This window comes from Lissotriton vulgaris, chromosome 1_1, assembly GCF_964263255.1.
Source record: "Lissotriton vulgaris chromosome 1_1, aLisVul1.2, whole genome shotgun sequence".
NCBI classification, from domain to species: domain Eukaryota; kingdom Metazoa; phylum Chordata; class Amphibia; order Caudata; family Salamandridae; genus Lissotriton; species Lissotriton vulgaris.
Genome location: NC_141685.1, coordinates 1,764,916,976 through 1,765,205,333, shown reverse-complemented (window position 1 = coordinate 1,765,205,333; position 288,358 = coordinate 1,764,916,976). Strand labels below are relative to the sequence as shown.

The following is a 288,358-nucleotide window of genomic DNA, read 5'->3' as shown; positions in this document are numbered from 1 at the left end:
TTATTCCTCCACCAGTTCCTCAACCTGCACCCGCTCTTCCGCCTGTTCCTGCTCCTTTGCCTATTTCTATTCCTACTGCTCCTCCGCTTCCACATACTCCTGTTCCCGCTACTGCTCCTGTGTTGTTAACCCCTGTTGCTGCTAATGTCTCTACTCCTTCTCTTGTTAGTCCTGTGTCTTATTCTTCTCCCTCTACTCGTAATCGTAATTCTCCCCTTGCGACAAACTTCTTCCAGTCGCTCGGACCTGTTTTTGGGTCTGCTGGTTCTGATGGTCCTCAGAGACGTAGCCAGCTTCCTGGTAATAGAGAACGTGTTGCGCTATACAATATGGCGATGGGTTGGATGATAAACCCTGTTAGAAATCCACCTCGTGTTGTCCTCGAAACGTTTGATCAATTCAACATACCAACTCAGAGATATGTGTTTGATGAAATGTGCAAGTTTTTACATGATCAGATAGTGGTTAATGCGCCTGACGAGGTGCTGACCGCCCTGTCTGAACTTCGGCTCCAGTTCGCAACTGGACTGATAGTCGACACTAATGTTCGACGTGCTGTTGAGCACTTACTATCTCTTCGTCCCGCTCCTATTCCTCATGCATTGTTCGTTGAGGACATTGAAAAACAAACCGAGTCTGGCCAATATCCTATGCGTGAAGTTCCGCCAGTTTGGATACCAATTGATAATACTGGTGCCCAGCCAGTTCCGGCACATTTCCAGAGAGTGTGGATACACCTCCCATGGAAACGATCGGAAGTGCTTCAGGTGAAACAAACTTTGCCCGATCCTCGCAAAAATCCTGCTGGGTATTACAAGGAATTATCGCAGCTCGTAGACGCTACGATAATGAATCTTGCCGATATCGACATGTTGTTCGGTAATATCGTACCACAACCGGTATGGGCGAAGATTCGTCACCAAGATCACGCAAATGAATTAGGTGGTGATTGGAATGCCATTACAGCGGCAGACGCTGGACAAGTGGCTGCCACTAAACCCGATCAGTTGATTGCTGAACTTCCTCAGCGAATCATTACATTAATGAAAACGCTTATGCCAGCTATGAAGGTAAATTGGGATAAGTTGTCAGCCTGTAAGCAAAAGAAAGATGAGAGTGTCTCGGACTTCTTTACGAGGTTCGAGGAAGCATTCGTTGATCATAGTGGACAGGATATGGGTACTGAGGGTGGACAGAGGTTGTTTGTGGATAAGTTTGTGTCAAACTTATTGCCCGACTTGAGCCATAAATTAAGGAATTCTGAAAGTGCGTGGGCCGTTTCTACCTCAGCTCAGATATTGGCTACGGCACAATATTACGAAAATAGAGAAAAAGAGGAAAATGACCGTGCCGATAAAAAAACGAAAGAGCTAAAAACTAAAGTGTTGTTACAACAAGTATATCCGCCGCGTTCTAATCAGAATGCGCCTCAGCAGAATAGATCGCAGTCGCAATTGAATCGATCGCAGCCGCGTAATGATTCTTCTTTCCAAAGATCTTCATTAGGGTACAACCAATGTGCTTATTGTAGACAGGAGGGACACATTAAATTCAATTGTCCTGCTTTAAATGACCGTAGTGGTGGTAATTCGTCTAGAGGAGGCCGTGGTGGTGCACAGCACGCATCACGTGGTAGAGGTCGTGGTGCTCAGAATGATCGCTCTGACCATTCATCAAATTCTAATAACTGTTTCGATCAACGTGGATCATCGCAAGGACGATCTGCGCAGTACAATGTAGACGATTATTACGTCGATCAGGGAACTGACGATAGTAATTACTAGGACAGCCAAAGACAAGGAGAGGGAGTGGTATCAGTTCCGGTTGATCAGAGAGGGCCTTACGTCGCAGTTGCTACATCGGGCGTCGTTGAGCCTTTTCTGTTGGACACTGGTGCAGCGAAAAGTTCTATCATGCATTCGAAACTCCCTGGCGCACCTTTGTCTGGCTTAACAAATGTTTCCGTTGGATTCTCTGGCGCCCCCGTTAGCAATCCAGTTTCGCGCCCTTTGCCCCTTAAAATTGGGCCTCGTGAGCTCGAAGCCCCATTGATTTTGTCTACTGGTTGTGGCGAAAATCTTTTGGGTCTGGATTTGCTTAAACGCTTGTATGCAACTTTGTATTGTTCTCCTGCGGGTGTAAAGCTTACGTTAGGAGAGAGAGTAGTCTCTCCCATGTACTTGTCTCTCGATAAGCTTCCACCGGAATTGGATTCTCTTCCTGCGTCTTTGTGGGCGACGGGTCCAAATGATGTGGGCCTACTTGATATCTCCCCTTATGTTGTTCAGTTGAAATCTAATGTGCGCTTGCCACGTATTCCCCAATACCGTATCTCCCTTGATGGTGAACGAGCTTTGTTAACGATCATCGATGATTTGATCGAGAAAGATGTCATTGAAGAAACTCGGGGAAACGTGTGCAATAGTCCTGTACTGCCCATTCTTAAACGTACTGATCCTACCAAACCGCCTGTTTATCGTTTTGTTATCGATTTACGGGAGGTAAATAAAATTGTGGTTCCTCAATTCCCTGTTGTGCCTGACATCACGGCGCTACTGACTCTGATTCCAGCTACTGCTTCATGGTTTTCGGTGATTGATTTGAAAAATGCATTTTTCAGCATCCCGATTGCCGAAGAGAGTAGGGACCTTTTCGGTTTCTCTCTTGGTGGACGTAGCTTCCGGTTCAAACGCGCTCCTCAGGGCTACTGTGAAAGTCCATCGATTTACAGTCAAGCTTTGAAGGGTCAACTAGATGCGTTTAGGTTGCCGATTGGTGCGGCTTTAATCCAATACGTCGACGACTTATTGGTGGCTGCTGATACTCAGGACATCTGCAAAATTGCTACAGTGTCGTTGCTGCAACATCTCTGTGAGTTAAATCACAAGGTGTCACCTTCTAAACTCCAATATTGTTGTCAAGAAGTAACCTACCTAGGTCACTTATTGTCAAAGGAGGGAAGGAGATTGACCCCAGAGAGAATTGCAGCGATTGCACGCATGGCTGTGCCACAAACCCAAAGAGATGTGCGTGCCTTTTTAGGTATCACGTCGTACTGCAGGCAGTGGATTCCCAATTTTTCATTGCTAGCGAAACCATTGGTGGCTCTCACGTGCAAGGATGTTTCGACTCCTTTACCATGGACGGAAGAATGCCAGAAAAGTTTTTCTGAATTACGTGATTCATTGTGTTCGGCTCCTGTGTTAGGTACCCCTGATTACAGTAAACCGTTCACGTTATATGTTCACGAGAGGGAAGGTTGTGCTTTGAGTGTCTTAACGCAACCTTTTGGTGGTAAACAACGTCCATGTGCATATTTTTCCTCAACCTTAGACCCAGTAGCTAGAGCATTGCCGAGTTGTTTGAGAGCAACTGCGGCAGCTGCGGTCTCCATCCGACAATCAGCAGGATTGGTCATGGATAATATGCTTACGGTGATGGTTCCGCATGCAGTCGATACTCTTTTGAATCGTACGAAAACTCAGCACTTGACGAGTGCGAGGTTGTCTGGGTACGAATTGACGCTTTTGGCAAGCCACATTCAGATAAAACGTTGTAATGTCCTAAATCCGGCAACTTTGTTACCAGTTAGTGCAGAGTCAGATGAAGTAGCAGAACATGACTGTTACTTGCGGACAGAAGAGGAAACAAAAGGTCGTGTGGACCTTAAAAACACCCCATTGGAAGACCCGGATGGCACCCTGTATGTGGATGGGTCATGTTTTAAGTTGCCGAATGGTGATGTGACTACTGCTTATGCTGTGGTGACATTGAATACTGTTGTTGAGACTGCGAGATTGAATCAGAATTCTGCCCAAGCTGCAGAGCTGATTGCTCTCACTAGAGCATGTGTATTAGCAAAAGGTAAACGTGTGAATGTGTACACCGATAGTCAGTATGCTTTCGGTGTAGCGCATAGTTTTGGACGATTGTGGCGAGAGCGTGGTTTCTTGACGTCGCATGGCACGAAAATACAGCATGGCCAGCTTGTGAACGATCTTTTGGATGCATTGACTTTGCCTGCTCAAATTGCAATTATTAAGTGTAGTGCGCATCGTAAAGTGACGGATGATGTTGGTCGTGGTAATGCGTTTGCAGATGAGATTGCTAAGGAGACTGCTCGGAACCTTAGCACTCGAATGTATGTGACAAGTTCGGTTAGGTGGCCTACAGAATCAAGTATGTGTGAAAATACCATAGAGAGTGTGAAAGCTATTCAGAATGAGGCCACCGACACTGAAAAGATGAAGTGGAAAGAAAGTACGGGAAGGTTGGATGTGAATGGTTGCTGGATTGATTTGTCGGATCAGAAAAGATGGATGTTGCCTGATGCGTATGTACTGGCCGTTGTGCAAATGGCACATGGGTTAGCACATATTAGCGCGAAAGGTATTTGCAAGTTGCTGGCTGATGTGTGGAAGAATGATGGAATTACTAAGTGTGCTGAACGTTTGGTGAAGAATTGTATGGTGTGTATAATGTACAATCCTGGCAAAGGAACCCCAACTCCTCCTGGCAGTTTTGCTCCTCCTTCGTATCCCTTTGAGGTGATCCAATTGGACTTCGTCCATATGGAGCGATGCAATAACCTGAAATACGTTTTGGTTGTGGTTTGCGCATTCTCCCGATGGATTGAGGCCTATCCCCTCAAAGACAATACTGCTTTGTCTACTGCGAAAATCCTACTGAAGGAATACTTTCCTCGGTATGGAATGCCTAGAGTCGTGTGGTCAGATAACGGAAGTGAGTTTGTTGGAAGTGTGATGAAGAGTGTGTGTAAGGGCCTTGGAATCAATCAGAAATTCCATAGCGCCAATCATCCTCAGTCAGCTGGATTGGTTGAAGGGTACAATGGCACCCTTAAACTAAAATTAGCGAAGATTCAAGCTACGACTGGACTTTCGTGGCCTGATGCTTTGCCCCTAGCATTACTGTCAACTAGGGCGACTGTACACTCCCGAATAGGGCTTAGTCCCTATGAAATAGTGTTCGGCCGTCCCGCGAATGTGTGGGGGGTTCCTAGGCCAGGAATATTCTCTGATCTTGAGTTTCCGATGTTGATCGATTACTTACATGACTTGACTGCTAAACTGAGGTTAATTCATCAACAGGTTTACGACGCCTTGCCGACGCAGACGGAGGGTCCAGGCCACCAGCTCCAGCCCGGGAACTGGGTGGTTACTCGTAACTTCTCACGAAAAAACAATCTGGACCCCCGATTCACCGGACCTTACCAGGTGCTCCTGGCCACGAGGACTGCCGTTCGTCTTGAGGGGCGGAAAAATTGGGTACATGCTACCCATTGTAAGCGAGTCCCTATTCCTTTGCCGGCAGACCCGTGGATAAGGAAAGGCATCGCGTCAACAGAAACAGAAACATTGCCGGCGTTTGTACCTTTTAGCGACGCACAGCTTGTTGGAGAACCCTCAGCGCAGCAGAAAGCCACTGTTGAACATTTGTCAGCAAAAGACTCAAGACCAGATCAACGAACTGATCAGCAGGACGCTGTCTCTTCAACAGATCCTTTGTTCGACGAGCAGACACGTCCAGGGAAACATCGATATTCTTTGCGATCTCACACTAAGGACAAATAAAATTTGCTTGCTTTGCTGAGATTGATAATTGCAATATCCTCGTTTCCCATGATCAATTTTGAATATTCGTATCATTGAAAGTTTTTGTATATATATCAAGCTTCTTCCTTGTATCTTTTTTCTTCCACAGCTGAGAAATATTGTGCTAAATAAATACATATTGTGTATTGAGGGCCGTAGGGCCGCGCGCGTACTTCCTTCTGGACAGTAGGTCTTGACGCTAGGTTAAAGACCGTCGGTTCCTAGGAACTCCTGGGGATTGACTATTGCTGCACAGAACGAAGTGCGTCAAGAAACGTTGCGGACGGTCGTAGGGAAATGGCATTTTCAAAGCTGAATGATTTGGAAGGAGCTCAGGCGTATAGAGTCAAGCTGCAGAAACTTAGTCGTACGAAATGTTTTGTATCCCAATTGTTTGTTTTGTTTTTGACTGCTTCTGCATTTTTGGCGGGTGGGGTGTATTACACTATGTCTTACTTTTTCCTTGCTACTCCTACTCCTACTCCTTACCCTAACCTTACTTCTACTGCTTCTCCTCATTCCTTTCATATGTTACCAGAACACGAACAGGCTAGACGTGTAGAATTCCGCAATAATTCCTTTATCCAGCTCCTCCATCAGCATCAGTTAGTGGTTAACACTACTAATTGTTGGGTGTGTGGGTTGATGCCACATACTACGGGTAAGGGAATTCCATATCTGGTGTTACCGTATAGTTCCCAAGGGTCAGCTCGAGCATTCCAAGCAATGTTTCGAAGCGCACTGGGTTCCCACCCCACGCAAGAACAACGTTCCCCCAACTTTGGTCCTACCTCGTATCAGAGGCTGCTATCGATGGCTATAGAGGATATGGAAGATGAGATCCATGATCCTTTTCTTATCCCTAGAGAAGAGGTACAAGCCTATAGGGTCCTAAGTAGAGGGGAATATAGTATGTTCACTAATGAAAAGCAGCATAAAAGCTCGTCTCCAATATGGGTCGTACCCCACACTGGTAATCTTTGTCTTGTGGGTCGTGGCTCGCAAGCCTCACTTGGAGTAAGTGCTTGCACTGAAAGTTACGTTCTGCCAATGTCCCCGTCCCCTGTGTTTCTGGCTGCCAAGGGTACATACTTTATCTGTCATGATCGTGCATACACATGGTTGCCCGCAGACTTCATGGGCTCATGTTTCGTTGCAAATCTGTTGCCTCCGACGTTTACTGTAGATGCCGATTATCATAAGACTAGAGTTGTACGAGGCGTAATTAGCGAAGAGGATACTGCCGGTCAAGAGGCAGGAGACTTTTTCAAGGGTTTCCTCCCGTTTTGGGGACCTATGGTTAATAGTAGGAACCTGAGACATTTGACTCGAGTGGTAGAATCGACAGCTAATATTACTGCCAGTGCCCTTGGTAATATCACCACAGAACTTCAGGCGGAGAGACTTATGACATTACAAAACCGTATGGTTTTAGATGTTGTCCTAGCAGATCGCGGTGGGGTGTGTAAAGTGATCCATTCGAGCTGTTGCATTTTCATTCCAGATAATGCTCCTACTGTCTATCAAGCCATCTCGAAGTTGCATAAGATCTCCGAATCCATACACGTGGATGTAGGGGATTGGACGCTACTTGGTTGGTTTTGGGGCCTGATGTCGGCTTGGGGTTGGAAGATTCTGACGATCATCGGGGTTGTGGTAGTGTTCCTGTTCACGTGTTGCCTTTGTGTGCAGTGTGGTCCTGCCTTATGTGGCCTCTGTGCTACACCGTGTATGAGACAACCATCTGTTACCAAGGGGACTCGATCGGACAGAGCTATGCTACAACGACATCTTGATGGTCTGATGAATATCGAATATGATTCCGACTAGTGCTTGCCTACATGAGGGCAAAAGGAGCGTCTGAGGTTCCGTGACAATTGTAAGTGGTGTTTTCGACTCGCACGAATATGGGCGAGTCTAGTATCTATGAACCGCAAATGACGAGTTTAGTAAGTGTGCGCAGTTTCGCTGTGCTAACTTAAACCGTTCGTTTGTTACATGGGTTTTTCATCTGTACCCACGGGTTCCATCTTAGATACGGCATCCATTTTGTCTCTTGCCCTCAAGTAGCCAGCGAACGGACGCTGTTCGCTTCGCGACCCTGGGACTCCCAAGATATTTGCGGAAGACACATGTTCTTTGAAAGTGTCTTTATGACGAGGGGGTTGCTGCTGTAAGGCAGATGACGCCGCTCGAGGCTCATCTTGCCGCACGGACTTATTGTCTCAGCCGTGCATCTCATTAGGCACGTCCCTTTGATGCCTGTATCTCGTGCTTCTCGATACCTCCCCTTTTTTACACCCTTTCCGATCTCCCTACTGTCTCCGTCTTCCTCTGCACCTGTCTTCGTTCCTATTTCGATCTACTTTACTGCTGATTGGAATTTGCTAATGGTGGGAAGATGGGTTTTTACAGTTGGGAACCGCCAAATGTTTCCGCACTTATGTTCCGGACCTTGTGTGTTTCAAAGTGACTAAAGCGACCCCTCTGAGAGCGACTTGTGGGAACCAGGTTGTAAACTATTGTGTATCATGTTATCCTATGGGTAAAAACTGTATAAAAGGAGCGATCCACAAATACAATTGGAAGCAGTCTCCCCGAACTACACTCGATGTACTTCCTGTGACTTCTGTGTTCCCTGCAGTAAATAAACCTTGACTCTTTGACGCCGAAGGAAGTGTCCCGTGTCTCTGTGACTTGTACGCCGGAGCAGGTTACCCACGAAGGTTTCAGGTGTTGTGCCCTGGCACCGCTGGGTCCAAAAGAACCCAGTCCTTCAGGTCTCCGTGCTGTGTTTGGCTCGGAAGCCGGACTGTGAGGAGTCGAGGGATTTGTTGGTTTCGAGGAAGGCGGCGAGCTGGTTGTTGACAGCTTTCTCGATGACTTTGGCCGGGAATGGAAGGAGCGAGATGGGGCGGTAGTTTTTGAGTTCGGTGGGGTCCGCTGTGGGTTTTTTCAGGAGGGCGCTAAGTTCTGCGTGTTTCCAGCTTTCCGGGAAGGTGGCGGAGTTGAGGGAGCAGTTGATGACGTCTCGGTGGTGCGGTGCTATGATGGAGTCTGCTTTGTTGAAGATGTGGTGAGGGCAAGGGTCTGTGGGGGATCCTGAGTGGATGGAGTTCATCAGGCGGATGGTGTCCTCAGTGGAGATTGGGTTCCAGCTATTAAGGATGTTCACTGGGGGTGAGGGTCCTGCAGAAGGTTGGGTGGGTTGGTGTCCGGGTCGGTTGTCGAAGCTGTTGTGGATGTCTGCGATTTTGTTGTGGAAGAACGAAGCTAGGGAGTCGCAGAGGGCTTGAGGGGGGTGATGTCGTTGGAGTTGGCTGAGGGGTTGGTAAATTCTTTGACGATGTTGAATAATTCCTTGCTGTTGTGAGCGTTGTTATCTAGTCGGTCTTTGAATGCGGCTTTCTTGGCAGACCGGATTAGTTGGTGGTGTATGCGGGTGGCGTTTTTGAAGGCGTCCCTAGTGCTGGGGTTTGGGTCTTTTTTCCAGGCCTTCTCGAGGGTGCGACAAAGTTTCTTCGATTTCTTAAGATCATCGTTGAACCAGGAGGCGTTTTTGTTGCCTAGTTTGATTTGACGTTTTTTCAACGGTGCTAGGATGTTGGCGCTGTTGGATAGCCATTGGGTGAGGTTCGTGGCTGCTTGGTCGGGGTTTGAGGAGTGGGCAGGGGGGTTTTGAAGAAGCGATGAAGAGATCTGGTCGATGGTGATTTTGTTCCAGTTTCTTCGTAGAGTGGGTTGAGGAAGGTTGTGAGTTGTGGTCTTATTGTAGATAAAGTGTACGCAGCTGTGGTCCGTCCAGTGGAGAGCAGTGGTGTGACTGAAGGAGACATGTTTGCTGGAGGTGAAGATAGGGTCGAGTGTGTGACCTGCGATGTGGGTGGGCGTAGTGACAAGTTGTTTGAGTCCGAGGTTGGTGAGATTGTCCAGAAGGGAGGTGGCGTTGCTGTCGTTGCTCTTTTCCAGGTGAAAGTTGAGGTCTCCCAGTAGAATGTATTCCTCGGAGGGGAGGGCGTGTGGGGTGATAAAGTCAGTGATATCGTCGCAGAATTGTGCACGGGGTCCTGGTGGCCTGTAGAGGAGGGTGCCTCTGAGTGTGGTCTTGGGGTCGGTGTGTATCTGGAAGTGAAGGTGTTCGGCGTTGGCAAGGTTGACGTCAGAGCTGGTTGAGATGCGGATGGAGTTCTTATGGACGATAGCGATGCCTCCTCCTGTTTGGTCGGTGCGGTCCTTACGAATGATCTTGTATCCTTCCGGGATGGCAATGGTGATGTCTGGGGCTGATGAGGCGTTCATCCATGTTTCAGTTAGGAAGGCGATGTCGGGAGAAATGGTGTCTAGTTAGTTCCAGAGGTCGATGGCGTGTCTGTGGACTGAGCGGGTGTTGAGCAGGATGCATTTTAGGTGGGTGGAGTCGGATATCTGTTTTGTGTTCGTGGAAGAGGAGTTTTTCTTTGTGCCGTCGAACTTGCAGGAGTAGCATGTGAAGGGTCCATGGGTGTGTCCAGGAGCGGCTTGGGCGCAATTGGGGAGACAGCCGGGGTTAAGGGCTAGGAGGGAGGAGGCGTCGTATGTAATGCGGGGGGGATGGGTGGAGCAGGGACCAGGGGTTCTGGCGCTGGGCGCAGGCTTGGCGCGGACGGGCGTAGACGGGCTTACCTTTGGCGCACCTTCGGCGAGGCCGTAGCGCGTGGACGCTGCGCGTTGGTTCATCTGCTTTAAATGGAGAGTGAGGGGGCGGAGCGTGGGAGGGGTAGCTGGGAGGCGGTATCGGGGAGGGTAGGCGGGCCAGGGGAGTACACACCAATAGCAATGGGGGAATGGGAATGGAACGTGAAAAAGGGCAGAGACCACAGAAGTTCGAGGAATAGTAAACAAAGAGCGCTAATGCAACTAAAGCCAGCAATACTAGGCAGCATCTTCTATTCAGCTGATATTATTCGGAATTAAAGTGCAGAATCACACAGATGCGCAAATCAGAGGGCGAGACTCGGCGCTAGATATAGTTGAAAGCGCTAGCAATTCGAGGCTTAACAATACCACACTGCAGTTTCAATCAGCGCTGGAAGGAGGGTCACGCTCGGGATCTGAAAGCAGGAAGCGTGTAGGAGCGTCCGCAATGGACAGGGTCCAGACGGTCCAGTGTACCCTAGCAAGGGGATTACGTCTATCCCTCTGCTCTGAAGATCTTCAGAACGTTGCAGGATTAAATTTGCTACTAGCTTAGACTGGAACTTCACCCTAGTTATCATCCCTATCTCGGACTTTAATATTAATACCCTGTCTAAATCAGCAGATTGTATTAGTGTCAAATTAGCCGATTCTTGGAAGTATTTAAGTAAAAGAGATCTATTCAAAGTGCATTCAGCATCAAAAAGGGGGGAGAATTCTAACCACATGGTGTCAATGCTTTCCTCCTTAATTTCTTTTAACAGGATGCCTCGTGAGACTGCTCCCGCAAAGGATGTTGCTAAGGGATTGAGAATTGGAATTACATGTCCGGGGGGGTTGTGCTCCTGTCCCTGAGGTATCGAGCTAATAGTTCCAATTGTATCCCTATTAACATCAACTGGTTGGAAAAGGCTATTTGTGACAGTTGTTATAGGAAGGAAGGGAAAGGGAGTAACTGTTGAAGGTGCAGCCGAGGGCGGGGAAATGATATTTTCCATTATGTTCTTATTTTCAGAATTGTTTCTCATTTTCAACTGCCGCCTGGAGTGTTTGGCGTACCTCTTTGTTCGTAGAGGAATTAAGGTGTTTTCCAAAAAGGATTTTCCTCCGCCTATTTTTCTCTATCCGTCTTATTAATTTCCTCTTATTCCTCCCATTCTTTTTAGGTTTCTCTAGATTCCCTTTATTACTATTCTCCTCTAAAACAACTGCCTCCCTATCTCCCTCTCCTTGTTGCCTCTTAAAGATCGGAAAGAGATCATTCCCAGTTTTTGGGGGGACTCCCCCAAAAACTTTATTTCAGAATCAATATCTATTGAGCAGTTTAAGGTAGGAGTTGGATGAATAGAACTTGAGTTGGCTTCCTCTTTTACCATATTTGGGTCATCTTTGGCTATAGGAAACAGATCCTTTATTACTACCTCATCTCGTGCCGTAGGGGCCTGCTCCTTTAGGACTACGTCCTGGACAATGTCCTTCTCATATCGATTGCCCAACAAAACTTTCAGGATTTGGGTCACTGTATCTAATACACAATCGGAGCCCCCTACAAATGTTCCTAGTAATTGCAAAATAGACGACAATAGGTGTTCTAATGCGGAGAGAGAATCAGAAATAGCACTACAATTTCAACGGGGCAATCTTGACCGAAAACATTACAGAGAATAAACACAATACATTACACACACAAATAAAACGGTTGTCTAGGCACTGGTATCTGCTAGTGAGTCTTCGCAGTGAATCGTGTAGCCTTTGGTGGCCTGGTGGCTTTAATCCTATCAGTTGAACACTAGAAGAACATTTTGAGCCCTGTCCCACCTCTCATGTTGTTGTTGGTGCTAAAAAAGGGTTGTGACCCACTGCAGTATTGTGGCTGTCAGGTCAGAGTCTCATTGAAGACGTTTTTGTGATCTGTGCTGCTGCTCTGCTGGTTACTTGAAACAATGTCCACAGTAATTGGAAAATATTAACTTTTTTCTTGTAGGAGAATTGGAGGGCTGGATAGCAACATTTCCAAAAAATGTATCTGGTTCTGTCTGTTATAATGTATGACAACCTTCTGCTCACCGCCATGGTATTCTCTGAGCCCATGTTCCTCTTTCCACACTGCTGGTGTTTCAATTCTGTAGGTGGTGGCCAGCAGGACTTATTTTTGGAGGCTGAATAAGTCCGTTGATTAGTGGAAATTAAGCCTCTCCCTTCCAAGCAGCAATCAACAATTCAGTGCAGCATCACGACAGGCTTCTAGAGGCTGTGTGCGGGGTGCCTTTTCACTTTAAAAGGGATCAACCTCCTGCATAAATACCTGGCTTGCTGGCAGCAGAGGGTTCTCGAGCTATGATAGACGGCTTAGAGATGGCAGCATCTCGGGTTTCTGCCAGGGTGGTGTTCGGATGCTGGGCTACTTAGCTCGGAAGTTAGGGGAACAGGGGACTTTTGTGACTTTATTTAGCCCAACTGCTACGTGTCTCTTAGTATTTGATTCTGGGTGGCTGTTTTCACTCAAGCATGCATTTTAACAACATCTGATACAGGAGGTTGTTGAAACTGTATCACTACAGGCCCACTGCTATTAATTACCAATAGGCAGCTATTCTGGTCAGGGACTGCCCCCTGAGGTCCATCGTGTATTGCTTTTCAGTGTGTGTACGCTCCAGCACTACAGCATACTCTAACAGACTGTCATACTACCGCCTGCCTGCTGGAGTTGCAACATGCACAACCAGCCTAACAGAGTGACAGTGCGACTGCAGCTCTGGCCCCAGCAGGGGTCAGCGTGGCCATGATGACACCACTCACTGTTCTGTGCTGCCTTCGGGTGTGTTGCCCTCTCCAAGGCTACGCGTGCATGAATTTAACAATCAATGGCAAATCTAAGCGGGCGGACCATACTGAAAATGCAAATTAAACCTATTGGCTTTGCACCTGCTAACATGTTTAAGTTTTGCCCGCAAAGTGATGCACTGTGCTTACAAAATCTCTTGAATTTAAAACAAAATCTCAAAAGGGGCTTGAAGCTCAACCATTACTTACCATTTGCTGGCTCCCACTTCGCATTCCTTACAATTGGCTGGCTCTCATGTGGCTGCCACGTGGCTCTGGTTTCACTGGTCAGCACCTCCTCCTCGCCTCCGTCTCCTCCTAAGCCTGTCGTGGAGCCTGGCCCAAGTACTGCTTCCGGTGGACAGTGTCCTCTCACTGCAGGCTCCGGCAGTGGAGACACTCTTTATTTGCTTTTCGACATGCATTCTTTGAGTGCATGTCTCTGCAGTCTCTCTCGTTCAGCCCCGCAGATAATGCGGAGTATCTTAACTCGTAGACGTTCTACTGAAACCGAGCATACTTCATTGTTTATACTTTGGAGTACTGACCGCCATTACATTTAACATACATCTACAGTGATGAATGTCTGCTACTTATTGCAGGTGGAAACATCTGCAGCCAAATACAGATATCACCGCTCTTGTTTGGTGTAATACTCCAGACTGCGTTGTGCATTTCATCTCAAAAGTATGCTGTGACTGCCACCTTGTGGATCACTTGTAATTATAACACAATGGTTAAAAAACACTATGAACGACTTTTTGTGATTCACTTTAGGTAGTTGTATCGTAATGTAATTATATAGCGCGTATTACCCTTGATGAGGTGGAAGTGCTTTACATCAGAAGCACACTGCTCCAGGACCCAAGTTAGGTTGTCAATCAATTGGTTTCATTTAATTGCATACGTTTGTTACACCCATAGCAAAAAGATTAATAATAACAATAAATATGTCATTAAGATAATAAGAGGTTTCATGGTACTGAAGGCAGTCTCTGATTAAGTATGTGGACTTGATGTTTTAAAGCTACTAAAGAGAGGTAAAGCTACTGACTCTAAAATTACACTAAAATTATAAATTATGAAAATTGTCAGGACGGCGGGCTACCAAGGTTTTTAGAATTAACTCTTGGTTAAATGCAGTCAGCTCCAGCCCTTACTGTCACTGCTCGCTAAAAACCAGCAAAAAAACCTGGTAAATCTGCAGTTCAGAATGGGATCATCAGGATTTAGGCATACAATTATATTCTGTCTGCAGGTTCTTATCATTCTTGAGATTAATGCTGCTCTCAAAAGAGTTCTACTTATGTCCATTAAAATTGGGCAAATGCATACCAGAAGAAGTAGATCCTCTTTCAGTGACACACATAGACGTCATGCAGTGTCCTCTCTTGCTTGCCATGATGGCTGCTCCGCCACGGAGAGACAAATTCCGAGGCGGAGGATTGGAAATTTCCAATTGATGTGGGCTGTGTATGCTTGGCTGAGATGTAAGACGTATTTTAACTGCTTGTAGCCGTCGACCAGCATCTATGCATGGGATCTCTTTGTCAAGGCTAATTTAGCGTTGATCAGAGATTTTCTCTTGCATTTAAATCCCTTTTGAAGGTCTGGTATGGCAGTGACTGGTCTAATAAAATGTTCACTTGGAGTGCATCCAAGGAACTATCAAGAAAACACTTAAAGGATGACGTCGGCCGGGTTGGTTACCAAGGACCAAAGTACTTGGTTAAGTGAGTTGTCACAAGCAGACTGTAGTGGGCAGCAATGTAGGCACAGAGACGTGAAGGTTGGTCTAGATAGGTTTATAAGTCTCCAAAAAGGATTCAAGTTAAAACAGAATACGACCTCAGCCACAGCTGGAGTCCGGCTACCGCTCCCGGTCAGGATTCTCTCCCGGCGCTCACCTTGGAACCCTCGCAGTGGTGACATTCTAAATGATGTCACCACGGAGCGTTCCAAGGCGCGTTAGGGGACAGAGGGGTGGTGGCAAGTCAAGATGGAAGATACCACACATCCCCCCTTCCCTTACACAACAAAACTGCAATTGGTAAACAAGAACATAACAGAGCATATCCCGAATATTAGGTCACATATTGCTCCAGATGTCTGGGCGGTCTGACCACCCTTTGGCTAGTCCTGCCTGTAGGATGAGCTATTACAGAACGCTCCCTAGGGGAAAGTTCACCATGCACGAGGGGCTTCTCTACCCTCACTTTCCCCTTTACGGAGTCTTCCTTTGGATGGTGATACTTCACTACTCTTCCTAAGTTCCAAATTTTTCCCTCCTTGGTCTTCACAGCGTTCCTGAATAGTTTAACAATCTTTGTAGGTCTGCTGAACTCCGACCAACACGCCCTCCCTGTGGGTGCTCTGATTTTTATGTCATCTCCCACCCTGAACCCCGCATCAAAGGTGGAGTGCAATCTATCGAACCATTCCTTCCTTTCTAAAATGGCTTTGCCCTGTCTGTCGAGCGCTTTAGCCTCTCTAGAGGGATCAGTCCACCCTTTGTGCCAAACCATCCACCCAGGTGATAGTTTGGTGTTGGGTCTTCTTGCTCTGAGTAATTCAAAAGGGGTTGCTCCTGTCGTCTGGTGTGGGGTCAGACGGTAGGCTTCCAGACGTTTCGTGATTTATTCTTTCCAGTTCAGGCCATTGGTCTTGGCTAGTTGGATGCTGTCTTTCAGGGTCTTATTGAATCGTTCTACCATTCCGTTGGTTTCGGGGTGGTAAAGCGCACAGCGCTTGTGTACCACGCCATGACTCTCGAGGAAGACCTTCATCTCCCTTGAGCACAGTTGTACTCCATTGTCTGTCAGTAAACTGCTAGGTGATCCTTCCTTAAGGAATAGCTCCCGCAAGAACTCGACAACAGATTTAGTGGTGATTTCCGGTGCTATCTTCATCTCTGGCCACCTTGAGTACAGATCCACTAGGACTAGGATGTACGGTGTGCGTAGTTCTCCAGTCAGCAGGCCTATTATATCCAGTGCCACTTCGTCCCACGGTCCCGAGGGAGGTGGCCTGCAAACCATAGGTGGAGTGTGTTGCTTCAAAACTTTGTCGCTAACCGTGCAAGGGATGCAATCTCTCACTTTCCTTTCGATTTCATGGTCCATACACGGCCACCAGTAGTCCTCTCGCATTCTCTGTTTGGTCTTGGTGATGCCCAAATGTCCATCGTGGGCTAAATCCACCAATTGTTCTCTCACCGCTCTGGGCGGGATCAGCCTTGTTCCTCTGAACAGACATCCGTCAGCCTCAGACAGTTCTTCCCTGACCATCCAAAACAGGCATAGAGTTTCGTTTTGCTTGTCCTCGTGTCCCCACTTCTCTTTTACTCTTTCACATACTCTCATCAATAGGTCGTCTGCCTCCAAGGCCTCTTTCCACGATTCTTCACTTATGGCCCCTTGAGTGATCACACATACGTTCTCTGTTTGAAATTCTTCCTTGTCTTCACTATTCTTGTCTTCGGACTCATCTTCCGCTTTTTCTCCTACCAATCGCGAGAGGCAGTCTGCCACAAGATTCTTCGTTCCAGGTACATATTCAACACAGAATCTGTATTCCTGCAGACTTACCACCTATCGCCTGATCCTGCTCGATATCGCGTCAAGTCCCTTCTTGGTAAACACTTCAACTAGAGGCTTGTGATCTGTGCACAGGGTGAACAGGGTACCCCAGATTAAGTCTTTGAACTTGCTCATGGCCCAGTGTGCCGCCAACGCCTCTTTCTCGATAACTGAGTAGTTGGTCTCGGACTTCTGTAATGATCTCGATGTGAAGGCTATGGTCTTTTCTCCCTTCACCCCTTTTTGAGAAACGACAGCTCCTAGTCCTTTCAAACTCGCATTCGTGATTACCACGATCTTTCTGTTTGGAATGAACGCTTTCAGGCTGGGTGCCTCTGCCAGTGCTCTCTTTACCTCCTCAAACTCCTTCTGACACTCTTTATCCCAATCGAACACTACATCTTTCTTGAGCAGGCGTCGTTTAGAGACTGTTCTGCCTGCGAAGTTCCTTACGAACTTACTGTAGAATTCCAGCATACCCATGAACGACTTTATTTCCTCCTTGTTCTTCGGAGGCATCAAGTTTGTTATGGTGTTCTGCAGCTCGGATTTCGGGCGGATCCCATCTGGCGTCACTTTGTGCCCCAGAAAGTCTAGCTCCTTGCATCCAATCCTGCACTTTTCCTTTTTTACAGTGAGGCCTTGGTCCTTAAATCTTGCCAATACTTGCCTCAGCCTTCTGCCATGTTGTTCCTCATCTCTGCCAAACACGAGTACGTCGTCCTGGTAACATAGGACGCCGGGAATGCCTCTAAGTATGCTTCCCATGATTCTCTGGAACACCGCAGCTGCGGAGACCAGCCCAAAGGGAATTCTCTTGAATTTAAACGCACCCATAGGAGTTATGAATGAAGTAAGTTCTTGTGAGTCTTCGTGGAGCTTGATCTGGAAGTAGGCCGAGGTTAGATCTAGCGTTGAGAATATCCTTGCTCCTTCCAGCATACTCATCATTTGTGTGATGTTGAGCACGGGGAATTTGTCCACGACCACCTCCTTGTTCAAAGCCCTGAGGTCGATGCATAGGCGGACCGATCCATCCTTTTTCCTTGCTGCGACAATCGGCGCAAACCATTCTGTTGCTTCCACTGGCTCTATGACCCCCAGGTTGCACAGCTTCTTCAGTTCACCTCTGACTGCTTCTTGAATGGCTAATGGTAGGTTCCTCACCTTGGCTACCACCGATACAGCATTTTTCTTCAGTTTTATCTTGTGGGAGTAGTTCTTCAGGCACCCCTATTCATCGTTGAACACCTCCTTGAATTCCGTCTCGATGCTGTCCCTGGTTCCTTTCACTTCTTGTACCAATATTTGTGGGGTTTTGTTAGGGTCAAGGTATATGCCTAACTCCTTTTGTGCTTGCCACCCCAGGATGTTGTCTCCCCTGGAGGATGCGTACACCGTCGCCGCTGTGAGCTTATCTTTATACTCTATTGCGCCCCAGAAGTAGCCCTTCATGCTAATGGGTTGACCACTGTACCCCCCTGGTTTAACGTCCATTCTGCTCAACCTGATCTTACCCTTGGCCACCCTTTCAAACTCTTTGGCATTAATGATCGTGATTCTGGAGCATGAATCAAACATGGCCTCAATGCTGGTCCCCTCAATAGTAATGGTGTCTTTGGGACTGTTGACTTGACCACACTCAACTTGTAGAACGATTTCATCACACACTCTGTTCATGTTTTCTCTAGTCTGCTTCTTAAAGCCCTGACCACTCCTGCAATACTGTCTGAAATGGCCCTTCCTACCACACTTGTTACATGTGTACTTGAGCGTGGGGCAATCTTTGTCGTTCGCCATGTGATCTGGCTTGCCACACCTATAACAATTCCCTTTAAAAGACCACCCCACTTTGCCTTCCTTCTTCTCTTTGTGACCCAACTTCTGTCCTTTGATTTCCATTACTCTGTCCCCTTCTGTCACTACCTCACTCACCTTAACCTTCCCTTCGCTGTCTTTGCCCTCACTATCTTGCTTTATTTTACTCACACATTGCATCATGTGTTCTACCTGTTTGGAAACAATGAGTACTTCTCTTAGTGGAGGGTCGTCCTTTAGCCACAACTCCTCTCGTACCCGTTCTGTTCTGCACGCTAACACAAACTGGTCCCTGATTCTTTCTTCACTTGACCCTCCAAATTTGCATGTTGCAGCCAGTTTATGCAAATCAGACACAACATTCTTAATGGATTCCCCTTACTTATGTCCTCTCTTCCCAAAATGGTACCTTTCCATGATGGTGCTGGTCTTAGGGAGGTACTGTAGGTCCAGTTTTTTAATGCTTATCTCAAACTCATTCAGCCCTCTAGCCTCCTGTGCACCAAGCTCTGGGAGGTGCTCTAAGACTCCTTCCCCTTCTGCCCCCAAATAATATGCTAGCATGGCTACCTTCGTCTCCAAGCCCAGATTTGGCCCGCAAACAACAGCATAATTCATGAACATCTTTTTCCACTTCTTCCATTGTATTACAGGTTCCTCTGGATTCAGTAAAAACATTCTGCATGTTTCCCACTGAACTACCCAGGTGGGGCTTCTTTGTCTATTGCAGGATAGGGGTGCACTATACACAAACAGCAAATACCTTTTACTACATGAACAATCACATTCTTGAAATGAAAAAATTGCATTTGTATAGCGCATAACCGCCCTGGGGCCTTGCAGCGCTTGAAGATAAAATGGTTTTAGCGCAGGCTCGGGGCAGATCAGAGAGATTTAGCAAACAAATGCGTTTTTAGGGCCTTTCTGAACGAGAGGAGGTTGCTGTTACCCCGGATGGCAAAGGGGAGGGCATTCCAGAGTCTGGTCGCCGAATGAGAAAAAGAGCGGCCACCCCAACGGGCTTTGTTAATTTTAGAGGAGGTGGCCAGCTGCAGGGTACCAGACCGAAGGGGGCGTGTTGGCAGTGGCGGCTGGTGAGATTTGAAAGTGGTGGGGCGTAAAGGGTTGTCATGATTGATGTGTGGTGAGCGAGCTTAGTTGGCAAGCTCTCCTGTCATAAGGAGGTTCGGGGGTTCTCCCCCGAGAACATTTTGAAAAAAGAGTGGGCAAATGGAGCATTTTCAAGCAAATTTGAGAAAGCAAGAATGTTAATAAGGATGTTGTGAAAGTTTTGTTATGACAGCAATAAAGAATAAAGAGATTCCATATGATAATAACGTAGGTAGCTGCTCATTCAGAATATCCAAAGAATGACATTACTTTTCTCTAGGATATACCCTCAAATACATTTGGCATATACTACTTTATTTTTAATAAGCAACAGCCTGCATCAATGCTAGTCATTGCTTTCATATACTAAAGTGCGACATCACTCACCAGTCAATGTCCTTATGTGCACAGACACATTGCACCACTGTGGGCAACAGTCGCACTGGAATTAGGATCACAGGGGACGTCCTGTAGAGACACCACCGTAAACACAATCAATACACAGGCCACTGGGGTCTGCAACTGAAAGAACTGCTGTGGACACCACCAGCCCTGACATTACCTGGGAATTCCACACCACTCAAGGCCACACTGGGCACAAGTAGCACTTAGATCACTGGGTACAACCAGCCGCGGTCTGCTGATAACACCAGCCCTTGTACACAGTGGTCAACGTTAGAGCAGAGACCACCATCAGACACCCACCTATATAACAACTGTGCACAGCACTAGCTCTGACATAACCTGTGAATCCCCCAAATCACCACTATGGATACCACTGGCACAGATGTGGTCAGCTCTCAACAGCACTACGGTGATATTAATCACTAGACCCAAGAACACTGGTGATGGCTCTACCAAAATGATCGCACACCCTTCCAACCTCCCTCCTTGCCCTGGACCATCAGCTGCTGTGGATGTAGGGTCCAGTGCTCCATCGTCCAAATGTAGCTGTGGGGAATGGGGCAGTGTGGAAATGGTAGCCCTGCATCCCCCTAGCCACTTAATTAAGTGGTCTGCTTTACAGTAGAGTAGGTAGCATGTCACAAGTCACTCACTATGCAGGGAGCAGTCAAGCTGTGCACAGGGAAGCAGTACATGGATGGTGCAGTCTATAGTGGGGTGCCTCAGGGGAGGAAGGGGGCAGGCCAGGGGAAGAGTAGTGTGTAGTGGTGAAGTGTGTAGCACAGCAGCATGAAGTGGAACAGTGTGCAGCGAGATGCAGTAGGGTTGATGGAGAGTGCAGCAGAGCCGGTCACAATGAGCAAAAATACCTCTGAACTTTTCACGTCGTAATTAGGTGAACACTAAGTTTTATTACTTTTCGATCACTGCCGTGCCATTCCTTACCTTGCAGCCTGGCCTCAGATTCTTACTCCACTCCTCGGTCCACTTAGTGCCGCCCTCAAGTCAAAAGACAGCAACCCCTCGAGAAATGTGGGGTGCAAAACGCACAAGAAACCCTTTTTTACTGGTGTGCCTTCAGCTGTATCACAACGCATCTCCAGCACCGTTAAAATTTATGAGCGGGGGTTCGCTGCAAAAGAATGATAGGTCACCTCCAGACACCGCCACCTGTGACTCTGTCGCTACACTGCACACGCACAAAACCCGATCCAGAGCACGTGTGGAGAAATGCAAACAATGCCATCATCATCTACCAATCTATGCATTTCAGGGCTTTCACAATGAAAATAATGCATTTCTCTGTTAAATGTAAACAGACATCGAGCAGGTGGAAATAGTCAGAACTTTTGTCTACCTCACGTTTTACACCGATTACAATTAGAGCACTCAATGCACGTCATGGGTAATATTGGGTTAAATGAACACCATCGTTTTTGGCAAATAATCTGAATGTCAAGCATCACCACTGCCACGTTCTAACTGACCCGCTATCTCTCCCCCTCACTGCCCATCTGAAATTACGGGAAACTGTAATCATTTCACAATAGCCACCACGCACCACCAGTGTAACTTTCTGGCAGTTACACCCCGGGATCTGTTAAAGAACTTATGAAAACAAATGCGCCTCTCAGACATAAGGCTTAAAGTTGGTTTTTGTCACTCAGAATATGTGGCGACAAATAAAGCAATCATAGGTGGTCATAGAAACTGAAAAATGTACACAAGCATTCTTTAAACGCATATATATATGCAGAAGATGGACACCAGTTTTTCCGACTACAGTGTCATACCATGCTATTTTTCCCCCCATAAATGCACAAGCTAAATGAGCAATCGCGGCGGGCTTTACGGGCGGGTGGGGGTGGATGGGCAAATCACGGCGCAGAGGGGGGTTAGGGGGGAGGCGGGAGGGGTATAATGGAAAGAAAAATAATAAATGTAAAACTTACAGTCCCGAGACTCCCGCCGTCCTGGTTTTGAATTCCTCTGCAGTGCTGCTGTTCTCGTCATCAGGAAGGCTGCAGCCAGTAACGTCCCGACAGCGTAGAAATGGCCAATCCGTCCGACGACATGGCTGGATATAGCCATATGGTGATTGGCCCCCTCGGCTGAGCAATCAACACCCACGCGCGGCACCATCCTGCTGGAGCAGCCAATCCTGGCGCAGGGTTAACAGCAATACTGCGCCAGGATTGGCTAACGAGCAGGATACTATCTGCCCATTATGAGTCCGGGGCCCCGGGTCCCTGCCTGACAGTGCCTGTATCTCGAGTGCTGTAGAGGGGGGGGGAGGGAAGGTCTACCACTGTACGCATGCGCGGGCCAGGTGTAATTTTGACTACTCCTGGATTTCACATGCTCATTGCGCAGTCTACTAGTACTCCGGTATTCTGCTCTGCCTGTCACTCTCTGCACAGCCCCGCCCCCCACAGCCCACTTCCTTATACAATGTCCCGTGCCCGATTCTGTCATTCTTGTCCCGGGGCCGGTAGCGCCGCGCGCAGTGCGCTCAGAATCATTTTTAATCAGAAACTGTATTTGAATTTGAAAACCCTTTAAATGCATGTGTTGGCAGACAGTGCGGTCGTCCATGGCTAGTGGGGCAACGCCCCAACGCCCCCAATGGACGAACCGCCACTGCGTGTTGGAACATAAGGCATAACCAGCGGGTGCAGAATCGCTGGGCCTACACGGTGGAAGGATTTGTGCATAATGCACAGAGCTTTGAACTGCACTCTGGCAGCCATTGGGAGCCAATGAAGGTCCTTCAGGGCCTTCCTCGCCGACTGCCGACGGGACAGATTGAACAATAGGCGGGCCGCACTGTTTTGTGTGACCTGGAGCCTCTGAAGGACCGAAGCAGGTGCTCCCAGGTAGAGAGCGTTCCCGTAATCCAGGCGAGAGAGAATGAGGGCCTGGACCATGATCCTCCTCGCCTGGAAAGGGAGCAAAGGGAGCACCCGCCGGAGCATCCTCATTAGTCCGAAGCAAGTGGCAGCAGTCTTAGTAGCCTGGACAGAGAAATCAAGGGCAGTGTCAAGCCAGATCCCGAGGCTCTTTATCTGGGACTTGGGCGCAGGAGGAGCGCCAAGACATGGTGGCCAGACGGGTGCAAGAGCAGACGGGGAGGGATTTCCAAGGAGAATGATGTCTGTCTTCTCCCCGTTAAGCTTGAGACAGGAAGCTTGCATCCAACTGGCAACAGCCTCTAGACAGGGGCCTAAGGTGTTGGATGATCCATCTGCGTGGTCTAACGAGACCACCAGCTGCGTATCATCCGCGTAGGTGACTATACGCACACCAAAGGGATGGACTATCCTGTCCAGAGGTTCCATGTAGGCGTTAAAGAGGGTCGGGCTCAGGGAGGAGCCCTGAGGGACCCCACACCTGAGAGGATGTTTAGGAGAGACTGTCTCACCCTCAAAGACCCGGAAAAAGCGCTCACTCAAAAAGGAGGTGAGCCAGTCCAGAGCTGCGCCCGACACGCCCATGCCCGCCAGTCGGTATACTAGCGTGGCATGGTTCACCGTGTCGAACGCGGCACTAAGGTCTAACAGGATAATGGCCACCTTTCCTCCCCGATCCAAAGTCGTTCTTGCTTCCTCTGTGACCGCCAACATGGCAGTTTCTGTGCCATGTTGAGGGCGAAAACCTGTCTGGGAGGCACGCAACAGACAGTTGGACTCCAGATAGTCTGTTAAGATATTGTTGGTGTGTCTCTCCAGCAGTTTACTCAACCAGGGAAGCAACGAAATGGGGCGGTAGTTGGACAGGTTGTTCTGGTCCAGGGAGGGTTTCTTGAGAAGCGCCTTCACCATGGCACACTTCCAAGCGAGTGGGACCGACCTGGACACAATGGAGGTGTTTAAAGCTTCCAGGATCACAGGACGAATCACGTCCAGTGCCTTGACAAGGATCCGGGGGGGTGCCGGGTCATTGGGGGAGCCAGAAGAAACTTTGGAGATTAATCTATCCAGGCTGGCGGCATCAAGAAGCGGAATTGTGTCCAGTTTGCAGGGAACCGAGGAGTCAGCTGGCCTAGGAGGGACGGAGGGGGTATTGACTGTAGGATTACTAAAAGATGAATATATGGTCGAGATTTTCTTGGAAAAAAAAGCAGCTAGCTTTGACAAAAAATATGACGAAGGAAAAAAAACACTGTACTTTGGAGTCCACGGGGGGCACTGTTGCTCTAAAATCCCTCTATTGTCTAGCTCTCCACTCCTGTGTAAAGTTAAAATAAAGTTGGCAGTAAATGCACTAAATGGGGTGAGGAGAGCCTTTCTGGCTTCAAACAGGCACAGTGCGTGATATCACGACGTCCCCTCTCAGCACTTGACAACGGCCATCAGCCTTTCCAAAGGTGCATGCGGTGGAATGACTAAGTGACAGACTAGTGCGGTGAGCTTCTGCACAAACTTTGGCACTGAGGTCAATCTTCCTTTCGCTCCGACAGTTTCACCCGTGAAACAAATTCAGTCTCTTTTCTTTTGTGACCTCTGCCTCCCACGTCGCACTCCTGAGATGACCTCCGACGCTACATTCGCAATACCGCAGTGAGGCAGCACAACTTCCACGCTTTCCCTGCAGCACTCTTCTTCCGTCGCACTACGTGTCCGCTTGCTCTTCTTCACACCTATCCCCGGTGCCACACAACTTCCGTCAAAATTCACAACGCAAATCCCTTCCGTAAGAGAGAGGACAGTGACTGCAGTATTTCTCTCCGTTTCGCCGCACCCCCCCCCTCCCCCCCGCACGGTGGTCGCACAGTACTTCTTTGAAATTCACTCTAACAATTACATAAGCTGTGGGACGTCTACTCTGCAATTCGCTCGCACGCTGGTTCTGTGGCCAAGTTACTCACAGTCAGAGTTCTCACTTGTTCTTCAGACTGTCTGTCTTCCGTTAAGATAAGCAGTTTTCGCTCTCGACGTTTCTCTTTGCTTTCAACGCCAGGCTTTCGTGTTGAGGTCGTGTGTGCCTTATATCCCTGTCCTCGTCGTCAGTGTAGTGGACAGCAATGTAGGCACAGAGATGTGAAGGTTGGTCTAGATAGGTTTATTAGTCTCCAAACAGGATGCAAGTTAAAACAGAATACGACCTCAGCCACAGCTGGAGTCCGGCTACCGCTCCCGGTCAGGATTCTCTCCCGGCGCTCACCTTGCAACCCTCGCAGTGGTGACATTCTAAATGATGTCACCACGGAGCGCTCCAAGGCGCGTTAGGGGACAGAGGGGTGGTGGCAAGTCAAGATGGAAGATACCACACAGACCTCAGCCTATAACAGCACTTGATAAAAGCACTCTGGCTTGCAGTTGTTTGCGGTGTGAGATCAAATTCAGGACGAATCTGCCCCGGGGATGCGTACATCGGAATCCTAAAAACGCTCCTGTAAGACTTTGTGAGTAAGCCATCCAGAGAAGCCTGTTACTCCCATAGGTCACTGACAGAAAATATTTGGCCCCTATGACAGTTAGTTGTGGCAGAAAGTTGACCCACTTAAATGATGTGAAAGAGTGCAGAAAACTGCAATGAGCGTGCTTCCTGTTCTTACTTGTAACTGTCTTCAGGGTAGGAAGGTACCTTTTTTATCAATCAGGACTCCCTGGTATTTGTATGTGCCCACATTTTTCAAGGTAGCTTGTTGAGGAACCACGTTCCCTTCTTTGTGCATCTTGTGATGGTCATAACTTTCAACTTACTTCCTTTTATTTCCAAGTGTTTTTGCTGGCATAGTTGGATAGACTGTCTATCAATCGCCGAAGGGCGATCTTTGTGGAACTGCAGAGGAGAACATCATATGCATAAAGGAGATGGTTTAGGGTAAAGAAGCCCAACCGTGGGGAGTGGCTGTTGATCATAATAAATACCTTCATCAAGTCTGATAAAAGAAAATTAAAAAGAGCTGGCACCAGCACACACCCTTGCTTGAGGCCCTGGTTTGTTGGAACATTCCTAGATGTGTAGGTCCTATCCCCTATTTTAATTATGGTCCAGGTATTTGTATAGAGCTGTTGAATTCCTCTCAGCGGGGGTGTGGTATACCCCGTTTTGTAAGCGTTACCTACAATGAACCTCGTTCCACACGGTCAAAGGCAGATTTAAAATCGATGAAGCATAGATGAACTGATATTTGTTTTTCAATGTGTTTTTTATGGTGGAAGCTACAGTCAAGATGTTTGTTAGAGGGCTGGTACCCTTTAATAATCCTGTTTGATTAAGGGGTACAATGTTGTTTGTGGCTGACCAAGCAGTCAGGTCAGCCAACTGAGCTGTAGCTAAGTACTTGAATCATTATCCAAGAGAGCTATTAAGTGGTAGTTTTGTGGCTTGGATCTGTCACCACCTTTGAAGATCGGTTTTATTATTGATCCAAACTAGCCGTCCGGTATTGACCCTCTTACAAATGTATGGTTTAACAACTGGAAAAATTTACCCATCCAAAAAGGAGTATTTTCTTCAAATATTGTGGATGGGATTCCATTTGGGCTGGGAGTACCGTCCCGCCTTGCTTGTGAATTGATTTTCAGTAATTTTGGTTGCTGGAAAAGACTATAATTCTGACTAATATTCACTACCTGGGCACTCTTATTATCACTTTAGAACTCAGACCTGTGGCAACTACCGCCACGCAGCAGTGATGGGGGCATTTTGACTGCCCAGGGTCACTGTGAGTGCTGGTCCTGAGGAGAATTCTGTAGACAGGCTCGAGAACCATGTAGTCTCAGGCATATTGGAGTTGTTCAGCACATTAGATGGTCTTGTTAGGGAATTTACTGTATGACAAAAGTTTTTTGAGTTAAGTTGTTCACTGACATACAACAGCTTGGCCCAACATAAATATGACTGAGTTCCCCGGTCTTCCCATTGATGCTTCTTGAACAGATTTTTGGAGTTTCTCAGTTGATTAATGACGAGAGGGGACAATGGTGTTTTTCTCAGCATTCTGAAGGCTTGATAGAGCCTCTTTTTAGCCAAACAACAGGCCGGTGATATTACCCTCCAGTAGGAGGTAATATGTGAGGATATTACTGGTACAGACTTTGCCCTGTTGTGCGATCTGATCAGAGTGTTAAAGAATAATTCCCAGGATTGAGTTGAATTGTTGTGTATGAACTCATATTTCGCTATTATCTCTACAGCCATGGAAGCCGTTTTGGAAATTAAATTATCAATTCATTTCATTCTTTTAAAATATACTACATGTAGGTTGCGGAGATCTTTTTGGTTCATCCGGAGGTCTAGATAAGGCTAGGCTTTGTTCTATGACTTGGGGATAGTAGTCGCTGTCAATGGTATTTTCAATTCTGAATGAAGATATTAGGGAAAATAGATGTCATAGCACCAGCATGCAGTAAATGGTTGATTATGAGTAAGGCCTGAAAAACATAGGGTTCGGTAGCGTATCGCTGTTGGTCCTGCCATTCAACGCCCCCAGACCGGCACATCTGTGATCTTTTATTAGATATTCTCCCACTTTGTCTCTATGAGTGCCTATCCTTGTGGGCTTAATAGGAATTTCCCAGTGCAGATTTTGGGCTGATAAAAGGCCATCTTCCTAGAGTACTGTAGGAAATGCATGTTAAAATCACCAGTTAAAATAATTAACGGTGTCAGGGTACAATGTGTCAAATGTCGTACTAAGGTCACAATTTACAAGTAAGGTTCCTTTTCATCTCTATGTCTGAGTGAATATATACATTTATAATGAACAGAGAAGTGTTTCCATGAGCTTCCCACTTTTTTAGCCCCACGACTTTGATTCCATGATCAATTTCGGTTCGTACATCCACTTCAATTTGTAAAAATAGAATGATATATACTGCAAGTCCCCCTTTAGGTCTCCTGTACTTAGACTGCTTATGAGCTGGAATTATATAATGCATGTTTCCTATGACAGGTAGGTGGGGTCATTGCCCAAGTTTCCTGAAGGGCCACAATATTACAGTTCTTCCATTCCCGCAGAGGATGCTCTTCTCCTAGTTTCAATTTGACCCATGCAATATTCTATGAGCAGATTTTTAAAGTGCTAACATTCTTTTTGTCTACAGGATTTGGGAGTCTGATGCATACGGATACTAGGGTTAGTAGTTATGCGGCAAGTACTGGCGCCTCTAATTACAACGTCAATGGATTAAAGAACAAATATTCAACAGTGCTGCAGTTGAGAGGATAACCCAAAACCTCCAAATCGGACCACAGTCCTCAAAACAGTAATACAGATGACCTGTGCACACGTAATTCTGATTAACAGTGTTAATACTGTAAGTATTTCCAAAACAACACAATATATATGGTCCTGATGACGTTTTCTTTCCGTTTGATTTATTGGTTTTCCAGGTGCCCAGCCAACACATGTTTTGTCAGGAATGTGACCCACGACTTCTTCAGGGCTATTGGACAGATGTTAGAATGTCAAGATTCCTCTCCGCCAGTTGTACTTCCGTCCCGGCTGTATCATCAGAAATCACCAAATAAAGAGTAATGCACAGGAGTAACTGGTAAGTACCAATGTGGAGCACTAATGCTGCTCTCTGCCACGCGGTAAAAGAGTAGCTCCGTTGGCGGCGTGGTTCAAATTGTAATGCCGGCATTACAATTTATTTGGAGATTTCTGATGATACAGCCGGAACGGAAGTACAACCGGCGGAGAGGAATCTTGGCATTGTAACCATCTGTCCAATAGCCCTGAAGAAGTCGTGGGTCACATCCCTGACAAAACACGTGTTGGCTGGGCACCTGGAAAACCAATAAATCAAATGGAAAGAAAACGTCATCAGGATCATATATTATGTGATTGTGTTGTTTTGGAAATACTTGCAGTATTAACACTGTTAATCAGCATCACATGTGTACAGGTCATCTGTATTACTAGTCTGATGCATACGGCTGGAAAGTTTTGCAGGGCACATGCAAGCCAACTTAATCCTCCTCCGGGAGGTGGATCTGTGGCCTAGGTTCCTCGGGAAGCGAGGAAGTACAAGTGGAGTGATAACTATGTGTTGCAAGGTTTGTTGATTTGCTGAGTGCTCTTCTTAGGATTGAAAAAAGCTGGAATTGTGGTCTTTCTGGGGTACTTAGCGTATGATTTTTTAATGGAGAAGGGTAACATAGTTGGGTGTCTGTAGGGCGAGATGAAAATTCCTCATGCTTCAAAATTATGTTTTTCTTTTAGTAGAATTGAAGCAGAGGTTGGTGAAAGCCAATGCAATTGTGTTTCTCTTATCCAGTGACATAAATTCCACAGAGATAATGTCCTTGGTGGTTAAGGTAGCCAGAAAGGGTGCACACTGAATAGTTTTAGGATGTTCTCTCTATTTAAGATGTACTGCGGCCCTTTGGAGACATATTTGGGGTAGGAAACATTATTTTTGTTCTCCTGCATGGTCTGAGTAATTTCCTGTGGGCCTGCTTGTCTGTTGGATCTTGGAAGTCGAGCTATTTGTCCTACAGGCCAGGATAGAGGTGGTTTGCTGGGTGCAAGGGATAGAGATGCCTTCTGCTATCTTAAACTTTATCATAAGCTCTTCAACCTTTATAGGCAGTTGCATGACTGTTTGGCAGGAAGGCAATGGTAAAATAGTAGATATTTGTGCAGGATTCAGCGCAACCTGAAAGCATATTCTTGATTGGGATGAGAGCATAGCTCACTGCTTGCACAGTCACTGAGTGAGGACGGATGTTGCCCAGTTTGGTTATATTGTGATTTGCTCCATGGAAGTTGTGTCTGTGGCCCTGAGCTGATCAGCTGCGATGGGACTTCCAATCATACTGCCATTGGGGGTTCAATTACAAGTAGATCCTGCGTCTGAACAGCCATGTCTTTGATCCTTATTTGTTGATGGCTTCTCAAGCAATTTTCCAAAAATTGGATAGATGTCGCAGACGTTACCTCTGATTGAGGGGTTGTTTGCTCCTTTGTTTCTCCCTTTTCTTGACCTCTTTTTTTGTCTATTTATCTGTGGTGAGCCCAGCTGCAGTCTCCTCATCAAAAGAACAACGCCCTGTGCTGCTTCCTGTTGAATGTCTTCATTTACTGTTTTCACACTGGAAGAGGCTTGAATTATTCCTTTTGCAGATGTTGTCAGCTGTTGTGGATCAGTTGGGGATTGGGCTGTCATGATCAGGTTGGTCGGCTGCTTTTGCAACAGAGGCTTAGTGTTGTCCGATAGCGGACAAGCTGTTGTAGGCGATGCAGTGCTTTTGGTGTTGGGTGACCCTACAAGAATTCCCTTTTTTTGTGTATCTGGTCTTTTTTTCTTATTAATATCAATAGGGGTTGGTATTAAACAAGTTCTATATTATCTAGCAGCAATGACAATCAGTACATTTGTATTTGAGTCAGACCTCAGCTGAGATCAACAAATACAAAGATAAAATTGTTAATATTGAATTTAAAATGATTAGATGGTAAAACATTTGCTTTTAATACACATTATAAAATGGAGCAATAACAATATTGTATCGCCTACCTGTACAACATTTTGCTTTTAAAACACACTATAAAATGGAGCAGTAACAGTGTTCCATCGCCTACCCATACAACATTCTATAAAGATAATATAGAAACTTCTGATTATGGGTTTTAAATTTAGAACCGCTTCAGAAAACTTTTTAAAAACTTATACAGGTTATGGCATACAAATTCATTAACTGGAGAGTTACACAACATAAATAAATCTTTGGCCGAGAGTGCATTGTACTTTAACTGAATTGGAATTAAATAACGACGTTGTGTCGCTACTATACTCGCATTAGGAGTTTAGTAAAACATGAAGCAAATCTTGTCGGCCACCTTTGCATAACTCACATATGCCTCTGGGATTATTTGTACCTTCCCAGATAGCTAAGAATGCTGCTAAAGGGAGTATACCCAAATGTAAGAGCAGGACGATCGCATTAACCCATGCTCTAGTTGAAAACGTAAATAGGCAGCATAGGTTTTTAATTCTATGTTTTCTGCGAACACTTTATAATGCTTCAATTGAATGCAATGCTCTTTTATCCAATTCATAACTGATTCTAGGGGCCAAATCTTTTAAAAACAATATCAAGTGTGCTGGAGACCACTCCTGTAAAAGTGCGACAGTGCATTGAGAAACCTTGAAGGCTTTTTCCAAATTCCTATCAAAAGTATACCCAGACGCTTCCTCTCTAAAAGTTTATAGTTTTAACAGATGCCTTAAGGTGTCTGGCACTTCATGTAATAAGTTGTACGTCCATCTGATAATATTTGCAATTACTCTAGCAGAGATTCCTGTTACCGATAGCTCGAGACATAGTGCTTGGACTGGTGCAGAATGTGATACTCTTAACAATTTTTGGAGTATGGTTCCATCCTTTACTTTTATAGATTGCCATGTCTTAATTTGTGTGAATTCCATGGCATATGATAAAATCAGAGGGATTTTCATACCACAAACCTCCAGCGTTGGTGTAAAATGTCTATTTCCCGTAGAGAGATACAGTCTCTGTAAAGCCCCAACGTGGGATTCTGCCTTCCAACTTAAGTGTTGGAGGTAGGCTGTATCTTGTAAGTTAGAAGTAAAAATACGGCCCAGATAAACATACTCATTTACGGTCTCGATCTGTTCGCCTCCTAACAACCATGTATAAGGTACAGCCTTCCTTCTGCCACTGAAAGGGAGTGCTTTAGTTTTAGTAATGTTTGGCACCAGAACATTTTTGATTGCGTAATGATTTAATTCATTCAGTGTTCTTTGCAAGCCTATTGGGGTATGGTCAAGTAAAACAATATCGTCGGCATACATTAAACACAGTATGTCAATTTGTGCTAATTTAGGAGGGTCAATTTTAATTAGAGAAAGACACCTTGGTAAATTGTTACTATAGATGGAGAATAATAGGGGAGCTAATAAGCCTCCTGTTTCAGCCCGTTCCGCAAAGGGATAGGTTTGGTTAGACCTTTTTCTCCCCCCATTTAGACTCTGCACCATGTTGACGTGTGAAGGGAGATTATTATTGTTAAGAGCTCTTTAGGAATACCCATATTTGCCAATTTTCTCCATAGAGTCAGTCTATCTACACTATCGAAAGCAGTCGAAAAACCAATGAAAGCAATATGCCAGGCAGGTTGCCCAGTTGTCGATTATTGGGCTGAAAGAGCACTTGACAGGAGATATTGGATGTGTGCTTTGAGCTTGCGTGATTAGGTTGTTCAAGTCTACCTATTTTGTACTAGAAATATGCACCGCTAGGATGTTCACCAGGTTTAATTGAATGTCTAATTTATTTGACTGGTATTTCAGGGCATCTACTGAGGCTTGAATGGTGGTAAGAAGCATAGCCCAAATGTTTTTTGATTCATTGGCATGGATCATAGTCTGTTGTTAGGCTCTTGATTGGCTCCTTCTTCTTGCTGGAGCTGTGGCAATATCAGCGAGCTGGATGAAGAAGTTGCATTAAGGACTTTTGCTGTGATGAGAACAATTATGAGCCTAAGTGTAGCAGCAATGTAAGCCTAATCTTCGGGGTCCAACACAGCAGCAGTTAAATAATTTTTATGGTGGTTTGTGAATTTTAAGTCATTGGTCCTTACATATGCCCTGTGTTGATTCATTGGGAAGGCTGAGTAAGGCACTCCTAACTTATTTTGCAAGTTTAAGTCTATTCCTGGTATCGCTATAGTATCCAGGGCTGGGGCTACAGAACTGCCTCTGGAGTTGAATAGACTTGAGCAATGCATAATATTTTGCAACGGGAGCCCAGTTTAATATCACTGAAGGGGTGCTGCTCAAAATCCTTGGTGAGTGTATCAGTAGGCAAGTGATGTTAGGGGTTGCAAATATTTATGCTCCAGGTTGCATTCTGACATGTTATGCGGTTCCAAGAACGGTGGCATGCAGGTGCCATCAAAATTGTTTTGTTGAGGAGCTGTGTCTGCTGTTGGTTGCATAGACTTTTCAAGGAGTTCACAAATTGTGTCACTATTGCTTCGCTTTGGGACCTCATCAACTGCGAGTGGAATAATGGGTGCTAGTAGGCCAGGGACATCACTTGTGCCTGGAAAATATTACAATTGAGGGGTCCTTGAGAAAGGTGAATCTGTTTGGGTTATTTAGGAGCTCTGCGTTTTTGATGGACATCCGTGGTATCAGGAAGATCAGGGGACTGGGATGTTTTTGATTATAGATTACGGGTAAGAGGCTCTTACTGCGGCTGCTTCCTCTTTCTCTGAGCTCTACTCTGAGCAGCAGCTACCCTGGGTTTTCCCGACGTCCTTGTCTTTTGGAAAGTGATAAACTTGGTTGTGGAAAAGTCACTGCAGTTATTACCCCAAAGGTGTCGGAGTAGAAAATCATGCTTCCATGAGGTAAAAGCGAGGGGGCAGCAGTAATTATCCCTGCCTGATGTAGATGTCCTGGGGTGGAATGCTGAGCCACCAGCAGTGTTGCTAGCAGTATGTCATTTCTGAGGCAGCTGATTGGCAAAGAATGACCTACCTGGTAGCGAACGAATGGGGGAGAAGTTGGGCGAGATCACCCCTACGCAGTCTGCACTGACCACTGTGCTGGCAGCAAATGCGCCTTCCGGGACTCAACCCAACACTCTCTGAACTAATTCCAGGAAACTTGCCTAAGGAAACCACCCCAACAAGGTCTTGGCCCTGTCCACATAGATCAGCAGTTATGTTATGGGAGACATTTTTTTACCCCTGGTTAGACAAGCTTCCAGATGATCCAACTGCTGTCTGTCCCACAATGCCCCATCTCTGCCTTAATAGAAGGCTATAGGGCTGATGTCCTAGTAAGGCCAGGTATTGCAGGTAAAGTGGAACTGCAGGAGATACAAACGTGCAGATTATATGGGTTATGCAAGTAAAGTAGTAGGTCCATAAACAGAACAGGCTAGGTGGCACGTCAATCTTTTGCACTGTCCCATGTCGGGCTGCTGTCCAGTTCCAAGCTATTCTGGAAATCGGCATGCCTGGACCACGGCCCCCCCTTCCTCCTCAAATGAGTTCTGAAGAGCTCCAACACAATACTGGGTTGCTGCTGCTGTGTACGTAGCGTGAACCTTGTCATCTTTCTGCTTGCTCACTACTTATTGGAGGAATGTAAAGAGAGCTGAAGCAGTAAAAATTTGGAGAGACAAATAAGACAAAGGATCGAACAGAAAATATAACATTTTGTTGTGCTGAGCGGTTCAGCTTTGTTCATTTTTAGGTCGAGCCTAAGATAGCACATGGCATGTCTGCAAGACCTGTTGTATCCTATTCTCTGACTTGTAGCACACCCAGCAATTCTTTTTGGCTGTTGTAGTGTAGTTCCTAGTTTCCCACTAGGCCCTGCGCATTGGAATAACATAAACAGTAGTATCGACGTGGAACTGCGGATATTCCAAGCCTCCACTGACTATGTTAAACTTAATTGGGTTGTGTTACCAACTAGTTCAGAGGTCACTGGAAACTTTCTTCTCTGCATAGGAAGTGATCAGCTTCCTTGGCACAGACAAGAAGGGATTCAGCTTTCCAACAACCGTGCAACATGACAACTTTGCTCCTCAGATCAAGAGTCAATCTCTAGGGTCGTGTGAAACAATAGACATGTATTTCACTCAGTCAGTCTAGTGCAGTTTACTTTCACGAGATGTAGAGAATAGAGAGACGGGCGTTTGTCAATAAAGGGTTAACATTTATTGAACAGTCTTTCTTCTCGTACAAGAGAAATGTATTGCCACAATTGCAATAATTGTTATTATAAAAAGTACGTACAGTAAGATAAGTATTGCGAAATAGAACTGTAAAAGCATTGATATGGTTTCTTAGCCATACAATGGTTTAAAAGTAATAAAACATATATACAGTCATATATACATTAGGCTAACATACTCAACTGGTGCTTCTAACTAAGCCTATCCCAGTGTGCCTGACCTAAGCCTAACACGTGAAAGGGGAGTAAGTAAGTAGCTTTAAGTTAAGTTGGTTTTGCCAAGGTTTGTTTCAAGAATTCTCGTCTAAGGGTTTAGTCAACACCATACCTCTGAATAGAATGATGGAGGATTGGTATCTCCTTCAGGGGTCTCTCTCGATATCCCAGTCACCTGCGAGGGTAAACCGGAAACGCCGTGGCTGGATTTCTCTGCACGAGAAAGGCAGCGGGTCTCTTCAGCGCGTCGAGGAAGGAGGGGGGACAGCGTCCGCGGGCAGCTGGAATCTGCTGGATGTCTTCGCAGAGGGACTGCTGTTCAGCTCCTTAAGCGTACTGCACCATAGTTCGCGCTTTGGCGGCGATAATGGTATCAGCAGCTTCACCACCACAGGATAGCAGGCTGCAGCGACAGAGTGCTAGATTTACCAACACTGGGTCGTGCAGGCAGCTGGCTTCAGTAGCTCGTACAACAGACATTGCTTAAGGCAACGTTGGTAATATTTATACCTGACAGGTGCCGGGTTTGACGCAAGTTTGCTGGACATAAGACGTCAATTAAAGATGTCACTAGGAAGTGATAGTTATCAGTTGCTCATTAGAGTTCTATTACTAATCAAAACATAGCAAGCGGGGATTTCCAGGTTTGCTGAGTTTTTATCTTGTTGAAGAACTCGGAGTGTTATCTAGGAATATCAGATAGTGACTACTGCTCTGTCATTGCACTAATTGGTCGCAAAGGAAGTGGCAGAGGGAACTATGCTGGAATGTGGCTCTGTTCGTGTGAGGCCAGAGATGACTTTTCAGAAAATCGCACTTGAACGGTTATGCCAATATAGGGAATAAATGGACTTATAGCCGAATAGGGGCATAAGGTCACAGTATCGATCAGGAACCTAGATAAACACGCAACACCCACTCCACGGGTTAATGTCCATCAAAATTACTAAAACTAAAGCAATTAGATGCATGTGTAACATTGCCCACCCCAAAATACATAAATGCATTCGAAATAGGCGTACTTGTAATACATGAATTTAGGTACTGTACGTTTTTTAAAGCATAGTAATCATTCAAAAAATTATTGCATATGAAATCAATGAACGATTATGCAAAGGGAATTACACATGAAGTATCTCTGACAGAAGAAAGGCGAGATAAATCATCACATAAAAATGCATTGTAATAACATGTGTGCTAGAGGCTGGTGTAATGTTGTTATGTCTCTAGATGTGTTTAGAAATAGAAGTGTGAAGCTTCTGTTCTCTAAGAATAGTTTTTACGTTAAGCAAAGAATTATTCGTGCCAAAAAAGGTCAATATTAGAAAAAATTGTCCAATTCAAAGAAAATAGATTTCCAAAGCTCCTGGCAGTTTTTGTTGATCAAAACTGAAGGCCGAATTCAGAGTTCATGGGAACGCTGTGTGTCGGAAAGCTTCTCAAAAGTTATTGTTTCTGTACGGGTGAGAACATCGTATCAGACAGGCTCTCAAAGAATTGGTCTACAAATTCAGGTGATATTTCAACCAAATTAGATAGCGCTGTAACTTGGCAGGTGTGAGAATGATTGCTGTCATCGAAGGCAGGACCAGCAATGCTCACAGAACGTTGTACCTGGATGATGTTGCCTTTGTCACTCGCTCCACTGTTACCACTTGGCTGTAGCACAGGAGTCTCCACGAATGCCGTCATCAGGATTGGTAGCCGCTGGGGACAACACAATGCGTGAGCCGTTATTGGACTGAGCAAAGTATCGACGTCCATTGGTACTGCTGATGGAAGTGAAAGACAGATGTCCAACACGCATTCATAGCCGCAAAGCATACACCGTAGCACAGGTAAAATGCAATTTTGCCATATCGGTCTGAATGAAAGGAACCAGGTCATGTTTAGATCTCTCAGCCTGGCCAATCCAAGGACGTTAGTTATCCTGTCCCGGTAGCGCATTGCTAGGATTGTCTCTTCCATTCCCATGGGAGCTATGTCTGAGCCGAGGCTTGCCATAACGAAGCAGGATGGTCAAAAATAGAATCCCTGCGACGATTCCCAAAAATAATGGTATGCCGCCAAAAATGGAGTGCACAAAATTAGGAAAGATTCCCAAAATTGCCTGGAAGGGTGTTAGCAGTCCCGTAAAGACTGTCTTAAATATGCCTGGGATGCTTGTTGCACTAGACATGTTAAGGAGTTGGCTGAACATTTCTACGAAATGCACGGGGCAATTTGTTGATAAAAGGTCATGAATTTCAGTAGCTGTCCTTGCAACTAGAAGATCATACGTCTCCTTAGATGACGTTATAGGCACTGTTGTCTGTAAAAGTACAGATTTCATTTTGCTTAATGTATCAATTCGTATAGAATAGAGATTCAGACGAGGCCAGATGGGAGTCACTATGTCTGGAGGCCCACTCGGAAACAATGCTTGCATACAACATTTGACCATGGACGTTACTTCTATTAGATAACTTTTCCCTGGCGCGAGGCCACAACATCTGTGATCCGTTCTAAGAATGTAACTCCCGTTCAAAAGTTGCATAAAGAAGGGCTCTATCTGAGTTGCAGGTGTGACTAGCTGGTGGCATGAAAGGTTGTTTGAATTTCCATCACATGCTCCGTGTAAATTAATACCCTGACACAAAAGTATACCGCTTAGTGAATGTTTACAATTTTCACCACTAAGAAATACATTTTTGTCACTGTCACTATAGCAAGAATGAGTGTATGGTAATTTCCATTCGGATTTTACATATCCTTTACCCAATTGTTCATACTGGCCAGCAGGTATGTACTCAAGGCACTTTTTAAATCGGAAAGTTGTTATCGGAATTGTGATAATTCCGTGTATTATCCATTCAATGACAGGACTCTCTGACATTGTCAATGGTAATCTCTCGAGTTTTTCGATGCTCAGGATTGTATAGTCTGCTCCTTTCTGTGCCAAACTGATCTGTTTATCAGTAAGGTTAAAACTGGAAAATAATGACGTTGTGTTGATTAAACGCCAAGGCACATAGCCTGAACGAAGATTTTGCAGCGTCCAGCCTAATTCTATAATAGAGCGTAATTGAGACTGGCCATGTTGTAACATTAGCAAATCTCTGTCTATCACATCAAAGGCAGAGGATACAATATTGTCCAAAGAATATATTCTGGAAGACAGAGTCGTTAACCCATTGTCTACCACAGAAAGTGATTTCTCCAAATTAATACGATCAATTTCTCGTATTTTTTCAGCAGTTTCAATTTGCTTTACTTTCCAAGCCTCGTTGTAAGCAGCATAGATACTGGTCGCTATGAAACGCTTTTGACGCTGTTTGCGTGGTCCAAGAATGAAGTCGCACAAATCAGCACCATCTTTTAGTAAAGACAAGTGTTGCTTAATTTCAGCCAGTGTGGACGAGGTTAGCCACTCAAGGCAGAGTTTCCCTACACTGTATGTTGTTATAATCCCTGGATGTTGTCTCTGGGAGTATCTTGAGTCTAATCTGGTCATTTTTAACCCCTGTGTTTTATTCAGGAATCTATCTTGACAGCTATTTGTGTCTGTAGGCCAGATTAACCACTTTTTCCAATCAGGATGTGTTCTGTTGAAATGTAAAATTTGTGACACGTCTAACTCAATATCAGCTGTTGCATTTTCTGGTATTGGCTTCGGAATAGACAGTGTTTTAAGGTCTTTGATCTTAGCTAGGCCAAGACAAGATGTTTGGTGTATTGTGTCATTTAAAAATAACATTTGTTCTGGTATCATGCAGGTTCTAAATAGTGCTTCAATGCCTTGCACCTGCCAATCTTTTGTACCCCAAATTGTTTTCGTTTCAATATTATTTTTCCAATAATCAAAACCAAATGTCATCATTTTGTCATAAAATGCTTCTGAATATATCAATTTAGAATTTTTCAGCATTGTTTTCATTCCTGTTTTATCTAACAGTTTGTAATAAAACGTTTCTGCATCACTGGTGTTAAACCCTGAGAAGTATTTGAATTTCTCAAAAAATGCTTTAGAACTGCTTTTAGGTGGTGTAGAACAATGTTCCCATTGATTATACATAAAAACATTTCTAGGCTGTGCAGATTTATGCAAGTAATGATCCCCATAGTGGGTGTAACAGAATAACTGCTCATAACTAGATGAACCTTGTAAATAATCATGATCTGTGAATCTAGCTGACATTACTAAATCAGACATCATGTCATTAATACTGTTAAAGTCCCAATCATCAGAGAATGTACTTGGTGTCACAAAGTCACTTAAGGAAACCTTTAGTTGATGAGGATACTTCAGGATTTCGACCGGACCATATATCTCATAGTCTGTTTTCTCCCATACTACCCCACCAGGTATTGGAATTGCTGTGACATTTACTGTTGACAGTTCTCTTTTCTTCACGTGGGATGATCTGTGTGGTTTCAGGACTAGGTTGATGTTCTGACTTGCTGTGTCCATTCAATTGTAATAAACTTTCCTAAAATTAAAACAAAAATTAGGCATAGTAGGAGTATGAATACCCCTGAGATGATCCAATGCTCAATCAACGGTGAATCCAGATATAGTTCTTTGATTTGTTGAAGGAGTCCTGTTGTATTTTCTTTAGAATACTTTTTTGTTTCTGGCATCACTTCGGGGTCGTTTAAATCTTCAGAGAAGTTGTCGAAGTTGATGAAATAACCAGAGGCAGTTCTGTCAATTGATGGGATTATTCCTTCAATCTGTCTCTCGGTAGCACTTTCTGATGCCACATCATTGTAGACTGGTGTTGTTTCTTGACGAACTGTTTCAATCTGTGTTTCAAGAGGCACGAGTTCCATGGCATTATTGCATAGTCCTTCATTGTGCACTGCAGGCTGATCGAATGTGATGAGTCTTTCAGTTTGAACCTCTTGGATTGTTGCAAGTTTGGGTATTCTGTTGTTTCTTGGGAGTCCACTGGGCCTACTGTTGATTATAGGCCACATGCTTGTGGTTTTACCAGATCGATAGACACGACTCTGTTCTCCTTTTTACCAGCAAGGGGCGGTAGCACAACTGATCTTGTTCCGGTGACTGCCAAGACAGGTACTGCTTTTCTGTAAGAAGGCCCAAATTCCTTCTTAACCGCGATCTTTTCTCTGACTAGATCCCCAATCTTTGGAATCCAGACAGGCCTTGCTGGGGCTGTTGCGGGTGGTGCCTCGTCAGTGGTACTTGGCTGTTGCTTTAACTTTATGTTGCTTAATGATTTTCTTGTTTCATTCAGTTCCTGTAAAAAAGCCAAACGATCTTTTACATCAAAGTGCGTTGTTTCTTCTTGTACCACTGACATCTGACTATCGAGGTCCTGAACTCGCATTCTAATTCCGAACAATAGTTCGTATGGGCTGAAACCTTTTAGAGAATTTCTTGGCATGTTGTTAAGACTAGTCTGGACACTTATTAAATGTTTGACCCACCCAGCGCCTGAACCTAATACCTTCGCTGTTATAGATTGCTTTATGTCACGGTTTTTTCTTTCTACCACACTGTTCCCTTCCGGGGTATGACGGACAAGAATACCGCAACCCAATTCCCATGCTGGCCATGGCCTCCTTATAGGCTCGAAAGCTGAAAGCAGGACCCTGGTCAGAATGGAACGTGGTAATTGCGTATGTGCCGATATTGACTCGCAAATCTTTTATAACCGTTCTAGCGTCAGCCGAGCGCTGGAGGCCTCATTTTTTAAGTGCTTTTCGTCTTAACTGTTAATAGGACGCAGGATGGGGTGTAGGCAGCGTTACGCTCTTTCTGACTGGTAGCCGGTAGCAAGGTTCGCTACTGCGATCCCTATTACAGTTTTCACAGTTGTTTGCATATATTTGGTGTTCTACACTCATTCCCGGCCACCAGAATACTGATTGTAATTCTTTCAGTGATTCCTTGATCTCTCTGTGCCTAAGACCCAAACCCATGTGTGCGTCTGCTATTAAAAATATTCTCCTGTTCATGTTTGGAATTACTCTGTCCCCCACTCCAGGGATTCGAGCAAAAGGATTGGAGTTTGCATCTATTACGTATGCATAATTGAGTGGATAGTTTACGGGTAGTGCTGCACAGTCGCCTTTTACGGTCGTTTTTACTGCCAGCATGGTTTCCCCGTCTATGTATTTATCTGTACGCTTTTTTGTGGCTACGGAAGCCGGTTTAGTTGCTTCCGCTGTGGCTGCATTAGCCAATGAATTCCCTGCAAAGTGAACGCCATCACGTTGAAGACTCTGTGCGTGAATCACGTGAGTCTTTTGTAGTTCTTTAGATAAAAGAGCTACCTCGTTCCAGAGCAATTTATGCTTTATTGTGGCACCTGTGTCATCTTTGTAGTCGTTTTCGATCCAACTCTGCAGTTTATTGTTGTAAGAGTTGACGCAAAAATGAGAATCGCACACTATAAGTGTCGGGAATTCACGTTCTGCATTTTCGAGCGCCATCTTTAAAGATCTGATTTCAGTTCTTTGAACCGAACAGTTTCTTACAGATTCAGTTTTTGTTACTTTTGGTCTGAATTTACCGCACAGCCAACGACCTTTAATGATCGCACATGCTGCATCGTAGGATTTTCTCTCTACGTTGAAATGCTGTACAAAGCTATCTGTATAGATTATACAGGCGTACTGTGGGAGAGGCAGGATTTCGATTGGCAGAGGATATTCTTCTTCATATTCTAAATCATTCAGTTCTTCAAATTGCGGGGCGAAATAGTATTTCACGTCTTCCGCACCTAGAGAATCTATACACTGTATCCATTTCGGATCCAGTGACACTGTAGGCAAGTTTACTGGGCTGAATAGCGCCTCGAAGGCGGATTCCGCTGTAAGGATATTAATCCGTTTGCCGTGTGCTAGTTCTCTTTCATTTGCTAATGCGATTTGCACTGCTTTCACAGTTCTTTCTGTGTGACTGAATGTTTTTTCTGCTTGTGTGTACAAGTGAGATTTAATTGAAATAGGTACCTTTTCTCCCTCATTAGAGGTTAGGTACGTGAATCCGCATCTTCCTGGGATGACTCGGATTACAAGATCGATCGTGTTCTCACGTGTATCTAATTTTGTTTTTGCTAACATGTCTGTTTGCAGTGATCTCAAAATTTCTGTGTGTTTTTGAGTCCAATTGATTTGTTTGAAATCAGGTTTAATTAGTTCGTAGAGAGGTTTAACCCTCTCTGCGTAATTTATAATGTAAGTTCTTCCGAAATTCAGAAAACCTAGAATGGATTGTAAATTCTTCAGCGTTTTTGGAGCTTGGAGTACAGCGCACTTCTCTAAGAAGTTGTCCGCTAGGCTTTTCCCTTCACTTGATAATTCGTACCCTAAAAACAGTACTGTCAGATGGGCAATTCGAGACTTTTTAAAGTTGAATTTGTAACCCTCTGCTGCGAACCCAAGTATAATGGTGTTCACTCTTTTCAAGTGAGTATCCAAGTCGTCGTCTGTGAGATAAATATCATCTACGTAAGACAATGCTTCATCATCATAGATTTGTAGTAACTCTGTTACCCTAGCTGAGAATAGTCCTGGGCTGTTCTTGAACCCCTGTGGGAGTCGACAGAATTTTTCTGCGACCCAAATGCAGAGAAAGCGGTCAAATATCTGCTTTCTGGTGCAATGTTTTGACAAAAGAAACCATTAGAAATGTCTAATGTTGTTTTATATTTTTTCCTAACTATGTTATTCATTAGGGCTGCACTATGCGAGTTTTGTACTGCAAAAGTTTTGCAACATGTATTAAGATGTCTGTAGTCCAAAACTAGACGATATGAATTGTCTGGCTTGGAGACAGGAAACAAAGGATTGTTCATTTGAGAGGTGCATGTTTCAATCACCCCCTGGTACTCAAGTTGATCTAAGATCTCCCTGACTTGTTTTTTAGCTTCTTGCTTTATGGGATACTGCCGTTGGGCAGTTGGTTCACTTTTTAATTGGATTTTGTGAGGCGGTGAATCCTCATCCCATCCTACATGATTTTTATATAATGCAGGTGCCTGGGCTACTGCCCATTTCCTTGCATATGTATATTTTTTATGAATCGGAATGTAATTCTAGAAGGCAGGCATAATCACTTCTTCGCCACGAGGGCACTCCCTGACAAACTCTGGGGGCCAATCTTTTTCAGCTAACAGAATATCATAGCCTTTTGAGAGCTTATCCCAAAATAGACCCCTAATTTTCCTAGTCTTATCACCCTCCATACGCAATGTTATTTCGTATATTTTATGGGGCTCGCTAAGTCTGGCGTCGGCAGTTTCAACCTGAATGTATTCATTCGTGTCCACTGTCTCCAGATGACTCATCAAGATCTTGCGCGCTATACTGATTTCTGCTGCACTGTCCAACATTGTCAATGCCCACTCCCCATTTTTCAACTGTGTCCTCAGTATTCTCGGCATGGTTGATTACTCTAATACTGTCTACCTTCTTTTTCTGAAATTGAGATTTCTTATTTTGAGCAGGTTCCTTGTCTTTGGACTTGGTGTGCTCTCCTGGGTCTGACCGTCCTCTTCTTTCCGAATTCTATGGAAAAGATCGAGAGGGACGTGTATCAATACTTTGATATCTATCAGGTTTTTTCAGATTATCCCTATTTCTAAGGTTATATCTTTTCTCAGAGGGCTCCCTCTGGGGAGACTGGCGTTCTCGAGTCGGAGTTCTTTCCCTCCGTCGAGGAGACCTTCCTCTGGACTGGAAAACTTTTTCCTTGGGAGTGGATTGTTTATTTCCATCCCAGCTCTTTTTAGGAGTGTTTGAATTATTTTTAATAAATAATTTTTCAGGATTTTCGAGCAGTTGGGGCTTAACTGGTTTTCCACCCAAGCTGTCTCTACCTAATTCTTCATAGCATTTTTCTATGATTTTTGCAAGCTCAACAGGATCTTTTATATCTGTTTCCCTCAACTTCTGGCGGATCGCCACAGATGCTGCTTCTCCTCTAATGTTGGCTAATAATATAGCCATGACCTGCTTGAAGTCTTTCAGTAATTTCATACCTTGTTTTAAAGCGGGCTCTGGACCGAATTCATTTTGAATCTGTTTTAGCACTTCTGGTATTACCGCCATAGACGGAACACCGTGTGTTTTTGTGTAAATGGAAGCAAAGACTGTACCCCAAGTGTCGCAGTCCTCCACGTGTGGTGCGATTCCCATAGGAAGGCAGATGGTCAAGATTCTGTGTTTCTCAATAGGGGTAGTATCAGGAAATACTGCCTCTATTTGAGTGATTTTCTGGGCTAACCAGAAAGGAATTTGTTCCCGTTTTACGGGTGTTTTACCAAGACATGACTGTATGTTCTGTGGTGTAATTTTATTAGTGTTCCCCTGATCAGGGGTCAGCTGTGGTGTATTAACAGCTGGCTGGACTGTTGCAGTCCGCATTACATATTGGACTAATTGCCTATGTATTTTTATTAATGTGTTTAGCTGTACTAACAGCTCTTCTCTAGACATTTTTACAATGTCAGGATGTGGTGTGTAGCTGGCTAGAACCGGCCACGTGGCTCCTGGTCTACCTAGTGGACCGAGCCTGGTAATGTGATCATTGTGTTGTAGGGCGCCATTAAACCAGAGCAGGTGCTCTTGAAATTTAAGTGGAATTTCAATCTCCTCGAAAGGAGCGTACTCTTCCGGAGGTTTCTCTATTTTGTAATAGTGAAACTCTTTTGTTATAGTGTTTACCGCTGGAAAGTTTATCCATGAATAGAATACCTCTGTCTGCCGATACTCGTGAGCCTCTATCACGAAAATTACTGTACCACCTTGAGGTGTCAGTCCGTTTACTATAAGTTTTGAAGTTATAGATTTTCTTAACTGTGCCGGGATGATTATTGCATCCGGGTCTGTGTATTCGGGACCCTGCTGAGTCGCATCTGCTGCGGCCCCATTGGTTCCGTTATTTTCTGGCATTGTAAAAATGCAAGGTTTGCAGAGTAGGTCTCCAAGGAGACAAAGATTAGGTGCACAATATTTTGGAACACTGTATCCTTCAACGTTGAATAAACCAGAGCTTTACATAGGAATCTCTTCCTACTGAGTTCGGGCGGATTTTAACCTTTCACCCACTCCAGACGTCTATTGGAGTATTTACGGGAGAAAGGGGTGTGAAATATGCACGACTGAGTTACTCTAAAAGTCTTGCGTTAGTTTATCGCCTTACCAAACGTTGGGCGCCATGTAGTGTAGTTCCTAGTTTCCCACTAGGCCCTGCGCATTGGAATAACATAAACAGTAGTATCGACGTGGAACTGCGAATATTCCAGGCCTCCACTGACTATGTTAAACTTAATTGGGTTGTGTTACCAACTAGCTCAGAGGTCACTGGAAACTTTCTTCTCTGCATAGGAAGTGATCAGCTTCCTTGGCACAGACAAGAAGGGATTCAGCTTTCCAACAACCGTGCAACATGACAACTTTGCTCCTCAGATCAAGAGTCAATCTCTAGGGTCGTGTGAAACAATAGACATGTATTTCACTCAGTCAGTCTAGTGCAGTTTACTTTCACGAGATGTAGAGAATAGAGAGACGGGCGTTTGTCAATAAAGGGTTAACATTTATTGAACAGTCTTTCTTCTCGTACAAGAGAAATGTATTGCCACAATTGCAATAATTGTTATTATAAAAAGTACGTACAGTAAGATAAGTATTGCGAAATAGAACTGTAAAAGCATTGATATGGTTTCTTAGCCATACAATGGTTTAAAAGTAATAAAACATATATACAGTCATATATACATTAGGCTAACATACTCAACTGGTGCTTCTAACTAAGCCTACCCCAGTGTGCCTGACCTAAGCCTAACACGTGAAAGGGGAGTAAGTAAGTAGCTTTAAGTTAAGTTGGTTTTGCCAAGGTTTGTTTCAAGAATTCTTGTCTAAGGGTTTAGTCAACACCATACCTCTGAATAGAATGATGGAGGATTGGTATCTCCTTCAGGGGTCTCTCTCGATATCCCAGTCACCTGCGAGGGTAAACCGGAAACGCCGTGGCTGGATTTCTCTGCACGAGAAAGGCAGCAGGTCTCTTCAGCGCGTCGAGGAAGGAGGGGGGACAGCGTCCGCGGGCAGCTGGAATCTGCTGGATGTCTTCGCAGAGGGACGGCTGTTCAGCTCCTTAAGCGTACTGCACCATAGTTCGCGCTTTGGCGGCGATAATGGTATCAGCAGCTTCACCACCACAGGATAGCAGGCTGCAGCGACAGAGTGCTAGATTTACCAACACGGGGTCGTGCAGGCAGCTGGCTTCAGTAGCTCGTACAACAGACATTGCTTAAGGCAACGTTGGTAATATTTATACCTGACAGGTGCCGGGTTTGACGCAAGTTTGCTGGACATAAGACGTCAATTAAAGATGTCACTAGGAAGTGATAGTTATCAGTTGCTCATTAGAGTTCTATTACTAATCAAAACATAGCAAGCGGGGATTTCCAGGTTTGCTGAGTTTTTATCTTGTTGAAGAACTCGGAGTGTTATCTAGGAATATCAGATAGTGACTACTGCTCTGTCATTGCACTAATTGGTCGCAAAGGAAGTGGCAGAGGGAACTATGCTGGAATGTGGCTCTGTTCGTGTGAGGCCAGAGATGACTTTTCAGAAAATCGCACTTGAACGGTTATGCCAATATAGGGAATAAATGGACTTATAGCCGAATAGGGGCATACGGTCACAGTATCGATCAGGAACCTAGATAAACACGCAACAGTATGTGTCAATCAGAAATGCAGCTTTGTTATTGCTGCATTTCAGTAACAATCCCTCCTTTGTGTGCTTAGCTCTGCCTCTGGCAATTCAACTCGGAGAGCATTTTGTTTGGCCATCACACTGTATAGCGTGTGATGGTCCCTCCTCCCTCTTCAGAGCTTGTTTACTTCCTGTGTTTCCCTTGAACAGTGGGGCAGACTTCGCTTTATCTGGATTCATGGCAGCCGCACACTTCATATTTCAGCTGCGCGGGTGAGTCAGTGTTGTGTAAAGACAGTGAGCGGCCTGTCAGTCCCTGCAGCTTTTTATTTTTTTCTTCAGCATGGCAACTGCTTCACCGATGCCGTGCCCATTGTTGCTGTCATTCTTCTCCCCAATATTAATTCATATATTTATATTGAACAGGTGTGTCCCCACCCCTGTCCTGATGAAGACCCCACAGCAACGATAGCGATTCTACCTGCACAATAGAGGGTCGAAACGTCGACAACTACCCGTAGAACTCAACTCCACGCCCTAAACGCCTTCATTATTTGAAATCTGTGGAGTATGTTGTTATGTAGGAATAATACATTGAACCTTGTGGTCTAAATTCCTACACACACTGTGTAGTATGTACAAATGATGTATATTTACTGATTTAATTGTCACTATAAAATTTCCTCCTTTCCTCCACCACTTCCTCACAGGATCACTCCCTCCCTCCTCTTTCTACTATATTTGGGGCACTACGCAAACTGTTTTTACGTAATGAGATAATTCATATATTTGTTATAAATATTCACATTGTGATTAAAACAGTGTGGACAGATTTGCTTCTTGATTGATTTATTTTTACTGTTTTCCTTGTAAATTGATCCTTGAGTACTGGGACCCCTTCCTTTCATTACATTGTCATTCTTCTGTCTTCATGTTTCAGCCTTGCAGGTTAAGTCAGCGTTGCATACAGAAAGCGAGTGCCCTATCATGCCTCGCAGCTTTGCATTGAAACAAGCAACAATAAGGCTGACTACTCATGGTCCTATACCTTGCTGCTGGGTCTCTCCCTCCTGCCCATTCACATCAGTGAGCGTCATTCAAGTTGCATCCTACCCGTAAAAATCCTGCTACCGGTCAAGCTTTGGTCACTCTGATGTTTACTCGGAGCAATATATAAAAATAATATGTTGCTTCTTGTGGAAATATTTTGAAACAATTCTGCAATTGACATGCAAACTTCTCATGACTCCTTTGAAAGGTGGCCACTTTTTGATCAATGATCAGTGGCGGACAACAAGCAAGAAGAGTCAATTTTTAGGTTTCGCCTGGGGCACAGAGCTTTAGCTCCGACCCCAGAGAAATCTTATGTCTCTACAGTGTACTCTGAGTCCCGCCCTCTGTTCCATTGGCTAGCTCCATAAATGGAGGCTAGCCATTGGAACAGAGATCTGTCCGTCAAGGCCGGACCAGATTCGGGGGCGTTCCCGAGATTTTTTCCCTCTCCACCCACTTCTGTTCGTCATCACGGCGGTGGGTGGGTGTTATTTTTTTTTTCGAGTGGGCCTGTTTTGTTCCTTTTCAAAGTGTCTGTTGTTGGAGTTGGCTGCAAGATTCGAGTTCCCACGAGGCGATCAGGTAAGGAGCATTTTGTTTATAAATGTGCGTGCGCCGTGATCCCCCCCCCCTCCCGCTGTCCGTGAGCCGTTCCCGCCCGCCCCCCCCCTCGGTGTCCTGTGCCTGTTCCCGCCCCCCTCCCGCTGTCCGTGTCCGTTCCGCCCCCCTCCCCGTGTGCCCGTTCCCGCCCCCCCTCCCCTTTCACTCTCCGTTGCTTGTTTTAATGGCCACTGCAAGTTTCACGGCTCCGCATTAGCTTGTGATATGAAGCCACGAAAAAATGTCTGTTCATTAACTGAAGAAGAGAGAGCGGTGGCTCGAGACTCATTAACGGGCCCCGGCAGAGGAGCCGGCACCGATATGAGTGGAACTAGGCTGCCCTAATGACAGGATCGCCGGGTGCCCTTTGCGGAATGCAAGAGGGACGCGACGGAGAGGGAAATATTGTAAAGAAGTGCTTGAATTAACTGATATTGCCCTTCCCGGGAGAAACGAGGAGCGAGTCGCAGGGAAAAGCAAGGGAACTTGCAGAGGATCCCTGCGGTGTGAGGCGCTGCCGTGCTCTGCCAGGAGGAGAAGGAGGAGGAGGCTGTGGTGTTGGAGGCTGGGCGGCCCGACTCCCTGACGCCAGCCAGACCAGATCAATCCAGAGAGGAGGAGGGACTCGGAGCGCCTGCATGTGTGTGTGTGGGGAGGAGAGGGGAGCTAGCATTGGAGGAGCGGGCACCGGAGAGCGGTGGCTGGAGGGGGGTACGCCACACCGGGACACGCACGGTAAGCCCCCGCCTTTATTCACTCCTCGTACTGCTCATTATACACCCGTCCTGGCCCACACAATGGGGCACAAGACTTTTGGGAATGTCTTAGCCGGCATGATGGCGCCACTCAGGGGGAGAGTGAAGGACCGGCAAGGGGGTCCGTATGTCTCCCCATTCTCGAGTCTCTGCTTCCCCTCACCCCGGGGCTTGAGCCGGGGTGGGGTGTGCGGTGCTCCGGCGGCCTCGGCTCCTCTGCTGGAGCAAAGAAACAAACAAGGCACAAAGAAAGTTACAAGTTTTCACAGAGCTTCGCTATGGGCCCGGGGCATCGTGATAGCGATGGCCCCATCCCTCAAGTAGTTTTGTTTTCATTCTGCGGCTCTACCAGGTGATCAGCTCCCGTTCGCTGCGGTGCCTCAGTTTGTGTGAATTTTATCGCAGACGCTGCAGAGGTTTTACAGCAACAAAGAGTGGGCCATTGACTTAAGCGGAGCCAATCACTGTATGAAGCAGCCAAGAGGTGTAGTACTTCCCAACACTTTATGAGGCCTATTCGCTGTTTTCAGATATCTAACGTGCTTTAAGGACCAGCGCAGGCCTTAGTTTTGAAAGCAGTTACCATGCACGTTACTTGCAGTGAATATGCGTCCATGGAGGGAAGATAAAAGAACAAGGAAAGTGGCTAGGACAGCGTCTCTTTAAAGGTAGAGTTTTGTCTCTTTCTCCCATCGCTCCGCAACGAGATGGTTTAAAGCGCTATATGCTTGTTTCCCCTTGTGTGCAGCAGTTTTAGTGCTGGGCTGGATCCTGCGTGGAGGGAGGGAGCCGGGGAGCACGTTAGCAGCAGGAAGTGCCCTTCTTGGAGCATGCCTTTGAATGAATGGCAGTTGTTTCTTGCGTCCGCCAAGTTCTTTAAATTTGTATGACTGACCGTGGATCCGGTTTGTATCTAGGGGGTGCAGGAACCAGACCACATTTGTTTGACACATCTCAATCTATGCATTCAAAAAAGCGCATGGGTTTCCACTTGAACTGCCTTGAGCCAGTATCGTTTTTTTAATTAAGACGTTTAATGAACAGCAAAGCAAAAAGGGCTAATGCAATTGACTGATAATGAACATTGACACTACAAAAAAATGAGGCTGCAGTGCATCTGTCAGATCCCTTTAAAACCCAAAGCATCTCCTGCCCTCTCCCCTCCTTCCCACTGCGTCGGCAATAAAACGATAAACCGTATTGACACAAGGACGAGAGTATCGCTCTCGGTGTTATTGGAGGAAAGGGTGAAAGTGCCACCCGGCAGCCGTTGTGTTGACACCTACCGCTTTTTTTCTGTAGATATTTTTGTTTCCCCTTGCTGGTGGCGTGTGTTGGAGGAGGGTCTGCCCTGACAGCTCGCGTGGACCGCCGGTGCCTCGACAGGGCCCTGCGCGCATCCTTCTCGTTATCCCGCAGCCCCAAGAGGATCACTTCCAGGCGGGATTAGGTTACCCCGGAGGCAGGGATTTGCCCTTGTACTGCCTGTTGACCCCTCCAGTCCTCTGGTGTGTAATACTCGTTTTAGTAGACTTTCGCTCTTGCCTGGCATCATTAATCATTCTGCCTATTACATTTACATCGTTCTGTGCATTTAAGCTTCAGGGAGTCGGCTCCCCAAATCCAAAAAGTGGATGCTTTGGAGTTCCACTGACAGGGGCAGAAGATAACGTCCGGGTGCATTTCTGTAGCGTTTAAATTAAATAACCGGAACATAGCGCTTTTGCACGGTGACATTCTAGCACTGTATACTGCTTATACCTTCTGGAGTGATCCTTGTTTAAGGAGAAATCCTAGTCACTCCCTTAATTCCCCGTTTTCATTGGTGACAGATCCATCATACTGATTTGCTCCTAGTTGCTCATTTGGTCGTTCTTGGCTTTTTTACTCTTCCTCAGTGCCCTGTAATTAGTAGCATAAAAAAAGTGCTCCTATCTCTTTGTTTCACTTTCTCCCCTTTTAGACGTTTGATAATAGTTGACACCTGTCCCACATAATCTGTTATTGGCATGGCATTGCACCTCTTCTCACGATTTTCAAACCTCTTTGGATTTTCTTTGCTGGAAGTTGATTTTACGTATTTTTATGTAAAATAAAGATGCCTCCACTTCAGTGACTTGTAGGCAGGGAATTATGCAGCAGGGAGCACCAAATTACATATCAGGGTTGATTTAATTTATGCTGCAAGAAAAGGGAAGTTATAGGGCATAAATGCTAAAACTTACAAGAGCAGGCGGCACAGATAACTTATCAGCAGTAATAATAAAAACAGCTATTCCTTGGTGGAACAACTTGCTCCACCTGCTTTTTCAAACAAATTCTCCTGAAAAAAGCTTCCTAGATTGCTGGAAGGGGCAGTCCCTCGAGTCTGGGGTACACCTCCTCCACCTCTGGCCAAGTTCGAACCCCCGCCCCACGTACGCAGGTCTCCCTTCATTGTTTACCTCCTCTCTTTCATCACTTCTCCCTTACCCTCCCTCTATTTCATGCTAGAGGCTTCATGCGAGCCTCACCTGGTGAAACTCTGGTTCTGTGCCACCCCTGACCTCTGTGTGGGGCTTTTTGCGTGTATGTGGGGCTCTTTGCGTGTGTGTGTGTGGGGGGCTCTTGCGTGTGTGGGGGGCTCTTGCGTGTGTGTGTGGGGGGCTCTTGCGTGTGTGAGTGGGGGCTCTTGTGTGGTGTGTGTGGGAGGCTCTTGTGTGTGTGTGTGTGGAGCTCTTGTGTGGGTGTGTGTGTGCAAACGCAATACGTCTTGCATTTGCGACAGAGTAAGCTATTGGCATTGTAAATGACAATGCCATTTATTTATCTGTTTTCAAAACCAACACATAAATAAAAAGTTTGTCATTTACAATGCCAATAGCTCAAACTTTTCCGAAGGCGAAACCGTTGCATTGTAAATGCTTGTTTATGTTGGTAGCCCCGTCCGGATAACCAAGGTCGTTTAATTTCTTTCCATTCGTTGTTGCCAACACTAGATGGCTTGTCCCACCCACAATGATTTTTCTTTTGAAGGGATCTTCAGTTCACTAGTATGTCAATAATATTTGAACATCATGGTTAAAATGATTGCACTTTTCAGGTAGAAAAGGGCCAACCCCAATCCAGAGCAGAAATCAAGATCACTAAATCGGAAATCACAGGACATTCACTGATTGTCAGCGACTTTCGTTTTACAGAGCGTTACATGTAGTGCGGGTGTTAAAGCCTAGTGGTGAGCAACAGGTCGGGTGCAGAGCTGGTTCAGGCTGGTTCAGGTACTCGAACATTATTGACTGGCTTCATAGTTCAACCCTTGCTCTCGGATTTTAATTTTGTGCAGCTGTCGAGAGGTCTGTACTCAGTAGTTTACATCCCTCGTCCCCTGGGGTGCCCAGAAGCATGCACACTTGAAGGGAGGGGAAGATGTCTGATCCAATCGAGTTTGCAAAAGTAATGTGTCTTGTAAAAGCGGCATTTACATTGACAACTCTAAATGTGTGCTGTCCCTCCAACAGGACCTTTTTTAGGGGAGCACATATGCCATTGGTTCAATTGAATTCTGTATTGTGGGCAATATGAGCCTATGCTCCTTAATGCCCACTGGGCATTAAGGAACATAGGCTCATATTCAATGCTACCCTTTCAGGGCTATTGGTACCCTGCTGTGACCATCTGGAAAATTATGGATTAATTTCCCACCGGATTGTTGATGAGCTATTAGGGCGCCGGCACGGGGATTTGCAGTGTGCAGTAATCCACACAATGTTTTTTTACTTAAAAGGGCATCCCAGTAGGGCCTGTGCCCTCTGTAAACAACAGATGCTACCACTCTTGGTTTCAACCTACTGCCCACTCCTAGGGAATGCTAAACTTTTGAGGCACAATACTTTTTCGGAGGCTTATTGTAGATGGAAAATGTGCAAGCATTACAAATTAAGGAGTGGAGACTACTGCTCACTTATCCATGGTATACGTAATACCGTGGAAGCAGTGGGTAGGAAAATGTGCATAGATTTATATTAGTAACTGCAAACTTCATCATGCAGTGTGCTGTAGGCTAACACGTTGCTATTTATCTGTGGTTTCTTATATTGCTTCTTAACCCAGCGCACTGGGGCCACTTGACAGTTACTCACTTGGGAGTCTATGCAGGTGGGTGTGTGCTCTCCACCAAGGAGCGCCGCGGGGTAAGAGCTCTCCTCTGAGGCTCCCGGGTTAGGGACTACCAGATCGGTAGTTTTCCCTTATTCACTCCGCCATCTACCCCATCCTACGAACAATCCAACACCTTTATCACCAGACAGTGATAATATCATGTCTTACCTAGGGGAGACGATGCAACGCCTGAGCAGATTGACTACAGAGCTGCTCCTTCACCTGGTTCATGCCCTGCCGCCACGTGGGGAGAGGTGCTGGACTGGACCCAACGCTGAATGGTTGCCCAAACTGGAAACAGATGCTCAGGTCACTCTGGGCTCTCGGCGCTCAGGACTTCGGAGGAAACGCAGTGCTTGTGACCGGGCTCAGACAAAAACGGACACCGGGGATGGCTGAATAACAATGCCTGACCCCAAAATGGCTGTTGCGCGGTCAGCGGCCCACAGGTAACACTCCTGCCTCAAGAGTGAGTCTGGAAGGGAAATCTCCGCTCGCCAACGAAGTTAAGGTGCTGCATCGGGGGAATAGGACCTGCAATCAAGAGCAGGCGGACACGGAGATCGGGGACGGCTGAATAGCAATGAATGACCCCAAAATGGCTGACGCGCGGAGAGCAACCCACAATGAACTATCTCGAGGTTTGATTCCCGGGGAGCCAGGCACCCGCTTGCAGAGTTCAGAGAAAAGCCGCCCTCACATCGAGCTGGTAGCTGACCACGCCTCCCGCTCGCAGAGGCACTGACATAAACCCGGCTCTAACCCACCTGGCAGCCGCACTGCAGAGGAGTGGTGCCCTTCACCCTATTCTGGGATCGGTGGCCGAGAATCCCATCCCCTGCACTACTTTAGACTTACCGAGCACGCTGCGGCCGTTCTGCTTTAGGGGCTGACCGACTCCAAAATGGCGCTCGAGAGCTGCGGGATCGATGCAGCTACAGAGCGGGAAAGAGACTAACAACTGGAACACCTCAGCGGTCACGGGAAGGTAGGCTATTGTTGTCCATTGAACCAAAGGTTGCCGCTGGAGGGGCTCACACATTGACCAATATGGATGACCCAGATTTGCTCTCTGATTATAGGAGAATGACTCTAGAGGCGCCTCGCCTGCCCTGCTAATGGCTGTTACCTCTCCCACTGGCTGTTTTTCTCTCCATCATTCCCCCCCTCTGAAGACATGCGGACACTTGCCCTGTCCACCTGCCGCATTACTGCATAGATCAACCCCCTTGCCTGACCTCAAGATGGCTGCCTCAGTTGGTCACTCCACGATGCTTAACTACTCCTGACAATCGAACTGGTCATCAACCTGAACTTAATCACATCCCTCACAGGACATTGATCCTGCTCTCTCTCCAGGACATGTACTTTTTTAACTTTCCCTCGACCGTGGAGACCCTGCTATCTGACCGAGGCCCGGTGGAGCTACCTGTTAGCTGAAGAGGAGATGGGTTTTGGATTCCCCCATGGCCGTCACCTACCCAGCCGGACTTTGGCAGACTTTTCTTTGTCTCTCTGTCATATCCCCCTCCCTCCCATTCACCCTACCCCCTTCCCCCTCTATGCTCCTTTCTTCTCGTCTTCTATACCTTTCATGTTTTTCTGTTGAGACCTAGCTATCTGACCGATGCCCGGTGGAGCTACCTGATAGCTGAAGAGGAGATGGTCTGCGGACTCCCTCCCGGCTGTCACCTACCCAGCTGGACCTTGGGCAGACCTACCCTTTGTCTCTCCATCTTATCTATACCCTACCCCCTTTCCCTTCCTCACTACATTTTCCTTTTCTTCCATGCTCCATTTTTTTTTTTTTTTTTTTTACTGGTATCCTTGGTAACTTGTAACTGATGTATGTTTGCTAATATGTGGAACCTTATGTAAAGCGCTCTGATACCTTTGGGTCTAGCCAGCACAGGTCTGCCAGCGCTATATAAAACTTTTCTATCCGCTCTACTCTTCTCCACTTTCCTGCTACTGACCTTTGCCCTCACCTGTCCTGGCCCTTAGTCCCCACCCTATTTATCTGTGAATTTTCCCTCGTCAATTGAGATCTAGCTATTTTGTCTGATGCCCGATGGAGCTTCCTGGTTCAGCTATAGGGGAGACAGGCTGGGGATTCCCTCCTTGGACGTCACCCACCCAGTCGGTCTTCCGACAGACTTCCTTTCGTCTCTCCTGACGTCTCTTCCCGCATCCTCCCTCTATTTATGTCTCTCCTTCTCTCCTCTCTCAATGTATTGAGACTGAACTATTTTGTCTGATGCCCGATGGAGCTACCTGGTTTAGCTATAGGAGAGATGGGCCGTGGATTCCCTCCTTGGTCGTCACCTACCCAGTCGGTCTTTAGGCAGACTTCCTTTTGTCTCTCCTTGTTGTCTCTTCCCTTATCCTCCCTTTCTCACCTCTCCTAATTGTATTGCCTCTCCACTACTTTTCTCTCTCCTTTCTCTCCTCTCCTAATTGTATTGCCTATTTTTTTGATGTATTGTGTAATTGTTGATCTTTTTTCTGTTACATTGTTGATTCTCGTGAAAAGTGCTCTGATACCTTCGGGTCTAGCCAGCGCTATATAAAACTCTTTAAATAAATAAATAAATGAAATAAACATACATGCAGATATATGTACACAAGTGAAGGACATGCAGCATAGTTAGCAAACTGGAAGCCATCGCAGTGGCAAGTGCCAGCCTGTACTGCACACGCCTGGCTCTCGCATCCCGCACACTAGATTTAGATTTAGTTTATTGTACAGTTAATAAAAACTCACAATTTTAAAACGTACAAATATTTAAAAGAAGTCAATGGCTGGTTTGGCTGGTGCTTCGAGTGAACCCTCTGGCTGTTTTGTTTAGTCTGGTAGTCACTATGTTGAAAAATGTTGTTATTCTGCAGTTTAGCTGAGTTTCTTTAGGATTAAAACAGAGCATCACAGCTTGCCTGCAACTTGTTGTGCCCTTCTGGTTCCATAGGACCCGAAGCAGAGAACGCCTTATAGCCAAGAGGTTTGTGCAGATGCAGATGATATGTATGAGGTCCTCTTTACCATAAAGACAGAGTCGGCAGCGGTTTGCTGAGTTTTCCCTTTTCCATGGTGCCAGGTGGGGTGCTTTAGGTATGTTGCTGAGGCGCATGTTGAGAAACTTGTTTTTTGTTTTCTGTGTGAGGTCTGTTGTTAAGTACTCTTGTGGTTTTAGAGCACTGTAGCCTTTCAACCCTACCCATCCATGCAATCTCTTGGCTAGGGTGGCTTTGTCCTCAATGGATGAAACCATCTTGGTGAGTTTCGACACCACTTTTTTGAAGGTGCCAGTATCAGTTGATGACTCTCATATGTTTGTTAATCCTAAGGTCTCCAGAGATTCCATTAGGAAATTCCTTGCAGGTGAGTTGTCTCTGACGGACAGTTCAGTCCAGAGGTAGGCATTTAAGGATCCGTGGTCGGCGTCTCTGATTTTCCACCAACTTTTTATGTATGCGCCTCTTCTCTCCACCGTTTGTTTCTGCAATCCGAATTCAAGACGGGTTTGAGCGGGCGATGAGTAGGTGGGAAGATGGAATATTGCCCTGTATGCTCGACTGATGGTATTGTCTAACGTCGTTGCGTCTTTACCTCGCATGGATTCACTGCCGTAAGTGAGCATGGGCTGTAAGCGAGCTCTTATTACCTGTAGGAGAGGGCCCAGTGACCGGTCAGGGAGAGCTTTCTGCAAATGTTTTATCGATAGATGGAATGTCGTGCCCTTCCGACGGATGGCCTCTAGTCAGACCCTCCAGGAATTTGCGATTTCGCAGTTTGCCGTGAAATCGGCACTTTTGTAAAAGTGCCGTGATTTTTACAAAAGTGCCAGCGAAATCTGCACTTTTGTAAAAATGCCACGATTGTTTTTACAAAAGTGCCTGCAAAATCGGAAGGTGATGTGTGCCTGCCTGAGGTCAGACTTAGAACACCACCCCTATTATTGCAATGTATCCCCTCCTGTTATATTCTGTAGGAATTAATGGAAAAATCATAGAGAAGATGCATGGGATAAGAAAGATATCATTAATTTACAATGTTAGCTTGCCTAGTGATCTGAAATAAAAAGTTCAATAATGGTGTGAACAGCCTGGGGTAACCAGTGCTAGTGCTTCTGCCTCCTAGGATACACTTTAGTGACTGGGGTGTCCCTACTGCTGACTTCCTCACCTGGAAACACAAGACATGGAGTTACAGAAATGAGAACATTGTCGCTCATGTCAAGACCACTGGTGTCAATAAAAAGGATCAATGAACTTGGAAGATACAGAGGATCTCTCTTTCAAAATGTGACCCCCCCCCCCACCACTTTTATCTAGGAATAAGGTGGAGCCTCTCCAGGTACAGCAGGAAGACCTGATAGGATTTTAGTTTCACTGCCCTGTTCGCTAGAACCATAAGACTTAGTGAGATATTTCCCATGGGTCTAGAATCAGTGTGACTAGCTGCAGCCAGTGCAAAACTACCACGATGCCTACTGCGGAAAAAACCCTTGGTCTTTCTGGGCCTGGATAGTGGAAAACACAGGCATCCACAAGGACAGGGATGTTACAGTGAGTCCTTGAATAAATCTCTGCAAGTCCACGATCCCCCAGTCACCCAGATGTTTATGTGCCCCTCTCAAGAAGACTTCCATACAGGCTTCAGTAAGCTATGGAATGCTGTTTGCCCTTGTGGTCTCTCCTTTTGTGACGCCGGCCATTACACTCTATTCTTCCAGGGCAGGTTCCTGCCATTAGGACAAACTGCATTGAGTAGGTGGGCAGGTGCACAGTCTTAAGATGTCACGGTGAAGTACACTATCTGGCAGCATGAAAACAGTGTAACTTCTTGTGGAGTCTCTGGTGGGGCGGCAGTAACAAACAAAGCCTGAGCTTCCAGTTACAAGTAGAGTTATAACCAAGTTCATCCTCCTGTGCTTTACAGCTTTTTCCAGGCTTTCTAGAAGTCTGAGGAGTGGCTAGTAGCCAGTCTGGCCCTTTTTATTGCTAGGCCACACCCAACACAACACAAATTGTGGGGTGAAAGGAAGACCAGTGTGGGTACCATTACAGAGTTGCACTGGCTGACAAGGAAGCAGATGTATATTCTTCCATTCTCCAGCTCGCAAAAGTGTGGCCACGGTTAAGCAACATGTATGTTGGTACATTCAAAGAGAAGCCACTTACCTTGTTCTCCTTCAGTAGGACACCGTTCATGCTGTACATGGTCTGCAGTACTCATGGAACACACTGCATAGACATCAAGAAATGCAGCTTTGCATGAACTATATTAACTAAGCCAATGTACGGACCTGAAGTCCATCTACTTATCCCTAAGACTATCTTTGACCCACCCAGTACACATGCAGAACATCCATATATCACCCTCGTCAATCATTACTAATCACCATGTATTTAGTTATCAGTTGACACACATTACAACATACTCAATTATGTTGCATGGCACAACAAAGTGGCCATAAGGCACAGTGCAAACACTATGTAAAAGAAAAAAAAGTCAAACAGACTTATGCATTTCCCTGCTACACTCACCGGATGCATCTTATTTTGATTCCATGGTCCATCATTTGTTCTTTAATTGCACCCTTCTAAAATTGACTTTTAAGCAGTACACAGTCTTACTTTTATGTCTGAGTGGCTTCGGAGCCCTGCAGTGGCCAAGTTGCTGTATCTTACCCAGCTTTTGCAGCCATCTAACCATTGATTTAAGGCTGAGAATGAATGGTTATGAGTAAAATAAAGTGCCACAAAAATGCCGCTAAATTTCCATATTTGTGCCGCTAAATTTCCATATTTGAGCCGCTAAATTTGCTAATCCATGCCGCTATATCCTGGGGGGTCTGTCTAGTTGATGTTTGAAAGAGCCATTGCCATATATTATGACACCTAGGTATTTATAAGAGGCTACCTAGTCTAGCCTCTGTCTGTCCAGGAGCCATGCAAATTTCCGTTTTTTGTGGTAATTCATTGTCATGACTTTTGTTTTATTTAAATTGATTGTTAATGAGTTAGTTGTGGAAAATGCGTTAGTTTTGTCCACAAGATGTTGGAGGCCGATAGGGGACTGGCTGATGAGGACTAGGTCGTCTGCATAAAGGAGGTTTGAGAGCGTGATGTTGCCCAGCCGTGGTGCGTGAGATTTAGCTGTCTCCAGCTCGCCAGGGAGATCTACGAGGAAGAGATTAAACAACATAGGGGCTAGGACGCAGCCTTGTTTCAATCCTTTGCTGGTCCTGATTTGTCTTGAGAGGTGCGTGCTGGGTCCCAGTTTGATCCTGACCCAAGTGTTAGTGTATAGCATTACCAGCTACTGTAAAAGTGGGCCTGGAATTCCCCATCTATCCAGCTTCCACCAGAGTTTGTGCCGATCTACATGGTCAAATGTGGTGCTGTAGTCGATGAAGCACAAAAAAAAGAACTCTTGGTGGTTTTTGCTGCGTCTGACAAAAGGGTTAGCGCCATGATGTTTGTCGTGGTGCCCTGGCTGCTGCGGAATCCGGTTTGGGTTGCTGGGATGATGTTCTTTGCAGTTGCCCAAGATGTTAAGTCCTCCAGGATGAGGCCCGCATAATTCTTTGCCTCGGTATCGATTAGGGCTATGAGGCGATAGCTGCTTGAATCATTCCTGGTGCCCTTCTCATAGATCGGACTTATTATCGAGCCTCTCCGAGATGTTGGTGTTTTTGCTGATTCCATTATTTCGTGAAAAACTGGTGCCAAGATGTTACTCCAAAAGACAGCATCATGTTTGTATAATATCGGCGGGATCCCATTGGGGCCAGGGGCCCCATCGAGTTTGCCTTTTGAAAATTGTTTTCTAATCCTGTCTGCTGTTTCTAGGTGTGGATTTCCTTCTCCATTTACGGTTGGATCTGGAGTTGTTGGTAGATCTTCATCCGCAATTGGGATATAGAGCAGGGATGATTTCCTCATGTGGAGTTGGATCTCTTTGTTGATAAGTATGCCGGTCTTATCAAGGCTCTGGCGCGCGCCATCTAACCAGTCTCCCCCTCTAGACTTGTCCATTTCTGGATCAGCTATGTTGAAATGAGCTGATAAGTAGTTAGCCCAGTCGGATTCGGATATATTGGAGTTAATGCCTTTTTAACCTGGCTGTTGGAGGCTGTGGATAATTTTCCAAAAACTGGAGCTGTTCTTTTGCTTAGAGTTGTGAAGAATTTTTATCCAGAGGTCTTCATTCACTTGCCTTTTCCTTTCCCAGATCTTTTTTTTAGCAGTGCTTTAGGGATGTGGAGCTCCTTTTGAGTGTCCTCGCTTTTTGGTTCTATTCGAAGCTGCTTGAGAGTCTTTTTTTATTTCTCGTTTTATGTTTTTTGTCTCTACAGTTGTTACTTTTCCGTGTGTGAACCTTAAAATGCTCCCTTTTTGGATTTTTAGCTCTGTATCATATTTGGCTCCTAATTCCGTGGCAAAGTCTACCCAAGCATCTAGTGGATTTATGTTTGAGCTAGATGTCTGGTGTATGATTATTTTTGCACTGGTTGATAGTTCCTCAGACTCAGTAATCTTGAACCTTATTCGTCTGTAGTTGGCTGTGTGTTCTGTGCCGATGTATCTTCTTTCCATTGCTTCGTTCTTGCCAGACAGACCTAGATTAGCTTTGGGCACTGTCTCTTATCTTGAACGAATTGATTTTCTCGTACAGTGGAAGTGTCGCAAGCATGTAGTCAAGGATGTGAGGAAGTGCTTGAGGAAAAGTAGGTCGGTGCTGGTGGAGTATCCTCTGTGAATCGTCCATTGAGTATTCTCAGGTTTAGCTGCTCACGATCTTCCAGTAGGTGGGTTGAGCTATTTGTGTGTTTGTTAGGGGGGGGGGGGGGGGGGGGCGGTTGGCTTGGGATTTTCCAGCTGGTGTCCATTTCCTTTGTCATATCGTCAATTGGTTTGTCTCCAAAGAGGTGGAGGTTGAAGTCACCTGCCACAAGTATATTCTCCATATCCCCGTCCTCCATGAGCCTTATCAGTTCTTTGACGAGTTCCCTTGACCCCGATTGCCTGTGCTTCGGGTGTATATATATATGTTTATAATATATAGCTGTTGGGTGACCTGATTATTTACGATTGTAATTGATAGTGCTTGTATCGCATTCGGTGGGGTGATGCTTACTCTTATTGCTTCCGTTGTTCCAATAGTTGATATTGAGGCGAATGTCGCCAGGCCGCCTGAGCTCTGGCCATATTGAGAGCATCTGGTTGCCGGATGGGTTTGGGTTGTATAACCTTGTAGTGGTATGTCATTTGCTTCCCACATTTCCTGGAGAAGAATCAGGTAAAAAGATTTTAAATAGTTTAGTATTTCGGGGTCCTCCAGTTTATCTGAGAGTCCGTTAATGTTCCAGTTGCATATTTTGATTTTGAGGGGAGCGACGGAGTTGGAAGTTAAGGCTGATGCTCTTTGTTAGTTAGTATCACCTCCAGGTATGGTGTGTGTTATTATTATTCTGCGTGATGCTAGTTGGTGAGGGATTAGATTATGAGAGTGCGGTGAGTATTTATCCGGTCCTGGGGAGTAACTGCGTGCTCCTTTCAGTATTGATTTGGCCGTCTGGGGGCGTTCTTGTTTCCTTTCTTCAAGGAGCAGTGTAGGATAAGCGGGCCTTTTTTCTGCTTCGAGCTTCTGAGTGATTCCTCCATGATTGAGTTTGCTACATCGCTTGTTATCCATGTGGTCTTTGTTGTTTCGTTTCCATTTAGGTGAGGGGCTGGATGAAATTCAATTGTTAGCAAATCAGAGGTGTAATTTTTTTTAATTTGTCTATTGAGTTGATTAGCTTTAGTATGTTGCCCCTGTTTAGAGTGTCCACTCTTCCTCTAGATTTGAATTCGGGAATGAAGAAGATTGTGTCTGAGTCCATTTCCCCAGGGAGCTGTGTTTCCTGGTGTGTATGTTGCTCGATTTGGATGGCCCCATATGGCTGCTTAGTGTTGGATGTTGTGGGTACGCAGTTGGAGCTCACCCGCTGAGGTTGCTCCTTAGTCTGACCGCTATCTGCTTTGGTGATGCTTGGTTTCTGGGGGTTCCTCTTTGGTTCCCTGATTGTGGTCTCAGTGTTATCGCAGGTACATTTTTTGGGGAAATTGATTCTTGTAACCTCTGTTCTAGTTGGGTTAGGCTCCTCTTGGGACTTTTTTCCGACTTCCGGGGCTGATTGCGTTGTTGCTACTTGGCAATCGCGTTGACTTTTGTGTACCATTTCTGGTGGGTTACCGGGTGCTGGGTTGTTTGTTTGGCCGAGGGGCTTCTGCTCTGTATGTTTGCTGGTATTCACATTTGAGAGTGTCAGAGTTCCTGTTCCAGCTGCTATAGGCATCTTTACGTGTGATGAATTTTTAAGTTGAGATGAAAGATTTGTGTGCTCTGTGTGGTGCTTAATGGCTCCTGACGACTCCATGCCCCCCGGTATGGTTGGATGACAATTCTCTTCTGTGCAGTCCGCTTCTGCTAGCTTCCTGTTCCTGCCCTTTCTTTTTTGTTTGCGTCGGGCCAGTGCATTCGTTGGGCTCCCCAGTGGCTCAACTCATCCTCTTGTAAGGGTATTCTGGGGTGGCTCTTCTAATGGGGTTTTGGGGGTTGGTGGCTGGTGCCACTGCGCGATTGCTTTTTAGGGGTCGTTGACGTTTCCTGGTGCCCTTTTATTGGGGGGTGGACTGCCAGACCTGGCCCCTGTTGGCCCCTGTTGGGAGGAACTTTGTGGTGTTTGACTTTATGTCCTCCAAGAGGTTGCCCAGCATCATGGGTAATGATGATAGTTTATCGATGATTGGTGAACAGACACAGTTTGTTCTTTCAATTTGAGCTAGTTTAACTGACTCTTGTCCTCTTTTTATGAGGCCGTTAAGATCTGCGAGTTTTCTGTCTATCCCCCATGGTGGCCTCTGCTAGCTTTTGTAGGACAGTCAGTTGTAGGTCTAGTTTATCTGATTGGTACTGAAGTGCTGTTGATGACAGCTGGATTGTATTGAGTAAAGTTACCCAAAAGGTGTTGACAGGGTCTCTTGTCCCCTCTGTGGGCTGATGGAAGCTCTCTTCGCTAGTGCTGTTTGTAGATAGCTTGACATTGTATGCTGCCACTAGTTCGCTCCATTTTTGTGATGCCAAAAAGGTCATGTCCCTGTCTGAAGAGCATAAATCGTGCCTACCCCTACCTTAGACACTTTCAAACTTAAATGCGAGTTGGCATATTTTTGCCCAACACTGAAACTAAAAGCGTACTTCACAGGTACTGATCAAAGGACAGATGATGGAGACACAACCCTAAGGAGAAAATCTACATTCAATCCTCCCAACACTCTTGTACCTATAGAAATCCAAACCTTCGAACAGGCCATCATGAAAGGCATAGATGATATTAGTATTGAAAGGAATCAGACCTTTCAAAATCTAACAAAGAACGAATGAAAAGCTCTGGAAGAATTACGTGGAAATGAGAATATTGTCATCAAGCCCGCAGATTGGGGCGGTGGGATTGTGATTCTGGGAAAAGAAGGCAATCAACAACAATGCCTAGCCCTCCTTGCGGATGAGAAATTTTACAAAAGAATCACCTCAGATCCTACACCAAGACTACAGAACTCAATCGCGATGATGGTCTATGAGGCAGAAGTAAATGCATGGATATCAAAGAAAGAGGCAGATTACTTAATCACAAAAGAACCTAAGATACCTTTCTTTTACTCCTTACCCAAGACGCATAAAAACAGGTCCCCTCCACCGGGACACCCGATAGTATCGGGCATAGGCTCAATATTAGAGCCCCTATCACAGTTTGCAGACCAGTTCTTGAAACCTTTGGTGCAGAAAACACCAGCCTATTTGAAGGATACCCGAGATCTTCTCAACTAAGTGCTAGATATGCCTTTTGATCAGACAACGATGTTACTGGTAGGACTCGATGTAGAGTCATTATATACAAGCCTACCACAGAAAGAGACACTACAAATGCTTGAGGATACATTATTTATGGAAGAGTGGAACTACCAAACACCACGCCACTTTGTCCTAGAATGCTGCCGGCTGGCACTGACAGAGAATTATTTTGAATTTGATGGAAGCTTGTTTTTACAGAGCCATGGTACTTCTATGGGGAGTGCGTTTGCTCCTTCCGTAGCAGGCTTGTATGTCAGCAATTTCGAAACTGTCAATGTGTTTGTTGACATGAATCCCTTCCCTACCAGTATTGTATACTGGAAGCGCCACATAGATGATATCCTGATGATTTGGAAGAATGAGAAAGATCTGAATCTATTCATAGACTGGTTGAACACAAGAGACAAGTATTTAAAATTTACGTTTACATCAGATAACACCAGTTTAGATTCCTTAGATCTGACGATTTTTATTAAAGATGGACAGATCGAAACTAAAACCTTCACCAAACCAACAGCAAAGAACAGCTTGTTATCATATAAAAGCTTCCACCCGAAACCTTTGAGGGACAACCTGCCTTATAGTCAATTATTAAGACTGAAAAGAAACTGCAGCCAAGAGAATGACTATAGAAAACAAGCACAAGAGCTGAGCTTAAAACTTCAGAGCCGGGACTACAAACAGACCACTATCTCGAAATGCCGAAAGAGAGCAAAGAACCAACCAAGAACATGCCTACTTGAAACCACCATAAAGGAACCTGTTCGAGATTTGGTCACATGTGTTACAACTAACTGTCCGGCAACTTACACGGTACAGAAGCTAGTGAACAAGAATTGGCGGATATTGACATCTGGGAATCTAAAATGGCCTAAACCAAGGTTTGCTAACCGACGAACCCGAAACCTAAAAGACATACTTGTCCATACCCGTCCGAGAAAACAAATCACAAGCAGACACATAAGGAATACTGAGATGACTATCGTGACAGGACACCATCCCTGTGGAACATGTCTCGTTTGCAATTTAACAACCACCACTAAGACTTTACAACTGACAGAGACATTACTTTGGACTCAGAGGCAGCATACGAACTGCAACTCGACACATGTAATATATATGATTACATGTCCCTGTGGTAAGCAATACATAGGCATGACTTGCAGAAAGGTAAAGCTAAGAATTGGGGAACACAAAAGTAATATAAAGCTGAAGAAAAACAACAATAAACTTTGTACCCATTTTGTTGAAACTGGCCATAGAGCAGAGGATTTAAAATGGACAGTAATTGAAATGTTAAGAGACAAGACTGGAAACTTCTATATGAGAAGCAACAGAGATGGGTAAACAGACTTAAAACCCACCAGTGTGGACTTAATGACAATGTTCCATGGCATCATTTTGCGTAATTATCTCTGTACCGTTATGAATAACGATGCTTTGAAATGTAAGGGTCCAGACTCAGGACATTTGCTCTGATTCTGTAATATTATCACCATTTATTACACCAAATTGACATTAACTTTTCTGTACAAACAGCCAAGTACCTTCATAAGTAAATTCTGTAAATGCCATATCACGTGAACAAGATACACAATATCTATATCCTAAACTTGTCGGGATCACAATGAACGAATCAAGACACACTATACTCAGAGAAAACCACAGGACAAGTTGAGGACTACTGTCCTTAGTTTAAACTCATGACTCCTTTTTATGAATGACTACAGCACACAAGAGACAACAGAATATTGCTGGCATAATATATTGGAGTTTCTACAAACCCTGTTTTTAAATTCTAATAAAACAATTGTTCAATCATATTTTTTGAAATTACCGTTTACATCAGTCACAGCATCGTGCTAATGATATTTACAATTGAACATCCAAAATTCCGTAAGCGAAATACAAAGAACCCACTCCTAACAACAACGTTTGTCCGTCTTCTTTCGATTGCCAATCCCGACACAAAGCGCATTGACGCGAACTGAACTCCATTTGTCCTCTCTCTACTACCATGATCAAGTCACTAGAAAAGTATGACACTGATGGCGTGTCCGCGTCCGGGGGCAGAGCCAGCACCAGACGCGGAATTCGCCATTAATTGCGGGTGAGGAGAACAACGCCGAATGAACCCACATCACGCCAAAGGTTATTTAAACCAGAGCAACGGTAACGTTTTGTACCCCCTATTTTTGCAGCCTGGGACCACAATGTCCAATTCCCCCTGAGGACACAGAATATCCCTACTATTAAGGTAAAGATTTTATTAACAATTGTATGCTGAACACCAGTACAATCGTGGGTCCCAACAGTCTCACATCGACAGACCCAGTGTTTGTTAACTTTGTTTTTTAACTTTATCTTTGAGTATTGCAAATACCGTTACCATTAAAATATGAGACTGAGCACAGACCAATTACCATTGAGTTTGTGCTGTGTTTTCATGAACACCTGAAATATTGTGACCATCAGTGTAATATCTTCCAGCTTAAAAAACAAGAACAGAGTTCTCAATACGTGAATAGTTACCACCACCGTTCACTGTATTTTAGATTAATTTGCCCCACTTATTGCATCTAAAGATTCTCTACTGTGATTCGCCGATTAGTCCGACCATTATGCTAAAATTGTGAATAATAAGTTTTACGGACAAATTATGTCTGTGCAGTTAACTCATGAATAATTGACCATCAAATGATGCCAGTTTAGTAAATGCATACATGCAGAGGTACACCAAGAATATTAGATAAATTGTCGAATTTCTATTTCAGGTAAATTGAGCCTTGCTATAGAACAACTGTGGGTAAAATCACAACCCCTGATATACTACACAAAAGGAGTGAGTATAAATTTTAACTTGTTTGTCCTGACGAATGCTCCATAGACCCAGCTGGGCGACAAGGAGCAGAAAAATGTTGACTGTATGTTTAAAGTGATATACGAGGATCCAGTTGCTTGGTCCAAGAGTATACCCATTTGTATTTTTTAATAACAAACCACATCCATTTATAATTAAAGTAGATGCCAGGAATGTAGGTTTGTTTTTTAAGAATAACCTTCTTCCGTGGTGGTACCTACACATTTCTCTGGACACTGCTTCGCTACTCCAGAGGTTACCTCAGGCTTGAGTTTGGCATGTAGCACACTATATCACCCAATGATAAATGCCACAACGTCTATGTGGGGCGAAGAATAAATATAAACCGCACAGCACAATACATAACGTTTATGAGGGTTATCTAGAGAACCTTTTGTAACATAGTTACAAGTGTCCTAGTCCATTTTTGATAAACGAGCATAAATCCCCTTCTTCCAAGATTGGAGAAGAGTTTACGGGGTCAGATTTCGTTCCCTGTGTGGCGTGAGCCTCAGTTTCGCCTTGAGTTTTTACTTCTGCATTTAAGTAGGCGTTGTGTGCATGAGGCAATACTGTTTCTTGATTGTTTCTTACCTCTGCCACTGCCTGCTGGATGAATAAGGAGGGATGAGTTGGGGATGACTGTCAGCTTATTGTGTTGTTGCTGGGGTGCCCCGAGGACCCTTCCAGCTCTGAGGCGTGTTTACTCGATGTGTCCACCTTTAGCTGTGGGCTAATTAGGTCTATCTCCTCTGTGCCTCCCTCTGGTAATGGGGCTTGGCTGATGGCACCTTCTGATGGCATTGGCCTTCTAGCTTCTTGTGCCCGTTGATCGCCAGCCCCTGCTGAGCCTCTGGTGTGATCCGTATTCTCCCTTGGAGTTGGTGCCATGTGTATTTCTGCTGCTGTATAGCTTGTAATTTGGGGCAACGAGTTATTTGTGCCGGCAAGTTGCAGTGGGGATTGGAGGCCTGTGATAGAGTCATTTGAAGAGTAGATGACATTTCCTGGGTTTTTTAAAAAGGTGAATTTTGTGTAAATTTTCGGTTGGTAGCTATATTTTGGTTTCGTTGGCTGATTTGCTAAGTTAATTAATTTGTGGGTATTTTTTCTTTTATTGCTTCTAGGTTCTTCTGATGTTGGGGTTCGGCTGTGGTCTATGTCAGTTGGCAGACCTTCGTTTATGCAAATGTTGGTTCCATTGGGGTTACTTTCCGGCAGGAGGGTTTTACTGGTGGTTTTGCCGGTTTCCTTGGCGCTATTAGATGCTCGCTTGTTTTTTTCTGGTGACGCTGAGGTCGTGGTTGTGTTTTTTCTCTTTCATTTTGTCTGTTGTTTTGTTTGAGGTCTTCTTTCTCTTCCCGGCCTCATGGTGGTCCTGCTGAGTCCCTCTCAGTATGTGATATTCTTCGATCACCTAGCACCAGCTAGTAGGTGGTTGCTGGAAAAATGGTCGGGACTGGGTAGAGGCTTTTCTCAAGGGGCCCGCTCGTGAGTTGTTTTCTGGGAGCAGTCGTCTCCTTGCCCTCAGCTTCCTTTAGTCGTGGCTCTGCTCCCGCCACTCCGGGTTTCCCAAGGTCAAGGTGATGCTCACTCCTTTTAATTCTCCTCGCAACTTTGGAGGCTGGGGGGCAGGGGAGCGAAGCTGAAGCAGGAGCAGGAGCCAGCCAAGGGCAAGGCTGGGGGCTCTGCCGCTCTACCGCCGGCTTGCTCTGCGCCTCTACCCCATGTTGCTTCTCCTGGGGGGACTAAGGGTTCCGGGGGCTTCCTGAGGCCGGCTGTAACGGTGGGGGAGAGGGTAGGAGGGGAAGCGGTAGCAGGAGCGGGAGCGGGGTTGAGCCTCTGCTGCTCTACCGCTCGGTTGCCAGTTTGCTCCACCCCTCTGCCCTCTACCTCTCTGGTGGTTGCAAGCCAGGTGGAGCCGGATGCAGTGGAGCAGTGGGGGGAGGAGTTGGGTGTACCCACCCCGTATACCGCTTGTACCAAAACTTGCGGCTCGCGGCTCAGGCAGCCCTCTCACGCCCCCCCTCCCTCAACTCTCCCGCGGCACAGCTGGTCTCTCACGGCCTCCCGGGTCGCAGGTCGCAGCTCCACAGCTCCATCGCGGTCTCTCAGCCTTCCTGCTACCGCTTCACCGCCGCCGCCACAGCTGCTGAGCTCAGGGAGGGGGGGGCTGCAACCGGGCCGGAGCAGCGCCTGCCGCCTCCTCGCTTCGCCTCGGCTGACTGCTGAATGCAGGACACTGGATGCGGACGAAAACACGGACTGGACTTTCCTCCAGACAGGAAGAGTTGGATCATACAGTGTAAGCAAAGGTCTCAAAGGCCTGGCGCATTGCTGCTATCAATACTTTCTCTATACTTCAATTCTATCAAAGTGTAGCATTTATTTATTATACCCCTTCACAGGAAATCTGTGAATATATGTTATTTTTTTTCCGGCAGCATATCACTCTGGTTACTGTTTTGCTGCCTCTCATCCTCCTGTGCACTGGAAAACAGGAGTGAGGAAAGTATTTTGCGTTCTCTGCTGCCCTCTCGTGGCTACTGTCAATCTAACATTATGTACACATTTTAACGTTTAACTGCATCACGTCCCTGTGGCTTCTTTCACTCCCACTGTCATGTTCGTTTTCCTTCTTCCCTTCCCATCTCCCTTATCATATGTCATCGGTGCCTCTTCAAGCAAACGCCAAACTAAAACGCATGGGTAAAAGACATTGTCATTTACAATGCCAATAGCTCTAACTCTCACAAATGCAAGACTGATTGCATTGCAAATGCTTGTTTAAATGATGTTGTAGGGTAGCGATATGAGGTGGTCAATACTGTTCCTGTCGTAGCTACTTTTTTTTCTCTCTCCTCTATGACCCTGTGGTGTAGCGTTCTAGTCGTCGCACGTCACGTCACGACGTGGCGTGCTGGCGGCCATATTGTGGCTGCGCGCGCATCGCGCATCAGAGGCGCGAAAGCCGACAGAAACGACAGATCGGCTCGGCGCTCTCTAGGTAGGGAATAAAGTAAATAAAAGTAGTTTACACAGCAACCACGTGTGGAGCATTTATTGGGGTGACCCCCATACGTTACAATGGCGACGAGAGCGGGATCCTGAACCCCTGCAAACCAAAGGGAACCAAATCGGGAAAAAAAAACGAAAGTAACCGAGGGAAACACCTCCTACACCGGTAAAAGGAAGATTCCCAGCGGGAAGCAGGACGACAGTACCAGGCGGCCAAGGAGGGCTCAGAGCCAAGGAGAGGCCAACAAGCAACCACACGAGGTACCTACCCTAGAGAACGTGGCAGAGCCCAAAACCCCAGAGGGAAAGGACAAGTGTGCAAAAGGTGGAGTGAACAGACCCAACAGACGCAAAGCAAAGCGCGCCAGATCATATAGAGAACTGCGGAACGAGGAGAACCGCGCTGGCTACGTTAAGAAAGGACGAGGGGGCAGACACAGAAGGTTCCCAGGCACAGGGGGCAGACCCAGAAGGTCCCCAGTCACAAACTGAAAACCAAGAGCTAGACAACACACTGGGCAGCCCCAGAGGTCAAGGGAGCACAATACCCACGATCAAAAGCGAGAAGATGAGTGCGCAAGCGGGATACGGGATGGCGCCAGTGCAATTCCTGCCCAGACCCGGAGAACCACTGATGAAGTGGGAGGACTGGAGAGAGTACATTGACAATTTCATAGGGGTCCTAGAAGACGAAAATGAAGAGCAGTTCAACCCCAAGACGAAAAAAAGCATTCTGTTGCTCAACCTAGGGCCGGAAGGACTCAGAATTTACAAGAGCCTGGTGCCTAAACAAAGAGGAAGCACGGACGACGATGTGTATGCCCACGCCATTGATGACCTGAACGAACACTAGAGGCCGGCAGTCTGTGTATCGGTTGAGCGGTTCAATTTCCTGCAAAGGAAACAATGGCCAGGTGAAACAGTGGAGGAATACGTGGCGGCCCTGAAGAAACTAGCGTCCACATGCAAATATGACGCATGGGAAGAAGAATTCATCAAGGATCAGGTGGTAATGCACACCACGTGCACAGCGGTGCAGGACAAGCTGTGGGCCAGCGAGACACCACGCTGAAGGAAGTAATGGTGATAGTCAAGAGGGCAGAGTTGGCGCGCAGGTATGCGGAGGCGACAAAAAAGGAAATGGCGCCCAGCACCATGGTAAACAAAGTCCACGAAGAAGAGCCCCGCAGAGACAGCAAGTACAAGGGATCGTCGACGAATGGACCCTACAAATGGCAAGGCAACCCGGGCCCTCCAGGAAAACAGGCGGGGAGCAACAAGAAGTCATGCTACAGATGTGGGAGCTGGTCCCATGAGGCACATGACAGGAAATGCCCGGAGTTCCGCGCCAAATGTTTGTACTGTGGCATTGTGGGCCACTATGAGAAGGTATGCCGAAGGAAGGCTTCTAAAGGCATGGTAAAATACATCGGCCAAGAAAGCGAAGAACAGGACGAAGGCACGGAGGAGGACGTTGTCACGGTACTGTGCATTTATGATCAAGTGTTGAGCGTGGACAGCCAAGTGTTGAGTGTGGATGGTAGAAGAACGACGAAACCTGTGCTGGAAATGTCTATAGGGGGAGTGCTGATAAGCGTGGTGGCCGACACGGGCTCGCCCTACACCTTCGTCCAGAGAGCGGTGTGGGAGGAAAGCTTCGCACCACATGTAGGCCCAGAACTGGAGAAGCTGGATATCCGCCCAGTCACATACAACGGGGACCGCATTCCCATGGCAGGGTTCAGACCATTAAAATTTGAGTTTAGAGGCCGTTCCGCTGTCTGCAAGCTCTACATATCGGAGAGAGGACCCTCGGTCCTAGGATGGCTGGACCAAGGCGACCTAGGCATCAAGTTGGATCCTGGGGGAAAAGAACAAATACTACTCACCGAACTGGAAACCTGGCCAGATCTTGACAAATGGAAAAGTGAGTACCCCAAAGTATTCAGAGGCACAGTAGGAAAGATGGAAACATTCTCACACAAGATAATTCTGAAGGAGGATGCCGTACCAGTCGCCCACAAGGTGAGAAATGTACCTTTGGCAGTGAGAGAAGCAGTACAGGAGGAACTACAGGACTTAGAAAAGAAAGGGATCATCGAACCTATCACGAGCGCGGAATGGCTGGCGCCCTTGGTGGTAGTCATGAAACCAAGCGGGAAGGTCAGGTTGTGTGTCGACCTACGCGAATTGAACAAGAACATTGTGGTGGAGAAGTTCCCCTTGCCTAGAATCGAGGAAATGCTTGCCAGAACCAGGGGAATCAAGTGGTACTCCACTATAGACTTGACCTCAGCCTACCACCAGATTGCACTACACCCTGAGAGCCGCAAATTAACATCGTCCATCACCCCATTTGGGTGCTATCAGTTCCGCCGCATGCCGTTCGGGCTATCCTCGGCGGCTGCGGTGTTCCAGAAGCTGATGCACCAACTGTTTAAAGACACGGATGGCGTCCAATACTTTCAGGACGCCATCCTGGCAATGGGGCGAGACAAGCCAGCTCATGATGTGAAACTTAGCAGGGTGCTGAAGATCCTAGAGGGTAAGGGCCTCACAGCTGAATGGACCAAGTACAGGATAGGAATGGAGTCGGTGACCTACCTAGGACACGAAATAGGGGTACGAGGGGTGACCCCGAAAGCAGAGAATGTGAAGGCAATTTGTGAAGCACCTCCACCCACCAACAAAGAGGAAGTGAGATCATTTTTGGAAATGGCGGACTATTATAGCAAGTTTGTGCAGCACTTCGCCTCCAAGACACATCACATGAGGCAGCTGACGAGAGACAGTAATGAGTTCCGCTGGACGGAGGAAGAGCAAAGTGAATTTGATGTCATTAAGAAAGAGGTTCTGGGCCTTCGTTTCATAGATTCCGAAGGCTCTTGTATTAATTCATACAATACTAAACATTTCAACTTGTTTACATTGTTCACAAACGTCAGAGGTTTTCACCGACCTTAACAATTAAAATAGTTGATACAAACAACAATCTTGTAAATAATACTCAAAGCATACATAAATGATAACATTCAATACCAGTTTAGACAAGTGGATTACACTCAATTGTGGTAATAAAACAACTCAATATGGTACACCTGTACTTATTTCTCTGCAAATCATAATGTACCAAATGAATGAAACTGAACACAATGGGCCTTTCGGTTTTTTCAGTTCCCGAATTATTTTAAATTGCCCTATTTGTGATTGTGGATTTTTATTAATCCTGTAATCGCCAAGGTGTGGGCTACCTTGGACAGCCGAACAGCTGACGCGTTTCCAAACCCTTATTCAGTTACCAGGGTTCTTCCTCAGGGCTGAGCTGTGTACCTATGGTGTAAAAATTTAGGGAATGTTTAACTTCTCCTATTCTCTGAATTATTAAACTCATAGACATTTCTAGAAAAAGAAGGGGGCTTTACCTCATTCTTCAAAGCGTTCTTTTCCTGTCACTTTCTTACAAAGGGCATCTGTGTATCCTTCGATTTGGCCTAAGTAATGAATCAGAGGATGGCTTACTGATAACTTTCTCACCGCTTGTGTGAATTTTGTACTACACGATAAATGACATAAATCGATTTAGTTTTAAGGGGGTGCCAGCACTTACTTGACCAAGGATGGATGATTCTCTAAAGTTGCATTTGCATATGTAGTTCTTAAGGGTTCGCAAGTACTGGATGCTGTTAAGTATTAAAAAAACATTCAGTCAGAAAGCTCCGTATGGGTGCGTATTCGGTTTTGTTTCCCTGCAGCGTTAACACTTACTTAAAAACAGGAGAAATGTTTCCTGCACGTGCGGTGTTGCTTCGCTGGGTTTTCTTTGACTTTGCGGGGGGTCCCTGAAATATTAAATTATGTTGTTTATTGTATTTTCTCGGAGTTGTTCAGGCCAGAGTTTAAGGCTTTTGAAAACGTTTCTTACCTCCTTTTACTCTGAACTGGTTCGCATTAGCTTGCTCCGTGTCTCCGCATGACTGGCGTTTCAATTGCCGCGAGTCGACTGATAGTATTTAAACGGTCCCCCGGAACTGGTTTAAGCCTTATATATGCTGCTGTGCATAGTGGGACTTGTAGTCTCTGGTGACTTTCAAGTTTTTCGCCGATGTTAGCGACTGCAGTACGGAATATAGTTATATTATGGATAAATGCTGGCACTTATTTACGTGGTGGTGGGGGGGGGGCAGGGGGCTCAGTAGCTAGATCGTTGCAGTTCGGACATTTCATTCATCCCATCCATCATACAGTTAAATTTAAGAATTAAGTATGCCTCTTTCTTTATCAGCATGGCATCTACATTTCCTCCACGGGGGGGAATTTTTATTGCTGATAGAACAGTCCATTTAAAGTCTTTCTCCGTGTGTTTATGCTCTGTAAAATGTTCTACCATGGACGCAGTCAGCACCTTATGTCTGATTCTGGATCGGTGTTGCGCCACTCGCTGGTTTATTCGTTGAGTAGTTTTCCCAATATACAGTTTGGGACAAGGACAAATGATTGCATATATTACGTTGCTCGTTTTGCAGTTTGTGAATTCTTTGTGAAACCATTTCACTGAATTAAACTCAAACTCCTCCCCTTCTATTGTGTTGGCACAGGACACACAGGAGCCCATTTATGATGGCCTTTCACTGGTTGGAGCTTCCATAAAGTGCGTAAATCCGATTTGGCCTGGCTTACTCCCAAGTCTGCTCTCACTACGTATTGTGCTAGGCTTTTGTTTTTCTTTAGTGCGAACAGTGGTTTTTCCATTGGAACTTCTGAGTTGGAAATCAGGTGCCAATTTTTTAGGATGATTGTCTTCAATTTATTCGTGTATGGCCCGAATGTAGTTACACAGACTGGCCTCTCTATTAGCTTGGTCTCCTTTTTCTTAAGTAGTTCTTCTCGTGGAGTATGCCAGGTCCGTGTGATTGAGTGTTTTAACAATTTACAGGGGTACCCTCTCTTACTCAGTTGGTCACTTAATATTTGAGAATGTGCAGTAAAATCTTCTTTCCGGGAACAGTTTCTTCTTATTCTCAACATTTGGCCAAATGTTGAGAATAAGAAGAAACTGTTCCCGGAAATTGGCACCTGATTTCCAACTCAGAAGTTCCAATGGAAAAACCACTGTATCCGTGGGATGAGCTGTCAGTGGATACCCTGGACCCGATCCTGGAGTCCAAAAATACGTGTGCGTCCTCATGGATAGGTACTCGAAATGGCCAGAGTTGAAAGTTGATGAGGCGATGGACACCGAGACCATCATAAAATTCCTGTCTGACACCTTTGTGAGGGAAGGTATCCCAAAGTCCATCCTAAGCGACAATGGCCCCCAATTCAGATCAGAGAAATGGAACAACTTCATGCAGAGGAATGGTATTCAAGCCAAACACACGTCCATCTACCATCCTGCTGGAAATGGACTAGTAGAGCGATTTAACAGAGTGGTGATGGGATCGGTCCAGGCAGCTATCTCCAACAACAAAGACTGGGAAAGGGAGATATGGCATATGGTGTGGGCATACAGAATCACTCCCACATGGACAGGATATAGTCCCTTCCAGATTTTGAGGGGTCGCGAGCCATTCACTCGGGACAACCGAGTATGGAAGGAAAAAACCATAACGAGCGAGTGGTCCCCAGCAGTGGTGCGAGCCAACTTGGAAAAAGCACAAACCATTTACTCGAGACACTACAATAACCGAAAAAACGTGAAGGAGACAGATCTGCAAAAGGGTGAATGGGTGCGAGTAAAGTTGGCCATGCTACAACACTGCTAAGTGATGGAAACGTGTGGTCCCAGGATCGCATGGCAAGATGCAACAGAGTTCTAAGATGGGACCAAGGCGGAGCAGACCTAGAAGACATGGAGGAAAGAAACGTGGAGCAGGAACAAGCCGAGGAGGAACAGGACTGGAGAAGAGGGGAACAGCAGGAAGAGAGAACTGATGACAGCAGCCAGAGGGCTGAGAGGGAAGGAGACATGAGGAGACGAGACGAAAGCGCGGCTGTGCTAGGCAATGGAGGAGCGGACATAGAGACTCAGGAAAGGGAGACGCTGTCCACTCCGGTGAGACTGACCCGAAGAGGAAGAGGCTTGGTGATACCGGCGAGGTTCCGAGACTTTGACATGGATGGCGGACTGTGAGTTAACAGTTGCATTGTTTGGAAAAAGGGGAGATATGTGGTGTAGCGTTCTAGTCGTCGCACGTCACGTCACGATGTGACGTGCTGGCGGCCATATTGTGGCTGCGCGCGCAGCGCGCATTAGAGGCGCGAAAGCCGACAGAAACGGCGCTCTCTAGGTAGGGAATAAAGTAAATAAAAGTAGTTTACACAGCAACCACGTGTGGAGCATTTATTGGGGTGACCCCCATACGTTGCAGACCCATGTTGCAAAGCAGCCTGAACTGCTGTGCAATATCTTTAAAATATATATTTTGACAACACCAAAAGAATTTGCGTAGGCGCAACCTTTTGGCTTTACCTATACCTATTTTATTCTCCAATACCGCTCGCTGTCTTACTGCATCACCACAAGAGGGTGTGAGATTGCAAACAAAATGAAAGCAGGCTAGAGACCAATTTTATGTAGCAAATCAGGGTAACTTTGTTTTACTCACTGACTCGCACTGAAGAGGGCAATTTTAGGCGAATTACATTTTCAACTTTAACAATCGTGAGTCTCCTGTCTTAATCAGGTGTGTTGGCATGTACACACAAAAGGGCTTCCTCGCATTGGGAGGGGGGTCATATAACAAGGATAATTTCATTTTGACAAGGATTCCGAAAATACTTGCACTCATCTGCCACAATCACAGTAGCAGAGGGAGTAAAAATGTCTAGCAATAGAGCACCCAACGTAATGGAAGGAACGCAGCTTCTATTTATATTCTGTGAATGTCTTGGAGGGTGTGTAGAAATGGGCGCATACTCATTCGCCTTTTCACTAGGGTATGCACGCGGTATGCAGTGCCTTCGTAAGGCCACAATGCTATTTGGGGTAAGCATACAGGTAGTTGTTACCTTGCCATGAAGACACAGCTCTACAGACATGCCAACCCTCTCGATTCAGGCGTGAGACTACCGATTTGAAGGCTAGTCTCCCGCCTCCCGATTCGTACAAGCAAAAACCCGATTCGTCTGGGGTTTCAGGTGACAGGGCTTGGTATTGTGTAAAGTGCTAATTCTTCCAACAAAGAGTGGCGAGGCAGGGGCTCTCGAAGGGGTGAAAAACAAGCATTGGAAATGCAATAGGTCTCGCATTAGAAAAGTTGGAGTTATTGGTCTTGTAAATGACATATTTTATTTATTTGTTGGTTTTTAAAATTGCTAAATTGATGGCTTTGTCATTTACAATGCCAATAGTTATAACTTTTGCGAATGTGACACCTATAGCATTTGGAATGCAATATGTTTTGTATTTACGTGACTTAGATGGCAGCTCTGGTCGTTAGGCCACATCTCTAGAGAGCAGGAGAGTGCAGCAGGGGAGAGAAGCACAGCAATGCAATAGGTCTTGCATTAGGAAAGTTTGAGCTATTGGTATTGTAAAGGACACATTTTTTATTTATGTGCTTGTTTTGAAAATAGCGAATTAATAGCTTTGTTATTTACAATGCCAATAGTTTTATCTTTCGCAAATGTGACACCTATTGTAACACAATATGTGTTGTGAGGGTGAGTGAGGGTGAGGGTGAGGGGTTGATGGTGAGGGGTTGAGCGTGAGTGAGGGTGAGGGGTTGAGGGTGAGTGAGGGTGAGGGGTTGAGGGTGAGTGAGGGTGAGGGGTTGAGGGTGAGTGAGGGTGAGGGTGAGGGGTTGAGGGGGAGGGGTCGAGGGTGAGGGGTTGAGGGTGAGTGAGGGTGAGGGGTTGAGGGTGAGTGAGGGTGAGGGGTTGAGGGTGAGTGAGGGTGAGGGGTTGAGGGTGAGTGAGGGTGAGGGGTTGAGGGTGAGTGAGAGTGAGGGTGAGTGAGGGGTTGAGGGGTTGAGGGTGAGTGAGGGTGAGGGGTTGAGGGTGAGTGAGGGTGAGGAGTTGAGGGTGAGTGAGGGTGAGGGTGAGGGTGAGGGTGAGTGGTTGAGGGTGAGTGAGGGTGAGTGAGGGTGAGGGTGAGTGAGGGTGAGGGAGGGTGAGGGTGAGGGAGGGTGAGGGGTTGAGGGTGAGTGAGGGTGAGTGAGGGTGAGGGAGAGTGAGGGTGAGTGAGGGTGAGGGGTTGAGGGTGAGTGAGGGTGAGTGAGGGTGAGGGTGAGGGGTTGAGGGTGAGTGAGGGTGAGTGAGGGTGAGGGGTTGAGGGTGAGTGAGGGTGAGGGGTTGAGGGTGAGTGAGGGTGAGGGTGAGTGAGGGTGAGGGGGTGAGGGGTTGAGGGTGAGTGAGGGCGAGAAGACAGGGGAGAGAAGCACAGCAATGCAATAGGTCTTGCATTAGGAAAGTTTGAGCTATTGGTATTGTAAAGGACACATTTTTTATTTATGTGCTTGTTTTGAAAATAGCGAATTAATAGCTTTGTTATTTACAATGCCAATAGTTTTATCTTTCGCAAATGTGACACCTATTGTAACACAATATGTGTTGTGAGGGTGAGTGAGGGTGAGGGTGAGGGGTTGATGGTGAGGGGTTGAGCGTGAGTGAGGGTGAGGGGTTGAGGGTGAGTGAGGGTGAGGGGTTGAGGGTGAGTGAGGGTGAGGGTAACACAATATGTGTTGTGAGGGTGAGTGAGGGTGAGGGTGAGGGGTTGATGGTGAGGGGTTGAGCGTGAGTGAGGGTGAGGGGTTGAGGGTGAGTGAGGGTGAGGGGTTGAGGGTGAGTGAGGGTGAGGGGTTGAGGGTGAGTGAGGGTGAGTGAGGGTGAGGGTGAGGGGTTGAGGGGGAGGGGTCGAGGGTGAGGGGTTGAGGGTGAGTGAGGGTGAGGGGTTGAGGGTGAGTGAGGGTGAGGGGTTGAGGGTGAGGGTGAGGGGTTGAGGGTGAGTGAGAGTGAGGGTGAGTGAGGGGTTGAGGGTGAGGGGTTGAGGGTGAGTGAGGGTGAGGGGTTGAGGGTGAGTGAGGGTGAGGAGTTGAGGGTGAGTGAGGGTGAGGGTGAGGGTGAGTGGTTGAGGGTGAGTGAGGGTGAGTGAGGGTGAGGGTGAGTGAGGGTGAGGGAGGGTGAGGGTGAGGGAGGGTGAGGGGTTGAGGGTGAGTGAGGGTGAGTGAGGGTGAGGGAGAGTGAGGGTGAGTGAGGGTGAGGGGTTGAGGGTGAGTGAGGGTGAGTGAGGGTGAGGGTGAGGGGTTGAGGGTGAGTGAGGGTGAGTGAGGGTGAGGGGTTGAGGGTGAGTGAGGGTGAGGGGTTGAGGGTGAGTGAGGGTGAGGGTGAGTGAGGGTGAGGGGGTGAGGGGTTGAGGGTGAGTGAGGGCGAGAAGACAGGGGAGAGAAGCACAGCAAGGCAATAGGTCTTGCATTAGGAAAGTTTGAGCTATTGGTATTGTAAAGGACACATTTTTTATTTATGTGCTTGTTTTGAAAATAGCGAATTAATAGCTTTGTTATTTACAATGCCAATAGTTTTATCTTTCGCAAATGTGACACCTATTGTAACACAATATGTGTTGTGAGGGTGAGTGAGGGTGAGGGTGAGGGGTTGATGGTGAGGGGTTGAGCGTGAGTGAGGGTGAGGGGTTGAGGGTGAGTGAGGGTGAGGGGTTGAGGGTGAGTGAGGGTGAGGGGTTGAGGGTGAGTGAGGGTGAGTGAGGGTGAGGGTGAGGGGTTGAGGGGGAGGGGTCGAGGGTGAGGGGTTGAGGGTGAGTGAGGGTGAGGGGTTGAGGGTGAGTGAGGGTGAGGGGTTGAGGGTGAGTGAGGGTGAGGGGTTGAGGGTGAGTGAGGGTGAGGGGTTGAGGGTGAGTGAGGGTGAGGGGTTGAGGGTGAGTGAGAGTGAGGGTGAGTGAGGGGTTGAGGGTGAGGGGTTGAGGGTGAGTGAGGGTGAGGGGTTGAGGGTGAGTGAGGGTGAGGAGTTGAGGGTGAGTGAGGGTGAGGGTGAGGGTGAGTGGTTGAGGGTGAGTGAGGGTGAGTGAGGGTGAGGGTGAGTGAGGGTGAGGGCGAGTGAGGGCGAGTGAGGGCGAGTGAGGGTGAGTGAGGGCGAGTGAGGGCGAGTGAGGGCGAGTGAGAGTGAGGGTGAGTGAGGGTGAGGGTGAGTGAGGGTGAGGGGTTGAGGGTGAGTGAGGGTGAGGGTGAGTGAGGGTGAGGGGTTGAGGGTGAGTGAGGGTGAGTGAGGGTGAGGGGTTGAGGGTGAGTGAGAGTGAGGGTGAGTGAGGGGTTGAGGGTGAGGGGTTGAGGGTGAGGGTGAGTGAGGGTGAGGGGTTGAGGGTGAGTGAGGGTGAGGGGTTGAGGGTGAGTGAGGGTGAAGGTGAGTGAGGGTGAGGGGGTGAGGGTGAGTGAGGGTGAGGGGTTGAGGGTGAGTGAGGGTGAGGGGTTGAGGGTGAGTGAGGATGAGTGAGAGTGAGGGTGAGTGAGGGGTTGAGGGTGAGGGGTTGAGGGTGAGTGAGGGTGAGGGTGAGGGGTTGAGAGTGAGTGAGGGTGAGGGGTTGAGGGTGAGTGAGGGTGAGGGTGAGTGAGGGTGAGGGTGAGTGAGGGTGAGGGGTTGAGGGTGGGTGAGGGTGAGTGAGGGTGAGGGTGAGTGAGGGTGAGTGAGGGTGAGGGGTTGAGGATGAGTGAGGGTGAGGGTGAGTGAGGGTGAGGGGTTGAGGGTGAGTGAGGGTGAGGGGTTGAGGGTGAGTGAGGGTGAGGGGTTGAGGGTGAGTGAGGGTGAGGGGTTGAGGGTGAGTGAGGGTGAGGGTGAGTGAGGGTGAGTGAGGGTGAGGGTGAGGGGTTGAGGGTGAGTGAGAGTGAGGGTGAGTGAGGGGTTGAGGGTGAGGGGTTGAGGGTGAGTGAGGGTGAGGGTGAGGGGTTGAGGGTGAGTGAATTTGTGTTGCACAGTGACATGCACAAATTAAAACCGAAGTCAGCTGGAGTTTCTTTAATAAATCAAGGATGACTACAATAAACCAGAATTAACAAAAGCAACAGATCTGCCTTTTGTAAAGAGGCTGCATGGAAATACCTTCACTTATGCACACAAAGAGGCCGACATGCGCAAAGTCAACCCACATACAGGTGTCCATGCACACAGACAACACAAGGGGCGCACACACCTGCATAAATGCCATGTGGCCCCTCGTTATGTGACATCTTCAGTCAGTCCTTATTTCTTGGACGACCGCATTACTTGTGCTGTGATTTAAAAAATTGTACTTGTGAACTTAAAGCAAAAACCTTAAAAGAAAGAAGGCACCTTGTATGGTATAAATACAAGTGGTAGAAGGCATCACAGATGATACAAACTACTTCGGAGCGGAGACATGAGGAACTGCCCACATGACCGGGAGGAAATGGAGCAAAAACAAACGGCTTATCTATCGAAAAACAGTTCGTGTTTTCTACTTTGCAATCCCCATGCAGTAAATAGAAGTCGTTCCATCTTTGAAACTGCAGTAAATTGCCGAAATGCGACAGCTTAGATTGATAACACCAATTGCAATACAAAAAATTGTACTTGTGAACTTAAAGCAAAAACCTTAAAAGAAAGAAGGCACCTTGTATGGTATAAATACAAGTGGTAGAAGGCATCACAGATGATACAAACTACTTCGGAGCGGAGACACGAGGAACTGCCCACATGACCGGGAGGAAATGGAGCAAAAACAAACGGCTTATCTAGCGAAAAACAGTTCGTGTTTTCTACTTTGCAATCCCCATGCAGTAAATAGAAGTCGTTCCATCTTTGAAACTGCAGTAAATTGCCGAAATGCGACAGCTTAGATTGATAACACCAATTGCAATACACATGTCTTTATAGTTAAATAAAAAAAGCAGAGCCCTACCAAGAAAACATTTAACTATAGTAAAAGACAAGACGGAGGGAAGAGAGAGAAGGGGAGGGGGAGGAGAAATGCGACACGGCGGGCAGGGGAGGGGGCAGAGCGGGGAGAGGGAACAGACGGAGGGAAGGCAGATAAGGGGAGGGGGGAGGAGAAATGCGACATGGCGGGCAGGGGAGGGGCAGAGCGGGGGCCTGGAGTGCGGCTGAGGGAACTGATGTGCACGCGCTTTTAAGCTCATGCGCATTGAGCTTAAAAGTCACGGGCACTGCAAGGAATCGCCACGATTCCTTGCAAGTTGGATAAAGAGTGGATAAGCCCCCATAGTCTCGCTTGCTCGATGCGCATGCGCATCGACAGGCGAGACCGAACAAACAAAGCGTCATTAACTTGGGAATCATCTTTCAAAAACCTGCGAAGTACTGGGGGGGGGGAGCTGTTTCAGCCCGGGCTGCTACAGGGGGATGGGGGGTGCATGCACTACCAACAATCTGCCAGGCCAGTCCCCAACACTTGCATCACCCTCTCTGCCTGCCATTATGCTCCATGCTTCCGAAAGGCAAGAAAAAAACGTGTATTTATGTTTCAAATGTCCGATTCTGCAGCAGCCACTTCCAAAGCCCATACATGCCAGTAACCCGATTCAAAGCCCCATTCTCCCGATTCATTTTTTTAAATCTCCCACTTTGCTCTCCTGAAATCTTGGCATGTATGGCTCTATCCAACAGTTGTTGCGCATTTGTTTATTTTCTTTGTTATCAGGGTGGTTTGTTGCTGGGTTTAACAATTTTCCACATACACGCACCCATGGCTTTCGTAAACATGCATTGCCAAGACCAAGAAGTCTGCTTTAGAACTGAAAAGGCAGGTCCTTCCTGGTGGTTTTGCCAATGCTTGTTTGAATTGTGTATAAACGCACCTGCCAAGTTGGGAATTAAAAGATGGCATAAACGTTGCCTTCGGATCCCCGGTAAATGTAAAAGCCCTTAGTCGTGAAAGCTAGGAAATGCTATTTTCTGACATTGTGCTGTAGCCTCCATATTTACGTTTTAGAAAACAGCTTAGTTTCCCCAACATCGGCTTAGTTAGCCAGCTGGTGCATAAATATAGTGTTGATCCTAAAATAACCCACACAAAAAATGATCGCAATTTCGAAATGAGGTTGATTGGGAAGACTCGAAGTCTCGTCCCCACTTTTGAGGACGCCATCTTAGAAAGTCTATATTGGTATCTGCCTAATTGTGCTTCCCTGCAACCCACAAAGCAACCGCTTTTCAAGGCACATTTGTTTATTATTACTTTTTTATAAAACCAAAGTGACGTGAAACTTTTTAGGCATTATGTTGCATTTATCTTCAAGGAAGGTGTGAGCGATAATTTTAGAAATAATAAATTCACATTTCTAAGTCTCGAATTTTTTTTCATTCTTGGGATGTTATAAACAAAGTAAAAGGAAAGCCCTAGGTATTTGCAGTGTTCCCTCCCGAATGGAAGCGCTTTGAAAAAGTCCAGCTGTAAATTGGCCTCTAATAAAACGTCCAAGAACACAGAAGACAGACTACACCACGCTGTTGCTGTCATTGGGCTGACGTCCATCGTTTGGTAAACTAAAACTCAAATATCAAAGGATTAACTGATTAACCTGAATGGTTTTGTTTAACATGCACGGTGTACAGCGAGCATTTTTTCAACTTGTTTTAAGTATATCAATTCACATTTAATTTTGGAAACCGCACATATATCTACTGTTAAGGGGATTATTCAGAAAAATAACATTTCAACGACGGCCTTTGGATTTACCTGTATAGATAAGACGCACATTAACAACGTTCCACGTCATACTCTCGTGACATGATGGCCGTTCGGTAATACACCGGAAGAACGGAGTACTCAACGGAAAGCATAACAGTCCCTTTTCCATTTCATGAGTAAACAGTGCGATCTAAGATGGCCGTGAGTGTGACGTCAGGTGACGTCAAACATTTGGCACGTCCCTTTTCCATTTCCATGAACTCCCGCCTGGTGTACTTGCACTCGGTGGGGCCGAGGTGCGCGCGCTAATCGCTTCCATCCTCGTGTTCGTTCCCGTGTTTCAATGTAACTTCAGTCTGTTGCGTAGGTCCAATAGCTGCTGCACTCATGTGGCTGTTCAGGACAATGGGGGCTCGTGCGCTGCCCAGAACTGGTTTCAGCGTTGTACTGCGCGTAGCTTGAGCCCGAGCGTGTTCTCCGAGGCATGCGAGGTTGAGCCAGAAGCGTGAAAGTCAACAACTTTTAGCAGAGAAAAAGTTTAGAAAAACAGCAGGTGAGATGTTTTAACTGTTCCACGAGGCGTGTCCTACCAACAGTAAACGTACAATGGTTTAAGTTCGAGTGGGGTTGATGGCTAATGTTTCATATGGTCTCCGGTGTTTGTGCGGTGAGTTTCTATACCGGGCAGGGGCCCGAATGTATGTGCATGAAAATGAAGTGTGTGGTGGAGTGTTGTTCATGCCAAAGCAGATGTTCGTGCTACTATAAGAAAACTATCTTGTGCGCAGCAAACAGCTGGAGCATTGAACTCACAGGAAGGAGATGCTGTTGTGTTGCTCCCGAGCTTACTTCTACAATAGCATCGTAGGTAAGGTTCTTTCGAGGAAGGGTTGTTGTGCTCTTGGCCGTAATGTGAATGTACTAGTTTCCCGCTTTTGTGTTTTTTGAGGATGGCTGTATTCCTAATTGAGTTGTAACCCTGGAGCTGAGCAGGGGGCACAGGGCTGTGCCCAGTTACAGTGGATATAACATACTTTGCGATGGCCTTGTGCATTGTATTAGGTGGGAACATGTCTAACTGCGAATGATCGTGTTGTATAGGGAAGCAAGAAAATGACTATTGACAGTGGTACTCGTGCTTGATGCTGGCGCTGGGGATCCGCACTGTGCATCTAGCTGACAGTTACCGTTCAAGCTATATATTATTTATTTTATGTAGGGTAAAAAGTGAATAAAATTCAAACTTTTGTACAATTCTACATACGTTTCAATAAGTGTTAAAATAACTACAATCATGCAAGTAACTTTTCTTAATTGTCTGTAACATACGCTACGAAAGGCGCTAGTCGCCAGCATCGAAGGTAAAACAGTTTTTTTTTTAAATAGTAACATGGGTACTTTCCTCCCATTTTAAATATCCTGATTATTTTGGGCATACGGTGCGTTAATCCATATAGTTTGCGCACTTGCAGCTCTAAGAACTATTTTTCTGTATAGTTACGCAGGCGATTGCTGCTATCCGCTCCAAAACTATTTCTGAACAAAAAGTCAGTTTATTATTAGTTCCTTTATCAAGGAATGCAAGCGCTTCTGAAAACTGACCCTGTCCTAAAAACTGCGTGTGGTGCTGTGTGCTCAACTAACTTTTTTTTATCCAGTTATTTTTTTAAGTAATTGTGCTGCATGATGTAACCGAGAAAGCCATAGCTTGTCTTTGCTCCTCGAGGTTCACGCGTGCAAGTTAACGTTTATCCTCCACTAAGTAAAAAAAGTCGAACATTTCTTGGTAAAATCCGCTATTTGTTCTGCACACACCTTTGATGTTGGCTTGTGTAGACGTTCTGTTATTGTTGGAATGAATTCGTTTTTTTGAAGTGTCATTCCATGATAGTTTGGTTGTCTTTACAAATTGGTTACAGGAAATGCTTCGAGGCGCCACTACATTTTAATGGGAGGTTTGTGTCCTTAAATCTTAGTCCTGTGTTTCTCGTTTGACGTGCAGGTTATGAGATACTTTGGTTGCGCAGCTCAGTGCTTACGTCTCTGCCTCGCTTCGTTAACCTGCAGAATGGAAACGTATCAAATTGTGAGCCAGGCGGTGGCAGTTCATTAGAGGTCACTCCAAGTTACATTTAGGAGAAAAGCCGTCGAAAGTGAGTCACAATAAATAATTTGAAAGCTAATTACATGTGCACATCGAACATTTTGTATTGCTCGAGTGGCAACTGCTTTGTTCTCTTACCCCCACGTTCAACATAACTTACGATACTGTACATGAAATATAACCGATTGCTGCGTTGAGGAACAGTAACATGCGCATCTGCAGTGATTGCGCGGTCTCGGGGATTCCAATATTATTGAGAGATTATTTCACGCCACGTCTCTTGTGGTTTTGTTCCAGTAAATGCAGATCCACAGCTTTACCATTTGTTTCGATTATGTAATAATTTCCGCGAATACGTTCATCTTGTTTGATGTATAAAAGGCGGGAGTGAAAGGTTCCATTACATGGACGAGTTCACGATGGTGCCGAGAGGGTGTAAACACGCGTGATACCCCTTTTGTGTGTGTATTTTCTTCACTTTTGTGTGAAATTGTTGTTCCACCTGAAAGAGACTTATGTTTGTTACGTGGCTGTAACTCCATAGATTCTTAGTAATTACGTGAGTTGTCTTTCCTTGGTAATGTGCATTGCTATAAATGTCTTGTCAATTGATGCGGAAAGAATGGCCTTTTCTAAGTATCCCTGTTCAGATCAAAGCATTTCCAAATTCTAAAATATATTACCAGCATCTGGATTAGTTTAGCCAGGATTTCCTCTAGAAGTATCGTATTGTCATGGCACTGCAATGTTGGGAAAACATCACTGTGGGTATGTCGTTGCAAATTCTAGCGCTGTCCGTCCAAGGCTGTTTTATTTTCCCGTTTAAGGGGGCAACATCATATTTCCCAGAACCTTGCATCCCTGTAGATGTTTTCAGGACACTGAAATATACATTACATCGTTAAGGCATTATATTTCTTGGTTTTAGTTAAACATGTCTGCAAGTTGTAATACTTTGCTAAGCTATACCCTGTCAACAATATGAACTTATTTTGATTTTTACTTGCTACAAGTTGATTTCAGTCTGTGAATGGGTACTTTTTCGGGCAATCCATCAAATATATACGTCTTTCTGCGAACTTCCCCAGAATGACCCTCTTCAGTTTCTTGACTATGCCTACATTTAGCAGGCTTTTAATTTGTCTGTATACGGGTGATTTTGTATCGTTTCATGCGATTGGTTTGGTCGTTCCACATGGATTTCTGTTTGGCAGATCAGAGAACCGAAAGTCTTTAATATATTGACTTGCCCAGGTTCACAGAATGTGGTGCGGTAGAGACGCTGCAATCGGAATACAGGCCTCCTGGATCTACCTTCGTCACGATAGCCCCTAGACATAGATTCTTCAAATGTATGCTACACCGAGGGTTATACATTTCAAATATTACATGTTTAACCATGATTAAAAAAGGTAAACCTTAATTTATTTTATGTCCTGCTGTAACAACAACATGCTAATGGGACCTGTTATTTTAAGATCGTGCGGTGTTATATTTCGTTAACTTTCATGGACATGGCTCTTTCACTTTCTTAACTAGGGTTTGCGTGTGATTGTTCAAATAAGTGGTGCCTCTGGGTTGAAGCAAATTGGTGGCTCTGTGTTTTGATAAATGTTCTCTTGCGTTTAATTCGTTGATTTCTCGGATGTGTTGGGGCAAACATGTTGTAGTGACATTTCAACAATTGAATCAAATTAGCTTCACTTGGTGATATTTTAATTTGCTGTAATTTCTTATTAACAATTGCAGGAGCAAAGCATTTTCCTTAGGAACCGGACACAGGCACTATTGATTGCAGGGGTTGACAAATACCCGGACTGCTTCCACATTATGCCTTTCTTGGGTCAACTTGTGCTCTCACCTTCCATGTTCATTTAATCTCTGCTGTCTTAAACACACTTTTTTTTCTGCCCTCTCTCCCTTTTCTGCCAGTCTCTATCTTGCTCTGGGTTACAGGCTAAGTATGAAAAATAAAATAGGTCCCTGTCTCAAAGTGAGTAACCCTCACCTAGCACACGTAATCACTGGCACAAATTAAGCACTGTTTTTTTTTTTCTCCAAATACTAGTGTTCCTGGTGACTTTTTATAATGGAGCCCGAATAGCTTTAATTCACCGCTGTACTTAATGTAACATGACTATATTGACTGCACTTGTTCAGTTTACTTGTAATTTGTCTTATTCACATAGCATTTGCTTGCCCCCCTGCCATTGTTGCTACTCTGGTTGTATTTTTTTACTCATGCCATTCGGGCGTTAGGAAATAATGGATCCAGTCGGTAATGGGGTTTGCCTATGCCCGTTCTGGAGCAGATTTAGGAAAAAATGACCATGTCAATTTGTTTGCACATTTCTTTGTTTACAAACGAGATTTGCTGCCAATGATGGCCTCTAACTGGCACTGCAGCCACTGGTCGCTTTCTTTGGTTGACCCTCCTTTCATCTTAGGATATCCGGCAAGTCCATGTTACTCTGTGTGTGTGTGTGTGTGTTCCCGTGTGTGTACGTGTGTGTGTGTGTATAGATCTCTTATGTAGATGTTTATAGTGACCAGGATTTGCAACCGCATCACCCATGAGATGCCTTAAAGGACCCTTTCATGTTAATTAATATATCTTTTTTTACATCCAACTTCTAATTGTGGTTCTAGTTAACACTGCTAATGTGATAGTTTTGTATGCACCGTAATACGGTCAATGACTAATTGCAGTTAGCATTTGATGTGAAAGTGTAACAAACCAAACTTGGAGGTAGTACACAGGGAACAAATCAAGGTAGTTCAACTAAAACGTTATCCTTTTAATTGCATCACTGTTTTATAGTCTGTTTGTGTTTTGTGATCTGGGTTGACAGCACAGGTGTCACCAGAGAATTATGCAAGTATCACTAGAGGTGCTTTAGCTCTTCCCACGTGCGGGAGACAGGAGTGCATGTTTTGATTTGGCAGAAATAGTGTGCTTCCATAAAATAGAGCTTGCTCCCCAGCACCTGTGATCATTTTGTTTATCCAGCTGCCTGAGCTTGAATTTAGAGGGACACACGTATGACATTGTAAAGCTTTTGAAGTGTCTAAGAAAACTAGATAATGGTTTTATTTGGCAGCAACACATGAGAAGAGGGCAGTTATTAACTTAGATGGATATTTTGGTCTAGCTAGTCAGTATAACCGTCACCAAGATTATTATTATTCATTTCTTTCCATCCACACAAATGCATATCTATTTCCATGCATCCTACTTGTACATTACCATACAACATTCTTTTAAAGCCAGACCTATCACCATTGCCAGTGCTTGTTTGCAGTTGTTCTAAAGCATACGTTTATCACTGAGCTAACATTTTATTTATTGAAAGTTTATAATCTGCTCTCTGTAGTGAGTGAACAATAGTTTCTCAATATAAAAAAAATCGGACTTTAGTGTGTAATCCAGCTAAAAACAGAAATGTGCACATAAAGGACCTCTTATTGAGTCTGCCTATCCTCCAACCGTATGAAGAAAGGCAACATTGGTTTGCTACCATCTTTAAACAAGCATTTACAATGCAACGGTCTCTAACTTTGCAAAAGTCAGAACTATTGGCATTGTAAATTGCAACATTTTTGTTTGTGTTGGTTTCGAAAACAGATAAATGGCATTGTCATTTACAATGCCAATAGCTTAATCTCTCGCAAATGAGAGCTATTGCATTTGGAGCCACACACAGCCACCCACACACAGAGCCACGCCCCCCCACGCAGAGTGCCCCCCCACGCAGCCTTTCGAAATCTTTTTTTAAGGTGCAATGTTAAAATGACAACACAAATGGCCATTCATTGTGCATTGCTTTTTGATTAAAAAATAAACCAAAAATGTCCCCTCTACTACAAAATGGCTTTCCCCCTTCACATAGAAGACATGGTCTAGACAGTGCCGTTCTGGCTGGCTGTGAGGGCGCCGGTGTTGAGATTGCATGACTGTTCCGTGCACCTGAACCCCGATCATGTTTTAGCCAGGTAAACTTGATGCTGGGAATAGCATTAGTAGGCCATGCACTTACAATAAGTGGACGGTGCCGCGAACCAGAAACCCCCCAGTCAAATTTCCACAGGTCAACTTTGTTTCCTTAAAGTTCTTGTAAAAAGTGCAATGCTCGCAAACCATTTCTGGTGAACTTAGGTGCACGTAGCCAGCTACTAGGAGCGGGATATGAGTTGAAGAGCATCCCCCACCCCGCACCGTGACTGCTGTGTGCTGCTATAACCTTTGTGCTGGGGAATGCACCTCTATTATCAGAATTAGCTGTACTCGCTCTACAAGGTTCATAATTTTAACAAACGTGCAGTTACATGCGAGGCCCTCATGTAAAGATAAGTACTTGAGGCAAATACAGATTTCCTCGGGGTAAAACGTTTCCAAGGGCGACCTTGCATACGTTTAACACAAAAGTGCCGATGAGGAGAATAATGTTTAACTTATCTAAATGCATTTGCCAAGACGGCCTGTGGCCATAGTCCTTCCTGGAAGATAATTTGGACGCCCAGAGTCTCTTCTCTGGTGGGAATTGTCCATATCTCCATAAAGCAAAAGGCATTGTACTTGTTTGTTCCTGTTTCTCACAGAATATAGGATAGGGCAAGTACCCATCAGGATTCAGATGTTACGAGCCCCGTTTTTAGGTCGAGCCTACCAATGCGCTTGCGAGAGATATTGGGGCTTAATCAGAGCTTAACCATCGGGTGATTCCATGCAGTGCCCGTGAAAAGCGCGTGCACATCAAAGCCACTAGCCTCCCTCCCACAGGCATCTGAAGCTTCCCCCCCAGCGTGCACTCTGCATCAGGCATTTCTCCTCCCCTAATTATTCACTGCCCACGGCCTGCCGGCCGTGACTCGGGTTTATTGTCATGTCTGTAGATTACTCATACATAAGTTCATTTGATGTCACAAAGCATGTCCTTTTACCTTTATTTTGCTAGTTTTTAGGTTTCGCTGGGGGGCGGAGCCGTTAGGCTCCTCCTCCAGAGAAATCTGTAGTTTCTAGTATGGGTGACTTGAACACGCCTCTCTGCTTCATTGGCTAGCTCCATAAATGGAGGCTAGCCATTGGAACAGAGAGGCGTCCGTCAATGCCGGACCAGACACGGGGGCGTTCCCGAGATTCTTTGGCTTTTGCCGACGTCACGCGACGCCGGGAACGCCCCCGAGTCTGGTCCGGCCGGGCCGTGCTTGCTGCTGTCCTGCCTTGTGTCCCTCCTCCCGCCGTCCCCACGTTTCCCGCCTCCCTCCCGCCGTCCGTTCCTCTCATGTCCTTTCCCGCCCCCCTCCCGCCCCCTGTGTCCTCTCCCGCCCCCTCCCGCCGTCCGTTCCTCTCGTGTCCTTTCCCGCCCCCCTCCCGCCCCCTGTGTCCTCTCCCGCCCCCTCCCGCCGTCCGTTCCTCTCCCGCCCCCCCCCCCCGTCCTCGTAGGTGCTTGTTACTTTTCTATTGGTTTAGGGACGGCGTGACGGTGTCCGGGCTCCGAGACAGGTGATTGGCATGTAGCAAGCACTGCAGAATGGATCCACCTCGCGCAGCAACCAAGATGTCTTATCTGGGAAATTTATGAAAGCTGGTCGCCAAGAGTTACGAGCCCCGCGAGGAGCCGCTCCAGACAGCAGAAGGGGCGCCACGGACCGGTACTCCTCACCATGGCCAGGACAGCGGTGGCAGCAGCGATACTCCTCTTCCTCACGCTGGCATTTGCAGTAAGTCCCGCGGGGCGCACTCATCTTCGTGGTGTGTCGAGCCACGCTGGGGGGGACGGGAGCGGTAAAGTTGGAAACTCCCGGCGTTTGCAGCGCTCATGCTAAAGAGGGGGAGGGGTGGAGCGGGGGTCCCACGCCGGGTTTCATGGGATGCCTACTCAGCAGGGTGAACGATACGTGTTCAGGTTGCTTCCCCCGCCCCCTTGTCCCGCTGAAGAAACCAGGGCAGTAGAGTCAGGTTTATGGCCGCGGACTGATTGAGCCTCCAGAGCCCTCGTGTGATCCACTTTTCAAGCGTCGGTGCCAATAATGTGCTGGGTGCGTTGTTTTCTTACCACCAACCCCCTCTAATACCTTTTGTATGGTAGCTCTCTCGCTTCCCAAGTTTCGAAATGGCCCTAAAGCGCTACGTGCAGCGAGGACGTGGCTCCTTCGAGGCGCATGGCTCTTGCTCGGTAAAGTTTTTGGGTCCCGGTTTAGTTTTCAGGCCCCCACTCTGAGAGCAAAGTACGCTTTAAGGGGCTCCTTGGGGGGCGCATACCCCCAGGGCAGAGCGTGCGGGTCTGTGCTAGTCTCCGCCTCGGCGCCCTGCAGCGCTACCTGCGGCTCCCCGGGGGTGCCTTCACAGCTGCTCCCTAAGTGGTTAATTGGCTGGGAATGGGCGGCTGCGCCCTGCTCCCGCCGCAGTCCCGGATGTTTGCCCTACGCGCCTTACCTGCTCTGTTTACTCTGCAGCCAGAAAGCTAATCCCTGGGGGTCATCTGGACAGCGGTGTTTCAAGTCCGTACAAGGAAATTGCTGCCATATTTTCATTAAAACAAAAAAATAGCAATTATACTATTTTTACACTTGCCTCGTGAGTTTATTCAGATCTCAATATTTTTGTTTGATTGTAGAAAGCAATGAATGGTCGTGAGTATATGTAAAGTGACACCCTCACGCTGCGAACATTACCGAGTGTTATTGTTAGTCCGAAGCCATGCTGTGAAGTAGGTTTTCGTAGAGTTTAGGTTCCAGGAATAAGTTGACACCTCTGAGTACAGAGTAGGGGCAGGTGAAACCAGTTGGCTACAGTAGTACGTTTAAACTTTATATTACAGTAACGATATGTTTTAAGTTTTTTCCCACTAAAAAATTGTTGTATGCCCAGGTATTTAGCATTGACAACAGCTAAACGCTGTTTTAAGTCATTGCGTTTTCTTTCACTTGAAATAAAAATTGAACCAGACCTATCACTAGTGTGTGTCGTGGACCTTTATACTCTCTACCACTCCTATGTGACCCTTAGAGCATCTCCAGTCATATCCCTCCTGTGTAGATTGAAGATAACTCTAATGACTAGGATCCTATGGATCATATCCCTCGTTTCCACTACTTTCTCCTTTTTAGGTTTCGCTGGGGGGCGGAGCCGTTAGGCTCCTCCTCCAGAGAAATCTGTAGTTTCTAGTATGGGTGACTTGAACACGCCCCTCTGCTTCATTGGCTAGCTCCATAAATGGAGGCTAGCCATTGGAACAGAGAGGCGTCCGTCAATGCCGGACCAGACACGGGGGCGTTCCCGAGATTCTTTGGCTTTTGCCGACGTCACGCGACGCCGGGAACGCCCCCGTGTCTGGTCCGGCCGGGCCGTGCTTGCTGCTGTCCTGCCTTGTGTCCCTCCTCCCGCCGTCCCCACGTTTCCCGCCTCCCTCCCGCCGTCCGTTCCTCTCGTGTCCTTTCCCGCCCCCTGTGTCCTCTCCCGCCCCCTCCCGCCGTCCGTTCCTCTCGTGTCCTTTCCCGCCCCCCTCCCGCCGTCCGTTCCTCTCCCGCCCCCCCTATATAAAATTGCATAAATAAATAAATAAAAATAGAGTTGTGATTAGGAACCTGGTTTCCGTAATTAAATCTATGTGACAGCGTAACCGATCAGCTCTGTTTCACGTTTATCCATCAGTATTCTCGCTGCTATATACGTTACTTTCGTGCGCTTTTCTTATTATTTTCGCTCAACGAACTGCTCCCTCTACGTCGCCTCCGAGAATGCATTTAACGCATTCTCTCCATAGAGACGTCACGGTCCCTCCTCCCGGCTGCGCATTTGTAGTAAATCCTCCTGTCATATGATCGGCGTAGTCACTCACCCTGCGCCAAAGGCGTTACTACTTGTATTCTATAAGCTAGTTTGCGGCACTGGGAGTGCGCGGCCGGGGCATGCGCCTTCTGTACTGCGGTAGTGAACTACGCACATAGCGGGAAGACTACGATTCTCTGCAGCTGCGGCAGGCATTCTCCCTGTCAGCTGCCTTCATCGGATATGCGTGTTTTACGTAGCGCGACCCAAGATGGCGGGTTTGAGCGAGGAGGAACGGGCGGAGACCAGGCGGCGGCTTAGGCAGCGTTAAGAGCGGTAAAGCCGGAGAGAGAGCAGCAAGGAGGGCCGAGCCTGACCTAGCGCCCCCGGGGCCTTCAGGCCTCCCCGTGGGGCTCCAGTGAGGTACTACCACCTGTCCGGTCCCAGTGCTCCCCCGGCGGCTCCTACCCCCTCCCTCGGCCTGTCTCCACCCACTGGGCCGTCCCTGCCTACAGTAAATCCCCTTAACCTGTTACTACTTCGTGCTCCCTCTGACCTGTCACCCGTATTACGGCATTCATTGCGCCAGGCCTGAATCTGCCCTCGCCCGTTAATCATCGCAGCCCTGCCCTTCTACGTGGTTTACGACCCCCACATCCCAATCTAGTGCCGGCGTCTGTCCCATTTTTATTTTTGTTTTGGTTGCCACCTTTCCCGACCTTGTGCCTGCTTCTGTAACCGCCCCATTCAGCCCCTGGAGCTCCATACCCATCCTCCCTGTCCTGTTTATAACGGCCTACTCGTCCCCAGTCCGCCTTCCTGCCTTTGCTGTCGGCCCTTTCTCTTTAAACCCGCGCCCCTAGAACGGCCTGCCCGTGTTCCCTTGGACTCCACGTTCACACCAGCCTGTGCCCCGCCGCTAGAGAATGATGAAGCTGAAGTCCAACCAGACGCGCACCTACGATGGGGACGGCTACAAGAAACGCGCGGCCTGTCTGTGCTTCAGGAGCGAGAGCGAAGAGGAGGTGAGAGGTCACATGGGGCGGAGGGTGTGATGGTGCTATGGGGCGATAGATGGAGGGGAGAAAGGGTCCAGGATAACCAAGAGCTTAGGATAACCTCTAAAAGGGTGGGGCGATGGGGGCGGGAGTGGGGCCGTCAGTTCACCAGGGGAAGGTGTAAATGTAGCATGGAGAAAAAGTGGCCAGCTGATGGTGTACAGTGCGAGGGAAGGGGTGGGCGATTAGGTGAAGTGAACTGAAATGTACATTTTGGGAGGTTAAGAGGTCATTGTAAATGAGGAGACGGGGGAGCAGAGGGCAGTGGGCTGGGCTTGAGCTAGACATAAAGCATTGGTGCCACAAGAGAAGGAGGTGAATAGTTTTGGAGGCGCTCTGACGATGAGACATTTTCGTCGAATATGATGAAGTTGGTAGAGGAGCCTGGAAACAGATTCGGGGGTCTTGAAGAGTGGAAAAGATTTTACAGCGGTTGCAAGAACAGAGGGATATATAAGTAAGGCCGTCCTGTGGAGAATCCTTTGGTAGTCAATGGACTTATGTAAAAGTCCGCTAAAGGGACTAAAGAAAAAGGCAGCCTTAAAACATCTCCGATGAGAACAGAGAACGAAGCTGAAGAAAATAACAGTAAGTATGTCAGGGATGCTTAGGTAGTAGTTGAGGAGAAGGACCTATCTGGTGCTGTGATTACTTTGTGAAGGTAGTTGGGTTGTCAAACATTCGTGGTTAGATCAAGAGAATCGGAGCTGGCACAAGGAGCAGATGAGTACCTTTGAGGGAGGGTACCATAATGCCAAAATAATTGTGCTGAACATGGAGATCTTTCTCTGGTATGACCTCAATGATATTAACTCCCCCCAGAGTCTACAAAATATAATGTCCACGTTTTGCTACTGCTATTTGTCAAATTAGATGTAGGTCTATCTAGCAAGTGAAAGTAGATTCCCTTGCCCTCCATTTAACCTTTGCTTTCGATAAACAGACAGGAGGGTTGAGATTTCAAAGGAGTCTAAGTAGATAATAAGGTGATTAAATGTATGGAGTAGATACATGTTTAAGGGAGTTGTACATAAAAGGGATGCCAAGGAGATATGTAATGGTGCTCCTGAAACAATTTTATTTGATTTGTGCCACATAGGTTCACCCATTTAGTGATGGCTTACTTGGAACCTTGCTTTCTGTTATCTAAATATTTTTTTTTACACTGGTGTAGTTTTTCCTTCAGGTATTTAATGATTTACTTTTTATTACGTATGATAAATTTAGGGCAGATAATGTTTGCCATGTCAAATTATTTTACACTTTGCCCTACCTATTTTCAATACCACATGCCTGCCATGGAGTCAACATTTACCATGTTTCTATCCTTGGCTTTATTGCTTCTTTAAAAAATGTTCTCCTTCAGACAGCTTCTTTGATTTGTTAGCCTTTCTTAGACTCTATATACAGGGCGTTAGTATAACCGTAGGTCACCGGGGAGTAGTCTTGCATGCCTCCTTAGGTTTACATATGAAAGTAATTTTCTATCTCGTTTAAAAAAAAAAAAATCTATCTATCCGTAGTTCCACTCTTAATTGTGGGGCTCTTTGCGTGTGTGTGGGGCTCTTTGCGTGTGTGTGGGGCTCTTTGCGTGTGTGTGGGGCTCTTTGCGTGTGTGTGGGGCTCTTTGCGTGTGTGTGGGGCTCTTTGCGTGTGTGTGGGGCTCTTTGCGTGTGTGTGGGGCTCTTTGCGTGTGTGTGGGGCTCTTTGCGTGTGTGTGGGGCTCTTTGCGTGTGTGTGGGGCTCTTTGCGTGTGTGTGGGGCTCTTTGCGTGTGTGTGGGGCTCTTTGCGTGTGTGTGGGGCTCTTTGCGTGTGTGTGGGGCTCTTTGCGTGTGTGTGGGGCTCTTTGCGTGTGTGTGGGGCTCTTTGCGTGTGTGTGGGGCTCTTTGCGCGTGTGTGGGGCTCTTTGCGTGTGTGTGTGGGGGGGGGGCTCTTGCGTATGTGTGTGTGGGGGCTCTTGCGTATGTGTGTGTGGGGGCTCTTGCGTATGTGTGTGTGGGGGCTCTTGCGTATGTGTGTGTGGGGGCTCTTGCGTATGTGTGTGTGGGGGGCTCTTGCGTGTGTGTGTGGGGGGCTCTTGCGTGTGTGTGTGGGGGGCTCTTGCGTGTGTGTGTGGGGGGCTCTTGCGTGTGTGTGTGGGGGGCTCTTGCGTGTGTGTGTGGGGGGCTCTTGCGTGTGTGTGGGGGGCTCTTGTGTGGTGTGTGTGGGGGGCTCTTGTGTGGTGTGTGTGGGGGGCTCTTGTGTGGTGTGTGTGGGGGGCTCTTGTGTGGTGTGTGTGGGGGGCTCTTGTGTGGTGTGTGGGGGGGGCTCTTGTGTGGTGTGTGGGGGGGGCTCTTGTGTGGTGTGTGGGGGGGGGCTCTTGTGTGGTGTGTGGGGGGGGGCTCTTGTGTGGTGTGTGTGGGGGGCTCTTGTGTGGTGTGTGTGGGGGGCTCTTGTGTGGTGTGTGGGGGGGGCTCTTGTGTGGTGTGTGGGGGGGGGCTCTTGTGTGGTGTGTGTGGGGGGCTCTTGTGTGGTGTGTGTGGGGGGCTCTTGTGTGGGTGTGTGTATTGGCATTGTAAATGAGAGTGCCATTTATTTATCTGTTTTCAAAACCAACACATAAATAAAAAGTTTGCCATTTACAATGCCAATGGCTCAAACTTTTCCGAAGGCGAAACCGTTGCATTGTAAATGCTTGTTTAATGATATGCTGCAATCGCACGAGTACTTTCTTTAATACATGAGAATAATGCATCCACACTACTGACACTCCGCAATCTACTGCATCGCTCAGATTCACTAGCACTATCCGGCACAGGTCACAGAACTACAAGTCTTTCTTTCACATACTTCATTTTAGTTGAACGCTCCAGAATCACATTCGGGATACGCTTGTCACTTCCGGTTCGTCTACATTACTTTCCGAGATCACCATCGGGCCGTCGACATTTCCAGACACAGTTTACAGGAACAAATTGAAGACACCGTTTTCTAGTTCCAAGTAGGTTTTTTTAACTGTCGCACGCCACTTTGCTTACAGCATGCCATTATCCGCTCGCGGTAACAGTATCTTTGTCTCTTTCACAGATACAGACATTTTGTAATTCACGTACACCATACATGAGTATTTACTTATCTATTTACCCGGTTCCACATTTGTCACCTTAGATCACTCCGCTTGACGCGTTTTTTACCCACTGGAATGGTATGATTACCGACCATACTTTACCCGGTTCTACATTTGTCATCTTTGGTCACTCCGCTTGGAGCGTTTTTTTTACCCACTTGAATGGTATGATTACCGATCATGCTTCCGCATGAGATGATCAATCTTGTGGTTTTAGGCTTCCTCAATCACTCGTTTAAACTTGTCGCACCCAACATCCGTAGTGCACCATCATTCTTTTCTCTTCGTCTATATCACACAGTCCAATAAATCCAGGACGCACACCAGTACTTGTTTCACTAGTTGTTACACTTTTTTCCGCCACATTTATCGTACAGGGAGTTTATTGACATTGGTTGCGCACAGTTTACCTTTCTTGTCACGTTAAACCACTTCGGACACACTCGCAGCCCCTGTACCACAGTATTCATATCTGGAGATCTCCACCAATATGTACTCTTGCACTAATTCATTCTATTTGTGTCTCCCGCTGATACCCTGTTGTGCCTTTCTGCACCCTGTTACTCGTTTTTTGTGCCTTTCTGCCCTCTGCATCACCACATCATCACTCAGCGCTACCTCAGCATTACTCAGCACCACCACATTATCACTCAGCACCACCGTATTATCACTCAGAGCGCAACCACAGCATCACTCAGAGCGCAACCACAGCATCACTCAGAGCGCAACCACAGCATCACTCAGAGCGCAACCACAGCATCACTCAGAGCGCAACCACAGCATCACTCAGCGCAACCACAGCATCACTCAGCGCAACCACAGCATCACTCAGCGCAACCACAGCATCACTCAGCGCAACCACAGCATCACTCAGCGCAACCACAGCATCACTCAGCGCAACCACAGCATCACTCAGCGCAACCACAGCATCACTCAGCGCAACCACAGCATCACTCAGCGCAACCACAGCATCACTCAGCGCAACCACAGCATCACTCAGCGCAACCACAGCATCACTCAGCGCAACCACAGCATCACTCGTTCAAATATGTTCTCTCAATGTTTCAAGCTTTATTACAAATGTCACAAAGATGTTAATATTTCACTTCTGTTCTTGGATTTTCGTCACAATAAAATAAACTGAACGTTATTTACAAAAGTTTAAGCTATTGCCATTATAAATTACAATCACTTATATTTAAGTATTAATTAATTAAAAAAATTGTTATTTTAATATCAATACAGCTAAGGCACGTAAATACAAAACATGCTGCATTACAAATGCTATAGGTATCACATTTGCGAAAGTTATAACTATTGGCATTGTAAATGACAAAGCTATTAATTTAGCTATTTTCAAAAACCACACAAATACAAAAATTGTTATTTACAAGACCAATAGGTCAACCTTTCCTAATGCGAGACCTATTGCATCGCAAATGCTTGTTTTTTTTAACCTGCATATGATGTGGTAAATTTCCCATGCTGTATTTCATCCAGCCATGGGCTCTTATGGAGTCAAAAACCGCTTGCACCTGGGAGAACAGGTAATTAAGGAGAGAAAGATCCTGTGCCACCTCATGTTTCACCAGGCCAAATTCTAGTCCATATGGGGCATGGGACACTGTGTGGGAGAGGACGGCCACTCTCCAGGCCCCTGGTTTAACTAAAGACCCATCCCGCACCTGGTCGCCTTTCACCCCGCTGCCGGCGCCAGGCCACTACCTCTTTAAGTACTTGGGGCTTGCTTTTGACGGCCTGGCCCTCCTGATGCAAAAAAGGGAGGGGGCGAGGGAAGGTCTCCAGAATGAACACTGAAGCCCCTTAGCCGTGCGGCTGCCCAGTAAGCCTGCGGAGTGTGGAATCAGTCCGAACGGGCCGGGAGCGGCACTCCACCTCGCCCCCTCTCAGCGCGTACCCGGGAGTATGCCAGTCTTCCGGCCCGTCCCCCCTCAGACTTGTTGTGGGCAATGGACGGTGACGGGAGGGTGGCTGTTATACGGGTGGGGGAGTACCCCCGGGAGAACGCTCCTAAAGGGGGGGGGACCAGTCTGGCCGCTGCTTTGCATGGGCTGACTAGCCTCCATTCCTCCTGTGTTAAACCGGAGGATACCGACCAGACGGCATGGGGACTCGGCGTTTGCAGAGAGCACCATGCCGCGGGATAACCTAGGCCGTCTAAGGTCCGGAAAAAGAAACCCCCGCCAGGCGAGGTCAACCTGGTGTCCTGCACAGTGGGGTTGCAAGAGATCAAGCACACTCACCGCAATATCTTGCAGCTCCCAGGCCAGCGGACATGCCTAAACAGCGAGACGGGCAGCAGGAGTCTGTAAGCCCCGTCCTTTTCAGACGGGGGGGTGTGTTTTTGACTTTTTCTCCCCTCTTCTCCACTGGCTGGAATGTAAACAACGTGCGTATTTTTGACTTTGCATTCCAGCCAATGGAGAAGAGGGGAGAAAGAGTCACCCCCACCCCCCTCCCCCCCCGCCCCCACCCCCCCAAATCCGAAAAGGACGGGGCTTAGATCCAAAGAAGAACGCCACTGGGACCTCTTCTCCTAAAAATGTGCCATCAGTGGTTCTAGCCATCGTTCAAAAGAAGGATGAGTATTTCTGCAAAGTACAATGCATTTCAGAGTGAACAGCTTTCAAGACTGCACAGATCTTTACACAGAAGCCATATGCGCATTACGCATGCAGAAAGATTCGTAATCTTCCCATTAAGCTTTTTGTTTTATGATTATTATGCCACCACTCTGTCACTTTAAAATTCTTTGTGGTGAAGGATTTCTCCGCCACTAAATGTCGTCTTTTTAGTATTAAATGTCAGATGTAGTGGCTGGAAAATGGAGAAACCTTTGTTTAAAATCTACTACCTAAAAAAAATTATGTAGTGGGATTTCAGTTTAATGTATTCTTTAGGCAAATTGCTTTTTTTTGCGGTCAACGTTGTTTTTATTGTTTTTCCTATTAGACCTGCTGTTTAAGAAAACAAAGACTCAGCACACTTTGTCCTTAAGGTTCATTAGCTACTTCGGGGATGTAGTATTCATATATTTGGACAAGACCATGTGTCAGTTAACCGCTTCGCTGCGGTTGGAATTCCCACGCGGTGTTGAGGAATTAGACGCATGCGTGGTTCGGACGGCCCCTGGCCGTCCTCCGCCCACACGCCCACTGTGATGTCAGACAGACTGGGCCGGCCAGCGCACGGAAGAGGTTAAAGAACATGCTGCCAATAATGGCAGAACACAAACACCCACCCCCTTCCTCCAAGCCCCTTCCTTCAACATACAGTACATGGGGGCACATTCAAACTGATGGGACTTGTGTGTCCTATGAGAGACTTCAATAGGAAATTCGGGAAAATTGTTTGCTATTTGTCCATGTACGTCTCACAACGGCACAACTCCTTTAGAAATAAAATAAGTGTAGAGCTCTTGTTCTAGTGGGACGTGCGCATAAGTGTAGATCTTTTGAAAGGTAACTAATAAGGGAGCACCTGACTTATTCAAAATGTCACCGTAACCGCCCTTCTAAATCTTGTGTGCCACTGCCATTGGGTGGGCTTCTGTGCACTTCCACACTGCTGCCACTACCATTTTGGCTGGCCCCTCAAACATACCCACATCACTGATTTGTTTCCGGTCGTCTGATACTTGAGGGAATTGCTCCTCCACCCCAGAAGGACCAAGCTGGTATCATCCAGGACTGGATACCCCCCAAGGTTTCCTTATGTTGGGCCAATATTTCAGTCCAGAGGGGTCAAATGGTCGGGCAGTCCCAACAGATGTTTAAAGTCACTTAAAACCCACATCCCCACCAGCAGAGATCAGTCGTCGTCTGAGGGAATATTAGTTTGAGTTTGGTGGGGTATAGGTACCAATCAAAGAAGAGATTATAATGGGCTTCCATCAAAGCCATCGACTGATTGAGCCTGGGTATTTCTTTCCACAAGTTATCTTCTGAAATGGGGTCCCCTAACGTGTCTTCACAGTGTTCCATACAACGCGGTTTGGAGGTGAGCAGTGTGTCTATTAGTAGGGTATAAATAAAAGAGATTTTCTTCTTTGCCCCACTGCCTTTCTAAGAAAATTGCTCAATAGGCGTAAGGTCGCTTGTGGCCGCCTCTCGGCTGATTTGAGTACCCAGTGTTTTGGCTGGTTATAACAGTAGTATTCAGTGGAAGGAGGCTGAAAACCCTTTTGACAATTCTCAAAAGTTTGGGTATCCCAGTTATGAAACAGTGAGGCTGCCCTCCAAGCCTCAAAGCATCCCAAATGCAACGCCAGAGGAAATACTGGATTCAATGAATTGAGGGGGAGATTTTCCATGTCCCTAGTCTGGTTACCTTGTCCCACACTCTAAGGGTAATCCGCGTGGGGGTGCTCAAATAAGCATTGGGGGTGGATCGATGTGCTTTTGGCTTCCACAGTAGTCACAAATTTTGCCCACCACAGCTGTCCTTGTAGAGCCAGTGTTTATCTGACTGACATGCGGACCCGTCGGGAATTACTCTCAGCTGTGCAGCCTTATAGTATAAAGTCGGGCAAATCTAGGCCTGAGTATTTAGATAAGCAGAGTAATTTGTAGGGTAGATGAGCCCTTCAGTTTTATTTGGTAAAATAGATCAGGAGCGCAGGGCAGAAAAATATCCCCTATCGATCTCTACTGGGAGTTGAGTAAAAGTGTGATTTGGTCAGGTTGATGCGGAATCCTGCCACTCTTTAAAAATGGCATAGTTGCTCTAAAGTGGCTTCTAAAGAAGTCTGGGGCGAGGTCAGATATAACTCAACAACACAATACCTCTTTTTCGGCGTCTCGGTCAGAACCCGCTAAGGCATCTAATGAATGCTATCAATGAACGCATGGAATACAGATAGTTGACAAGACATAAGAACACAGAATAGTTTAAGTGGGGTATGACTTGTTCTGATACATCTGACATCGTGACAGCAGACATAATACTATTATAGAGAGGACGCTAGAGATTATTTTAGTCCCTTCACCAGGGTCTGTGATCCAAGAGGCACCTGGCCACACCAATGGACCTTGGAGGGACGGAAGAGCAACATCTAAAACTATGTATCAGAAAAGGAATAACATTTTATTGGTGTTTCTAAACTATAGTTAGTTTATGGTGGCTTCCATTTGTAAAGAGAAGTAACTCCATGCTTTGGGACCGAGGGCCCCGCCCCTATGGACATGCACATTGTGCAATAGCCAACTGAAATTGGAATTAAGGTTGCATGTGGATTCCAGGCTTGTGAAGTGCTTAAGAGGTCTTTGTGCCGTAGAAAACTCCCCAATAATTTGAACTTAACTTTGTGGCCATAGCCAGCAGTGGAGCTGCCTACGAGCAGAGGAGATATAGTTTAATTTCCTCATGCTGTAAATCTTACACACTGCAAGGTTTTGGATGCTCTGTAGTTTCCTCCGACCACGGTCTTGTAGCCTATGTGCAAGATGTTACAGTAGTCTAGTTTTGAGAGCACGCCTTCTGATAGTTACTAGGACTTAACCGGCGAACCCTCCTGATAATTCTGAGTGTTCCAAATTAGGCTGTTCTGCATTTGTTGCCAATCACATGTGGGGAGTTTATCCGGTAGCAGACTAACTTGTGTATTTACCATGTCAAATATTCAAGAACCTAGTTGATGGAAACCAAATTACATGAAATAAGTTATGATTCTGTGAGCCATCTGTTTAGGCATTATGACAGTCTCCTACTTCTTCCGGCTAGGCTCATGCTCTTTATTTCTCTCACTCGTCCCCTCTCTGGTGTATAAAAATATGGAAAACTGTATTAAATATTTATTAATTATGCATTCCGGAAGAGATCTCTACTTCATATACTTGCTTTCATGAGTGGACGCAAACACTAGATCAACCTTTTTTCAGCATTGTATATAGATTTTTGCTTTGATCTGGGTAAACGCAGCCTCTGAGGAGGAAGTGCATTGAATAATTAATGTAAAAGTAGTATGCACAAATGTAAAAGTTTTGGGAGAGTGGTAATATTGCTTCATAGGAAATTTGTGTTTTGGTTCCTAGTCAGTTCAAGCAAGAAGTGATGATGCATGAGCTAGTTCCTCCCCCTTAAGTGAAAAACATGCTACTCTGTACCATAAAAACCCTTTGTTGCAACAAAGGGGATGTGTTGCAGTGTACATGCGGTGTAGGCCATATGCGTTCTTTATCAGCGTTCTACACTTTCACCGTAGTGTAAATGTTATCTAGTGCAAGAGGATGGAACCATCCGATGTCTTGTCATCTTGCACAGGGGATGATGTGGGGCAAATTAATTTTTTTCTTCCTTTGCTCATGTAGGAGTTCAAGACGAGAATGCTATCTTCGACACAAGCTTATATTTTGAGCACTTATTTGTGCAAATGTACGTGAGCATAACCCACTGCTTGGTAATTCAGTCTACTTTTGAAAAACTAACTTTGCAACACCTCTTAATCTTTTACTCCATTATCACAAAATAAAGATCTCCTGCTGCTATTTGGTATAGTAAACCCATCCATGTAATTGTCTGTGTAATGCTGGTATATGTCATGTTAAATCTGTGTGTGTGTACCTGCACTTAATAATATTTATGGCTTTGTTTTCAGGGGACCATGTAGCAACTGTATGCGATGGATCGTGCAATACACAATTGCTTATAAATATCACCATGGATAAATGTAAACACGTTGGGCGGTTGCGGCTTGCCCAAGACCACTCTATCTTGAACCCTCAGAAGTGGCATTGTGTGGATTGCAATACAACAGAGTCAGTTTGGGCATGCCTTGGGTGTTCTCATGTCGCATGCGGACGATATCTTGAAGAGCATGCACTCAAGCACTTTAAGGAAAGTGAGCATCCTGTGGCATTGGAAGTCAATGACCTTTATGTATTCTGTTACCTTTGTGATGACTATGTGCTCAATGATAATGCCACAGGAGACCTTAAACTATTACGAAGTACACTGAGCGCTATTAAGAGTCAGAATTATGATTGCACAACCCGTTCTGGGAGGACTTTGCGGTCTATGGCAGCAAATGATGACACATACCCCTCAAACGGTGGTGCCCAAGCTCAGCTTCAAAATGAAGACCGAATGTTCACTGCTCTTTGGCACCGCCGGCATGCACTACTGGGGCGAGTATTTAGATCTTGGTTTGAAAAAACAACACCCGGGAAACTAAGGTTGGAGGAAGAGCGGCGTATTGAAGAGGCAGAGTTGAAAAAGGAGGAGACCCGTCTACGCCGGAAGGAGCTAAAGCGGCAGTTGAAGGCAGAGTTTGAGAACACTCCCCCAAGAAAAAGCTCACGTTTACAAAAGGGAACATATTCAGTCTCCAGCAAAGCGCTGTCCATCTCAAAGACTGCACACAAAAAAAACCCAACACCTTCAAAACCAGCCACTACTTCTAAATCAAATGAGGTACGGTTAAAAAAAATTGGTGACTCTCCAAGTAAACGAAGGCCAACTGTGACTCCTGGTGTGACAGGCCTTAGAAACTTGGGAAATACTTGCTACATGAACTCCATTCTGCAGATTTTGAGTCACTTAAATGTGTTCAGAGAATGTTTTCTACAGCTTGACCTCAACCGGACTCAGGAGTTGCTACCATCCACAGTCAATCAGAAAACCATAGTCAGTAAAAAAAACACCTCCAGCAAACGACCTCAAGTCCTACATAGCATCCATTCAAAAGGGAAGCCTGACCACGTGAAATTGTCTTTAGTAAGAAGGCCTAGCCTTTCATCTGGATTGAGTGGTGGAGCCTCAAAAAGAAGAAATATGGAACTTATTCAGCCCAAGGAACCAAGCTCAAAACACATTTCTCTTTGTCATGAACTTCACACATTGTTTCAAGTGATGTGGTCTGGCAAATGGGCCTTGGTATCTCCATTTGCCATGCTTCACTCAGTATGGCGGTTGATTCCAGCATTTCGAGGATATGCCCAACAAGATGCTCAGGAATTCCTTTGCGAACTTTTAGACAAAGTACAGCAAGAGCTGGAGACGGCTGGGGCCAGATACCAAGCTATCATCCCAAGTTCTGAAAAGAAGCTCATCACACAGGTTCTAAACGTGGTCAATACTATTTTTCAAGGGCGGCTCCTGAGTCAGGTATGTCTGCCAAGCTAAATCTGCCATTGCTGTATTTATTCTACACTTGATCTCCTGTATACTGTAATTGCATAGTTTATGCTACATTCGCTTTAGTATAAATGTAGATTCTCAGTAAACTGCTTGTTATATTTGGTTTACACTAAAGTAAGATTTATTTCTTAAGGATTATTTTCTTCTCCTCATAATGGTTTCCTATTCTTATGGAAACTACCAACCAAGAGAACCAATATTTTTTCATTGATCAAATACAAACCAAGGTGTATTTAAAAAGTACAAATACATACATTCCATTCATTGTTGTTCATAAGTCATCTCACTACTTTTGTATGAAAATCATCAGACATGTACAACTGTTTATTTCTGAAAACCATTCTTTAAAGTGGGAGCTTTTGAATACATTCACTCTGTGAATTAAAGACTATACAGTATTTACATTTTTGATGCAGATTTTGTCAGCATGGTTTTGACCCTTGGAGCAGGATTGTACTACACCCTTCATCCGTACCCAGATTATCCTGTCTTGATTTTTCAACTAGTATTTGAATGCATTTTTGTGGTTTGTGTCCTCATATAAAAGGTATTCAATTCTACATGTTGCATTTTATCACATTAGTGGTATTGAGTTCATTGAAGTATTTCTCAGATCACATACCAAATTTTCTGATCAAATTTACAGTATAAAACTTGCTAGGAATTCCAAGTGACTCGATTTTAAGTTTTGATAGTCAAGTCCTTTATTTTTACGTTATGCAGTAATTGGTAAAATTGTGCATTCTTAACTAGAATCCAAAGCATCAATATATTTCAGAAGTTCTACAAACGTATTAGTTGCAAAATTTGCGAGTTAGTGTTTTTTTAACCTGTTTTTTGCATGCTTTTTGGATTGATGTGGCCCTTGCTGGCATTGCGTCCTCCAGCATCTTTATTCTTGCATGTCAATTTGATCACTCCAGTTGATTTGATAAGACTTTGCTTCCTTTCTGTTGCCTACAAAGCCATTCACGCTGACCCGGTCTTTACATTTTGAAGTTCAGTCTCTATGAATAATACATATTGAAACTGTATCTACCTGTGGCCTCGTTTCAGAGTTAAGTCTTTGCTCCTCACTAGTCTTGCCTTGCCTTAATTTGAGAACCTAAAATCCACTCCCTCTTAGGCTATTGTACCCACAGATTATGTCTCCTCAATACGTTTTGGGCCCTAGCCTGTTGCGGGTACTTGGACCAAGCACACAAGTGAGGTGCCATTTTTATCGGGAGACCTGAGGTAACGCTGGGTGGTAGAAAATTTGAGTCAGCCCAGTGATCCCACAACTTTTCCACACAGAAATGTCAGTCAAATGTGATTTTGTCAGCAAAATGTGAAGTTTGCAGGGGATTCTGGGCAGGAAAAGTTAGGGAGGTGCATGCAAGGCATTCCTCCCTGGACTCCCCTTACACTTCTCCTCCCTCCCCACCCTCCCCCCTCCCGCCACCTCCCGGTCTCTAGATTTTGGAAATGTGTGTTTGGTAGGTCTCCCTAAATGGCCACGAGCCCGGGCCCAAAGAACCAGGTAGTTTTAGGGTAGGTAATTTTGAAGTCACCACAGTATGATTTGGGCCATATCCTGTTTAAGCCGCTATGCCTACCCACACAAGTGAGGTACCATTTTTATCATGGACCTGGGGTTGTGCAATTGGTAGAAAATGTCAGCCCGGTGATCCCACAGCTTTACCACACAAGTGAGGAAAATGTGGGGGGGTTTTCCAGCTGAATTTTAGGTTTGCAGGGGATTCTGGGTAGGGAAACGTTTGGGGGATCCACCAAGCCATACCTCACGAGACTCCTCAGGGAGTCTAGTTTTCAGAAATGTCGGAGTTTGGTACGTTTCCCTATATGGCAGCTGAGACTAAAACCCAGATGCCCCCTAACTCCCCTTTGCAAAACCAGGTTGTTTTGTGCTGGGTAATTTTGATGTCTCCACAATATGCTTTGGGCCTTTTCCTGTCGCGGGTACTCCCACATGAGGGAGGTACCATTTTTATCGGAAGAGTGGGGAATGCGGGGTGGTTGGTATTTATTGGATCTGCGCAGATTCCACAACTTTCATCACAAATGTGCGGAAAATTAGTTTTTTTGTTTACAAAATTTGAGGTTTGCAGGGGATTCTGGGTATTAGAACTTGGTGAGAGCCTCACAAGTCACCCCATACTGGATTCTCTTGGGTGTCTAGTTAAGTTTGCTATGTTTCCCTAGGCGCCAGCAGAGCTAGGGTTCCAAATCTACAGCTAGACACTTTGCAAAAAACTCCAGTTTTCACTGTATAAATGTGATTCACGTTGCGTTTTGGGCACTTTCTTGTTGACCAGTGAGGTACCATTTTTATTGGGAAACTTTGGGGAAATCTGGGTGGGTGGAAGGTTGGGGGTCTGCGTAGATTCCAGAACTTTCCATCAGGGAAAGTGAACTTTTTTTTTTTTACAAAGTTGGAAGTTTGTAAGGGATTCTGGGTAACAAAACCCAGTGAAAGCCGTACAAGTCAACACATCCCTAATTCTCCTGGGTGTTTAGTTTAAAAAAAATGTATAAGGGGCCAGAAGAACTGTGGCTATTTGAGGGGGAGAGCATTAGGGTGCCCAGAATTAGCATCCCTCACCTCTACGTATACATGCCCCCCCAGAGGGTGCAGTTCAGGGGCTACTGCACAATCTGCAGTTTGGGGGAGGGGGGTGGGGTTGGAGCATTAGCATACCCATGTTGGCAGCCCCAACCCTGAATTAGTTTTTTCCTTCTCCTGGTGCCTAGTGGGCTATTGTCATAACGTATTTGCAAGGAAAACCCGAACCATGCTTTGGGAGGTTGAGGAAGCTCTTCCCACCTCCCATGGCAAAAAACAAGCCTTTACAATGCAATGGTCTCCATTGTTAAAGTTAGAGCTATTGGCATTGCTCAACATTATTTTTATTTGTTTTTGTTTTTAAAACCTATATATAAATGGCATTGTCATTTACACTGCCAATAGCTTAATCTCCCGCAAATGCGAGACCTATTGCATTTGCACACACACAAAGCCACACACACACAAAGCCACCCACACCTTGGGGTTATTTCTGTATTTTGGTACATTTTAAATAGAGACCCTCCCTTGCCCAGTTGAAGTGCTGAGCCATGTTTATTCAATGCAACCCCTTGTCTGTCCAACGTTGTCTAACCGAATCACTATTGGATCACACCAGAGGGACCCTTGATATGGATTAGCGAAGAAGTCACGAGTCCTTGCGCATGGTCAAGCCAGGCCAGACCAGCTGTGAAACAGTCCTGGATTAATTAGATCACATCAAAGTGGGTCCACCTCAGCTGGATAGTGGAGGCCTCAAATCTCGGCACTGAAGAACGGGGGCCTTTCCCCTGCGACTTCGGTGTATTTTTATTAAAGGTAGAACTAGAGTGTACAAGAGTAAAGGTATCAACACTGACCATAACATTCATTGTGTACGCCTTAAGCTGCGCTGCAACCTCCCCGAGCATCGAGTTTACTTAAAACACTGCCCATGGGTTTTACTGCGGCGTATTTCAACAGTTTAGTGGACGGCCATTTTAACACTTGTCCAGGAGAAAGGTGAGAAGAGGGGTGGGGGAGGGAAAGGAGGCAATGTAATTTTTGGAAGCTAAGCCTCGTCTTTTGCAGACTAGGGGCGTGTTTTTCGAGGAGAGAAAGAAATGAAAAAAAACACGCCCCTCAATCCGAAACGGACGGGGGATTAGCTACCAAAAATGACGTCACAGAACCCTCGTCTCCAATGGCTGGCCGCCGTTTAGGCAGCCAGCCAATGGAGAAGAGGGGCAGGTTCAAGCCTCCCTACTCTGAGACATAAGATCTCGCCAGCGAGACTGCGCAGCCTACGGTAGCCGAGACCTAAAAATAGGCCATCCAACTCCATTAATATAACCGAGCCAGATGGCACTCTTACAATGTTTATTTTATTTTAAAAAAACTCCCAATGCAGGATTTAAAAAAAAAAAGTAATAACCCCCCTCACCATGGGAGTTTAATATATTTTTACTTTCACTTACCACGACATTTTGGAAGACTGTGTGTGAAAGTAAACACACCGTTTGCTCCTTTACTATAAATGGGGCTGGAGGCGAAATGGCAAAACCTTCTACTATAGATGTTGCATGTCAGCCAGTAGTCTCCATTGCTGATATTCTGAAGGACAGCACGACTCTAAAAAAAAAAAAAAAAAAAAAAAGTGGACGGATCTTCAGTATGGCGGAGGGCTCTTTCTGCCTCGCCAATATCAGCCCAAAGTCTCTAAGCAAGGGATTGTCCTACTACACTTTCAGATTGCTATCTGACACATGATGGGTGTAAAGCAATTAGTCGGGAAGAAATTCCCTTTTTGCTAACACCACTACGCTTTCATGGTTTCCTCCTACTTTGGCAACACCTGGTCAGTAAACTCCCACTCTGCGTGACCAGGGGTCAGGACACAATAGCCTGGTTGCCCGATACTTGGGGTTCACAAGTGGCAGAACAGATCTGTGATCAACACACACTCCACATCAAAGCAGCGACTCACCACCTGCTGCCAAATGAAGCTGAGGGAACATCGCTACCATAATGCCTGGAGCGGGGAGGCCAACCTAGGCATGTCATCGCACAGGTGCCAGACCTCCCTCCCATCTCATCCCACTCCTCAACAAGCTGGAGACTCACAATAAATCACAGAATTCTGTCTCAAAATAACAACCCTGCCACTGAACTGGCTAAACAATTTGCATCAACATAGTGCCTCGATGAGCATTTGACACCCTTTGGTAGGATCTTGCACGCTGCACAATTGGGGGTGACCACTGCGATAGGTTGGACAGCTTGCGGTGCCTGGACTACAAAGCAACTGCCCACCTGCCTAACCTTTTTCAGAGTGGGAAAATAAAATGCAAACCGGCAAGTGGAATTATGAATAAATAATTGAAAATTGGAAGACAGAAAAAGCATTCAAAAATGAAAAAAAACATGAACTGTACATGAACTCAGCAATGCCTCAACAAACCTCACTCTAGCAAAGGCTGGGAAGTCAGAAGCAGCAATGTGCGACAGAGGGGACTGCTCGCCTCCTAATGTACCCCACTGATGTGTGACATACGCTTTAGTGAAGTTTACAGCACATAAGGATACCAGAAGCAGTGCGACAGAACACTTGTAGCTTGGTTTGATGGTGGTTCATGCATCTACCCTCGCGCAACCACATATCTTTTATACTGCCATGCCTCTAAATACTGCACCTGAGTGAGCGAGAGAGGTTTACACACCTGGACAACAAATTGGGAATGCCTGAAACATCGTCTTAAAATAATGATGTGGCATTACATGAGAGCGTTCACTGGCAGCTTCAGAATTGAGAATAAACCAGAATTCCCAATGCTATCTGTCACTAGGCATACATACAATGCACATGCTACTTAACATGCACTTCCACGCTAAAAACACTCCCTCCAAATGCACATTCTGCCCTGGGTGTGAGGGACAAGGAGGGTGCAGGACAGTTTCACACACTGTATTTTTGTTTTCTATGCAGGCTTTCGTGGATTGATCTCAGATACAACATGCAGGCAATAATGGCTGTCCAGTTATGCTCAGCATAAGATTCTTACCTGCCTCGCCGGTGGGAATGTGTGATTTTATTTCCTTTTTCCACTGCACGCCTCTAGAGACAATGGAAAGAGATGTCATTAAAAACAAGAAAGGCACCAGCGCTCAAGTGCCCGTAGCCCGCACGGATCGGAGATCCAGAGAATAATCTTAGGAGTCCGCAGAGAGGTGGCGCTCGCGAGCCTGCCGCCGAGGTGCACGCAGTACAATGGATTTCCCAAAACAATGTGCAGAAAAATATCCACACGACAGAGCGGCTTGTACCTACCAGAAGGATTGCTTTTTTTCTCATTACCAATGACAGCTCGGCCAACCGCTGGGGGCACGCACCCACAGTCTGGGCATCTTATGCAGGACTGGAGTGACTGTCTGAGCCCCTCCTCGGGTCTACTGTCGTCCACAGTGTACAGTTAATAGATATCTATTAACTTTGTATATCAGCAGAAGAGAGGGCCTGATTGGTGGGGGCAGGAAACCACTGCACTTTCCGCAAGTGTGCACATTTGATCACATTCGTGGGACAATGTCAAGTGAAGTCTGTCCGCTTTAGCCCATCACCTTAGCTTTGACAACCAAGAATTGGAGGGACTCTCTCGTAAAAAAGAGTGAGAGAGCAGGGAGAGAGGAGTAAAGGGGAGGGGAGAAGAGAAGAGAGAGGTGGAGAGAGCGCAGCTCTCCTCTGTCCCTAGAGCGGGACGGAGGACAGCTGCTGCAGAGGGAAAGGGGAGGAGACTAGAGCGGGACGGAGGAGGGCTGCGGCAGACGGAAGGGAGGAGACTCGAGCCGAGCAGCTCCGGAAACAGCACCATGTTTCTCCGAGGCTAAGCAGAAATGCCTCGGAGAAACGCACAGTCCTTTTGGGTGTAACATGTATTTTATGCAAAACGGTTTTAGTAAGTAATAATCCTCTACATATGTGTTAATTTCATCTTCTCCAAAGTGTATATTCAAATTGTCATGTATTGATTTTATTTCAGATTGGTTTTAATCAGGAGTCTTTCAGTGGGTCCTTAAAGGCTCCCAATGTCTTTTTGGCCTTTTTCTGCTGAAAATAACTACCATATCTGTGGATGTCTCTAATTCCTTACATTATTATCCATGTACTGTGTTGAGTACCTGTGCTAAGCAGTTGCTGTCACAGCCTACTTTAACCCCTTGCGTGCTGATGAAGGCCCCCGTCCTTCATGAATTACAGTGCTTGTGTGCTGATGATGGCTGGGGCCGGTCATGGAACCCGCCCACTCTTCGAAACGGCCGCACAGGCGCAGAATCGTGGCCGCGCACAAGGGGTTAACATCTCATAAATATTGGTCATTTCACTAATTTCTATTGCATTCTCTAGTTTTCTTTAGCTTGTCACTCTCTTTTACTTTAGCGCGGGATGATTAATTAATTTAATGGAAATGTGGCCTAAAAATCAAAACCACCAATTAAAAACAAAATTTTAGATAGCACAGTGTGTTCAGGAAAGACTTGGTCTTCATAGCAAGCACAGTGGCTTGCCAAAGGCTTTTAAAGTGTAATAAGCAGATTATATTACCATAAATATTATTCTAATTGCTATTAATATTCTTATCCTTATTAATATTATAAGTATTACTATTGTCAATATTCATGCGACGAATAGTCTTATTGTTATTGTTGGTATTATTATTAGTGTTGATGATATTATTTTTATTTTATCCGGGAACAAGGCAAACCCATATATATGCGCAGGGACCATGGGTGTATGATACTTTTAAAGGAACAATATTCCCTACTGGGAAACAATTGATCTTGAATAACAGAAGGTAATTTAGTTATGGCACAATGTTTTAATATTTAAAATTAAAATCATCAAGCTTATTAACAATCATAGTAGTGGGTAATGCCAAAAGAACAGATATTAACGTGTTCAGGCAAACATAAGTTACAAATATAGACAATAAAGAATTTGTCACAATTCAAATAAATGCGGAGCAGCCATATCAGTTGAGGAGCACAGCAAAGGGTCTGCATGCAAAGTTAACGGCATTTCGATTCTTTCCAGGATCATCCTCTCGGGACACCCCACTCTTCATAAAACTCTCCAATACATACACCCTAGTTAGCGGTGCAGTGCAGCAGGTAATCGGGCTGTGGCCCGAAAGTCTTTGTGCAAACGTTTTTGCATGCATTATGTAAAACAAAAAAAAAATAGTTTTACCAGTGGTTGTCTTAACAACGCGGGGAAACAGGCACGTAGGTTTTTTTTCAGCACATTTATGAAATGAACAGACCTGCATCTATAAAATAAGTTAAGTTTTTCTTGGTTCAAATCTTTTTATTGGAAATCAAAAGCAAACCGGTGTGGAGCAAAATTTTACTGTTGCTAGATTGCTTCTGTGTAAAGCTATACAGTGAAGCTAGTTAGCTTAGTTCTTAACTAAACCCAAGTTATACCATTTGGTGACATGGCTAATTAAAGCAATTAAATACCAAAAATGTCTGCAGGATATTGCATCAAATCGAAATATTGTATCCATTGCCCAATTTGTTGGTTTAATTTGCGCATTATGACCACCTTGAATAATTTATAACATGATATTGTATTGTAGCTGCTGAAATGAATGCATTCTTCCACAAACTCGCTTTCTGTAAACAGGTCATTCAATCTTATTATCGATACATTTGCTTTTCATTCAAAGACAAAGGTCAAATGTAAGGTTGTGTGTTTCGGAGAGCTTGGTGTTTATTTATATTCCCCTGACTTAAAAGTGAGAGGTTTGTGTGACTATCATATTGGCTAATGGGGGTCTGCTTGAGGAAGTGTACAGATGTTAGTCTTTTTTTTTTTCTCTTGCATACGACAACATTTAGATATTTGTAAATAAACTGTGCTGGCGATCAAATCAATATATTGGGTGATGACATTTCCACACATTACTGTATGTGCGCTGTATACTTTTATCAGCAAAACTGTATGCGAGTGCACATATAATGTTTGTGTATATGATGGCAGTACGCCACATACCATCCATACTTAGTTACCCCAACATGCAAGTGCACCTACTCTGCACCACTCCACACTATGCCACTGTCACTGCACTCTTCTCTCTGCCACTTCACTCTCCTCCTCCTCTGCACCACTCCGTGCCAATGCACTGTACCCCACACTACTCTTATCATAGTCACTACAGTCTTCGTCCCTGCACTCTACTCTGAAAGTCTTTCTAAGCTGCTGCACTCGGCACCAATTATTAATTACCCTGGACAAAAAAGGCAGGACTTGCAAAGCACCACCTACAAGGAAAACGCCAGGCAAGCCACAAGTTATAGTACAATAGAGGCCGAAAGAGGTCAAATTGGAGCCTCAGACTCTGTAAAATCGTGCTTAAAAGAAAGGCCCTTCATAGAGCCCCCGAGAATCGACAAGGGGAAAAAAGCGAATAAAATCTAAACCAGGAACTTCAACCGGATCCGCAAGAGACAGGTTGTAAATTAATCTTCAGGCCAGAATACCAAACCAAAGGAAAAAGGGATACACTAAACAGGGGAAACCTAATGCAACTATTCAGAGAAATTCCCAAATTAAGGGAAATACCATCCTCTGGAATCTTGGCGGTAGAATTTGTCCAAATAAACAAAGACTGAATTGGAAGTAAGCAGAACAACATGGACATCAAGAGACAACAGAACTGATCTTTTCCACAAGAGCTGTCTTTGCAGCTTGGGGCATACCATTATCCTACCCAACTCTAATAAAAAAAAATCATACCTGCTACTAAACAACGAGGCACCTCTGTCTCCAATCAAAAATGGAAAGACTACCTCCATACTAAAGGGAGCGAGAAGTATGACTACAATCAAACAAACAAGCAGGGACCCCTGCCCAAAAAATAGAACTCTCAGACAAACGATCAACCAGCCAGATGGAAATCAAGATTGGTCCTGGATACCCCATACGCTGAACTTACTCCGTTGCTGATGAAATCAACATAGCCAGTGGGGAACAAAACAATAAGGTTATTAAGCAATACGTTAGGAAAATAACAATCTGCTCCTGGAACGTCCATGGATTTAAAGAAATGGAACAAGACCAAGATACCATCTCCATTTTGAGTAAATTTAACATAATCCTGCTACAAGAAACCTGGAACGTAACACCAAAGCACATAGCAGGATATGAAGAATTTCATAAAATGACAGAAAAAATCGCCAAGTATGGACACCCAAGAGGGGGTTTGTCCATACACACAATAGAATATGACTGGAAAATAGAGGAAATGGATTCCGGAGAAAACTGGATCTAAGTCATAAAACTGGAATGTAATCACCCCACATACGAAGTGGGTATGAAGTTAGTTGTCATAAACGTATACATTCATCCCGAAAACAAGAAAATTAAACTGTTAAACCTGAAACATAATAAAAACGTTACAAGTTACACATCAAAATCATGAGATGATGATTGCAGGCGATTTCAATTGCAATTTGACAGAGGGTAGGGGCAACAAGAATAGAATTCAAAAAACATGGAACGAGCTGAAAGCACTAGGCCTTGTCACATTAAATGGAAACACGAAGGGAGACCAACCAGCAGGGATTATCTATTCTTGTGGAAACAAACCATCAATTATAGATTATACTATAATCAGTAAGGACCTCGCACCCCTAGTCAATCACTTCCGCATTATAACACGCCCAGAGAGCGACCATTTCCCCCAAGAAACGGTCGTACACCTAAACATACTGCATAGTGTGTAGCTGCGCTAGTCACATTACCAGAAACTTATAATTTAAGGAAACTCAAATGGAGAGGAATAATAACCGAAGAGATAATGGACATGGTTAAAAAGCATATAGAGAATGCTGTGGACTCAGCAGCGCACTCATTGGCAAAAGATTGGGAGAAGTTAAGCCAGGAAGCAGAGGCACGTATGGGGTCAACAAAGAGCCATGGTATACAATACAGCTGAGAGATAAAAAAATCGCTAAGGAGGTAAGACAAAGAGCCAGAGCAATTAGAACGGGAAGAGACAGTGACATCTGTAAGATTCAAAAAATGAGAAAAGAATACAAGGAAGAGTGCAGAGTGGAAAAAAGGAAACGCACAGAAATGACATGGGAAGAATTGCTGTGGGCAAGTAAACTATCGAACAGCAGGGAATTCTAGGGCTTAATCAACAAATTAACGAAAGGAAATGGAACTCTACATAACGTAGGAATAAGCGAAAGAACGTGGCTGCAACACATTGACAATTTGTACAACCCCAAAGCAAGACCACAAATGTGTGAAGATGAAAGTATAGACAAAGTAATAGGAAAGGCACCAGAACCAGAGGAAACAGTTCCCAAAAGGGAGGGAGCGAAAGACCTAACCAACTAGGAAGCCAACGATCCAACATCATTGACAACAGTAAAATACACAAAATTCCTGATAAAAAAATTTGAAAGCTGAAGGCGCTGCAGGACCAAACGGACTGCCAAACGCCCTGTTCAAACGAGACACTGAAGTTTGGTCTAAATATCTCGCACCCCTTTTTAATCGTTTTGTGATAAGATGCCACGGTCTTGGAGCGTTAACCTTCTCCACCCAATCTACAAGAATGGCAGTAGAACAGAACCTGGGAACTACAGGCTGATTGCCCATATCGATGTAGAGGCTAAACTCTTTGCCTCGTGTATTCTACGGCATCTACAAGAGTGGACAGAGGAAAATAACATTATCCCAAAATTTCAAACTGGCTTTAGACCAGGCATGGGTACCATCTCAAACCTATCGGCATTGACTATCTTGACGGAAAAAGCAGAAAGGAAGAAGGGAGTACTATTGGCCTGTTACACAGACACTGATAGACGCATTATCATGCAGAGAAACATGGGCCTCCGTAAACTTAGGAGACAGAAGAAGAGTATCGTCAAAAATAAACATAACACACGGACTAAAACAAGGCTGTGTACTCTCACCATGTTTATTCAACTTATATTTGGCAGATTTAAACACCTACCTGCTACAAGTAAACGGACATCCGCCAAATTTGGCAAATGAGCCAATCCGACCCTGTGCCCCGTTGCCCTCTTCACTCCCCACACAGTTTAATTAAGTCCCCACTCACCGGGCTCTCCTTGATGGCTCCTGCGGGGTTCAATAGGTCCTGCGTCCTTTGGGGTCTCCTCTGCAGGGGGGGGGGGGGGGGGGGGGGGGTCACCAGGCACCGATAATGTGCCTCGAGTTGCAGGACTCCTTTCCAGAGGAGGGGGCAGGCACCGGCAATGTGCCTCGAGGCCCCTCCTCTCTACGGCAACTCGGGCCCCTCCTCCTCTTGGGGGACTGGGGGGGCCACTATACTTCTGGGCAGCCACACTCGCCTCACCCGGGCCTCCTTTCCTCACAGGGGCCCGGGGTTACAATGCAATCTCAGAGAGGCCTCAGGGGACACATGCAGTGTCTCAGCACACGTGGGGGGAAGCCTGCCTGGCTTTCCTCCCACCTCGCACGGCTCCCGCAGTACTCTCTGGGCTCCCTTCTCCGGTCGCCTCTAGTCGGGGGGCGGGGCTGGCACCGACTGTGTGCCCCGGCCCCGCCTTCTTCAACGGCCCCTCGCGTGGGGCTCAGATCGGCGGGGTGGCCTCCCGCTCCGGTCGCTTCTCTCGGGGCTCCCTCCTTGGCACGGGGGCCCCGCAACGGAGCTTCACCCGGGTCCCCCTCCTACCTCACGGGGACCCGGGGCTTGGATTCAGCTTCTCCGGGCCTTCCCGGCCGACAGCCAATCCCTGCGCGGCCTTCAGAGGTCACGGCCGCGCAGGCCAATCCGTGTGCGGCGGGGGCGGGCCGATGACGCGGGAGTCGGCGGCCTCGGGGCCGAGCGCGGCCCTTCCTTCACTTCGGCGGCCCTCTCCTTGTACCGGGGGCCGCCGCAACGATCCCCACAGCAGTGGGGGGAATCCCCATGACAGCGCCGGGCCGCGGCGGTTATTTTCGGCGCTGCCACACAGCGCGAGGCCAGGACAAGGGGTAAGCTCCCTTTCTTGTTATAAAGTCCCCTCAGTCTCCTCAGCGCCCGGGCTGCGACGGTGATCTCCGGCTGGGATAAGGGGTAGGCTCCCTTTTACTATTTATTAAACAGATAGCAAGCGCGCCACAACGAGGGTAGGCTCCTCTAGCGCTATTTCCCCTCAGTCTCCTCAGCACTATGGCGCTATTCACAGCGCACTGCTTGTAAGGCAGTCTAGGGGCCGGGCGACTGAGGCAGGTCAGCAAGACACAGTTCCTCAGGGGCACACTCCTCACCTCCTGGGCGCCTCTTCACACAGCGCTGGCGTGGTACCCGGTCAAATAGCGTCAGTGACCTGGATAGGGGCCCTCCCTTGTCAGGGGCCCATGGGGACAGTAGAGGGGGGGTTTATAGAGGTGCAGGGCCCAGCTCACAGGCCCATGTCGCGGTAGCACCTCACAGCAGGTCTCCTCCCTTCCTTGTCCCAGCGCTGACTGACTCTCTGGTGACACTTCTCCCTATTTATACCCTCCTCCCAGGCAGTGCCAGGACCTTCTAGAATGTTGGCAAATCTAGCCTAAACTGGTTCTAGGGGAGGGGGTGAGCACCCTGGGTGCCAGGCTTTCCCTCCAAAAGCTAGGGGTTGCTGGGTAATGTTATCTAGACCGCTGACCTATGGCAGTCCAGTGGCAAAACCCATGGCCATGGCATCCATTTTAAATACAATACATTTCAGTCAGGTGCGGTTTTAAAATGGGGGATATTATGAGTGCTCACATTATTACAGGTAATCACATTTTCAACAAGGTGTCTCACACCACTCATGGCCTATACAGGTTTAATCCCATGGGGGAGACATCCTAGATAAGGGGGTCAAAAGCGAAACATTTTGGGGGAAAAAGGCCAAGTCCAACAACCACTCTTATTGAACACACTATCAAAACACCCCCAGGGAAAAGAGTTCAGTTACGGCCCTATCGTATACCAGTCTCGTAGCCAAATAAGAGAAGTACAAAAGACTATGCAGATGGGTATTATAGAACCATCTCCGAGCAAATGGAATTCTCCCATTGTACTCGTACCGAAACCAGATGGCACGGTAAGATTCTGTATAGACTTTCGGGAGGTTAACAAAATTTCTGAGTTTGACACCTATCCCCTTACACGAGTAGATGAAATGGTGGAGAGAATAGGAAGAGCAAAGTATATTAGTACCCTGGATTTATGTTAAGGGTACTGGCAAATACCTCTTAAAAAAAGATGGAAAAACTGCCTTCTCAACACCCGATGGATTATACCAATTCAAAATGCTTCCATTTGGTTTACATGGTGCACCCCCCACCTTTCAAAGAGCTATGAATACGATATTGAGTCCCCATGAAAGGTATGCAGGTGCTTATATTGATGATATCGTGATTTATAGCGATACCTGGGACCAATATCTATCACACCTATTCCAAGTCATTCGGACCTTCGGATCACATGGATTGAGAATAAATCCAGCTAAAAGTCACTTAGCCTCTCAGACGGTCCGATACTTAGGATATCTATTGGGTGAGGGAGTCAGAAGACCACAAACATCCAAACTATCAGCCATTTCCCAAATCCCCCCCCCCCCCCCCCCAAAAAAGATTTAAGGGCTTTCCTTGGGCTGTTGGGGTATTCTAGACGATTCATATCTGGGTTTTCACAAATGGCTGCGCCTCTAACTTATCTGCTACAAAAAAACTGTCGTACTGAGGAAATCCTGAAGGCTTCTCCCAATAACGTGTTGCAGGCCTTTGAGTCCCTAAAGAAAGCCCTACCTTCAGAATCTGTCTAATTAGCCCTGACTATTCCCGTCCCTTTATATTACAAACTGATGCATCCGATCAGGGACTAGGAGCGGTTTTATCCCAAGACACTGCACAAGGGGAAAAAACAATTCTTTACATCAGTCGGAAACTATTTCCTCAGGAAAAGAATTGCGCTACCATTGAAAAAGAAGCCCTTGCCATCAAATGAGCCATAGAATCCCTACAATACTATTTGGAAGGGAGGGAGTTCACCCTTTTTACAGATCACGCACCATTAGAATGGTTAGCTAGGAACAAGGGACACAATAACAGGGTACTCAGATGGTTTCTATCCCTACAACCCTTTAGGTTTCACACTAGACACAGGAAAGGGAAAGAACAAGGGAATGCGGATTACCTGTTGAGATATCCCCAAAGTCCAATTCCTAGAAGGACAGCATGGGAAAGGGGATGTGAGAAGGACCCGGGGCTTACCAGTGGCACACCGGACTTCCACCATACTCTATTTTCCTGCAGGAACGAGTCAGGCGGAGTGACCCGGAAGCGGATCCTATGCAAGCAGGAAATGGCGGAAAAGGACCTATGAAAAGCAGCGGAGGTCAGTCGGAGGAGGTCGTCGGTGGAGCGGATGGAGAGGAGAGACGCCGAGAAGATGCGGGACCAGAGAGCGGAGAGAAGACGCGGGACCCGATAGGCTAGACGCCGGAGTACCAGGGAGCCAGGAGGACTGAGACGAGAGCTGGTGTGAGGACTGGTGGTGTCCGCTTCCCAATGGTAATGGTGAGTTGCGTGTCATCCGCGTATCTAACCGAGGGATCTAAGGAGACAAAGACCCCTAAATACTTGAACCCTTCTGTGCTGATCTGTATAGGATAGTTTCACGGAGGGACAGGGGATCTCCCTCAATACAAACAACAACTATTTCTCCCAGTTGATTAAAAGTCCTGAATTTCTCCCAAAGGAAGCCAGGACATCGAAGATCACAATAAGGGACTTACGGGGGGAGTTCAAGTAAAGCAAAATACCATCGGCATATAAAGATATGCGATCCTCCCATTCGGGGGGCCATCACATGCCCCTAATCTAGGGTTCCCAACGTATCTAGGCGGCAAGAGGCTCATAGGCCAGCGAGAAATTAAGGGGGGACAGCGGGCAGCCTTGGCGGGTGACCCGACCCGTCAAGAATGATGCTGAAGCTCTGTTTACCACTATTTGGGCAAGCGGTTCCGTGTATAGCAGACGTACCCATCTGATGAATTCGGGACTGCCCACAGATAGTGCCATTCAATCGTGTCAAAGGCCATTCTTGCATCGAGCGACGCGATTATAGCTGGCTCCCGCAGAGTGTGAACTCTGGCTATCACCCCATGCAATCTACGCAGGTTTAGGGGCGAGTTCCTATGGGGAATGAAGCCCGATTGGTCGGGGTGGACCAGCCCGCTGATGACTTTTACCAGTCTATTTGCCAGGAGCTTGGCCAGGATTTTCGGTTCGGCATTTAAAAGAGATAGGCCTATACGAGGCACAGTTCGTTTTAATCTTGCCCTCTTTATGAATCACGACTATCTTAGCCACTCTCTGATCCCTAGGCAGAACCCCGTTGTCTCTAGAGTCCACAAACATTTCTTTCAAATAAGGTGCCAGTTTGCCAGGTTTAATTTTATAGATAAGGAGCCAGTTGGGGCCCAGTGCCTTACCAGAATTTAATGAACGGATGGCCTGAGCGATCTCGTCTGGGGCTAGCGCACTATCCATAAACTCTCGATCTGCAGGGGAAAGACACATGAGCTGTTTGTCACGAGTAGTAGCTGGGAATCCGCTTCCGAGTGAGGGAAGCACGAGGTGTAAACCGCCTGAAAGTGGTCCGCAAATTTATCTATGTCCTGTGGTTCTTTAAGCGATACCCCCTCCTCCGTTAGGAGCTCTGGGACGAGACGGCATGCCGAATCTCTCTTGTCCAGCCATGCGATAAGCTTCGCTGCCTTATCCCCAGGTCATAGAGCCTGCCCTGCTGCTCCCTACCAAGAGCCTTAGCCCTATCAGTGACCAATGCCTTATCATGCTGCTTCAGGCTCAACAGATTAAGTTTAGCCTGCGTAGCTCCCAATTCCAACTCTTCCCTCCAGCCTACTAATTTCAGTCTCTTGCTCCACCACCTCCCTCTGCTTCTCCCTTTTAGAGCCCGCTATCAAAGACAGAGCCTGACCCCTGATGACCGTTTTAAAGGCCTCCCATAGGTACCGGGGCGAGGATACCGACCCTACATTAGTAAAGAATTAATCTAGTGTTGCAATGAGGTCTTTGCGAATTTTGGGATTATGCAGATACCACGGATTGATGGGGGCCATCCTTCCACTGTACCCAGAGTTAAGACTATGTGGACCCACAGCGGAGAATGGTCTGAGATGCCGCTGGCTAAGTGTGTGACCTCTGGTATGTAGGATGCTTGTGCATTGGGAACTAGACAGTAGTCCAGTCGTGAGAGACTCATGTGCCCCCGAATGGAATGTGTATTGCTTTTGATCCGGGTGGAGTAATCTCCAACATTCAACCAGGACCATTGTGTCCATGAAGTCTGGTAGCCACAGCATCACCCGCCCCGTTTCCCGTGGGGGGGTGCCTGTCCAGCATGCCAGAGACGACTGCGTTAAAGTCTCCTCCTCAAATTAAAAGTCCCTCAGGGAGAGTAAGTAGGACTGTCCCCAAATCTGCAAATGGCGTGCCCTGTAGCCCCGGAGGAACATAGATAGGAAGGTTATGTGTTGACCCTCCCACATGCCCGTAGCTCCAAGGTATCTGCCACTCCCATCCTTCCATGTGGAAGTCACTGCCAATGGGAACGCATTACTAATCTAAATACCCACACCTTTGGATCCCGACGTAAACCCTGAGTGTGCGAACAATTTGTACCCCATTCTGTGCCGAGCTTTGCATGAGTTTCCAACTAGATGCCTCTCCTGAAGCAGGACCACGTCTGGCGCCTTTTAAGATACTGAAGGACCACACTCCGTTTGATTTTGTCCCCCAGCCTGTTAACGTGCCAACTCAAAACCTTTACTTCCCTACCCCCATCGTCTACATGGTACAGTTGACAGCCTCTGCATTTTGTCTATCGGACAAACGTACTGTGCTGATGCAACCAACAAACCACCAAACAGGTGAACCAAACATCCCTCCCCAAAACCCCACCACCCCGCTGCCCTGCCCACTGGGCTCCAAACTGCCCACTGAAAAATGCAGAGTGCCTGTCGCCCCATAAAATTCAATGAAAGAATAAAACTTGGGGGGTAACGTGTCATGAGCTCCCGCCTGCGTCCTGCAACAAACCCTTTGCACCTCTATCGCCCTAGCATCAGTGTCTCATCCCCGGTCCCCCCACCACCCAAAGTCCCCATTGTGGGCAGGTCAAGTGTTCAATAGGCTTCAGCTTCAGGGTGGCTGACTGTCCGCTTTATCATTGTCTCCTCGGTCTGCTGGGGCCCGAGCTCCCTGATATTCGAGCCACTCCATCACCGCCTCTGGTTGATCAAAGAACCACGCTCAGCCCTCCACCTCGATTCTGAGACGGGCCGGGAATAACGTAGAGTAGCGTTTCCCAAACTGTGGTCCGCGGACCCCCAGGCGTCCGTGAGACATCCCCAGGGGGTCCGCAGGACTCTAGTGCCTGTCATGAAAAATGAAAAACCCATGCCTTCTCACAGCACACGAGCTTTGAATGTTGGCGCAGGGGCGGCGAGACCACAACAATACAATCGGGAGGCGAGGGCAGCAAATGGGCAGTGGGCAGTCAGGGGGGGGGGGCGGGGTCACAGCGGTTGGGGAAACGAGCGGAACAGAAGGCAAAAGGGGCACAAAAACAAGGAAAATACGAGTGGCGCAGAAGGGCACAAACGAGTGGAACAGAGGGCAGAAGGGCACAAAAAATGAGGGGAAAAGTGGAACAGAGGGCAGAAAGGCACAAACGAGTGGAACAGATGGCAGAAAGGCACAAAAAACGAGGGAAATACGAGTGGAACAGAGGGTAGAAAGGCACAAACGAGTGGAACAGAGGGCAGAAAGGCACAAACGCGTGGAACAGAGGGCAGAAGGGCACAAATCGAGGGAAACTATTGGAACAGAGGGCAGAAAAGCACAACATGAGGGAAAATCGAGTGGAACAGAGGGCAGAAAGGCACAAAAAAATGAATGGCACAGAGGCAAAATACAGAATACAGAACTATAGGGGCAGTTAAGAACAGAAGGCAGAGAGGCACGGGGGGCGAGGCAGAAGGGAGAACCGGGCAGCGAGTGGAACAGAAGGAAAGACCGGGCAGAGAGAGCACGGGACAGCGAGGGGAACAGAGGGAAGAAAAAGGGGCACGGACCACATACAGGCAGCGGGTGAAGACTGACAACAGCAGTCAGACACAACAATGAAAATACAGGCAATACAATAAAAGCAATTAAACGTTGAAAGGCACATGTGTATAGGTTACTGTTACTTGGCAGGCAGGTCAAAATAGATGCAGTCAGGATCAGCAGTAGGATTTTCATGCTGCTGTCTCATTGCTCACTTTCCACAAGCCCTTGGGTACCACTAAATATTACACTGCTGTATGCATACATGTCCATGCCAATAGACACAATTCATGCTGGCTCCCTCTTGAAATTGTCTGCTTTAAAATGCGTTTTTAAAAATAAATTTAAATTGTACAAATTGCTTGGGTGTCCCCGGCTTCCAGTAGTGATTCAGTGGGGGTCCTAAGTCAAAAGTTTGGGAACCACTGACATAAGAGTATTTCAGCCCTGTTTCCTCTAAGTCTAGCTTCACCGACAAAGGATCTCCTCGCTTTTGCACTCTGTGTGAAGTCTGGGAAAAGGGAGATAGTAGCATTCTCATACCTGAGTGGGGTGTTGGCTCTCGAGTTCTGGAAGATCACATCTCTGTCTTGATGGTTTAGGACTCTGGCCAGCATAGGCCGCTGGGGAGCGCCCGGTCTAGGACGGCAGCCCGGGATCCTGTGAGCCCGTTCTATCATGGAAAAACTTACTGAGGCCCTTTGGGTTTAGGTGCTTGAGTATGAGGTCTTCTACAAATAGGTCAGGGGCCTGCCCCTCTGAGCTTTCCGGTACGTCCAAGATGCAGAGGTTGCTACAGCGGAGGCGGCCCTCATAATCATCCAGTTTAAGATGTCAACTGAGTTACGGGAGTTCTGCAACTCGGACGTCTTTTTATTATTGCGAGACGTCCTTCACCAGGCTGGTAGCAATAAGTTCAACTTGCTTCACTTTCTCATTAAGTTCCCCCATATTGGCCCTAATCAGATTAATGTCTATGGCCATGGAATCCATTTAGTGTTCCAACGAGGTTTTTACCCCTGTGATGGCTTCCCTGACCTCTTTCAGGGAAAGCTCTGGCTCCTCTTAACTTGGGTTCCACTTCGCCGTCTCCTCAAATAATCTTACCCGCTGCGTCTCCTTAGTGACCGTATAACAATCTAGTTTATTAGCTTGGACCGTCTTTGAGCTCTTGTCACCAGGACCTCTTCCGCGATCCATTTCACTATCCAAGGCAGGACTTAGCTGAGGGCAAGCAGTCGGCGTTGGTACCGTAGCCTCCACGCTCGCAGCGCGCCAAGCCCAGGGACAGCAATCCGGTCACAAACCCCAGAGAATTTCAGAGGCCCATTGTCAGCAAGTCCGCCTTCAATGTGCCATCCCGGTGTAAGACATCCCATCTCCTGCAGTTCTTATTATTCCACCATCCAGAGAGGACCCCTTCAGGCGCAGTGCCAATTGCCTCCTAGCAGAAAAGCTGGTCATTTCGGAACTCGCAGCCAATTCACCGCCCCCAGGTCGTTACATACCACAGCTCCCAGCCAAGGCGCCCTCTCCTAGCAGCGTAGACCACCAGTCACAGGGGCTGAGGAGGAGGGAGGGGGGGCTCCAACCAGTCAATTAAACAAGGCAAATATCTCCACCCTTACGAGGTTTACCGCTCTGCTCCCCCCCCCCCCCCCCCCCCCCCCCCAAAGTGCGCCGAAAGACATCACTGTGCGAAGGCAAGTTTCACCCTCTCACTTCCAAGTCACGTGTCACCATTTCGTCCGCCTCAGGCCTGGGCGTAAATGCTGGCCAAAATCCTTTGTTATCCTGTGGGTCTGCACTGAAGCCAAAGAGGGGGGGGGGGGGCGGCAATTCGGGGTCCCAAATAGCACTTGCCTGCCTCTCCCAGGCTTGCGATCAGTGTGCAGGAAATCACGGCCGTAATGGCGGCTGCGTCGCCGCAGACTCTGCCACCTCTGCTCCCCCTCACTGTCTTTTCTTCTCCCGGTAAAACACACAGCCCGGATCCGGGCTACCGGGGTGACAGTGGGCAGACGGCTGCAACTCTGTCAAGGCGGGCCAGAAGTCGTCCCAACCGGGCCAGCGATATCACTGTGAGCCCCGGCTTCAAGACCCAGTCTTGCCGACGGCTGTAACTCCCTGATCCAAAGGGCCACAAACACCGTAGCAGGCAAGCCGGGTTCTGCAACCTTTCAGGTGTAAGGGGATGCATACGGGACTGACGGATGAGGTGTCCGGATAGTCGTTGGGGCTTACGAGTGACGAAGCCCACAACCGTCGCGGCCATTTTGGTTCGCGCTCGGCCACGCCCCCTCTTTATTCTTGATCTAGGTATGCATCCAATATGAAATGTAGCCAATGACTTCATCAGGACTACAAGATATATAATAACCAACCTTAGTTTATTACATTGTTTTATTCCGAAATTATCACCATAGTGAGTGTTTATAGACCACAAGCTGAGGGAGGTGTGTGTTGCCAGAGACATCCAGTTGGACTGTTTTCTAGTACCTTGGTTACACCCAAGAATAGTCCAGTGATCAGTGAAATCTGTTGTCAACTAAAATATTTGTGTACACTGAGTGGAAAAGAGAAGCGGTGAAAGAGAACCTCATAATTTCTATTATCAAAATCATATCCTGTCTCACTCGCTCTACTATATTGTGTTCAAACCTCACGATCAACCTTAAGCAGACTAATTCCAAACCTGCTCGCCTATTATTTCTATTGTAAAGGTACTGCTACGAGCACACTATAACATATACTGCCTTTCAGTGTCCTAAATGGATAAAGTAATGCCATTAGAGCTTCCCTATTTGACCAGTGTCCAAACCCATTGGAAGCCCTATAAAGCTCAAATCCTTACCTAGTTCATCAATGTAGCTGCCAACCCAAATCAGTGTTTACTGCTGCAATGTATTGGGTCTGGAACTGACTCTGGTCACCGAGCATGACGGGTGCTCACGCGAGTTCCCTTACTTTTTATCTTGAACAAATAGTGATAGTAAATAAAATTATATTCCCCACCCCCCCCCTTGTGGATTTTTTTATTGCTCATGCTACTGCTAGGGTATTGTTTTATAAAAAAATAATCTAACAGACCTAGTTTGCAACGCCAATAGCTGAAAGTTTTAGTAATGCAAGACCTTTTGCATTGCAAGTGCTTGTTTGAGAATCTGTTTTCGGGGCGATTTTCACCCATCCCTTTGCATTGGTGACATGAATGATGGCATCGAGCTCGCCGCTGGAGTCCGTAGCCCGGTAGTTGAGAAGCTGGGAAATTCTTGGTTGCATACATTTTTGTTTCTACAGTAAACTAAGTCGTACATCTAAGTCTCTAAAATTGCTGATCCTTCAGCTCTCAATAACTCAGGTCTGCCCTCTGTTTACTCTTTATTATTCAGGATGGCGAGATTTTTCGGTGACTGGTGACCTCAAATCCACAGTTACGTTAATGGAATTGCAATGCTTTACTGAGGAGCACTTGAAATTACGAACTGAGATCTGCGATGAACGATATTTTAATTTTTAAAACTGTTTTTTTCAGCCCAGTTTTATTTTGCACTGCATTTGCATTAATATGCGATACAAACCCTGTTGGAGGTTTTTCGCAGTGATTCTGCCACCAGATACAAGAAAAGGAAGTTGGAGTTACAGAGGTGGGGTACGGTGGTGGTACCCATCCCTCCGAGGCTCCACCACATCGGCTCCTCACGACCTTCTTCGATGGTGCTAGGCAGCGAGTTTGGAGTCTAGTGTGACATTGTTTAGCAAGTAGAATGTCCAAATGTCTCCATAAAAACCTCTCACAGTCTCTATGCCAACGCTAGTTATTTTTGGAGGTGAGAGTCCTGGCTTGAAAAAATTGTTGTAAAAAGTAGTATTAAGAGTGACTGTCTGGTTATGCCTATATGTTGATCTTTTCTACAAGCCTTCCATTGAAAAAGTTTTGTCCGCCTAAGTAGCCGCTCCATTGGTCATTGTTAAAGCAGAACCCATCAAATGCAGTAGAACAGGACTTTTTATGGTGTAACCCTGTAACTCTGTGTTCAAATTGTTGGAAGGGGTTTGTAAATTCTGACCAAATATTGTAGCATATTTATATTGTTTTTAACAAAAGATGCAAAGAGAATTCATAGTGAACTCGCTGACAGATAAATTATGTTGGGGTTTTTATTGTGACTTAATTTCCAAACGCCATAGTCCCATGTGTGAGTGCAGAGTGAGTAGTGTGCCTGTGAGAGTGGAGGGTGTATCTCTTTAAAGCCAGACCCTTCGGCTTTTCCAGTACTTTTTATGAAACCGTTTGTTTAGCATTACTGGCTGAGGAATGCAAAAATTGGTTTTCCAAGACTTGGCTGTTGGTCAACAAAAGGGCATAGTCCTGATTTTTTTCAATAAATTGTTAAATAGCGACACCATGCAAAAATGCGATAATTTTATTTGCTAATCTTTTTATAGAATTAGAATTCCTGACGTATTTAGCACTACAAGTAGACTTGTCAGTTGTCTACATTAGTGAAGAATATGTGATTGGTTTCCCGTATCAGTGGAATAAGGGTGGGGATAAGCTTGATGCCATGTGCATTATTCCTCAAAAGTAGTAAATCAATTATAGCATTGTTCTATATGTAAGCCATGGTGGATCAAGTTGATATCAAGAGGAATAAGAGTCCTCTTGAATGCAGCTTATGTTGCACACATGCGTATTGTCATATTTTCACCAGCAGAGCTATCTTTGGCATACTGGCTCAGCTGTTGTGGTTGGAGTGCATTCATACGATTATGCACAATTCTGGACAATGCCAAGAAGCTTTAGCAAGTGAGCCATCTTGCAGAGGCAGCTATGCCATGGCGGCGGTCGGGGACAACAGCGCGGCCAGTCCACACCTTCCCCTGCAGCATCCGCCTCAAAACCTTCCTAGTCCGCGCTGTCAGGCCCATGTGATGCCAGTGGGCGGCAGGGTTCGCCATCACCACTTCCACTGGCGGAGGGGCTACTCCCTCCCCTTCGAGACGACTCCTCCAGCGCAATACCACCGCGTGTCGGGGGATCGTTTGCAACTTCTGCAAGAGGAAGTTATGGCCCTCTTGGCCAAGGGGGGCATCGAGCGCGTTCCTGGGCCAGAAGTAGGGTGTGGTTGTTACTCCCACTACTTTCTGGTACCCAAGAAGGGCAAAGGGGGCCTACGCCCTATCTTGGACCTACGGAATGTCACCTACTTCCTCCGGAAGGAGAAGTTCAAAATACTGACATTGGCTCGGGTCTTAGCTGCCCTTGACCCAAGAGACTGGATGGTAGCGTTGGACTTGCAGGACGCCTATTTCCACATCCCCGTCCTGCCGGCCCACCGGCGCTACCTGCGGTTCATGGTAGGCCACGAGCACTTTCAGTTTACCGTGCTCCCCTTCGGCCTTACCAGCGCCCCACAGGTGTTCACGAAGGTGATGGCGGTGGTCGCAGCTCTTCTGCGCAGGTTAGAGGTTTCTGTCTGCCCCTACCTCAACGACTGGTTGTTAAAGGCGGGCTCGCCCCAGACAGTCGTCAGCCGCCTCCAGACAACAGCAGACCTCCTGCACCAGCTGGGATTTTCTATCAATGTGCCGAAGTCACACCTGTGCCCCTCTCAGAAGCTCCTTTTCATCGGAGCGGTCCTCGACTGTGTGCGGTTTCGGGGTTATCCTCCCGAACAGCGGGTCTAGGATATTCAGCTCCGATTGCAATCTTTCAGCCTTTATCCCGGGTCTCGGTCAGGTTGACGCTGCGGCTTCTGGGGCTGATGGCCTCCTGCATCATTCTGGTGCATCATTCTGGTGCATCACGCCATGTGGCGGATGCGGGCTCTGCAGTGGGACCTGAAGTTTGTGGGGCCAGCATCAGGGCAACCTATCCGACCATGTCATGATCTTGGAGGGCACTGCGAGACAGCTGCAGTGGTGGCTCACGGACCGCGATTTGGTCAGCGGCAGATCCCTCTCCCAACTGGAGCACGTAGTTGTGACGGATACGTCCCTCCAGGGCTAGGGAGGCCACATGGGAGAGGCTGAAATCAGAGGCATCTGGTCTCCGGCGGAGTTCCAGCTCCATATCAACCTTCTGGAGCTGCGATGGATTAGTCTAGCACTGAAAGCATTCCTCCCCTCTGTCCGGGGGAGTGTAGTGCAGGTGTTCATGGACAACACCACTGCCATGTGGTACTGCAACAAACAGGCGGGTGGGGTCGTGAACCCTATGCCAGGAGGCTCCGCCTCTGGCAGTGGCTGGAACGTCAGGGCGTGACCCTGGTGGTTAAACACCTGGCAGGTTCTCTGAACGTCAGGGTGGGCGAGCTCAGCCGAAGGTGCATGATGTCTCACGAATGGCGTCTGAACTCTGACGTGTCGCAAGGCCTCTGTGCAGTGGGGAGAGCCTTGGTTAGAGCTATTCGCCACCGAAAAGAACGCGCAATGTCGTCAGTTCTGCGTGTTGGAATTTCCAAGGCGGTACTCGCTCGGGGCGCTTTTCGTCGCAAGTGGAGTTGCGGTCTGTTGTCCGCCTTTCCGCCTATACCACTTCTGCCCAGAGTGCTGAAGAAAATCAAGCGCGCCCAAGCCATCCTGGTGGCTCCGGACTGGGCGCGAAGGTACTGGTATCCCGAACCCCCCCAGGTTCGTCTGCCTCTTCAGGAGGACCTTCTGTTGCAGCACCAGGGGGCGGTCCTCCACCGAACCTGTCCAGTCTCTACCTCCATGCTTGGAGATTGAGCGGCCACAGTTGAGGCCGCTTGACTTGCCTCCTGAAGTCTGTAAGGTCATTCTGGCAGCTAGGCGTCCCTCCACAAAGTCGGTATACACCTGCAGGTGGAATAGATTTGTGGCATGGTGCACAGCAAAGGCTTTGGATCCTCTCAATGCCCCTCTTTCTGAGGTTCTCCTCTTCCTCCTTTCTCTTGCCCAGCAGGGCTCTGCTCTGGGCGCTATCAAGGGCTTCCTTTTTGTCCTTTCAGCCTTCTTGAGGCTTCCTGATCAGCCTTCCTTGTTAAAGTCCCCATTCTTAAAGGGCATCGCTCATATGTTCCACCTGTTCCTTTCGTGATGCCCCAGTGGGACTTGAACCTGGTTCTAACTTACTTGATGTCCGCTCCCTTTGAGCCGCTTCATAACTGTCCTCTACGTCTTCTTACACTTAAGACTGCTTTCATGGTTGCCATCACCTCTGCCAGGAGAGTGAGTGAGCTCCAGGCTTTTTCCTCTAAACCTCCCTTCCTTTCTGTCCATCCGGACAAGGTTGTGTTGCGTAAAAAACCCTCTTTCCTGCCAAAGGTAGTCTCAGCCTTCCACATCGGGCAGTCCGTCACCTTGCCCACCTTCTTTCCGCCTCCGCATCCCTCGAAAGAGGAAGAGAGGCTCCACCGTCTGGACCCAAAACGTGCGCTCTCTTACTATCTGGATTGCACACGCCAGTTCCGGGTGGATGACCAACTCTTTGTTGGTTATGTGGGCGCTAAGAAAGGACGGGCGGTGCACAAGCGGACCATCTCTCGGTGGATCGTGTTGTGCATCCAAGCGTGTTACTCCTTGGCTAAGAAGGAACCTCTCTGTTGGGCTAAGGGCCCACTCGACTCTGGCCACTGCGACTACTACTGCCCTGGGCCGTGGAGTCCCCTTGCAGGACATCTGTCAGGCAGCTACGTGAGCCTCGCTGCGTACGTTCGCGAGACACTTCTGCCTGGACAGCCAAGTCCAGAGGGATGGCTTCTTTGGCAGTTCCGTCCTCCAGGACTTTCTGGTGTGATTATTGGTTCGCAGACCCACCACCGGGGTTGGTATTGCTGGGGTATCTCTTCTAAGGTAAGGAATCTATCACGAACGTGTCTCTTTCAGATGCACAAGTTACTACTTGTGTAACAATATATCTGTAAGAGACATTAGTTAGTGATAGATTACTTACCGACCCACCCTCCCCGTTCTGTGAACCGATATCTAGGGTTAAGGTCATCCCCTTTCAGGGCCCTAGTTTCATGGCACCAGTGTTTCTATCATGGCTCTGCGTATCTGACGTGGAAAAGCTGTGTATCAGAACTGACGTCGGCGCGCAAGGGCGGCGGCTAATAACTCCGTCATTCCGGCGCTGCCAGCGATTGGCGCGGAGCCGCGGTCGACACCTACCGATGCGCCGGGGTATTGCTACGCAAAAGTTTCCGGATCCAGTCTGACGCCTGGGGATATTCTAAGGTAAGGAATCTATCACTAATGTCTCTCTCAGATATATCTGTACGTAACTTGTGCTTTTGTGCCTCTGTGCCCTGCTTGTGATCCGGTTTTTGTGCCTCTGTGCCCCACTGCCCCCTTGTTGCTTGTGCTTGCTGCCCCCTTGTTGCTTGTGCTTGCTCTCCTGCCCCTGCCCCCTTGTTGCTTGTTGTCTCTGTGCCGTGCCCTGCTTGTGATCTGGTTTTTTGTGCCTCTGTTCCCCTGGGGCGTTACTGGGCAGAGTTGCTTGCTCTCCTGCCCCTGCCCCCTTGTTGCTTGTTGTGTCTCCTTGCCCTGCCCTGCGATCCGGTGCTTGTGCCTCTGTTCCCTGCTTGTGATATGGTTTTTCGTACTGCCTGGACAGCCAAGTCCGGAGGGATGGCTTCTTTGGCAGTTCCGTCCTCCATGACTTTCTGGTGTGATTATTGGTTTGCAGACCCACCACCGGGGTTGGTATTGCTGGGGTATCTCTTCTAAGGTAAGGAATCTATCACGAATGTGTCTCTTTCAGATGCACAAGTTACTACTCTGCGTTACTGGGCAGAGAGCTGTGTGTGTGTGGGTCTGTGTGTGTGTGGCTCTGTCGTGTGTGTGTGTGGTTCTTTGTGTGTGTGGCTCTGTCGTGTGTGTGTGTGGTTCTTTGTGTGTGTGGCTCTGTCTGTGTGTGTGTGGCTCTGTCTGTGTGTGTGTGGCTCTGTCTGTGTGTGTGTGGGGCTCTGTCTGTGTGTGTGTGGGGCTCTGTCTGTGTGTGTGTGGGGCTCTGTCTGTGTGTGTGTGTGGCTCTGTCTGTGTGTGTGTGTGGCTCTGTCTGTGTGTGTGGCTCTGTCTGTGTGTGTGTGGCTCTGTCTGTGTGTGTGTGGCTCTGTCTGTGTGTGTGTGGCTCTGTCTGTGTGTGTGGCTCTGTCTGTGTGTGTGGCTCTGTCTGTGTGTGTGGCTCTGTCTGTGTGTGTGGCTCTGTCTGTGTGTGTGGCTCTGTCTGTGTGTGTGGCTCTGTGTGTGTGTGGCTCTGTGTGTGTGTGTGGCTCTGTGTGTGTGTGTGTGTGTGGCTCTGTGTGTGTGTGTGTGTGTGTGTGGGTGTGTGTGTGTGTGGCTGTGTGGGTGTGTGTGTGGCTGTGTGGCTCTGTGTGTGTGTGTGGCTGTGTGGCTCTGTGTGTGTGGCTCTGTGTGTGTGTGTGGCTCTGTGTGTGTGTGTGGCTCTGTGTGTGTGTGTGGCTCTGTGTGTGTGTGTGGCTCTGTGTGTGTGTGTGGCTCTGTGTGTGTGTGTGGCTCTGTGTGTGTGTGTGGCTCTGTGTGTGTGTGTGGCTCTGTGTGTGTGTGTGGCTCTGTGTGTGTGTGTGGCTCTGTGTGTGTGTGGCTCTGTGTGTGTGTGGCTCTGTGTGTGTGTGGCTCTGTGTGTGTGTGTGGCTCTGTGTGTGTGTGGCTCTGTGTGTGTGTGTGGCTCTGTGGCTCTGTGTGTGTGGCTCTGTGGCTCTGTGTGTGTGGCTCTGTGGCTCTGTGTGTGTGGCTCTGTGGCTCTGTGTGTGTGGCTCTGTGTGTGTGTGTGGCTCTGTGTGTGTGTGTGGCTCTGTCTGTGTGTGTGGCTCTGTGTGTGTGGCTCTGTGTGTGTGGCTCTGTCTGTGTGTGTGGCTCTGTCTGTGTGTGTGTGGCTCTGTCTCTGTGTGTGGCTCTGTCTGTGTGTGTGGCTCTGTCTGTGTGTGTGTGGCTCTGTCTCTGTGTGTGGCTCTGTCTGTGTGTGTGGCTCTGTGTGTGTGGCTCTGTGTGTGTGGCTCTGTGTGTGTGTGGGTGTGTGTGGCTCTGTGTGTGTGTGGGTGTGTGGCTCTGTGTGTGTGTGGGTGTGTGGCTCTGTGTGTGTGTGTGGCTCTGTGTGTGTGTGTGTGGCTCTGTGTGTGTGTGTGGCTCTGTGTGTGTGTGTGGCTCTGTGTGTGTGTGTGGCTCTGTGTGTGTGTGTGGCTCTGTGTGTGTGTGTGGCTCTGTGTGTGTGTGTGGCTCTGTGTGTGGCTCTGTCTGTGTGTGTGTGTGGGGGGGGGAGCTCTGTGTATGTGGGGGGAGCTCTGTATGTGGGGGGGAGCTCTGTGTATGTGGGGGGGACTCTGTCTGTGTGGGGGGGGGGAGCTCTGTGTGTGTGCAAATGCCATAGGTCTCGCATTTGCGAGAGATTAAGATTGGCATTGTAAATAACATTGCAATTTATTTGTTTTAAAAATAAAAATGTCTTGAGCGATGCCAATAGTTCTAACTTTACCAAGGACGAGACCATTGCATTGTAGAAGCTTGTTAATTTTAAGCTAGATCACGTGCGGCAACCTATTGAATTCTGTTCAGAGATTCCACCTGAACGTTTTTTAACTAACCAGCCATTCTGAAGGAGTGGCGTGGCAGAACCGCGGACCTAGATGGCCGTGTTTTTTGGAGCTCCACCGAATCCCCGGAAACTAACCACCAACCCGGAATGCGCAAACTGTCCCACAACGCAGCGAAGATGCGCCTGTGATCGCGCGGCTCCCGGACCTAGAACAGCACTTTGTGTACATAAATAGAGGGTCGGATACAGCTGCTCCGGCGAGGTGCATGCGGCCTGCCTGCCACAACAAGCCTTGGCCTCAATTTCGGCCCCAATTGGCCCCATATGCCAGCACGAGCAGTGGGCGGGGCCTCGAACTTTGGCACGTCTGCGATCGGGTGTAGTTGTGCGGCAATGATGAGCACACAGCTAACACTGTTCGCCCTACCGTTAGTAGACATCGCGGTGGGCTCCAGTTCTCCGCGAGGCCCTGGAATATCAGAAGACTGGCCAGTTTATACGTCCCGTCGCCGGGGCCCCAGTGCTGCCTATCACCACAGCCTTAAGGATCCCCGCCAGACCGTCTTGAAAAGTGCCTTCCCTTGGCTGATTTTTGCTCCCTCTACATCCTCCTCCACTGTTGTGCCCATCTTGCCCTCACTGGATTGTTTGCAAAAGGACACGGACGTAGAGTGCGCCCAGAGGTACGAGGGGTGGCATGTACATTGCACGCCAGTTTGGGAATGATCTTTCGCTGTAAGAGGCCCGGCCTGGGTTTGGATCCTTTTGAGGGGCCTAGAGCGGCCAGGCATAACCTGTTGATAATGGCCGGTCAGCCACATTGAAAGATACTACGCATGAGGGAAATGAGAAATGCAACTGGTGGTTTAAAACACTGAATAATGTGCAGCCTCTCAATGGATTGACCACTGATCGATCAAACTGTGCAGGCCAGGCCCACTGCGTCATCGACCTTGCTGCAACATCTCCCCCCCCTGCCCCCCTTTTCTGAATCAGCAACATCTTTCCCAGCAGCCCTTTCCCAAGGCCATGGGTAAGGGTGATCCAAAGCAACGGAAACTGCCTTTTGAAAAGGTTGGAGGTGGGACAGATAAGACTACCACGATGGCGGAGGGGGGAGATCAGGCTCCTGCTCCACCGCAGACCCAGTGCTGGGCAGTGATGCACTCATGGCCGAACTTAATGGAGGCTTTTGAGCCCTGGATACGCGCTTCAACGCTTTCGATAAACGGCTCGACATGATGGGGGCGCATCTCGATCACCACAACAAGCGGCTTGACACAGTAGAGGGCAGAATCTCACTTAGAGAATGGCCCGGCTCAGGCTACTAAACGGTTGGAGTGGATGGAAGGCCTATTGAAGAACATCGACCTCGAAGCCAGGGAGGACACAATAACATTCGTATTATGGGATTGCCGGAGTCCACAAATACGGGTCGACTGGATCGGTTCATTGAAGGCCTTCTAGTTGATGTTTGTCTTTCACAGCTACCTTTGTTGAACAGGCGCACAGACCCTCGGCCCACGGCCTAACCCTGGATATCCGACCGCCCCATTATGGCACGGCTTCTGAACTTCAAGGACTGAAACGCTGCAATGCAGATGGCTCGGGATTGAGGATCGTTGGGACTGGCAGGGTTCCTCCATCTCCCTGTATCCTGACTTAACCGCAATGGTTCTGGAGACTCGCCGGTCAAGGCTGCACTCTGTAAGGCCAGATTAAAATATGGGATGTTCTACTCTGTGGGAATGAGAGTAGAGACTGATGGCAGGTCCAGGATTTTTGAAACCCCAGCAGAGGTTCAGGATTTCCTCAAAAAACGGAAACACATTGGTCCTCCTAGGGAGTCGCCCACTCCTGAACTTTCGGCGTCGTTACCGAACACTGGCTCCAGTATGGAACTGTTTTCAGCGAGCTGAAGGCGTTCGCATTGCAGCCAGTTGAGAAGTATTGAGCAGTATTGATCTGTTGTCCCTCATTTCTTATTTTTCAAGATCGTTCAAGCATTAGACTCAGGACTCTGGCAATATGTAACTCACTTACAGTATGTTTTAGGTTTCCGGGAACAAGGCGAGGCGTTTCCTCTCCCCCTGTGCGTGCGCACTTTTTGTGATACTGGTTTTACATTATTATGGGATGTTGATATTTCCCTAGACCTAGGAAGAGGTGGATGGTGTAGTTTTTTTTTTCTTTTTTTTTTTTTTTTCTATGCTGTAATTTTGTTCCTGATACAACCTATTTGCTATTGCGGTCCACGTGCTAGAGTTGACTTTGCCATGCATTTTGTAGTTCTGACCACTTGTGATGATGGTGGGTAGGTTATCAACTGTGTCTGAAAAACTTCATTACATGGAATGTGCTGGGTTGTATAATGCCCGGAAGGGGTAACGTGTTGAATTATTTGCAGTGCCATAAGGCTGACATTGTGTTTTTTTTTTTATATACAGGAAACGCACTTGTCTCCAGCCACACCTACCGTTTGCCACTAGCTGGGGGGGTACATTGCTATTTTCCATATTATAGCACATATTCCAGGGGAACCGCCATACTTATACATAAACGACTGCCTTTTCAACTAAATCATGTCCATACCGATAGAGCAGGTAGTTTTACTTTAGTGACTGGGAAAAGTATGGGTTACTGCATCACTGTTATGTGCATCTCTGCGCCGAATCTGGACGACCCTGATTTTTTTTCACTCACTGCATGCTTTGTTGCTTCCCTTGGGCGCGGATTACATATGCTTAGGGGACATTTCAACCTTCTTCTGCAGCCTGAACTTGACACTGTCAGAATCCCCCGTCGCAAAACCCTGTGCCTGTAGGGTGCTCACTGATGTTTCCATTGGCCTGGTGACATATGGCGCATACGTTTTCCTGATGACTACCTACACACACAATTCGGCCCCTTATGACACCTGAACACGACTGGACTTTTAGCTGATCTTGCATGCAATGGCTCCCTGGTTCTGGGCAATGACTCATTTACCCAGGACTTATTCTGACCACTCTCCGGTCTTTGCGCGTATTTCTCTTCCTCAACCAGAAGGTTGTGATAGACCGTAGAGGCTCCCTGGACAAGCTTTGCACGATACACTCTCAAATCTCAGCAGAGATTACTGTATCACGTGGGTTCTGTCACTACATGGGATACAGTATGGGAGGCTTTCAAGGAGTACATAAGGGGGAATGTATAGCAAAGCAGTCTGGGGTCCTTAAATTGTTGAGAAGCACAATTGTTTGCATAGAGGACAGTTTAAAAGCCCTAGACAAGGACCAATCCAGTACCTAGACCCGGCAAGTCGCTAGTTACTGCTGGTGGAGTTCAGGGAAGCTGCTGAAAGTGAAACCAACTCAGGCGAAACGCTGAAGGGGACCGGCCTGGGCGTACACTGGCGCAGTTATTTCGACCCTGCGTGGGGAAAGCCTACATTACATCCATCCATGTCGACGGGCAGATATCTCTAATCCCAGCTTAGTCTGTGTAAGTTCCATTGGTACTACAAAAATCTGTATACAACACTCGCAATGCACAATGACTAAGACTGTAGGTCCTATTTAAATGAGGTTGCCATGGTTTGGTTGGAGGATTTTATGCAAAAGTTTTTAGCTGAGCCATTCTCGAAGGAAGAAATTATCAGCGCCATAGATACTTTAAATAGTACTACAGCTTCAGGGCTTAACAGCTTTACTGGCGCATTTTACAAGCACTATAAAGATATACACAACCCGTACCATCTTGAAGTCTATAATCTGGACCTAGGAAATAAAATATTGCCTCCTACACTCCGCGAGGCCGTAATTGTCTTGCTCTACAAACCGGGCAAGGACCCATCTAGCTGCGGCTCTTGTAGGCCGCCATCTCTTTAAAACTCTGACTATAAAATCCTTGCTAAAATGATTGCGTTGAGACTGGCGTTGCTCTTAGATCATATAATCTTCCCAGTGCAATCTGGCTTCGTTCTACATAGGTCCACTGCACTAAATTTGCGTACATTATTTTCGGTGCTCTGTAGAATCGTGCCGGTGGTACCGGCTGCGGCGGTCCTCCTTGATTCAGAAAAGGCATTTGACTCCTTGAAATTGCCTTTTGTATGAGTAAATTAGGCATCCCTAAAGGTTTTATAGACCTCACGACATTGCTTTACGTCTTTATTGTCTACTCTGTTCACCCTCACACGTGGCACTAGGCACAGCTGCCCCTTATCGCCTTTACTTTTCATATTGGCGCTTGACCCTCTGGTGCGCCACGTTCAGGAGAAACATCTCCACAAAAGTATACAATTTAATACAGGCCCTCTGCTTATTTTGCTTTATACGAATGACCTTGTGTTATATGTCTGCCAGTCGCAGAACAATCTGGATCGTCTCATTAGAGAAATTCTGCTTTTTGGTGGGTACTCTGGACTGGGTATTAACTGGAGTAAGTCTGAGCTTCTCCCTCTAATGTCGGGCACCACTGAATGGGAATGTGAGTTCCCGCTGAAATAGTGTCACGATTCAGTCAGATGTTTGGGTATCCAGATCCATAGAAAGGCAGACCAGGCAGTGAGACTGAACTATGGTACTGCGATGCACAATCTTGAGGCGCAGGTAGAACGCTGGATTAGACTCCCGCTTTCCATTTCAGGCAGAATTTCACTCATGAAGATGATTGTTCTTCCGAAGTTTCTATACATGTTCCAATATATTACCATTCCGCTCCTAGACAGTTTCTTTAAGACTCTTAGATCTCATCCTATCAGACTTGCTTGGGGTGGCAAAAGGCCTTGGGTGCGATGGGAAACAATGACCTTGCCATATGGAAGAGGAGGACTGGGGCCCCAGATTTCAGAATGTATTACCTAGTAGCACAATGGAGCTTCTCTCTTGTGGTACCATCCAGAGGCACGCATTCCCTACAGTAAACCTGAATCATACCTTCATGCCATTCTTCCCCAGGGATTCCCTCTGGACCCCAGAGACATACAGACAGTGTCCATCTCGAGCTGGGCGTGGCGCAAACTATTGCGAGTGACGATGCGGCTTCTTATACTCCCCTGAAATCCCTATAGCACACAAACTATGGCTGTATCACAGAGAAATATGCTTTGCAGCGTGAATCTTTTCTGATTTCACTATGCAGTGCATTCTTCTGCCATCTAGTGGTTGGAACATGAATTGTAGTTCTTTTTTTGTTGTTTTTTAAAAAAATTATTTTGCTATTTGTCGGTGTCTACTACGTAGTACCATTTGTTGCCCTTCTGTGACGTTGTTGGGCTTCCGCCGGAAGCTCCCACCTTTGGTAGCCATCTTCAGATTCTTTTTTTCCGCTGTTGGGTCTGGATTGTTACGGAGAAGCTCCCAAGATTGAAGAGAAGAATCAAAGAAACTAAAGGAGAAACACCGTGAGGAAGTTCTTTCGAATTCCTAGGGCAACCGGAGGTCAACGAGGAGTCTAATCAAGATTTTCGATGCCGATCGGAGAATGCGCATGCAGGGGGCTACCTGGATGCGTTAATGGACAAAACACTGTTCAAATGTCAGAACTGTCACCACAAGTACGCATAGAAGGATCAGCACCCAGTCTGTAACCTGTGCCTGCCGCTGGATCCTCAGAGCGCCGACTAACGCCTGCTCTGCCTTCTCCCCAAAGACTTTGAGAGGTATGGAAAGACCGTGATGTGCCAATCACAACATGCAGGGCCAAGGACCACCTCCTTAGTTGCAAGACCTGGGCTTCTCCAGTGAAGAGGAAGATAATGTTGCCGAAAAACCAGAGGGTGACTAGGAAAGATGTTTTGGTCGTGTAGGTCGAAAAGATTTCGAAAGAGGTAAGGGAGTCGTTGACCTCGAAACAACCTGACGAGTCTAAAAAAACAGGCTCTAAACTAACAAGAGGAGCCCCTGCATCAAGCTTGGACGGCATACAAACCAAAACACACCGTAGCTGCAAAGGTCCTCAAAAGGAGGAAGACGTCGAAAGATGCTTGAGAAAAGGATGCTTTGGCTTTGAAAAAAGAGAGGCACAAACTGTCGACGGCCGCTCCTTTTGTCAACTGGTGAAAAACAAAAGATCTCAACGCCTAAACACTCTGCTGAGATAGAAAGGAAAAGGCTCAAAGCCGAAATGGCAAATATACTGCAACGAAAAACTTTGATCAAAGCTTGAAGCACTTCAAGTTCCGCCCAAAGGATACGGTAGGAGAGACAGTCGTCGAAGAACTGATGCCGCCGACAACCCCTGAGCCAGGCTATGAAGAGCAGCAGACACTTATGGGGTGCCACTGGAACAGGAAAAATCGCAATCCTGTTTTAGAGACACTAATGCCTACGCAATTAAACCAATCTCTCCCAATGCTAACAAGCGTACTAGCTTTGGGGAAAGAGGCATTAAAGGAGCCAGCTGCATGCAAGGCTATAACTCCAAGAACTGAAAAGAAGTACAATCACTCTTCTAAAGACCCCTTATACGTCAGGGGATCGGTGCCGGATGACTCCATTATTACATAAACAGCAAGGAAAAGAGCAAATGTCCCAGCTACAATGGGACCACCTCCAGACAAAGAACGCAAGAGGGTGGACCTGGTAGGAAGGAAATTGGAAAGGAGTGCAGCAAATCAATGGGGCATAGCCAATTCAAATGCATTGTTTTGTTTTTTATATATTTATTTATTGCAGCTACACAAGGAGCCATTATACAGTCTGTCTGTGAACCCCAGTGTACATCAGCTGTTGCATTTCACCCTAGAAGATACACAGCCGTTCAGCCCACACCCCAGAGGTCGGGCGGCAAGCGTTGTCGGTGTAGTATTTTCACCCACGATTACCAGCTATAATCAGTCTTAGGCCATCCAAGTTTCTGCATTGTTTTAATTATTTAAACACACTTCCCTCCTCCCCCCTCCCTCACCCCATGGTGGTCGAACGTGAAAAACTCAAGTTAGGATTCTGCAATATACAAGTAGATTATAAGAAAGCATCATTTTCTCATTCCTGCCCCTCCCTCCTTTCAGCCAGGTACATACAGTCGTTCAAAGCCTGCTTTAACCGGTGGCCCACTATTCCTCATGCGGTCGATAGTATGTCTATTAGTCCCTCCTATACCCCCGCCGTCTAAGAGCTATGTCGCATCCACTCTCCCCTCTCTCACCCCACTACAACCCCCCATCCAGTCCATGGTAGTGGCTCCATTTAGACCAGACTTTCCTGAATTTTTGGGGACAACCCCTGGCCTTATATGTGACCGTTTCTGCTGCCATATACAGGTCTAAGCCTCTTCTCCACTCCTCTAAGTCCGTGGGTGCGGGTGCTCCCCAGTGTTTTGCAATATCTCGTTTGGCAACAACCAATGCCAGGACTAAGAAAGTGAGTAGTGGGCGGGTCAGGTCTACCTCGGTCGTCATTCCAAGCAGCGCCAGCTTGGGGTCAATGGGGATGGGGCCCAGAGGATCTCCTCTAATTCCCGGAAGATCTGCGCCCAGTACCTCTGTATTACAGTGCAGGTCCATACAGTATGGAAGAAGTCTCCCTCTTCCTGTAGGCATCTAAGGCATCCTGGTTCCTCTATTTCCCCATTTTGTATAGACGTACCCTGTTGAAATATGTTCTGTGGAGAAAGTTGAATTGTATCAGCCGTAACCTGGATTTGATGGCCACTTCCCGGGGATGCATCAAGACTATCTCCCAATCCAGGTCCTCCATCTCTGCCTCCCACGCGTGTCTAAGTTTTGTTAAGTCACCCAGCATGTGGTTCGTCAGTGTTTTGTATGTGAGGGACACCGCCTTCCCCACCATGTGTTCCTGGAGCAGCCTCCCCTCCAGTGGTGCATACTCAGGAATATCAAGGAGCGTGATATTCTGGGCCTTCCAGGCATGGCGCAGCTGGACATATTTGAAATGTTGCGTATTGTGTAACCCGAACTCCGTTTGGAGAGCTCTGAACGACTTCAGCTCCCCCTTGGCTATTACATCTCCTATGGTGGAAATGCCAATGTCGTCCCATCTCTGGAATCTGCGTAGTTTATGCGGCTCGTGTAGCCACAGCGGTGTCTGCCGCGTAGGTTTCTGGTCCCAGCCCATGCGTTTTGTAGCTTTCGTCCAGGCCCTTAGCGTTATGGATGTAGCAGGGAGAAGGTGAGCCCCCTTGCATTCCCATAGAGATACCGTAGTAGGTTTCTGGGCGCCAGCTTAGCTCTTTCTAATGTATACGTCTGGTGGTCTGCCGACTCATGGAGCCAATCATTAATTGGAGTCAGGTGTTCCGCCCAATAGTAGGCTTCCAAATTGGGGAGCGAGATTCCCCCACTGTATTGGTGCCTTTGTAGTGTGGTCAGGGCCACCCTCACCTGTTTGCCTAGCCAGAGGAAAGATCTCAAGTCTGCATGGATCCTAGTGAAGACCGGAGTTGGTAGTGGATAATATTCATTTTGGAGGGCGTATAGAAATTTCAGTAGAATAACCATTTTATACATGGCCGCCCTACCCAGGAGTGTTAAAGGGAGCTGTCTCCAGTGGTCCATGTTGCCCACCTCGTTCATGATTCGCTCAAAGTTTTTTTGGAACGAGGGAGGAACATTCGTCGTAATATAAACCCCGAGGTATTGGAACCCTTCAGCTGTTGTCATCAGTTCCCCTGGTAGTCTCCCCCACTGATTGCATCCCCTCGGATCATACAGTACTGATTTGTGCCAATTTATTTTGTGGCCCGCCATCTCCCCATAGTGTTCCAATTCTCGGAAGAGCTCCGGCACGGTCGTCTCGGGCTTTGTAATATAGAGCAGGACGTCGTCCGCGTAGAGCGAGATCTTTTCGTGGGACAGTGCCGTCTCTCCAGCGGTAAAGCCGTGAATATTTGTGTTGTGCCAGATTCTGGCCGCGAGGACCTCAATAACGAGTGTAAAGAAAAGTGGGGATAGGGGGCAGCCCTGTCTAGTACCTCTCTGGATATGAAACTCACGGGAAAGCATTCCATTAACCCTCGCCCTCGGACCGGTATAAAGTAATCTGATCCATGCCGTGAACTTTGATCCGAATCCAGACCTCTGCAACACTGCAAATATAAAGGGCCAATGTACCGCATCAAACGCTTTTTCAGCGCCCAGGGAGAGGAACCAATGTGGGTCTTCTCTCTCCTTCACCTCTTGGAGCCAGTTGTGAGTTCTCCTGAGATTTAGCTTTGTTGCCCTGTCGGGTAGGAAGCCCAACTGGTCCCTATGTATCAGGCCCGTTATGACCGCCCTCAGGCGGACCGCCAAGATGGTTGCCAGCACTTTCACTTCTGTGTTGAGTAAAGATATCGGCCGGTAGGAGGCACAGTCATTCCGCGGCTTGCCCTGCTTGTATAGTGGTATTATTGTGGCCATAGTGAGATCTGGTGGGAGTTCTCCCACCTCAAGGGAACCAACGAGGAGGCCCCGGAGATGATGGGTCAGTAGGTCCGATGTGCGTTTAAAGAGTTCTGCAGGGAATCCATTTGGGCCTGGTCGGAGCCTGGCTATAGCACTCGCAATATCATCTAGTGTTATGTCAGCTTCTAGTCTCCCCACGTCTTCCGGGGGAAGGACTGGCAAGGTGGTACCCTCTAGGTATTGAAGGGCCTCCTCGTATGTCGCCAGGTCGCGAGTTGCGTAGAAGGTTTCATAGTGGGTAGCGAAGGCCTCTATCTCTGCGTCTGTGTTGACCGCAGTACCTTCTGTCGTGTCAATGCTGTCTATCCATCTCTCAGCTCTCTCTTTCTTGCTGAGCCATGCCAATAGTTTCCCTGACTTGTCACCCACGTCATATAACCTGTGTAGGGTAGCTAATGATTGGGTCTTGGATTCATTGGTCACCAGTTCCCGATACTGCTTCTGGACGTCGAGTAACCGCCGTAGGGTGTCTTCGGACTTTTGGGTTAAGTATCTGCCCTCCCATTTTAGAATAGACTGTTCCAGGGCTGCTACCTCTGTCTGAAGTCTCAGTCTGTCCTCCCCTAGTCGAAGTCTAATCCTATCGCGTAGGACTGGTTTCAGGTCCTCCCATAGAGGGATTTTTGAGTCAACCGAACCTTCATTGTCCGCAAAATATCTGTCTGTCCTCGCATCTCTCAGTATTTTTACGTTTTGAAGATCCCAGGCTGCGAGGCGCCAGGATCTCGTGTCCCTAGCTCTGGCACAACCCACTCTTACATAGGTGAGTGGTCAGATATACCCCTGGCCCTGTAGTCGGTGATGTCCCCTATTTTCAGACATTGTCTGGGCAGGAAAACAGTCAAGGCGCGAGAACGTCTTATGCGCCCTGGAATAATAGGAGTAGGCCGCTGCGTCGGGTGGAGCCACCGCCATACGTCCGTTAGCCCCAGGGTGGACATCAGGTCAAACAATGCAGTCCTGTGTCCGTCTCCCACTGTGTTGCCCGATCTATCAAGGTTGACATTCATCACATCATTAAAGTCCCCCCCCCCCCCCCTACCACCTGTATCGTGTCTGCTGTGTCTAAGAGGATGTTCGCAATCGAGGCGTTCGTGCGTGGCTGTAGTTTGGGTGGTGCGTATACAGAGATCAGGGTGTATGTGTGCCTGTTCCAGTTACCCTGCACTCACGCATATGTGCCTTGCGGGTCAAGCCACGTATGTGTAATGGAGAAGGGTTGGGATTTTCTAACTGACTGCCACTCCCCTGTAGTCAGATGTGTACCCCCGCATGGACCAATACTGTATCTGCCCCTAGCAATGAAGGCACACTGAGAACCCCTAAGATGGGTCTCTTGCAGGAAAATAATGTCAGGGTCTGTCTTTTTAATGTATGCGTTTACCAGCGCTCTCTTAATCTTTACATTCCACGTCAGGATGTTCAGCCTCCTGCCTGTCTCTTGCGATGCTTCTACGGTACCTGCCATTGGAGAGTGCTGTAACTATAAGTGACCCAACTCTTGCAGTTGGAGGTGTTGCGAAGGCACAACTTGCTTATGTGTTCCTCAACCTGAGTCTTCAGTGTCCCCCACCAATTCCCTCCCAGTGCCCCGTCCCAACAAGCTTGAAAGTCCCCCTCCCCACCTCCCTTCCTTTCCAGTTGTGTCCGCATGCCAGACAAAGCTCTCCTAAGGAGTAGGTCTGTCGCCCACCCACCAAACCCTCCCTAGTGAACACCAAACAACCCTATTAACGAGTCAAACAAAACACAATTAAGGGGGTGTGACAACTTGCGTGCTTTCCTTCAGCGGGCTGCCGTTCCAGTCCTGCAAGTCCATAAAGTCATCGATTCGCCATCTGCTTCTCCATGTCACTGTAGGCATAGTGCACTGTGCGTTTTGGGCCTTTCATCGATAGGATTTGGAGTCTTGGGTTTCAGACTCTGGTGCACTGTGCTGTCCTGACAGGTCCTGTTCCAGCACCCGGATCTCTTTTACCAATCGATGATCCGATAGCCACACATCAGGTGGGGAAGGGGAAGAGGAAGAGAGGCAATAAAGTACCTCCTCATCTCCTTCCGATCGTGTTGTGCAGCACTGTAAATCTCGACCCCTGTGCGGTTGCACCTCTCGGAGAGACAGAACGCCCTTTCCGTGTCCTCCCGGTATCGCGTCCTCTATATGGCGTTGCTGGGGTTTGCCTCTTAGAGCGCCTGGATTTCAGTCTTTAAGGTTTCGGAAGTTCCCAGTGGGTCGCATTCCTCAGGGACCTATCTAGCGCATCACGCCTCGCTGTCTCCCTGCTATTAAGGATCGGGTGCTCTTCCAGCCACTGCCACGCGTCTTCTAGGTGTGTGAAAAAAGGTGTCTGCTCATTGAATATCACTTTAAGTTTCGCCGGGAACAGTAGCATGTATGAAATTTTTAAGTCTTCACCGAGTCGAAGGATCGTCTCTGCTTTTGCACCTCCTGGCTGTAGTCGGGGAAGATCATGACGTGCGAGTTTTCCAGCCGAATCTCGCCCATTTTCCTCTCTTTAAAGATCAGGTCCCTGTCCGCAAAGTTCAAAAAACGTGCGATAACCGGTCGTGGTCGTTCCCCCTCAGGTGGTTTCGCAAGGACAGCTTTGTGTGCCCTTTCTATTATGAAACACGGTGAAAATTGTGCTTGTGGGAATGTTTCTCGCAGCCACGCATGCAGGAGGGATGCCATATCGTTCTTTTCAATTCCTTCTCTAAATCCGACAAAGCGTAGGTTGTTACGCCTGGCTCTATTTTCGGCGTCATCCACTTCCAGACAAGCTGGCGATGGGAGGCCTGCAGCTCCGCTGTGTCTCTTCGGAGGGTAGTGATCAAGTCTTCGGCCTCACCCATAATTCAAATGCATTGTTGAACCTACACGCCTACCAACATTTAGCACAAGTAGGAGAGTTGTTGAAGAACCTTCCTGAACAATTCCAAAAGAGCTATCCACCTGCTAGAAGAGAGGAAAAACATTGCAAATAAAAGCTTAAAATCGGCCTTAGATGCTGCTGAAACATCAAGCAGACAAATGATGATTGGAATCTCAGAAAGAGAAGCGCATGGCTTAGAATTTCTGGCTTCAAACCTGAAGTTCAGAGTAACATCATTAACTCACCATTCAATGAACAATTATTTGGGTGTGTGGTTGATGAGAAAATCAATTGAAAAAACAAACTGCAAGGTGCATGGGGGCTTTCCAGTTAGGGGCTTACGTAGAGTAACAACATCAAGAAGACCAGCAGGAAGGGGTATACAACAACCTACCTCATCAAGGTTACCAGCAAACATACCAAGCAGGGAACCAGGGTACACAGCAGGGACAACAGCAAAGCTGGCAGTACCAAGGAAGAGCATCCTTTCTTGGGCGTTTCCGTGGCAGAGGACAGTCACAAAGGGGAGGGCAAACAAATCTCAACAAAGTGACTTCAATCACAAATCAGTACACTCAGCAACACTGAGGGTACACAGACACATTTGCAGTTCCTCCAACATATCACCCCAGTAGGAGGCAGACTACAATGATTCCATCAAAAATAGAGGGAAATAACCACAGACAAGTGGATTTTAAATATAATAGTGTGGTTACGGTATGGTTACTGTATGGAGCTAACCAAACAGCCTCCAGATAAAGCACCAAAGAAAAGACATTCCAAAGAATGACTATCTCACCTAGTCAAAGAACAAGAATTACAGGGAAAACAAGAGATTAAACACGTACCGCACTGAGTGAAGAACAAAGGAGTATATTCAACATACTTCCTAATTCCAAAGGTGGATGAAACTTTAAGGCCAATATTAGACTTAAGGTTTCTAAACAAAATCATAAAGACAAAGATTCAAGATGACTATCCTGAAAGAAGTGCTACGTCTGGTGCAAACAGGAGATTACATGGCAACATTAGACTTAAAGGGTGTATACCTACACACCCCAATCAACAAAAAACACAAGAATATAAAGATCTGTCTTGGACAACAAACACTATCAATTCAAAGTACTGCCTTTCGGTCTAAAATCAGCACCATGGCTGTTCACAAAGTGCCTGGCAGCAGTAGCAGCACATCTCAGAAGCAAGGAATTTGTTTACCCCTACTTAGACGACTGCTTAGTAAGAGCAAACTCATACAGCCTATGCAAACAGCATATACAACAAGTGGTAGAGACACTAGTTCAGCTGGGTTCTCATACACAGGGAAAAATTATCAATAGAACAGGAACACTCAAGTAGGTGGTCTTGGGTGCAGATATTAACAATGTGGTAGGAAAAGCATTCCCCAGCGAGAAAAGATCAGCTCTATTGAAGGAGACTCATCTGTATCAGTAGGGGCATCATCTGACTATGAGAACCGTGGGGAAATTACTAGGAATGATGGCCTCATTCATTTATTTAGTTCCTAATATTCGTCTGCACATGAGACCATTTCAAGGATGGCTCTAAACACAATGGTCACAAGCTCTACAGGGAGTTGGGAGGATCGAGTGGTTGTCCCAAACAGTTTATCAGGAGGTGGCATGGTGGAACAAAGCAAACACAGCACAGGGGAGAGTTTTCACACCTCCAACTCCTACAGTGACCATAACAGATGCCTCCCTAGTAGGATGGGGAGCAGACATGGACAATTTCAAAGTAAGGGGATTGTGGACACCACAGGATGTGGTGAAACATCAATATCTTGGAACTAAAAACTGTGTTCTTGGCCTTAAAAGCTTTTCAGAAAGAGCTATACGGAAAAAGGGTGTTGATACAAACAGACAACACTACAACTATGTTTTACATAAGCAAACAAGGAGGGACTCTGTCTGTAGCACTTTCAACTCTAGCACAACAGATTTGGAGCTGGGCAACTCCAAAACAAATACATTCTAGCAATAAACCTACCAGGGAAGGACAATCTAGAAGCAGGCAGACTGAGCAGACAAACAGCGTCCCACGAGTGGGAATTGAACCAAACACAAGTGCAAAGATTTTTTTTAATGGGTAACAATGCAAAATGCCAGAACTTCGCATCCAGGCAACCTTGCAACCAGTCCCTTGGGAATGCGCTATGGAAAGACTGGTCGAAGATATTTGCATATGCTTTTCCCCCAATACCATTACTGAACAGTGATCAACAAGTGCAAAATCATCAAAATGACAATGATTCTCATTGCTCCACAATGGGTCAGACAAACATGGTTCTGTGAACTAATGGAAATTTCACAAGGAACAATTTGCAAACTTCCAAAAAGAAAAAAAATTGCTAACCATGCAGAACAGGAAAGTGCTTCATCCAGAACTATAGATCTTAGGCCTAGCTGCATGGCTCCTGAAGACTTAGAATTTGCACATCTCAAACTATCAGAAAGCAAAATGGCTGTTCTGAGAGAAGCTAGGAAACCAACAACAAGAAAATGTGATACAGCAAAATAGAAAAGGTACACTCAATGGTGCCTTCAAAGGCATCTTTCAAGAAAAATTACAGAAGGAACAGTGCTGAAATACCTCACACATTTACTACAAAGTAAATTATTTTATACATCACTGAAAGTACATTTAGCAGCAATTGTGGCGTATACAAGAGGGAAAACAGGGAAGAACTTCACCTCACATGTGGTCAAAGGGTTCGTAGATGGTGCGTAGAGGATTGCACCACCAAAAATTGTACCAGCACCAACTTGGAATCTGAACATAGTTCTAGTACAAATGATGAGAGCGCCTTTTGAACCACTACACAAAGCAACGCTACAAATGCTTCAATAAAGACAGTATTTTTAGTGCCAGTAACATCCTTACACAGTTGGTGAATTGCAGGCACCCTACTTCCAAATGCATAGTAATCGGATTATCATAAGGACAGATCCACAATTCATGTCAAAGGTGGTGTCAAGATTTCACATAAATCAAAGAATACAAATACAGAGTTTCTTTCAAAACCCCAAGAATAAAGCGGAAAGAGCTTTGCATACACTTGAAGCAAGAAGAGCAGTCCTGTATTACGTGGAAAAAAAATAAAAAATACAGAGAAACAAGTTATTTGTATCATTTGCAAAACGTTTCCATGGAAGACAAGTAACGAAGAGCACAATTGTAAGATGGATAGCACAAGCCATACAATTGTGCCACAAACTAGCAGGACAAACTTTACAAGGGGCGCCACGGGCGCATTCAACAAGGAAGAAAAAGGGGCAGCTATAGCATTTCTTGGCTGCAACATGGTCTTCTGTATACACATTCACCAAACATTACTGTGTGGACATTCAAATGAACAAAGAGCAAGTAGGACAAAAGGTCTTACAGCCTCTATTTACAAACCAAAGTTCATCTACCCAGTCACCACAAGACTAGCAAACTGCTACAAAGTCTATGCACGGCATAGTGAATCCAGAAAAGATTCATGCTGCAAAACTAAGTTTCTTACCTGTCTGTGTAGTTTTGCAGCTTGAAGAATTTTCTGGATTCATTAGCGAACCCACCCTCCGCCGCCAAGGAAGAGAACAATAAGGAGAGAATAAAAGGAAAAATAAAGATGAGGGGCGTGGGGGAGGGGCGTGTGGGGTTGGGGGGGATAATCCGAAGATGGCTACCAAAGGTGGAAGCCCGTCGACGTCACAGAAGGGTATTAAATTGTACTACGTTGTTGATGCCCACAAACAGCAAAAATAAAGAGAAGAAATACTACAGTTCCGGACCCAACCATTAGATGGCGGAATAATGCACAGCATAGTAAAACCAGGAAAAGTCTTCAAGCTGCAAAAACTACACCGACAGGTAAAATATTCGTATTGCTGGTGCTCACATCCCACTCCATAACAGTTTGGCGGTCTGTTCCCGAATGGGCAAATATTTGACCGTGTTGGGGAGAATCGTGGAGCCGGACTGACTTTCATGGATCAGTTTATTTTCAGTAGGGTGCGTAGGGCTCTGCATGCTACAATAGCAGAATACGGTACAAAATCAATTTTGAGGGCTGGAATTACATGCATGATTGGGTAAAGGCATGTCTCATCGCGGCACGGATATCAGGGGTTGTCCTCCTGCAGCGGTATTTCAATTTACCATCTTAACAAAAGTGCGGTCTCCCTGCTCCGAGTGTACAGGCTCCGTCAAATGGTCAAATTGATTTCTTACCTTTTACTAAAGACAGACTACAGTGGCTCCAGTGTACATATATATATATATATATATATATACACACTGTCCAAATTTGAAAACTATAAGGTTGTTTTTAACAAGGATATTGATCTCCTATATTTGATGAAGTCGACTCATGACCCCAGAACTGGAAGTGTGAGCTCCACTACACTGTGGTGTCTTGTGTAAAAAATAAATTATTGGAGAAAAACTGTCCTGAAGGTGTAAAATCCCCAAACCGAAACGGTGCGTCGACAACCTGTTTTTCCTTTTCTTATGTGTCTATGAAAATATATTTATTTGTTTTTATGGTATTTCTGTACAGAACAATGTATTGTATTAAATCATGTATTTTTAAGAATATACTTTGCTTTTTTGGTTAATACTTTTGTGTTTCTGTACTGATAACTGTGGCACTAGTGGTTCTTTTGAGCTATAAACAGATGCAAGTACTCTTGTTTATTATTTATACCATAACTGTTGGCCAGACTTCAGGGACCCGTTTGTTTCAAATATTTTCTTCCTTGTCCCTCATTGGACTTTTTCTAACACAATAGCAGAAAATCCACTGGAACCTCAATCCTTTCCGCCTATATCCCTTTTAATATCTAGTTCGGTCGGGACTCGGCTGATCTCTAGGCTATACAAGCGGCATTACATTTAAGAGAACATAGGAAGCACCTCAATCAGGTTAGGAACAACAGATGAGCATTGATTAACTTGAATCAATCAGTGCTTGGTCCCTGCTCCACAGAAAGGAACATAAATGATGCTTGGCCTGCAGCAACCAATTATGAGGCTGTAAAAAAAGTGCCACGCAAGCCAACACATAGTAAGCAACAAGCAGGCACCAAGCCGGTTTTGTTAACAATGTCTTGCAAACTGGACACATGCACTAGCGCTTGCTATCGCAAGCACAACCCTAAAAAGGTGTTATGTAGCCATCAACGCTGGTCCTGTCGTAGCACTTTCTTTTCACTTTCAACTATGCTGCAATGAAGCCAGCCACACTGCTATACTTCATGACCTGGAAACCATTGACAAAGTTAAATATCTGAACTATTTGGCCTTGTCAATGTTTTTTGGGCCACATTGTACAGCAGCACGTCCGCTGTGCAGCATATTCTTACTCCGAATATCCACCACTGAAATTACTTCATATTTCACCATATTAATTCACCACCAATCCTTTAGGGGGTTCCTGAATAGCGTGCGTTAACACCCCATCAGGGTTAACAAGCGCTATATAAATGCAAACCTTTTTCCTTCTCTATCCTTCTGCTATCATTCCAAATAACTGACTAACCTATCCACCACTTAAAATATACTTGCATGTTTCACTATACTAATTCAACACTAATCCTCTTGGGTCCTGGAGTAGCGTACTACTCGCCGAAAAAGCACTTAGATGCCTCGTCAGGGATAGTAAACGCTATATAAATGCAATTACAATACAAGGCCAACATGACTGATTCTGAGCCAGGACACTTAATACTCGTGCGGCATGGGAGTGTGATCTTGGCCATCCTATTCTGGACGACTAGTGGGGGTACTGTTCACCGATCAGAGAAGTCTACCTCCATAGTAGGCATAAATTCGTTTTAAATATTTATGGAGGGCGTATATGACGCCAGCTAAACTGCATGCGATTGACTCAACCAGGCCTCACAATTGCTGTAAGTGCGGCAGTCCCTATGCTGACTTTCCTCACTTAACATGGGCTTGCCCCAAAATTGCAGTGTTGTGGACAGCCACTTTTGAACTCCTATCCAGAATGACATCGTTGGTAAGAGACCCCTCTCCTGAGATCGCCCTCCTTGGCTATGTTTATAATATGCCCAAGAATCTATGTAAATTTATTGCGCTGGTGCTGCTTCTGGCTAAATGGGAGATAGCCCTAAAATGGGGTAGTAAACTGCTCCGGACCACTACTGCTCGCTAGTCTCACTTATTGCAACACTAACCACAACTTATATGCCACATTGCTCCCTCACAAGTCTCGTACAAAAGATATATGGGATCCGCTCAAGCTATATTTACAAAGCCTGGAACATGTTGCTCCTAGTCTAACTCCTGATGGCATAGTACCTACAGGCGTAGGTTGAAATGTCAACATTCTGAATATATTGTGTATTTGTTTCAGATAGCCTTTTGAGCATGGTCTAGCCGCTTTTCAGACTACGTCATCCTAGGCAGAAATTAATAGGTACTGGTCAGGCCTTATATAGTTTTTTTGTCACTTTGTAATATACTTTTTTTGAATATCATAGCATTTGGTACCAAATGTGTCTAATCCTTAACGTGTTTGTGACAAAACAAACTTTGTATTGCATAGCTTTGTATATGTCGGAAAATGATAGTTTTAAACTTCAACAAAAAAAGCAAGCCATTCTGTTTATAGAGACAGAATATTGAATTCAGCTTCATGATACCAGAAGATAGCTTTGCTGTTCCTTCAGCATTTCGATTTTTTTTGTTATGCAAACAATCTTGGCACTTATAACTGTGAGAAATATTGGCTTTGGTAATTTTGTTCCATTTTTCCCTCTCAGAGTGATTGTTGCTAATGCTTTTTTGCAGTCTTAATTTGAGTGTATTAACTAGTCCTACCTTCCTATGCCTGAAATCTTTAGATCGCCTTCAAAAACATTAAAATATGGCTTTCAGCCAAGTATGAAACTAAAAAAGGTCGACCATTCACCTGCTGTTCTTTCACAAATTCAAAAAATGCACTCCATATGATCTTTAGATATTGTACTAATATACTTTTTCACATCTCCAGGTTTAAACTGAACTGAGGCGATAGATCTCCCCAGGAACTAGGGATAACCTTTTGACATTTGCTTTTACTTTCAATCGGAGCTACATCTGTGTAGAAGTTCAAAAAGCTGCTTAAATCCTGGCTTTGTGCTCTTTGATCATATGGCTTGTTTCAATTATTGGGTTCCAATATAGGTTATATAAGGTATTTAGTGCCAAGAGACACTAACCATGAGTGTAAGTGTGATGTACAAACATCCTAAAAAGAAATTTCGGTAGGTTGTAATCCTGTTCCCGCTCTTATAACAGTAAACAGCTGCCAGTAGTCTATTGTATGGTTGCCTGTGGTGCACATGATTGCGCGTACTAAAGACTTTTATATATAGGGTTATAACCCCTTACGAGGTACTTTTAAAACATTGACCCCAATTTTCTCCAGTGCTTGACCAAAATTCCTTAAATCAATTAAGTCACGTACTTTATCATATGCTCCATTTTCTACTGTCCATATTTAACAGATATTTCAAAGAAGAAACGAGCATGGGCAAATCCAGTAGGTCTCTGCAATCAGAGTATGGTTGATGTTGTCATTGTCCTTTGCCTTGTTGAATAACAGCACGGCTGAAAGTCATTGAAGACAGCACTATGACTCAGTGTGCACTGTATCCTGAACTCAAATATTTGAAAGTGCTGCCTTTCAGCGCGGAGATTCCCCATCTGGGGTAATTCGGGCGCTTTACAAATGATATAAATAAATAAATAAGACTTCAAAGTAGCAGCAAATTTTATGTTGAAGGTAATTCAGTTAGTTGTCGAGCTACAGTGCATAGGCCAGCAACAAAGATAATATACATATGTCCAAAGGTAATGGGACATTCACTCTGGGCTTGTTTCATGCAAACCAAGTAAGCCAGCTCCTTCGGCGTGTGGTAAGGTAAAATGTTGCTGCACATTATCGGGTGCGCACAGATAATCAATACTGTGCCTTGTACGAATTTTGCCAACTTAAGAAACCGAGACTTCGAAGGCCCTTGTCCACGTATAATGGCCTATCATTACTCGCTGTCCAGTGTGTAACCAAAATAAGTGCATTATTCATACTATTAACAGTTATGATTAACAACTTCATCGTGCCTAGAAACCTTCCCCATTAAAACAACGTGCCCACATGCACACAATACTTATATGCGCACATAATACCCACATTCCCAACATAAAAATGCCCCATGTTTACATAACCTGCCCATGAACCCACAAAACGAACCCCAGCAGAACATACTTGCACATCACCCCACCTTCACAAAAATCCTGCATTGGCACACAAACTACCCGCTTGCACAACAATCCACATGCCCAAACCACTTGCATGTACTGAACCAACAGGATGCATAAAATCAACCACATGGGCAAACATTTTGCGGTTTTGCGCACATCAAGTCATGCACGCAAACCATTGACACAGACTTCCATATGCTCACAAATTGTCCATGTGCACATGAACCATGCCCATGTCATAAACCACAGATATGCACATTTACCATTCAAAACTCTTCATCAAACTAGAACAGTGATAAATCGTTTACCTGGCAGAAGCAAACCCTTGTTTAGCAAATGAGAACTTCCCATTGAGGTTTGTCCAAACTCCTTACAGTTAAGAACTTGAGGGAAATGTTTTAAAAATCCTAAGCATATGGTGGCCACTTCATTTTCTTTTCTTCCATGTAGTAACACATGAGCGAGTGCACATACACACATACCAAAGCCCCAACGCAGCAGTCTATAATAGTGGGAGAAGCGAGGCAGGCGGAGCTCGGCTCGGGCCAGAATTATTTTCTGTTTAGCAGGCACGAAAGAGCAGTAACAGATGGGAAAGGAGGCCTAAAAAGAGAGAGGGAAACAGTCTCTCCATCCCCTATCCCTACAAAATGGGGGACTGAGCATTTGTCATGCTTGTATTCTGGTGGGTGTGGTCACATGCATAACACCAGCTTACAGTTTCGCTGCTTTGCCATTAGTGCAGTTTAACAATCTATACATAGTTCGAAGTGGAGTTGGGTGGGAATAGACCGTGTTAAAACACTAGCACTCTTGTGGAAATGCAGTCTTTGTGTTCAGATTCCTAATAATTGCTTTGTTTGAAATGAAGCCTGGGTGGGAGGAGACGGAGCTTGTAAAAACACGAGCACTCGTATGGATGCTCTAACACAGAAAAAGTAGCTCCTAAAACAGGATGGACCCAAGTACTTGCTCCTTGCTTTGGGGAGGGCTAAACACAAGAGGCATGACGCATGCATGCCAAGGACAAATAAGGGGTAAAGGATATGAGAGCGACAATGGAGCAACAGATGGTAAGCCTGTGGGCAGTGAAGCCCACAGATTGAAAACATGTCTTTCAGTTAGTGTATGCATTGTCTAGCCGAGACCTAAAAATATATCTGACATTTTAGCAAATGAACAAAATGATTTCCGTTTTCTTTATTTGTTACAAGTAGTCTTTAAAAATGTAAACTTTTGTTTCATCAGGTGACATGTCTTGCGTGTGACAACAAATCTAATACAGTGGAACCCTTCTGGGACTTATCCCTTGAATTTCCTGAACGGTATCACTGCAGCGGAAAGGAAACTGCGTCCCTGCGTCCATGCTTACTGACAGAGATGCTTGCCAAGTTCACGGAGACTGAAGCTTTGGAAGGAAAGATCTATGCCTGTGATCTGTGCAACAGTGAGTAAAGGCAGTATGTACGTGTGCATATGTTTCGAACACACATCCAAGTACAGCACGGAAAAAGATGATACTTAGTTTAAGTTTCTTAGCCTGCAAGAGAAATAACGTTTTGCGAAAAGTTTTTAGTAATTTTGAACTGTTTGTGACGTTTTCTTGTTGCTTGTGAGAGCTGTGCATAATGGTCCCCCTTAACCCCACGCTCATCAGTGCTTTTTAAAAAAAGAAATACATGTAGCATTGCCAGTCTTGCATTGCTCTACAGTACCAGTTTGTGCGCATGGTTATATCTAGGTTGCTACATTAAGTTTATTTTGTAACTGTCTCGCGAAGTACAATGAATACAGTACACTTGACAGCCAAAAATTCGAAGATGTAAACTGCTCCTACCCGATGGGAACAACATACTCTTTGATTTCCTATTCCCATGAAACAAACGGAAGTTGGATATTTCTAATTTGGTTTGATCATTCGACACGTTTTCTACCGTAAATGTCCATCTCGCAGTACCACTGCAGTTTATGCACAAGAGTGAGGGCAACCTCATCACAAACTAAAATACCAAAACTAACAGGCATACAATAATGATAATGGGTTTCGTGTAGTAGAATATGCATTTTATCACAGAATGGAGGGGGAAGAAGAGCTTAGAAAGTTAAGAATGTACAGAATGATTGGAAGAGACAGAACCCAAGCAGCCAAAGCTCCTTGTTTTGGGGTGTTCATGGTGTCTCACGATGTGAAACTGCCTTTCTGTTTTTTGTTCTGCACAAAGAGGAATCACTCCGAGTGCTTCAGGGGCGTAGGGTTTGAGGCCTGCCACCCATGTGCCATTGTGGCAGGATTAAATGGAGATCCCCTCCCACCAAAATTTTAATGGAATTTTTTGTTCTTTTGACTAGTTGACCACTGAGCTGGTCAGTAACGTCTGTTACTGGTTTTCACTTGACATATTGATTGTAGTTGCAGACAGGGGCTCATAAACATAAGGGCCAATATCTGTTGTCTATTGGATCACATTTCAGTGATGCTGTTAGCAAATAAAATTGCCAGATCTTTCATCTGTTTTAACTCTTATCAAGTCAATTGCTTGTTGTGAGAGCTGCAGTTTACAGCCTGTACAAATAGTATTTCATTCCAAGCAACATGATTGGTTGTTTGCACTCCGCTTTCAAATTAAAGTATGTCTCCTTGCTGCCGGGATTAAGCTTTGACAATTTCTTGTTTAATTAGAAAGGTTTTATTTCTTATTCTTGGCAGAATGTGTTTATTCAGGTACCTGCCTTCTTGCTCTTTCAAACGTAATTATCAGGTTTTGGCTAATCGTATTTAAATGCAGTGACAGTAGATTTAACCGTCATGAATCCTATTTAGTCTTTTTACCCTTTCTTTCTAGATTTGCTTAAAGGGGAAAGGCACCGCCTATTCATATTTCCTCCTCTCCCCAATCCCCCTTTTGAGAGGGGGCTTTTAGTATTGTTGGGTTGTCAGATACGTGTAAAAGAAGTGGTCCTTCTTTTATTCTGTAATGTCAGAACTGTTGGGTTTGCTGTTGTTCCTGCTTCTTTCCAAGAGCAAAAGGAGAAATTACCAGACTCCATACAACGAAGCAGGTATTGCCCAATGAGCTAACACTGAGTCACTCAAATCCGGTATCCACACTGCACAGTGAAGAATGTGTGTAGTAGTTTACAATAACTTCATTTGTTTACTAAGACCTTTCTAAGGTGATGGCTCCGTGTAGTAGTGCTTTGCAACAGACTGACCTCTCTGCAGATGCCTTTCTCCAGGATGAAGCAACATTTTACTAGTGGTTTGTGACACAGTTGCCTGTCCACTGAAACCTCTCTTCTGGGTGTGTTGTGGCTTATGTAAAACTGATGTCTGCACCAAAACCTCTTTCCAGGTTGTCGATTGTGGTGTTGTGGTTTGCGAAAGACTAGCCTGTACAATTAGACGTTTTGATTTGTGTTTAGAGTAGTGGTTTAAAGGAGACAAGGCTATCCGTTGAATTCTCTCATGGGTCCTAACTATCATCCTTGTAACCTTTGGGTTTTTCCAGTGAATATCTAAGGGTTTTTATGCTATTCCCTAACTGTAACATCCCTATAACCTTCGTTGTTTGTGAATTTCAGTTTAAAAAAAATAAACTGATACAATTTGATCCATAAGTTCAGTTTACTAATATACATTTTCACAAGTTTATAAATGCATTTTATTCACACATTCATTCTTATATATTCTAAAAATGTTAAAGTAAGGTGACCTATAGTGTGTTGGTGGCTATATGGCTACATCAGTAACATGGGGTCCAGTTACCTCTACCCTGACCCCTTTGTATCACTTTTAATTTTCACCCTGTGAACTGAGTCCCGATGCACAAAATGATGGCCCCAACTTTCCTCTCCGGTTACGGCCAGCCAGTCATACATTGCCGTTGTGTGGTGCTTCTCCGTATATACATATATTTTTTTATTTAACTCCAAAACTACTGAACAGATTTACACCACATTGCACTTTTTCGGTACCAAGATCTAGCTTTGTGCCAAATTTGGTGTAATTCGGTTCAACGGTTCGGGCTCTGATTTCACTATGGAAAATTGCATGGGGAAAATGTGTTTTGGGACCTTTGATGAACACCCCTTGATGGATCACCCTGAAATCCCAGACAGCAGCTGAAGATTAGTCAAACTGCACCAAAGTTATTAGCAAAAGAAAAAGCACTCTTCCTCTGCAAACTAGGTCCTAACTACCTGGTGGTGACTGCCAGCAGGTAAAAAAAAAATGTAGATTTATAATAGTCAGTGGATTATAAAACCAACAGGATTATCTTCTTTGACTTCTTTTTGTAGAAAAGTTATACCAAGTGATTGGGATCATAATAGGCTGCACGTTTTGATTGATCATTAACTTGACTGAGGTGCATATAGCACAGTATCAATTAAGGAATGTCTGGTGTGTTTATACACATCTTAAATAGCCAGATGTAAATAAAGGCCTTGAAGTGAGAACATATCTGTTGGCTACAAAAGCACACCTATCACAGTTGGGTTTCTCTGTTCAGTGGCTGCCAAGAATGGTAAGATTTGTTACCCATAATGAATTATCTGTACTGGGTAGGGCCTCTAAATTTGCTCTCCTTGAGTTTTAGATCCTTTTCAGGTGTTTATATATCCTTTCAGAGGGAAGTGCAATACAAGGGTGTGGCTCTTGGGGAAAATAAGTATACATTGCCCTGCACCGGGTCAGCAAACCTCTCTGAATTTAATTATATTGATCTCTCCCCCTCATATTTCTATATTAGTGACTCAGGGTGGTGTGCAAGTCTGTGGTCCTGCTGGGCCAAACATTTTTAAGACCCTGGACCCATGGATCGCCTTACTGGTATGGATGGTTGAAATGGATACATCACGTAAGAAATTGCTGGTGCTGCTCCTGGTTGGGAGACTTGTAGCTTGCTTTGAGAAGCAGACGGGTCTCCCAAGTTTGGGCATTGGCTGAAGTCTATTGTTTAATGAACAGCTGGAACTGAATGCTAATCTGATGCCTCTGCCCTCCAGACCTAGAATTACATGCGGACCTCTAAAGTCCTGTGTACTCTCCTTGGACAAGCACTATTGCAATACAGAATATGGGTACTCGTTTACGTGTGCTTGACTGGGAACTACAGTGGCTTATATTGGGTTCTTGCTTTGAGTGTTGCCCCACCTGGTTGTGTTCCCCTAAGGGAGGCATGGCTAAATTATGTAACTCTCGGACTGCACTCTATGTTCATTCACCACCTGTTAATAGTGTGGATAGAATGGCTGTGTACTAGCTCAGTGATGTAATTGATAGCCTCTGTCATTGTTAGGTCTCGGTTGGCGTGGGCTGCGCAGGCTCACTGGCGAGATTTTGTTTTTGATTAAAGGGCTTTAAGCCCCACCCCTCTTTCACATTGGCCGGTGTCACTGTTTATGCTAAACGGTGGCCAGCCATTAGGAAAGGGCTTTTTGTGACGTTGACTTTTCTCTTTCACAGACGGCCCACTTGGGCGGGCTAGTCTGCCTTCCTTCTGCCGTGAAAGCTTTCTTATCTTTACGGGGCCATGGTGCCATAAAGACAAAGCTTTCACGACGGACGAAAGTGAAAGCAGACCGTGCTTGTTTTTGTGGCGATAGCCCGTGGCTCGCCTTCCACCTCCGCCCGTGGACACGTCTTCTCTAAATAATTATCGTTAAGTTTTTGTTCTTGTTTATTTTTTATTTTTTTTGCCAGTCAGCGACAATTGGCAATGTAGATCACAGAAGGCCCCAGATAAATATTTACAAAAAACATTAATCTAATCGGTATTGGTATACCATGATGTCACACAGTTTGTAAGGGTTGCTGAATGATTACCCTGTTTGCATCTGGATCCCCTTAGCGCTAGATGGATGTTGTCCATAGCTCTATCCCACGTTAGTGGACTAAAGGGCTGATTATCTGCAGCCATCGAACTTGCATAGTTGGAGCACTCATCCCTAAAGCCATGCCTCCACATGGCCAACTGTTTCTCTACATCCAAGGACTAGTTAATTTGGTCTATTTTAGGAGCGAGAGTTCTTTCCCCTATGACATTAGCATAATTGTTCTTGTATCCTTGTATCCAGCGTACTAAGGTTTGATGGAAGCCTTTCCAGCTTGTGACCTATTTGAAATCCCAGCAGCTGACTAAACAGTGACAGACAAAATGTATAGTCCAGTACAGCACCACGTTTGAGTGCAATGTGTGTAAATGATGTTAGTTGGTTCCAGTTGGGACGGCTGTTCAGACAGTGAAGGTCACGTGAGTGCAGGGCTTCAACCAAGGTATCGCCTATAGCGTTGCATCGTTGCGGGTGAAAAAGAGAGGCATGCCCCAGATTAGATGCATCAGCCTTGTGGATTCATAGCTGTCACAGTTCAAATTAGTCACCTGTGACAATTGCTTTAGAATGCTGATTAGCCATAGCAATGTGTAATGGTATGTTTTGAGGTAATCTGCCTTGGCATGTAAAGATTTCCTATCGAGGATCAGAAATATGCAAAACAAGAGCAGATTTTGTTGACCTTTGTCTGGGAATATCATTGAGATCCTTAGAATCTATGATTCATGTGAAGTTAATATCTCCTTTTTTGATTCATGGAAATTCAACATAAGATTGCAAGACCACTAGCTGGCCTTCCTTTGGCACCCATTTTTTAATTTTTATTTTGTTGATAGTTTTATATAGCGCAAACCAGACCCGAAAATATCAGGTATCAGAGCGCTTTACATGAACACCAGTTTTGTTAAAGGTGTATACATTTGTTTGTTAGGCACGTGGAGATTAAGTGATTTGCCCGAAATCACGGGATATTGAGCGTCCATGCCGAGACTCCAACCCGGTTTCCCAGCTTCGAGGTGGACCACTAGTCGTAGGGCTACATCCTCTCCCCAATTTGATGTAGGTGCATCAAATGATTTCTACCCTGTAAATAAAAGGGCCGCACTACACCAGAATTCTGACTGGCATGTAAAATCAAAGCATGAGAAGTAGGAATTTACATCTTTTTGAATTTTAATTTGGCCCCAGCAGGCAATGTTCCATGAGCAGAGGCTTGCAGGTTTAAATTTGATAAGAATGAAAAGTGATACATCGAACCGAACTATGGTGTACATCCTTATGAATGTCAATGAGGCCGTGTTCATGTGCTGCGAGACATGCTGTATTCTGTCTGGATTTTGAACACATTCAATCCAAAAAATCCCTGTACCCAGGACTCGAGTTAGCAATCATCTAGCGGGCATGAGAACCTTCTCCACTGGAATCTTCTAGCGTAAGATTCGGGATATACCTGATCTAGATTCTATATTTCGGTATCTATTGTCTCTAATGCCCCACTGTCCCAGACAAACAACTTGTTTGTGAGCACTAACAATTGTTTTGGAGGGTTCACTATATATTCAACTCGGCGCAACCTATGAGGTCAGCCCTGAATAAGGCCATACATACACCCACACAAACACAATTGAAACAGAAAAAATGTGTGGCGGAGAGGAAGGCACCTCACGGGCGAACACCCTCGCGGAAAATTTGGTCAGATATTTGCCAAATACTCAGCCCCTTTCTCATCATAGGTGGCCATTCCTTATCCAGAATTTGTGAAAAAAGAAGGTAAAGAGTAAAAGTTTAAAGAAACAGGTGCAAAGCAAGGAGCTTAGAGCATAGCTCCTATACATCACAAAACAGTACAGAGTGAAGGTAAAGTAAAATCAACAGGCAGACCCACTAGACTACTTTATTGTTAAATGAGGTATGCACTGTTGAGTTAAAAAGGCTGGTAGCTTATTGTCGCATACCACTACCTGCAGCCGACATGTTTCACTGCCCAATACAATTTACGGCAGATTCATCAGGGTTTAACACTCTGTTGCTGCACCCACTTCAGACATCTTTGAAACAGGAAGCCTAGATCAGCTATGCTCACTCGTACCAGCTGATCGGGTAATTCTCCGCCTTTGCTGTCGGTTGTAGCATCAACCGTACAGCCTTGGTTAAGGGACCGTAAATTTCTCATCACGTTGCTAGTCATTTCCTTGTTTTTTGTTGCAGTTACACTCATTTAATCCCCACTTTTCTGTGCACTTTCATTGCCGCTATTCTATACCTCGTAGATTTTTCTTATATTCATAAGAGTTGTTTGCTTTTCAGCCGTCGCTCATGTGCCCCTCTCTCCCAATCTACTTTCCATGTTGCTCTGTCGCCAGCATCCTTCTCCCCCACTCGCTCTGCACTGCTTTCACCCATTGCTTCTCCTACCTACCCACGCCCTCTGTTACTTCCTCACCCACACCTCACTGCTCTCCTTCGCCCCACCCTCTGGTGTTCCTCATGCACTCCTACCTGCTCCCTCCATGTGGCTTCCGCCACAAACCCTGGCCCTCTGCGTTACTTCTCCCAACCTGCACCTTCAGCATTGCTTCTGCCCACACCGACCCTCCGTCTTTCTCTGCTATCAGCAGTTAAAAAAAAATATATATTTAAGTTTCCAGTTCCGTAAATTAAAAAAGTGTCATTTTGTAGGCATGAGGATTGGTGGATCATACTCCTTCAAAATAACGTGACTGCCACGTAATAGCGCCTTCATATACACAGACATAATTTTGTGTTATCTTGTCTCTGTTTATATTCGTGCTACACAATCTGCCCCAACCATCCTTATTTCTTGAACCCGCTCTAAAATGTAGACTCTAGAGTGTTTCCACTCCCAACCCCCATCGTATGCATCTTGAAAGACACTCGGATTCAGTCTCTGCTCAGCACCTAAACTGACGCAATATCTACACAAACTGAATACATATGAATGTCCCCTTAGTAGGAGGACTTCACCATTCCTGAGCTCATCTTTGCCCTACAAGCAAATAAAATGCCCCATAGACTTCACTGGGATCAGCCGCCCTCAGACCACACAATCCGCCCCCCCCCCCCCCCCAACACACAACCCCCCACACACAACCCCCCACAAACACACACACACAACCACACACTCAAAACCCCACACACATGCAAAAACCCCCACACGCAAAAAAAAACACACGCAAAAACCCCACACACAACCACAACCCCACACAACCCCAACCCCACACAACCACAACCCCACACAACCACAACCCCACACAACCACAACCCCACACAACCACAACCCCACACAACCACAACCCCACACAACCACAACCCCACACAACCACAACCCCACACAACCACAACCCCACACAACCACAACCCCACACAACCACAACCCCACACACCCACAACCCCACACAACCACAACCCCACACAACCACAACCCCACACACCCACAACCCCACACACCCACAACCCCACACACCCACAACCCCACACACCCACAACCCCACACACACACAACCCCACACACACACAACCCCACACACACACAACCCCACACACACACAACCCCACACACACACAACCCCACACACACACAACCCCACACACACACAACCCCACACACACACAACCCCACACACACACAACCCCACACACACACAACCCCACACACACAACCCCACACACACAACCCCACACACACACAACCCCACACACACAACCCCCACACACACAACCCCCCACACACACAACCACAACACCACACACACACAACCCCACACACAACCACAACACCACACACACAACCACAACACCACACACACAACCACAACACCACACACACAACCACAACACCACACACACAACCACAACACCACACACACAACCACAACACCACACACACAACCACAACACCACACACAACCACAACACCACACACACAACCACAACACCACACACACAACCACAACACCACACACACAACCACAACACCACACCCACAACACCACACACACAACCACAACACCCACAACACCACACCCACAACACCACACACACAACCACAACACCACACACAACCACAACACCACACACACAACCACAACACCACACACACAACCACAACACCACACACACAACACAACACCACACCCACAACACCACACACACAACCACAACACCCACAACACCACACACACAACACCACACACACACCCACAACACCACACACACACCCACAACACCACACACACAACCACAACACCACACACACACAACCCCACACACACACAACCCCACACACACACAACCCCACACACACACAACCCCACACACACACAACCCCACACACACACAACCCCACACACACACAACCCCACACACACACAACCCCACACACACACAACCCCACACACACACAACCCCACACACACAACCCCACACACACAACCCCACACACACACAACCCCACACACACAACCCCCACACACACAACCCCCCACACACACAACCACAACACCACACACACACAACCCCACACACAACCACAACACCACACACACAACCACAACACCACACACACAACCACAACACCACACACACAACCACAACACCACACACACAACCACAACACCACACACACAACCACAACACCACACACACAACCACAACACCACACACAACCACAACACCACACACACAACCACAACACCACACACACAACCACAACACCACACACACAACCACAACACCACACCCACAACACCACACACACAACCACAACACCCACAACACCACACCCACAACACCACACACACAACCACAACACCACACACAACCACAACACCACACACACAACCACAACACCACACACACAACCACAACACCACACACACAACACAACACCACACCCACAACACCACACACACAACCACAACACCCACAACACCACACACACAACACCACACACACACCCACAACACCACACACACACCCACAACACCACACACACAACCACAACACCACACACAACCAACACCACACACACAACCAACACCACACACAACCACAACACCACACACACAACCACAACACCACACACACAACCACAACACCACACACACAACCACAACACCACACACACAACCACAACACCACACACAACCACAACACCACACACACAACCACAACACCACACACACAACCACAACACCACACACACAACCACAACACCACACACACAACCACAACACCACACCCACAACACCACACACACAACCACAACACCCACAACACCACACCCACAACACCACACACACAACCACAACACCACACACAACCACAACACCACACACACAACCACAACACCACACACACAACCACAACACCACACACACAACACAACACCACACCCACAACACCACACACACAACCACAACACCCACAACACCACACACACAACACCACACACACACCCACAACACCACACACACACCCACAACACCACACACACACCCACAACACCACACACACAACCACAACACCACACACACAACCACAACACCACACACAACCACAACACCACACACAACCACAACACCACACACAACCACAACACCACACACAACCACAACACCACACAACACCACACACACAACACCACACACACTCAACCAGACACACTCAACCAGACACACTCAACCAGACACACTCAACCAGACACACTCAACCAGACACACTCAACCAGACACACTCAACCAGACACACTCAACCAGACACACTCAACCAGACACACTCAACCAGACGCACTCAACCAGACGCACTCAACCAGACGCACTCAACCAGACGCACTCAACCAGACGCACTCAACCAGACGCACTCAACCAGACGCACTCAACCAGACGCACTCAACCAGACGCACTCAACCAGACGCACTCAACCAGACGCACTCAACCAGACGCACTCAACCAGACGCACTCAACCAGACGCACTCAACCAGACGCACTCAACCAGACGCACTCAACCAGACGCACTCAACCAGACGCACTCAACCAGACGCACTCAACCAGACGCACTCAACCAGACGCACTCAACCAGACGCACTCAACCAGACGCACTCAACCAGACGCACTCAACCAGACGCACTCAACCAGACGCACTCAACCAGACGCACTCAACCAGACGCACTCAACCAGACGCACTCAACCAGACGCACTCAACCAGACGCACTCAACCAGACGCACTCAACCAGACGCACTCAACCAGACGCACTCAACCAGACGCACTCAACCAGACGCACTCAACCAGACGCACTCAACCAGACGCACTCAACCAGACGCACTCAACCAGACGCACTCAACCAGACGCACTCAACCAGACGCACTCAACCAGACGCACTCAACCAGACGCACTCAACCAGACGCACTCAACCAGACGCACTCAACCAGACGCACTCAACCAGACGCACTCAACCAGACGCACTCAACCAGACGCACTCAACCAGACGCACTCAACCAGACGCACTCAACCAGACGCACTCAACCAGACGCACTCAACCAGACGCACTCAACCAGACGCACTCAACCAGACGCACTCAACCAGACGCACTCAACCAGACGCACTCAACCAGACGCACTCAACCAGACGCACTCAACCAGACGCACGCCACGATAGCAAAACACAAAAAACATAGCATAACAAAACACAGCATAGCATAGCATAGCAAAGCATAGCATAGCAAAACATGGCATAACAAAGCATGACATCATAACAAAACCTGGCATAACTAAACAAAACCTAGCATAACAAAGCATAGCGTGACATCATGACAAAACAAAGCATAGCATGACAAAACATAGCATAGTATAACCAAACATAGCAAAACAAAACATAGCATAGTATAACCAAACATAGCAAAACAAAACATAGCATAGTATAACCAAACATAGCAAAACAAAACATAGCATATCAAAACAAAGCATAGCATGACATAAGACACAACAAATCATAAAATAGCATAACAAAGCAGCACTGGCATTGCCAATAGGTTTCGCATTTGGATAGTTGGAGCTATTGGTTTTGTAAATGACATTTTATAGTTATGTATTATTGACAATGCCAATAACGATATATAAATATAAAATGTCATTTACAAAACCAATAGCTCCAACTTTCCAAATGCGAATCCTATTGGCAACGCCAGTGCTTGTTTCTGTTTCAATTGTTTGTGTGGGTGTATGTATGGCCTTATTCAGGGCTGACATCATAGGTTGCGCCGAGTTGAATATATAGTGACCCCCCAAAACAACTGTTAGTGCTCACAAACAAGTTGTTTGTCTGGGACAGTGGGGCATTAGAGACAATAGATACCTAAATACCGTCCTCCCTGGGCTGTGCCGGAGTTCCCGGATCTATTTTTGAAACTGGTGCAGGACATGCGCTCGAGGTTTGATAATTTGGTCATCTTGGGAGACTTTATCACTGGGAGCTCACCCCAAGAGAAGGGCAGGCTGGCCATATTGACGAGGTATTATCCTCGCTAGGTTTAACTCAGCAGGTAAGGGGACCGACACATGTGAAAGGCCACACGCTCGACCTAGTCTGGTCGTCAATACCGGTACAGGGATCGACAACCTCACAACCGTGTGTCTGGTCGGATCATTACTTACTGAAGGGAGCTCTCTTGATGAACCTGCCCAAATCAAAACCAGTAGTAGGTCAGAGGCTGGTGAGGAAATGGAAAAACATCAATGGTGGAAAGATGGTGGCACATCTGTCAGCGAATTATCCTCAGACCCGTTTAGCGGATAATCCTGATGCCCTCTGTGATAACTTAGAGGAGAGGCTTCGTAGCGCGGTCGACCATGTGGCGCCAGCACGCAGGGTCAATCTAGTGAATAGAGGACGGAGGTCCCCTTGGTACGACGACTCCCTAAGGGAGAAAAAGAGGGTCGTGCGCAAGAAGGAGAGAGCCTGGCGCAAAGCCTATGACACGAAGGCGAGAAGCGTCTATCTGCTTGAACTAGCGAATTATAAGCAGGCAATTACAGCTAGGAAGGCAGAATTCTATGAGGAAAGGATCATCACAGCGACAAACCCTCAAAAAGAAGTTTTCCGAGTCCTAAATTAACTTAAAAAAGTGAAAGAACAGAGGCCGGAGTTTACTCTAGAGGACTGCCAGAGATTTCAGAATTTTTTCACCAGCAAAATTGCGGATCTCAACTCGGAAATTGCCTGTACTCCCATACATGCTTGCCCCCCACTGACCACGTCGGCCAAAAAGCCGGTGGTTAGACCTCTGGAGCTTCTTCCCCCCATTACGAAAGAGGACCTGCCCCGGCTCACTGGGAGAGTGAAGTCGGGTTCCCAGGCAGACCCTTGTCCCCCTGACGTTTTCAAACTGGCCATGCCAGGAATAGAAGAGGAGGTGCTGTATCTTTTGAACTCCTCTCTAGCATCAGGAAAGGTTCCTAAAGCCTTTAAGGAAGCAAGGTTGATCCCTCTGCTGAAAAAGCCTGGAGCAGATGTGAAATGCCTAAAAAACTTTAGGCCTATTTCCCAGATCCCTTTCCTGGCCAAGGTGTTGGAACAGCACGTTCTGGCCGCCCTCTCGGACCATCTAGAAGCGAATGGCCTGCTGGAACCAAACCAATCAGGATTCCGTACAAACCACAGCACGGAACTGGTCATGCTGTCCATCATAGACGAGCTCCGAAATAGGGCAGATAAGAGGATACCCGGCGCCCTGGTGCTGTTAGACCTCTCCGCGGCGTTTGACACCGTCAGTCACAAACAACTGTTGACGCGGATGAGAGACTTCGGCATCCGGGGCACAGCCCACGCCTGGTTTGCTTCTTTCTTACAAGGGAGGACACAAAGAGTTCAGTTGGGAGAATTGCTCTCCACTGCATCACCAATCTCTTGTGGAGTGCCACAGGGGTCGGCTCTGTCGCCCCTGCTATTCAACATATACCTTCAACCACTGATTGGACTTCTGAATCAGATGGATTGTCAGGTATATAACTATGCTGATGACACCCAAATCATTATTCAAATGGATGATGGGGCACCAGCAAATCTGCAAACCATCTTGAAGCAGACAGCTAACTGGATGTCACTGAATTCTTTAAAAATCAATCCGGAGAAGACGGAAGTTCTACCTGTTACCATCGCCGGCAATCCATGGCATGATGGATTCTGGCCGAGGGAACTTGGACCGCCCCCAGAGCCGGTAGTGGCTGTAAAAAGCCTTGGCATCTATGTGGATGACAAGCTTTCCATGCGGAAACAGGTCACCACGGTGGTAGGAACTTGTGTTGGCATGTTGCGTCAACTTAGGAAGATCGCGCCATTATTGTCCCATTCTACCCTGCGAAGGGCGGTCTCTGCTATGATCCTTGCAAGACTGGATTATGGTAACTCGCTCTATTTGGGCTTACCTCAAAAACTCCTGGATAAACTTCAGATGGTGATGAACGATGCCGCCAGGCTCATTCACAAGAAACCCAGGAGCACGCATGTGTCCCCACTCATGCGCGAGCTACATTGGCTCCCAATAAGGCAGAGGGTGCTTTTTAAAGGGTTATGCATTGCACATAAATCCCTTTATGGTAAGGCACCAAGCTACATCAAGACCCGCCTGACCCCGTACATTCCGGCCAGGGTGTTAAGATCTGCTGAAGCAACTCTGCTTATGCAACCTCGGTTTAGATTGGCGACAGTGGGCGGTCGCGCCATTTCTAACACCCTCCCAGGGGCCTGGAACAGTTTACCGGTGGACTTGCGCAAAGAACCCAATTTGCTGACCTTTCGGAAAAGGCTGAAGACTGTTCTTTTCCAGAAAGCTTGGGGAGGGATATAAATTTCCTGTAGTGTTTCTTTTGGTTCCTGTGGCGTTTACTGGACAAGCGCTTAGAGACCCCGGGGTTATATAGCGCTATATAAATCGAAAGAAATAAATAAATAAATATAGAATCTAGATAAGGTATATCCCGAATCTTACGCCATAAGATTCCAGTGGAGAAGGTTCTCATGCCCGCTAGATGATTGCTAACTCGAGTCCTGGGTACAGGGATTTTTTTAATTGAATCTCATTGAGTGGTGGCTTTCCCTAATAGTACCCGTTATTCCCTCTATGCTCCTCTTGCTATTATATGGATTTTGAACACACCCAACACACCCACCACATGACCACTGTTTTTCATTGGTTGCTTTGTCTGCCTTTAGAAATGCCATAGTTTTTTCTGGTGAATAGTGTACATTTGTTCCGCCTTGAGGCTGTTTCCGCCCTGCGGACTGCCCCTGCTACATGGATTGTTTCACTATTTGGTCATGTGATTGGTTGGAGTACACTACTTTTACTCCCCCCCCCCCCCCCCCCCCCTTTCTCCTTGCCGCTCGGAGGCACACTGAGCTACTTGCAGTTCACTTTTTCTATGATCGCGCCATGTTCAGCCTCCACATCGAGCCCATTGGGATCCTAGCCATAAACAGCATCAAGGTACGCCAGTATTATGCACGATGAGGGTTTGGATTTACTTTCTGCTATTTTACTCGTTTTTGGTTCTATGCTGTTTATTGGAACTCATGAGCCAACTTTGAGCCTTGCTTTTTATTTGGGGTTTACTTAAAATTCGGTTTCGGCACAAAAAGAGATGGTATACCCTCATGATATCTGCGTTTATTTTCCATGCCCTTTCCGTGGCTGGCCCGTGTGCGACAACATGAGCATCTTTAGTTGTTGAAGTCAGCGGTGCTGCTAAAGGAGGGTGTGGTGCAGTGCGCTTAACATGAGGAAGGACGACTGCCCGGGCTCGACGACTAGTTTACTTTTAAATGCTGAACACTGCCGGAGCTGCAGTACACCGGTAAGTTTGAGTGATGTTCAGCTATACTATTTCAATGACCATGCTGATAGTATGGAGTTGTCTCTCCCTGGGACGCTGTCAGTGAGGAAGCGTGCGCTTCATACAGCATAAATTTGTCCGAGTAAGACTCCCCTAGATTCTTGAAGTAATATTGGAGCTGAGTGACTTATTGTAAGACAACACATATGGGATGGTGGCACTACGGAGTTATGCATACTAAATAGTACTAGGTGTTTAGAAGTCTGTGACGTTAACATGCGCTACGTATCTGCAATCATTAGTTTAAGCTAAACCTTTGCATTTTGCAATGCAGTAGCGTAGCTCAAAGTGAGGGAGCATGCATACCGTATTTTTAGGTCAAGCCACTTTGCAGTAATGTGCGATAATGTGCTGCATGGCTAAAGACTTAGATAGTCCCAAAGGCGAGACCGATTGCATTGCAAATGCTTGTTTTTCTTATATGATCTTCTGGGTATTATACGGTTAAGTTGTAACAAATTGAAAATCTCCAATCAAAAATGTTTAAGCTAAGATTTATATTGCTCTATCCACCTGATGAAGAAAGCAATGCAGAGCATTTTTATGTAAAGCAGGATATCTGTTCACTCCTTACAGTGAATGATAATTTTATTAAATGTCCGGTCTTTGGCACACACTATCTCCTGATTATTGTAAATACAAACTCTATTTTTGTCTGCTATTCTGTTAGCTTTTACAGAGACATCTGATGCTCTGATGTTTAAATGTGCTGCTTGCCGCACAATTGTACATTGTCTCAATGGGCCAATGTAGAATATGCATGCCTTCTATATGATAAATTACCCGGTTTACCAATCTATGCTGTAGACTGTACATCAGTGTTTTATGCTTTTACCCTCAATTGTGTTGCAATATATCAGTTTTCTGTTCTTTTTTTCCACAATGTAATTTTTATTGCTCGCCGGTACAGTTTTGGCGCTGCTATGAACACTAGCAAAACGCGCGTTGACTATGCTGATCTCAATATTTTCATAATTACTATAACCTAGTCCATGAAGTAACTTTTTTTATATATAACGTATTGCAACAAACAGTAGTGCCACACTGAACCTGCAGAGACAACATATAGATCTTAAGAGGGTTCAGGCCATACATTTTGGAGACCCATACTGGCAGCATCCAAGTCATAGTTCAGTACAATCATCCAGGCAATTCCTCGATAACAGAATCGAGAGGGACAGGTTCCAGATGAAGTCCTCTATAATCAGCCCACCTTTTCCAAATTTTAAAATGTTTCCGGGGGTACCCCCTCGCCTTGAAGACGGGCATATCCAGGCCAATGGAAAAATCTTGGCTCTTCTTCCATACTGCAACCGATAGCAGGGACTCATCCTTTCATGCCCTGGCTATATCTCGTTTAGCCAAAGTGAAGCCAAGAAATAGCAAGTGGCGGTTGTATCCATCTGTTGCCGCCCAGGCCCTCGGTGATGTGTAGCATAACCAGTCGTGGCGAAAGCGGGATGTCTCACCCCAGGACAGCGGATAAACAGTCACCCCCCTCCTGTAACTCGATAGTCGTACACTGCCATACAGTGTGGAGGGAGGTGCCCTCAACTGCCCACAGCGCAAGCAATATGGAAAAGCGACCAGGCCAGCACACCACAGCTTGTCTGGTGTAGTAGTCCCGGTGTAGATACTTGAATTGTAGAAGTCTTAAACGGGCCGCAATTGCTGCGCTGCGCGGGGACTCCGGTGCCTCCACCCAGTTGTCCTCGTCAAGGGGACCCAGGTCCAGTATTGTAGGGCTTTCGTTTAGAATTACGTGTTATATTTTGGTTATTTTGTGATCTCCTAGGTCCCCCATGAAGACCTTGGCTTCTATCGGATTAAAGTCTGGTATATCGGTTTGTTGTGCTAGAAATGGGGAGAAGGCGTGTCTAAATTGAAGATGGCTATAAAATTGTGTACGGGGCATGGCATAATCTGTCTGGAGTTCCTGACAGGACTTTTAAGTGCCGCCCATGTATGACCGCTCCCAATGTATCGATCACTATAGCCTCCCATCCCTGAAATTCCAGCAGTTGTCAGCTGGCTGTTTTGCCACAGGGGGTCTCCTTCGTCAGCTGCCTGCTCCATCCCATTGCAAGATCGTAAATACTGTTCTAGTTGCGGGTGGTAGGTCTCGAAGTGTCGGGCCAGAGTACAGGGCCGTATTCTCCCAGCAACCAACGCGCGTCCGCATATGCTGGGATGCCACGATCTCCATACCACCTATTAAGGACGAAAATATGTGAAGCTGTGTGATAGGCCTGGAGATCCAGGGTGGAGATGCCACCGCAGTAAGTTGACCAGAAGAAATTCCTCATGCCCACGCGCCGTGCCACCTTTCCAAAGGAACCAGGCCAATTTTGCATTAATCTGCTGCAACCATGTCTGTCGTTTTGGGTACGGGTGGTTCTGGAGTTGATTTAGGAGGCGGTGCAGAGACCATTTTAAAAATGGCAGATCTGCCATATAAGGACAGTGGCAAGTGGAACTATAATCGCACCTGGTCTCCGGTCTGTGTCCAAAGTGGGGCCAGGTTTCTGTCCTATGATATGAACTGGGACGCCGAAAGGAACACTCCCAGATATTTGGAACTGTCGGGGACTTCCATTACCTTCATTGACCATCCCGCAGAGACCATAGATATGATTTGCCTCGATTTCGATATAGGCCAGACGTTTCACTGAAAATTTGCTTGATTCTAAGCAGGGAAGGGCCTGTCTTATTGGGCCGTGTAAAGCAAAACAGTACATCATCCGCATATAGCGCTCTGCGGTCTGAGACCTCATGTGACCACTCAAAACTGCAGACCTGTGTCCATTCGCACCCAAGCTGCCAACTGCTCCATGGTGAGCGCAAAGATATGGTCAAAGAGGGCATCCCTGGCGAGTTCCCAATGTAGCGTCAGCAACGTGGACCGATGCCGTGATATCCCTATATAGAAGGCGTGTTAAGTTCAATAGGCGGGGGCCAATATTGAAGCGGCTAAGCAGGCAAGAGATAAATCCAACTCAATGATTAGTGATTACCTTAGCCAATAATTTTAGTCTCACCGTTTAAAAAGGAGATCGAACGATATGATTGTTACGGCAGTCAATTCTGCTTCAGGAAGACTACGATCTCTGCATGTCTCCAGTCTGGGGGGAGACAGCCATCCTCTATTGCTGATTTAGAGCCGCAAGATATGGCTGCATCAATTAAGACTGGTGTTTTTGGAGAAATTCCCAAGGAAAGCCGTTGGGGCCGGGTGCCTTACCAGAAAGCATATCCAGCAACACTATTTGCAGTTCATCGACCGACCATGGGGCAACGCGTCTCTCGTACGGTGCCGGAGAGAGTCCACAGGGAAAGGTCATCAATGAACTTGTAGATGGGTTCGGCGGGTAGTCTCTCGGGGGGCATATAGATCAGTATAATACTTGGTAAAGCAGACTGCAATTTGCGATGGGTCCATGTGTATTTCGCTGTCTGGGCCATACACAATCTGTTGAGTCTGCAGACTCAGTGTGTGTTGGCCCAAGTGGTGTAGTAGGGCACTTGATTTATGACCCCACTGGTATATTCGACTACAAGTAGTGAGCCAATTAAAGTCTAGCTTCATCCAGCAGCTCGCTGGCATAAGTTAGCTGTGTGTTCAGCAATTGTCTGCATGCAGCGCTCCATTTCTCCCCTATATTTCTACGCTCCAAGAGGATCATTTGAACTTTGGTCTGTAGTAATTTCTCGCTGCTCCAAAAGGCAATGCCCACCCCCTTAAGCGTGGGTTTCATAGCTTCCCATAGGGTTATGGGGAAGTCAATCGTACCGGTTGTATGTGAAAAATAGTCAGTGAGGGACGTATGACTGTGCACCCTATACTGCTAGTCCTGTAGCAGCCATGACGAGAGCCGCTATCTGAATCGGGAGCGCTCGGGTCTAAAGAAAATTGCAGAGATATCGGCAAATGGTCCGACAAGCCCCGAGGCTGGATCTCTGCGGACTTCAGCCTGTGGTTGTGGGCATAAATATGTAGTCCATGCTGGAAGACTCCTTTACCGCAGAGAACTAAGTGTGCTTATGACCCACGGGGTGTAGCGCCCTCCAGAAGTCCACCCACCCCATGCTCTGAGTTAAGGGCAGCAGTCTAGATTCTCGGATTTCAGTCACCTGCTAAGTGCTGCGCTATCTGTCTTTCTTGGGGCATAGTACATCAATCCAGTCTCCTCCCACTGTCTTTAGGCCGGATGGAATCTTGGTCCAGAGTATGGTGAAACGCTCAACAAGGGCCCATGTACAAGGGGGGGGCCATAAATTCTACCTAGGATAAGGGGTTCCCCATACAGTGTTCCATGAATCAATATGAACCTGCCTGTTGGATCGGTCCACATCTTAAAGTGGATGAATGGTACACTGTGATGGATGAGGATTGCCAAGCCATGGAAGCCTAAAGCAAACCCAGCATGAAAGGTTTGGGCGAATCCAAATCTTTCTAAGCATGGTGTCTTGGTACCCAATAAGTGTAGGAGTAAAACGTCCGCTCTATACCGTTTGGCCTGTCTGAGCATGGCCTGTCTTGTCTAAGAGGCCATAGGTGTACCAACTGAGGATCCGGAGTACACGACTTCTGGATCTCATAGTTAGATGTCATGTCTGGTATTAGAGGATGTAGACTGAACAAAACTTACTGGCCTGAATAGCCAGACTACTGTATGTAGTATCTGGCTATGGCACTAAAAACACAATACCTTCCACCCCCCTAAGCCCCCCTCCCCTATACCGCATCAACACTGAAGTATCTATTGCGGCATGATGTGCCTCCAACCCACCCGAATGGTAGATGTAGATCTCGGCGGGGTATCAGGACGCCGCTGATTCTGGCTGCTCATCTGACATCCTCCTGCGGGAGTTAATACAAGTTTAAGATTGTTTCGTGGACCGGGATCTGCGGCGTGGTTTGTCCACCATTCCGGGCGAGCCACGTCCCGGTCCCCCAGATGAGGAATCTGGGTGGAGTATGAGGTTTAAGTTTCACTGCTTCATCCATCCATGGAATACCTCCTCCGGTGTCTCGAAGTGTGTATATGATTGATAAGCCACTCAAAGGCAGGCAGGGAACAAGGAGTATTGGATTAAATGGCCCGAAGGTGCTCCTTGGCCTCTACAAACGATTCTGTTGTCCCATTTTGGTATAGTCCGGAAAGATCATGATGCGTTGAGGCAAACGTAAGGGATGCTTTTAATCTGGCTTGTTGTAGAATAACGTCTCGTTCTTTGTAATGAATAAATCTCACTATTATTGGTCTGGGGCGGGCACCCAGTGGTGGCTTCTGCATCAGTGCCCGATGTGCGCGCTCTATTATGAAGCGTAGAGCGAGTGTACCGGGCGGGAGCCACCTTATAAGGAAATCTTCCATGCTACCCCCTCACATCCCTCCGGGAAGCCGACGAAGCAGAGGTTATTTATGCAGGCGCGCCCTTCCCCATCCTCCCACCAAGCTGCCAGGCCCAGTGTAAGGGTCTCCAGGGTAGACACTTTTTTTTGGAGTGTAGTGTCACAGTATCTTCCACTGTTGAGATCCAAGACTCTGACTCGGCAATACGTTGTACTACGTTTGAGATCTTGTCGGAGCAACATGAAGTCTGAACCCACTGCGCCAATCCTGGCCTCCAGTGTTTACCTGGACTGGGTAATCTCCGCCCGTAGAGCAGCATTGTCCGGCAGGGCCGCCCCTGATCGCCCAGCATAGATGCCTGGACCGGGGCACCAGTATATTTATCCAGCGTGCTTTGTTTAGATGATGCACCTGATATCTCGTTAGCCATGCTGGAAGGTAATGGACGGGGAGGTCGTCTTAGTGTGAAACTGAATATATCGCTGTGTATCACCCTGAGGCAGGTAGTTATCACCAGTTGGCTTCCTGGCGGGTTCCGGGCAAGGGAGGGCACCCTGCTCACAAGTCACATCAAACCTTGTTTAACCGCTTCTGTGAACTGGGTACACCCACTTATCCTAGCAGATGCCAGCCCATGCCCCATGTCTGGGGGCTTCCTAGTAGTGGTCAGTCTATAGGGACCGGAGGGTGATACCAGGGATCCCCTCGGGGGGAATCGATAAATTTGGCCTCCACCCTGGGCCAGAAGGTTCGACACCCCCACGTGAGGGAGCAAGCGGCTCGGAACCCAGCCTCTGCCCACACCAGACCTGCCACCGGGGCGTCCGAAAAAGAGGGAGACACGGGGGCTTTCTAGGTCAGTCACGGGATCCTCTGGTGGCTGCCAGATGTGTCAAAAGCCCTTGGCCCGGGACTGCTACCTCTTTAACTCCAGGCACACCGCCAGGTGGTCTTCAAAAACACCCATGGCCCAGGATGGTCGGTGGGTGGCACATCTGCACCGTGACCCGAATCTGCTGCCGAAATCTCACTGGTCAAAGAGGAGCAGGACCAAGGAGTCAAGCGAGTGTTTCCCCTTCACTCTGCAGCCTGGAGGAGACCACTGCATCAGTCTGCTCCACCCCAGGCCTCCGAGCAGAGAGGCTTCAGCGCTGCCTTAACCGGCCGCCAAAAATTCATTCAAGGCCCAAGGTAGGCCGCAGCACACCTGCGCCCCACGGGACAGGAAACGGCAGCAGTCTCCACCATGGCCCCCAACACCCGCAGTCACAGTCCGAATGGTTTTGGTGGTGAAGGGGGGGTGGCGAGACCGTAAGCTGCACACAGCCAGGCCCTCGCGGCCCACGCTTACACTGCACCACAGTCCAGCTGCTGAATCGCTGGCCGCACGAAGTGAGACGTCCCGGTCCCCTCTGCCTTAGGGTCCCCTCTGCCTTAGGGTCCCCTCTGCCTTAGGGTCCCCTCTGCCTTAGGGTCCCCTCTGCCTTAGGGTCCCCTCTGCCTTAGGGTCCCCTCTGCCTTAGGGTCCCCTCTGCCTTAGGGTCCCCTCTGCCTTAGGGTCCCCTCTGCCTTAGGGTCCCCTCTGCCTTAGGGTCCCCTCTGCCTTAGGGTCCCCTCTGCCTTAGGGTCCCCTCTGCCTTAGGGTCCCCTCTGCCTTAGGGTCCCCTCTGCCTTAGGGTCCCCTCTGCCTTAGGGTCCCCTCTGCCTTAGGGTCCCCTCTGCCTTAGGGTCCCCTCTGCCTTAGGGTCCCCTCTGCCTTAGGGTCCCCTCTGCCTTAGGGTCCCCTCTGCCTTAGTTTCCCCTCTGCCTTAGTTTCCCCTCTGCCTTAGTTTCCCCTCTGCCTTAGTTTCCCCTCTGCCTTAGTTTCCCCTCTGCCTTAGGCTCCCCTCGCAAAGCACAACCGCTCCTGTGGTTCAATGCTGGGCATGTGTCCAGGTGAGTCGGCAGCACGCCCCGTCCAGCAATGCGCTCCATCCCCGGTGCTGAGGCCTTCCGCTGGGTGGTATTGTCCCAGCGACCAGACGTTGGCGGCGCGTTCGCCGGGCTCCTCCATTTGCCTCCGCCGAGTCTTCGATCCGAGCAGGATATACAGATGACACAGGATTAATTCAGGCCACTGAAGCTACACTAAGGGGCGTCTGCCAGGTTGGACTGCCAGGCCACACCCCCCACCAGTTTTCTGTTCTTATTGAATAAACCTATTTCTTTAGATGAAACCAGTTTCCAGCTAAAATGTAATGAGCTGTTCTCATGTTATAGAACCGGATTAAAATGTGTATCCACTGAGGAATGCTAAGTAACTACAGTACTAATGTAGTATTGTTCATCAAACACCCACTTCAAAGAGCTTCTTCAAACTTTAAATAGCTTTGAGTTGAGAGTGCCATTTGCCTACGCTGGTTAAAGCGAACACAGCCTATACCCCACCATAGATGGGCCTTGCATGAAGGCTGACTGTAGAAGGGGCACTTGTAAAGTGCCGGGATCTTACGCCGATTAAATTGTATGTAGCATGGGGTTAGAGCAAAGTGAATCATTTATATAGCATGCAGAGAAAAGTCAACATTCAAACTGGAGCCCTTTATAGAGCTATTTAAGTGGGGGACAAATGTTGCTTGGATTATTTTGTACCTAATCGTATCACTTATTTGGTGAGGGTTTTATTCAGGCACATACTATACTGTTAGCTTGCAGCGGTAAAAGCCTTCCAAGTGTGTGCACTACATAGTCTCTCCCGGTAGGCTTGGGGAGCAGCACTGGGGGAAATGAGTAACCATGGCCTGTATTAAATATGGCTGAATGTCTGTCTGATTCTACTCCAGACTGGTGGGGCGAAGTTACTGTACTGTACTGTTCTGCATGATGTTGTGACAGGAATGTCCTCTGCATGGTGTACAGTAGCGTTCCCCCTGCTCGGAGTCACCAACTTCAGAGTATGATACTGGTTCTTTTTTAGGTCGAGCCTGGCGTACGCAGCGTGAAGCGTTGTCGCACGAGGCTTATTGTTGTGGACTTGCCTCAGAAGTGGGACAGGAAATGGCCACGCGCAGGGCGATTGGTGATTGGAGAAGGTGCACACGCACGTACAGCCATGCGCTGTGCACATCTCCTGTCCTTCCATTCAGGCAAGGCAGCTGCATGCAGTAAGTGCGACAAGCACGCACCAGCCGCCCCCAGCCAGTGCACCCGTCCTTGTCTCCCTCAACATCAGACACACCAGATGCCACCTGCCGTTTCTCCTCCCTCGAGCTTTTCAGGTCACGCTCTCACCGAAGTGCCCTTCTGATGCAGGTTCCGTAGCCCACGCTCTCAGACTCTGCCTGCTCTCACCTGCTGTGCTCCAGCAGTGCCTGCTTTGCCGAGCTCTATGCTTTAGGCACTTTAGCGGCCCCCTCCCTGGGCCGCACCAGCCGCGCAGCACTTAGTCAGGCGCTGCCACGGTCACGAGCTGCAGGTCATGCCGAAGTGCACGCTCACGCCATGCCTACAACGTGCGGGTGCTCTTTCACTTTCCCTTGTTGCTTCTCAGCTTGATCCGAGGCTATATTCCTAATCTATGTAATTTTCCTCCATGATCGTGTCGGGGATTTCGCATCATGTTTTGCATTTTCCTGTGTGCTTGCAGTTCCCTTAAACCTTCAATGCGCAGGACGTAATGAGGCGTAATGGCGCACGTGTCTCCAGAGGCGCTCTCGCTAGTGACTGCGATGGTTTGGCGGAGAGCTCGGCATACACCAGGCGTGATTGCAAGGGGTGTTCGCGCCAGACTCAGGTCTGAAAAGGTGCTATCGAATAGCTTAGGTGTGGTTTACACTTTAGTAGGGTGCTCCTCATTGACTGCTTGGGAAGTAGTTTGCTACAGAAACGTTGCATGGCTGCTGCGATAAAATGCTATAACCCGGTGCCTGGGATACAGTCACCCCTATATCCTGGTTATTCTTTTTATTTTAGACCATGCTGCGCAGGTGAAAGATCTCTTGCTCTGTGAGCAGTTACTGTCAGTGCTTTACATAGGCAGGTTCTGTCGGGTACTGGCTACCCACACTTCGTTCATTCGCCAAGAAGAGTGCCAGCACTTTTCGGTAGCAAGTTGGTGCTTAGTGATAGTAAGTAAACAGGAGGCCACGTTCAGGAGACTACCACAGCTGCCTGAAAAGTAATACAACGCACCTCACTGAAAATTCCTTGAGCTTTTGAAGTCGTTGAAGGCATAAGTGCACAAGAACACTAAATAAACCAAAGAGCTTTTTCATTTATTTTTTTTGTTGTGGTTTTATTTTTTTAGTCCGGATTGGGGTATACTATTGGTATGGTGACAAAAAATATGTGCAAGTCTGCAGACACCCTCCAAGCTTCACATTTCCGTACTTGCGTAGCTCAGCCATTCTACATTGTTTTCGTTGCATTATGGGATTCGTAGTACAACTTATCCAATTATAAAACTAGGACTACAAATGCCAGAATGTAAAGATACCTGTCCTAACTAAATCAGTTTTTTGCACATAAAGGACATATGATAATCCCCACTGCTGCTATGCCCCTGCGTTCGATGTCATTCTGACTTTTCATTTAGCGGTTCTTGAAATGCTGGAACTAATGTTTACATGGGCAGATGCTGAATACCTGCACGTATATAATTTGAAAGGGAGAATGCCAGCACTTCGAAGTGGGATTTGATACTTTTAAAATGGTAGTATCAACACGTCTTTGTAGAAAAAAGGGACTCTGAGCATCTGCGCATTCATTAACAGTTATTTATTTTAAGCACCGACTGACTTCCTTCCACATGTGCTATTTTAAAATATTTGTTCAGTTTTACCATATACAGTATCATGTGTTTGTGCTTTAAGTCGAATAAACAAACTGGGGGGGAAGGGGGTGGGGTCTTCTAAAGGGGCGTGGCCATTGTACTTAAGGGCGTGGCTTTAAAACACTTTAGCTAAAATTCTGTGCTTAGCATAGTGTGCCGCCCAACTTGAATTTTGCTGTTTGTCGCTGCATCCAGATATATGATACAAGTAACATCATACCTACAAGAAGTCAGGACTATTGGCTTTGTCAATAGTTGTTAGTTGCATAAGATACAATAACGAGGCTGGACAGATTCTCTCCTGCGATTAAGGCACGGGCTGTCCTTTTCTGAACGTTTGATTTGTTATACTACTGCAGCTCGATCCCATCCCCCATTACGAAAAATGTACATACCTACAGTGAGGTATTACCCTGTTCTCCTCTAAAAGGAATCTGTCTGGCCCACATATTTTCCTCTTGAATCAGCGCCACAAGTGTGGTAGCTCATTGGTGCCCTACCCCTCATCTCACCCACACATCCCAGTCCAGTAAGGTGGACTTCAACCTACGCACATTATGGGTAGAAACGTAGACTATTACAGCATGACCAATCCATGAATAACAGAGTAAGAACAATGTAGCACCTAGGCCATAAAATAGAACACAGTATTAATAAAGTGCGAAATTAAAACACCTTGTGATATCAGGAATGCATTCTGTGACCTCACTGGATCTTTAAAAACACCACCAAACCCATTCCTCACAAAACCACTTACCTACTCCACCTCCCCCTTTTCTTCTGGCCACATTGTATATAACGTGTAAACATTTAGAGAAAATTGTTTGTCGTATATGTGCTTTGACGAGGGTGTGATTAAACTAACATCTCTCCCCAAATGCTTCACTGTTTTTTTTTAATTGTATATCTAATATAAGTATTTGTGTTGCTAAAGTTGTGCATGCTGGGACCACTTACTCCCTGTAGCAGAAGATAAATAAGCATCAACTTTGGCTTGTATATAATATTGAAAAGCTTCCACTGAAAGCCCTGGTGACCCCAAGGCAATGTTGTTGCTCCTGAGTTTAAAAAAGAGAAGGGAAATCCAGTGAGCAAATGACCCTCTTTAAAGGATTTCACTTCCCCCTACAACGCTCCCCTGGAATGACTCATGCCGTAACTTCTCCAGTACTGAAGTCCGAGGTGTGAGCACTCCCACATCGATGTGCCTGCTGTCACTGCATTCCGGAAAAAAAACTGACTGCCTGTGCCAGGGCACAAAACAGAGCACGATAAAGATCAGTTTTGAGGCCCCCTTTGAACGAGCGTTTGCAATGCAATAGGTCTCGCCAATAGCTTCACTCGCGTACCTGCATTGTAAATGACAATGCCTTTTAGTTACGTTTTAAAAACAAAATAAAAAAGGCATTATCATTTGCAATTTCAATAGCTCAAACTTGCGTAAATGAGACCTATTGCATTGCAAATGCTTGTTTAACCATAGTATCTGCTATTCTATTGTTCCGTGAGCGGAGTTCTACAACCGGGAGGGGCTCAGTAAGCTTGACCCACATTTACTGAGCGCAAACTACTGTCCCTATCGTGGGTTTAGTAAGAAGAGTGGATGTAGCAGCATTGCATGCTTTGTGGATCAATACTTGTATCCAGACCTTTTTAGGTCGAGCCTACAGCGCATGCGCTGCTCTCTCTGCAAGGCATGCTGTATTAGGATGCGCTGGAAGCCCCGCCCCACTCTATGCCCATATTTGTCATTGGCTTGTGTCATTATCCTTCATAAATGCTGGCTTCTGATTCGTAAGTAGGTTTGTTAGTCCCTACTTGGTACTGCCTTGTATGCATTTGTTACCGCCCATGAGGCCTGGAACTTTACCTGGCTTGCTACACAGTCTGCATTAACTCCTTAAAAGCGCAAATTCCGCCCGGTGCTGGAGTTCTGAGTGGGTGGGACTGCGTCGGCCAACGGACGTGCACAGCACTAGCCAGGCGCACGGAAAGGGTTATAAGCGGATGATCACTATTTTGTTTGACACTGCTTTTTAGGTCTCGCTTAGCATTGCAGCGCGCATGCGCTGCACACGGTGCGTGACATATTGTGAGATTTCAGAAGGGGGCCATTTCATTTAATGGTGTCATCGTTTATGGTAAATGTTGGCCTCAAATTGAAAATGAGGCTTCTTTGTTGGCGCCCTCTCTCCTATTGACGGCCCATCCAAACTAGATTGTTTGCTTCATGGCTTTTGTGAAGCAATTTATCTAAAGGTGTGTTATATAAACAAGCCGTGAAGAAAGGATCCAGTCCGGATAGGCCGTCCCAAAAGGAGACAGGGCGGTAACAAGGAAGCACTGTTTATATAAAATTGTATAAACGAGGGTGCACTTATGATTACAAGTATGTTGGGCTCAGGACAAATGTCTCTGTTCTGTCTTTGGATGAGGCGAGAGTCAAGAATCCGCTGTATCTTTGTATCACATTTTTGCAAAGGAAAGCAATGACGTTGTGCCAGACTTCAACACGTCCGCTGAGGTTCACGCTATTCTCTTCGCATACGTAGTGAACAAAACATTCAGCCAGAGGGGCAAGCACATCTCTGCTCATGCATTATCGCCTCAGTTTGTCCCCTGCAGAAAGTCTGAGGAAAGTCTGGTGCAACAGCAGCAATTACTAAAACGATGTGGGCCAGGTCCAGAGTGTTTTAACAGCTACAGGTTTGGAAAAGGAGGGTGAAGGTATAATATGATTGCAGCAGTCTTAAGAGTAGTATAAATAAATGGGTAACAAAAATGAAAACTAATAGAGGCAAGGGAAAAAGGAGCTCATGCTGCCATGAAAGATGGGAAGGAACACAGAACAAGGTATTTAGGGGGGTAGTGGTGGGGTTGGTAGGGCAATCTGCACTATAGTTAAAATACCTAGATTAGGCATATGTCCTGGGAGTGGTTAGGGCACTTGTTTAGGGAAGCATTCGTATATCTTAGGCACGACAACACACTGGGTCTGTAGGACGGGTGTGCAGATAAGATGCAAGTTGTTGGGGGGGGCAGAGCTTTCTCTATGGCTGAGCCCAAACTGTGGAATTCTCTCCCAGAAGAACTTTCTAGTAAAGTGTCCCTTCCGCTTTTTCGTTAAGCCTTAAAGACCTAGCTTTTTTGAGATACGTTAATCTGAGCATGTTCCTTCTCTCACTGCTTCTTGATACTTTGCATTTAGCCCCTTGAAGCCCTTGGGCGAAGTTCGCGCTGTAAAAAACCAATATTAATTCATTAATTCTTTTTCTAAAGGTCTCTGATCTCCGCTGCCCTTCTTTCCGCCGATACTAGCGCTTTTATTTATCCTACGTTTGAGTTGCACACACTTCCATACAGGTAGACCCTAGTCCCAGAAAGATAAGGGGCCCTGGTGAGAAGTTTTGGGTTTGTTTGTTCATTGAATTTATTGGCTTTTCTTACATAGTTCAGTCCGGCGAAATGGGTTGTAGCGGTTTGCTTAAGCTCAAATTTGTTTTCTGGCATCTTTCTTCGTGGGGTCTGCGCCAGATTAAGGCTGCAAGCTGGAGGAGGGTCTGAATGCTTTGTGTGGTGCATGTTGGTGGCGCGGGTGGGTATCTGGAAAGTGAGGCAGGGCTGGGGAGTCCGGGGTCTGTCCTCCTGTGCCTCGAAGTTTGGTGTTGCCTATTTGCAGTTGAGGGCTCATTCATACTACTTCCTGTTTTTGCTTTCAAGCGAAGTACATGGTGCGGACTTTGCTCCAATCGCCCTTCAATGCGCCTTTCTTGACAGCCTTGGGATCCTGGAAAGCTATACATTTTAGAAAAGTATACAAAATTCTGAATTCAGCAAGGGGTCATTTGTGTAGATCCATCAAGGTTTCTTTATAGAAACGAACCGTTAGATTAAGGAAATAGAAAATTTGTTGAAAAACGCAGCCTTTTGTGTCAACGTTTTCACCTGTAACTTATTCTAATTATGACAGCTCTTTGAAAGCAATATACCTTAACATCCGCTGGACCTTCCTGGTTGTGGAGATATAGAAGACTTGTAGGTTCACCAAGAATCCGACGAACCCAGTCAAACAGAGCAGAAATTTGCAATGGCTTTTTATCATGTACCGGGTATATAGCAATTATTGTTGGAAAATGTATACATGGAAAAAATCGGTATGAAAGACACCTATATATTTCTGGAATGGGAACAAAATATAGAGTTTAGGAACAGTACATTTTGCACACTTTCGAAATTGGGAATACTCTTACTAGCATGATTATCATTCATTTTTCAAAATAACTTCTTTTTTACACAATGTCTTTCATTTGGAAGGCAGAAATGCATCAAAAATCAATAGGTAATAACAGTTGCTTTACAAATTTTAATTACCCTAAGTCTCCCGATAAAAATGGTACCTCACTTGTGTGGGTAGGCATAGTGCTCACGACAGGAAATGGCTCAAAGCCAACGTGAACACACCACATTTTCACATTGAAAATATACCCTTTTTTTGCGAAGTCTCTAGCTGTAGTTTTTTAACACAAGCTCTGCCGGCCCCAAGGGAAACCTAGCAAACCTATACATTTTTTAAAACTAAACACCCAGGGGAATCCAGGATGGGGTGACTTGACTGCTTCCCACCAGGTTCTGTTACCCAGAATCCCTTGCAAACCTAAAAAATTGTAAAAAAACATTTTCCACACATTTTTGTGGTGGAAAGTTCTGGAATCTGCGTGGATCCACAAATTTCCACCCACCCTGCGTTCCCCAAAGTAGTCCAAGAAATATGGTACTTCACTCGTGTGGGTCGGCCTAGTGCTTGCGACAGGAAACTGCTCAAAACGCAACAAGGTCACACCTCAATTTCGCAGTGAAAAATGACCCTTTTTTTGGCAAAGTGCCTAGCTGTTGTTTTTTAACCCTAGCTCTGCCGGCACCTAAGGAAACCTACCAAACTCTCATATTTCGACATCCGGGGGCTTCCAGGGAGGCTTGGCTTGCGTGGATCCCCAACATTTCCTTACCCAAAAAATTACTTTTTTCACACTTTTGTGTGGGAAAATGTTGCATCACGGGTCTCACACAAATATCCTACCACCCAGCTTTCCCCCAGGTCTCCCAATAAAAATTGTTTGCCTCACTAAGTTTTGGGCCCTTCCCTGTCGCGGGTACTTGGCCTCACACACAAGTGAGGCGCCATTTTTATCGGGAGATCTGGGGGAACGCTGGGTGGTAGGAAATTTGTGTGAGCCCGGTGATGCCACACTTTCCCACACAAAAATGTGTGAAAAGTGATTTTTCTTTCAGCTAAAATTGAGGTTACAAGGGATTCTGGGTAAGGAAACGTTGGGGGATCCATGCAAGCCATACCTCACTGGAAGTCCCCGGGTGTCTAGTTTTCAGAAATGTGTGGGTTTGGTAGGTTTCTCTAGATTGCCGCCGAGCACAGGGCCAATAACTCAGGTGACCCCCCTTGCAAAACCAGATCGTTTTGACATGTTTTGTTCTGCAGAGTGAGAATTTTGGCACAATAATATAAGGAAATTAAGAGATTTCACAAACATGAAATACACGGTCAATAATTAAATGGGGGGAAAAAAACAGTGACTCGCAGCTCATGAGCTGTAAAGCCACTACGCGGCACCAACCGCTTTACAGGCCATTCACACACCTTTCATAGGTGATACACACAAGACCATTCACACCACCAGGCACAAAACCATCCCATCACAACATTCACAAAAAGGGACACGGTACACACTGCTCCAGAAAGATAAAAAAGACCAATATTACTGCACAGCCATCTAATCCTCAAACACACACACACTGGTTGGATTTGGCACGAGGGTGTGTGATGGTTCAGTATATACAATTGTATTGGCAAGTGATTTCACAAAAATGATATGCACTGTTAATAATTGAAAGGACGAGAAACTGAACCATTGACTCACAGCTCGTGAGCTGTAAAGCCACAACAAGGCATCAACCTCTTTACAGACCATTCATACACCTTTCATAAGTGTGACACATACAAAACATTCTCACCACCAGCCGCGAGCTCATCACATTACACCACTCCCACCAGCAGAAAGCGCCATTCAAGGGCCCATCACTTTCACACACCCACATTCCTGACACAGCAACTACACAAACAGATGGATTGCGTAGAGTGGCGCTCAGATAGCAGTGTGTAGTGACCATCAGCAAGTCACTACTCGCACACCGCCAGCCGAGCGCCAGTCCACGCACACCGCCAGCCGAGCGCCAGTCCACGCACACTGCCAGCCGAGCGCCAGTCCACGCACACTGCCAGCCGAGCGCCAGTCCACGCACACTGCCAGCCGAGCGCCAGTCCACGCACACTGCCAGCCGAGCGCCAGTCCACGCACACTGCCAGCCGAGCGCCAGTCCACGCACACTGCCAGCCGAGCGCCAGTCCACGCACACTGCCAGCCGAGCGCCAGTCCACGCACACTGCCAGCCGAGCGCCAGTCCACGCACACTGCCAGCCGAGCGCCAGTCCACGCACACTGCCAGCCGAGCGCCAGTCCACGCACACTGCCAGCCAAGCGCCACACCACCATCACATGTAGGATTTTTTTTATATAAATAAGAAAACACAAACAAATTGCAAATAGATACAAATCTACTAACATAAACAAACTAAATACACTACACAAATGCCAACCTTGAAACTGAACAAAAAATATTAATCAATAGAGGCCAGGCAGTTCACTTAACCACTCATGGATGCTCCCAAAAATTATTTTGCGTATGGCACATTCTAAAACAAGCAGGCACACACAGCCCAGGGTTAGGACACTCGGAGCAGTACATACGAGTCTCCTTCCGCTTACCTCTTCGCCAACAGACTACATCTCCTACTGGGAAAGTCTTTTGAGGGTGTGGGAGGAATGTGATTAGGAAAGTGGTGATCTTTCAATCTAGCAACATCCTCCACCACTCCAACTCTAGGAACACTAGCCTGTTCGACTAAAATAAGGCTGCCTATTTCGACTCCTGAAACTTAAAAAAAGTCATCTTTGACTCGGGACAAGAATCCTGGAACACAACAAAAGCATTAAAGGTTGCCAAGCGGAAAATATGGATAGCCAACTTCATGTACCAAATGTAAGCCCTACGAAGAGCAGCGTAAGGTTCCAACCTCTGATCTACTGTCAACACCACCCATGTGCCTATTCTACCCGGACCGCAAAGTCATAGGTGCAGTTCTTTCATCATGGATGGTAGTCAGCATGTAGACATCTCTCCTGTCTGAAAATTTCACAGCTAGAAGCTCCTCGCAACGCACTACACTGTCCCCGCACAAGCTTTTGACAAACAAGTTCTTTTGGGAAACCTTTACGGTTAGAGCGGAATGTGCCACAAGCAACAGTGTCCACTTTGGCCAATTCCCTGAACTGCACACCAGTGTAGAAGTTATCTACATATAAATGGTGGCCTTTGTTAAAAAATCGTCTACCAAGTTCCACAATTTTCTCAGTCACTCCAAAAGTGGACGGACAACCAGGGGGGTTGATCCTGCATTCCTTACCAGTGTACACCCTGAAATTAGAGACCTATCCAGTTCCACTGTCACACAACATATACAGCTTAATTCCATAGCGGTCCTCTTACTAGGAATGTATTGCCTAAAAAACAAGCGGCCCTTGAACAACACCAAAGACTTATCCACTGCAATTTCTTTCCCTGGAGCATAGATCTCAGAAAATCGATCAACAAAGTGATCCATGACAGGCCGAATCGTAAAAAGACAGTTTCAATCAGGGTGATCTTGTGGCAAACCTAAACCATTATCGACAAAATTCATCCGCAGAAGCAAATACCTATCACGACTCATGACTGCGGGAAATATAGCAGTTGCCATCAAGGGACTAGTAGACCAATATGAAGCCATTGATTGCTCCCTTAGCAAGCCTATTAAAAAAGTTAAACCCAAGAACTTCATCTCTTCCCGATTTGTGGGAATCCACCGGGTAGCTCTAGAGTGGGGCTTAAGGCTGGCACTGTTGTCCCTCAAACTGTTCGGCATACAAATTAGTCTGCTCAACAATCTCTGCCAAAAACATAGTCCATAAACAACAGAAAAAAATGTATTGGCAAAATGTTTTCAGTATTCACTCTACACTCTGGAACACCAGTAAAGTCTAGCAATGCCGGCTGCACCATGCCTGGGGCAACCCAGAGGTCAGCACTTTCAACGGGAAGCCTTGCAGCCCCTGACTGCAGCCCAGCTGCCTCTTGTCTCACTATACCAACGGGAATTCTTGCAGCCCAGATGTCTCTTGCCTCACGATACCAACGGGAAATCTTGCAGCCCAGATGCCTCTTGCCGCACATCAATGTCCTCCTCCAACACATGCACTTCATCCGCACTGAGTAGCTTCATATGCACTGAGATATCTTCATCATTGGATGATGCCATGTGGAGAAAACTCACTGCCTGAATCTTCCCCTCCTACCTCTGCCTCCGAATCCAACTTCAGATTCTGGACCCTGGTCAGAGGAAGAATCAAAAAGCATACCAACAACCTGCTGAGCAGTAATCTGAAGAATATAATTTTAAATAAATTTGGCCCCTGGAAGCGACCCTTGCCCCCTTGTCTGTGTGCGTGGCTCTGTCTCTGTGTGCGCGGGCGGCTCTGTCTCTGTGTGCGCGGGCGGCTCTGTCTCTGTGTGCGCGGGCGGCTCTGTCTCTGTGTGCGCGTGCGGCTCTGTCTCTGTGTGCGTGGGCGGCTCTGTCTCTGTGCGCGAATACTCTACTACTCTCTAATGCTCACCTATTGCCATTGTAAATGACAATACCATTTATTTATGAAAAAATGTCATGAGCAATGCCAATAGCTCTACCTTTAATAATGCCGATACCATTGCATTGTAAATGCTTGTTTGTATACTTTAGTGTAGTATTTCAAACTTTTCTATCAGACTATAGCACGTTTATGTAGTGCCAGAATTTCTTGCGGTTGCTTACTTTTTAACGGTATATAACCATGCCCAGCCATCATCATCTTTCTTGAGTTTACTTACCTATAAATGTTTTTACAGTCCCTACATATTTTACATGCGTATTATTACGACTACAGGTTTACATTTCATGCTTTCTCCGACTCTGGCCTCTAACGTCTCGGTTCCCTGATGTGAATCCCCTTCTGCATACCCCTCGCCCCTAATCTCCGACTACCCTAAGTGAATGGCACCTTCTGCCCAATGATCATGATCACCCTCTGCCTTGTGGTCTTTACAGCATGGCAAGTAACTATTAACATCAGTTTCCTTCACAGTTTTGCTAATCCCCCACAATTTTAAAAGATGTCCATGAGCGACATGCCTTCCCCCCTCTTTCATTCACTTCTTTCCTAATGAGCTTGACAGCTGCATTGTCTGTTTTCCTCCCTCCGCGCCCATTAAGTTACAAGTTGCAGGACCACTAAAATCTAAAAACAAACTCTGAAGCATCATTTCTGACCCACTAGCCTTTACACTAAGAAGCGCATCCGTTTGTTAAATATTACACCCCTTGTCACCACAAATAAGTGCAACATTTGCTCGGAATACCCTTCCATTGTAGCATGAATAACTGCTTTGACTCCCTTTTTCATTGGTTATTGTAAAATCCAGGCGATAGTTCTACACCAAGTATTAAAATCTACACTCCTTGTTCATAGAAATATTGCATTATATGCGTACATTGCTGTATGTCGTGATACAACGTGTTTTACTTTCTAGTTACAGACCACCGTAGCGGTCTTCTTGCAACGCTAGTTAGCTCCTTATTACCAGAGCCGCAGCATATCACAGATGTTGACTTTAGTTCAAGTTGAAGGTGAAGCAACTACAGTCTCTTTAAGCTTCATGGATGTAAATGCATGGAATAATGGCACCACCATCTACATATTTAATGTACAACAGATAAGCCAAATGTGTTGGCTTTACCAAATGCTTAATGTTATTTCTCAGGCAAACTAAGAAAAAAAAAGCATAAATAACACTATTTGAACTGCACGGACTGCAAAAGATTTGATATTAAGTGAAGGTCCACTGGGGGCCCTGCTATGTCCGATTACATGCCAGTACCTGTTGGGATCAGTTCCACTGTTGGCTGGGTCCTCGCTGCTTACCTCATTGGTAATAAAAATTGTTCTTTGTCTGCTACAGCTAAACGTAGGAAATTTTCATCAAAGCCAGTTATTCTTACAGAAGCCCAGAAGCAGCTGATGGTTTGTCAACTACCTCAGGTTCTGCGACTGCACCTTAAGAGATTCAGGTAAGCAGCCTTTACAGCACCACTTACTAGTTTTAAGAGTCGCAAGTCCCTGAGTAGGTGCTTGCTGGGGGGAGGGTGATAAAGTTAAACAAACCAATTAGCTGCTGCTGGTCACGTTCTGTACATTGTATATTTGTATTGCACTCTGTTTCTCTTTTGCGTTTCAACGTATTGCTGATGTTCAGAACTTTTTTTTCGGATGTAGAAAATCCCTTATTACAGGCTTTCACACTAGAATGCGTAGATCTCGTTATGTTACTTTGCTAGAACATATTGGTTCCTTCCAGGGTGTGTACATATTTGGGACTTCAAGTTAAAGTGCAGTACTTTATTTTGCTCTGGTATAACCCGCAGCCAATTATTTCAAGTGCAAGCAACAACTGCCTCAGACTTTAATACCTTCCCAAAGTTAATTAAATTAGTACCACTGAGTCAGGTGTAAACACCAAAGGCGATCTATTTTGCTCTGCACCCTACTTAAATTATATTTGGTTTTGTTTATTCAAGAAGATATCCCTCACTCTAATGTTTTTTCATTTGGTCACAAATTGTGGAAATCGCAACTCTGCAATTCAGGAATTATACTATGCAGGATTAATCTAAGACTGCATTACCTTTTATGGCCCTGTGCCACCCTTTCATCCCCTCTGTTCCCTATTTAATGGCACTTGTGCAAGCAGAATACTGCTGGACCCATGACCGCTGTGCTTTTCTTGGCGTGTCAGTCAGCAACTCAGACACATCGGCAGAATCTGTAGGTTTTATTTCGAGTCCTGTTTTCCGTTGACATAAAAACAATCAAACATTTTATTTGCTGAAGAACTTTCTCTTCCCTTTATGGGAGGATTAATGTTAAGCATTACTGGGCAACCTGGCTGCGGCTAGACTGTGATAACTTGTATATTAAAGTTGGCCCCAAGGACGGCGGTCTAGCCTGATTTCGAAACTACCATCTGTTGACATTGTGCTGTACTCATTTTGGGATGCATTCCAGCCGTTATGAGTACCTCTCCAGGCCTGCATGCCCTGTCACTTGATGCAGTTATAATTGTACTACCAGATGAACATAGTGCTTCAAAATTGAGCAAATGTTGCTCTTTGGTTGACGTTGGCTTAAGCCATTAAATGGGAGCACGTGCGACCATCGAGCCCATTCCTTAAATAACATCAACATAGGGCTTTTCTATCTTTTTGCCATTTTCGGAGTTAGTGGAAATTCTGCACGTGAGGAGGCCAAATATTTGGAAAGTGTCCAGTGCCTTGGATTTCCCACTGTAGGCAAGTTGCCTAAGTAGAAAGGAGTATGTACTTGATGGTGACCTTTCTCCTCGTTGTGCAGAAAATTGAATCTATCACTGCAGTTTGGACTAAGATGATTGTAACTGCTACTCCTAGTAATATAGTTAGTATAATATTTGCTTTAGAAAACTGTTCCATCGTTGCCGTATACACAGATGTATAAATGCCCTTTAAACGGAGAGCCTACTGCTGCGGAAGGACAATCTCCTTCTGTGCTGGTCTATTTAGTCCCAATGGCAGAAACTAGCTGCAGCACAAAGCTTAGACATGAAGAGCAACAGGTATGTGATCATGTCCCAGAAATGGTTTTAGGATTCACTGTGCACTCCTCACAGTAGAGAAATAAAACAAACTGCTTTAAAGGTTTCTTAAGCTTTAGTTCAGGAAGTGATTCTTACATCTTATGGGCCTGATTGAAGGTATATTTTGGTACCATGTTTATATTATATAATCTATAAATAATGAAAAATTTTCTAGTAACCATGATGGAAAGTTTTACTTCTATTAAGGAAGCAGAGGCGAGGATTATGCTAATCTTTCTTTTATTTTCATACTCAGCAACTTCAACAACAAAAAAAGACAAGTCCCATTGTACGTGTAGTTCACAGGGCAGTCCCAGTCCTCCAATCAGCAGTACTAATGGTCCACGAGGTTGTGCTGTTGCCAATATCCTTCCACTTTCTTGACTGCGACCACTTAGGCACCAAAGATTGTCAGTCTGTTTTAGAACCTTCAAATCCTATGAAAAGCCAAAAGGAGAACCCAATGAAACCATTCTCCAAAATGCATGAACCGAAACAATGTACCAGAGCATATGCTAACATTAACCATCAAGAGAAGAACTTCAGTGTGGAACCAACAGACAATACTCATCCCATATGTCGAGGAGACCACCATAATAATGCTCAGGTGATCCCTTACAAACACTGTATGTGGGTGGGAGCCGGTCTCTTTGAGCCGCAGGCGGGAATAATCCTCGCCTCATCCTCGCCTCTGCTTCCTTAATAGAATTGAAACGTTCCGTCATGGTTACTAGTATTTTTCATTCTATGTCTGGACCAGAGGCAAGGATTATGCTTGTTCAAAGCTTATCCACCACCGACGCCATGTTCATGACTGGTTTAAAATGGAATCTGTTAAACATGGAGTCTGAAGACCAGTCTGCAGCTTTCAGAATGTCTTCTAAACTGGTGCCCAAAGAAAAAGCCTTGGAAGCTATAGCTTCTTGTACAAAGTGTGCCCCAAACTGAGACATGTATGCCCGCTTCCTGCATCACCCATCTGATCCAACGAGCTATTGTTGGTGGCAAAACTGCTTTGAAGGGTTTCCTTAAGGAAATCAGCAGCTGGCGTTCACTCGGCAGGTGAGTCTCCTCTGTCATGCTCTCGTACTCAGACATCTGACGATGCACAGCTTGGAGGATTTATCAAAAGCTGGGTAGGACACTATTCTAGAGTCTGATTTAGTTCTACGTGTTATGTGAAAAGTAACCCCTTTCGGGGTAAAAACACGACCAGTGAGGTCTAGAGCTCTGACATACGACACTCTGCGGCACGAGACCAAAAGCATAGCCAATTTGGCAGAGTTCTTTGCGGGAAAGTTATCCATTAGTTTGCCAAGACAAGTGTAATACCCTATTAACGTCCCACAGTGAGTAGTAACGGGGTTCTGGAGGGAGCGAAAGTCGAATCCCTCGCATCAACTTGCAGACCAAAGGGGCTCCCGTGACCAGAACGTGTCCAGCCGAAATCGCTGATCTTTGTGAATTGACAGTACAACATGCCAGGCCTCGGGCTGCCAGCGAGGCCCAGCAATTCATGATGGTTACCACTTCGCATCCCATGGAATTGTGATCGCCTTGAACACACCCACGGCCTTATCGGGCCCATGCCGATTTATACCTTTTGTTAGTGCTGTTAGCCCAAGCCGCTCCCAGTAATGTTTGATAGGCCAGAGATTCTCCAACGATGCCTGAAATCCGCCAGGCTATCAAGGGCTTCCGCCCTTGCTGGACTAGAGGATGTGGATCGCCCTGGGGATCCGTTGGGAGAAACCGATCTTGGGGTAGGATTGGAGAATCTCAAGAAAGTCCCAGAAGAACCGAAAACCGCACTTAAAACCTCCAATATGGGGTGACCAAGAACACCTTCACCTGCTGTCTACAGACTTGCATCGTGAGCCTCATCATGTCAAACAGAGGAAAGGTATACCCGGTCTACTTGGACCAATCCTGGAGGAAAGCATCTGTCGCTGATGCTAGGAGATCGGGTTTCCACCTGAAGAAACGCGGGAGCTGATGATTCAACCGGGACACAATGGTCCACTGAAAAAGGCCCCCACAGGTTTTGGAGGCGGTGAAAAGTCTGAAGATGTAGCTGCCAGAGACTCCTGTCCGACCAACTCCTGGAGCACCAATCTGCTAGGACTTTGGCCGCCCCTGGTAGATACTCCGCAGTTACGGAGACATTGTGAGAAAGAAGAGTCTCAAAAGTATCTAGGCAGTTTATATGGAGCTGCCCTTCGTCTGCTGACCACTAGGGTCCACCTCCGGGGTCAATGCCATTTTGCCCGGTACGGCAGAGCGGGGGCACTCTGCTTTGAGGCAAGGTCTTACTTTTTTTTCTTGGGTTTTTCGTAGGCGACCCGCCACGAACGTGGAAACTTAAATGGAGGGAGTCCACTCCGGTGAGCAGGGGTGGACGGTATCCTCTGGGACTAGCATATTCGAGTGTTCCTCACCCTCCAGAGCATTAGTGGCTGAGGGCTCTGCGAGACGCCAAGGCCTGGACATTCCTGCCTCATCCGCCAACTCGCCATCCTGTAAGGGAGGGGCCTCTAGAGGGCTAGATTGTGACTTTCCATCCGCTCTGACCAAAAACGCCTTTTTTAGGTTGTCGAAGGCTCCTAGGTCGACATTGGACGAATTTCTGTGCTTTTGGGGGGCATAATGTGCTGTTCGAGTGGCCCCATGGCAACAAACTGCCTGGTGGATGGAAGCGTCCACTGCTTCGTCGAAGTCCTCATCTAGGGGGATGACTTTGAGGGACTCCTCCATAGCCTGACAGATCGGATTAAGGTTGAGGCTATAAGGAGAGCAATAGCAATAGTCCCTAATGCTCTAAGCGCCAGTAGTAGGACTACCCTGCAGTGGTTGAATTTGGGCGTTATTAGTCACCATTTGTAAACACACTAAGTGTAAGCTGGGTTATGAGCAACTTGCCCTTAATCACAATGGGTATCTCAGCGCCTGGGCCCGCCCCGAGAATCTCCAGACAAGCGCTCCAATCGCGCTGAAAAAAAAATGTTCGGTCTCTCTGCGACGTTGCAGGAGGTCAAGGCCTTAAGGAGGCCCTGATCCGCTTCTGCTGCAAGCTTTCTGTTCCCTCTGGTGTGCCTTCGGGCCCCAACGATACAGAGATATACCCTTGTGTGCACTTGGGGCAAAACCATGGTATGGGCCTTCAGTCAGAGTCCCGACAGATCATTTGCCATCTGTGCCTCTTGAACCTGCTTTGGGTTCTGTGCCGACTTAGGTTCCATTTCCGTTCCATGCCACTCCCTGCACCAGTTTCCTTGACAGTGACACTAGTGCCAGGTGAGAATCTGATCTGCCACCTATATTGGTTTCTGACTGAGCCAGCCTCGTCTAGTCCTCATTGTGTTCCGATCCCACTGGAGCTCAGCTAATAGCTAACACTTCTGACTTGGATAATCCATTAACATGCCTTGAGGCAGAACTCCTACATTGCACTAACTCTTTGGTTATGATTCTGTCAATGACCAGTGAAGGAGACTTATTTGCCTTCCAGTATGAGAAGAACAATTGGCATGCAGAATTACAGGATGCCAGTGGTCTAGGCTCCTTCCTAGACGCAGGACTTGTCTACCCCCGGCCTTGCCATAGAGATGAGCGCTTCTTTTGCCATTGTTATGCCATGAACTGTGAGGTCCTTGACCTGCGTCTCCCTGCCACAGAAACCAAGATAAACGTCCTCACTCGGGTTCTCAATCCTGGCCAGACGCCTACTGAACCTCTTGTCCATTTAACAAAGCCCTTAGATACCCTCCTGTGCACTTGATTAAAACCATGGTCTGGTTCTCAGTCACTTAGCAGGATCCTAGTCTCCACAGACCAGGGGTGGGCAACTTTGACTCCGCACCCGAGGTCAGGTAGCTTTTGTGGTACAGGTGACGACCCTCCGTAAACTTCAAATCCTTTCCTACGACCCCTCCTGATCACAAATCCAGAAGCATTGAGGCCTTTGGCAAGTGGATGTTTATAGTGCCACCCGTTATTACATTCTGTAAACCCCAGATGCCTCCCGGATTGCAATGCCTATGCTTTGTAGGATATGGTAGGTCACATCCTACCAGCAATTCTAGATGACCCATGCGTATCTTTAGCCCAAACCTTCCAGGATGGTCAGGGTATGATAAAGATTGTCATTCCTTCTGACCTGGATACAACCAACTGCTTAGTTTAGACAATGGACTGGAGTGTGATGCTTCGGTGCCATGCCTGGATGAGGACTACGGGCTTCTCCGGCAATGTTCAAGCATCCTTGATGGACATATTAAACTGATTTTGCTTCTGAATGAAAGCGGGCTTGACCCTGCAAAAACCTGAAAGAAAGTTGATTCAGTGTGTTTCCTGGGGTTATTTCCCTTACAGACACAACAGTTTTGCCCCCTATTAGGATAGAATAAGGGTTTTCAGTATCGCCAGCATCAGACCGTGCCACTGGCACAACAGTCTTCCTGGCCATTTCATGGGTGAGGCAATGGCTCCATTCAGGGCATCTGGGACAATGTGTAGCTCAGCCTCCCTCCAATCACAACGCTGCAAAACCACTTTTCTGTGCCTCTTTAAATGCACAATCCCCTTGTCTGATCCTGCCTAAAACATTTCCTCCAAGGCTGCATCGGTCCTCCGAATTGCCCAACTGCGCTACGTCCTTCAATTTCTTTCTACCCAGCCACACCTTCCACTCCAATCCGTGCAACTCACTGATCACCACATGTCCATTTTGCAGCAGGAAGTGCAGGCTCTATTGGTCAAAAGAGCCATGGAGAGGGTTACGGTCTCTGAAGTAGGAACTGGGCGTCATTCATACTTCTTCGTTTTGCCGACGGAGGGCAGAGGTCTTCATCCTGTTTTAGATCGTGACCATCTCAGTCAATTCATGTAAAAAGACAAATTCAAAATGCTCACACTGGCCCATGTTTTGTATGCCCTGGAGACTGGATGGTAGCAGTGTACCTGTAAAAGGCTTATGTCCATGCTTCAGTCTTGCATGCCCATAGATGTTATCTGTAGTTCAGAGGGCAAAGAAGCAGGTTCCAGTGCTGCTGACAAAGAAAAAACCTCCTTTCTAAGAGACTGTTCCCCATACCAAAAAAGCCCTGGCCTCAAGACCATAATCCTATCCCTTCAGTACCATCACGAACGGTCTTTGACTGCACTGGTTGCCACACAAGGACTATGGACATGAAATGGATCCCTATGATCCTTACTATGACCTCATCCTAATTGAAGAAGAGATGATCCCTGGCATGATTCAATTCTAGACACCCCCCCCCCCCCCCCCAAAGAAGATATGTCTTTAGAACTCTACCCAGTAATTTCTTCATTATCGGATGACACAACAGCATATTAGTCATGCAGAGCGCTGCAGATTACCATAAGCTGAAGCTAGCTGCATGTTCAAGAAGAGAGAGAATACTTTCTGGTGGAGGCACTATCTAAGACTGAGACCTGTGCAGTTCCTACCCATTCTTAAGAGGATGTCCATTTGTGCAGCAGAACACTTCAAGAACTCTGTAAAACAAGAGTGTTAATGCCAATGGTTGAATGAAATATTTGGCGGCACTAGAGGACCACTTTTATATTCGTAGCCACATACCATGAGACTCTTTGGTAGTTGAGACTACTAAGAAGAGTCTATGCATAAGGTACCAGGTCGGCTCTAAGAAACACTGTGTTGCTTTGCCAAAGCTGTAGGGCTACACTTTTAGATATGGTAGGTACCACTGGGACGGAATGGAGCAGCTGGAGCAACATCTGCCAGAAACCTCCCTTGAGAGACCAGGAATTGCTGCAGGAAGGAAAGTTATTCCACCACCCAAAATATGTGCTATTATGTGGCTAATATTGCATCACACAAGATTACCACAAGTATTCTGCTCAAAAGATGCACTTGGGTCAGGATCTCATCCACCCCTCCAGCGCCCCCCCCCCCCCCCCCCCCCCCCCCCCCCCACCCACCCCTGAAAGAACAGCAACACCTTTGTAATGTTCAGTTTGATGGTGGGGAAAACTTGGTTGGGTCTCAAATGGGCTCAATTATAGAAAAGCTCAAGGACACCGACTACTAAGGCTAGAGTGCCAAGTAAAACCCAAACCAGCAGGCCCTGTTTATGGCACCTGTGGGTGAAAGAAGGTACCAAGACTGCAATAGTATATGTGCACTCTAGTGCCCAGCAAGAGCAGTGTTTGCCAAAACTAACTTCTCAGAAGCCATAGCCGAAGGAAAGGTAGGGATGCGCCAAAGGAAAGGGTGCTTTCCAAGCATTGACTTTTCCACTATTACCCCACATCAAACTTTGTTGGTCAGGGGAACAATGTTATACCTATCAATCGTCCAACAGGGCTACTGCTTTGATTTCCATACCACATCCGCAAACATAAAACCTCATGATCAAGCAGTCCGGCTGCAACATCAAAAACTGCTTCAGACGTGGATAAAATTACATCTTAACAGCGGTGCAATGGATTCTGTTCCACCACACTAAAAAGTAGATTTAGATTTGTAATTTATCCCTGTGCTGAAAAGGGCTAATACTAGGCCTGATAAAGAGCAGCAGCAATCAGCAGTGCCTTGTGTACACTCAATAAGTGGTGTCGCTCCTACACTATTTATAGTGAGTGTCACATCTCACATCTTTGCCTCCAACGGATACAAACCTTTGGAGATCCATACTGAACTGTCAGTCAAAACCTACCGCCAACCAAAAGTTTGTCTTTTCAGGGGCTGCTTCCCCTTTATCAATTAATTTCTGTTGGTGAGAACAATTTTCAAATTGTTGGGAATGATTGCACCTTCAATGCATCTTTAATACTTGCTTTAATGTGTGTCTTCCAACCCCCCCCCCCTCCCCTAAAGGAGTATTATCCAGGTAATGGTCACAGGTGGCTGGTCCGAAAAAATATTTATTGTTGGTAGAACCAAGAGCTCAGTAGAATCTAAAGTGTTGGAACAATTTGTTTTATCGCTAAACAGATAATTTGATAACCCTCAAATGCGGTTGACAAATTCTATGGATGCATCTTTCAAATAGTGGTGAGCGCATTTAGACAATCTGACTGTTTTATAAACTAATTCGCAACAAGGTAGCCCTTAGAAGAACAGACAATAGATATGCTTTGTATTACTTTCAGAAACCAGGGTGCCTTCACTCACCTCCTTTTCAGTATTAGCACAAACAATATGGTATTCCATTCACCATCAAGCCCTTCCCTTGGAGCATTTTCCAGGCGTTGGCGGTGAACTTGTGGACCTCCAATGTCAGTTGTTTCTTCACATAAAAATGCACCAGGATTCATTACATTGCATTAAGAATTACATTTACATTGCAGTCCTCTACATCATGACTTTACAAATAAGATGGTAAGCTTCATTTTTAGGTCTCGCGTAGCAAGAGACCTAATGCCGTCCATCCAGAAAGCTGACTTTTACGATCCGGATTTTCGGAAGTGCACGCCTCGTGCACGAGCTTCTGCCTATCAGCCTTTCACTGACTGGATCCTCAAAGGCTCTGCTCCCCGCCTGCACTTCACGGCCGCTTGCTAATCTCCCCGTGACTCACCCCGTCTCCTCCACACAGCATGCCGAAGCGACTTTATTTCATATCGGCGGCACTTTCAAGAGATCACAAGAGGTCTGCTGCAACAATAAAGGTGCTTCACCAAGGTCTGAAACTACTTTATTTCATATCGGCGGCGGTTTCAGACCTTGGTGAAGCACCTTTATTGTTGCAGCAGACCTCTTGTGATCTCTTACTCCACATCACTGGCTCGCTCTGCCTGTCTTGCTCGCCCCTCCCCCTCCACAGAGCATCTTGCAATCCTTATTGTCACCTCGGCTTGCATTCACGGCCGATTTGATCTAGTGAGCTGCGTGCCAATGCTTGTTTTTGTAACATCTGCTTTGGAAAACATAAAAAGGCACCTCTCACCGTTTTCAGTCTCACCACTCTAAAAACAGGACATGGGCTCAATTTCCCAAAATCTGCTGGGGTACGCCTTTCTCTCCGGGGTGGTGGAGTCAGGGGATTAACGCTGGGGGTGATCGCCTGCCATCAATGCTGAGCACCTCTGTGGAGCTGAGCGACATACCCTCAGTTATCCATGCTGTGCACTTCTACAGAGCTGGGAGTCCCCCACCCCATGCCAGTTAACCCTGTTAACCCCAGTGAGCACCTCTACTGAAGTTACCTCTGTCGAAACTTCACGCCGCCTTCAGGTTTGGTAGGGGCTACCTCATATTTAACTCTCCTGGACGCCTCCACAAGGTCTACAAGTTTCACTCAAAACCACTGAAATTAAATGATTCTTTAGCCAAGCCATTTTCTCTATAAATATCGATTTTACCGCATTTGCCACATATTAATCCATCATCTGCTGCATAGTTTACAAATTGTAACTACGGAAAACATGGCGCCGACATGTAAGGCTACACAACGGACAGCCGTTCACAAAGTTTACTGGTGGGCTTTCAGTAGCTTATTGCTGCATTTGATTGTTAAATTGGTAGAAATTAGGTGAAACCATTGACCAGACAGTGTTAATGTGCTAAAATTACAAAACAATAAAGCCATACTATCAAAAAGGTGATCTATATAAAAAAAAGAAAATACATCATTTGCCTTTTCTTGTTTGATATTTAGTCAACCTTGCCACATAATTTGGTCCTCCCTGCCCCATAACACCACTGGCCCCGGTTACAGCTCAACTGCTCCTGCCGGGCACCTCTGTGGAAGCTGGGCACCCCCAGTTACTCATCCAGCCTGCAGCTGCACGGCTGCTCTGACGTTATGTGGCTCGGGGAAGGCCTCTCTGCACAACTGGGATTTTACTGCAATCTTAAAGACAGGGTAATTAAATTTAACAGGTTTCAAACCATAGAATGGAGGCTTTTCCCAGGCATTTTACTCCAAGCCGCCTCTGGGGTCTTGGTTACTAGAGCACAGGAAATAATAGTCCATATGTGTTGAAAAGGGGGACGCCGGCCGAGATTCTTATGGTAAGAAGACCCCAACGGGGGATTCCAGCTATATTTATTCTCATTAATATTAATAGTATCCTTTCCTGCTTGTGTGGGTGTGAAGTCACTCTGATTTCTGGTTTTCACTTAAATCGCCATCAGCAAAACGCACTCCTTACACAAGCCAGCACCTGACGAAGCATAAGGAAACAGACTGTCCCGCTTGTGCCCTCACATACACAGGACAGCACCAAGAAACGCGGGGATCTTTAGAGTATAGAACACATCAAAGCTTAAAGGTAACAGAAAACATATGCATGTTATCTATGCCGTGTTCTGAGGCGCAAACATGACAGAAGAGCCCAAGCAACAAGCATTTGCAATGCAAACGAGTTCACCGTTTTCAGCCTCACCACTCTAAAAACAGGACATGAGCTCAATTTCCCGAAATCTGCTGGGACATCTGGTGAAAACCCGGGACGCCTGGTCACCCTACATTGCTGGCCAATGACTTGTGCACAGTCTATGGACTAAAGTACGTGTTTACCAATGGAGCGCTCCAACCCTGTGGTTCATTTTATTAAAATCAGAGTGCATTGCACCGAGAAGAGGCTAACAAAGCGGAAAGAAGTTTCTGTAGCTTTTGCTAAATAAAACATTTCTGTAAATGTTGGCTTCCTTGGAGTGTGTTGGCTAAATCTTGAAAATGACCATGGGGATGGTGCAGCACGTGGCACAAAGTCAGTTAGCCCTTTTTCTGATCTCCGCCTACTTAAAGTTGAATGTACCCTTAATTCAGCTGTAAAGAATATACCACAATGCTTTGTTTTCGTCATTGTATTTTTACAGCGGCTCCTTTGATGTGCGTACATTTGCCATCCTCCACTTAGCCACTTTGTGTGCATGCGCTGCCTCTTCTGCCAGGCTTCAGCACACAAGCCTGCACACCCCCTCACCCCCAGTCACTTCATCCGCGCCCACTTCGCACGCGCTCTGCAGGTCATAAACAGGACCATCTGCTCCACTCCCAGCGCTGCATGACCGTCTTCAAAGCAAGCTTGTAACAGGAGCTGCCCTCAGACGTTCCAAGACACACACTTTTCATGCTTTTGAGGTCGATAACATGAGCCCCGTTGCATTGACACACACTGCCCTCACACACACAAGTTACTGTCACACACACAATGCTCTCAGACACAGGCACTGTTCACACACACAGGCACTGTTCACACACACAGGCACTGTTCACACACACAGGCACTGCTCACACACACAGGCACTGCTCACACACACACAGGCACTGCTCACACACACACAGGCACTGCTCACACACACACAGGCACTGCTCACACACACACAGGCACTGCTCACACACACACAGGCACTGCTCACACACACAGGCACTGCTCACACACACAGGCACTGCTCACACACACAGGCACTGCTCACACACACAGGCACTGCTCACACACACAGGCACTGCTCTCACACACACAGGCACTGCTCACACACACAGGCACTGCTCTCACACACACACACACACACACACAGGCACTGCTCACACACACACACAGGCACTGCTCACACACACACAGGCACTGCTCACACACAGGCACTGCTCACACACAGGCACTGCTCACACACACACAGTCACTGCTCACACACTCACACACACAGACACTGCTCACACACACAGACACTGCTCACACACACAGACACTGCTCACACACACAGACACTGCTCACACACACAGACACTGCTCACACACACAGACACTGCTCACACACACAGACACTGCTCACACACACAGACACTGCTCACACACAGACACTGCTCACACACACAGACACTGCTCTCACACACACAGACACTGCTCTCACACACAGACACTGCTCTCACACACACAGACACTGCTCTCACACACACAGACACTGCTCACACACACACAGACACTGCTCACACACACACAGACACTGCTCACACACACACAGACACTGCTCACACACACAGAGACACTGCTCACACACACACAGACACTGCTCACACACACACAGACACTGCTCACACACACACAGACACTGCTCACACACACACAGACACTGCTCACACACACACAGACACTGCTCACACACACACAGACACTGCTCACACACACACAGACACTGCTCACACACACACAGACACTGCTCACACACACACAGACACTGCTCACACACACACACACAGACACACAGACACTGCTCACACACACACACACACACAGACTGCTCACACACACACACACAGACACTGCTCACACACACACACACAGACACTGCTCACACACACACACACAGACACTGCTCACACACAGACACTGCTCACACAGACACTGCTCACACAGACACTGCTCACACACACAGACAAGGGTGCCAGGGAAAACGTATAAATAGGGATGGTTTTAAAAGAAATTTGCACTTGTTGTGCCTTTCTGCCCTCTGCATCACCACGTCATCACTCTGCACCACCACATCATCACTCAGCGCTACCCCAGCATCATTCAGCATCACCACATCATCACTCAGCACCACCACATCACTCAGCGCTACCCCAGCATCATTCCGCATCACCACATCACTCAGCACCACCACATTATCACTCAGCACCACCACATTATCACTCAGCACCACCACCACATTATCACTCAGCACCACCACCACATTATCACTCAGCACCACCACATTATCACTCAGCACCACCACATTATCACTCAGCACCACCACAGTATCACTCGGCACCGCCCCAGCACCACTCGGCACCGCCCCGCCCCAGCACCACTCGGCACCGCCCCGCCCCAGCACCACTCGGCACCGCCCCGCCCCAGCACCACTCGGCACCGCCCCGCCCCAGCACCACTCGGCACCGCCCCGCCCCAGCACCACTCGGCACCGCCCCGCCCCAGCATCACTCGGCAGCGCCCCAGCACCACTCGGCAGCGCCCCAGCACCACTCGGCAGCGCCCCAGCATCACTCGTCAGCGCCACTCAGCCCCACCCCAGCATCAATCTGCGCAACCATTCAACAAAAACTGGTTCAAATATGTTCTCTCAATGTTTCAAGCTTTATTACAAATGTCACAAAATTATGTTAATATTTCACTTCTGTTGGATTTTCGTCACAATAAAATACACTGAACATAATCTTCACAAAAGTTATTTACAAAAGTTTAAGGTATTGCCATTATAAATTACAATCACATTTATTTATTATTTAAAAAAATTAAAAGCCATTGTTATTTGTAATATCAATACATCTAAGTCAAGTAAATACAACATAAGTTGCTTTACAAATGCTATAGGTGTCACATTTGTGAAGGTTATAACTATTGGCATTGTAAATGACAAAGCTATTAATTTAGCTATTTTCAAAACCAACACATAAAAAAAATTGTCATTTACAAGACCACTAGCTCAAACTTTCATAATGCGAGACCTATTGCATTGCAAATGCTTCTTTATATATGCTCATGTATATTTAAGTATGTGTATTAATAGGTAAACTAAGGTTTCATTTACATTTTAAAATATTCAGTGAATTTACATTTGTTCGAGGCATGTGGGCTGCTGAATTCATATCTGTGCATAGATCGCCGCCTAGTGTTGGGTCCGGATGATTGCACATTGTTGTCCTGGAAGAGTCTTCGAAGTATCACGAGATAGGTGGCTCCTCCCCTGGACTACAGTGCGCATGGGCATCGACTCCATCCCCAGATAGTTTTTTTCCGCCATTGGGTTCGGATGTGTTTCGGTTCCCTCTATCGGAATCGATAGTTGTTAAACTTACTTTGCTCGAGACCAAAAGGTCTTTTGGACTCGCGTCGGTATTGTCTATCGTTCGGGTTCGTAATTTCCTCGGCTCCGAACCGACACTGCCCTTCCGCGTGCTTTCGGCGCGGACGGGCCTACTCGACGCTCCATACTCTTCATCATGGAACTAAGTCCATTTAAACGGTGCCCGGTGTGTGCCTCGAAGTATCCGCATATCAATGTACACCCGGTGTGCAATAAGTGTTTGTCGCCGGACCACGACGAGGCCAAGTGTATGGCCTGCTCCAAGTTCCGTTCCAAGAAAACACTCAAGCTCCGCCGAGCTGCGCGCCTGGAGGCCCAACGATCGGCACCACCTCCTACAGACATCTTCGACGCGGAGGATGTCGGGGACGACACTATCCAAGAGATCACAGAATCTAACCCGGCGTCGGAGGTCGAGGACGACTGCGACACGGAAGACGAGGATTTCGATGAAGTCGTCGAGGAGGTAGGGGACGACGACGGGGCCCTTGCCACCGTAGAGGATAGCTCGGACGAAGAGCTTCCTCAGACTGACTCCGGGGCCAGCCACCATTATAAGGCCCAGGTCGAGGGATCGCCTTCGGGCCTTACCCAAAGCCTTGATGCACGTCCCACGGCTCTGCCTTCCGGCCCGGCCACGGACATTGATACGGCGCCACTCCCGGTACAGCCAAAACCGAAAATGAAACCAACTGTCTTGACGCCAAGCGTATCGAAACCGAAAGCGCAAGTGGCGCTGGTCGGGTCGAGAACTTCGGAGCCCTCGGCGCCGAAAAAAAACAAGATGGCCGTCGAGCTCAAGAGCCACGCCAAAATGGCCAACCCGAAGGCAACTGTATCGAAGCCGAAGGTTAAAGGGACCGACGCAGCTGCATCGGCGCCGAAGACGGTCGACGCACATAAGAGTAGAGTCGATCCCAAGAAGGTCGACGACCATAAGAAGTCCACTCTCGACCAGAAGAAGCGGCAGGACGACCCCAAGTCCCTCACTGCGTCAACTCCGAAGAGCGCGTCTTCGGTCGCCACCTCTAAACCAGCTTCAGACGACTCTCTCGAGCCGGCGCGTCCCTCCGCCTCGTTCCCTAAGAAGGTTATGGAGTCCCTTCAACGTATTAGGGAGGGGGCCGCAGCAGTCGAGCCGAAGGCCCCTGTGCCGCCCAAGCCTCTCGAAAAACCGGCAAAGGCGCAAACGCCTATTCTGTTCACTTTGCCACCAAAAACAGCGCCGAAAGCTTTCACAGCAAAACCAGGGGCCAGAGTGCCCGTGAAGGTGTCTTCGACGCTGAAGCCATCGTTAGTGGTCCCAAGCCCACGGCACCGACCGCTGGCAGAAGAGGAGCGTCAGGAAGTTATCATCGATGCCAACACGGGCAAGCTCTCTATCCTTAAGAGAAAGATTACCCCTGAACCACAATTGGAGCATTACCAAATTCCACTCAAGAAAAAGATGGACTCTGCTGGTGCCTCTGCCTCTATGGAGCCCGTATCACCACAGGCACAGGAACTTTCACCCTCTCATTCACATGTAGAGGAGGGTGACTGCAACGACGAGGATGAGTATAGCTATCCCGTCTACTCAGACCCAGAGGATGTGACTGAACCATGGTCTGCTGGTGGCGATCCTGGGGACCCGCATTCGGGACAAGAGCCTCAGCTTTTTTCAGCCAAGACTTCCCCAACGGAGGACTCTGCAGCTTTCAATGCCCTCATTGAAAGGGCGGCAGCCAATCACGATCTCCATGCTGACCCAGTGGACGTCGACTTCCTCTTTGACACCTTTTCAGTCTCTGAAAAAACTATAAAGACTTTGCCAATGCTAAAAGGGGTGTTGAAACATGCGGCTGAGGTTTTCAGGGAGCCCACCCGGGCAAGAGTCATCAACCCACGTATCGACAAGTACAAGGCAGCGCCCACTGATCCTACTTATATCAAGGGACAGTTGCCTCTAGATTCCCTGGTTGTCTCCAATGCACGCAAACGAGCCAACTCTCAAACTACGGGTGATGCTCCTCCCCCAGACAAGGAATCAAGTGTTTGAGGCTTCTGGGAAAAGGGTGGCTGCGCAGGCAGCCAACATATGGCGCATATCCAACACAAAGGCGCTACTAGCGCGTTATGACAGGGCACACTATGATACTCTAGAGACCCTTTTACAGCACTTACCCGATCAATATAAGGAAGCAGCAGAGATGTTGATACAGGAGGGGAAGCTTATCACCAATGCTTCAATTAAGTGCGCTCTGGACGTGGCTGATACCGCCTCGCGAGCAATTAACACTAGCGTTCTACTTCGTAGACATGCATGGCTAAGGTTATCCGGGTTCAAGCCAGACATTCAAACTACCATCTTGAACCAGACGGTCAACCCAGACCACCTGTTTGGCCCCGAGATTGATACCACTCTCGAGAAGATGAAAAAGGACACCGACACTGCAAAGTCTATGGGTGCCTTGCAGTCCCAGCAGTTTCGGGGTGGTTCCTTTCGTCGCACCAATAATAGAGGCACCTCAAGGGGTCAACTTTCACAGTCAACACAATTCTACAAGAGCAACACCCAAACTTCTTATACCAACAAAGGTCGGGGTGGATACCGTGGCAACAACGTCAAGGGCAGAGGACGTGGAAATAACAGCTCCAGGTCCTCCACAGCCAACAGTGACGCCTTGTCACTGCCCCCGACCACGCAACACCGGTCGGGGGGAGACTCCAGCAGTTCCTGCCCGTGTGGAAGTCCATCACCACGGACAGGTGGGTCAGAACTCTTATCCAATACGGTTATTGTCTGGAGCTCACATCCACTCCACCCAACATACCCCCAAAAAACCGGCCTATGTCCGGCGAGCACTTGCACTTGTTGCAGCAAGAAGTCACTGTCATGCTGCAAAAAGGGGCAATAGAGCTCGTGCCCATGCAGGAAAGAGGTGCGGGAGTTTACTCCCTGTACTTTCTGATTCCAGAGAAGGACGGATCCCTCAGGCCCATCCTAGACCTCCGGCCGCTCAATTTTTACATTCTATCAGAACATTTCCATATGCTCACGCTGCAGCAGGTTCTCCCACTGCTTCGGCAAGGGGACTTCCTAGCAACTCTGGACCTGAGGATGCGTACTTCCACATTCCACTACATCCTTCACACAGAAAATACCTCAGGTTCACCATCCAAAACCAGCACTACCAGTTCAAGGTTTTGCCTTTTGGGGTCACCACGGCGCCCAGGGTTTTCACAAAGTGCCTAGCGACTGTGGCGGCGCATCTGAGACGTCAAAACATCCACGTCTACCCCTATCTGGACGACTGGCTCATTCAAGCGAAGTCGGCCCAGCAATGCGCCGACCACGTGTCCCACACCATTCACCTTCTGCACGATCTGGGGTTCTCACTGAATTACCCAAAGTCCCATCTCCAGCCCGCCCACATACGGCAGTATCTGGGTGCTACCTTAAACACTATGGCGGCCACAGCACAGCCAAATTCAGTGAGTCAGCAGCATTCAGTCGCTGATCCAAAAATTCAGACCTCAACACTCGCTTCCAGCAAGAGTGTTCATGCAGTTGATAGGCATGATGGCCTCCTGCATCTCCATAGTCCCGCACGCGAGACTACATATGCGTCCGCTTCAGGAGTGCTTAGCAAGTCAGTGGACTCAGGCTCACGGGCAGTTGAAAGACCTAGTGTTGGTGAGCGGTCGGGCATACAACTCTCTGCATTGGTGGAATCCACGAAACCTTTGCAAGGGCCGACTGTTCCAAGAGCCTGTGCCACAGATTATCCTGACAACGGACGCTTCTCTCCAGGGATGGGGAGCGCATGTACTCCAATACACGGTGCAGGGACTATGGACGCAGCAGCAAAAGAAGATGCACATCAATGTACTGGAACTGATGGCGATCTTCATGGCCTTAAAGGCATTCAAAGTACATCTGTGCAACAAGGTCGTGTTGATCCGGACGGACAACATGACGGCCATGTACTACATTCAGAAGCAGGGGGGCACACACTCTCCGCAGCTGTCTCATCTGGCTCAGAGCATGTGGAAGTGGGCCATTCAGAGAAACATTTTCCTCATGGCAGAGCATCTCCCAGGCAAAGACAATCAGATGGCGGACCTGCTCAGCAGGCACAGCCACCAAATGCACGAGTGGGAGATACATCCATCAGTACTCCAACCGTACTTCCAAAGGTGGGGTCATCCAGAGATAGACCTGTTCGCCACAAGGGAGAACGCAAAATGCCAAAGCTTCGCCGCCAGGTTCCCACACCCACAGTCGCAGGGCAATGCGATATGGATGAACTGGTCAGGCAGATTTGCGTACGCTTTTCCCCCAGCACCTCTGATTCCGCTGGTGGCACGCAAACTCAGGCAGCACTCGATGACTCTCATCCTGGTTGCTCCAACTTGGGCTCGCCAACCATGGTACACCACGTTTCTGGAACTGTCAATGGTACCGCATCAAAGACTGCATCTCACACCCAGCCTTCTGACGCAGAGCCATGGTGACATTCAGCACCCAGACCCACAACAGCTCAACCTGGCGATCTGGCTCCTGAAGTCCTAGAGTTTGGCTACCTCAACCTTCCTCCCAATTGCATGGACATCATTCGGGAGGCTAGGAAGCCCACTACTAGAGCCTGTTATGCGGCGAAATGGAAGCGGTTTGTCATCTATTGCGCAAACCACAACATTGATCCGCTAGATGCTTCTATTCAGAACATCATCTGTTACCTGTTCCATCTATACAGGTGTAATCTGGCATATACTTCCATTCGCATTCACCTGTCTGCGATGGCCGCATACCTCCAAAATAGACAGCACCTTTCACTTTTCAAAGTGCCTGCCATCAAAGCATTTCTGGAAGGCCTCAAAATAGTCATTCCGCCACGGACTCCACCAGCTCCTGAATGGAACCTCAATGTGGTTCTTACAAGACTGATGGGTCCGCCCTTTGAGCCACTACATTCCTGCGAGATTCAATTCTTGACATGGAAAGTGGCTTTCCTTGTAGCAATTACATCGCTACGAAGGGTTAGGGAACTGCAAGCCCTCATTATCCAAGAGCCTTTCTTCCAAGTTCATTCCAACAGGGTAGTGCTCCGCACTAACCCTAAATTTCTACCCAAGGTTGTGTCTCAGTTCCACATCAACCAAACCATTGAGTTGCCGGTTTTCTTTCAAAATCCAGAGTCACTGGCGGAGCGGATGCTCCACACCCTTGACGTTAAACGGGCCCTAATGTATTACATTAATAGGACCAAGGATTTTAGGAAAACTAAGCAGCTTTTTGTTGCCTTTGCACCACATCACAAAGGTAACCCTATTTCCAAGGCTGGTATTGCTAGGTGGATCGTCAAATGTATTCAAATCTGCTATGCAAAGGCAAAACGCACTCTTAGCATTCCACCAAGAGCCCACTCCACCAGAAAGTTGGGGGCCTCTATGGCTTTCCTTGGAAACATTCCCTTAGAGGACATATGTAGAGCAGCCACATGGTCTACCACACACACATTTACCAAGCATTACTGTGTAGACGTGCACTCCAAACAGCAGGCAGCTGTAGGGCAGGCTGTTCTCAAGACACTTTTCCAAACTGCTGCAGCTGGCACGGGCGGCCGCCGCTAATGGAGGGACTGCTATGTATTCTATGCACAGATATGAATTCAGCAGCCCACATGCCTCGAACTGCAAATGCTACTTACCAGTATGCATCTGTTCTTGGCATGTAGGGCTGCTGACATTCATATTGCCCGCCCTCCTCCCCGGCGCCTGTAGCAGCTGCAGTGTTCACATATAATTTCATGGCATGGTCATCATTCACTGAGTTTCACTCCATCTTGGCCACAATGGCTAAAAACAATCTGGGGATGGAGTCGATGCCCATGCGCACTGTAGTCCAGGGGAGGAGCCACCTATCTCGTGATACTTCGAAGACTCTTCCAGGACAACAATGTGCAATCATCCGGACCCAACACTAGGCGGCGATGTATGCACAGATATGAATGTCAGCAGCCCTACATGCCAAGAACAGATGCATACTGGTAAGTAGCATTTGCAATTTCTAATAATTGCACACATTTTAAATGTAATTTTAAAGTAATAAATATTGCCAGTTTATTTTCTAAATTCATGTTAAGCTATTCAATCCTGAACCCTGGACATTCCTTACAAGTCTCGTTCCATACCCTTCCCTGAACTCTAAAAACTCTTTACTATCCCACACACTTCATTCCTGAATGCTAAAAGCTTCTTACAATCCTTCCAAAAAACCTCTAAAGCTTTAAAAAAGATTAAATAAATTCAAATTTTATATACGGTTATCTAATTTTAATACACATCTCATTTAAAAACATTAAATCAATTTACATTAAATTTACTTATTTAATAGTTTTATCAAAATTACAATTTAGTTTTACTTTTGAAGTAACTATATATGTATATATTCACATATAAATATTTAGATACATTACATATTTACTTAAAACTATTTTTAAAAAAACGAAACTCTTCATTCTTAAAAGCACTGACAGGATAGGTGGATACATGTGCAAACAGCATCTATTCTTTTTATCCTTACTATTGCTAAACGTGATATTGCCCAGTTGTTGAAGGGGACTTCGCCTCCGACAATAGGTAAATGGAAGAAAGAAATGGACATTTGTATTGGTGCGGAGATTGCAGTGTTACAGCCCGAGGCTGCCCCCAGAAACATAAAAAAATATGGACCCACTGGGTGACATAACGTGGTATAGACCTACCACCCCTTTCATCTTTACTCCTGACAGGGATTTCCATACTCACAAATGACTACTGAACTATTCGCACTACATTGTTAGTGTCTGTGCCTATGCCTATACTAATGTAACGTCTCTACAATCACTGGGATTTGGAAATGTCTGCACTATGTTCATGTTCATGTTGATCTACCTGCCAGTTGTGCAGGAGTTGCAAATGTTTAAATGCTATGGTACTCCTGACTTATGTTCTTTCCTAAATATGATTGCAGGGCTATGGCCCGGACTAGCAGGAAAACCAAATAAAATTTGTCATACAAATCTTTTTCAAAAAGTAATTTCCCTGCAAAGTAAGACTGAAAACCTACCTGCTATGTAAAAACTCACAATGTACTGACCGTAATATTATGACTCCCAATATAAAGTATTGGTAAGCTACTGTGAGAACTCCCAAGTACTTTCAGAAATGGGCAACAACTACTAGTTAGCCACTACAGAAAATGTCCAATACCCCGGCATGCCGATCTTCTGCCATCAGTGGCAGCTGACACCCACATCTCAAGACAAGTGAATCTTGTAATTAGGCAACTGAAATCTTAGGGTTTGGATATTTACAACTTCCTGAAGGGTAAGCTAATTTTTTTAGAGGCTCGCTAACTTAATCAAGGATAGGTAACATTGATATAGATTGTAAGCTTTTGAAAATCTTCATGGAGCATCTTCAGACTTCTCACCAAGAACACAACCAGTCGATCATGGGCCTTAGTTTAGTACTTGCACCTCTTTCAAACTGCTACATTCTTGTCTGATGCAATTTCTCTAATGGTTGTTTACAAACATTGGGCAAACTTGTGCTTCCTCCCCTAGTTCAATACACAAAACAGTGGTCCTGGTTCAAATATGACTCATGTGCTGTGTCAAGTGTCTATCACATCAAAATAACACTCACCGCAAAGTCATTTACCATACGTCAAATCACATTAATATATATGTTTAAACCAAATCAATGTTTTGTATGCATTTATTTATGCATAATCCATTTTGACGCAATCTTATTTTTGCGAGCTTGTAGCTTGTATCAAATATAGTAAATAACACATAAAAAATTAGAATGCAATTGTATAATCATTACATTTCAATGTGCTCTCAGAAGAAAGGGAAGGGAAAGTGTGCAGGTTGTGAGGGACCGGGTAAAGGTGGTGTGACTGGTTAGGAACATCACGTTAAAATCAAGATGCCTTTACAATCAGTATATACAAGGTTCCAAAAATGCATCTAACATAGGTTTAAACTAATCAATTTCTTTATATCCTATGATGTGCTTGAGTGGCGTAGTCTACGTTTCGACCCCCGAAATACGCTGAAAGGGTAATTGCTGCCTCATGTTGGGGTCTTCATCAGGACTGTGTGATATGAGAGCATCGAAGAAACGGTAGATATCTGTGCCGTCTAGGGATGGGCCAGGTGGTGCTCCTAGAAAATTTGGAAACTGCTCCTTACAGGTATAGTTAAGTTTCTCCAGGCTTACATCCTGTTGTTCATAGTTCTTGAACGCGTTTAAGCGTGCTGTCTTATGTCCGACCTCTGGGGTTCTGGGCTGGAAATGGCCAGAACCCCAGAGGTCGGACATAAGATAGCACGCTTAAACGCGTTCAAGAACTATGAACAGGATGTAAGCCTGGAGAAACTTGACTATACCTGTAAGGAGCAGTTTCCAAATTTTCCAGGAGCACCACCTGGCCCATCCCTAGACGGCACAGATATCTACCGTTTCTTCGATGCTCTCATATCACACAGTCCTGATGAAGACCCCAACATGAGGCAGCAATTACCCTTTCAGCGTATTTCGGGGGTCGAAACGTAGACTACGCCACTCAAGCACATCATAGGATATAAAGAAATTGATTAGTTTAAACCTATGTTAGATGCATTTTTGGAACCTTGTATATACTGATTGTAAAGGCATCTTGATTTTAACGTGATGTTCCTAACCAGTCACACCACCTTTACCCGGTCCCTCACAACCTGCACACTTTCCCTTCCCTTTCTTCTGAGAGCACATTGAAATGTAATGATTATACAATTGCATTCTAATTTTTTATGTGTTATTTACTATATTTGATACAAGCTACAAGCTCGCAAAAATAAGATTGCGTCAAAATGGATTATGCATAAATAAATGCATACAAAACATTTATTTGGTTTAAACTTATATATATTAATGTGATTTGACGTATGGTAAATGACTTTGCGGTGAGTGTTATTTTGATGTGATAGACACTTGACACAGCACATGAGTCATATTTGAACCAGGACCACTGTTTTGTGTATTGACATTTGGACCCCGGTCCTGGAGTTCCAAGGGTCTACCCCTTTACCACTCCTCCTCCCCTAGTTCAACTCCCAGTTTCATGTCCGTTAAACTGCGGACCTATCGATCTGCTTTCCGCAGCCTCAGTCTTGTTGCAGAAAGAGCATTGCACACATTAAATGTAAAACTAGAACGAATGTTACATTGCTTATACTAAATCTGTTCAGAAAGTAAAAACTGTTTGTTGCTTTTGTTAAGGCCCACTCTGGCAATCATATTTCTTAGTTAGGGTTTGCAAGAAGTATAGTGAATTGTCTTCAGATCTCTTATGCTAAATCCAAACATACACTAAATGTTCTGTTAGAAATGGGGTTTCTGGTTGGCAGAAGTATACACCTTTCTCTTTGTTGCGGCACGCTTCTTTCCGATGCAGTGCAGTGCGACAGTTCCCGCGGCGACACCCTCCTTCGGAGTTGCGATGGCAGGCACAGCGACACGTTTCTTCTAGTTGAGTCTTGCTTCCAGCTCCTTGCGGCACACAGTTCCTCAGAAGGCCCAGAACAGCAGCAGGCACTTCCAAAAGAACTCTGGGGAGATGGGGGGTGAAGTCTGTTGTCCCTGAGACTTCAGCAGGAGGCAAGCTCTTTTCCAAGATCATGGAGATCCTTCACAAGTTGAAAGCAAATTACACAAAGTTCCTTTCTCCTTCCTTTGGCAGTAAGGCAACCACTGCAGGCCAATCCCCCAAGCAGCCCTTCAGCTTGGGAATAGCCTCTCCTCAGTAAAGGTTTCTTCTTGTAGTCCAAAAGTGATCTAATTTCATGGGATCAGGGTCCCAATATTTATACCCCAAAATCCTTTTTTCTCTGAGGGGTGAGGGGCCTTTGCCCAGTCCAAACCAGTGTGTTCACCAGACTTCTCCTTTCCTTTCACAGTGCAGGCACATCAGATGCCCCACAGGAGGCGGAGCCAGCATTGTGGAAGGCAAGTACAGTCCTGGAGCACTATGTTTACAGGACTCCTGGTCTTCTTTCAGTGTGCAGGGCAGAGACATCCGACGCTCCCCAGGGGGTATAGCCAGCAGTGTGGTAGGCAGGCACAGCCCTATACATGGTTGAGGTGCGACTCCTCCCTCCCATCTAGATGCACCACTGGGTGACTCTGCCTGTCTCTTGGTATCCCCAGCCCTGTCACTCACAAAACCAGACAATGGAATACAACACCTAACAGAGGCATGCTTGAAAGGTTAGGCCAGCAAATACTTACTTTCTAAAAGAGGTGTTTGCAAACACAATGTTCAAACCAACTGCATTAAAAGATGTCTTTTATCATTCTTCAGGCATATTGAACTCTAATTTCAACCATGTTCTCTGCGACAGTTAGGATTATAAAATGTAATGACTCTAACAGCCCATTCTGGCCTATGGAGAATAGGTAGCCTTGCAATAGTGAAAAAACGAAAATGGCTGTAATTCACTATTAGGACATGTCACACACATCCGGGCTTGTCCTACCTTCTACTTACAATGCACCCTGCCCTTGGGCCTACCATAGGGGTGACTGATATGAAGAAAGGGGAAGGTTTAGGGGCTGGCAAGTGGGTGCACTTGCCCAGTCAGCATGACAGTACCAGACTGCACGCAGGCTCTGCAATGGCAGACCTTAGACACCTTTTACAAGGCTTCTTTTGTGGGTGGCACAACCAGTGCTGCAGGTCCGCAGTGCGCTAGACAAGGATCTGACGAGTAAACCAAATAGCCAAACATGGAACCACTGATTAATACATCAATTTACAATAGGGAGCACTTGCACTGTGGCACTGAATAGCAGTGGCACAGTGCCCAAGCATCTAACACCAGCAAAAACGCGAGGCAACAGCAAAAATGGAAGACCCACGCCAATGGTGCCAGGGTCTAACAGCAAGGAGCAGAGGAGGCAATGCATTGTCGATTCCGTGGATGGATGTGATGCATCGGTTTCGATACGTGCAGTTAAAGGCTTCGTTGACTAACCTCTTTGCGATACGTCGATAATCGCGCAGTCTGTCATCGTCTAGCTGCTCAGTCTGTTTAAACAATGTTGTTTGGCAGCAGCTGAGTCGCGTTTAATCTTATGCGATTTTAAATAAGTTTATGGAACCTATATGTAATTGAATTAAATCTATGCTCTATTAATCCTCTACCTTGCATATATTCCTGCTGCTATTTGCTTTTTTTGCATATTTAATATTTAGGAGTAAAGCGGAAGGAAAGCTTTTTTTATATAACACTGCTAAGGGGGCTTTTTCTGCATTTGCATTTGATCAGTGCTCTGGGGCTTTTTTAGTAGACAGTCCTCTCCCTGCCCATGTTCAATGCCAGTCATACTCCCTGTAGCACACACCATCTTAGTTGGCAGTCTATTTTTTTTCTTTCACATGGCCTCAGTATTTAATGAGGGCTGGTGCACGGATGCACCTCTGGCGTGCCAAAGGCAAGCCTGTCTGTGCTCAAATGGGCACAGGGACCCTGCCCTTTTAGGGTCAAGTAAACTAAATGTGTCAATTGTGTATATACCAATGTTACCTTGTTTAGGGGAGACACACATGTACTTTAGCACTGGTATAGTGCTTTCATTCCTAAAGCCAACAAAATGAATCCGCAAAAAGATAGGGTAAGCAGGCAAAATGTTTGAGGGAAGACCACCCTAAGGATGGAATGGTCTAACATTCTACTCTTCCCCCTCCCAGCCCCCCAAAAAAGGCTCCACTGTGGCATTCCTTTGGAATATACAGTTTTCAGGAATCTGCTAAGCAGCTGTATGGTCTACACCAGACACCTTCACAAAGCCTTGCAATGTAGGCATTCATGCCCGATAAGAGGCACAGTTCAGGCAAACTGCCCTTAGAACATTGTTCCAAACCGCAAATTTATCTGCTTGCAAGCCACCACCTTAGTGGCAGGGCACTTTTTCAGGCTATGTAAAGCATGTGATCTACAGCTAAAACTGCTACAGACAGGACAAGTTACCTGTAATGAATGCCCCCCCCCCCCACATTACTACCTTCAGTGCGTCCCACGCCACCTTTTTTTTTTTTCAGCTCCCCTTTGTTTAGTGTACATAGTAAGGCATTTATGTATGGTTTAGCAAATGTTTGTGTACAGCCACTGGTTTTTGTGAAAGAGGATGATTTAAGACACCAGGTGCATGTTTGTAGCTACGCTTAAACGCTGTAGATTCATTTGCATCTGCCCACCTCCCTGGATTTGAACTTACATTTTAATGGTTTTCATCATTATACATACATTTTTAACATCTTCTCAATGCACCATAGACTGTTACTTTTACGCTTTGCTTCACGCCACATTCTTTCATTCACATGTCAGGAGAAAAACCATCTAAAGGGTGGTTTTTGAAAGACTGTTAGTTGTAGATTCCTTAGCTTAGAATTACCCTACGGCGTCCGACTGGATCCGGATAATTTTTCTGTAGCAGTACCCCTGCTAATCGGTAGGGGGCGTTGGTCGACTCAGTGTTTGGCGTCGTGTTCGTCTGGATGATGTCGCCGTATCTACTTAGACGTCAACCCTGCAAGCTGACATCAGTTCTTTCTTTTTCTGCGCCAGCCAGTGCAGATCCAGAGACAGCGGTACCCTTGGTCATTTTTTGACTAGCACTTTTTCGACTTGTCAAAATCTATTTTGTCATTAGACTCCTGGTGCACGTAGGAATGTCCCATCGTTGGACTGGCTTCAGGCCTTGTGACTACTCCCACAAGTTTGTCAGTCACGGACGCTCACCTTGTGTGCCTATGGTGCCTGGATGCCCGACTACGACCCGAAGTAGTGCTCCGACTGTCAGGCCATGAACCCAGTGTCTTTATGGGAGCGATCCTAAAAGCTTCTGGAGTCCCATCAGTCAGCTCTGCGCCCCTCGAGGTCCCCGTCGAGAGGGAGGTCGCGGGATCAGTCGCAAAGTCACCACCATTACTCTTCCTCGAAGTCTTCATCATCGGGTAAGTCGAAGCACAAGAAGGCAGCGAAGAAGCACCGGCGTTCTTTGCCTTTCCAGCGGGACGCGGTAGGTGGTCATCCTTCTGCTTTGCCCCCAGCGGAGCCTACTGGGACGGCTCAGAGCCTCCCTTCCTTTCCGGGAGCTGGAGCATCCCCTGCCAGCTTCGTGCAATTTACCATGCCCTCCACTCCATCTTTGGGCTGCCTGACTTCCCTGACTCACCTTCGGGCCTCGTGAACTCTGCAACTCTGCTGGGGGCTCTAGGCCTTCGATGCCGGTGGCTCTGGCCTCTGAGCCTCAGTGCCCCCAGGAATCCAGGCCTGGAATCGGATCGGTGCTGGTCACCCTCACAACACCTCCCCAGCACAGATTCTTCCGACCACACTACCAGTTGTGTCCCCGGCTGGCGTCAACCCAGGCCTCCCTCAACTTGGCACGGAGATTTGGTACCGGCACCGACCTGTACTTTTATACTGCTGGTCTACCCTGGCGTTCCCTATCTCCCTGAGTGGCAGCCAGAGGAGGGCTAGGAGGACTGAGTGGGGTCTGTTGACCCTCTGGTAGACCAGCTGAAGGAGCCGGACTGGAGAGAGGAGTTGGGTGAGGCCAGTGATCTGGATACCTCCCCAGACCTTGATATGCTTTCTCCTTACTATGGTCATGGAGGAGGGCGCCTCCTACACTGTTGTGTAGGGCGGCTGAGGCCTTGGGCTTCATACGGTGGTTGTCTGGGCTAACCTTCTGACTGGTGCTGCAGCGGCCTCTTCGGAGCCCCTGCTGCCGTTCAATGAGGCCCTCCTAGGCATCCTACTGGGCACTTGGTCAAAGCCCAGCACAGGGGCTCCTGTGGATAGGATGATTGCCTGACGCCACCACCCGCCCCGGGCGACCCACTTTTCCTCTCCCAACACCGTACCCCCGAGAGCTTACTGGTCCAAGCCTCAACATCCAAGGGCGTGCTTCCCTCCTGCTCTCCCAGATAGGGAATCCAAGAAGCTGGACCATCTTGGGAACATGTTTGCTTCTTCCAGCTTAGGACTGAGGTCTGTGAACACTGCATGTCTATTGGGCTGGTGCACCCACTCTGTGTGGGACACGGTTGCGCAAGTGCTGTCACAGTGCTCTGAGGAGGCCCAGGCCATACTCTGCTGTGCGGTTGCAGAAAGTAGACTCAGCAAAGTTTGCCATTCGATGTGGGCTGGATACTGCCTACTCGCTGGGTAGAGCGATTTTCTGTGTCAGTACCCTTGAGGCATCACGCCTGGCTACGGTCCACTGGCTACTCCGAGGATGTCTAGTCTACCCTTCTGGACATGCCCTTTTGATGGCAGTCGCCTGTTTGGCAACAAGGAAGATAATGCCCTTGAGCACTTCAAGGACTCTCGAACTACAGCCAAATCCTTGGGCCATGCTGCCACATCTCATGCCGTTCCGTCTGCCTTCCGTGGCTATGGAAGGGGTGCCCCACCACATTCCCTCCAGGGCCACAGACCGGCGCAAGCTACCCAGCCTCTGCATGGCTGTGAACGTGGGACCCAGCGCTTTGGGGGCCAGCGGGGTGGCCAGTCCACCAGTGCCCCCTCCGCAGTAGCCTCCACCTTCCTAGCCCAACCTTTCAGGGCCACCAGTTGCAAATAGGTGGCAGGATCCGCCATCCTGTCCCCCACTGGCACAACATCACATCGGACAGGTGGGTTTTGCTGATAGTCCGAAGGGGCTACTCCCTCCCCTTCGAGACTACCTCTCCCTACCCTTTGAGACTACCCCTCCCTAAATACCACCAACACTCCATTGCATGTTGGAGGATCACTTGTCAGGAAGTTGCAGCTGTCTTGGCCAAGGGAGCTATTGAGCGATTTCCTGTGCCAGAAGTAAGTCATGGTTGTTCCAACTTCTCCCTGGTACCCAAGAAGGACAAAGCCCTGTGTCCTATCTTGGATGTCAGGGACGTCAACTGCTTCCTCTGGAAGGAGAAGTTTAAAATGTTGATGTTAGCTCAGGTTCTGTCTGCCATCGACCCTGGATACTGGATGGTAGCATTTGACTCCCAGGACGCTCACTTCCACATCCCTGTCCTTCCAGCCTACAGGCGTTACATACAGTTCATGGTAGGCCATGACATTTTTAGTTTACCGCGCTCCCCTTCGGACTTACCAGCGCCCCTTGGGTGTTCATGAAGGTGATGGCGGTGGTCGCAGCTCATCTGCGCAGATCAGGGGTTCCAGGCTTCCCCTATCTCCACAACTGACTGTTGAAGTAGCGCTCACCCCAGGCTGTCATCTTCCACCTCCAGACTACGGTGGACCTCCTGTACTCGCTGGGGTTCACTATCAACATGCCGAAGTCACACCTGATTCCCTCTGAGAAGCTTCTTTTTATCTGAGCAGTTCTGGATACAGCTCCGTTTCCGGCTTATCCTCCCGAGTAGCGAGTCTGGGATATTCTGGCTACGATACTGATTCAGCCTCTATCCCGGGGGGCTTTTTGCCGAGTTTTGAAATAGGAGCTGCATATCGCTTGATTACTCCAGCTCACGCTCATTTCACCAAATCGCAGTCGGGGCACGCATTTCATGCAGAGAACTGGATTACAATTACAAAAGCCCCACTTGCGTACGACTAGCGACAGGAAACCACGCAGCCTTCCCCTGGCACCAGACAGACGAGAAGGGATGTGCAAAAGCATGACCTCAATAGGGAGTGAAAGAGGGAGGGAGGAAATGCGCAGGAGGAAAACTGTAGACGAGAACTTAGGATGGAGTGAAAGCAGGAGGGGGGTGAAGGGGGGAGGGGGTGAAGACTGCGGAAGAAGGAAAGTGAAAATGTTAAAAGTGAATGGACGAGGGTAGATGAAAACATGAGTAAAGATAGAGGAAATACATAACATTGGAGAATAAGGAAGGAACGTGAATAAACAACTGAAGTGAGTGGCATCAGGTGAGAGAAAAAAGCTGGAGAGGAACTATTTTGTCCGCAAATAAAGCACAGGGTGAGAATGAAAGAAGGACGAAATAAAGACTGAGAATGGAACTATGGAGAAGAATTGAGAAGGAACACAATGAACTATTGGGATCTGCAAGGTAGAAAGGAGAAGGAAGTAAAAGTAAGTCAAAGGAATGATTGGGAAATGCTGTATGCATTCATTCATGCATGCGCAGTCTGCTGTTTTTCAAAGCACATGCTCGTGCTGGTAGCGCAGCTGCGCACTCCCACAAGCTGTATGCCGCCACAAGCACGAATATGTGCTTCGAAAAACAGCTGAACGACTGTTAAAGGTCTCCTATGCAGTGCATGCGCACTGCGTAGGCAAGACCTAAAAATGTGTTAAAGAATAAAGCAACATGTCTGCTTTGTCTCCTCAAAGTGAGGCAGATAATAGATTCTGTCCAGAGCTGTCAGAATGAATGTAAACATAAACATAGGAAATATTAAAACCTCCCTAAGGCCAGGACGACAAGTGTAGGTAGGTTTTCATGATAACGATTTATGTAAATCAATTCAGTTAGGAAATCTCGAGTAATATGTATAATGTACATACGTACCCTCTATCCCTTATACACCCAGCTCCCGCCCCTTCCTGTATTGTGTACTTTTGTTGACTTCAAATCTATTGTATACGGTTTTGTTCCTGTAAAGCGCTCTGATACCCTAACGGGTCAAGTTCGCGCTCTATAAAACACTAAGATAAAAAAAATGTATCTTAATCCACTAAAGCTGCAAAAATAAATGTTTTTCTTTAATAAATTGTCAATAGAGCAGCAAGTGATTAGCGAGAAACAGGAACTTGAAATTGAGCCCTGACTAACTATATTTCAATTATAATTTTGTCTCCGTTCTTTTCCAATTGAAAATGGTGAGAATAGCCTTGTGTACAGTAGGCCCTGGGCTCAAAGGTTTTAGTCATTAAAGTTGTGTGGTCCATTTTTCACAATATTGCAGTTTTTAAGTCTTTGGAAAGGCAAAAGTTTGATTACACTTCTTTATTTACCAGGTGGTCTGGCCGCAATCATCGCGAGAAAATTGGAGTGCATGTTAGCTTTGATCAGATGCTAAATATGGAGCCCTACTGTTGCAGGGAATCAACAAAAACTCTCATACCAGAATGCTTTATTTATGACCTCTCTGCAGTTGTGATGCACCATGGGAAAGGATTTGGGTCTGGACATTACACTGCTTTTTGCTACAATCCTGAAGGAGGTCAGTATTTTTCCAGAAAATTGCAATTCCTCCTCTCCTTTTCATTGTGATTAACAAAACAAATGGATTGTTTGTATTTTTCTTCCAGAAATGTAATTTCTCAAGTTTGTTGTCAAAACAGTGGCTACTGTTTGACATACCAAATTCTCCTTTGTGGTCTCCACTGATCACTAGAAGCACTAAATGTCACTCATTTACCTGATCCTAGAGCACACTTTCCAAAATAAACATTTGTACACTCTTTGAAAAATAAAAGATGAGTAAAATTAAGAAGCCATTTTTAACAGCCAATTATAGGCTGCATTTGCCAACCATTGCATACTTTCTGTAAGTAACAATAAATAACTACTAATTAATAAAAGTGACAAACACTTTTTAAATGTCTAAATGAGATAAAATCAGGGTAATATTGCTAAGTAGGCTGGAGCCTAGAGATGATGAGCTGTCACTGCTCCTTTGAGGAAGAACACTGGCACAAACAGGGCATGATGGGATACTGGTGTATTTTCTCCAGGTCTGTCGCTTTTTTTGGCTCCTGTCAACAGGAGTGTGGTGCGCAGAGCTTGGCATTTTTGGCCTTTTCCCCCCAGAAAACTCTCAATCTTTCAAAATTGGTGTTGCTTACTGCCTATAGAGGCAGGAAGTGTTTTTTTGTCATTAGTTTTTCATTGGGTTTTTAAAGACTCAAATCTACAGGCAGGCATTTCAATCTTCAACCTGTAAATATAAACTTCCCTTCTTCCCGAACCACCTGCTCTCTAACACCACCCCTTCGGGGACCACCACATTGAAACAGTCCAGATGCGTTGTAGTCCAACACCTTGTATCGCAACTTTTTTACATGCCTACAGCCATGTTCGTATTTTTGTTTAATCCTCTGACATTCCAACTAAGGAGTGTTAAGTCTGTGTGCATGGATAAGCCATCACATGCCATCGGGATAAGTGTTGAGCCCTGCGTGTAGTGCGCATTGCGAAGAGCTATGTACCTTATGAACATATCAAATAAAGTCATGGTATTATTTTTAAAACTCAGCATATAATCTCTCCCATCCCTGCTTACTCCATCGCAGGGACTTAACCCTTTATCAAATAAGGAACATGCATAATTTCTCTCCCAACATAATGATGAATAATAATCGCTCATATGCATCCCAACCAAAGCTATGGACTTTAAAAATGTTTCAATGCAGTCCAGCTTTTTCACGGATTGCGCTGCTCTGTCTTCGAGATCGGAGACTCTTCCCTCCGCTGTGTCTAGTCGATTATCTTGCACTTCCAGAGGGGCCCACCATTGTATTTAGTCTCTTATCTAAAGAGTCGAACCCGCTGTCAATTGAACGGAAGCATGCCCGCCATGATGGCGTCTCGGCAGGGGGAACATCCATTGTGCGTGTTTTCTCAACGCCACTCTCCGCCATTTTGGTGTCCGCTGAAGCATCAGGAACGCTGGGCTTGGCAAACTGCAGTAATCTCTCCTTGGGGTCTTTCTTAACCATCTTCACCAATATGGCCAGCCCGCACCTGAGCAATTTTTCGATGGGCTCAACCTCTCAGAGAACAGAGCATGGCACTCTGTGTAAAGAGGTCAATAGGAGCTAATCAGTGCTGCAGAATAAAGAAGCCACAAGTGTCCTGCCTTTAGCTCACCCCATACACTCGGGAACATCCACGCTCCTTATTGATACTGTATGTGGTCTGCTCAATTGCCAACACACCTTGCAGACCCAAGATGAGCAATGTTGTCAGCCGCGCCACGATCACGGCGCTGCAGCCAGTCTCAAAGGGCGGGTCTTGCGCGCCACGGCTAGCCTCTATAGTCCACCATCCTCCCTGTGCACACAAGCTGGTAAAATCACCCAGCTGGGCGGCCGTCCCCCAGGCTCACCGGCGGCCCCTGTTGCCGCAGTGCCTCCAGGGTAAAGCATGCAGGCAGCAGGCATGTTTCAGTGAGTCGCAGGAGGCTAGCAGTCAGCTCGCTCTTAGCGCGATACAAATGGGCCCGACCGCTGCCGGGACCAGCTGATAGCGGCCGCCGTGTCGGGAGCCGCGCCTCTGGGTCTCTAGATCGCAGACAGTAATCTGACCCCCCCCCCCCCCCTAGCTCCAAAGTCCTTCACAAAGCAGGGTGAGGTTGGGCGCATCGGGGATCACAGCTCGAGGCCTCCCCAATGTCGAACAATGCCTGGTGTGCGCAGTGTGACGCAGCCGCCTCGCTGCGGCTGCGCTCTTTTCCTCGGCATATCTCGGAAACTATTACGCCCCGAGTAACCGGAATCATCACATCTTCGGTGGGCAGATTGGCTTGCTTTTGTAAGGCTATAGTGCTAGGATGTGAGACTGATCAGCGGAGCTGCAGAGCTACACGGCCATCTTGGTCGGTAGTCCGACCCGGACTGGCCGTTGCGGGCACCGGGCAATCCCCCGGTGCGCCGCAAGGGTGGGGCCCGGTTTTGGGCCCAGGGAGCCGTTTTTTTGCTACAGGGCCGTTTTTGCAGCTTAGCTGCAAAAGCAGCCCTGTAACAAAATCGGCAGAAAACCGGCCCGACAAAGAGCTCGGTCACACCCCCAGGGAGCCGGCCAAGCACTTTGCCAGGGCCGGTTTTGGTTATCAGTCCCCCCTGTCGTTAGCCCGGCCACGCCCCCGCCTACAGCCATGTTTAGCATATATTTTAGTCAAATGGGACCAGGATGCACAGTCTGGTCTGGCAATACAGATCTCAGTTCTTATTACGTTTTTTCATAACGGGGACTCACATTCTGTTGAATCAGTGCCATTCCTTTGAGCTCATATGCTACCTTTTCTTGTGTTAGTAAATACCAGAGGCACTGGTGCCATGTTTCTGGTGACTCTGCCAATGTGCTACTCCTTGATCCTAGTATTGTTTGCTTGGCTGCTAGTAGTAAGTTAGAAATGCGCTTCCTTTGACAGAGTATAATGGGTAGGATTTTGCTGCTGGGATCCCAAAAGATTATGGATGCTGGGTTGTTACTCCCTGCCCCTCCCTCAATCTGTGATACGGTATTTTGAAGAGCTCTCCAGATGTAGAACACATAATAAAGGCATGCTTCATGCATGTGCATTATAAGAAGGCCAAGGACTTTAGTTATGAGAATTAACTGTACCTTTTACAGACTAGAACTAATAGTCACCCCACCGGGGGTGGGGGTTAACAGAGCTGTGCTCCTGAATATAATCGTGCCATACAGGGTCTGGATTAAAAGAACCATAACCACTATAAGTCAGAGGGGATTACCCCTGACTTGTAAGGTCAAAATAAATCAAAGTAGGGGCGCTGACCAGTAACGTACTTTGGCTCGATAACTGCTTAACAAAGTATTCCATCCCAACAAGTGGTTACCAAATCACAGCAATTTTTAAAATCTGTTTGACAAAGACCGCTTGGCAGTTGAAGCGAGTTACTAGGTTGTGTGTGGTTGCAATAAATAACTCATGTAAGCGAACTAGAGCGTGATAGTCTGTTTTTACGGGAAGCAGGCTGTTGGAGGTGTGTGTGTATAATGTGTGTGTGTGTGTGTATTTTGGGCCAGAGGGTGAAGTGGAGTGCTCCACCAGCAAATGCAAAAGTCCAGTTTTGGCACTTAAATAGTGTTTAGTAGTTTCATGGTGCCTCTTGTTGAACCACTCTCAGCCCAACTGCCAAAGCCAGTGGAGCTCTCCAGTTCAGGGGGAACTTTCAGAGGAGGGCCAGCACAATGAAGACCACTGGTAAGGGAAGCCATCACAGCCAGCCCCCTTTTATCCCAGCTTTGAGCCCCAAGCCCGCTCACAAAGCACACTCCCTTCCAATACCGCAGCACTGCAAGTCAGGGCTGCAGGAAGAGGCACCCCTCTTCAATGAACAGGGCATACAAGGAGTTGACTTGCTACCATATAGAACGATCAAGAATCCCACACGCATTAGATCAAAGAGAAGCTCTTGCAACAAACATGAGAAAATGGGACTACTAGAAGGTCAAGGACATCCTAAACAGACATGCAATGTTACAGTTACTGTGAGAACTGGATAACCACACTGGGCCTGCTTCTATTGAATAAATTAATAAAGCTGCAAATGTACAAGATAGTCCTGCTGCAAGAGGTCATGCAGTGACTTCGGAATAGAGACTGAGTCACCAATAGACCTCAAGGACTCCTACCTGCACATGCCGGAGAGCACCACACTAAGTTCCCATGATTAGTTATGGACAAGGTACATTATCAGTTCTGCGTTTTGGGATCAATTCTATACCAAGGATATTCACAAAGTGCCTTGCTCTAGTGGCATTACATTTGAGACAAGATGCATGTCTACCCTTACCTAGACAATTGGCTAGTAAAGACTAGATTGTTCAGAGTGCATAAAGAATATTAACACTCACACCACTAATTGGTTTTCTCCCTAAACATAGGCAAGTAATCACCAAACGACGTTCTGTGAGCAAGACTAAACTCTGACGAAGAAAAAGCCTTCACGGCCTACAAAATAGCTTTGGCACTGACAGACCAAACTCTTATTTACCATAAAGGACGATCTCTGATAGGGAGGATAGATAGGAAAGTAATGGGCTAGCATCCTGCATAGCCCTAGTGGCACACAAGACTACACCTGAGACCGCTTGACCACTGGCTGTAGTTTCACTGGTCTTTGGCACCCGGAATTTGAGAGGATCTAGTGGTTGTAGAGAGAGGACCGTGGTGGAACACAAAAAGCATTACACTGGGCAGGCCTCTGAAATATCCAACTCCCTCAGTGACAAGCATGACCTATACTTCCCATTCAGGTTGGTAGGCTCACATGGGAAAATTAAACATCGAGATATGGATTCCGGATGATACAGTAAAATACAACCAAACTGATCTCAAAATAATGTTTTCGCCATTGAAATCTTTCCTAAACATGTCAATGAAAAAACAGTTCTGATTTAAAAAGGACAATGCAGCCACGATGACCTCAACAAACTGGGGGGAGCAAGAGCAGGACATATGAAATGGATCATCCTGAAGAGCATAGCACTTGTCCCTTTTGGAGGTTCAAAACACAGAAGCAGATGTGTTAAGTAGACCTACTTACTCATCACACAAGTGACCTGTTTGCAACACCAAAGAGCGCAAAGTGCCAAAACTTTGCATCCAAGTACCCACACAGACAGTCTGAGGGGAATGCCCTGTCAATAGACTGGCCATGGAGCTTTACATGTACTTCCTGCCAATTCCAGTGATACCCCTGGTGTTAAACAAGTGCCGACAGGTACCAATAACGCTGATGCTTATCTCACATTATTTGGCCAGACGGACAGGTTTTCTGAACTGTTGGAGATGGCACAGAGCAAGAAGATGAGGCTTATTTTTTGTTAGTAAGTCTTGGTGATAAGAGGCCAGAGATATCATCCTAAGCCTGTAACCTTCAGCTGGTCATGGTTCCTGATTACTTGGAGTTTGGCTACCCATGTCTCGCACAAGACCATGAAAATCCTCAAATAAGGAAGTAGAGGCAGCACAAGGAAGTGCTACAGGGCAAACTGGAAAAGATTCATACATTTGTGTAACAAAGAGCAGAAGACAATTGCGCACAAGAAACCACGGTGCTCAGGTACCTCACCCACTTTCTAGATGAGGGGCTATCGTATACCTCTCGAAGATCCTTCTCTCTGGCATAGTGGCGTACACTATAGGCAGACCCTCCAGGATTTCGCGATATCTCGATTTGCAATAAAATCACGAAATCTGCAATTTTGTGTAAATGCCGCAATTTATTCTAAAGTGCCCATGAAATTCAAGGGATGCAAGTGGACCCTTTCTATTGGCCCTGTGGCTCTCGCCCTAAACTCTCGTTTTGAGACTGTATCCCATGCAAATCCCTGGGGAGGGCTGAATAAAGGAGGTGAAGGCAGTAGTGCCCGTGGCCCTGAGGGTTGGAGGCAGCTCCTGATGCAGAGTGACCGAATGAGGGTGGGGGGCAGCTCGAGATCAGCAAATGTACCTTCACAGCCTTCCTGGTTTCTGGGCGCGTTGAGATCCCTGCCTCGCTGAAGGTGTAGACTTCTGAACTCCGGGGTTAGTGTCCTGTGCCAGGACCTGTGCTAGCCGGGCGCGCTGTCCCATGGCGAGGCCTTGGGGAGAGTGCTTTGTGCCGGGGCCGCACATCCCGGCAAAGCTGTACAGGCAGAGTTCAAACCCCAAATTAGAACATTTTCAGGACACGCGGTATCATCCACACCATCGCCTGTCCACCAACGAGCCTTCAGCTTTCAAAGTAGAGACTTTACAACATTTGTTCAAAGAACAAAATGCACTTAGAGAAGGGTATGCTTGTTCCGACTGCCCAACACAAGGGCTCCACTTTGAACGCTGCACATCAGCCCTCCTTTCTATTCCCAAACAGCAGACCACTGCCTCCTACTCTTCAAAGTTCACAAGGACTCTCACTCTTTTATCGTATTGCATTGAAACATTTTAAGAACGCTCACTACTCCTATCTGAGCACAAAGCGCTTACTTACATGGATAGTACCAGGGCTTTAAGTGGGATGAAAAAACACGGAGGGGTGGAGTCTCGATGGGGCGTGGCCAATTTAATTAAGTACGTGCACAAGCTAAAAATCTGTGCTGAGCACAGTGTGCTGCCCGATTTGTATTTTGCTGTTTGTCATTTCATCCAGATTTATGATACAGCAAGTAACATCCTACCTATAACAAGTCAGGACTATTGGCTTTGTCAATTTTTGTTAGTTACATAACAAATAAGCAGCAACTATGGCTTGTATAGAATATTGAAAAAACTTCCACTTAAAGCCCTGGTGACACCACGACAATGTTGCTGCTCCGGAGTTTCAACGAGAGAAGGGAAATCTAGAGAGAAAATGACTCTCTATAAAGGATTTCTCTTTCCCTACAACGTTCCCCTGGCATGACGTCATTCTGCTACTTCTCCACTAGTGAGAAGTGAGCAGTGTGAGCACGTACACATGGATGCAGTCCGGGAAAAAACGGACCGCCTGTGCCAGGGCACAAAAGAGAGCCCGATAGAGACCCGTTTTGAGGTCCCTTTTAAAAAAAACTGCCGGTGCTCAGCACCGGTTAGACCCGTCCCACTTAAAGCCCCGGACAGCACACAGCACCCCATCGCTCCTCTTCTAAAACAGCACTTCAGGCATCATCACCCTCTTCCAGCAGATCTCATCAGGATTCCTCTTCCTACACCAGAGATCAGACCCTCCCCTCCCCCCCCCCCCCCGTCCCATCTACACTGCCCAACAGATCCCTTCTCCTAGACTTCAACGTCTTGCTGTAGGTCTATTATTCCTACTGAGCACATAAGGCCTCTTCATCCTGCATTGCACACTTGACCCCCTATTCCTACCAAGTACCACACGCTTTTGTCACTGGATTACCTGGGACTGTGGCTCCTGCATTCTAAAGACCACTAATGTAATGTTGTGTAGTGTGGTTCCCAAATTGTTTTGTCCTCATTGACGTTTTCATGCAATTCCATCGCTTGTAGCTAGTCGGCTCCTAAAACAAATTGTCAAAATTTTAAATAAACCAAATATACATAGCTTCATGTTATAAAAATAACAAAAAAATAAGATATCTGTTTGATGTTGGAAAAATTGCAAAAGAAAATGCCGCTTAATTTCCAGATTTGTGCCACTAAATTTCCAGATTTGTGCCGCTAAATTTACTAATTCATGCCGCAATATCCTGGGGGGTCTGTATAGGGGCCCTTGGAAGAGAGTTCTTAAAATTCCCAGTGATTAAGAGGTTCCTGGAAGGGCAAGGAGTATTGCCTCACAAAGGACTGCCTGCATATGGAATCTAAATCTCGTGTTGACACAACATGTGATGTCCCCATTTGAGTCTATGCACAAAGCAGATCTCAAATGCCAGACACTCAAGACGGCCTTCCTAATTGCAGTCCCGTCCTTATGAAGAGGATTGCAAGATCCCACTTTACAAATACAAAAGGACAGTGGTAAAAGTAAACTCACTTTTTTAACCTAAGGTCATCTCCGACTTCCATGTTAATCAAGCATTATAGCTGGAAGGCTTCTTCTGAGATCCAAAAACACAGACAGAAAGAGCCCTACACTCACTGGAGCTAAGGACAGTCTTGTATTTCTTACAGGAAAGAAGGCCAGTTAATCTCATTCGCACTAAACAAGGATGCACCTGTCAGCAAGGGGATTGTCTAAACAATCCAGACATGCTACAGAACAGCTGGTCTATGGCTTGCACAGACACCAAGACCACACTCTTCAAGGATGAAAGATGCCATATTAGCGTTTATAGCAAATGTCGCCATAAAAGGTATTTGTATGGCGGCCACATGGTCTTCCGGACACAGTCACACAATGTTGCTGCGTGGATACCCAAGCAACAAAAAAGGAAAAGCTGGGACGTAAAGTACTAAAGCACCTGTTTACATCCTCAAACTAATACCAACCCAAACTCCCATGAGGGGCAATACTGTTCTATCATCAGTGCATAGCATGTGTATTAGGAAAAGATTCACACTACAAAACAAAACTTTTACTTATCTGTAGGACTAGATTTATGGCTTTAAGAGTTTTCTTGATTCACATGCACCTTCCCACCTCCCCAGAGATGAGGAGGCTGCTAAACCGGGAGGTCAATGAGGAGTGAGAAAATACGAGGAAGGCACGCAAAGGATAAGTCACCAATTAAAAGGGGGGGAAACTATCTAAAGATGGCAACAACGTAAAAGAGCTTCCTGTTGGTGGCTGACGTCTGAGGAAAGGACAAGGCATCCAATGACACCACCCAAATGAGAAGCATTGGAAATGCATGGGTCTCGCATTTGCTGGAGTTGAAGCTATTGGCGTTGTAAATGCTAGTGTTTTATACATATACAAATATACGTCCACCACTCAATAAAATGAACTGTCTTTTTCTGTAGTATTTGATACAGCATGAAGTACTTACTCCTTTATTTTGAAATGCTCTCCTGTTTCATATACTTCAAGTAATGCAGGGCAATTGAAATATGTAAAATAAATACAATAGTCTTCTACTGTGCAATGCTTTTTCTATGAAAAACCTGTATCACGGCAGCCTTGCATGCATTTTTTTAAATTTTTTATTAAAGCACTGCTCAATTTGGAACAAATGGCTTTCTGACATTAGTAGAAGTTAAACATTTATGTAAAAATAACCCTCACCATTCTTTTAAAAACATGTACATTCATAGAGTGGTATGGAATCTGACTCTGTAAAACAAAAGCATGCAAAAGTTGTGTAATGCTACCATTCGTGCAAAAAAGAAGAAAATTCCTTCATATTTGTCAGTATCAGTTTCTTAGGCTGCAGATGAATTTGGAGGGCTTGTGAACAGACAATTGAACACTTGAGGCTAAAGTGGGGGAGAACTGTGGGTATGGCATGCCCGCTTTAAAATGTATATATTTTTTAAATAAAAAGTTCAAACTTCTTTTAAAAAGCAACTGCCCCTGAATGGTTAATGCCACCCTTGAGCTTCCATCTGAAAGCGAATGGAAGGAGGGGTAGAAATTAATAAAGAAGAAACATGCCTTCTCACCATGGTGCCCTCTAGCAAAAAGATATTGTGTGGGACTGATTAATCACCAAATGGAAAAGCTGCTTAGGAACTGGTATAGACTTTAATTGCTGAAGTCACTTGAAGCTTCATGATAAAGATTTATTTTTGAGAGGTAACCTAAAGGTGTTAGTAGCCGAATTCTTGAGTGTACATTTAATCGACAATTTGCAAAATATTTTTGCACTTGGTTCAATCTGATTGTGTATTATTAAAACCTATATATTGAAAGCACTTGTTTTATTATTTTACACACTTTGAAGCAGCCATATAATGTGTGTAATCAAATTTTAAAATTTACATATTCACAGTGCTTTCTGCACAGGCTAGGAACTCGAAGCACTATAAATGAACGTCACTATTCCCTGATGCGCCAACATGAATACAGTTTTAAAACGCTTTGGTTACACAGACTACAGCAATCATCGAATGAACATGTTGAAATTTCATAGTGTAAGAGTGCATTTCCCAAACAATAATGGAAAGAATTTAGGTGAACTGTTTGTGTATTGGCGATACCAAAGGGGATGATGGTCGGAGCGTTTGAGCAAATCAAACACTCGCCCCCCAGTCAACTGATCTGGGTTTAATCGATCATTCTTTAGCTCACTCCACCACCCCCGTTCAGACATGACCATATGCAAATCAGTCTGACCCTGTGCCTCATGGGAACAGTCCAGCCCGAACTGCCAAGCCATGTCTTCCCTGGACCGGAAACCAGCATCCTGGGACCGGTTTCTGGTTAATCAGCCGTCATCAGCCAGGCTAGCTTGAATCCATTGGCAAAGTGAGCAAGGGACCCAGGTCTGGGCATACTCTGCCAACTTAGGGCGAACAAAGCGATACCAAAGGGGATGATGGGCGGAGCGTTTGAGCAAATCAAACACTCACCCCCAGTCAACTGATCTGGGTTTAATCCATCATTCTTTAGCTCACTCCACCACCCCAGTTCAGACATGGCCATATGCAAATCAGTCTGACCCTGTGCCTCATAGGACGAGTCCAGCCCGAACTGACAAGCCATGTCTTCCCTGGACCGGAAACAAGCATCCTGGGACCGGTTTCTGGGATATCAGCAGTCATCAGCCAGGCTATCTTGAATCCAGTCCCTTGCTCACTTTGACACTGGATTCAAGCTAGCCTGGCTGATGGCTGAATAGCCAGAAACCGTTCCACGGATGCTAGGTATCGGTTTATGTATTGGCAGCAGCTATAAATATTAAGTAACCTAGATAAATCCAAAATCGGGATGATCGTAAGATAGCAATTTCAAGTATTTTGGGCTTTATGAACAGGTCTTTCAACTTGTAATACACAATGTCCCATGAGGCCATGTTATGCATATGTAAACTGTGCTATACTTGGGTCTGACATGAAAGTATTTGTGTAAGCAGTGGTCGAAGTGGGGAAAAAAAAGTAGGGGAACTGTGGGTGGAGAATCAGGGGGCGGGAACAACCGAAGATTGAATCAGTGGGCGGAGTCAGGGGTGTGGCTAGAAATAGCAAAACATACCAATTTTTAGTACGTTTAGCATTTCACTGACCAGTTACAGCTTATAACGTTATTTAATTAAAAGAATGGATATGTTTATTTGAGGTTTAATTCAGGAAAAAGCAAACACTCATAGAGAATACAGGTTTATGTAAAGCATGTGAAATATAAGCAGGAACAACATGTTACCTTAATGCTTTTACTCTCATTGTTCAGAAATCCATGATTATTTTTGTCTCAAACATTGAGGTCATGAATGCAGGGCTCCCCCTATACACATGTGTTAAGCAGGGCTCAGAAGAGAAAGGGACTCTTCAGGAGAATCTAGACTCACAGAAACCCACAAAGGCTCCTTCATATTCATGTCAGCCAGCTGGCTGCTCAATCATAATATAGTAAAAAGAACAGCCAGTGGACAGAATGCAGAGCAATATCATACATTCACCCCAGTGCAGAGAGATGGGCCTAAATCCATTATTTGCTCACATGCGATTTCAGTTTGGACCCAGCCATATGCAAATCAGTCTTGATCCTGTGCCCAATGAGAACAGTGTAGCCCGAACTGCCAGGCCAGGTCCTCCCTGGACTGGAAACAAGCATCCTAGGACCGGTTTCGGGCTTTCAGCACTCATCAGCCAGGATAGCTTGATTCCATTGGCATGGAGAGCACAGGACTCATTTCCGAGCATACCTGTCCCACTCGGGGTGACAAATGCAAAAAGAACAATTGATGGACAGAATGCAGAACAAGGTCATACATTCACCCCAGTTCAGAGATTGGGGCTTAAATCCATCGTTTTTTGCTCACCATGCCATTCCAGTTTGGACCCAGCCATATGCAAATCAGTCTTGATCCTGCGCCCAATGTGAACAGTCCAGCCCGAACTGCCAGGCCATATGTATTCAAGTGTCCTTTCATTCGGGAAGTGAACACAATGCAGTACCCACTGAACTATACACATAACATATTGCTCTTTGATATGCATGGTACATGTTCTTTGCAGAAGACATATTACCCCTCTGCACTACCTTAGATGAGTAAAATAGCCACTAGACAAAACATGCTCCCATCTCCCTCCAGCAGGTACATTGATCACCAAAGTTATCTTGGCACTTGTATTGTTGACTGAAACCTGCTGAATATACAAATAACTTTGCAGTGTTTTTAAAACTCCTGCACTTGTACAAAACCGTTCCCCCCCAAACTAAACTGGCCCCCTACCCTTCCAGTCGCCCTGGGAAACGCCTACTCCTGCCCTTTCACTGCTCCTGTCCAGTCAGTACTCCTGCTCATGCTCGATCAACAGTCCTGGCCCGTCACTTCTACTGGCCCGTCACTTCTACTGGCCCGTCACTTCTCCTGCCCTGTTCACCGCTCCTGCCCTGTTCACCGCTCCTGCCCTGTTCACCGCTCCTGCCCTGTTCACCGCTCCTGCCCTGTTCACCGCTCCTGCCCTGTTCACCGCTCCTGCCCCGTCGCCTCTCCTGCCCCGTCGCCTCTCCTGCCCCGTCGCCTCTCCTGCCCCGTCGCCTCTCCGGCCCCGTCGCCTCTCCGGCCCCGTCGCCTCTCCTGCCCAGTCACCTCTCCTGCCCCATCACTACTTGTGCCCCGTCACCTCTCCTGCCCTGTTGCCTCTCCTTCCACATCTCCTCTCCTGCCCTGTTGCCTCTCCTTCCACATCTCCTCTCCTGCCCCGTTCACTGCTCCTGCCCCGTTCACTGCTGCTGTCCTTTCACCGCTCACACCCGGTTATTGCTCTAGCTCAAGCCCCGTCGCCTCTCCTGCCCCGTCGCCTCTCCTGCCCCGTCGCCTCTCCTGCCCCGTCGCCTCTCCTGCCCCGTCGCCTCTCCTGCCCCGTCGCCTCTCCTGCCCAGTCGCCTCTCCTGCCCAGTCGCCTCTCCTGCCCCGTCGCCTCTCCTTCCACGTCTCCTCTCCTGCCCTGTTGCTGCTCCTGCCCGATCACTGCTCCTGCCCGATCACTGCTCCTGCCCCGTCACCTCTCCTGCCCCGTCACCTCTCCTGCCTGTCATGTCACCTGCCCGTCACTTCTTGTGCCCGGTCACCTCTCCTGCCCTATTGCCTCTCCTTCCACGTCTCCTCTCCTGCCCTGCCCCATCACTGCTCCTGCCCTGCCCCATCACTGCTCCTGCCCTTCATCATCCCCATAAGGTCACCAATCATAGACTTCAGAACCTTGGAATATTTTCTTAAATCACTAACAGACTCCTAAATACTGGGGTCAAACGCCGGGGCTGTCATTGCTTGAGTTGGAAAAGATTTGTCTGCACAGATGGCGTCATTATCAATGGGGCTTTGCAGGGGGGCGAATCTGTTAGTACATGCAATTATTAAATCTGCCAAATCATGTGCACATGGGTCAGGAGGTGGTGTAAATACTGCTTCCAAATATGAGCTTACTCGTTTGGTTATGGGTGCAAAACCACTCTTGCCCTTGGGTTTCTCAAACATCTTTGGAATGGTGTGTTACACCGGGGCCTGTATGGGGAGGACAACACTCAACAGAACTAGAAGTGGCGTGAAAACGGCCCCGGTGCACCTCCGGGCCGAGATTGCCGGGAAACAGTCTGGTAGGCATTGATGAACGTTGCTTCGGCAGGTAAACACTGTGAATATCACTGCCACAAAACCCAACTAATAGCAGCATTAAATTGGCATGTAAATTTGCTGGCAGCGTCCTCACAAATGAAGTGTGATCACGGGCTCACAGCAGCCGCAGGGCCATCAGAGTAGCCGTTTTCGCACTATGCTACACTGATGGCCCTTTCAGGCTCACTTTGCAGGCCCATTAGACCCAGCGGGGAAGGAGAGGAGGCCGGGCGCAGTGCAGAGGCCTTCTGAATATTCACGTTGCACCACTCATGCGTGAAAGAAAAAAAGGTGTACTTTAAAGTATGGCAATTTTACAGTCCCCGGTACGCTCTTTCAAAACTAAGAAGTAGGGGAACGGACTAACATAATTTTAAGAAGTAAGGGCACGCCGTGCCCTTCCGTCCCCGCCCACTTATAACGCTGTGTGAAAGCAATAAATATATTTATGTATATTACAAATTGAGAACATTCAAACATCTACCTAATAGTCAGTTAGCAATTAAATCCAGTTCTCATTTCTCACGTTTGCATGTTTATTTATTTGTAGAGGGCTAACCTAACGAGAAACTGAGAACTGAAAGGGAGGAACGGAGTCAATAAGGGAGAGGACTATTACAAACTATTCAAGATCATTTAACAAATATCCAGATTTTGTTTAGATTTTTCTTTCACAGCTCGTCAACAACGTAAACAATGCTAATATAAAACACCTGCAGTGGTGCCGTAGTGCTGGGAGAGAAAATGGCCCTTCAGACTCCACATTAAAACAAGCAGTGTTGTGAGGGTGCAGTACCACAGACTCACTAGTCTCTTGGGACCTCTTTTGGCCACATAAGGTACAGCACCCTGCAACATGGATTGGAAAAGAATATCACGCAGCGGTCAGAGCTGCACACTGGGGTGCATGGGATCCATGTTCGAGTGTGGTGTAGGCTCAACATCCTGTGGTAATAGGTTGATCCTTTAATTTCCCCTGAGCGCCTGGATAGGTGCACTATATAAATAAACTACTAATTTAAAGTAAGGAGAAGAAATCAATCCATCTATCTTGGAGGTTGGGCGGGCAAGCAGTGTTGTGCAAGTGGGTTATGGGGAGGAGATTAAATGACAGTCCTGCAAATCCCTCAAATTGACAAAATGGCAAAACAAGCGAAATTAGCAGTGACCTTGGAGGGGTGGTGGGGGTGGCTAATGAGCCATGTTTAGTGAGTGTTGATGGGGAGGATACGGGGAGATTAAAGGATGGCAAGCAAATGAAGGTGGATTGAAGCACAAGTAAAACGGAACACTTAACTCTTTGGTTGGCCTGCCTCTTTTCTCAAAGTATAAATACCTGAACAGTAAGAGCACATATAACAGGAGCAGTCCCCATGGGAGGATACAGTTTTCCAAAAAGAGACTAATAAGGGTATTCACCAATGAAAAGGCAGCATTTATAAAGGACAGCAAGAAGAACCAGTGAAAAAGATGGCCTCTTTTTCAAGCCCATGTCCTAGATACAGCAGGTCTCTTTGAGACTAGAGACATGCTGTATTTTAGGCGAGACCTAAAAGACTACGAAGATCATTCTGGACCCAAAATGCATATGTTTATCCCCAAAATGCTTCCAGTTGCAAAACTACTACAGAGAAGTTCTCTTCATATCTGGCCAAAGTCTGACCACTTCAAGCAGACAGCACCATACCAGAAATTCAGGAAATAGCCAAACTGCAGAAGAAAATGTGCTAGCAAGAAAAAAGAGCAGACTTTTTAAGTCTGTTGCCATCCCTACAGATTTCTGCAGTGATCCTAAACTGCTGAAATCCTGAATGAAGTTTAAACTCACCTTTTACAAACTATCAAGCCATCCCCTCCCAATTAATAGGAACCCACTTGTTTCCTCTCCATAACCATCACAAATTGTACCCATGTCCACTGCTTGTTAGTCAGCACTTCATTGTTTTCTAAGTTTGTATTAATTAATATCACTATATTTGTATATGCCTGAAGCAATTACACCTTCATATAGACCAGAGAGCTCATTAACAAGTATTTTGTCAGGTTCAAACTACGGCTTCAGAAAGACCTGTGTATTCTGGATGTTGGGGCATAATTATTTGTATAAGTTGAAGCTTTCTTTGGTAAATTGAAATTCTTTGTCTCCCATGTATCGCATCTAATAGGCAAATTTGTATCCAAAGGAAGAAGTGTCCCATGGTTTGTACAAAAAAGTTGAATGCTATCTTAGCAAGGTGGAAACTGCATGCAAGACTGAACACATTCTATAGTGAAGTGCACCTCTCTGGCCTTCATCAGCAATGTGTCCTGTTTGTAATGCGACTACACACACATTTGTACTAAATACAAATGTGTAAATATTTGAGTCCGGAGCAGTAGTTCATCACCCACTGTGAGAAAGTGCCATCTTTCTTGCATGGTATCCCCCACGTTTTGCTGAATTGCTGTTGGACTTAGTGTGACCTGGTCTCCTGCCAATCAGGTACCCAGGGCCTGTGTTCCTTCCCTAAAACTGTGTTGAAACTAAAACTCAATTGGCATCGCTGGCCACATGTCAGCCCCTGGTAAATGGTACTCTGGGTACCCAGGGCATTGTAACCAGAGAAGACCCCTAAGGGCTGCAGCACTTTTTGTGCCACCCTTAGGGGCCCTGCACCCTGACACACACACACACACACTGCCTTTGCAGGCTGAGTGTCCTGGTACAGAACTAAACAGTCGACATGGCACACATCCCTGTGTGCATGCCCACAAACCCACTGCCACACACATCAGTCACTCCTCTAGCTGGGTGCCCTATGCCAGTGGTGTGGGCACAGGTGCATGAGCCCTGTGCCTCTACAGTACCCAGGGCCATTCCTGGGCACTGTAAGTGCAGTGATGCCATTAAGAGTATATGGTACTGGGAGGTTGGCATCATGAACTCCACAGCATTTCTCAGCACATTAAACCCACTGATGCCAGTGTGGGATTTAATGTAAAATGCACTACAGAGGCCATCATAGAGATGCCCCCTGAAACCTAACCTACAATCCACGTCTGGTCTGAGAGGCTGCCTAGGCTGCCACACAGCAGACCTGTTGCTGGACCCCTGGGTGGAGAGCCCCCGCTCTTCTGGGCCTGCAACAATGCACATCCTGGGCGAGGTGCTAGGTCTCCTCCCCAGGATGGGCAGGGGGAAACTTCAAAGGCATGCTGCCTTTGTGAGCTTCTCCAGGCCACTTGCTGTACTCAGCAAGGATTAGTTACTTACCTGTAATCCTAGTTCTCTTCCAGGGGTATCCTCATCAAAGTCATAAGCATTATATATATATATATATATATATATATATATATATATATATATATATATATATATATATATATATATATATATATATAATACACACAATACAATTGCAGCCTAATAAACACTGGAGCTGAATCATGCTGTAAAGAATTTCCACCATACACTAACAACATGCATTAGAAACATGAGAAACAACAAAGTTTGTTTAAGAACTGTTTTAATACTCATAAAGCAGTAGAAATTCTCATAACACACTGAAAGCATAGGAAGCTCCCAGGCTTCATTGCAAACAGTCTAAAAAGACTGAAAAGCTAACCTGTAGCTGCATGCAATAAAACTGACACCGTGCCTTTAAGGCACTCATGACCCCCAGCTTCCCAACCTGCCTCAGGGGTGACAGTTAGGTCAGTTGTTCTTTTCCGAGACTGAAAAACCATGCAACAAATAGTTAATATCTCCAAAAATAACTAAGATCCTTTGCCCAGGGAGGTGAGAGGGTTGCTTATGACTTTGATGAGGATACCCCTGGAAGAGAACTAGGATTACAGGTAAGTAACTAATCCTTCTCTTCCAGGGGATCCTCATCAATAGTCATAAGCATTAGAATAGAATAGCGAGCCTCACCTAATCTCCCTGGGGGCAAAGGAAAAACATAGTAAATACCATCAATATGCTTAGTTAAACACCAAGCTAGGATAGAAGGAAAAAAACACTATCCAAACAGATTTCTCAAGGAGGCCTGGCCCACTTGAGCATCAGCCCTGGAATCAGACTCTAGGCAGTAGTGCCTCGTAAAAGTATGGACTAATTTCCAGTTTGCGGCCTTACAAATTTCTGACATAGGGACGTCATGTAAGAATGCAACAGTGGCCGCTTTCCCTCTGGTGGAATGCGCCTTGGGGGGTAACGGTAAGGGCCTTTTCGCCAGTTGATCAACTATGGCAGTGGTTCCCAAACTTTTTTGGCCTGTGGCTCCCTTGACCTAATTGGCAGTTGGCCGTGGCTCCCCACCATTTTTTACCGGTGTGCAGGATGTAAGCCTGAGTTCGGGAGTACTTCCTGTTGTCTTCCTTAAATTAATTGGGATGCAATGAAGGTATTATCATATTTGTAACAAAATAAAAAGATAAGTTTAATAAAAACTTGTTAAGTGGGGTGGGACTCGGGGTAAGTACCAATAGGAATGAGTTTCATACCACTGTTTTTGCTGATGAGTATAATGTTGCCAATGACTATTGTACCCTGTGCTACCCAATGTCTGTGCCATATGACTGTTATTTGCCCTGCATCATTTTCAATAAACAGTTTTAAAAAAAAAGCAAAAAAACTTGTTAAGTGAAAAACGATACAAAGATTCAAGCCAAATTTGATTAAATGTGCCCAATCACCATAGGCGCCATGGGCGGGCATGGCTGTGCGGCATAATTTCACTAATTTCCGACATGTAACCATCTCCGGTGTATGAGAATCCAGGTAAAACATTTGTCTTCCATATTTTTATTTTAAGCCCATGTCATTTATGGGCTGTCCTACCAAACTGCTTTAAAAGTCGAACCCCATGTGACTCGCTATAATTCCTAGCAGAGTTGTGATATTACTGGATGCCAGCAGTTGGCAATTTTACAGCTATACATTCCATTTAGAAACCACAAGTTTTTAAACATCTCGACATCGACTAATTGAGCCTCCGTTGCATAGAGGATATACAGGCATATAGCATGTTTTGTTTAGTGACAGACTGCGTTAACAACTAGTGAATTACCATTACAATGGCAGCCTGTTAATAGCAGCCACATATGGACCTGTTACTTCAGTAACGGCTGACTGATTCCATGATAATGTAGATTTCTGATAAAAGCAAAGTGACTGTTATAAATCGGAGTTTCTGTAATTCATGCAAATCAGGAATGTGTCCAGTCCTTTGGAAGCATTCCTGATTTGCATGAATTACAGGAATATTTAGTTTAGTAACTGGATGTCCTGAGTGCTGTTTGTGTAACGGGCATGGCATGTTCCCAAAACCAAGACTTGTACAAACCAATCCCCTGCCCTCAGAACATTTTCCGCCGTTAGGAAATGAGAATTATTTGTTCACTTAAAAAATCCGTTGTGCTTTCCTTCCGAGATGGGAATGTTTGACGGCCCTGCACATTCCTAGCTACCCAAAGGCCCTCGGTTTCCTCTTTACAACTACTGTACCGAGGGCAGGTCACAACCTACGGGTCTTTGTCCCCTCAGTTATTCATAGCCTGCTGCAACCTATTTCCCACAAGGTGCGTGGCGGCGCGGCGCCCTGGCTTCTCATCACGGCGCACCGGGGTTCCCTCGGCGCACAGTTTGGGAAGCACTGAGCTAAGGTGATACATGAAACAATCCATCGAGAGATGGATCTCTTAGCGGCTGGGAAGCCCGTTCTCATGGAGCCATAATTTACAAACAATTGATCAGTCTTCCTTATCTCTTTTGTGCTCTGTAAGTAGAACTTAAGCACCCTTTTGAGATCTAAGGAATGAAGTGACCGCTCAGCTGGGGTCGCCGGATCAGGGAAGAAAGATGGCAGGGAAATGGACTGATTTATGTGAAAATCAGACACCGCCTTAGGGAGAAAAGAAGGATGTGCCCTCAAGACTACTGTTATGGTGGAAAACAGTGTAAGGCTCATTGGTACACAGTGCTTGTATCTCGCTTACTCTAGGCGCTGATGTAATCGCTACTACGAAAGCGGCCTTCCAAGAGAAGTGCTGTAAGGAAGCTCTGTGGATGGGCTCAAAAGGAGGACCCATCAACTTTGATAACACCAGGTTCAACTCCCACGGAGGAGAAGGGTTTCGAACAGGGGGATACACTTTCTTCAACCCCTGCAAGAAGTCCTTGACCACCTGCATCTGGAAAAAGGAGGGCTGACTAGGTGACTTCCTATAAGCTGTAATGGCAGATAAATGCACTCTGATCGAAGCATACTTAAGACCAGATCTTGCTAAGTACAGAAGGTAAGGGAGAATAATATCCTCCAGCCCCTTCGTAGGATCAAAGTGACGGTCTCTACACCAAAGAAAAAACCTCTTCCACTTAAACGCATGACGTTCTTGTGGATGGCCTTTTCGCTTGCTTCAAAATATGCATACAATCAGGATGCAGATTTAAATGTCCGTATTGCAGGACTTCAGGAGCCATGCTGTCAAGTTCAGGGAGGGAAGGTTGGGATGAAGAATCCTCCCGCCCATCTTGGTCAGGAGGTCCGGCCTGCAAGGCAGTCTCCTGTGTGGAAGCACCAACAGGTGTAGAAGGTCCGGGTACCACCACTGCCGTGGCCAGTCTGGGGCTATCAGAATCATGGTCATGTTGGATCTGATGAGCTTGGATACCACCTTCAGGATCAGGGGGAGAGGAGGAAAGGCGTAGGCAAATGTTCCTGACCAGTCCATCAGAAGAGCATTCCCCCTCGTCCCTGGATGGTGGAATCTGGACGCGAAGGCGTGGCATTTTTTGTTTTTGCCGTCCGCGAACAAATGTATGTCCGGACGACCCCAATGATGGAAATGGTCTGCCACAACTTCATTGTGTAGCACCCAGTCTGGCTGATCTTCGAAGTGCTTGCTGAGGCTGTCTGCCTTGGCGTTTAGCTCTCCTGGAAGATGCACCGCCACCACCGAGAGATTCCGGGCGAGCAACCAGTGCCAGATGGTCTGAGACCCCAGGGAGAGAGGCCGTGACAGAGTTCCACCCTGCTTGGACATGGTCCATGGTCGTCGTGTTGTCCGTCTGGACCAGGACCGAATCTGACTCTATTGCAGGCAGGAAGGCTTTCAGAGCCAGATGGACTACTCGAAGCTCCAGCATGTTGATGTGGTAGGTCTGTTCTTTTGCCGACCACCGCTCTTGAATCTGAAGGCACCCCATGTGTGCCACCCAGCCTTGCAGAGACGCATCTGTTACCACCGATTGTACTGGTAGTGGCTGGTGAAAAGGGACTCCCACCATCAGATTCCGCTGCTGAGTCCACCATGACAGAGAAGATCTAGCCGCCTGGGAAAGAGATCTGATCCTCCGAGCGACCTGTTGACTGATCCCACTGGTCCTCCAGAGTCTGCTGTAGAGGACTCATCCTCAGCCTGGCGTTGGGAATCGGAAAGATGCAGGATGCCATGGATCCTAGCAGGGATGCCACCTGCCTGTTTCTGCGCTTGAAGCAGAAGCCTGCATCTTAGCTTCATGGAAGACAGTCTCTCCTCCGAAGGGTACGCTCTACCCACGTTTGTGTCCAGAACGGAGCCAAGATAGTGAATGGTCTGGGTGGGCTGCTGCACTGATTTTTCCATGTTGACCTGCAACCCGAGGTCGTGCAGCTGCTGCAGACAATCTGGAAGTCGCGCTTCACTTGCTGTGGAGATGGACCTTTCAGAAGCCAATCGTCCAGGTAAGGATAGATGAAGACCTTTTCTGTGAAGAAACGCTGCCACCACTGCCATGCATTTGGTAAAGCCTCGTGGAGCTGACTTTAGACCAAAGGGCAGGATTTTGTATTGGTAATGCTTGTGGCCGACCACAAACCGCAGGTATTTGCGATGACGTTTTGCAATAGGAATATGGAAGTACGCATCTTGGAGGTCCACCGAACACATCCAATCCCCTATTTGCAGATGTGGGCATATTTGGTGTAGTGCCAACATGCGAAATTTCTCCTTGATTATGACCTTGCTCAGCTGACGAAGGTCCAAAATCGGCCAAAACTTGTCCTCTTGATCTTTTTTGGGGACAAAAAAGTATCTGGAGTAACTCCTCTTCCTCTTTGAGACAGAGGTACTTCCTCGATCGCTTGCTTTTGGAGAAGAGCTCTCGCCTCTTTCCGAAGCAGCTGCAATTGGTGGAATCTCCTTTGGGGGCGCTCTTAAACGTAGAGCGTATCTATTGCGCAGTATATTCAGCACCCAGCTATCTTTTGTGATGCTGGCCCACTGCCAGATGTTGTGAAGCACTTCCTCTCACAGGAGTGGGCAACGGAGGCGGAGGAAGCCACTGCTCAAGACTGCTGCTGCTGGCGACTACCTCTATTGGATTTTCCTCCACGATACTGGGTATTGCCCTGACTCTTATTCTGGGACCACTGAGGGGTTTGAACCCTCTGCTGAGCCCCTTTGCCCTTGGATTTAAAACGGCGTTTGAATTCCTTTTTCTTCAAACCGACTGCTTTGAGAGTGTCCAGCTCGGTTTTCATTCTACCCATCTTAGTCCGTGTGTTCACCAAAGAGAGTAACCAGAAAAAGGTAAATTCAAGATGTGTTGCTGCGCATCGGGCTTGAGACCTGTCAGGCGCAACCAAGACTACCTTCTGGTGCAATTCCATGGGCATACGAATGCCCCGCAAGCACTGCGCCGTCCGCCGCTGTGCTAATCATCTGGTTCGCCACCAGACAGCCCTCTGTTAGTGTATCTTCAAAGTCCTTCTGGTCTTCCTTTGGCGGTTTGGACTTGAACCGCTCCATGGAATCCCATAAGGCTCTATCATACCTGCCCAAAAGCGCAGCTGCACTGGAGACTTTCAGTGAAGAAGCGGCAGAGTTGCAGACCTTGCAAGCCCACGAGTCCTGCGATCTGCTGTCTTTATCTGGAGGAACTGAGGAGGAAGCAGTGACCGCCTGTGTCTTTCGAGCTGCTGCCCCGATCACTGAGTCTGTGGGGAGATCAGCCTTAACAAAGACCGGGTCAGAGGTTGGTGGCTTGTACTTTTTTTGGATGCGAGCCGGCACCGCTTTGATGGTCGCTGGAGTCAGGAATATGTCCTTGACCGGATCCATAATCCCTGGGACCAATGGTAGCAATGGTCGAGAAGCAGACCTCTGGTGAAGTCTCAAAAATCAGTTGTAGTGACCTGGGGTGCAGACATTGCAATGTTGAGCCCCTCTTTGCAAGACATCATGATAAGTGTTGATGTCGTCAATACCCTAGAGACAGGGCTATCCGAAAGAGTAAGGGAGTAATCCCTCTTGGAAGAGCGAGTAGAGGAGGTAGATGTGGATGGCGTCGTCCTACGCCTGCGATGAGCACTGCCCCGCCTTTCGCGTGACCTTCCTGAGCGTTCCTCTCTTCTGGGGGAACAAGATCTGGCAGGCCTCCTCTCAGGTGATCTTTCAGTCTGGGCCCTGTTCCTGGGAGGGTTGAGTCTGTCCACTTCTGCAACCAGTCTCTGAAGTGGAGACCTATGTTCAGGACTGACCTACTGCCGCAAACGCTGCTCAGCCCCTGAATCCTGCCAACGGTCCAATGGCAGATACCATCTGGGGACAACCTCACCTCTGCATAAGAAGGATCTGTCCGTCTTAAAGGAGACCTGCGGACAGGGCTTTTGGACCTTGCAGGCGATCTTGAGGAACCAGAAGACTGAGGAAGAGTGGCGTGAAGCTGATTCTGTAACCAGAATCACAGATCCCCCTCTGGATCTTGTATCAGTTCCTTGACCCCAATCTATCCCGTTCCTGATGCCTCGACGTCGGATGTTCTGACGTCGAATGTCTCGACGGTGAGCGATGCGAGGAGTGTTGGACTCTCGGCGGCGAACAGCAATGTGCTGCCGACGACGGAACTCTCTCTACATCCAACGCCTCTGGGGTGTCGACGGAGCAGTCAATCTCTACGACGAATGCCTCGACTGCAAGCGATGTGAGGATTGTTTGTCTCTCGACGTCGAAGGGCGATGAGCGGCCGACGACTGAGCTTCCTATCTCGATGTAGTGTCTGCGCGATGTCAGCGGAGGGGTATTGGTCACCCTCGACGCTGAACGTCGACAAGACGCCGACGGAGATCGCCTCCTCAGTGCCGATCGACGCCTGGTTGTCGACGGCGGAGGGGTCTTGGTCCTCGCCGCCGATCGTGCTGACGACGGCGGAGGGGTCACACTTCTGGACGATCGTCGCCTGGTTGACTACAGCAGAGGCGTGACGCGGATCGTCGCTGAGTTGACGGCAGAGGGGTCTTGGTACTCGACGCGGATCGTCGCCTTGTTGACGGCAGAGGAGTCCCCTTTCTCGACGCTGATTGTCGCCGGGTTGACTACGGCAGAGAAGATTTTGACTGAGCTGGAATCCTCGACGTCGGCGACGTACCTGATCTTCTTTTCGACGGCGAGCCCGCCGTCGACTGTCGTTTTTTAGATACAGGACCCACCGGCGGCACTTTCCTCCGCGCAGAGCCCGACGCTGAAGCTGAAGGACATGAAGACTTGTCCTTTGAAGGTGTTCTAGTCCTCTTGGAGCCCTTCTTCACCGGAGACCTTCCTCTGGATGACCTGTGAGCCAGGCCATAGATGCGAATCCTCTCCCTGTCCTTTGCCTCATCACTGCGGATGATATTTTCCCCCTGTGCTGGGCCCCAATGATAATGGGTGTGGTCGTGACGGAACCATTCCGTCAGCACAGCTCAACTGTGACTGTTGACGGAATGGTTCCGTCACCAGCATTGAAGGGGTTAAGAGTTCTTCCTGACAGGTGCTCGCAGTGAGGACAGGTCCCTGGGTCATGTTCCTCAGGCAGATAAAGGATACAAACTTCGTGACTGTCTCTTTGCCTTCTTGTTGCCACAGGAAGGGCATTTATCAAAAAGTGAAGGCATTCTCAGAAGAAAATGCTCAAATAAATGTCCTTAAAAGACAGATTCTTACTTGACCGGTTGTAAAGTCAAAGTAAGCAAAAAAGTTGTGAAAAATGAAGTAATTAGTGGAGCTGTGAAACCAGGATCCTTCCTGAAGGAGCTGGTAAGAGCAACTGACCTAACTGTCACCGCTGAGGCATGATGGGAAGCTGTGGGTCATGAGTGCCTCAAAGGCACGTTGTCCGTTTTATTGCATGCAGCTACAGGTTAGCTTTTCAGTCTTTTTAGACTGTTTGCAATGCAGCCTGGGAGCTTCCTATGCTTTCAGTGTCTTATGAGAATTTCTACTGCTTTATGAGTATTAAAACAGTTCTTAAACAAACTTTGTTTCTCATGTTTCTAATGCATGTTGTTCGTGTATGGTGGAAATTCTTTACAGCAGGATTCAACTCTAGTGTTCACTAGGCTGCAATTGCTTATTTTTATATATATATTCACTGAAAAAACCATAGGTTTCACACCAGTTATAGTTAGCTGGAAATTTTACTGACATAAAACCATTGAAATTCCACGTTCTAGTTAGTTGGACTCACTAACTTGCGCGTGTAATGCACTGCTGATGACGCCACATATTACATCACTCATGACATGGTCAGTGACATCACTGATAACACCATCCAGTGAATGTGTGCCTTTCTGAAAAATAAATGTTTTATATATGTATATGTAAAGGTCAATGGACGAATAAATGTTTAAATAAGTGTCTTAATGGATGTTTTTTTTTTTTTAAATTGATTGGTTAGCTGGCTTATTAAGTGCATTTTAGTGAATACATATATTAGCGAATATTAAAATATTTAAATGTTTGTATCAGTGTTTCACTTTGTGTATAAGTGGCTGCATGGGTTGGTGAGTAGCTACATGTCTGTGTATATGGGTTATTAAATGTTTTTTTTAGTATCAGTATGAGTGTGGATGGTTTGGTGGGGGTATTACTTAGCATCTAGATGCATCAATGACTGACTCACTGTATGTGTTTGGAAGACTGCATATGTGCAGGACTGTATGGATGGATGAGTGTGTATGTGTGTGTTAGTGAGTGAATGACTGTCTCACTAGTGTTTTTATCAGTAACTACATATGTTTTAATCTAGTATATGTGAGTATTGATGTATATGTGAGAGAGATTGTAAGAGTTCCTGTTTAAATAAGTATGTGTTTCTAGAAGTGATTGTTTAAGAGAGTAAGTATGTGTCAGTTTCCTTAGAAGTAAGGTGGTAGTGTGTGTATAGCTGTATATGCAAATAAATGGATGTTCAATAGTTTATTTGCATGTGAGTATGTGTGTGAGCAACTTTTGGAAGACGGTCGATGTGTTTCAGGATGTGTATCACTACAAATGATGAGTGAGTATATGTATGAGTGACTACATAGAACTGTTGGTTAATTAGTGGATGTGTATATAAATGGTGAAATTACTGAATTGGTTGTAACTGGTATAGGTATCTCCTTTTTTTGAAAATGTTAGTTTCTATTTTTGAATATGTTTCAAGGGTTACAGTGAAAGGAGGTCTGTCACTCTGTCACAAGGATGATGTCATCAGTGATGTCACTGACCATGTCATTAGTGATGTATTATGTGACGTCATCAGCAGTGCATTACACGCGCAAGTTATAGGGAGTCCAACTAACTATAACGTGGAATTTCAATGGTTTTAGGTCAGTAAAATTTCCAGCTAACTAACTGGTGTGAAACCTATGGTATTTTCAGTGAATTTAATGGGTTTTTTAAATGCTAATTAACTAACTGTTATGAAACCTATGTATTTTTCAGTGAATTTCATGGGTTTTTTAAATGCTAATTCCTAACTATATATAAGGCCCCAAACCTATATTTTTTTTCTTTGAATTTCAAAATTTTGTTAATAGCAAATGTCTATAGCTATAAAATGTAATATTTTTGAAAGAATGAATCCTATATTTTATTTGTATTTAAAACAATTTTTTTAATGTACCCTTGAGCGCTCCCGGGACGTGCCCCGGTGAGCGCCCCAGAAAGCGTAGTCTTTTGTAGCGCCCCAGGGCGCGCTCCGGAGAGCGTCCCGTTATCGCTATTGCCGCGAACGAAAACCTCATCGTGATGTATCTCGTAGCCGCGTCCACGTGATATGCACGCCGTAAGCGCACCAGGAAGCACTCGAGCGAATACGATCACGCAATGTAAACATGTGATGCGCGCCGCTTAAGCGCGTCCGTCATGTGACCTGAAAATAACACTTTCTATTGGTGCAGAACAGTTTTGGTTTCATAATGATGAAATCCCTGGTCTTGTGACCTGAAAATAACACTTCTCATTGGTTCAGGCCTTTTTTTTTCCCTAATGATGAAAGACCCCACCTTTTTTAGGTTTTGCCTGGCGAAAGCTGCGCTTTCTGCGCAGCTTTTTCACGCAGGCGAAAACCTGATGAGAACAGTAGTGTGCTTTCGTTCGGCCCTCGTCATTCATTGGCTGGCTCCGTAAATGGAGCCTTGCCATTGGACGAGGGGCCTGTCCGTCAATGCCGGACCAGACACGGGGGCGTTCCCGACATTCTTTGGCTTTTGCCGACGTCACGCGACGCCGGGAACGCCCCCGAGTCTGGTCCGGCATTGCCGGCACTTCTGCGTCTCTCCTGCCCCGTGACTGGCCGGCCGGCCAATCCTAGCGCGGCCGGCCGGAAGTGCCCGCCCCCCGCAGCCCGGGGGAAGAAGGAGAGGAAGACGGCAAGCAGTATGGCGGCGCCCGCGGGGATCCCGTGGCCTGGAGGGAACCCCGGGAGATGCGGAGGACGTTGCCGGTCTCCCATGCCGAAGAGGGAGACCGGAGAAGTGCCGCCGTCGCAAGGTGCAGGTGAGTGCCTCTGTCCCGTGCATCCCCGTGCGCCTCCTCCTTCCCTCGTGACCTTCACTGTCCTGGCCGTACTGATGTACATGAGTGCGGCCGTCATCTGGCCAGTCTTCTGCTTCGACAGTAAGTATGGCTCAGCCCAGCGTCCGCAGCATTGCCCCCGGGGACGGTGCCCCTGGGACAGCCAGCTGGTCGTCACTGTCTTCACTCATGTCAACTTGTTGCTCTACATCGCAGACCTGGTGTACTCCCAGCGGCTCCGCTTCACCTCGCGGCCGTAGCAGCGCTGTGTAGTGTGCATGGATGGCGGACGCTGCGCCGGCTCGTCTCCTTCACCTGCACGGCCTTTGCGCTGCATCTTGGACTTGACGTGCGCCTGCAGTTCAGCGTCACCTGCTGTCAACGCTGCAGCTGCGCATTCAGGCTTGCACACCCCAAGGAGATATGCTACAAAGGTGGGGCTGAAAGAACTAGATGCAAAGCGCCAGGGAGGGATGGACTGTGAGGGGTATGGTAGCAGGCTGTGAGAGGTTATTTGCATCATGGGTGGTTCTGTGGATGTGAGAGTTAACTGAGGGGCAGTGAGGGAGGTGAGACCGGCAGGCTACTCTGCCGCCATATGGCTTTGATTGCATGATATTCAGCAATGACTTGGGATACTCGAAGTGCTTGCAATAGGTGTGAAGCCAGCAAGGGTGAAAGCCGCTGTTTTCACAACCCTACACAAGAAAGTAGGGACCCTGCAATGCACCCGTGCAACAAAAGACACAGAATGCAAGCTCCCATCACAAGGTGCTTGAGAGGAAATAATAATAAGACAGAAACAAATCTATTACAAATGGATGGATCCACCCTATCCACGAAAAGGTCAATAAAATCGATATAAAATTATAAGATGCATCTTGATGGTTAATTTTCCTATTCTTGGATGATCATTCACAAAGTTATCTAAAACCTACTTTAAAGGAAAGCGAATCCGAAGATAATTAGCATCTGGACATTCTACTGAATGAACAGCATTCTTTCAAGCATACAACCCTACACATTATGTGCAGGCATATACATGTACTGTGTCGTATGAGGGAAATTTCAGTTGCCTACGGGACACTGGTTTGAATCCCATCTGGGGAACCTAGCCTCCCATCAGTCTGAGATTCGTGTTAGTCACAGGGCTAAAAATACTGAAAAAGCTCATACTGTCTATCGCAATTTCTTTAGATGCAAAGCGTAAATTGAAGAATACATACATATTGTAACACCTAAAGAAGAAAACACAAACGTACTGAAATGCTTTTCATACTTTTAGTGCTACCTGTGTGTTTTGTGTTTCATTACATAAATATTAGAATTCACTCTGAATAATACATGACGTCATATTACTTACTGTGGTTTGCTGCCGATTACTCAGGACGACAACGGGTCTATATAGCACTGTTAAAACATTTTTTTTTACAAAATCACGTCAACGAAAAAATTCTAAAACATTTGAAATATCTGTTTTAGGTGTCGTAGTTCCCACCCATTGCATCATTAACTCTTTTAAAAATGCATTAAGCGAAAGGTAGTATGGGGGAAGTGGCGTGGATGTTTGGGGGGGGGGGGGGGGGGGATTACAGGCCTTTAACACTTGGCTATAGACAATGGAGCAGGGGGTGGGGGTACCGTGAATAGGCCAATGTCTTAAACTGCAACCACCTTAATGCACGATCATATGATCTTTTTTGCCGGTTTTGAAATGCACACCTGTTATGTTATTTGTAAAAGCTTCAATAAAGTTTTGAAAAAAAGAGAAATGTTGTGATTAAACAAGGGGGGGGTTGTGCAGTGCATACTACAGAGATGTCCAGTGTGACTGTAACATATTCTATCCATGCTTATTTGAAGTTGAAATAGGACATCTCGGCGAGCAAGCGAACTAAAAGACCTAGTCTTACCATCTCAATGTGTCTGTCCCATTCATCACCCCCTAATATCCTTTTCACCGAATCTTCATCCCAAATATATTTAAACAATATTAACCAATTGAGCCTAATCATTTTCTATACCAGCAATCCCGTACACTGTCAATCATGGCCAGTAAACCATAGTTGACCTATTAACCTTAGGCCACCGAATCATTGTCCATATTAAAACAATCATGCGTCTCCGTGTTCTCAGGTGGTCCGTGCGAAGAAATATGCATTATACTCCAATGTTACAGCAGGTCAAAACCGGTGTCCATTAACCCTGTCCACTTTCGATCCATCACAGTGACCCATCGTGGTCCATTATCCCCATGCCACCTGATGATTATCCTTATTCAGCCAAGCATACGTCCCCAAGTATCAAAGTGCTCCATGCAGAGAAAGGGCAGCATGTGCTACTATTCCAGCGAGCCAAGGCGGTATCCATCATACAAAAAACATAAATAAAAATAATGTCAAGAGCAATGCCAATAGCTCTAACTTTAACAAAGGCAAAACCATTGCATTGTAAATGCTTGTTCCTTATTCTGACTTTGTCCTTTGACTTAGGATGACCTCTTTTGCAATCTTCAAGTAAATTTTGTACTTTGAAATGGCTTCAATAGCAGCAGCAGCTGGAGCATCTGCGCCACCACCAAGAGGACCACCACAAGATTACATTGGTGGTCAACAAGAGGAGGAGGAGGAGGGGAGGATAAGACGGCTGCAAGAACACAATACCCCATACCAGCCAAAACCAGACATTGTATGGGAGTTTTTTTCGATCCCAGAGGGCAAGAAAAAAGTAAATGCGGCCAATGTGACTTGCCTAATCTGTGGCGTGGAACTTTCCAGGGGAAACCCTAATAAGAAATACTTTTTCGGAAACAGCACCATGATTCGCCACATGCAGCGCAGGCATCCAAGAAACTATTCTGCTGCAGTGATGAGGGAACTGGCCAGTAACCTTCCCCAACCTTCAGCTCCACCTCCCAAAGAAATCAACCCACTCCAACGGGACCAGAGGCAAGGGAGACGATCCCTTGCATTCAGCCACGGTTTGGAGATTTCCGTATAACATGTATACATTGTGGTAAGACCATCTCCTATGGTGAACTGAGCATAAAGCTCATCGTCCTTGCTGGGGACAACCACAAATGCCCCAAAAAACCCTAATGTTTTATTTTTTTTCTGCTCCAGTTGAGCCATTTTCAATTCCCAGTTTTTTCGTTTATCCCCATAAAAATACCCAAAAAAATATAAAATAGTTCATAAAAGCCAAAAAAAAGTACAAAATGTTCCAAAAACACAAAAAAAATAAAACACAAAAAACAGTTCTTTTTAGAACTACCTCCAATTTATAAAAAAAAAAGGCTACATTCTTTAATAACTGTCATTCTTCTTTCCCCATGGGCCGCTCCCCCCGCGCAAATCAAAAAAAAATATTTTTTTTTCTTGCCCCGCGGGGCCCTTTTATAGCCCCCACATCAAACCTGGGGGGTCTACCCTGCCCCCTTATGGTCATTTCCCCCTTTGTTTTTCCCACCTCTTGTGTCTCGATTCTACCGAGACAGAAGATGGCGGCCGCTCCGGACAGTTTCGAATGTTTACAGACACCCGAGTGCCAATCGGCTTTCCGTGCGCAAGACGCGTAGCGCGGCCGGTGCGCTCCCCGGTGCGCGGCCTTAGATATATATATTTTTTTGAACCTAAATTACTCAAAAACCAGTGGAGCACATATCTTGAGACATAGCAAAGGCACATCGGGCTACCAGTCCCTACAATTTTGCCAAGTTTGGTGCAAATCCATTCAGCCGTTCGGGCTAAAAATGAGTTTGACCGCCCTATGGAAATTAACATGTAGAAAACACGTTTTGGGACCCCCTTTTATCTCGGCCCCCGCTTGACGAATCCCCCCCACATTTTCAGGGAAGGAGCGGAGCGGGCCACAAACTTTAAGAAATTTGCGAAGATTCGTCCACCGGCGCCAAAGTTATTCCCAATAGAATGTTGCGGATTTCCTATGGAAAGTAGATCCTAACTATAACTACCTAGTAGGAGATATATATATATATATATATATATCACATATAAGTGTTTCCGGGGTCCCGCGCATGGGCAGGAATATTCTAATGCTTATGACTTTGATGATCCCCTGGAAGAGAACTGACCCCCACTCTGACGGGAAGACTGGCGGGAAACCCTACGTGAGGAAAGGGTGTGTGCCAACTCCACCCCTCAGGTGGGAGAGGCAAGGTGAAGCACAACTCCGGGCTCCGGCCATCTTGAGGATGGGGAGCCCTGCCCAATCAGAGGCTCCTGCCCACCTCCCCCAGAGAGGAGCAGGATAGGGGCTGTACTCACCCCAGGACAGGGACCCATTAGTCCCTGCCCTTCCCGTACCTGTAATGCCTCTAAATTTTATTTAGGGGCACCCTGAACCTTCCGTCCTCAGATGCAGAATTTTAAACAAGAAAAAAGTCCAAGACTAATACCTGTCGTGCAGCTGCTAACAAGAGGACGACACCAACTGACTTGGCCCCAACCCTACAGGCATGTTGATCCTTGAACCTGCTCCTGCTAAATCCCGGCGTCTCTTGCGGACAGCAACTTCGAGAACCCCAGAGGACCTGCCTGCCTTGAACTTGGAGACTGGGACTCATATGAGCAGTGGTTCTGCTCAAACTGCAGCACCCCTGGTGCCAGCCAGGAACCGCGAATCCAGCCCACTCTGCACCCGCCAAGCCCGGCCTGTGCTCGAGTAGACAAGGAGACCCTGAGGACGTCCCCCCAACCGCGACCAGCAGAGGGTAAGATTTTCCAACGACACCCCGGCGCCCCCTGTGCCCAACTCCTGGGTGTCTACCTATCCTCCAAGATCCCAACTTACCTCTCGACGTGTTAGTCGCTCCCGAAGAATCTGTCCCCGAGCCTGCAGCCTTTGTTCACCTTCCAAGTTCTCCGTTGAATAACATTGAGCACCCGACGGCTCAAAAGCACCCTGCACCCAGCTCCGACAGTGCCCCTGGCAGTGCAGCCTTGGTCCTCACTTACTAACCCATTTGCGCTGAGCAAGTGCCCAGGAGCCCAGCTCCCACAGCCGCGTGGCCTGTTTGCCAGCAGCCACCAACCGAAGGTCCCCTGCCTCTCGTTGGATAACATTGGGCCTAACTAACTCTGCACCCGGCTGCCCCTGTGCTTCTGTGGGTGCACCAACTGTACCTACCAGACCCTGGGAGACCCCCGAGTCTATGCCCAGAAACTTAACTCTGCCAGTCAGGTACTTACCCAAAAGCCGATAACTCACTTTTCTTCCATAGGCTAACAATGACTGGTTTCACTTGGAAATTCTTCTAAGTGTGTAGTTTTAGAACTTTAAAATATTCATGTAAAAATAGCTAAACAACGAATTCCGGTTTACTCACCTGTTATCAGGAGAGAACCCTGTGCTGAGTCTTTCAGCCCCGCACTGACCCTGAAAAGCAATTTTAACCGTACTTAACAGTAACACTACTTACCTTCTAAGTGAATTTCCTCCCATAGGATAACATTGGTGGTCTATGTGAAAAAGTTTCTAAGTGTCAACTTTTAAAATACAATAATATTCCTTAAAAATCACACTGTAACCAAAACGCTTTTACGTAACTGTTTACAGTACATGTCGCAGGACTGAATCTAGGATCCAGTCCTGAGGTTAGAAAAGTATTCTACAAAGTAATTGCATTTAACTAAAACTTCCCATTGAGCTCAATGTTGCCTATTGCAACAACTGTAGCTATTGTAATCAAAAAGTCTAGTGCCTATTTGAAAAGTGCTTAACTACAGTAACTCATTCTGATAAAGTATACCTTGGTACCTTGTTGGTTCTAAAATAAAACAACTATGTATTTTTATACAAACAATTGGCCTAGAGTTCAGTTCTTGAGTGTGTGAGACCATTTGCTGACTGAGTGTGTACAACAAATGCTTTACACTGTCCTCTGATACTGCCTTACTGCGCGACCAAGCTACCACTTTAGAGAGTAAGGCTCTATCTAACTTTAGCCTCTGCCAAACCTCTGGGGACTGTGGACTCCGTACAACACTGTACCATACTTTGGTCCAGTATATACAGAGCCACTTTCTTACACCCACCCCCTCCCTTGTAGGCCATACTCCTATACAATCGATTTAGCATAATGGGAATCAAGAATAGGTTCACGGTGCAAGAGTAGAGTTATTTATATAGAACAGTAGATGTGCATCATGAAACCATTCTAGATTCACAAGTTTCTGCCCTGCCTGTTAACTAGTGCATTTTTAAATTAATTTGTTAATAAATGTAAGCACACATAGTTACTTCCATATACATCCCTGTCAATGGGAAAATAGATTTTGAACATGGTTGTTGGATAGCTGGGTATTATGAGTGAACTGTCGCCAAGTCTCACTGACCTCACCTATGGGCTAGGCCATTGGAATTGTGTGATTTTTGTGGCGGATGCTTTTTGTGTAAGTAAGCTGGCTGTGGGGCCCCTCCGAACACATCTTTTTAAGAGCTCACCGTCCCCAGTAACTGGGACGTCTGGAATTTACCTTCATATGTTGTGGGCCTGCAGGTAGTTTAAAGTTTGGCCGGCTGAGCCAAGCTAATTATTATTTTGTTGGACTTCGAGCTATGTATCTGGACTTCTCTGCCTCCCCCAGCAAGGGCCATGATTTTTTTTCGTTATTGTTTTCTATTGTAATTTATCATTTTAAAGTGAATAAAAATGAAATATAGCATGGTAATTCTGAGGCCTGTTCTATCAAAAGATCGCCATTCCAAGAAATGCATTCACCCTTCACTGGAGTTTAGCTATTATGATACAGCTTTTAAGTGTCTCTGAACTCCGCTACAGTGTCTTTTGTAATCCTTCACTAAAGAGCTTGTGCTTCTGTACTTTTATGTAGGGTTACGTTAAAACTCGGTGAGTTCCGTGGGCGGATTTTGGCACGTCCTGCTGCTTGTGTTGATTTTAATCGCTTGACCTTATTCCGTGCTGTAAAATCAGTGCGAACTGCACCAAGCAGTGCGCCAGAGCGCTGCTTCTTTCTGCTGCTCGAGTAGATTTTCGACAGGAGCAGTATCTTAAGGCAAACAGTTGTGACCTGCTGTGACCGCCCACGTTGAGAGATCTCACAGGATGCGTTCTAGCACCTAAAATTCACGCTATGGGACGCAAATTCTCGCTCGCCAACTTAACATTGGGGAGCCAGGCATGAGAATAAACTCTACCACACGGTGGTTGGCTGAGTTCGTTCTCAAAGCAGAATGCAAAGAGGGCCAAACTCCGAGCTTTGCTGGCTGAGTGGAATTATTCACCCACCTCTACTTTTACCAGACTCCGATTAACTTAATTGTTTTTTTTCTCTGACACTTTCCCTTCTAGTTGGACTGCTTCATTGGCTTCACATAACGTAATGCCTAATGGCTGTTTGCATAGTGAATCTTGACATTTTGTTCCTTTATTAATCGTGGATGCAATTTTAACTGTACAAAGTGTGGCTAGTTTTCATATGGTGTCTTTCAGACCGGCTTATGACCAGCACTAGAGGAAAAACAAATCTAATTTCAGTCATTTTCAAAAAGGGGAGCATCTCTTATAAAAATAATTTAAAATCCTTTAAAAAAGGAGAAACAAAACTATATATAAAAAATCTAATGTGTTAAAAAAAGATCTCATTCCTTATTAACATTGAGGATCTCCTTCTACAAAACAAGTGCTTGCAACAATCTGTGGCATACTTTTTATTAGTCCATATCTTGACTACACAATATACAGAGCTCCTTGAAATCAAAAGGATAGCAGAAAGATGTACTTGTTTTTATATTTCTTCAAATCATCACAAATCTAAGTACTTCCTTTAAATAACCTAGTCTTAATACAACTTGGAGTGATTTTTAGATTAAGTAACATGTTTATGCTGCCTTTTGCCACTACTTCAGGACTCTTAAACGCAGTACAGGTTCTAATAATGCAGTCCTTTTGTCTTATAATAGGATAATTTAAGAAATATCACACAACCATCAAGAGTAAACAGTATCCCAAATCACCACATTTGCTAGAACTAAAATGGATCAGTAGATGTCAATATGATAGTAAGTGGCTTTGGAACTGCCCTTTGCCATTATAACTTTCTTGTCCATTTCATCTCCCTACTCATGATACAATAACTCTCCTCCCTATACATGTACATGTCCTGCCTCTGGAGTAGTTTTGGTCTTGCCATTTTTTGATTGGATGGTTTGTATCCTTCCACGGCTGAAGTCTGAACTAATTTACCATTTGCCTGTATGTGTTCTAGTTAGCTTTTAACACTCCATGGGGCAGTTTCACCTGCCTTCTTTTCTCTTAGTGTGCAGTTTCATTTGCTCTTACTCATCTTCTCTTTCAAATCTGCATCTTGCCCCATCATCTTTAACCCCTGCATCTTTATCCCATTGTTCCTGATCCCATGTGGTGCTACAGCTCTCCCTTAGGTGTTTACCCCTTTTCATTGACATCCTTTATTCTACTCTCTCCGACTTACCATCCTCGGGGCTCCTGATTTTCTGTGGTTCCTCACTTGCTCTCATGGCTCCCTCTCCCGAGCCCCCTTGTGCACTTTCAGCTGTGCTCTCCATCCGCCTCCTCAGCTTTCCCAGTGCGCCCACTCACATAGCTCTTTCACTTATTGTTGTGCACCAGTATTGCACACTTTACCCCCAGCCTCGTCTTTTAACCCACAGCCCCCCCCCCCCCATCTTTTCCTGTCTTATCAACCCCCTGGTCTTGCTCTACAGCACCTTCCTTTCCCATCGCCTTATCAATATATGCTCCCCTCACAGCAGCCTTTTACTTTTCCTCTTGTGAACAGGTTAATGTATGTTTACAAGCTGCACTGCTACAAATACACCAAGGGAGGTAGTTTAACTGCGAACATCGTGTCATTTTGCGGGTGAATAGTGGGCAACTTATTGCGTTGTGCTGATAAGTTTTAGCATGCTTCAAATAAAATTCACCACTTATTTTAATAGTCTCTGGTTTCACTAGTGAAGAGCGTAAGCTGCAAAACATCATGGCGCTTAGCATTTATAAACACTTGACCATAATGTGTGCATCATTTTATAAGCCATGCACAGAGCTTAAATTGGATCCTATTTTTGACCAGGCTAAATGTGTTGTGTTATTACTAAATGTAGCATAGCACCCTATTTTTGTAGTTAATTCTTAGAATGACTAGCGCAAGTATCCCTTGGACCTTATATTGTGTTGGCCCCTTGTAACAGGAGGATTTTCTGCAGCTGCCTTTGCTTTCAAAGGCTGCTTTGTAGGTTTTCAATATCTGTGATGCATATTTTAATAGGGTAAATCACTTTGGGTAGTGGCAGAGTCCCAGCAACCACGTTATCTGTTTTTAGGATTTCATCTTCAGGTCAGTAAGACATCTGTTTGACCATAGGTGCTAAGCATTTTGACATTTTCAGTTTACTTTGTCTCTAGGTTCTATTGCAAAAACCAGACTGATTATGCACATAGTTTTCAATCCCGTTTTCATTTAATGAAAAAACTAATTGAGGGCACAAATACAAGGGCACCCCGAATTTGTAAAGGGATCTCAGGAAAAAAAGTATCGTTTTTTTTTTCTTCTTTTGTTCTAACATCTTGCAAAAATAAAAGCTAAATATTTAAGATGTACTGAAAGGTGTTAAAGGCTACTCTTGGACCAGCAGTACCAATGCTGTGTCCACCCCTAAATCAGCTGCAATCTCAGATCATCTAAATTGTGTTAATGATGGTATTTAACCCGTTTTCTGCCCAAACCCTACTTTGCAGTTCCTACTTGTTAAATACTGTGTCCCAAAATAAGGAATGCTGGTCGTAGCACCAGAAAGGTCTTCCTGATTTTCATAACTTCAAGCTACAGAATTTACTTGCTGAGACCAAAGTTAATCAGTATCTCTAAATGCATGTAAAAACATAGAAAAGAGGACCAAAGAGTTTCCCTTTTTAGCACCATGTTGGAATGGTCTGCTAAGAGTAAATCTTTACAACAAGAAGAGTCTAAAATTAAAATGTAACCAGTTTTTGTTGGATCAAAACATGAAAACCAACAGTCAAAAATATATAGTAAAGTGTTCTGACCAGTATTAAGTCATCTTTACAATCAGCAAGACTTCTAGTCACGTCATGACAACAGTAGGTCTTTCAGTGGTTAAATGGTGGTATTTTTATTTTTGTCCTAATTAGTAGATCCAAGTGCAGTCTTTGTTTTGATAAGACAAAAAGTTGATCGCATTCGTAGTAATGAGCTTCATTGTTATTTTGAGACGCATTGTAAAAGTAAACTATCTGCTGTAAATTACATTTCTGGAGAAACACATTGCAGTTCAACTGCAGTCAGTCGCTGAAGTATTTCAGCATTGTTGATTCCACATACATCTCAAATATGAATTCTATTTCAATTTGTACTTATTTGGGTGGAATGTTTAAAAAGCATTGGAGAACTCTGGGCCATTTCAACTGAAATATTTTGCTGGAAGTTCAATAAACGCCCATGTCAAAAGTATTAGCTCATAGATTGCCAGGCTTTTTAATATATATATATATATATATATATATATATATATATATATATATATATATATATATATATATATATATATATATATATTAAACGGTTTGTGTGTTTAATCTGCCCAAAATATGAAGATGGTATGAAAGTGCCCTCATTATTTGTGCTATTAGTCGTACTAGTTCTTATGGACTACTACATTTGTAATAAGTTGTAAAATATTGATGGTGCTTGTAGAGCATTTAGGAACCTGTTACTAACTTCAAATGAAGAATTTTCCTTTTGCACTTGTGATACCGAACCCATCTTTGTCTGTTTATGGATACTACACCAAAGTCCACTATTCTGCTTCCACTGCTGTAACAGCCTGATGTCTGGTTCTTGATGGTATATACAGCAAACTCTTGGTCCTCAAAAATGCAAATTCCCGCATGAGAAAGAAGTCTAAACAGAAATATTAAGCGTGAATGTTTGCATAGTTAGGACAATGGAGAGACTGCAGCAGTTACAATTTTGCACCCTAGTCTTTTAGGGACTGTCCGCAAACTTGTTAAACATGTACAGAGTGAAACTCTTTTGTTAAAGTATGTTCGAGAATACTAATGTGTAGTATAATCAGCACTGATTATATTCATTTTGTAAGCTAAATTGAGTGGATATTATTGTATTGTGAAAAGAGTCCACTGTAATTGGGTATTTTTTTTTTGTCCTAGGATTCTGGGTTCACTGCAACGATTCTAAACTCCACATTTGTACAGTGGAAGAGGTGTGCAAAGTTCAAGCCTACATCTTGTTTTACACGCAGAGAATTACTCAGGAAGCGGGACGTTCCTTAAATAAAATCTCGTGTCCAAGCTCACCATCTAGTAACTTGACACTGACAGAAGTACAGTGAGGCATCCAGTGTCGTTTTTTTATATGGGAAAAGCAAGAGCAGCAAATAACCCAAAGACAGTGTACGTGTACAGTGGAAATAAACGTCTTCTGAATCCTGTGTAAATAGTTTTAAATAGAAGATTTGCAAACAGTATTGTACTTTATATCCTGTGAATTAGTGTACAGTATGTTTGTACATTTTTGTATTAACGAAGTAAGCACTCTTTTTAAATGGTTAGTACAGATTGATTAACATTTGTATATTAGCAGTAGCAACTTTTGGAAATACCTAGAGTGTTTTTACCAGGCAACCTAAACATGTTTTTTTAATTTTTACCTCAGCTATTTTCAGCTGTCTTGTTTTGATAAAATATTTTAATTGGTTAAGGAAAGGTATAAATCATGTGTCTCATTTGATACTTATCTTTATATTTAAAACTGGTTTCCTAATATCTCAAACTCTTAGACATTTAGTTCAGGGAGCTACATCCATTTCAAGCAAGCTATTAATGCAGACAGATTCATAACAGCTGAGGCAAACGATTTACAATTGATCAGTTTATTTGGGGGCAGGGCGGGCTGTCCAGGCAAATTTTAATTTTATAATATGAATCTATTTTAATATTTGGTCATCCTTCTCTACCATCTTCCCACTGCAGTTTGAGTCCCTCGTTCGAGCGACCCAGACCTAAAGCTGTTAATTGAAACACTATTCTTATAAAATAATTTTAAGGCCTATTTTACTTAACCATCCGTTACCTATTTTGAGCGGATTCCTTCTCCCTCCATCTATCAGTCACTTCACAATCTTTTCTACGTTAAGTTTTGCTTTTATTTTGGCTGATGGGAACATACTATCCCTGTGATTTAGTCTCTATTTAACCACCAAATACTCTCATACAAACACCACCAGATTTAAAACATCAAGCATGTGGCAAAGGCAATTAGCCCGCCTAACAGGTCTCTGGATTCTTAACCCAGTAAGTTTTTAGGATTTCCTTTTACTGACAATTTACTGTTCCTTAGAGGACCCTGACTCGCACATAGACAGCAGTGAGATGACTTTTGGATCCAGAAGATTCACTCTGACCTTCATCTAAGTAGTTGATGTCACTAAGGATGCCCAACCAAAACCTTTTCTATTGTGTTTAGTGGCATCAAATGTGAGTCCCAAAAAGCCATGATCAAATAGATTACTCATCCATGGCTAAGTTAAGGATGCATACTTAATGTGGTTTGTCCTGTTCAGAGTTCTCCCCCTCGGATCACTGTCAAAAGGAGTGCAAATGATGCTCTGTCTTCCAACAGTTGTTCTTTGGGCTTAATTCTAAGTTTAAGAGTCCTCATTCACGAAAGTAGCGTTCTTTGTTGTGAAAGCGAGAGGAGACAACTTAGTCTCCATTGGCTCATTAGTTCTTCCAGAAGTATCTATAGACCTTTGGTTTCTTCATCAAATGAACTATTGAGATAAGAAAGGTTACCTCAATGAGATGACATTTTCCTCCCTTTAGGAGCACTTTTTTTTAACCTAGTCTGTTAAGCAGCCGTTACTTGGTATTAATACCCGATTTGCTCTTTCTCCGTATGATGTAGTCTCCTCATTGTTAATCTCTGAAATCGGTCCAAATCCAGTTGAGAAACTAAAAGTACAGAAAAAGTAATTTATCTTTGTCAGTACACTTTCTTTACCCTTCCTCGTTCTCCTTTTCAGAGCCTGCTTCGCCATCCCAGTACCATATGTCTGGTCACCAACATTGGCTTAATAGGCGGTTGGAACTAATGCAGCGTTTGGTGATGTAGTACAATAGGGAAGTGTGCAGTCTGTTGTGCATAGACTTGCAGGTGTGACGGGCTCCAATATTTTGGGAGAGCATCTTAAACACCAGCTTATGTCTTTTGGTAGGAGGACTGCCAACTAGGTTGACAAGTAGGAAGAGTAGGACAGAGTTCTTAAATCCATGAACGTTGTAGGTTATTAAATGTTTTTACCCTTAGAATTGCATCAAGTAATTTCTGGCATATTGAGTTATCAGCTGTTCAACTTCACCTGCTAGTACAGTTAGGCAATTCAGACATTACGTTGATCGCTCATACTCCTCTTTTTTTTTTTAAATTATTTTTTATTCTCAATGTTCTGTTTTGTTTTAATGAAGTTTTCATACTTCGGGTATGCACAGCATTTTATTGCCCTAGCTAGCTGGGCTAGACAATGCAATTACAAATAAATACCCATTGCTCGTACAAATATTTTTAACTCCTCTTCAAAAAGGAAACTGTGTGCTTTATAATAACCCTTGACATCCACCATCCAAAACATTGGTTGCAACGAAGGACCCAAATTCAGAGAATTAGCCCAACCAGCCCTTTGAATGACTGAAGGATTCAGAGTCCATGAACAACTCAAATCTAATTATTTGTTTTATCCTTACTTTTTATTTGGGGCCTCTCAGGGATTATTTGTGGTGTATAGGAATATTTTTCCTATGGGTATAACGTTTTGTAAAAATGTGGTGTTTCTGTCCGTTTTGAAATCAACACAAGGCCAACAGTAGATCTATGTTGCATAACTGTCAGCATGGGCCATGGGCCAAAATGTTATGCCTTCTTGCCTGCCACCTAGTAGATGTACAAAAACATTTTTAGGAGCAGTGCAAGCAGATTTAAGAAATTACATTTTGTGGTATGGAGGATAGACTTTAGATGAAATAAAGTTGGAAGTTCGTATTGTTGGAGTGTCCAAAAATTGAGTTAAAAGAAGTGGAAAGGGAACAATGACAAGGAATACCTGTGGCTAATATATTCTCAGTTTAAACCAGCCATCCCATCACAATTTCTGACTTGCCAAATCACAGTATTTTTATTACAAAGAACTAGACCTCAGTCTTTGAACATATGTATAAGTAAAAAATGAGAATACTAAATGGATCATGTACTCTGAAACAGAACAAACGTTGAGCTTAAGTATTAAGGTTTATCTGTAACCTAAAGTTGAATGTTTGCTATTACTTTGAAACCTATGCAAATTGTTACCTCAGCTGTTAGCTCATACCTCAATAAACCTTTTTATTTCGTATTCTAGGTCTGAGTTATTTATTTGAGAAATTGCTTTGTTTTTTCACCTTCGTTGCTTAATTGCCACATTTTTCTGTCATAATTTTTATTGTGGAAATTTGTAATCCATGACTCCTATGTTATTTACTTAAAACGTTACTGATGTGAAAGGCCTTCTGAAGGTGGCTGAGGCGAGAAGACCATCCATGGAGCTGATAACTCATGTGTAAATGTCAGTGAAGGTTCATAACCTAGTCTGCTCTGGTGAAAGGTAAGATGTAGCATTCTCTCAGCAGATTTATATGTGCAAATGACAGAGGTTACATATTAGGATTATCAGCTAATCTTTCCATGGTGAATAAAATGAATTCATTTGCGGTGAAGAGAACACCCTCATTAGTAGGGATGTGCATGTGGCTTTCTAACAAAACTATCAGAATACTTGTTGCATTTGTTAGTCGCAGCAGACTCTATTTTAAGTTGGCTACATTAGAGCTTATTTTTTTGCTGGTGACAAAATAATAGCACACCCTTTAATTCCCCACTTGTTCACTGCCAGTCGTCTTGGATAACACCTTACATTATTCCGAAGTCACAAGCCCAATATTCCTAGTTTGCTGCTTCTGCAAAGAAAGAGAAGACTCTTTTTTTTTTTTTTATTCTTGGCGCCCTTGGCAGTCAGGAATGTCCCTCTGTTTTGAGGGAAGATGTGACCAGAGAAGTTGTTGGTCCATGATGCGCTTTTACACAGTCAGAAGCAAAACCTCATCAGTTTAGCAAACCATGATTTCCTGGGCAGGTCCTCATTTGCTGACCAAGAAAGACGTTAAGTACTCTCTGCGATCCCTATAGTATTTACCTTTGGAATGGTAACCTCACATACATCAAACGTCTGTGCACTTGTGTATACTTTCCAACTGGGGAACAATCCACTGCTTAGTGGACCGCTGAAGTCACTGCTCTCATTGTTCTGTGGCTGACCTTGTTCTGACAGTTACTCCAACATATTTATGATGTGGATCATTCCTGCCCCACATAACCCATTCCCTGCTCAAGATAAAAACTTGTAGTAATACTGCTTCCTCGACACCTTTGGCCATACTGAACGGATATACTCTGGAGCTTGGTCTGAAATGCAAGCGATTGCCTAGCATCTCTGAAAATCCTCCATACCATGAAGCATAAGGATCCCCTGCCACCATGGGGTGACACTGATCTAGATGATTCTTTAGTAGCACAAGAATGAGAGGAAGTATAAATATTACACCTTATAGGAGAGAACTAGAACATGTGTGGGTGTTTATAAAGTGTGTTGAAATGGGGGGGGGGGCAGCGGAGTTGAGGCTACATACATGCAAAGCAACTTGTGAAATCAAAGGCAGTTTACTGTAGTCAAAATACTGACCATTAATATCTAGATTTCCGAGTTGATTAGAGTGACAGTAAAACATTTTAGAGTGACAGAAACATTTTGATGTAAGGGTGATTCACTCACTCATCTTATTGTGATATGAGTAGTATCATGGTTGTGATATGCCACAAATGTGTGTACTGGATTGTTCATACTAATATTTGCTAAGAAAGTGATGGCGTAGAACATGTACATATTCAAGATGTAGATTTGTTTGGGATATTATAATATGGTATGCCACAAATATTGGTGGTAATTGTTCACACATGTTTGATAAGATGGTGGTGAGCAACTTGTATATTTAAGATGTATTTTTTGGGGATTATTTGCATTGTTTACATAATGCGTCTGGTGGAATTGTGGTAAATAAATTATTTACACTATCATAATTTCTATAAATACCAAAAGGGTCAAGCATAAATGAGGAGCAGAGTCCGTGGTGTTAGTCAATGGGCTTTATTTCATTAACTCGAGTTAAGGGAGAGCTCCTTCACCAAGCAGGTTCAGGAGTGGTCTGAACTTTATTCACAGAGTGCAATATTTATACATTCTTTGCATACATAGGGAGGAGCCCTCCAAGCAGAAGAGAAAAAAAGATATGAGCATGTAGGAGTTCACTTTAATGAGTCATAGGTGGGTGGGTGCATAGTGGGGGTTGCGTGGTCAGCTAAAACTCGCACTGCCTGTTTGCGCAACTTATCTGAGCTTTCCTGGAGGGCTGCATTCTACCTATCTGTTAGGGAGGGTCTTGGGTGTCAGGGTGACCAGTATGTCTGGTTTTATCTTTAGCCTGGGGCATGACCCAGATGGCTCTTATCTGTAGGAGAATGGTTGCTTCATACCAGTGGACTGGTGGGGCGGGTCAGTTAAGCCCTTCCTGTTCGTCCTTTGTGTAGCTGCCTTGGAGGTTTCCCTTGCCGTGAGCTCTGCTTATCTCTAAGTGGTGGCAGGAAGGCTGGGCCCTATCTCTGCAGATGCGTTTCTGTGGGCCTCCTTCTCGAGGCCCAACTGTTTGTTAGGTTAGCAGATAGCTCTTTTGCACACTATCTTGTCACCCCAGGTTGGGCCTCTTCTTAGAATCGGCTCAACCACAAATATGCGAGGTCAGAGGAATGCAACTGCAGCCCCCAGGGTATCTGAAGGAGAGAAACTTACAGCAGAGGCTGGGCACTAAAATGGAGGAACAGGTTTACACAAAATGGCGAGGGTACATGCAGGGGACACGAAGGCCTTAGCGCCGTTAGATATTTCGTTTTCCTCATTCCCTCCTTGTCCCCTAGTGTACCCTCTAAGTCAAGTCCATTCTCATGAGGCTATCGCTGTGATCTTGCACCATAATTTTCTCATTTTCTCTACTCTGAATATGTGGGCGGGGAACGCAAACAGTGGCACACAAGCCACAGATGGCCGGGCCACACTGAAGACATAAGCAGCAGCTGAAGATGATAAGCAATATCAACCCTAGGGCGGTCAATATTTTCCATCCCCATGCTGATACCAATCCCCAGAACCAGCTGGACCAGGTCCAAGTGCCAGGATCTTGGTGCAAATTTTCGGCAATCTTATGGAGCTTAGTTATGGCTGCATATCGGAGGGAGAATTATCCGGAATGAAAACGCAGCAACTAGAGCCAATCACCCTACAGGCCCCGCCCAGCCAGGATGACGTCAAGGACAAGGCGATTCTGAAGGGCAACCAGCCTTACGGCAGCCTGTTCCTGGGTTAAGTTCCCCAGGGCAGATGCCGTCTGATTCACCACTGCCTCCAGAGTCCTTGTCAACCTGCGTATGAGCTTACTGTTCTGGACGGGGCCTATGAAGAAGAAAAATCCTTTGTTGAAGTCTGTGTATTGTTCCCAGGTAGTCTGTCTGATCAACCCCGGAGGTGTCGATCCCCCTCTTATGCCTGATATGGGCTACTTGTAGATCTCGATGATAGGTGGATGGGACCAAGAAGACAGGTGGTAACAGGAACGCTATATAACATGTTCCCCCCCCCCCAATTAAAAGGCAGACGCACATAGGCCGTCTGTCCGCAAATAAAATAGGTATGGCGAGATGCTTGGAAAGAGGATTTTCCTTTATCCTTAAAATCCACTACATCGTGACATTCGCTGTGCCCCACCTGCACTGTGCCCTTTTTCCGGACACACAAGTTACCCTTCACCGGTAGGACCGAGATAGAAGTTGGACCCACATTTTTCTTAGGCTTGACATTCAGCATTGCATAATGGAGGGACGCATTTCCTTGTTCGTACTCTTCACATTTTAAGGGTGGTCCCTCTCCCTTGTGGGTCTCCTTCATCATCTGGGTAACAAGCCTCATTCAGGACCATATTCAAGTTTCCCCACAGCTACTCCCCTTTACACAACTTATTATCTTCGGGACAGACTGTGGACGTGAAATTATAGTCCTGCACTTCTTAGGGCAGTCCAAGCTTCACATGTCCCATTATAAGAGAATGGGAGGGGGAAGAGGGGCATACCTCCCTTCACCTTTTGATGAGGTGGGAGTCGGCCACATATCCAGCAGTTGGTCGCAGTGCTAGTTTGGTGGGAATAATGCAGCATCTGTATGAAAGAATTGTTGCGCAGGGCCAGCCGATATATCAGTTCATGAGGTGGCAAATCACTATGTGTGTGCTCTTTGGTATCATTAAGTGAGGAATGCACAGGTGAAACAGCAGGAGGAAAAACAATATGCAGTATCCAGCCAACACTCATTATCACAATACAAAATAAAGACAAAGATCAGGAATACTATATGTTCGAGGCATATGGGCTGCAGATGGTACATTATGAATAGATCGCCATCTGGTGTTGGGCTCGGATGATTGCACTTTGTTTTTCTCTTGGAGAGTCTTTTGTCTCTTGGTGACTCCTCCCTTGGTTGGTAGTGCGCATGGGCATCGGCTCCATCCTTAGATTGGTTTTTTCCGCCATCATATCTGCCACGCAGTATTTTGCAATATTTTTGTTTCATCTTAGTCTTTTTGCTCGTACTGTTCATGACCCATTGTAAGTCAGTAATCATGTTCAACCGTTTCACCACCGGGTGGACTTAGACAATCAAACATAAACCGACTTCTTAGCTCTTAGTTTAGAGGTATACTCTTGTTGGGTAGTGTTCTCTAGCAAAGGGGGCTCAAAGTCTGTACTGTCTTTGTTTTTGGCAAAAGTTCCAGTATCTCCAAAGTACTTTTTACAGTGACTCGCGTGTAGCCGCCCTTTTCTTCCCTCGACTTTGACGGCCGTCCTAGTCGTCAGCAGGACTAACTTTGGCGCCTTCCACCTGGGGTCCAGAGGGCTCGTCCGGTCGAAGTTCCTCACTAGCACCCAGTCCCCTGGGGCTATGGCATGGTCCTCGACCTTGGTGTTGTCAGGGAAAGCAGCGGCAACCTGCGAACGGCAAGAGAGTAGTGCAGACATCAAGGAAGCCAGGTAATCTGTAAGTATATTACTGTCAACATCAGTTATTTTCTTAGGCATCGGCGTACCCCACACATTCGGTGGTCTGCCAAAAACCACTTCATATGGGGATAGGCCAGTTCTAGAATGAGCTACCATACGCATGTAGAAGAGGGCAACCGGTAAGGCCACCATCCAATCCACGCCCTTGTCTGCACAGATCTTGGCTAATTTTGTCTTGAGTGTCTGGTTGTCTCTCTACCAGACCTGCTGCTTGTGGGTGCCTCACACAATGGAACTTCCAGGTATATCCTAACAGAAGGGACACCTGCTTGATGAGTTCGGAAGAGAAGGGCTGGCCATTGTCTGAGTAAATGACACGGGGTAACCCGTATCGTGGGAAAAATTCCCTTACCAACTGTTTGGCAGTTGTTACTGCGGTGTAATCTGGGACGGGGTAAGTTTCTGTCCATCGAGTTAGGGCACACACCACTACCAGGACGTACTTGTAACCTCTGCATCTGTCCATTTGGATGTAATCCATCTGGAGAACCTCGAAAGGGTGGTCAGGGGGGTGGAATCCACCTTGCTCCACTGGGGTACCCTTTCCTGGATTGAACTGACAGCATATCATACATGTCTTTACTTTTTGTTTTGCTGCAGCAAGTAAGTTTTTGTTGAACCATATTGTAGGAAGGGGGAGGCTCTAGTTGGCGCAGTGTAGCACTAGCGACAAGCAGGGACTCTCTCTTCCTCGTCAGGGCTGAGGGTTACCTTCCAGACAACCTCTGCTTACCCTCTAGGTAGTGTGGCTTAAGCAGTCTCAGGCTAATCTTTGGGGCACATAGGGTTAAACATTTGCAATATCACACCATCACAACCAACCCACCACACAATGACACCAAACTGAATTTGTAAAAATATATATCTTTATATAAATTTCAAGCAGGCTTGTAAATACAGTTGTAAAACTTTCAATAGCGGTTCCAGGTTACTTAAGTTCAGGTTGCCGCAGTTCTCTTTTAGCGATAAGCAATCTTTCGGGCCTTCTGCCCAGGTTCGACAAGGTTCAGTGTCTCGTAGCGCCTCAACGCGCTCTCTGCGTGGGCCTCGGGGGCCAGGAGCTGTGCGAGCCTCTGTTTCAGAGGCGGCTCGCGTTGGGAGCAGATAGCGCGGTGCGAGCTCGAGTTGCAGGATGCTCGCACCGTGAGGATACAACACAGTACCTTTCAAATTCTTGTGGAGCGGGCGGTTTCCAGGGGAGCTGTCCCACGTCGCGTTGCTTCTCCGGGGTCGCTGTTCGCTGCGGCTCTCAGCCTGGCAGGTCACGGGTCATCCGGGGCGGCGGTGCTCTGTGGCGGCAGGGTCCTTTCCTCGTCGTTCGCTCCGACCCTGGAGGCGGCGGCTGTGTGGTGGCGGCCAGTGGCAGTACGGTCCCCAAGTGCAGGACGTACCCAGCCAAAGTACCGGTTGCAGCTGTGCGCTCACAGCTGAGCTGTCGGGCAGGCTACCGACCAGAGGGGGGGGGGGTTTATCACAGGGCGGCTGTCCGTCTTCGCAGGTGGATTGAAGGCTCGAAGCGCAGTCAATTCGGGAGCTTGGACCGGACGGTTCCTCCTTTACTTTGCTCTCGGGCTCCCGGTGCAGTTGCGGTCACGGTGCTCGGGCCAGCGGCGGCTGGACCTCACCTTGCTCTTGCTGTTGTTTTGGGCCCCGGTCACGGTGCTTGGGGGATGTCGATGCCTTGGTTACGGGGAGCGTGGCAGGCTTGCCCAGCACTCCCAGACCCCTCTGTCAGTACTGCAGCGATAAGCAGCACACACAGTCGCTTTCTTCAGGATGTAGCGCCCACTGGTCCTGGGGCGCTGGTCAGGGGGCAAGTCCAACAGCAAGCCCTTGGAGATCTTTCAGCAGAGTTTGGCACAAAGTTTCACAAAGCAAAAGTCTTCTTGTAGTCTTTTCTTTCCCTCTCCTTCTGCAGCAAGGCACCAGACACAGGCAAGAGACAGCACTCTTCCTTGTCCTTCCCGGTCCTTCTCGTCGGGTAGAGTTCCTTCTGTAGCCCAAACAGGATCTAATTTACAAGGAGCAGGGCTCCTACTTTTATACTGCATTTCTTTTGTTCTTGCAGGCCAGGGGGGCCTTTGCATAGCCACTTTCAGTCCTTGAGTACTCTGGTGGGTGTAATCCGGCTTCTGCTTTCAGTGTGAGGGGCAGGCGCATCAGACGCCCCACAGGGGGTGGAGCCAGCATTGTGCGGACAGGGGCAGCCAGAGTACCTTGTTGATGGGGCTTCGCCCTTCCTGGGCCAGGCGTCGGCTGAGTCATCAGTCGCTCCCCAGGAGGGTGGAGTCAGCATTGTGGTGGCAGAGCACAGCAAGATTCAGAGTCAAGAGCCGCTCCTACCTCCCACTAAGGTGTAATCTGCGCATTCACCACCTGTCATCTCCCAGCCCTGTCACTCACACATCCCAGACAGTCAGATACACATACCAGCAGAGGCGGGCTGAAATGGTTAGGCAAGCAAATGCTAACTTTCTAAAAGTAGCATTTGCAAACACAGGATACTAAAATAAACTTTACTAAAAGAAATATTTTATCATCCTGAGTTCAGGCATACTAAACATGACTCTCTACCATGCTCCCGGAGCCTGCTGGGATTATAGGGTGTAATAATTCCAGCAGCTCATTCTGGCCTAACGGGAGCAGGTAGCCTTCAATAGTGAAATACGAATTTAGTTGTATGTCACTACTAGGACATGCCACACGCATCAGGGCTTGTCCTACCTTACACCGACAATGCACCCTGCCCGCAGGCCTACCATAGCGGTGACTAATATGCAGTCAAGGGAAGGTTCAGGGGCTGGCGAGTGGGTGCACTCGCCCAGCCAGCATGACAGTACGAGACTGCACGCGGGTTCTGCGGTGGCAGTCCCCAGACACATCTTACGGCTGCTTCTATGGGTGGCGCAACCAGCGCTGCAGGCCCACTAGCAGTATTGGCCTCTACAAGCCCTGGCACTCCTAGTGCACTTTACTAGGGACTAACAGTAAATCCAATGCACCAATCATGGACATCAATCACATGTACAATTTACAGTAGGGAGCACTTGCACTGCGGCACGGGTCGGCCGTGGCGCAGTGCCATGAGTATCGGAAAACCAGCAAAACATCGGAGGCACATCAGCAAAAAGTGGAAGGGAAACTCACGCCAAGGTGCCAGGTCTAACACGTGTCCCCTCCAGCTGAAATGTGGGGGGGAACTACCCTTCCCCAGGGAGTTCCACATCACTAAGGCGGAAAAACCTGGACAGACCGTCAGCATTGGCGTGATCTGTGCCAGGGCGGTGTTCCACCGTAAAGTCCATTCTCTGTAGAGAAATGGACCACCTCAACAGTTTCGGGTTCTCACCCCTCATTTGCATCAACCATCTGAGGGGCCTGTGGTCCGTCTGAACTCGGAAGTGAGACCCAAACAAGTAGGGTCTTAGCTTCTTCAGCGCCCAGACCACAGCAAATGCTTCACGCTCTATTGCACTCCACCTACTTTCCCGTGGAAGTAGCCTCCTACTTATGAAGGCTACGGGTTGGTCAAAGCCCTCCTCAGTCATCTGTGAAAAAACAGCCCCTACACCATGCTCTGAAGCGTCTGTTTGCACTATGAATTCCTTGGAGAAATCAGGAGCCAGGAGCACGGGCGCCGTGCACATGGCAGTCTTCAGGGTGTCAAAAGCCTTCTGACAGGTGTCAGTCCAAATCACATTCCTGGGCTGCTTCTTCGAAGTCAGCTCTGTCAAGGGGGTCACGATCGTGCCATAGCCCTTGACAAACCTCCTGTAATACCCAGTGAGCCCCAGGAAGGCTCTCACTGCAGTCTGGGTCTTGGGGGGGGGGTTCCCAAGCCAGGATGGTCTCGATTTTGGGTTGCAAGGGTGCTACCTTGCCACTCCCCACTTGGTGTCCCAAGTACACCACGGAACCCTGCCCAATCTGGCACTTGCTTGCCTTGATTGTGAGGCCTGCTCTGCGTAGGGCCATCAACACTTCCCAGAGGTGTCGCAAGAGTTCTGGCCAGGTGCCACTGAACACCGCGATGTCATCCAGGTAGGCGGCACTGAACTCATCCAGCCCAGCCAGCACCTGGTTGACCAATCTCTGAAAGGTGGCAGGGGCATTCTTCATTCCAAATGGCATGACCCGGAACTGGAAATGCCCATCTGGTGTAGAGAATGCTGACCTCTCCTTTGCCCCATCGGTCAAGGCGATCTGCCAGTACCCAGACGTTAAATCAAACGTGCTGAGGAACCGGGCAGCCCCTAGCCGATCAATGAGCTCATCAGCTCTGGGGATGGGGTGCGCGTCAGTCTTCGTGACTGAATTGAGTCCTCTGTAGTCCACACAGAACCGGAGTTCGGGTGTGGCTCCCGGCGCAGCAGCCTTTGGGACCAAGACCACGGGGCTGGACCAAGGACTGCTGGAAGACTCAACCACCCCCAGGGCAAGCATCTTGGAGACCTCCTCCTTGATGCAGGCCCGGACCCTGTCAGTCACTCTGTAAGCCTTATGCTTCACAGGTAAGCTGTCTCCAGTGTCCACATCATGGACGCACCAATCTGTGACACTCGGAACCAGGGAGAACAGATCTGGAAACTGCCCCAGCAACTGGCGGCAGTCTTCCTGTTCGGGGGTCAGGGTGGGTGAGAGGTTAACTCCATCCACTGACCCGTCTTTCTCACAGGCCACCAAGAGGTCAGGAAGAGGCTCAGATTCCTCCTCCATTCCATCATCAGTTGCCAACAACATGCCCACTTCGGACCTTCTTAAGTGGGGCTTGAGGCGGTTGACCTGTAGGACCCTCAAAGGGTTCCTGGGCGTTTTCATGTCCACCAAGTATGTCACTGGGCTCTTGCGCTCCACAACCTCAAATGGACCTGTCCACTTATCCTGAAGGGCACAGGGTTCCACTGGGGCCAGGACATACACCTCTTGTCCAGGCTGAAGCTCGACCAGAGTGGCATTCTGGTCGTACCACCGCTTCATCTCCTCCTGGCTTGCTTCCAGATTTGCCTCGGCAAGTTGTCTGAAGCGCCTGGTTTGGTTTCTGAAGGCCAGCATGTAGCTATATACATTCTGGGGAGGTTTCCTGGGAGATTGCTCCCAGCCTTCCTTTACCAAACTCAGTGGTCCTCTCACGGGGTGACCATACAACAGTTCAAAGGGGCTGAACCCTAGGGACTTCTGTGGTACCTCGCGATATGCAAAGAGCAGGCATGGTAAGAGGACGTCCCACTTACGCCTCATTGGACCCTCCAGGCCCATGATCATGCCTTTCAGGGTTCGGTTGAATCTCTCAACCAACCCGTTACCTTGGGGATGGTAAGGCGTGGTGAACTTGTAAGTTACACCACACTCTTGCCAAAGGGACTTCATATACTTGGATATAAAGTTGGTCCCCCTGTCGCTCACCACCTCTAGAGGGAATCCTACTCGTGAGAAAATTCCCATCAGTGCACGTCCCACCACGGGGGCCGTCACTGTCCTCAGAGGGATGGCTTCAGGGTACCGGGTGGCATGGTCCACCAAGACCAGGATGAACCTGTTGCCCATGGCTGTCTTGGGGTCCAGAGGCCCAACAATGTCAATACCCACTCGCTGGAATGGCGTACCGACCACAGGGAAGGGTTGGAGGGGAGCCTTGTTCCTTCCTCCGCTCTTCCCACTTGCCTGGCAAGTCGGACAGGTTCTACAATGAGCGTCTGAGCTCTTGTGCATTTGGGGCCAGTAAAAGTGGGTGACAAGCCTGTCATAGGTCTTGTCCATCCCCAAATGTCCTGCTAAAGGCACATCGTGAGCCAGACCCAGTAGGAAAGCTCTGAACTTCTGGGGTACCACCAGCACACGGGCTGACCCAGGTTCAGCAGCCTTAGGCTCTGAATACAGGAGGTCGTTCTCCCAGTACACATAATGTGTTTTGGCCTGAACACCATTGGCCTGGTCTGCAGCCTGCTGCCGCATACCCACGAGAGAAGGGCATTCTTTCTGCTCCTTGCAGAATTCCTCCCTGGAGGGTCCTCCTTCTTGCTGCCAATGGGTCAGCTCAGGCAGGTCGCCCAGTTCGGCAATCTGTTCCCCTGTAGGCTCCAGGGCATCCCCCTCAAGGTCTGCTTCCTCCTGGACCGTGGGAACTTCAGGGGCCGGTTTCCCGCGCCCCCTGCGCCTTCTCCCTAAGGCCGGTTCCTGGGCCTCTCCTTCAGGCCCCAGGACCTCTTGATCACCCCTACTGGCTGCCATTGACCGGGTGGTCACGCACGCCCAGTCAGGCAGACCCACCATCCGCAGGTGAGTCGTCTTCTCCACCTTTTCCCAAGGGGAGTGCTCCAAGTCATTCCCTAGCAAACAGTCAACAGGCATGGTTTTCCTCACACAGACCTGCAGAGTACCAGAGACCCCCCCCCCCCCCCCCCCCCCCCACAAAGGGAACTTGAGCCATCGGACACTGACTCTGAATTATCAGCATTGATAACCCTACAGTAGGCATGGGGTACAACCTGCTCTTGAGACACCAGGTGCTGCCTCACTGCAGTCACACTGGCTCCTGTATCTCCAAGAGCCTCAGCTTCCTTACCATTGATGATCACCACCTGCCCATATTTCTTAGTGTTAGAGGGCAGGTAGTTTGTAGGGATCATCTCACTGTCTCCTAGCGAGACTAGGGTCATGTGAACGGGATCTCCACCCCCCCGGGACCATCACTTCTTCTCCTAAGTGAACACTAGTCACTTGACGGGGCGGGTTTTCCAAACAGGCGACACTTGGGGTCACTGGATATGTGCCCCGGCTCACCACATTTGAAACAATTGAAGGGCCCCTTTGGAACAGGTCTACCTGTCGGGGCCCCATTCTGCTTTGGGGGTGGGGGAGGCTGAGAACCTTTCTGCTGGTCCCCTTGGGGATTACTTTGGGGGCCTTTTTGGAACCCTTTCTGTTTTCCCTTGTCCCCCCCCACTCTTCTGCTGGGGACCCTGCCCACTCTTGGCGGAGTCTCCCACTGGACCCTTGTGGACCCTGGTGCTGAGCCAGCGGTCCACCTCCTCAGCAAGCTTCCTCGGGTTGCACAGCTTGCTATCGATCAGGTGTTGGCGTAACTCAGGAAAACAGTGATCAGACAAGTGCTCCCATGCAATTAAATCAAAGAGACCTTGAAAATCATTCACTTTGCTACCCTTCACCCAACCATCCAGTGCTCTGCAAAAATAAGTCACATACTCCACATACGTATTCCCAGGCCGCTTAGTACATCCCCTAAACTTCTGTCTATACATTTCAGGGGTAAGCCCGTACCTGTTCATTAAAGCTTCTCTCATGTGGGAATAGGATCTCTGGTTTTCAACGGGCAAATCTAGCAGGGTATCTCGCCCTTCACTAAGGAACCTTCCCCACAACCCCGCTCCCCAATCCTTGTCAGGGACCCGGTGGGAGGACATGGCTACCTCGTATGCCCTAAACCACTGTCCTATGTCATCCCCCTTAAAGAACTCTTTAACTACATCTTTGGGGATGTGCACTCTTGACTCTACCTGCACCGGCGTTGTGCTGCCACCAGAGGGAGGATGATCCAAGTTTCTCTCCTTTAGACTCATCTCCCTCATTTTCAATTCGTCATCCATTTGGTGCTTTCGCTCTTCCAGCGCCATTCTTTTGGTTTCAAGCTCCAGTTGGATTTTTAATTCTGCCAGCTTCCTTTCATGATCCCTTGTTTCCTTCCTGTCTGCCAGCTCCTCTGGCGACAGGCCTTTACCAAAGCTGTGCACGCTGTCTTGCCTTTCGAGATCCACCAGATCCACAGGTGCATCCTGCTCCTCAGTTGCATCTTGCTCCGAGAGGGCATCTTGATCCTCCGGGGCCTTTCTGGACTCTATCCAGGCTTTCAGGGCCTTGTAGAGCTCTGGCTTGTTCTTGCAACCGGCGTGCGGAACCTTGAGTTTCTTACAGAAAAACTTCAGTTCATTCTTTGAGTATTTGTCCAGCTTTGCGGCGTCCCACTCCACCTCCAACATCTCAGAGGCCGTGGACTCCGCTCCATCCAGGCTCTTCGTGCCCGGCATGGTTTCTTCGCTAGGGATCTTCTCTCGGCAAAATTACAACAAAACCTGTGGCCAAGTAACTGGACTGAAATCACTGTGCAATGGTCAGAAGTTAAGGTATAGACACCGCAAATGTAAATTCGGAAATCCTCTCCGCTGCGTCCAATGTAGGAAGGGGGAGGCTCTAGTTGGCGCAGTGTAGCACTAGCGACAAGCAGGGACTCTCTCTTCCTCGTCAGGGCTGAGGGTTACCTTCCAGACAACCTCTGCTTACCCTCTAGGTAGTGTGGCTTAAGCAGTCTCAGGCTAATCTTTGGGGCACATAGGGTTAAACATTTGCAATATCACACCATCACGACCAACCCACCACACAATGACACCAAACTGTATTTGTAAAAATATATATCTTTATATAAATTTCAAGCAGGCTTGTAAATACAGTTGTAAAACTTTCAATAGCGGTTTCAGGTTACTTAAGTTCAGGTTGCCACAGTTCTCTTTTAGCGATAAGCAATCTTTCGGGCCTTCTGCCCAGGTTCGACAAGGTTCAGTGTCTCGTAGCGCCTCAACGCGCTCTCTGCGTGGGCCTCGAGGGCCAGGAGCTGTGCGAGCCTCGGTTTCAGAGGCGGCTTGCGTTGGGAGCATATAGCGCGGTGCGAGCTCGAGTTGCAGGATGCTCGCACCGTGAGGATACAACACAGTACCTTTCAAATTCTTGTGGAGCTGGCGGTTTCCAGGGGAGCTGTCCCACGTCGCGTTGCTTCTCCGGGGTCGCTGTTCGCTGCGGCTCTCGGCCGGGCAGGTCACGGGTCATCCGGGGCGGCGGTGCTCTGTGGCGGCAGGGTCCTTTCCTCGTCGTTCGTTCCGACCCTGGAGGCGGCGGCTGTGTGGTGGCGGCCAGTGGCAGTACGGTCCCCAAGTGCAGGACGTACCCAGCCAAAGTACCGGATGCAGCTGTGCGCTCACAGCTGAGCTGTCGGGCAGGCTACCGACCAGAGGGGGGGGGTTTATCACAGGGCGGCTGTCCGTCTTCGCAGGTGGATTGACGGCTCGAAGCGCAGTCAATTCGGAGCTTGGACCGGACGGGTCCTCCTTCACTTTGCTCTCGGGCTCCCGGTGCAGTTGCGGTCACGGTGCTCGGGCCAGCGGCGGCTGGACCTCACGTTGCTCTCGCTGTTGCTTTGGGCCCCGGTCACGGTGCTTGGGGGGATGTCGATGCCTTGGTTACGGGGAGCGTGGCAGGCTTGCCCAGCGCTCCCAGACCCCTCTGTCAGTACTGCAGCGATAAGCAGCACACACAGTCTCTTTCTTCAGGATGTAGCGCCCACTGGTCCTGGGGCGCTGGTCAGGGGGCAAGTTCAACAGCAAGCCCTTAGAGATCTTTCAGCAGAGTTTGGCACAAAGTTTCACAAAGCAAAAGTCTTCTTGTATTCTTTCCTTTCCCTCTCCTTCTGCAGCAAGGCACCAGACACAGGCAAGAGACTGCACTCTTCCTTGTCCTTCCCGGTCCTTCTCGTCGGGTAGAGTTCCTTCTGTAGCCCAAACAGGATCTAATTTACAAGGAGCAGGGCTCCTACTTTTATACTGCATTTCTTTTGTTCTTGCAGGCCAGGGGGGGCTTTGCATAGCCACTTTCAGTCCTTGAGTACTCTGGTGGGTGTAATCCGGCTTCTGCTTTCAGTGTGAGGGGCAGGCGCATCAGACGCCCCACAGGGGGTGGAGCCAGCATTGTGCGGACAGGGGTAGCCAGAGTACCTTGTTGATGGGGCTTCGCCCTTCCTGGGCCAGGCGTCGGCTGAGTCATCAGTCGCTCCCCAGGAGGGTGGAGCCAGCATTGTGGTGGCAGAGCACAGCAAGATTCAGAGTCAAGAGCCGCTCCTACCTCCCACTAAGGTGTAATCTGCGCATTCACCACCTGTCATCCCCCAGCCCTGTCACTCACACATCCCAGACAGTCAGATACACATACCAGCAGAGGCGGGCTGAAATGGTTAGGCAAGCAAATGCTAACTTTCTAAAAGTAGCATTTGCAAACACAGGATACTAAAATAAACTTTACTAAAATAAATATTTTATCATCCTGAGTTCAGGCATACTAAACATGACTCTCTACCATGCTCCCGGAGCCTGCTGGGATTATAGGGTGTAATAATTCCAGCAGCCCATTCTGGCCTAACGGGAGCAGGTAGCCTTCAATAGTGAAATACGAATTTAGTTGTAAGTCACTACTAGGACATGCCACACGCATCAGGGCTTGTCCTACCTTACACCTACAATGCACCCTGCCCGCAGGCCTACCATAGGGGTGACTAATATGCAGTCAAGGGAAGGTTCAGGGGCTGGCGAGTGGGTGCACTCGCCCAGCCAGCATGACAGTACGAGACTGCACGCGGGTTCTGCGGTGGCAGTCCCCAGACACATCTTACGGCTGCTTCTGTGGGTGGCGCAACCAGCGCTGCAGGCCCACTAGCAGTATTGGCCTCTACAAGCCCTGGCACTCCTAGTGCACTTTACTAGGGACTAACAGTAAATCCAATGCACCAATCATGGACATCAATCACATGTACAATTTACAGTAGGGAGCACTTGCACTGCGGCACGGGTCGGCCGTGGCGCAGTGCCCTGAGTATCGGAAAACCAGCAAAACATCGGAGGCACATCAGCAAAAAGTGGAAGGGAAACTCACGCCAAGGTGCCAGGTCTAACACATATTTTCTGCAGGCTGTCCAACATTCCCTTCTCTCCCAGGTGAGCTGGGCTATGCGCTGTATCTATTATCACCTGTACCATAGAATCAGGGAGAAACCATGTGGCTTTTGCTTTTTGTCATCCAACCCTGGTCAGTCTGGACCCCTCCTTGTTCAGTCCATTTCTTTATTTCATCTGGTGTTGCATGGGTCTGTATGTCGTGTACATCTTTGGAGGGATCCCCGACTGCCATAGTGGTAGTCGGTAATGATGCCTGTGAGTGTCTTGTGTCAATTGGGGTCTGAGCTGTCTGTTTCGCAGTTCGGTCTGCCAGGTCATTGCCTTGGGAAATGACATTAGTAGCTTTGGTGTGTGCTTTGCATTTCAGGATAGCTATGGCTGCTGGTATATGTATAGCTTCTAACCGGGCCTGTATGAGAGGACCATGCTGTATCTTGGCCCCGTGCGAGGTCAAGAAACCTCTCTCCCTTCATAGCACTCCGAAGTCGTGGACAACACTGAAAGCATATTGTGAATCGGTGTAAATGTTAACCTTTAACTGTTTTGCTCGTTTACAGGCTTGCGTCAAAGCAATGAGTTCTGCTGCTTGCGCTGACAGGATATCTATTCTTTGTCTCTATGATCTCATGGTCAGTAGTCACGGCATATGCTGCCACCAGTTCTCCCGCCCCTGTCCTCATGCATGATCCATCTACATAAAACGTTATGTCAGGGTCTGGGAGTGCAACGTCTGTCAGGTCTTGTCTTGGTTTTGTCACTATATTTATTACTTCCCCACAGTCATGCGGTGAGGTGTCATCTGTGTTTGAAGGTAAGAGTGGCAGGATTGAGTATGTTGCATCTTCTGATCTCTGTGTGGTTGGAATAGTGTCAGCTCGTATCCTGTCAATCTTGCTACAGTCAGGTGTTGCGTCTGTGTCCTATTCAGGAGAACTTCCACTGCGTGTGGTACTTGTACTGTCAGAGGGTGTCCCAGCACTATCGAGTCACTTTGTCTTATGGCCAAGGCTGTGGCCGCAACTGATTTCAGACATGCGGGCAAAGCCTGTGCCACCGGATCCAGTGCACTAGAAAAATAAGCACATGGCTTGTGCTTCCCTGCTTGGTCTTGCGTGAGAACAGATAATGCCGTTCCATCCCGCTCAGTCACAAACAGGGTGAAGTGTTTATTGTAATCAGGAGTGGCTAAAACTGGCGCTTGACATAAGGCCTGCTTCAATTCTTCAAATGCCAGGGTGTGCTCTGGTGTCCAAGGGAGGACAGTAGAAGTGGCTGCCTCATGTGTAGTCAACTGTATGAGGGGCTTGGCTATGTGAGCATACTGGGGAATCCATTGCCTGCAATAGGAGGTGAGGCCAATGAATGCGCGTACTTCCTTCTGTGTCTTGGGCTGTGAAAGGTTGGAAATCAATTGAATACGTTCTTGTGTTAGCTGCCTACCCTCCTTGGATAGCATGTGCCCTAAGTAAGCCACTTGCTGTTCACAGAATTGCTACTTTGAAGGTGACACTTTGTGCCCCTTGTCAGCCAGAAAATGTAAGACTGTGAGGGATGCCTTTTCGCAGTCAGATTCTGATCTTGCTGTGATGAGAATGTCATCCACGTATTGTATTAATGCTGTGTTAGGCATACTAATACTGTCAAGTAGTCTCTTCAATGCCTGACTGTAAACACTTGGACTTTCTGTAAAACCTTGGGGTGCTCTCGTGAACTTAAAGCTTCGACCTTTTAGACTGAATCCGAAAAGGTATTGGCTGTCAGGATGTATAAGAATACTGAAGAATGCATTCTTCAGGTCAATGACCGTAAAGAATGTTGCCTCAGCATCAATAGCAGTCAACAGTGAAGAAATGTCTGGGACCACTGGGTATTGTGGGACCACACATTTGTTCAATTCCCGAAAGTCAACCACTAGTCTGTAAACTGGGGGTGCTTGAGGGTCTGTGCGTTTAAGGACAGGAAGGACGGGTGAGTTACACACTTTTGAGTCTGTCTCCACCACCACCCCCTGCTCAATGAGTTCTTGTATTATTTTCAATAAGGCTGTTTCGGCCTCAGGTGGGATCCTGTACTGTCGTATCCGGGGTAAGACTACTCCTGCCTTGAGAGTGACCTGGTGTGGTGTGATGTTCATGTAACCTACGTCAGTCGAACCTTGTGCCCATAGATGCTGTGGGACGTTCTTAAGCCTGCGATCAAAATCTCTTACTGTAAAGTGTCCTTTAAAATCACGCAGAAACAGTCTGACTCCTTCTGGTGAGCAACAGATAACTGCTCCCAGTTCCTTTAGTGTCTTTATACCGAGCAAATTTTCTGGACATGTTTTAGTCCGTAGTAGGTCTGTGATGCGTGTCAGTGGACCCACCCCAATTGAGACTGGTTCTGAAACTTTGTTAATAATCGGCTTACCAGAAATTCCCAGGGATATATTCTGTGAGCCCGAGAGAGGTGCCCCTGGGACCTCATCATGACTGATTGTAGTCCTGCTCACCCCTGTGTCAATTAGAAACTTTCTGTCCTGTCCCAATAACTGAGCTTGTACGTAGGGACCCTCTTGGTCCACTGGAACTGGGATAAGGGGCAAGCCATCTACCCTCTCGAAGCTGTTTCATGAAAAAGATTGGTATTCTGGGTAGTCTGACTGTGTGTACTGATACATTTGAGGTGCAGCAGCAGCGGGCGTCTGGACCTGCTGTGGGGTGGGGGCTTGTGTCTGTTGAGTGTTGTTCTGTCTCGGTGTATAGGGCCGTTCCTTTGTTTTGCCTGTGGCTATATTGTGCTTTAGGACGGGGCATTCCTTTAGAAAATGACCCTGTTTACAATAATTGCAGGTCCCTTTATTGGGTGCGGTACCAGTCTTGTTCGTCTGTGCAGGTACTGTTTGGGCAACTAGCACCTTCATTTTTGTATCCTTCATGCGCTTCTTTTCTTGTTCCTGCTCTTCCCTTATTCTATTTTGGTGGTATTGCAACATTTGTAACGTTTGTGAGGGGCTATTTGCTTGCCAAGTACTTTCAACCTTCAGCACTCTATTCCTAATCTGAGGAAGGGCGTTATCTACCAATTGTGTCACAAAAAGGTGGGGATATGCCTCACTACCGTGTTTTAAACCACTGTTGACAGAGAAGCATTTCTCCAACCTAGTGTAGTAATCACTCGTGTCTTCCTCTGTTTTCTGTTTACACGCTGAAATTGCATCCCAATCTTCCTTTTTAGTCGTCAACAGTCTTGGTCAAATTTGTATAAGGAGTTCGGGGAGTTCCTTAGCTTTATCACCAAGACCATCCCCTGGGGCCCTACCTGTATCTTCCGCTTCCAACTCTGTCCATTTCAGTGTTTTATCTCCCACTTCCCAGTCTTTCTCTTTAAGTTTCTCGTAAATGCCTACTGGTAACAGTACCTTTAGTAGTTTTATGATGTCAGGATATGTATAGTCTCCTATGCGGAGGATGTCTTTTATTTCTCGATGGAACCCCCCCGGATCTTTATCATGGGAAGGTAACAGCTTCTTCATTTCCAATATTTCTAACTTTGTCAAAGGGGTGTAAACATATACCCGCTGGAAAGATCCATCTCTTTTTTATGGGGCGAACCTCTCGCAAAGGGTACTGAACAGAATGCGAGCCTCTGGGATGAGTGTCTTGTGGTAGTACTGAAGTGGACAACAACAAAAGAGTGTTCCTGTTCTGATTTGGATAGAAAAAATGCACAGAGCACAAGAAACTAACAAAGCCCATTTGGTTTGTTAAGAAAGCCCTCACTCACCGACCTGGTCGGTGACTTGCTTCATCATCGGGCCCCACCGGGTGTAACCGAATGCCACCCCGGTGTGCTGCGACGCCAGAATTACTGCGGAGCTGGTCTTGTGAGGGTGGGAGGGCTATGTGAAAGATTATGTGGATAGTGTGAAGTGGTGGATTAAAATTGCCTTGTATGTATCAAAAAATTCTTTTAATCAGAGATCATCAAGGACAAGGTTAAAAAATGTGATGGTAAGTAAGGCCAACTAATTGGATGGTCTACTACCACTAGCATTAAGTGACGCAGGTCCAAAATGATGTTAATCAATTCCGGGCCCTGTGTCATCCATCTGTCCAGTATCACATTTTCCAAGACTTTGTATAATTTACCAGGGTGGTGGTAATGACTCTCATACATAGTGATCAGGTGCTGGACCATGTAGATACTGGCCAGGCGTGTTTCGAGAGGGGTGAGATTCAAAAACATTTGGGACAGTATGTCAGGATTATATACATATGGTTGGGACATCCACTGGGTAGCGGACCGGGCCAACTCCTTCTCTTGTGACGTGAGGGGTGGCTCGTAATCTATCCAATTGTCTAGTGCCTTTTCAGTTCTTTGGAATAGGTCCTCGGGGGGGGGAACAACCCTGTTCTTTGACTAATCTCTTTTTCTGAGGACGGGGGCACTTTGCAACACTACCATGCCGTGCCATGGAAATTCATTTTGTCTATCGTCTCGTTGTCATCCCCCTCCTCTGGCGCACCATCCCTGACCTCATTCTTGGCTTCACGTTTTGCTAGTATTTTCTTTTTAATCTGGTTCCTCATTTCTTCTGTCTGCGCTCCCTTATCATGTTTACCGTTATTGATGCTGTCGCTCCATTCTATCAAAATAACCTCCACGTCCCCATCACCCTCATCAAGTTCCCTTATCAGACAGTTGGTAATAAAACGGAGGATGTTCCTAGCCTTTACTTTTCTATTTGTCATGGCTCTAGCTACGCATTCATGGTTCTGCCCTGTTCTGATGAACTCGTACAAGACATCTAAATGCGTATTTATATCTGGTAGTCCATCTAGTTCTGCGATGGCTTGCCTTAGTCGTATTGATATGGCACGCATTTGATCAGTAGTACCTGGTTGCAAATCATATATACATCTAGGGAGTTCGACGTCATGCTTTATTTCCTTATTCCCCCCTCCTTCTGCCCCTCCGCTATGTTGTTGGTGATCCTGTGCCGGCGGGAGCATGACATCTGGTGGGGGTGGGGGAAATGGCAGATCAATATAAGCTGGGGGACGTTCTACTAGGTATGTAGAAAGGAACGCAGCAGGTGCTGTGGGTTTAGTTTTAGGGGGTACATCTTGGGAAGCTACCTCTGTAACTTCTTCTGAGAGGACGGGGTAAATACCAGCAACAAGAGCATTCCTCTCCCTATCCATTTGTTCTGCTCGAACCCGTTCACCCTCCTCTAGTAACTCTTTTTCTTTTGCCTGTTCTGACATTTTCCTGCTTTTCTCGACTTGGTTAAGTGCTTTCATGGCCCTCCTATTAGCCTCTTTGCGCCATAATTCAATGGCCTCTTTTTGCAAGGGTCTCGACTTCCTTTTCCATAATTGTTCCTCTACTCTCATAATACATTCCGAATCCCATGTGCCAGTAGCAGGCCATCTATGCATCGCCTCTAGATCCTTTGTGTAATCTACCCAGAGATCTAAATAAAGAATGGCGTCTAGGCCATGTTTGTTATACATGAAATGGCCGGGGGTATCTCTTGGCGGGACATTAACTGGCTCTTCCAACAATCCCTTTTTAGTGCCTATCTTACGCAACTTTGAAAACAGCGGCATGCTGAAAATCTAATTAAAACAATTTCAAACATAAATGACATATCCTTATGCACTGGAATACAGTACAACTATACCGGTCTCGTGAAGGAGACACGTCTTTACCGTGTTCATTAAATGAACCCGTCTTTATGCGTTCTCCGTGGTACTCACCGGGAAGCAGAACTTGAAGACCTGGTCATCGGACACTTGACGCTTGTGCAGGAATGGCGGATCTCTGAAGACCTCGGACTTGGCGCTCACTGGTTGGGCTCTGGGTCAGGACGCTCCGCAATCTTCCTCACCGCCTCGTGTGGATGTCTGGTCGCAGTCCGGCTCCTCCGTGGGCCTGAGGAAGTAGGCGGGAAGTCCCGCTGGCGTGTACACTTAAAGTCCGTCGAGGCTGTAGAAGGGGCGGGGTTGGACCTACATCACTGGCGCGTGGGGAAGGGGATGCGTCCCTATTCGGGCGCCAGAATTGTGGTAAATAAATTATTTACACTATCATAATTTCTATAAATACCAAAAGGGTCAAGCATAAATGAGGAGCAGAGTCCGTGGTGTTAGTCAATGGGCTTTATTTCATTAACTCGAGTTAAGGGAGAGCTCCTTCACCAAGCGGGTTCAGGAGTGGTCTGAACTTTATTCACAGAGTGCAATTTTTATACATTCTTTGCATACATAGGGAGGAGCCCTCCAAGCAGAAGAGAAAAAAAGATATGAGCATGTAGGAGTTCACTTTAATGTGTCATAGGTGGGTGGGTGCTTAGTGGGGGTTGCGTGGTCAGCTAAAACTCGCACTGCCTGTTTGCGCAACTTATCTGAGCTTTCCTGGAGGGCTGCATTCTACCTATCTGTTAGGGAGGGTCTTGGGTGTCAGGGTGACCAGTATGTCTGGTTTTATCTCTAGCCTGGGGCATGACCCAGATGGCTCTTATCTGTAGGAGAATGGTTGCTTCATACCAGTGGACTGGTGGGGCGGGTCGGTTAGGCCCTTCCTGTTCGTCCTTTGTGTAGCT

General features: G+C 46.7%; 1 protein-coding gene across 2 annotated transcripts; it reads left to right on the top strand.

The window, feature by feature from the left end:
* The first annotated feature begins 83,750 nt into the window (after window positions 1-83,750).
* USP44 (ubiquitin specific peptidase 44) lies at window positions 83,751-266,180 on the top strand. Of its 2 annotated transcripts, none has more exons than XM_086919071.1 (6): window positions 83,751-84,084; window positions 104,188-105,695; window positions 156,726-156,924; window positions 192,548-192,656; window positions 224,069-224,274; window positions 262,945-266,180. In XM_086919071.1, the coding sequence occupies exons 2-6, from the start codon at window positions 104,250-104,252 to the stop codon at window positions 263,124-263,126; spliced, it is 2,142 nt and encodes a 713-aa protein (XP_086775197.1). In that variant the 5' UTR covers window positions 83,751-84,084; window positions 104,188-104,249; the 3' UTR covers window positions 263,127-266,180. The 2 variants fall into 2 exon arrangements, with proteins under 2 accessions (XP_086775197.1, XP_086775198.1); XM_086919072.1 differs by having other exon boundaries at window positions 83,772-84,084; window positions 192,590-192,656.
* The last annotated feature ends 22,178 nt before the right edge of the window (window positions 266,181-288,358 follow it).

Excerpts from the sequence above, each read along its gene's own strand:
- USP44 (XM_086919071.1), top strand. The coding sequence starts at position 104,250 with ATGGATAAATGTAAACACGTTGGGCGGTTGCGGCTTGCCCAAGACCAC. Across the intron at positions 192,657-224,068 it reads CTGCACCTTAAGAGATTCAG|GTGGTCTGGCCGCAATCATC; the intron begins GTAAGCAGCCTT and ends TTTATTTACCAG. Across the intron at positions 224,275-262,944 it reads TTGCTACAATCCTGAAGGAG|GATTCTGGGTTCACTGCAAC; the intron begins GTCAGTATTTTT and ends TTTTTGTCCTAG.